Source organism: Rhipicephalus microplus, chromosome X (genome assembly GCF_043290135.1).
Source record: "Rhipicephalus microplus isolate Deutch F79 chromosome X, USDA_Rmic, whole genome shotgun sequence".
Lineage (NCBI taxonomy): Eukaryota > Metazoa > Arthropoda > Arachnida > Ixodida > Ixodidae > Rhipicephalus > Rhipicephalus microplus.
In genome coordinates, this window is record NC_134710.1 from 56,026,249 (window position 1) to 56,314,606 (window position 288,358).

At 44.3% G+C, this 288,358-nt stretch overlaps 1 protein-coding gene across 1 annotated transcript; it reads left to right on the forward strand.

Moving 5' to 3' along the window:
• Positions 1-2,897: 2,897 nt before the first annotated feature.
• On the forward strand, positions 2,898-128,125 carry LOC142775355 (uncharacterized). Its single transcript, XM_075876717.1, has 2 exons — positions 2,898-3,495; positions 126,744-128,125. The coding sequence occupies exon 2, from the start codon at positions 126,761-126,763 to the stop codon at positions 127,706-127,708; it is 948 nt and encodes a 315-aa protein (XP_075732832.1). The 5' UTR covers positions 2,898-3,495; positions 126,744-126,760; the 3' UTR covers positions 127,709-128,125.
• Positions 128,126-288,358: the final 160,233 nt, after the last annotated feature.

The window sequence follows — 288,358 nt, forward strand, 5'->3', positions numbered from 1 at the left end:
TGGACTTCAACGATCGTTTCTGAACCTTACGGAAACGAAATTACAATTAACGTATTCCATGATTCCTCACTCGGCAGAGGCAGCACTGGCGGTCGTTTTAATGTGGCACTCTAAGCCGCACTCGGCAAATGGTTGTCTTAAATGTAGAAAGCCCAGATACATTGTGTGGCTAAAGAGAGGGGCCAAGAAAATGCAGCCGTGTGTGCGAGGATGCGAGGATTGTGTTCTGCATGAACCATAGTGTATAATTATGTCTGAGGATGCGAAGTTTTTTTTTGGTGCATTGGTTCTTGACAGCGCTATGTGTTTAGGCACAGAGACTTCTTGAGATTATTGTAACAAGCTTCATCGACATGTTCGCTACATATAATGCAACACTGACTTTGAAGTGATTGAGAAAGAAAAAAAGAAGAAAAGGAAAAGAACAAGGCTTTTTTTATTCTGGAATAGTTGGTAATGATCCCTACTTTGAAGAAGCGATTGCATGTACACTTTATGGACACATGAACTTTGTAACGCTGCCTAGTAATTGGTCAGGACGCTACATATCAGGCGTGGTTCCTCAAAGTCGCATTAATTTCACTCAAAAGCATCAGAAACTCTGGAGCAATTGATAACTCAGACGATAACAACTGAAAATTTTGGCAGATCCGGTGTACCAACTTCCAAGTGAATCAATGTTATTCGAAGCCAGCATGCGGAGGAAAGTTGACTATGGTGTAATATATTTATTGAGCTAAACGTTATGAAATAACACCAAATATATGTAGAAATATATCCACACACATATGTTGAACAGTTTCATATGTTTTATGTAACCAGTTGTTTAAGGTTGCGTAACGATTCCGACAGCTACATGACTATTACGAACGCAAGAAGCGGTAAGCGTTTGTGCTTACCAGGATGGTATAGTGCTACGTAGACCAACTTCGGTGAGTGGCGCTTAAGTATACAATTGACGTTAACCCTACGCGACACTTGAGTCGCAGGAGTACATATGTAAAGTTTACAAATTAAATAGACAGCATTACAACTGCAGTCGACGTTTCACCAACATTACGAATGCATCGCGTCGTTTTCCAAAATCATGTCGAGAACTGGCGTGTATCTGTGGTAGAATACTAGATGGCCACGCAGAATGCTTGGGTTAGATTCCTGCTCGGTTCATGTTATTTATTCTTTGCATTTGTTGAGTCAATGCCGCCGATGTCTGTTTTTCATAACGGTCTCACATTTAAATTACCCATGTCTGTTTCCGCCGTTCCTGGGTAGATAAAAAATATCACAGGGGGCGCATGCCAGCATACCGCGGCCCATAGTATGTGGGGGTATGTGCCACACGCGTCTGGAGGAACGGGTTCGACGATGTAGCGATAGGATTTTCACAATATTTATGTCTTGACCAACGAGGCGTAGTTGCCCAACCTTCTTACCCTTATTTTGGTCTACCCCTAGTTAAGGAGGTAATCACGTCAGACCCATGACGTAGGCGTCTAGATAGATATAGGTATACGCAGATCGAAATGCTCAAAGTACCTACAGTACGCTAAAATATGCTTCGAATTGGATGATTTAGTTTTTATTTTGCAGATGCGTTAGACCACCAACAATCGAATAATTAATTATCGTGTATGAAGTTTGTGGTGATATTACTACTTGTTAATTTCGCGGTAGTGCAGTGGCTATAGCGTTGAGCTGCTGAGCTCGAGGGCTTCGTCTCAGTTTCAGGGTAACATTTATGACGGCATAATGCTAAACCACTCATGTACGAAAGGAGAAAAAAACCCGGTGATCAGATCATTCTGGGCTTCTGCCACTATAGTCTGCCTAATAGTAATATCGTAGTTTCGCACAAAACTACATGATTTACTTTTGTTACTGCTGGTATAAGCCGAAGTAAGACGAGAACACATGATGGGTGTTTTAACTGACAGTTGAGGACAATGTGATTAGCTCAGACATCGTTTTTCTAACCTAATAATTATTATATTGTGGCGCCTTGTACAGCCTTGGCATAAGGTACAAAACTAAGGGCACGGCATTCAAAACTGGTATATATAAAATGGAAGGGGTAGAGGTGGGGATCGTTCCACCCCCTCCTCTCAAGGAAATCTTTAAATGATAAAATAAATAAAATGTGGCTGCTAAAATGTGGGATCTGATTTTGTGCACTCCGTTCTGGAGTGCCGATAAGCAAGCAAGCATGAAACGAGAAGCAAACGAACCGGCCACTCCGACGCTAGTGATGCTACTAATGCTATTTTTACTGGTGCCCTTATTACTTTTGTGCTCCCCTTTTGTGAGACGCTGTCGGCTGTCATGTTCTTATTATTCGTGCTATCATGTTCCTATTATTCGTGCGTAAACGCTAGGTTTACTGATTTTGCTCAGGGTACGGGACACAAGAAATGAGTAGAAGCAGAGTCCCCCTACAAAAAACTTCGGCGTAGAATTGATGGTATCTCCGAGGGTAACTCCGAGAAACTAGCCGCCGCTGTCCTGGCAGACAATGTGAGCCGTATGTGCATAATGACGCGTCGCGCTGGCCCTGCTTTGTATGGCTTTGCTGCCTGACGATTGCGCATTGCTAGAAAGCGCTCCCGTTGGCGCAACGATATCAGAAGTGGAGGCAGAATACAGATGGCAGTGGGTCGCTATGCAACCCCTTACCCAATCGAACACAAAGAACCCAATCACCCTTCCTTGCCGTAAACAGAGAGCGTTCAAAGAGCGCTCCATTATTTTTATTCAACATTTCTTCTTTCTACTCACTGCACACCGCTCTGTTGGCGACTGTCTCAAGTTGAAATCAGCAAAGGGGCACCAATGCGAGCGCTGTGTTCGATAGGGAAAACTACCCAAACTGCACTGCACAGAGACGGGCGCGACAGAAGCAGCAAGAAAAGCGGGGCCGATCTCCGTCCACGATAAGGAAAAGGTGAAGGGGGCGTGCGCGCGCCGGGGGCGGGTTCGGGCCCTGTTTCCGAAACTCCGGCGCGCCCGGCACTCGCTCGACCCGCGCGCTCACATCGGCAGCGACAGGCGCACTCGAACCGGCCCAGGAAGCTTCCGTTGCTCATCTCACACGCGTCGCACGCCGCGCTCGGGACTGACGCCCGTCGACGGGCCCGCACAACTCCACGCGCACGGTTCGTTTTCGTCGGGTACTGGAACGGTATAGCAAGCATCCTCGTGCACGGACACGGCACTATATATAAGAATCTGAAGAAAAAAAAAACTGAGAAGAAGACAACTTTTCTTTGTTTCACCGCTGATGACACGAACTACGACTCCTCGAGGTGTTCGGCTCGAGTAGACAGAGTACGGCCACGCGAAAAGTGACGCCAAGGCCGTTCAATCAGTTTTAGACAGACTTGCTTCGGTGCCACCTTCTTCTGGACTGACAACAGCGGCGCAGCCGATTTAACGAAGGCCCGGCCTGCGAGGCACGACGGCTGCGTGCGCCTACTTCCCACTGACACCTGTTGACGAGCGGTAAGTACCCTCTCGTCCACTGACAGTGGACGAGAGAGTATAGCACGTGTTTCGGCGTGACAACTGCACGGAGGTGACACGATCATTTCTCTGGAAACGTATCATGTCGCCTCCGCGGGGGATTTCGTGTGGTTCGCTCGCGTGAAGAAAAATCAGTGGCGTCTCACATCAATGGATCCATACGGCCTCAGGAAACTGCAGGAAGGAACTCTCGATAATTGGGTGGTTTGAATGGGAGGTTGTTCGTTCCTATAGAAATTTTCGCGTGCAATTTTAACATAAGTAGATATCACCTCAATAGTGTTTGATTTCAATACCGTGGAATATGCGATAGACAGAAGTGCATGTATCACTGTCTTAGCTGTGAAGTTTTTCTAGAGTATCCTTCCCAGCCCCAATAGAGCCCTCTAGCTAAACTAGTGTCGGAATATTAAAAGTGTATTTTTAAAGATGAACATTCTCTAACAGTTATGCTCATTATGAAACCACATGGTATTTTATTTTCATACATGCAATCTTTTCTGAAATGCGGCAACGTCCGGGCAGGGGCAACATGAGCTTTTATATGCCCAGCTGTAACACTGGCACTTGCAATGGTATTGAAATTACATTCAATTCCCGTGTATTCTCTTTTTGTGTTCACATAGGTTATCGTTTTGGTTATGTTCTTGTTACATTGAATGCAGATCATGTAATCTATGACAGAGAGAGGTTAGGTTGCCATTGTGTACTCACATTCTGCTAACGAAAGCTTGTGAGCATCAGACGGAAATAAAGACTGAACGTTCTTACTTCTGCGGCAAACCTAAAACACATATGTTGTAATTGAATTCAGGCAGAATGAACTTTCCGTGAAAGTGTGCTATGAGTCACTATGATAAGCTCGGACAGTGATGGGATAGGCAATTTTGCACCTACAGATTGCACACCCTATGATAGTCACTGTTTTCTGCGTCAGGAGCGTTACGCCCAATGCGCTTCGCGAGTACACCACCGGTTTTACGTGCACGCTGGCCGCTAATATACTGGCTCTTTCTGACGTGGCACCAGCCTACTCGTGACACTATTACAAAGTTCGGCAGCAGCAGCCTAAATAAAAATAACCGGAGTAAAGATAAAAGTAAAACAGCAGCTGTTGGCGTCGAACGACGAAAATCGTTTCGTGGACGCATTAGTGGGCCGTGTGGTTTGTCGTTTCTTCGTGACCCGGCAGAGAAAAGACGCTCCCCTTTGGGTGACTGCCACTCTCAGTTTAAATACGATAGAAGGGTTTCTTCCTCGCTTTCAGTAACTATCGTACAGGCGATATCTTCTCCTTACAATTAGTTTCTTCCTAAAGCACGTGCAGAATGCTAGTAATGAGCGTTCCCGCCGCGGTGGTCTAGTGGCTAAGGTACTCGGCTGCTGACCCCGCAGGTCGCGGGATCGAATCCCGGCTGCGGCGGCTGCATTTCCGATGGAGGCGGAAATGCTGTAGGCCCGCGTGCTCAGATTTGGGTGCACGTTAAAGAACCCCAGGTGGTCGAAATTTCCGGAGCCCTCAACTACGGCGTCTCTCATAATCATATCGTGGTTTTGAGACGTTAAACCGCACATATCAATCAATCATTATCAATAAGCGCTGAGCCAACCGGGCTTTCGTGCTCGTCAGCTACACGCTAATATCTCCGATTGCGCAGTCAGAAACGAACGAAATGAAATGCAATCAGTTGATCGCGCACGACAGTCGTAAAAGACCAAGGAGAACGCGTGGGTGACTGCATCGCAAAGGAGAGTAGGAGGCAGTTCGCCAGTCACATTTCTTATATGCAGACAAATCAAGAGTAATTACCGTAATGACATCACGTGAACCACTGTTATGGCGTCACGAAATACGCCAAAAAGACGAGAAATGCCAAGATAGAAATGCAGAAAAAAAAACCTCTCCAAGCACTTGCGTTATGTATGCAAGTTACAGGACTATTATTGATTGATATGTGGGGCTTAACGTCCCAAAACCAGCATATGATAATGAGAGACGCCGTAGTGGAGGGCCCCGGAAATTTCGACCGCCTGGGGTTCTTTAACGCGCACCCAAATCTGAGCACATGGGCCTACAACATTTCCGCCTCCATCGGAAATGCAACTGCTGCAGCCGGGATTTGATCCCGCGACCTGCGGGTAGCAGCTGAGTACCTTAGCCTCTAGACCAGCGCGGCGGGGCAAACGCCAAGAGAAAATAATGTGCTAGTTTTTTTTATTTCAGATGCTCTTTAGGGACCCTTTAAAGGCCTTGTCTTTTTCTATTGTCGAAGGTTAACCTCAATTGAGGCATTTTAATTTCACCTATGCTGCTAAACTCTGGTCTGTAGTACCGTTTTTATCATGCATGGAACAAATATACCTTTCTTTTACTGCACTGACTGTGCGATCGGTCGATAGCTATCAATAATTAAATACGTGCTTCCGGCTCCGTTTTCAGGATCACGCAATTCTAACGAGCGCATACGGATGAAATTCCTCTCTGTTTTTTGTTGCCACTAATTATGGTTTAAGTTTGTTCTCTTTATATATTTTGCATAACTCCGTACAGGGGCTTTTTTTCCCCTACATTCATTCGGACATCCATTTTAGCATTCCTACGTTGTTCAAAGTATCCGACGAACAATTTTAATGGTACCCATTTTTTTTTTTTATAGTTCAACAAAAAGCTTACTGATCAGTGTCTAATCTCGGAGTGGTAACGTGGAAAATGACGTAAAGCATTTTTTATCAGAAGTTTTTTCCAGCACCGCCGCGGTGGTCTAGTGGCTAAGGTACTCGGCTGCTGACCCGCAGGTCGCGGGATCGAATCCCGGCTGCGGCGGCTACATTTCCGATGGAGGCGGAAATGTTGTAGGCCCGTGTGCTCATATTTGGGCGCACGTTCAAGAACACCAGGTGGTATACAAATTTCCGGAGCCCTCCACTACGGCGTCTCTCATAATCGTATGGTGGTTTTGGGACGTTAAATCTCACATATCAATCAATCAATCAGGATTTTTTTCAACTGTCGCGTCGACTAAGGGATAAATGCAACGGATGCTCCACACAGAGAAATAAGCAAGCGCCATGCCGTTTTGTGTATGTGCACTGCGGTTCATTGCGCATGCGTGGTGGCTCGTCCTGGTTTGTCGAGGCAGTTTCAGCGAAAGCAGCACCGCTTCTACTCCTTTTCATTCGTGCGAATAATATTTGTCGGGGTTTAACAGCCTAAAAATGACGACATGATTATGAAGGATGCTGTAGTGAAAGGTTCCGGAAATTTCGACCACCTGGGATTCTGCAACGTGCACCTAAATCTAAGCGGATTTTCGATGAAGGCAACGCGACCGCTAAAGCCGGGATTCGATCCCGCAACCTTCGGCTGATTTGTAAGAAGCATATAATAAAGCGGGGGATGCACTGATATAAAGATAAATTTTAAGCAAGAATTGCGGGTACGCTTAAATTGCCGACCCGAATAAAATGGTCCGAACGACTCATTAACGCAGTGCCAAAATTTTTCTACCAGGTCACGCGGGGTGCCAATTTTTCGGAACTTTCGAACAACATTTACGTATATATGTGCTATTGAAATCGCCAAAAGATGGCCTGATTTTTATCTCAAGTTGCGCATGAAGGTATTATCTAGAATCATTAGTAAGGAGAAAATTCCGGCCTTACGTAATGCTGGGCAAATAATTATGGCGGGTGGCTAATCAATGTATATGGATACTTACGAACAAAAGGCTGTGCGAGTTTTGTTTCTCGTTTTCCACGCATGGACTTGGAAATGTTAGTCTCGTACGAATCTTTTATCTTGTTTATGGGGTCTCCTTCAATGAGTTAAGATTCCATGACAATTATTTCTTTTTACAGCTGCTGAACCTGCGCATTCATGGGTTGTGCTTTGGGGAAAAAAATCATCTCGCGTTTTTCCCAATTTTACTCTTTACAATTTGTCGCACCTGGTGATCGTGTAATCACGATGAGTGTGGTGCCTGTTTCAAGAGAACAAATTATAGGAAGCGAGTTAAGGCGGAAACACGAGCATGAACCGAAGCTTATATATACAGCGGCCTTCAATTTAATATCTGTATTGACTATATATAAAACTACGGTCAGGATAATTTACAGTTCGAGCTTAATTAAGCTGCGAAAAGCCTGAAAGGCCGCTTTTCTGCAAAATTTATTGTTCTACTGCTGGGGTACCTGCGTGTAAATGTGATACAAAGCGATGACTGTAGTAACGGGTGCTGCTATTAGCATTGTAGAACAACTATACGTAGTGTATCCTAACAGCTACCATTACTGTGCTGCTAAGCCGCACTTCCTTGCGAATATCGCCAGATAGAAGGTAAATTATTTTCGGTCACAATTGTTGATGTCGCACGAGTGCCAACCACAAAATGTAGTTTCAGCGCTATACAATGCTCGGTCATCTCATGTTGCATACAAATAAAAGAACGCTTTTCTTAATTTAATGTAGCATTAGCAACAGGTGTATAGACAAAGTGCATTGTAAAATGAACATAATCAGAGCGTGACAAAATCGCGGAACATTCCGGCGTTCCTCATTACAGAAACCTATGTAAAAACAGGGAAAACAAAGTATACACGCTGAGCTTCTTGCAATTCTTCGTTTTCCGAAAGAATGTACCACACCGCGAGAATAATAGCCGTTGTTTCCATCGCATACTTTCCCTATTTGCAGCAGGCGACAAAAGAGAAAAAAGAAAGAGATCCTCTTCACCCGAAAACATTTTTAAAATTTCTGATGGACCTTGTTTAATTTCGTTTTGGTGCTACGCTTTCAAAACCAGCAGATTTTAGTATGTCGGCCAGGCACACTTATGAGTGAGTGACTGATACTCACCAAGCGGGTTTTGCAGCCCACAATGATTCGTTTTAGTTTTTCTTGTTGCCGAGCTTATTGTATTGCCCACATTTGTTTCGTTTTATTTGATGTGGATGAGCGATCACATTTGCTTCTGGCTGCTGCCAGCATCTTTCTTTCCTTTTTTTTCTTTCTTTTTTTCTTTCTTTCTTTCTTTCTTTTTTTCTTTCTTTCTTTCTTTCTCTCTTTCTTTCTTTCGTTCTTTGCTTTACTTTTTTTTGCGGCGAGCCAAAGTAAACAACTTTTCTAGCGGACATGGTCATCGCCAAATAAAAATTAAGGCTTTAAAGACCAAACATTCCCTCCTCCATGGGTTCCCGCCTTTACTTTCTCAGGTTCCTCTGAAGTTTATTTCATTTATTTGTTTGTTGGATACTCTGAGCCTAAATAGGCCCATATAAAAGTGAACAATGAATACACAGGTCAATTTCGCAACAGCATAAGGAAACACAGTTCTCACACTACAGCGCATGTTTACGCGACAGAGTCTTGTACATTGATCAAAACGAAAAACAACAGAGAACATTTTTACGTAACTCAGTGTTACATACTGCAAATCTCACACTGTCAAGGTGAATTTAGAAATGTAGAAATATAGTTAGTCACTTGAAGGGTTTATACGAATGGAAACTGCTCGATTTTAGCCGTGGGCGTCTCTAAATATTCAACATTCAAGCAAACATGTAGAAACGCTTTCAATTTCTCTATGGTAGATGGGAAGAACGAACATTTGTAAGTCGGACAGCGTGTTATGTATGATCTGATACATTTTGCATGATTTAGTCTGTAAGAGGACTGATATGATGCTTTAAGGCAGTTCTTTTTATTACCAGCAAGCTTGTCGTGATATAACAAGTACATGAATTTTAAAGAGGCCACGCGCCGATGGTTCTCAAGTGTCTGTATCGCAGTGCGAATGCGCAGTAGCGTCACACTGTCATTCTTGGAGTATCTAGAGTAGATGAAACGAAGCTCCTTGTTTTGAATTACCTCTAACTCGTTGATAGGATTTACTTGGCGGGGAGTCCATACAACATTGCCATATTCGGGAATGGGGCGAACCTGATATTTATAGCATGATGGCTTAAAATTCGGGGGTGCTGTCGCAAATTGTCTGCGTTGAAACCGAAGTCGTCCGAATGCTTTTTGACACGTATTACTAATATGCGTATCCCATTTCAATGTGCTCGTTACTGCTACCCCTAAGTATTTGTACGATTCTGCCCGAGTTACGTTTGACCCCATGAGGTTGTTAGTGAATACTAGTACCTTTTTCTTTCTTGTTACTGACATACATGCTGTCTTAGCTACGTTAGTTTGCATTCCCCGTTCGTCGCCCGACTCTGCAATACAGATCAAAGATACGTTTAATTTAACCTGATCTGCCTCTCTTCGTATTGTTTTGTATGTGACGCAGGTTTCTGCAAATAATATTAGTGCAACGCCTTTTTAAACTTGAAGGTGCATTACGTATATTAGGAGTTAAGTAGGACCTAACACGGACCCTTGGCGCACTACCGAGAAAACTTCCAGACATTCGGATTCAGCACTGTTTACTTTAACGAAACGTTTGCGGTTAAAAAGGTACGCGCTTATCCAAGATAACACTTTATCGCCTATTCCAATGTTCCTAAGCTTGCCTAATTATTTACAGTGGGTTAACCTGTCAAAATTTTGGAAAATATTTGAATATAGTACCTACTTGTAGTCTAGAATTAATTACTGCAACGAAGTCGTGAATGGTTTCTAAAACCTCTGTTGTCAGAAGACCTTTGCGGAAGCCATGTTGTTTAGTGTATATAGCAAGTTTTCTTCAAGATACGCCATAAGTGCTTTGTTAATAATGCGCTACATGGGTTTACAGCAGCAGCTGGTTAACTATATGGGTCTGTAATTGTTTACCTGCAGTTTGCTCCCGCCTTTGTGAATGGGGTTGATCTTTGTACGTGCCATTCCGCTCGAACGCTAGCAATTTAAGGAAAATTTCGTGCCTAAAAGGAGTCACTTGCTCTGCGTATAGCGTCTAAGAAACGTAGTTGTATTTTCGGCTCAACCTAGGCAAATTTTTGACGTCCATTTGTAAGAGAAAGTGTAGGATTCCCTGTCTTGAAAATTCTACTACCGCCATTGTTGAATCGTGGACTCGCGTTTGATTGATTTATATGTGGGGTTTAACGTCCCGAAACCACCATATTATTATGAGAGACGCCGTCGTGGACGGCTCCGGAAATTTCGACCATGGGGTTTTTTAACGTGCACCCAAATCTGAGCACACGGGCCCACAGCATTTTCGCCTCCATCGAAAATGCAGCCGCCGTCGCCGGGATTCGATCCTGCGACCTGCGGGTCAGCAGCCGAGTACCTTAGCCACTGGACCACCGCGGCGGGGCTCGATTTCTAACTGCTCGACACCGTTTTCAGTCTTAGAAAGATAGCGCCAAAATTGGCTTGGTTCATCTGTCATGAAAGTTGTGAGCGTGGCACCGAAAAAATTGTTACGCGCAGAGCTCATTTCCTGTTTCAGCTCAAGGGTTAATCTACATGCTTTTTCAGAGCAGCCTTTGCTTTTGCGCATGCGCTTCAATTTTGTTTCTTTTTTTTGCGAATGATACTCCGTGATATCCAGGGTGTTTTGCGCTTTGTACTACTCAGTTTCGTAGAGACAAATCTTTGTTCATAGTGAGAAATATTACAAAATTTTCAGTTTTGCATAAGTAACCACAAATGATTATAACTAATCGCAGCTAGTTAGGTTTATGATGACGCACGTTCACGTCACTGCCGAGACGTCCCAGTTGCCATAATAGTATACCATCGCGTAGTTATAATAGCGCTAATTTCATATTCTCACACATCGCTATACATTCAAAACGACTAACTTGAAGAAAGGCACACCCGAAAATTAAGTCTGAGTATGGCACGTTCAACAACTTGTTCGTGTAAAGTGTAAGAACGGTTCGTTTCTAGTACACGTTGCACTGTGCTTTGTCCCGTAAGCCGTCACTTAGCTGCCGCGCTCTTATTTTAATAAGGAAGGGAAATGCTTACTCTCATATTTACAGTTGTTGAAATATACTGGGGAACTGAGTAGGAATGCATTAAAAAGCACATTTTTGTGAAAGCAAAACATATAAATTTTTTGCTATGTGTAGTAACATGACAATAATGAATTAAACAGTAGCGCATCGAATAGCATTTCTAGGAACTTTTAGGCACGTAGAGAGAGAGAGAGAGAGAGGGAGGCCGAGAGAAAGAAAGGTGAGATGAAACGCAAAGAGCTTAACCAGACAATTTTGCGGTTTGATACCCTGCACAGGGGAAATAGTGTACTAGCGGGAACAAAAAGCTAAGGAAGAAAAAATGATAAAAAATATAAAAAGAATAAGACATGCACTATGACACGTATGCACCTTCACATATATAACAGCGGTTTATTTTGCTGATGTTTAGATGGGAGTCCCAACTTTTTTAAAGAATAACAATATTTTCAAATTTCCTGTGTCTTCTTATGGCATGTTAAGTAGGAAGGAAGTGGACAGAAAAGGAAAGCAGAAAAAAAGAAGAAAAAGGAAAAAAAAGAAACACGATGGGGTAAGAAGGATTGGCATGTCAAGAGAGTAAACATGTAGATTGTGGCAGTTGAAGAGCCGTCGTTAACGAAACTTATGCAAACAAGTAGCACTTCCTTCAAGGGGGAGAGTCTGAAAACGAAGCACGTGGCTTTTGCCCTCTTCCACTTATGGAGGAAGCGCATTCGCTAATTAAGAGAGCCAGCTAGTTTCATACTCTATCACAAGTAGGTTAATGCGAAACATACAAGCGGTGGCTGCATTACATTACCGTGATGATTCGGGGAATGCGACTCGATACTTTCTCATTCATCATACAAACATGGCTAACTAGAGCCCACGCCGCTCAACGTGCGCATTATCGTTTCATTCGCAGACGCACCAGCCCCCCGCCGACAGTCACATAATGCAAAGAAATAACGCGAACAAAGGCGAGGACTCATTTATTTTCGCAAGCGTTAGAAAATAAATCTAAATGACGGAGGTTGACGCGCCAAAACAAAGACGTGATTATGGAGTACGCCGTTGTGGACAACCCTCTAATAATTCCCACCAGCTGGGATTTATTAACGTGCACGTGAATTTAAGAATACAGGTGGCGTCGCAAGTCAACCCTATCTAAATGCGGCTGTGGCGTGTCGAGGAGTCGAAATTGCACCCTCAACTTGACTGCAGCGAAATACCTTAGCTTTTACGCTAATACGGTGGGTGATTACGGCGTGTAATTTTGAGTGAGCATGATTTCAATTGCAATTATATAAAACAAATACAGTGTAGGCCGACAAGAACTGCTATTAAAAATTTTTGTAGTTTTCACAATATTTAACCAAGTTTATTGACACAAATAGCACCTTTTTCCCCTTCCAGTTGGAGAATTGGTATGCATTGCATAAATTCTGTATACAAGCACCCCTGTTATTCTCAAACCATTTTTTTCTGTAAACAATTAGATGGGAAATGTTTTGCATCTACTTCTGCAGATGTTCGAAAGGTGCATTTGTAAAAGCTTGCTCAATTCGCTCCTCGAATTCATCAATACACTTTTCTGGTTGCGCAATAAACTCCTTTTCTATCCCACCCAAAGAAGAACAAGTAGCTGGATGTGAGAACTCTTCGCAGGCCATTTTGAGGGGCCACGACACCCCAACCAGCCTCCTAACAAGTGTGTCGCAGATGACACATGGGCACACAACTTTATATGTGGTCCTGTCTTTGATGCTTGCAATGACATATATGAGATATGTATTATATTCTCCGATCGTAAAAATTAAACTGCTTTTTTTCTCAATTAAAGTTCGTTATGTGTTATAAAAGTTGTAGAATAATTATAAACAAATCAAGAAATAGGGAGGTAATACTATACACATAAATGGCGTACATGTAAATAAAACTGAATTGAGTTCATTCTAGTCAATAACTGAATTGAAATTTTCGTAGTCATTATTCATGCGTCGCGTTCCTAGCAGTTAGTGTTTAGATTATGTCTAAAGGAGATACAACAACTGGTACAACCAGTGAACTTCCAGTGGCATTTGAGTGACCAGTTTCAGTGATTTGTATGGGGGAGGGCCTTTCACGCTTCTTATTCTTGTATCCGCATTTACGCCTATTTCCTCGGTGGAGCCCTAGCCATGTGTGTTGTAATCTTATCTTCTCCGTCCCTTTTTGGTTGTGCAAGGCGGTAAATGTGTGTCAGATTAAGTTAACTATATTGCAAGCAAAATAAAACCTGCCTTTTCTCGGTAGCACGCACGTCAAGCGGATCTGTGTAGCGTAGCCATCTTGAATGCCCCATGTGCACCATCTAAAAGACCACACAAACAAGTTAACAGATATGTATATAGTGCCGAAACACTAAAGTAACTGCATGCGCTACAGGATTGGTTACTTTTCTCTTCGGGCGTACCTAATCAGGTTTGTACAAACTGCCGTTGAGTCCAGTACACATTTGTACTTATGTTTCCACAGCGCCCGTTTCAACCGACACATCCTTTTGTCTGTCGTTTAATTTCAGAGCTTTATCGCCGTATTGTTCACTCGTATGCGCTTCGAAGAATTTACCTTTGTATATTAAGCTGTTGCACAAATGGTACTTCTATGCTGTCAAAATGCACAGATGATACCAATATGTTAGCATCAGGGAGACGTATAAATCATACTGTGTACTAAGTCTCGTGTCACCAGTCCTTTAACGAGACTTGCGCCCAGTAAGGAGGTTATCTGATTACAAGAGTGCGTAAGATCATTGATTCCCGTGGGCTAACTATATGTTGCCCCACCACTGCCACCGACACACTTCTTAAGCGTTCAAGCAAAAGTTCGCGAATTATCTCAAATAACTACACCTTGTTCCACCCCTGCTACCGACATACTACTTAAGCGTTCAACCAGAAGTACACGAATTATCCTAAATACCACAACGGCGTTGATTTATTTCGGGCCCGCTGATTTCAAACAATTGTGGAATGTCGTATGTTGAACGTATTTGAGATAAATACCACGGCTGACATAAGAAAGAAAGAAAGAAGAAAAGGAAGAGAAGAAAAGGTAAAAAAGAAAGAAAGAGAAGAAGAAAGAACATGCTGTACGTATGACACGTATACGGTCACTACAGGGATTGCTGCATTGCCAGTAATATACGGTCATTTACTATCGGTTCAGCTGCTTCGTTTTTTACCGTTTCAACATAAGCCTTGCGTCCACTACTATCAAACGAAGCAGTATATTTACACACACGCATGAATGCACGCACACACACACGCACGAACACGCACAATATGAATATAGTATAGTTGAAGGGTCTCCCTACTGCAAGTAATATTGTGCGGCAGAAACGTAGAACCATGTCAGGCGTCAAAACATGTGAATTGCATAAGACGTGGGAGTTTTAAAGGCCCACATATTACAAAAATCTATGATCTTTTCAATCATAATCAGCCCCAAAAGCACCATCAAAGTGAGCCACTGCGTATACAGGGTCGCGTGTTTATATTATTTTTATGTGAGCTTTCACAAAAGCATGTTCTCAATTATACATGCGTCAATTTACAGTTTTCTTGCACTCTCAGGTCTTCCGAGAGGCGACTGCAAGCCATTCGCAATCTTCAGCGGGCCTCAATAGCGGTGTTGCTTGGTCGCAAAAAAGCAACCTGTAAGGCCCACTGTATCATATTTTATACGCTGAATATGATACCTCGTTAACGCTACTGAAAGCTGCTATGGGTGTCATCATAAGCAGCTATTGCACATTTGACATGTTGTGAAGAAGGTACAGTGACTTACATATTATACTATAGTAAATAATTATTTCCGATTAGTACTGATCAAGTAACGCCTAAAAAAATTTCATTCATATTTTTCTTAAAATTAACTGTACAAGAAGAATAAAAACAGTCAACGTTTTCTCGCAACTTTTTTTTGAAGGAATAACTGTTCCTGGGTATTACAGGGTTAAATCTAAACGGAATGAAATAGAGCGCCGCACTTATACCCTTCGCAACGTAGTACTGGAATCACTTTCTAATCTTATTCGGATCGCATCTGTAGGGACTTGAACCTTGGAGGAATCGCGCCCATAGAGGCGTGCCGTATAGTTCAGTTGAGATGGACTTGATAACACGCATTATAACGAAGGTATTCCAGGTGAGAATGAAGATTAGATGCATTTTGGCTTGATGAACTGCAGCTGCCACTTATGCAACTTTCGGACCCCCATGCAGTTCCCTGTATTTTGTGTTCAAAAGTGCGTGAACTTCGTGCGAACTGTATCGCTGTCTTCTGGCATGTCGCGATTGTAGAGTTTCAATGGACGTGCTCAGCATGAATGAAGCGCGATCTAAGCGTGAAAACGATGTGACACTTTCCGGGCAACGGCGTTGTCATTTTTAGCACGCACATTCCAAGGAAGTGATTGAAGAAACGTGAAGGCATTACTGTACAGCAAGGAGTGCGTATACGGCATTCGTATCAACGGCATCGAGCAGGCAAATGTATCTGAGCACATAATATTGCAGCGTTGCAAGCAGTGGGCTGTTTACTGGAGCTTGTTTTCGACGATAGCAGAGAGCACAAAATGCGCTAAATATGCTACACAGGGTCTAAACTGGTGCTCGCATATTGGTCTTGACGCTCGCTTCGTATAGCTCTGAAAAATGTTATATCGAAGTTAGGTTCACATCAGCGCTTGAGGTTTAAGACAGAGGAGACCGAGATACAGAGAGAGAAAAAAACTTTATTGCACTCAGTGGGCCGGTAGTTTGGTCGATCAGCATCCTCGGCCTGCAGGACGACCCAGTCAGTGCTGGTCGTTCAGCTCCAAGCTTTGGAGGGCCACTTCCCAGCGGCGGCAAAGAGGAAAAAGAAAAAAGAAAGTTAAGTGTTCGTGGTCATACCTCATTAGGTACCGTACACGTGCAGGGAAAATGAGGGAAATATTTTTTGGTTACAGCGGGAAATCGACAAAGACAGAAGACGAAAGGGACACAGACAAGCGCTGACTCACAACTGAAAGTTTTCTTTGAAGAACACAATAACGTGAAAAAAATCATAAAAAGGAAGCGTATCAACATTGCGCAGAAGTGTTAAAAATGAATATAAAAAGTTACATATATAGTATCACTTGACAGCACATGTGCTGAGAAGATTTGCGAACTCTTTTTTCCGTGAGATATATCGATGCTTCACTGACTCAAGGTCATTGTGCGCCAATGTGTAAAAAATGTATATGTGGAAAGGATAATCTATTTCACGAAAGTAGCCTTAGAGGCAGGTCAGGTTGTGCAAAGAGCGTGGTGTTACCTCTGGCCACCCACAGTTGCTTAAGGTAATTGTTAACGCAGCTTGATTTAGGTCGCGCAAGGAATGGGCCACAGCAGAGCTGGTGGGCACGTTCAGCATATCGTGTTAGCTATCTGCACAGAAAATTTCAGCGGTCATTCAGTGTGTGCCGGTTCGTCGTCAGGATAATGATAATTTTCTATATACGACAGACGGCAAACCTTGAGCTTGATTTTGATTGATATGTGGTGTTTAACGTCCCAAAACCACCATACGATTATGAGAGATGCCGTAGTGGAGGGCTCCCTAAATTTCGACCACCTGGGGTTTTTTAACCTGCACTAAAATTGAGCACACAAGCTTAAAGCATTTTCTTCTGCATCAAAAATCCAGCAGCCGCCTCCAGGATTTGATCCCGCGACCTGCAGGTTAGCCACTAGACCTTAGCCCCTAGACCACCGCGGCGGGGCGAAAATCTTGAACCTAACAGGTCTGCTGTAAAACTTGTATAGCTCGTATACATAGGCCACAGAAATTGGATGAATCTCGCTACGTTTCAGTTTCTCTTGGTTATCGTATACGTACAGATTGCTTGAGCGCTCAGTGAGCGCAAGCCGGTTAATGATGGCGATGATATTTTTATAGGCCCCACGGCAAACCTGGAACAAACAGCTCTGCTGTAAAACCAAAGCTGCGTTCGTAAACGTTTTCTTTTTCTTCCTGCGTTCCCCGTTCAGTGAGAGCAGGGGTGGGAAATCGGTACGACAACTCTGTTCTCACGATAATTGGTAGGGTTTAACACAGCAAAACCACAATATGACTATGAGGGACGTCGTAGGAAAGGGCTCCGGAAATTTCGACCAACTGGAGTTCTTCAACGTGCACCTAAATGTAAGCACATGGGCCTCAAGCATTCTCAACTTCATCGAAAATGCGGCCGTGGCCACCGGAATTCGATCTCGCGTCCTGCGGGTCAGCAGCCGAGTACTTTAGTCACTAGACCACCACGGTGAGTACTAGCTGTTCTGATGAGATTGAAAATTTGTAGGCACGGGGCGTCACTAGAGCCAACGTTTCGGAAGTTGTTTAGTGATCTTCAAGGCTGCAACGAGTTACATGTTTACAGAAGAGGATGCCGAGAACCATATTTGATCAGTATGGCCCGTTTTTGTTGCGTGGTATTAAGTCGTTTGCGCTGCATGAGAGCAGTGTCTGTCTAATATTCCTCACACGTCTTCGGCAGTGCAAGCTTAGTAAGAGCCTACTGTTGAGAATGGGGCGAGTTGGTTTGCGCACATGAATCGGTACAGTGCATTCTGGGAAAAAATGAGAAATGGCCGAGCCGACCAGACGAAACAACAGAGAGCTCTGTCTTTTCGTGTGGCCGGTTCCACTATTTCTTTTTTTTTATCAGGATTCACCCTACCAGCTCAATTAGAGCCATGACATTGGTATTTTTTGTGGCAGTCCTGGGATGCATGCCTTGCAGGCGATTCGGAGAAGACAGCAGCAATCTGATCCAATAGAGAGAGAAAAGAGAAAAAAGAGAAGGGAGGGAGTTTAAGCAGATGCGAGGATCCGGTATGCTACCCCGCATTGGAGTTGGAGAATAGGGGTTCAAAGAAACAGAAATAAAAATAAACAAGAGCAAAAATACGAACACACAAGTGCTCACAAAATGGATCCACTCAGAGTCGTTCATTCAGGCCAGTAGTTCGCAAGAAGCCCAGTAGCGCTTGCACGGCCTTGTTCTGCGATGATGAATCTAGGCGATGGTGCAGCATGCGGTGCGCGTATACGTACGAGTAAACGCCATGCTCAACCATAGTCTGCACAGAACAGTAGCGTCACCTCGTCGGAGTCTTGTTGCAAGCCGTAAGATTAACACACGGTCAAGGAAGCGTAATCTTGCATGCGTAAAATGAGGCTCATTTTAATGGGACATGAATCATTGGCGAGCAAGCATCTGGATCATCCTAGCGGCGTTGGTTCTAGAGATAGAAATTGACAGGTCGCGGTCTTTTGTATGGATTAAACAGGCACCTTGATGAGCCCGTTCATTACCGATAATTCCACGGTGATTTGGCAGCCACCGAAATACAAGGTGACGCCCTTTCTCCGTTACGTGGCGTAGCATTTCTGCCCTCTCAAAAACCAACTGTTCGTGCGGACCACGGCGTCGACTTGACAGAAGTGACTGCAGTGCCGCCTCACAGTCGCAGAAGATTGTCCACCGTTGCGTGCTTCGGCTGTTAATGAAACGCAGTGCAGCGCGAACCGCTGAACTTTACTACCATTGATGTTGTTGGATGAGCTGTCCTGAATTTGGTAGCTGTGGTATGCGTTGAATTGACGACCGCGCTGCTGAACTGCTCGGCAGGACGGAACCGTCAGTGTAGACGTAGGTATACAGTCTTCGCACTTCTCGTACAATAAAAGTAAAGCGAACTGTTTCAAAATTCCTATGCACCCCCTACGTGGTCTTACGGGAATACGCGCAGTAGCAAGTGTGCATTTAAAATGGGGTGCCACTTTTAAACCACGTAGTCGTTATGTTAATCGCATTTTCTGACGCCCGATGGCAATGTACGCTTGTACCCCGCAATATTATTGTGATGTCACACGTTGCATTATGAAGCCTGTAACAGGAAGCGTGTGTCTGTAAAACATAAACGTTACTTTCATTGCATTTCGAAGCAGAGGATGCTATTTTAACCATGTTTCCATGCAGACACTTTGCTGTGTGGTGGAACACCCATGGCTGTGTTAAAGGAGACACAGCCATGGACACTGCGATGGTAGCGTTTGTTCTGATATGTTTGTGTGCATTGTAATATATTCAACCCCCCTTGTTTTTGACGTCCAACCGGAAATAAAGAAAAAAAAAGACGCATGGCTGTGTGGTAGAACACCTTCTTGCCAAGCAAAGGACCAGGGTTCTCCTCAATCGGGCGCGAAATTTTTATTATTTATTTTATTTGCATCTTTCTAGATTTTTTGATCACGTACAAGGTGATATTTCGCTGACAACCAACGACGCTGACGCCGACCACGACACAGGAATTTGTGCAAAATGTGCTCTTTAACGCTATCACGTAAGAAAAAAAGTAAAAAAAACCTGGCTGATCCCTCTTTCTAGAAACCAGTATAACATGAAAGTTGAATGTATATACACAGTTATAGTGAGCACTTATTGTGCACTGTTTCGCCACAAGTGCGAAGGAATAAATGCTACAGCAACAAATTACAAAGTCACACGAAGAACGACAACCAGCAGCAAACTTGCAGCACGCAAATATAGGCATGCACGAAATGTGCGTATGAAGGAAGACCTGACTAAATATTGTCACAGCTCGACACTTAAAGGGCGCCGTGTAAACAGAAAGAAAGATGGACGAAACGAGTGCACAAGTATACAAAAGACAAGCACGAACAACTGTCACAATTCTTACTTCTTTGGGTATGAGGAGCGTGCTCCTTTTGTAAAGACGGCCGCGGCTGCGAGAAAAATGACCTTCATACTATCCCAAATTAAGTCTCTGATAAGCGCGCGCAGAAGAAACCCCACTCTGTGGAGCCGAAGCTCATTGAAACGCGAGAGGCGACGCGTGCGCCTAACACGACACCGGCACGCCATCTCGCTACTGATGACAAAAAATGCACTGAGATTTGAGAACCACTACGCGCCAAACGGCGCGCATAGTGCAAATAAATGGCTTGCCGTTACCAGTTCTATCATCGTTTGTTTTGTGGCTGAGTGGTTTGCACCTCGCGTTGGAGATGACGAGGTCCCAGGTCGGACTCCCCGTTACAGTACGTTTTTTTCTGTTTTTTTAGGTGCGAAGCATTGCTTAGCGAACTTTTGTTACTTTAAGCGTATACGCTTAAAGTCACCAAACAGAACGGCAGATATATCTGCCGTTCTGTCTATTTATGTAGCCACCTACGACTTTTGGCTCTCCTGTCTTCTTCAATAATGGGATCTATACCAAAATTGGTATGGCAGCACATGACTGTATGACGAGCATAAGTGACTACAGGTTTTCCCGCTCGTTTTATTTCAATTACTAGCCTAAATAATCTACACGCCATTGAATCTGAGCGCCAAGGTATTTAATCCATGTGGCAAACATTTAGCCAAGCGCCAACATATTTATACCAAGTGTCAACTCAGTTAGGCTGCGTGTTACTGACTTTATTCCAAGGGCCACCATGTTTATTACAACTGCCAACGGCTTGAATTTAGGAGCCCGTCAGTTTCATTCATGCCCCAGAAACACATGTTTTGCCACTTTATACAGTCCAAATTTCGGAACAATGTAAACATGGAGCGACAGCAAGAACTTTTCGCTTGCCTATACATGCTAATGCTTATGAAAGAGGTGCAGAGCTGTTTCCTCCTTCGTTCTGGTGTCATGGCATCAAATAAAAAAAACAGTGCGTATCAATTGCATTTATGGGTACTAAATATATTTGCTCATAGAGTTCCTGTTAGTCTCTGCTTCATCACTTCTGCATTATTCAGGCTAATCATCTACCCCATCGCATATTCTGAGACTCATATCGTCTGCTCAGCAGACGGCATTTTGATACTTATTCGCTGAGGCGTTCGCAGTCGTCTGCTCGGCTCGGTGAGAACGATGGTCATTTAAAAAAACGCTCATTTAAAAAAACGCTCATTAAAAAAACCTAACTTGCATTCATTCGGGTTGATGTAGAATTTAGGTTTTTATAAAAGTATTAAAGCAGATACTCCTGCTTTCATGTAACAGACGACGCTGTTGTTACTGAAGCGTATTTGCTTGAAACACGCGTGTTTAGTCGAATGCACATAAGTTTATTTGAATAAAAAGATAACTGCTAATATGAATGTAAATTATGACTATTGTGGTCCACATCAGGGTCATGAGTTTACGTCTTATGTGCACCCTAAGACGAAAACCTCTTCAAATTATCTTTAATTCGCTAAGCCCTGTGAGGGCCTCCTAATCTCTTAAGCATGTACCTGCTTTTGACCCATCGCTGCCCACCGCTAGGTTTTCCATATCTTCGTATGCGCTCCGGCACTCCAACAAGCATATTATGTATCTTGAACGACATGACCTGGCCCAGTCATGTAATGCTATACAAGTCTAAGAATGAGCTTTATTGACGAACACAAAATATTTGTTAACATGTTCCTGCTTTTTCTTTTATTTCTATTAAAATGAGTCCACCCGAGCCAAGCACTAATCTACAAACTTGTACATAGCAAAGTACAAACACGGCTCAAGTAAACAACAGCAGTAAATTTTTCACAGATACTAGCGGCTAATACGAATAATGATTTGTTCTACTTTGCGAAATTTATCTTATATAATGTAAGAACTGCATGTTAATCGTACTGTCATTTTTACGCCCCGTATTCTGCTTTTTGTGCACGGATTAAACTGACTGACACTTGAATTAAAGTCATTGGCAATTGGATGAGACATGGCAGCACTTGGATTAAGTCCACTGGCACGTGGCCTCATTGACTTGCCACTTGGATTGAAAAGCGTTGGCGCTCGAAATCAATGTTTAGCACATGAATCAAATAGCTTGCATGGAGCTCAGATTATTTCAATGGCGTGTGGTTTATCTAGGCAGGCACTTGGATTAAAGTGAGCCGGAAAACCTGTAGTAATCACGTGAAAATTATTAGATGTTTGTCAATAATGTCATCATTTACAAGTCATAGTCTTGCTTCTCTTGCGGTGGTGTCGTTCACACTATATAATGCAAAACTGGCATGGTATGACATGACTGCACGGAGAACATAAGAGGTCCTAACGGGGAAATCATGACATGCGTGACATGTAAGTCATGACTACACACTACGCTCATGGTGCGCTCGTGGTCGCTTCGCTAACTTCACGTATACGGAATTTGGTATTACGTGACGTGAATCATGGGTGAAGGTATATGACTGATGCAAACATGAAATCATGAAATGCGTGTCATGTTAAACATAACAACAACAACGCTCATAGCGTGCTCGCCACTGTTTCATCCATTCCAAATTTACCAAATTTGGTATTACGTGAAGTGAATTGACGAGGAAAGTAAATGACACGTCCAAACATGATGATCATACGACTATCATGTTTGGACATGCCATTCACCTTCGTCGTCATTTATCTTCGTTGTTTGGACGTGTCATTTACATGACATGCGTGTCATGTAAGAACGTGACTACATGACATGCTCATGATGCTCTTGCGGCCGTTTTGCTAGCTCCACATATATCAAATTTGGTGTCACTTGACGTGAATAGATGACGAAGTTATACAACACGTCGAAACATGATAATCATGACATGCATGTCATGTAAAACATGATTTCATGCTACGCTCATAGGGCGGTCGCAAACGTTTTGCTAGCTTCACATATACCAAATTTGGTATTACGTGATGTGAATAGACGACGAAGACAAATGACCGACGCAATCATGATAATATTGACATGGACGTTGTGTACGGATAATTTACATGCCACGCTCAAGGTGCACATGCAGGTGGTTCGCTAGCTTGACATACACCTTAATAGGCATCGAGTGATGTCATTGTATTGTAAACATGAATTACAGGTCTTAACACTCAAATCACGACATGCAACGTTAGTGGTGCCGTCGTTATGTGATTATAAACAACACACTTGCATCTTATCAATCAATCAATCAATCAATCAATCAATCAATCAATCAATCAATCAGTTTATTATCATGTCATAAAAGGATGTTACAGGGAGTAAAATATACAGAAGAGGGTCCTAAAGTACACGACTGCGACGGGACCCTCGGTGATGATTACAAATAATAAAAGCACAAGCAGCTGTTAGAATCGTAGAAACAAAAATATACAAAGCAGAATGAAAACAAAAATGCATGGAATCAAAAAACAAATAATACAGCATAAAACAATACAAAGAAGATAGATAAATTATTTAACAGGTACTCTTTTAATGAGTTTTTAAATGAAGTTAAAGAAACCTTGCATTTTAGCGAAGTGAGCAAATTATTCCATATGGTGATGGTACAGAAGAGAGAAGATCATTTACCATAGTTGGTACGAACCTTAGGAAGTAACAAGTATCTAAATACGTCTGTTGGCATAACATTTCTGCTTGTGTTCACTGTGTACTACACCCGTTCGCCTAGTAACGTTGTGCAGATTTTCAAGTGACATATCAAACTTCCTCATTCGTGCTTCGCATATCATGGATTCCCACCGTACGTGGGATCTGCCTATTGTTTCTTTGCAATCTGTTAGTAAATATTTTACAACTCATTTTCGTGACAGAAATATGTCAGCACAGCCGTAGTGGACTTCAGCATAAAAGACTTTCATGCTAAAAAAAACAAAAAAAAACATTGATTTGTTCACAAGGGGGCCAAATCCGCACACATCCGCATATTTCTTATTTTTTTTTCATTTACGGAGTTTAAACTTTTCTGCATACCGTAATTCAGGGCACATAAGATATCCACTTATCTGGAACCTTCCACTGTATAGGGCGCCCTTAATTATCTCTCGTAAAGTAACATTAGGTTGGACTACACACCTATGTAAGTTGTTTTTTAAAATTCGTTATTCTTAAATTTCAGGTTGGTTTGTGGTATTCTGAGAATTTCGCTAGGCAACGTATGAGAGCGACATCCACTCTTTCTTTGGACCCTCACGGTAAATTTACGCATGCCGAGCGTAGCACTGCCAATGGAAAGAGGTCGCGTATAACCATCTAAACCACTAGTTACGTTTGTTTTTTATGCATGTTGAAAACTTCGTGGAAACAGTTATTAGCTTTTGAAACAGGGCACTGAGAAAATCGCTCTCGGTGGAGTCGTCGTTATTGCTGAGGCGTTGCAGGGTCCCCGATTTACGGCGCACTTAATCAGCTCCAGGCTGCGACTCGTTAATATTTTTCTAATTTTAGAGAAAGTAAGTGCCCCATGAACAGACTGGAAAAAAAGGAACCCTTTTTTTTAAAGCTTGATCAAGCAGCCTACTGAAGCTGCTCTTCAGCGTTACTCGTTTCCCTACGAGAGATTAAAACAAGATGAAAACATAGCGAACAAAAGAGTCCCGCAAATTTTGTTCTGCCATTCATTAGCTTTTCGCAATATATAGTCGTCCTTCTCGGTCATGACATACAGGAGGCATATCAAACTGAATTCAGTCAGACTTCTGCATGTGCAGAGAGAGTAAGATAGCCAAAACTTATTTTGCTGTCCTTGGGATTGATCGTAAAAACTGATTGCTGGACTGCCTATTCGCTGACAAAAATGATGGCGCTTTATCTCAGTGGTTTAAAGATACCTCATTTTCATTCATTGAGTCACCAGTAAAGGCCACATTCTGTAACAGTGGCTGGGGGATCTGAAATGAATAAATTTGTTGCACGCGGGAACGTGGTCTATAGTCACGCTCCGTCAAACTGCCCATTTCGGCTTTCGTTACGTGATTCTTCATGTACTTCGATGGCTCGGCGATGATTATGCCGTGCCTAGATGGTTCTGTCACACGCCCTGGACGAAGCTACTGCCATTTTTTTTTCATCTCTACGTATCAGAAATCAACCCATTTTTCACTCATGATTCTGGCTGCATTCGCGAGAACACAGCCATTTTCTAGTCGATATAAGCCACCCAAGATGGTGTCACGCCCACGGAGCACCCTATTCTTTCACCTCTTTCACTTAAGGCCTTCACAAAAACTTCGACATGTTCGTGTTGCCGAATGAGGCTGGGTAGGCGAGACAAATCGATATAGTTCGTGCGGCGTTTGACCAAAATAAAATACAATCTGGGTGCGTTAAGCGAGCTTTACAAGGCCATAAAAACAAATAATGAGCCACCGTCAAAGAAAATAATTGGCTAACGGTAAAAAAAATTACGCATCTCCACGAAGTGGAATGATAACGAATGGGCGAAGCTGTGCCCGCAGGTCAGTGCGTACGTTGAAGATGCCGACTAGTATAAATATTCTGTGCTTGTAGGTGTCTTATGTTGTTCTGTCACAATTATGATTGATAGTAGTGTATTGTTAAACCTTTTTGTGTCTCACATATGTTACCCGAGCATTCGCTCATAATTGTAAATTAAGTGGCAAAGTGACATAAAGAATCCACGAAAAAACTAGGTCCTAAGGTCCGCCATGTCTGTGTTGATGTCACTATCTAGTACAAAGAATTTGTGCTTGTAGTTGTTTAATATTTTTCCATCACAATTGTAATTAAGGTTCATTTGTTGCAAACCGTTTTTTTATTCACATACACGCATATGTTCATACTATATCAACGGTATTCTAACGACCATGACAGCGAATAGAGAGCGTTGACGACAAAGCTACGTCGTGAGGTTCCCATTGTGTATACGTGTGAGTCGCCGACTAGTATAAACGGTTTGTGCTTGTAGGTGTTTTGTATTACGTCACAATAATGATTGATATTAGTCTCGTGGTAAACCTCATTTTTTTGTGCCTCACATCTACGATCCTGCCCGTGACGGGCACCACGGACGCACAAGGGCCGGCCCTAAGGTGCTTTGTCTTTACAGAATTAGCTCAGCTCTTACTGGGGACAGTGGAGTTAATGCTATGGACAGCAATGCTGGTGGGCACCTATGTAGTCCTGGTTTACGCTTTTTAGTTAAGTTTTCAGATTTTCTTTCTTCCTTATTTTATGTTTCATTTCTCATTCATATTTTTCTTCTCTCTGATATTTAAGTCTTCTTTTTCTTTGTTTGTTTCTATTTATTTTTTCTTTATTTCTCTCTTTTTTGCCCTTCCTATTTTTCTTCCCTCTCATTCGTTGGTCTTCTCTCGTTTTCTATTTGCTTCATTTTCTGCATTTTTTTGTCTTTGTTTTCCTTTCTTATTTATTATGTTATGCCTTATTCCCTCCCCGCCTTTTATTCCTCCTCCTCATCATAACATCGCTCCTTCTCACGTTTAGTTCCCTTTCCCGCCCCATTGATATACTATACTATCGTTTATGCGAAAGATGTAGATTGGTTACTGACCAAGTCAAGACGAAAGAACACAAAGACGTGTCGAGACCCACATGGCTTCGTTGTACATGCTAAGCAGGCAAGAGCGGTATGTCGCTTAGCATGGTAAAATGTGACATTTGTATCCAGACAACTGAGGGCACTATCAACCGGACATATAGGAATCTACTTGCTAGCTACACCAGTTCATTACGTGACATTTGGCATAAAAAACAACATACGATTCTTGCCTGCTTAGTGTGAACACGGAACCTCTATGGTTCTCGAAACGTCGCTGTGTTTTTCCACCTTGACTTGGTCAGCGACAGCATCTACACCTCATCATGATACTTAACCAGACAAAAGTTTCGTTGAACTCTTGACTGCAAGGCTGTGCTATACTCTGCTAGCATGCATACGTTGATAGCCGACCGTTCTGAACGTCATCTTCGACCACTGTATTTTCTTGCACAAATGATCAAAACCGATACCGATGACAGTGCGCCCTTTGAAAATTCAACTAAGAGCTCCTATGCCATCAGGTATTCATGAATCGTGTGCGCAAAGCATTGATGCAATCTTTGTGTTCACACTTCAACTTGGGAGCTATTTAAACATAAAGTTCGAGTTATAGCTATCGAGAATGGAGTTACTGAGTCTTATTATAGGAGAACGAAGAAAAGGCACTCTTTAAATGCTTACACTATACGTTATCTTTTGCCAACATTACTTGATGAAATGTCCTTTCATATGGTTTTTCTCATGGATATGCACAGCCTATGGAAAACATGTATGCAATGCCGCAACGCAGAACCCACGATATTCTCGAGCACACAGTTTATTAGAATAGTTGTTCATCTAAGGGACATTTATGATGAAAGAGGCTTTAGAACTGACTAGTAGCCCCTCTTGGGAAAGTGCTTGGCCTCACCTTTTTTGTGTATAACACAATTTGTGGAATTCTCGCTGCTCTACTTGACTTCGTAAGTCGTCGAGTGCTTCCTTAGTAACGCTAGAGCGCTTATTGTCGCTGTGCGATAGAACTTCTGTTTCATACTATTAGTGCAATTTTATGTTATTTATCTGTATATGTTGTTACTAATTAATTTATATATTTGTTACCTTGGTGTACTCGTTCTCCTACCAATAACCAATAAAGGTTATTACAGGCCTCACCCCCCCCCCCCAAAAAAAAAAAGAACCAGCACTAGGGCACTGCAACAGGGTCACTTATGATGCTGCATTTATTCATTAAAAAAATAAATAAGGGAATGTCCTGTTAGTATTATCAGTATATCTAAGATAATATTTTTTTCTTTATATATTTACCTTCACTATATGAATTGATTATTTCATTTGATGAAGTTTATTTTAAGCAGCATTGCATTAAAAGACACGAAAATCATCACAAATATTTGTGCCTCACTATAGACTAATTACCCTTTTCACATATCTTTCCCACCTCCTTCTTTGCTCTCTCTTTTTTATTTCTTTATTTTTTGTTTCGCCAATTCTAGTACCCCACGCTTCATAGCCGATCCCCCGTGGTGGGTTGTGTCATTATTCAGAGAATCACCAACATCATCATCTTCATGGTTATGATATGTTTTGGGTCACGACGCCAATTTTCAACAATTTCGCTATCAAAATGAGTAGGTAGGTCAATGCGTGGTGGCACTAGAGCAGCATACTCGCGTTTGAACAATTCTCAGAGTAAGGACATTCACAGCAACGAGGGCGAAGAACTACGTGGCTATGCTGTCGAGCCAAACGACACTGACCATGTACGGTGCGTTTCTGCAAATAATGTATCGTAAATTATTGGGTTGTTTTACTTTTGAACCAAGACAAGTGAATTCGACACTAAGGCGTCAAAGCTTGTTTCACGACTGCGTATATACGATTTCAACAAAGAAAGACCAATTAAGCATTGTGTCAATGAGTAGAAATGAAAGCAGACTGCTTTTTTTGTGGAGGCTTTGAATGTAAGGGATGCTAAGAAATAAAAGTACATGAGGACGGGTAACTCTGTCAATATGACAAGAAAGACGGATCTGAGCCTTGTTATTTTTCCTTTTGTTTACCTTCTTTTTTTTCCTCTCGCACACGTGATCTCTGTCTCGCTTCTTAGGTTATTATTTTTTTTGCTTGCAGTACTTTCTGCACTGCTTAATCAAGTGCTCCAGTTAGCTCCTTTTCGTCAAAGGAAAACACTTTCCAAAGATAAATACTTAAAACTTCACAGCGCAAAAGTAGCCACAGAAGCACAGCAAATACGAGGGCAAGTGCAGACTTGCAACTGAAATTTATTCCAACAAAACACAAATTTATAGCCTCTACAAGAGATGAAGATCGCTGATAATAACAAAAAAAAAAGGAAAACGAAAAACAACTATACAACTTCACCGAAACCTCTCGTGGCAAGAATCCAAGCAGGCCCGTTGTTTACAAAATAAGAACATGGAAGGTTTACCGACACAACTTCCTTTAGCGGTTTTTTAAGCCTGAATGATCATTCTTGTGTTAGCATTATAGTGAGCCACTAGAACGTCTGCTTTCTGAAACACGTTACGCAGGCAGGCAATTTACTTTATTTGAATCTGGAGATGACGCTCACTCCCCCTTAGGGGGCCACATCGGCGGGCCACACCCACCACAGTAAGAGAGGATGCATCTTTTTGGCCATGCCATGGGGTCTCTTCATAGCCCTTAGCTGGTCGTCTTTCTCGTTGCTAGCCAGAAGAAATCACCAGTCCTCCTCCGTATAGGGAGATCCGGGACACTCACGCAGGGAAAGAAATTGCCACAGCATGCGTTCTGAAGCGCAACGTGGGTTATCACAACGAGGGAAGCCTGGCGGTCTGCCACCAAGGCTCGGTTCTTTTATGCCATTGATGTACTTGGAACATCTAAGGGGAGAAGCGTATGCCTCAGTCTGTAGTTGACTTAGAAGCGTGATGGCATGTGCCTGTTGGTAGGTCACGAGTCGATTGTTACAGCACGGGCTCAGAAGTCACGCTCGTCTTCTTGCCCTTCGTCGTCTTTCTCAGCTGGCGCTATAACAATCGTCTGTAGTTGGCGTAAAGTGATAGACTCAGCTCTGTTTATAGTGTAATGCGGTAGGGGGACTTCCGCTATTCCAACTGTTAGTGCTTGCTAATTTCATGAAAGGTTAGGAGGGCAGCTCAGTTATACCAATGTGTGACTCAGCCTCCGAGTGGTTCTCCCCAACGTGGAATGTCAGACCTCGCGCTGGGGGAGTGTGCCAACTCGTTAACAGGTGTTGGCCACCACATAATAATATTATCTGAGGTTTGACGTCCAAAAACCAAGACACGCAAGACGCCATAGTGGAGGGTTTCGGAAATGTCGACCATATGGTATTATTTAACGTGCACTGACATCATACAGCGCACAAGTTTCTACCATTTTGCCTCCATTGAAATGCTATTACCCCGGCTGGGGTTGAACCCGCGACCTTTGCGTCAGCAGCCGAGCACGGTAACCGTGACATCACCGTGGTGGAGACCTGTTCATTTCAACGTCCACGGCCATGGCGACAGTCAGTCACTAACTTCTCAGCAACACTTCGAAACGCTGCTAAACTATAGTGCCAGCACACCTGTTCAACAAATGTGTGCGTGTTGTGTACGTTCGTGTCTTACAAGGTATCGTTTGTCCTACTTTTACTCAATTAATTTACTCAGAAAATGTATGATGTCTGGTACGAGCACGAAATTTCAACACTTCTTGTACAGACTGAACACAGAGTGCCGGCCATTATAACTGATAATGCAGTCGCCAGTCATTTATTGTGTCCCAGCATCATTCGGAGATTCTCCTCTAGTTCACCATGGTGCATCAATGACTAAAATGCTTGGCTGCTCACCCGAAAGTAGCTGGTTCGATTCCGTCCACGGCGGTCGCATTTCAATAAAGGAGTAATGCCCGTGTGCTGTGTGATGTCAGTGCATGTTAAAGAACACCAGATGATTGAAATTAGGCCGGGCCACCTAAACCAGCAGGTTTAGGTGGCCGGGCCTAGGCCTCCCATGAGGGGACGTCAAGGGCTTGCCTCGCCGCTGCCTCACGGGCGTGCTGGGTCACCCAGATTCGGTCGTCAAGAGCGGGGCTCCGCAGAGCCTCATGGAGCTTCGACGAAAGGGTCGGGCTTCCGCACATGCTGTGGGATTGCCCGACACAGTACAGACACACTAACGCCTGTTTAGCTAAAGTAAATATATTTTCAGATGCCTTTTCCCCGTAACAATACTAAGTGTCAATCACCTGTGACGCATACCCGCATACCAGTGGCACATGCCTGCTCTCGGGTATGTGCCATTGTCCTGCGGTAAGTGCTTCACAACGTGCGTGACGGGATGGTGATATCTTTATGTCTTGACCAGCGGGTCATAGTCGTCACACCATCTTACCCGCTTATACTAATATTGGTCCAAGCCAAGGGGGCCATCACGAGAGCACACAGACGTAAGCGGCTAGATAGATAGATAGATAGATAGATAGATAGATAGATAGATAGATAGATAGATAGATAGATAGATAGATAGATAGATAGATAGATAGATAGATAGATAGATAGATAGATAGATAGATAGATAGATAGATAGATAGATAGATAGATAGATGCCAAAAGTGCTTGCAGTACACAAAGAAATGCTTCGCATTTAAAAACTGGAGAGGGGTGACACATGCTGTGTTTTCAGATAGAGTTTTTATTTTTATTTTTTTATTGATCACTGGCGGTGCCGAGCCTAAAACCAGGCATTTAAGAAGGGCATTTCGACTTCACTAACGTCGTCGGAAAACTACGTCGAAATGAAGCTTGATGATGACGATGATGATGATGATGATGATGATGATGATGATGATGATGTCCTCTGTGTATGGCTCATACTCACTCTGGGGGGATCGCCCAAGAAACGAATAGGTTACAAATAAAAGTGATAGCAGAATATTTGTATGACTAATGAATCATACAATAGTTATAATAAATAAATGATTATTTAGATTAGCGAGTTCACAACATCCCTGATTCATTCAATTTTTTTCTCCCACGCAACAGAGGTTGCGGTGACAGGGAGGCTCCGAAGAATAGAATAGTCAAAATAAGAAAATTTTATTTAATTTTGTTAAACACCGCTTTAAGAACGTTTCTCCTCAGTAAATTAAGGCAGTTGCATGATAATAAGTAATTATTGATTGTTTCTCACTGGTTACAATACAAGAAGAAAGGGGAATGAGCCAGACTAGTTCTGTGCATATGATAGTTTAGTATCGGAACGCGACAGCGTAATTGTGTAAAAATAACTTTCACTTTTTTTGTTGAACAGGTATTCTTACGCCAAGAGAAGAAAATGTGTCAATACTAGTTTAGATGAGGGATTAATGATGAGTGTCTTCAATTATGGCACGACTTCTAAACCTGTCACGAAATATAAGGACTGATGTCGGAATAAGCGTGAATAGCGAACCACTGATAGTGGCTTTCCCCAGAGCATCCGTCATTTGATTCATTTTTATTCCTTTGCAGCCAGGCATCCAGAATAATCTGATTTGAGTTACGTGGGTAGGGACCAGAGAGTGAAAAATACGTGGTAGTTGAGAATCACTATTTCTAGCGAGTGCTGCACACACAGACAAATAGTCTGTAATTTTGCCACATTTGATGTTGATTAGATGAGCTTTCTAAAACCATAATCACTGCGTAACATTCCGCCAGAAATTCTGATAAGAAATTGGGAAGTCCTAATGAGAATGAGCAATTGAAGGTATCGGGAAAAATACCGGTGCTGGATATTTATTTTAATTGTAAGGCCATTTTAGCAATGATATCTTTTATTCTTTTGCCCTCTAAATGTCTCTGTAGAAGCCCATTTAGTATCTTGTAAGGCAATTTTTTTCATGATTCGGATATATGACGTCCACAATAACTGCAAGGTTCTGTCTTTCTTTACCTTTAGAAGGAACTTTTTAGAAGGAACTTTACTCGGTCTAACATCTAATGATCCAACAACTGCTTGTACGTATTCCACCTGCGGTGTGTGAAACCAAGGCCAATAAGATATAAAAAATTACTCTGGCTAATGCATGTAAATAATTTTTAGTTTTATAGGACACTCATCAATCTTTAGGAATGTTTGCACAGTAATTAGTATCCTAAATCTGCACAAAAAGAGAGGGCAACCTTGCTTCTAAGTAGAGGATATTAATGGCTACCAATTTCGTTCATTCAAGGCATAGGCCTCCCTTTTCAAGAGTTGAAGTGGATGCAATTCATAAGCTGGTGCATCGGAATAAAAAACACATCCAAATTTTAATACTTGGCGTACGTACATTTTGTAAATTTTAATTAGTGTGTCTCTCCGCATACATGATCGACTGTTTAACAGACTTCGTATGACTCCCAGCGCACGTACTCCGTACTTGGTTATGTATTCCATGAACGTATGCCAGATGAGGTGGTTATCATAAATTATTACCACACTTTTTACTGAGTTCAGTCTTGGTATGTTCTGCAGGTTGCAAGTTATTCTAATAGTAACTGGGTTATCCAAAAAGAAAACTATAAATGTGTTCTTTGAAACATGAAGACATAAATGGTTAGCCTGTAAGAATTTTCAATGGGACACATATACGTTTGTAATCAAATATATCGCGAATGTACATCAGCGTCTGAAACAAAAAAAAAATGCTATGTTAGCTGCATTAACTTATGTGTATACTTACCATGACTGGGAATAGCGCTTAGCAATATGTAAAAAAAAAGGCGAGGTGACTGCTCCCTGAGGAACTCCTCGTAATTGGAAATGTATATTTGATGAATGACCTTTTAGTGAACAATAGCACTCTGTTCCAGTTAAAAATTCACTAAACCACCTCACCATATAGTTAGAGATGTCATGAAGTTTTAATAGAACCAATAATATATAAAGAGGCTCTGAAACGCTTTTTCAAAGAACCATGAAATAAAGTCACTGAAAGAGTTTATTGCCTCACGAATTCAACGCCGCAAAAAATTTAAGAATACGTCCAGTGCGAGTGGAGTTACAAAGGTTTGTCGCATGCTGCAATGACATTCTCTCTTTTCTAGTCCCGACGAAAGCGCTGAAAGCTAAGCAGGGAGAGATGACAGGACCCCAGAAAAACGTCACGTGCGCTTCGCGACTTTGAGCGCTTTTTTTTACTTTATTTCCCTCGAATGCGCGGCTTTTTCAGTGTGATCGCGCACGCACGCGTGGACAAGTAGTGGCCTCCCACGGCGATGTCTTTAACGAGCGAGCACCATGTTCAAATGAGCCAATGGCTGATGGATGGGTTGTTGACGTGTGATTTTTGGGCACATAACGTGATTTGTCGAGAGAAGAGAAAGCAATTTTTAGCTGACTTTGATAATTTATTGTGAATTTCAGGCCGCGTTCTCTGCTCTAATATTTGACTCGCGTGTTGTCGGGAGCCTCTACTACCGATCGGCAGAGCTTTCTGACCATGCTCAAAAAGTGTTGCAGGGCCCCTTCAATGTTTCACATTATCGTAAGTTTTTGAGGTGTGCAGAGTTACCAGGGCAGCTATTTGTCTGCGAGGGCGCGCTGATTTTATTCGGCTCTTCAAGTCCACATGAACATGCCAAATAGAACATCCAGGTCTTAAACGAATTTGGAAGGGTCCAGAATTTTTTTAAAAGTTTAATAAGTGGATCATAAATCATTCTTTCAAATATTTTAACCAGATTAGAAGTTAGCGCAACGGATCTAATATTGTCCAATTGTGTATCCTGCACAGTCACTTTTAAGTAATTGAATTATTTTAGCACTTTTTTCAAATAGACAGAATCTATGAGCATTTCATAGAATGGTTGACTAAAGATGGTAAAATATCAGAAGCCTCCATGAAAAGAATTTAAACATTTTTACTCTTATTTCGCCACCACCTGGAGCGAAGCTTGAAAGTCCTAACGTTAGTCAGTTCAATCATATTAAAGTCATTTCTTGGTGTTACGGATTCAGTGTATAGTGATAATAGAACTGAGAATCTGCTGCCTTGATCATTTGTTATATCGTTTAGCCAATGTTTTATTTTATGATCAGAGTGAACTAAAGAATCTATGTTTGGACGCTGAAGCTTTTTCGTACTACGGAGAAGTTTAAAAAGCGTACTTTTAGTTTTCGATTTCGATACAAATTCTATTGGTTAGTGTCGTAGTAATATTTTGCTTTAGATACTGTGTGTTTGAATATGGCTTGATAAAGTTTACAGTCGCTCGATTTTTCGGACATTGGTTACGTAATAAGTTTTCCGAAGCTGCTTTTCTTTTTTTTAATCGCATGAACAATCCGATTTTCACTAAGGGTTGAACGAATAATTATTCTTCGATTAAATAATTAATTCTAACCATTTTCTAGAAGTTTCTAGAGCACTTGTATTCTTGTTTTTTTTTTGTTGCTCATCGGAAGCATCGGATAGCGAAGAAAATGCAGACACCAAACAATTGATGAATATGTTGTACGTAATAAAAATATTGTTTGGTTCAGCTGGCAATGTCACTGAACGGGAAATTTTATAACTGGTAGGTGATCACTATTGATGGCATTATCAACTGTGGACTACGAAGATACAAAAAGCCAAAAACAAAGAGCCAAGAAATATGAAGGGAATAGAAGTCTCCTGAAACCATTATATCACGCCCACACAAATTCCGACCCCTTCAAGACGGCTAGTACACTGAACACCCTAAGGAAAATTAGTGTTCAAATTTTCAGACTCAAAACCGGCCCTACAGAGCATGCAGTCAGTCCTTCGACGAGGTTGCCGTGAACAGTTAACTTACGAAGTTATCAAGCTTCTTCACCACGTCGCAGAAATAGGCCACGAGGTCAAGTTTCAGTGGCTTCCTGGCCATTGTGGGATCAGTGGCAATGATTCTGCAGACAACGCCGCTCGCACATCGCACCAAGAAGAGCACATCCTTCCGATTCCTTTGTCAAGGACGGACGCTTCAAAGCAACTTCGTCACCTGGCACGTAGTCTGTGTCTGCAGGAGTGGAGCACCCCAAGCATAAGACATACGAGATTCTACCAAATAAACCCTCGACTGGAACTTCGACCTCCATCCGGACTTCGTCGACGTGAAGCTTCGCTTCTTTGTCGCCTTTGGTTGGGGGTTGCCTTCAGAAAAGCATATAGAACCCTCATCGGATTGACCGACAATGCGGAATGCGACGTCTGCTGCGCCAAAGAAGACATGGACCATCTGATATGCCATTGCCCTCGATTGGCCTCCGAAAGACAGAAGCTTTCGGACGCATTGCGACAATCGGACGATAGGCCACTCTCAGTGGATGCTGCTGGAACACCGTCCTCGCCTTTCGTCGGCTCAGAAAGTAGTGAAAGCTGTCTTGTGCTTTTTGAGGACTACAGGCCTACGTGACAACCTTTACCTTTTGTGTAGTGCCACCGCTGGATACGCGCCAGCCGATTGACTGACAACCCTTTTTTTTTCTCTCTCTCTTTCTCTTCTCTTTCCCATCTCTCTCATCTTTATGCCCCCTTCCCATTCCCCCAGCGTAGGGTAGCAAACCGGACATGTGCCTGGTTAACCTCCTTGCCTTCTCTCTTGTTGTTTATCCCCCAAATTGTATATGGGAAAACACACGGAAGAACCAGCCGTACAGCTAAAATTTTACAGACAGGAGCCAAAACATGAAAACTCTTTGTTGCCTAATGACAGTTTTTACCCGAAAAAAATGAGAGAATACCTGCTTCTCTAGTATGTCGGTCTGAATGAAAACACCTGTAAAAGTAAATGATAACTTTTTCATTACTTAACCAAGTTTCTTGTAATAAAATTATATCGGGATTAAGTTAATTTACAAGACAGAATTGGTCTAGAAAAGCTGATAAAATGGAGATGTAGCTTCACTGAAGCACTTTCAACGACACTATCATGAAGTTCAGCAGTCGAAATTGCCATCTCTGTTATAATTTCTTTCAGAATAAACTTTGGCGTACTCTGAGGTTCTTCTTCCCCCATTCCCGGTTTTAGTTTCTTACGACGTTTAGGTCAGGCTGTCTCAGTTTCACTAAATGTCATCGGTTTCTTGTGGGACTAGCTGTTGCCTTCGTCATTCATATTCCACCAGTGACAAGTAATGGTACTTATCCTTTTTTAATGCAAATCATTTTTTTTGTCTAAATCAAGCTTTTTGGCGTTTAAGTTTATATCTATCGATCTATTCGCCAACGCCTGCGTGCTTTCGTGATTCCTCCTTAACTTGGGGTAAGCCAAATCGATTGATTGATTGGTATGTGAAGTTTGGTATGTGGGGTTCTGATTGATTGGTATGTGGGCCCAAAACCACAATATCTTCATGAAAGACGCCGTAGTGGAGGACTCCAGAAATTTCGACCACATGAGGTTGTTCCCCTCAGTTCCATGTACCAACTAGCCCTTCAAGAAACCCACCTGGGGTTCTTTAACGTGTCCCCAAATCTGAGCACACAGACCAACAGCCTTTTCGCTTCAATCAAAAATGCAGCCGGCGCATGCAGGATTTGATCCCGCGAACTGTAGGTTAGCAGCCGAGTACCTTAGCCACTAGACCACCGTGGTGGGGCTGGGGTAAGCGAAAGTTAGTATGGGAGGGTAACACTGTTTGACGAATACGACTCGCTGGTCATGACATGAATAATGTCCCAATGCCATCACGTATGGCATCAAACACTCTCTGCCAGAGAGAGGCACATACCCGAGGGCCGTTATGGGCCACTGGTGTGTGGATACGGGCCGCACGTGATTGACACTTCGTATTTACCCTGGAACGGTGAGAACACACATCGGTAATTTCAGCACGTGAGCGTTAAGAAAATGCTGACACTGGCTGTGCTGACCCGACAAATGTAAAGAAAAAAAATGAGAGTAGGAGCAGGACTCAAACCCCAACATTTGGCGTGGCAACCAAGTGTTCAACCACAGAGCCACGCCAGGTTTCCCTACTGCTTTTCAAATAGACCATAATGTTCGTGAAGCATCAGGTTGGGATGCAGTGGTGGCTATCCCATTTTATAAACTTTAGATACGTACTCCTACGATACAGCCGTCACGTCGGGTCAAGATACACTGTGGTTAAGCGCAATGCGCTAAAGGTTATTGACAGTTTCCATCAATCAAGGAACAGCGCGAACAGACATTGGTAATTTCAATTCGAGAGCGTTAATAAAAATAGTACATCTCCACGAAGTGAATGACGACGATTCAGCGAAGCTATCGGTCCAAGGTCCATAATGTCTGCATTGAAGTCGCCGACTATAGTGTAAAGGACGGACATATGGACTAATGGACAGATGGACGCATGCATAGATGGACGAGTAGGTGGACCTATGTACGGATACATGGAAAGTAGGACAGACAGACGGACGGACGGGTGGACCTATGGGCAGTAGGACAGAAAAATGGACTGATGATCAGACAGACGGCACGGATGACCATGTATTGTGCTGTCCTATATTTGGTTTTATAAGTCCTAAGGACTATAATGTCTACGTTGAAGTTGCCGACTAGTATAAAGGACGTACCGATGAACGTACCGATCCACGGACGAATGGACAGGCGGATGTACGAACGGACAGTAGTACGCACGTACGCAGAGATGGGTGGACGGACAGACGGACGGTGCGGGTGATCATGTATTATTCTGTCGTATAGTTGATTACACATAACGTTGGTTGTTTATAAATGTTTTGTTTTGTTGTTGTTGTTGTTTTTGTTTAGGTGTTCAGTATTAGACTGGGTTTTGTAGGCAATTCGCCCCTAAAATCTGGCATCGGCAGCGTTGACACAATGAACCTATAGAATAAATATCATGGTCCTAGCGAGATTCGAACCCCAGCATTTTGCGTGGCAATCAAGCATTCTACCACAGAGTCAATCCAGATCTCTGAACCGCTTTTGAAGTAGACCATAATATTCGTGAAACCTCAGTTGTGGTTGCAATGCTGGCTGTTCAATCTCATAAACACTACATACGTACTCCCGTAATACACCCGTCAAGCAAGGTTAACGAAAATAGTAGTGAAGCACCGTCCATTGAAGCTCTTTTACCTAGCATCACCACATATCAGCTGGCTGCTTCTGGTGTTGCTAATACCCATGTTGATGTTGGCTTTGTTACTCAACAATAAACATGCGACTGTTGAATATATGTCTGTGTGTACAAAATTTGTGCATATATATAGCGTCATTTCGTAACGTAACGCTCATTAAAAAATTACAGCATAGTCACCTTTTCACCACATGCTTCGCATAACATCGATTCACAAGGTGCGTGGGGTTTGCCGATTTTTTTTCCCCTGTGCCTACCTGTTTACGGTGGACTGTGTCACCGTGACTACGCGGCACACCATGGCGACATTAGACGCTGGCAAGCCTAGACCCTCTGTAACGTGCTCCGCAGCTAAAATACAGAGATCCAGATAGAGAAAAGGGGATCATGTGTTGCATTATCATGATTCGTGAGTGATACGTATACGATATGGTTATATCAAACACTATCAGGGGTGTTGCGTTCCAAAATCATATGTTTTTGAGAGACGTCGTGATAGAGGGCTCCGAAATTTTCGACCATCTAATTTTTTTAACGTGCACTTAAATGACACGGGCCTCAACAATTTAACCTGCACCGAAATGCGACCGCCGGAATCGAACCCGCGACCTTTGAGTCAGCAGCCGAGCACCGCAGCCGCTGATCTAGGGCGGAGGACGATACAGTTATATAAACAGAGGTAGAATAACGCTAGTTTAATGCAAATTACACCTTTGCAGCTCTCCGTTTCAAGTCTACGCCTAGAGGGAACGGTTCTTACGTGTGCTACGAATAATAAAGCAACGGCCGTTGCGATCTTAATTCAATACATAGGCGCACGGACAGCGCTACTTTCTGGGGCCGCTTAGACAGCGGGCTCGCTATTGTGAGAAGTGGGCGTCCATTATTTAGCAAGACAAGCGGATTCCGGAGGCGCGCGCAGTTTCATAGCACGTGACCCGAGAAGGAACGCGTTGCGAAATTCGCTGATGACGTTTGTTAAAACGGGATACTTCTCCTGCATGCGCACCTACACGACCTTCGAGGCCGTGCTTGGCCTTCGCTCCATTTGCAACGTCGTTACCTCCATAGAGTTTCCCACAATACTTACTAGAGGGAACTCCGGCGCTAGTGTCTATGGGAGTTGCAACACACGGCGCTTCAGCGAGCATGGGAATGATGGGTAGTACACACATTTGTCTAATTTTCGTACTTTTGGCCTGCTTCTAACTCCGCGTGTGTTCGTGTGGCTTGGAGCTGTTTTTTCACGAAAACATAAATTAGCGAATGTTCACCGTTTGCGCTTCACAACCTTATTTTTTTAAGCGTACTATTTCGAATCAAGTACTTAAGTTCAAAAGGGTTCGTTATTTCTTTCAAAACATAACCGTAACCAGTGATAAACGAAGCCGCAAGTACGATTCGCCGCCCGCAAGTACGAAGACTAGGCAAATGTGTGTACTACCCATCATTCCCATGGTCACTTAACGATCGCAGCGCCAGAGTGCCCTCAAGTTAATTTTGGGAAACTCTATAGTTACCTCAGCCGTCACACGATATCAGCGCTTAACCCCCGTATTCACCAACGCTCCTCGACTCGACTTTCACCCTTCACTTGACAGAGTTGCGCACTGCGCCGCTGCTCGGCTGAAAATAACGCTGCGCTACTCAAGCATAGCAGCAAATCACCACTGATATGCAGTGGTTTTCCGTGCCTAGAGCTGGCGCTCCTGTCGGCTTTCTCAAGTGAAGGTGGAGCGATGAGTGAAGGGGCGTTCTAGAATACGGGGGAAGTCCTACAACTCTTTTTTTTTAGCCTCTGATAAACTGTCACCACCAACGCAGCCTCACGTGTCTTACGCGGGCAAGCACTTCGGCCACACTTTCACCGCACTGGAGTTTTCGCCAGGTACTAGTGAACAGTTTATGTGGCTCAGTTGGATTTTCCGGGCAAATGAAATAAATGACCTGAGACACGGTGACACTTTCAGCTACGTGTTAGTGATGCTTTATCCATTATATTTCGTCTTACATACGCAGTAAGTTCTCATTTTTTAATAAAATCAAGCTGTATGTTACACCTATGAAATTCCTGGTCATGCTAATAATTTTCGTAAGTTCTAGTTTGAAGGAAGCGGGCTAGCGTTTAAACGAAATGTTTTAATATTAATCTTCTAACTTCGCTCTTACGTGTGTACATTGCAGTTTAGTCGCCTTTTTTTTGAGTGGTTTTCATTGCTTATGACACCTAAATGAAATAATTTGTAGCATTTGAACTATCTTGACTTCTTTTCTTGTCATGGTCTCTGTTCGTGGACCCCGTCTTCTTTAAATTTTATTTACATCAAACTGCAGGCCATGTGAACCAAGCAGAAGCAAGATACAACATAAGAAATGTCACGTACGGTTGAGTTGCAACACGCTGGGTAGAGCTAGAGTGACCCCAAGCCTAAACCAGGTCACAGACAAACGTGAAATTGGTTCCGAAAATGCAGCCTATTGAGAGAGTTTAATTTACCCATTTTGAATCTATGTATAGAGCCACTTCGCAGTTTTGGCACCATTTTCAGTACAGAAGGCGTGTTGCAACTGATATTGAGCGTGGCTTCACAAAGCCCAATTTAATATCGGAAACGTAGAAAGGTTAACAAACGGAATGAAAATGAAAACGCTGTTTAGAAAATAGTGAGCATGTGATTCTGACTTCATTCATATCTATCTATCTATCTATCTATCTATCTATCTATCTATCTATCTATCTATCTATCTATCTATCTATCTATCTATCTATCTATCTATCTATCTATCTATCTATCTATCTATCTATCTATCTATCTATCTATCTATCTATCTATCTATCTATCTATCTATCTATCTATCTACTAAGGTTCCTAGCACCAGGCGCCCTACAATGGTAAATGAAAGTAGGGAGTTTTTTTTTTTGGCGGGGGGGGGGGGGCTACGTCGGTGCATGCGTGCGTGCGCTTATTTCAATAATCGAGCACGTCAAACTTCTTATAGTTCGCCCGCGTGGTCTTGTTGGCGAGCAGGTCTTGCGCGTTGCTTTTGTTTGGCGCCCATTATTGTTATTTTGCCCCGCTGCGCTGTAGCCGGCGCTATAGCGCGACCACTTGGCCTGATTGCTGTGCCGGCCCCTGCAACAGAGCGACCTTCCGCCGCTCCGAGTTTAGGAAATTTCTCGCATGCCGTCGTCGCTGCCGCAGCATTTTGCGCGTATGGGCGGAGGACGCCGCTGCATGATTCAAGACGCGCGCCCTGTAGCCGCTCGCTGATGGCAAAAACGCGTACTCGCCAGGCCCGAGGAAGCCGCGCTCGAGCCTGCCTCGGTGCGACAGTGCCTTTTTGCACAGCCCGGAAAGCTGCTGGAGTGTGCGCCGACTCTGCACGCATACCGAGTGCGCATATGGTGTAAACAGTGTCTTGCGCCATAGGACATCCTTGAATTATGGCGCAGCCTATATCGTCCTCGTTTCCTTTCTCTTTATTTGCCGCTTCATTCTTTGTATCTCATAGTAGATCGTCACTCAACCGAGCTAGCGCATTTTCATAGGCAGCCCGCGATGCACAAACAGTAGACTAAGCTTACGTTACCCTTGCCATTAGGTTAACCTGCAAAAGCTGTGTTTTAGACGTCTTATATACGTCAAAGTTTTTTGGCAGCGCTTCGTGAACTTGCGTGAAAGAAGATAATTTGTGGCCTGCATGCTGTTAGCTTCCTATACGATGGGGCGATGCAGACATTTAGGTCTAGTGGCTTGCACCTCCCGACACGTTTCCGCTTTGAACATAAGGTGTCAAGGCGTATTGCAACGAAGCATACACTTCCGCGTTTCTTTCCCGTTATCATCTTACCTTAATGTGTGCGTCGAACCCACTCGCATTCTTGACATTTACCGGGATTCCGCTTATCGGCAATCCTCAATGAGGCATTAGACCAATAGAAAAAAGTAATAATAATATCTGGGATTTTACGTCCCAAAGCCACGATATGATTATGACGGATTCCGTAATGGAGGGTTCCAGACATTTCGACCATCTGGTGTTCCTAACGTTTGCTAACACCTTAAAGTACATGGTCCTCTACCAATTCATGTTCATCGAAATGCGACTACCACGGCGGACAAATTATAAAGGAATGACTGCAGGAATACTCATAGCGAGTAATAGGAGAGAAAGGCAAAAATACGAACAAATAGAAAGGGTGCGGGGAAGGGACAAGCAGCGCTGATGCTGTCCCCCTTTATTTCTTTTCTTTTCTCTTTTTTGCGTGCTCCCCTTATAGGTATGTGCCGGATAACCCACGCCCTCACTATAGTGGTGCAGTGGTCAGAATTAGAAATGTAAAGAAATAGAAGAAGAGCAAAACTTTATAATATAGGTTTTTTTTTCTGACATTGCGCCAAATTAATTTCACAGTCAAAACACAGTAATCATATTCCCCTAATCTAGAAAATCTATAGGTATTTACTTGCATTAACTACCGGCTTCTTGGCCGATCCCCCTTAGTGGGTGAGAGCCACAAAAGAAAGGAACAAGCAAGCAAGCAAGCAAGGTAAGGCAGGAAAGAGAAAACTCGGGGGCATGTTGGTTGCAGCCCCAAGTCCAGGGCCTCACTGGCTTGCGTCGCTCGCCTAACGTGACTCAGAAGAGCTCATTACACTTCTGTGTTCGGGCTGGAAAGTTGTGCCTCCGATTGCTCCGAACCGCTTTCTATGTTGTTGCCTAAAGTTGATTTAAAATCACCTGGCTTCCAGCCACATTCCCAAGAGCAAACTTTAAAGAAAAGGAAGCAACAACTCTTTGAACACTATGGTCAATCACAGCAAGGTCGCATTGGGGGAGGGGGGGGGGGGGGACAGTGACAAAGCCGGAAGAAAGTTACGGCGGATGCTGTGCAGTGCGTGAATAGTGTGTCATGCCAAACAGTTGAAAATGGATCAGTTACACCTAATGGTTTGAGGTTTAGTAAACTGTTACAAAGCGCATGAGCGTATTTTGTAAATAAAGTAGTTTTTTTTGGGCACGATGCGAGCGTGTTGGGAGCCCCTATACGAAAGTTGTGGCACCGACAAAGCAATTTATTTTTGGACATGACGTCAGCATTCAACGTGGCCTAGCAATTGGGTCATGAGGCATGTGTTGAATTCAAGTAGAACTGATTGATTTGTGGGGTTTAACGTCCCAAAACCACCATATGATTATGAGAGACGCCGTAGTGGAGGCCTCCGGAAATTTAATTCAAGTAGAACTGTCGACATTATTTGCAATAATGCCACGCTAGATAGAGAGATACTGTTAAAGCAGCCCCAGTTCACCCTAAAATGTTTCGCATTTCAGAAATTTCTCGTAGCTGGATGCAAGGTGGTACCAAAGCCTTTCTTGAGCCTTCGTTTCACCATGATCGAGAAAAAAGAATACTCAGATCGCACATTGATCCCGAATGTAGGGTAGATGAAAATTACATAAAATCGATCCCAACAAATGCAAGCTTTTGGAGGCGGACGCCACTGTTATAGTTTTGGCATGTTACACCATTTATATAAAATAGATAACAGGCTCGACGCACTTCAAGAATCCTGTTAACATGGTCGTATTTGTATTTCTTCAGGGCATTTCTTTTTGCAGCCGTGTCGTAAAATCTTGAAAAAAAAAGAAACAAAAACAACTTCAATCTTTAAAACAGCATTGAGGCTTAGCTTCGTTACGGTTTATACATTATACCCCGCGAGAGAGAGGCATAATGGGGTAAACTTGGCAAATTTAGGCGTTAGTGTTCTGTCAATTCGAGCTTCAAATAAATGAACACGTTGTTGCAAATCAAGTCATAAGAAAAAAAAAAGCAAATCAGAGTGCTGATTCAATAATTGGTCAATAAGTTCAGCACAAGATAAAAAAATATGTAAAATATGAGTTGCGCATCTTATTGTTCCGTATAATGAATCACTCCAGCGTTTATGAAAGCCTCTGTAAGCTCCAGAGTCTGGTCACCCGCTCCAACAGTACGCCTGGCTTTCCCGCGGGGGAAAAATAACGAAAGAACCTTTGGCCGTTTCTGTCAATTTACGCTAGTCGTAAATCGATTATCTGGCCGATCGTATTCAGGCGCCACATTCGCGGAGGTTCGCTGAGACAACGCTTTGAGAGGGCCCTCCCCAGCGAATGGCCGTGGCAGAGACACTATTACAGTAAGGAAACCAGGAGGAAGAGGGGCGGAAGGAAAGGCCCAAATAAATGAGCTGGTCACTTGGTCAGCCGCTACTCTATCCGTACGCATTGTTTTTCTCCTACTCCTCTTTCTCCTACGCTCAGTGCGCGCAAGGCAACGTCACTTCTTTTTATTCGAGAACCATGTCCCTCAGCGCGTCTGCCACTTACTCCTGGATGCTTCGGCTCCAGTGTCTCTTCTTCAAGCGTGCTTGAGACAGACGCTGGTTCTACTTCTGTTGGCGCCGTGTGTCACGGCATGCGCCTGCTGGCTACAGAGTCGTGGTGGTATTTCAAGCATCAGGCCATGTTTTTTTTCTCCTTGAATTAGCCATAGCGTTGCAAAAAAGGGGCATATACTCTTACCGTATTTTTATCGTACATCTCCCCGGCCATTCTTGGTTTGGCAGCTTACCCCTCAGCTTCAATGTCACGTGTAAGTGCCCCGACAAGCATGTACGAAGAATTGCACGATTTCTGCGGAACGAAATTCAACCAATTAGGATACCATCGAAAAAAAAGAACAGACAACGAAACTGAGAGAAACATGCTGGCGAATGGCATCTGAATTCCTTTAATTATGAAAGCTGAAACATATTTTTTTTATTTTATTTTGCTTCGCTCGGTAAGAATAATAATGAACTTAATTAACTTATTGTGAAACTCAAACTTTATCGTGGCGTGCCGCAGGAAAGGAAAGCGACTTGAGCACTGATACAGTTCTTAAATCCAACTGGGTGCACAAATGCACATAAACCGCGACAGTGTTCCATCTTCCATCTTCTTTCGTTCAATACCTTCACAACTTTGCTTTCAGTGTAAGGTAACAAAATGGACGTGCGTCCATGCTCTTGTTTTCCTTCTTCATCCACCTCCTCCTCAACAATGGAGGCAGCAAATACAGTCCCTCTTTTTGCCACCTTTTTACCTTATTACTTCACGTACATTTACGTGAAGCTGCAACTTAGCATTCAGGGAGTATATAATGAAAGACAACTTTGTGACTTCGCTTGAGGTTATGGGCCATTACAACTTAACGCGAGTAGTTTTTAAGCTTGCCATGACCATATTTAGCCTGGTATAAATGCTCAGTGTGCGTGAGAATGAGCCGCAACCGTCAAGATAGCAACGTGCGTGACCTACGCGCACAACCGCGACAAGAGAGTGTCATAGCGACCACGCTTCTGCTTCAGCGATGTGCTACGGCCTTGACTTCTAGCCTTTTCATTGACAAATTTTCACTTCTAAGTGAAGACTTTAGAATGTGACACAAACTTTTTTTAAATGTCGACACGTTTGCCCCCCGCTGAAAATACAGGCTGATGCTTGCCCTGCTGCACGCATACAGTCTGACAAACCAAGCAATCCAAGGCACGTTCTTATTAGAAATTGACGCGTGAACATTATAAAATATTACTGCATTCTCAGACTTACTATAGACGACCGTGATCGCATGTACATAACAATAAGAAAAGATAGTGAAGTAATTCGTTTTTAATTATACACTTGAAAACCTTGACTTGAAAATAAAGGCGTCTGTGGCTTTTATTTTTCTGCATCACTTTGTCGCTTTCCTTCTGAAGAATAATTCGGACAGAGACGATCATAAGATTACTGTCAAAATGAATGCGACTTTCGCTGTCATGTGGGGCGTGCGTACTGCAGCCGGTCTTCCTGAGATGCCTCATCCTGAAAAAAAGAGAAAGAAACAAGGCATGATTCAGATTGAGGCATTAGCACACTCTTACTCTATTATGTGTTCCAATGCCTTTGGCAAACCTAATTTTTCTTTTGGAGGTTAAGCCCTCCAAAGGAACAGAGACTCGTACTTTCACGTAACCCGCATTACACTTTTTTTTCGTGGATGTCGTGCGAGTACCAATTTACTTTTTTTATTACAGATACCTACTAAATACTGCTAACTTTCCGCATAGCTCAACCGTCTGCACGATTGCTCGCATAACCCTTCAATTCACCGCTCCAGCTTGTGAACTATAACTGGTGCCTCGCAAACGTCCTCGAAAATTCTGTGTGTAGAACTTTCAAGCTCGACTACACTTACGCCAATTTGTCTCTTAGGTCTTCCAGCACCGATAGTCTATAAGACTCCTTTCCGTAGCACGTCTTTTCTGTAAACTTCACCGCCACGCGGTTATTTCAGTGCACCCGCGATATCGCTGAAATATTCAGCCTCACCAAAGTGCTCACTCGAAAGCCCCGCAAAAAAAAAAAAAAAAAAACGTCCACAATACGGCGGGGACGGTTCGAGTGCTCCTCGACCAAAGGTCACCGTGCCCCGCACAACCCTGGAGAGTCTTTAGATGTTGTTCGCGCGTATGGAACCTTGCCTTTGTTCCCGTTTCCGCTCCCTTGTTTTCGCATCGTGAGAAGATTAGCATTTTTATTGGGAGGATCACTGTCGATCACCTCGTGCTCGCGACAGCTCTCGTTTGTTCGTCTTCCTTTTTTTTATCATTTCCGGACACTCTGCGTCTTTCGAACTGTCCGTTCGCGTTTGCGCCGCGTGAGGTGATTTCTCCTGTCTTGTTTCCAAAGTTGAGCGGGGTGTCGCGTTGTTTATTTCTGCCACCATTTATTCCCCACTTGCGCGGGCGACACGACAGGCGCGAGAAGCCTTAAATGTGGCCCGCCTTTGTGTGCGGCGGCATTCGCGTGGACGTGTCCTTATCTAATAACTTATTCTGTGGGCAATACGAACTGACAGAGACACAAGCGCACGCGAAATGGCAATGCGGTGAACAAACAAAACTACCGGCATGCAGGGAGGTTGCAAAACTCTGAAAGTGGCAGCTTACGTCACCCGTATACGACCCCTTTGTCATGGTTATTCGCTGCTTTGCGCGAGTGAGCTTCTAAAGCTTTCCAGAACCGCTTCGTAGACACTGTTATGGCAAAAGAGAAGAGCGCTAGCCTGAAACCTTCTACGCTGTTTTTTTCGTATATTATCAGTAGAAATAAAAAAAGAGAAAGTATCAGGCGGCTACGTCCGAAATTCGAATTTGTAACCTGTTAGTAAAGGTGTTTTACGCAAAGTTCTCGATAGGAAGTAAGCATTGTAGGTGTAAGATAGCCGAGGTTGAAGATGCACGCATGCTCGCGCCAGATGAATGGGTTACCGAAGAGGCACAACTCTCCGCGATATCGAACTCACAAGGCTGAGTGTTTTTGCGGGCTGTAGAACACTTTTGCCCCAGGACATACTTATCCCGTCTGACGAATATACACACTTATTTGAAGATGGGCATTCGATTCACCGTTTCTGACCAACAAAGTGTGAATCTCTTGTAAATATGCTGGCGAACATCCCTTGCCTTATGTGTTGTGATTCCCAAATTTTTCTGGGGCGTGGATGTTCTTTAAACGACTGCATACAAGTTGCTGTGTTTCAGATAATATTTGTGAAGTTGTTTACCTAGAAGTGTTAACTAAATATGAACTGTACGTGACATGCAAAACAACGAAAAAGAATGCGTTTGGCACTTCCTGATTTGCCTGCTTATCAAGACAAGGGGTGCTTTCGCGAAGCAATTTCCTGTCTATATTGACCAGCTAAACCCACCCGACAGCTGCCACTGCCATATATCCTTTCGACAAATAAGTGCACGCAACAAAGCGCTCCCGGGTCGGCGACTGCAAGCGTGCATAGTTAAGCCCCCGTTGCGAATAGCACCTTCTACTTTCCGAACGCAAGCGTGGCAGATATATATAGCTAATACATTTTCTGCTTCACGTGACCATCAGTGGCATTCCATTCTGTCGCGATTGCCCAGCAGATTTTAACCCTGGCTTTGTTCCTCTGGTCATTTGTTGCAAGGAAACGACGGCGTCAAAAGCGCCAACTATATATAATATTCAACGCTCAAGACAACAAATGCTCTTCAAAGTACAACGAAGGTTGCGCAACATATTAAGCTGCACGCAGCAATCAAGCCTAGAATACCAGTAATTATGCAACCAACGAAGCGTCTATAGACCCATTCCATGTTTGTAAACAGAGGTAGGCCGATGTCGACATTATGGGTAAAATTATAGCGACGTCCACACGTGACTTTCGCCATATAAGCGCTGAGGGATGCGATGTGCGCCAACAAACAAAACTAAGTTATGAGACGCGACTCACAACCAACCGCGACGCAGTTCGTCGGCATACCATTTTTGCACCATTGAAACTCAGCAGAAACTGAGCGTCTTTTGCCTACCAAGACCGCTCCACCGCATTTTCGTGACGTAAGTCCGGTGGAATTCGTCTATACGATGAACGAATATAACGCATAGTGGCGCATGGCTCGAAACAACAAATGTCAAATCAAGGTTATGTAATGGGAGGCGTGCGTGATATTGACACCCCTATATTCATCTTTATCGCCTGAAGTTTTAAGGTACGAGCGCTGTTCAGTACCGCCAGCATTTTTGCCGAGCTTCCGTTAAGGGTCTCAGCATATAGCAAAAGCGTGGAAGCATAGACGAAAACAAACGGCAAGTAAACGATTGAACGAAAGTGTTCGGGCTAGAGCTCGCTTGGCACAGTTTTGTCTTGTGACAGGCCGGCGAACTGCCGAGTCTCTCGGTGCGTTCGTTAAATGTCAGAGGGTGGCCTCTCCACCACGGAATAACCGGACGGCTGAATCGAACGGTCTTTCTCCGAAGGCTGAACGAACGAAGCATCGGGACAAGCTTCGACGAGCCCCCTGTACTTTAAACTTGGAGTGGCCGCACTGTAACACCCACACTTCTGTCGAGTTTCTCGTCAGCGTGGTGGCCACCTTTGTGCACTATCAATGCCGAGGCCGTTGCTGGTCCTAGCAACGCAATATTACCCCGGCCCGTCAAGAAGAAAAAACGCTAACGGAAGAGTACGACAAGGCCTACTGAGGCGAGAGAATAGGAAGTAGACGTGAACAGGAAGGGGTGAGGGGGGCAGCGTTGTTTTCCGGGGATTATGGAAATGAGAGTCCTCTGTGTCGCACATACGGTGATTGCGCGATGACTCGTTTGTTTTCGCTCACCGCGGAGCGGAATTTCCGTTGTCTCATTGTTAACAGTGTTCCGTATACGCCGGTCTGATTTCTGTCGCCCCGTACGTCACGGCGCACACAGGTGGTACACGTATGGCCGAAGCCAGCTTCGCCCAGTGGCTATGCAACCGCGCGTGACTCGGTGAGATGGCTAATTTATAGACTTCGGCACGCGAAAGCAGACAACGGGTATACCGCATACAGCCATTCGAGCGTTGCGACGCCAGTTGTCTCATCTTTTACACACATGTATAGTTTCGACAGCCTTGCCTCTCACAGAGGCGTATTGTTACTGAAAGGTTTGGCAGATGGCGACCAGACTTTCCGTCAGTGCCGCCAACTTCGCATGGCCGATGATTCGGTAGTTCATTCTGGGGCAATATCTGTGTTCTCAGAATAGACTGAAAGCATTACTCACGTATGATATACGTCATTTCTCCCGCATGTTCTCTAAACATTCCTTGTTATGCACCTGAATTCCTTCCACAATTTGATCAGTCTTTAAAAAATTGCAGTGATCTTTTAGTGAACTGATCCAAAAATAATTCATGCTTAGCCGCTGCAGAGCGGGCTTACTGTCCGAAAACAGCACGACTTGTTGTTCGATACAGAACTTTAGCTTCTTCAGGACTGCCTGAATTGCCACGCTTTCACATGCTGTCGATGAAACAACGCACTCGGGTCAGGCTGCCCAGGACAAGTTTAGGGACGGAGTCACAAAGGCTGCAGCGCTTGCTCCACGGTCTATGTCGACCGATACATCGCTGAAAACTTTCAAATGATGAACGAACTTTTCTATTCAAGTAGCGAAGAACGTACTTCTGCTGTTGGTGTGGAGCACTTGCTGTGCATCCGTGTAATCCTCACCTCACAGTCCACATCTTCGTGTAACCAAGGTGGGTCTTGTCGGAGTTGTCCATATTTGGGAAATTCCAGGCCAAGGTGGCGAATGATGTTGAGGGCCACGAAAGCTCGCTAATACGTACGTCGCCGAAGGTGACTGAAAAGTGCTCGCCCTGGGCTCGATTCGTTAAGTCGACAAAGCTGTTTATGCAGTATTGGAGAGGCGAGAAGACGCAACGGTGGAAGACGAGCTTCATGAAGCATCTTCACGCTCGCTTTGGCACTCCCAAAGCAAGTTTTAGGCCTTTACGATGAAGTGTTTTCAGCCGTTTGTACTGTAACTCAATTGGAGAGATCAGAGGCAATTGGAAGAACACAAGATTGACAATTAATGCCTAGTCTAACTTTATCGTTAATATTATTGATGCCGGGTGGCTCCCCCAGCTTGTTCGTGCCATTCTTCGAAGAATGTTTACACGAGGTGACAGAGGTGACATCATTTTGTCTACTGCACGTCGCCAATTTATCCTGGAATCTAGCGTGACTTAAAGTAATTTGATGTATTTAGATTGCTGAATCGATGCATCAGGAAGTAATATTTTCATTCATATTCATTGTCTTTGCATACCTGGGATTAGCAGGAACCGAGACTTTTCTGCTGATATTCTTAGTCCAATAGATGAAATATAGGTCTGTGCGGAGAGTGCAACCCTTTGACCAATCATTTCCCAACGCCTATGCTGATATCCAGACAGCCATGTGCATGTATCTTCGGCAAAACTTATATTTGAACTGCCTTGCTCACAGTCTTGAGAGCATTAGATAAACCAGCCATGACCACTTTGAACAACATTGGAGACAGGATACTGCCCTGTGGCACTTTTCTGGTGATTTTCTTTGGGCTACTGACCACTGTCCCTAACTTAATCTGCATCGAGTGATCACACGCAAAAAAAAAACGCATGAACAAAGTGTAAAACATGACCTCTTATTCCCGTAGACACAAGACAACAAATTATCGTGCCTTGAAACACGTAGTCGTACACTTTTGAAACGTCCAGAAATATTGGCAGCGTTGAGAAGCCGTATGCTCGTTGGTGTTTTTTTTTCTGGCTAACCAAGTCTAAGATATTGTCCTCTGCATTCAATCGTTTTCAAAACCCAGTCATACATGCTTGAAGAAAGAGCGTTGTGATTCTCAATCCACCATGTCTGCTGAACACCGGCCAGCTTCTACACCAGCTTCGCTACGCACAAAGCTAGTGATACTAGTGTATATGATGTCAGTTCTGTCCTGTCTTTAACTCGCTTCATCAACGCCACAACCCGAGCTATTTCCCACGTTTAATAATGTTGCCATTCTCCCACACATAGTAAATACATAAGAAGCCTGCTCCTCACTTTTGCAGGCAGATTTGAAATCATTTGGTTTGTAATTGCGTCAGGTTCCGGAGCACAGCTTCGATGGAGAGAAATAATGGTGGCGTCAGTTCCCGCAGCGTGAAAGGTGCGTCTATGACAAATGAAGAAGGAGTCGGAAGTGAAGAAGGTAGTTCCCTTTCTTTTCCAATTACAAAAGTTAGCAAATTCTTCGGCTAGAGGTGGCATTGATATGTCCTTGAATTGCACGAGGGCAATAAACATTCACAAATGCTGGGTCGTGCTTCCGACACTATTTCCTCCTCACCATATTTTTGACAGTAAAGTAAATACACTGAAAATCTCAGAAAATGCCACTTGTTTCTTCGAAAGCTTTTTGGCACGTCGCCGTATTGTTGCATTAAGTTTGTTCAACTGACTCATAAGAGCTGGTTCACCACCTACCTCTTCACATAGGCTTTTTTTCTGCCCTTCTTCGAAGAGCAAATAAACTGCGGAGTTTTAGGTCCGGGGCTAGAAAATGGGCCGGTAGTTAAAGTATGGTGGTTTTTGCTCGCAAGCATATCCTCAAATATGTACCCTGATCGGTGGTCTGGATGCTCTCGGTAGCAATCCCAATCTGTTACTTTGCTAGATTTAGCTGCGATAAAATGGTAGCCAGCAATATTGATAAGTATAGGGATATGATCACTTCCCCTTTTGTCTGGAGCAGTGCAACACGTGAGTTGAGCATCACTTGAATGCAAAGTCAATAAGTCTTGTACAAGCTGGGTGCCTAAAGAGTTACATTGCCATCCTTCACAATGCACAAGCCTAGCTTATCAATAACACTTTCCTGACAAAGTCCACGTGCATCCGAACTCTTGTACCCCCATGACGGATAATGCGCATTGAAATCATCACAAATGATGTGCGGAGCTGGGCGATGATGACACAGAACTTCTAAAAAGTTTCATGAAAGTTTGCTTGTGAGGAGGCGCATACACAAATTCAATGCTTACTTTGTCATTTCCTGAGTCCTGATCGCACAAACTTCGATAACATCTGTGCATAGGTCGGCCACATTGAGGGTTACGTGTGGTATCTCTCTTCGAATATACACAGTGGTGCTTCCACGTGGTAAAAACGTTATGTCGGGGTTCTTGTGGGTGACGTATCAAGTGATTGATCTTCGTCTCGGTAACCCAGCATGTAACAGAGCCAAGATCGAAATTTGATATTCTTTCAAAAACAGGTTTAGTTCATCAATGCGAGAAATGATACTGGTACAATAACGTAGGAGGAGGAATAAATGAGGAAGGACAGGGAGGTTAGGCAATAACGTAGGTATTTCCACTTCATGATGCAGTAGAATTACCGAGCTTATTGCAAAACAACATTAATGCCGTATCTGGCCGCTACATAAACCAGAGATCATTGGAACATAAAAGATGGCAAACAGGAGGCTCACCTAATTTTTCTTTACATTGTCGAGAGTGCAAGTGCGTGCCAACACTCAATGAAGGCGGATATTCCACACGAGTTTTCCGCCTACACGTGGCCGCGATAATTTTACAGCGTAGCTGTCAAGTTTTTGCCGTTTGGCGTCGACCGATAATTATCATTATTATGAGCCTCTTCATCATCTTCTATCTCTTCTGCTGGATGCAATGACTCTGATGGGCGAAAGAACGAGTACAGACAAAGAGAGAAAAACAGAGCGAGAACTTCGCGGTGAAAAATATTTCTCGGCAAGGTGAGGTGAGCATCGTAACAACTAGGTTATCCAGGCTAGCAGAGCCGAACATACCCTTATATAGTATAGCATAGGAAGTGAATGGGCAAGAGAAGTGAGGGTGAAGGGGAGGAACAGGACGAGGGGAGAAAGCAAAGCATATCATAGCAAAAGGAGAGAAATAGAGAGAAAGGAGAGAGGAAGCGATGAAGAATCAATGATAGAGCGAGAAATACATGGACAAAAAGGTAAAGGGATGAAATAAAGGTGAAGTCAGAAATAGAGAGTGAGGGAAAGGAAAGAAAGGGAGAAGTGAGGCAGCAATCACGTAGGAAGAGCGAGAGAGAAATGAAGATGTGGTATATAGAGAGAATATATATCAATAAATATAAATAGACAAAAATGCCCAGAAAAAGAAAGAAGAGAAAAAAATGAAAATCACTATAAAAAATAAAGGCAAACGGAAAAGGCCGCGAAGCTCCACACTTTTCATGTTGGCTCCACTAGTGTGAAGCTGCCTCAATATTTTCTGAAACGACGCCGTAATAGCCAAGTTGAACCCAGTTAAATGCGTTTCAAGATCCAAAAAAGAACCTCGCATGCTTTTCTATTTACTTCGCTATGCTCCATTCGTTGCCTCGTCATTCTTGAACGAGTGAATGTTGGCGAGAAGACAAACGGGTTCTTTCTAGAGCGAAGCTCTTTATAGCCCCACCATGCCATCGATGTTGAAGCTCCATGCGACGGGCAAGCGCACCGAGCAAAACAGGTGCGCGATGGCAAATGGTGGTGGTGGTTGTGGTTAGATGAAGGGAAAAGACGCCTAAGTTATGTAGCCCTCGAGGTCTTGAGGGAGCACGGCGCAGCGTCAATGGTAAATGACTCGCGGTGCGCTCCCCGCTCCGACTCGCCTCAGTCGCTCCCGCCACCGAGCGCTGCAGACGTTCTCCCTGCCCTGTCACGTTCATGAGAGCTAGCAGTGAGAACATAGTCGTTTGCGTGCCATTTCTAAGAAGCTTCGCTCATCGGTTGTGTTCGTTCACAGAACTGCTAGTATGTTCAGGTGGATGGCATTACTATAGACGCAAATGATGCCGCCATGGCCAAGGATAGGGATACCGAAAAGCCCGGAGAGGAGAAAGGTGTTGTTGGGGGAGGGGGACTTGTGGCGCCAGCACGGCTCATAGCACTGCCATTTTGGCATTGTTGATAGTGATGCCATTTTGTACTTGATGCGCGCGTTTACTTCATATGTAAAAAAAGAAGTTATCAGATATGGTTTAGGGACCCGTAGGGGAAACCATGTATGACAACTTTCGGACTCGTTTTTCTTTTTTTTTTTTGCGACTCGTCTAGTCACCACGTGCATCTATCGGCTTCTGCACTGGCTTTCTTATCTTGACCTCACAGCTACCGCCATCGTTACATCCTGCATCATTGTGCGTTCCCATAGCTGTTGCGACGTCTCCATTTTTTTTATTTCGCCAGCCGATCGGTGAAGGGAAACATCTGACACCTTTGCTAATGCCTTTGCCCCATTGTAAAACTAAACGCGCAACAACGGTGTCACGCGTCTCTCACAATCATGTGGTGCATGGTTTTGGGACATTCAACCCCAACAATTATAATTAAAAAAAACGGCGTCACATCAAAGATAAACTTTGTGCCCGTATTCACTTGCTTGTATGTCCAATCATGCAAAATTCAAACTTTGGCGGCCGAATATCTTGAAGCACGGATATACAATAAGTATACTCTGCCAAAATGTACTGTGTAGAAAAACGATTTCACTTAACTTTCAATACAAACATTCCCGCTTACTGCAGTAACTGAAATGATCATAATTTATGAATTTTCTTTTAAATGAATGAAATAAAATGCATTTTTATTTTATCAAGTGGCTGACAAGATTAGTTGCCGTCGCATTTCGTGTTCACCCCTAACATAACTCATTTATAGAGGTAGTCTTCAGCTCGCTCCCAGTACCTAATTCTAAGAAAGCCACAAGACTTAATTTTGATCACCCAGTATACAGGTGTGACCGTATGGCAAAGACCAAAGATTTCAAAGTCATCATATCAAGATAATGTTATTCTACAACAGGCTCTGTCAAGCTAAGTAAGTTATTCTAATATGCTTTAAGTGCCCACTTAATAAATGGCGCGTCATGCCCGTATCAAATTGCGCTCTCAGTACTCGCTTTGATTTTAGCGTGACGTTATTGGTTGCTCAAATACGTACCTTTAAACTATGCTTAAATTTTCTCACGCAAACCTGAGAATAATTATCGACACGCGCTCTCACGCTCTGCAACTAGAATGGACTATAAGTGCGGCACTACAGGGAGTACATGAAAGTTGGGCTGAAATTCCAATGAGAAGTAAATAAAGTGTTTAACATCCCAAAACTGCATTGTGATTATGAGGGATGTTGTAGTGGAGTGCTTTGAGAATTCAGAACTCCGGGGTTTTTCAAACCTACACCTAAATCTGAGTTCACGGGCCTCAAGCATTTTGCCGGAAGCAAAATGCGGTCGCCACTGATAGGAAGGTCACGGGATTCGATCCCGTGACCTTCTTATCAGCGGTCGAGCACCATAGGCACTATACCACCTTGGCCTGTTTCCTTTAAAGCAAAGATGTAACGATAAGGTAAGCCCAGTGTCCCCCAAGACTACAGGGGGCTGCTTTTATTTGTCATTAAATTAGAATGTCATATTAATGACATTCTGCAGGTCTCTCAAAACACGCCAGTTAAACTACGAGACGTGCCTATGCACATGACTTTGTACTATATTCTGTAATTTCCAACAGTACTGACCAGTTTCAATGAAGTGGGTCTTTTTTATGTTCTGTACCTGGAGTTATTCCTGGCAACTATCTACTAATCTAACAAAGGCAGTGTCGATGACTTTTTCTCATAAGGTTCAGATTTTAAGTTTTTCTTGTGATTACAGAGGAACTATCATCACACACGTATATAAGTTTAAACACCTTCAGGTGACTGTCATGCTCAGGCTAAAATAGCTAAAACACATAGACCACTCTCATAGGCTTGTAACCATTCGTGATAAAAAAAAATATCCCGAGTGTGGCCACCTTAGCGTGAAAAGCTCCATTTTTATTTACGTAGTAACGAGAAACTGCAAGCTGAATGCTCATTGAAAAAAAAAAATACTCATTACGCTCCTAGTCTAGAAGTGTGGCGGCAAAGATGGTGCAAGGTCCACTGCGCTAATGTAGCGGTTAGCGTGCTCGAGTGCGGGTTGTTCCGAAGACCACGTGCTCGATCGCGGCCATGTCGGTCGCATTTCGATGAAGGCGAAATCGTCGAGGCCCCGTGCACTGTATGATGCCAGTGCACGTCAAAGAACACCGGATGGTCGAAATTTCCAATGCCTTAGGCAACGGCTTTCCTCACAATCATATATCGTGGTTTTGGGACGTCAAACCCCCGATATTGTTAAAGACAAAATGCTGCAAAGTTTCATTTGGTTGAAGTCTTTATTCACACCTACGCTTTATTAAACGGGGCTGTCCGGGTGTGTTGGTGAGACGTGACTTATTACCTATCGGCGCCTAAGCCGAGCACCGTGAAGAACTCGTGAGACACACGAGGGCTGGAGTGTGGAACAAGTTCTTCACTGGCATTGTCTCGCTGTGCACGTAAACATTATTAGCTTTAAGAAAGGCCAGACTCACAGTGGCACCCGATACGGGTAAAACACAGCCGATGTTGATGGGGCTGCACTATACTTTAGCTGCCAAACAAACAAACAAAAAGAACCAGGAAGGCTCACAGTACTCTGTTAGCCTTCCCACAAGACACTCCCTCTCTAGAACAGAAATTGTCTTCCCTAGTGTACTATTTGGCTTCCACTTCCTGCATGACGCTTACGATTGCACTCTCTAACCCTCAGTCCCCAGTGACTGAGGAACATCAGACCACGGCGACTTTGGGACTCTAAACGCTGCGGAGGATGATAGGAATCAATAGATACAGAGCGGCTCAACAAGTAAGCTTAAACATCAGCCTCACCAATGTAATAAGTAAACTGTGTTTCTGTTGAAAAGAAAATATTAAATATTATTTGTCTGTGATTCTAGATAAGGTTGGAGGAGGAATTTTGTTTGGAAATTACACTGCGCATGTTCGAGATCATATAGAAAAGCCTTATTTCTAGCGGTAGTATGACAAGAGTTTTCGTGATTACAGGCTTATTTCACTCTTATTTCTGTCACTCTTTTCATAATAACGCGTCTACGGTCTAGCGTTTATATCCGATGAACTGGTTTTCATATCATAAGACGAAACACTACAGATCGGGTTTTGGAATTATAAAGTTTTTTTTCTCAATATAGCAGATTGTTCTGGAGAAGTCACCGATGGCGTAATTATTTTCTTTAAGCTTGATACGATTTGAAAAAAAATACGTATTTAGTTGTAAACAAACAATGATGAGTCTGTGTTGGCTGGCGCTGGATATTGCAATATGGTGGGTTCCGTTGACGATTACAGGATATACGTTCGTTTCGAACTCCTCCAAACTAAGAGCAATGGTTCACTCTTCTGACTGAGCAATACCAGCTGCTGTGTTAGTGCCCGTAACACTGCCCATTGAGTGCCCGTAACACTGCCCAGTGTTATATAATCTACTTATGTGAGACTCATTTATGTGCACGGCTGCTTCATCTGGACTGAATTAGGCGTGCAAACAAAACGTTTTTTTTTTTATTGCGTGGAATACACGCCTAGCTGGCTGAGTGCGAAATAAAAATAAAGAGAGGCCTAAGCGATGATTTTCTAAGTTGATTAGGTCTCCACTTAAGACAGTTTTTGATTACCCTGCCACTAACTCACTTTTATATATTTAAACTTCTAAAGTCAGTTTACACTAGTTGGTGCGTAAGCTATAGCGTGGCAGTGGCATCAGAACCAGTTGCCATCACCATATAACCGAAGCGGTCCATATAACATCAACCAACTCCGCGACGATAGCAATACATCAAAGCGTGCCCAGTATCTGCTCGGGGCCTTAATATGTTCTCCTCGCATCAGAAAGGCGACAAAATTTGCAGACACATGTAGTGGAAACAAACCAGTGCTCGTCAATGCTGTCACGCAGCCATCAATTTCATTCGTGTTCCTGAGGGCAACAAATGAAAAAAAAAAGCTGTTTCGTCGAAGCTACGAAACAATATTGAGCCATGTATTTGATATCTGAACCTATTGAGGCTTGTAGACTCATTTATGTATATGATTGGGTAAATATTGAGGTGAAGAGAAAGTGTCACGAGTGGAAAATAATCACTTACATATATCGCTCAATCCCCACTAACACTAACCAGCGCAAAGCTGATGAGGTGAACAGCTCGATAATAAATGACATTTCAACGCGTCATCATGACGTTGAGATAACGGGAACCCAGCATTAGCGGTGCATGTGATGTGAATGGACACGAAATTGCTGAGCCTTCGCCCCCGCCACAGACACAAGACAGAGCCTGCTGGAGCACAGACGCCACTGCAGGTCATACTATGCAGCAGGACTGCGTCTTATGCATATTTTACGCAAGAGGAAGCGCACGCTCACCCCCCCCCCCCCCCCCTGCCCCTGCTGTCTTTTAAATCGGCCCACGCACAAAAACAGTTCCCGTGACGAAGCCGACATCCTTCTCGATTCACGTGTGCGCACTTTTTTTCACATGAAGTAGGACGGGCGGGGCGCCATAGGACCTTACAGCGTGACGAATTTGTACGAAGCCTCGAGGTGATGGCGTCGCCGATGCTGACGACTAACTACCGCCACAAGGGCTATACAGTGTAGTGGGGGGGGGGGGGACGTGTAACTTTTCTCGATTATTCCTCACTTGCCACCTTATGACTCTTTTTAAACGTAGAAGTTCGATGGCAGATGGAACATTGCAACGAAGAAAGATCCTTGGAACACGGGGTGTCACTGAGGCCAACGTTCGGATAAATAAATGTGTCTTCTTTCAGGTTGCAACTTTCACTTGCAGCCTTTTGGCACCCGAAATATAGTCGACGAGTCTTTTTAAAGAGACACATTAACAATCTTTGGGGCCTCACGGCTTGCTAATGACAGTATATTGATCTTCAGAGAGAATTTGCGTACTTTTTAAAGGAGAGTGGCACGGGTCCAGTCGGGAGTAACACACGAAAAAGAGTCGCAGGACTCTTTTCTTTCTTAGAGTGTAGCTCTAAGCAGTATATTTAAACTACTCAACTATTAAGGATCGTTTCATGTGTCTTGAAATAATGTTCATGAAATCAAATTTTCTGGCTGCATATTGCACATTATGCTCGCACAATGGCTTTGGCATGGCCAGAGTCATTCTAAACATGTCTAAAAAGGTTTCAGAAGCTCGTTGTCATTATTTATTATGGTCGCTTCGATGATTATTTTGTCCTTTCGCATTGTTGTTGCGCATCTAAATGAATGTGTCAGTACAAACTTTAATGGAGAAGGCGCGCGCACGGAAAGGCACATGGAGAAGAGACACACGTGTTAAAATCTTTTCCCTGTTTGCTTTCCTCTCTCCTAAACGCGACCTGCGAAAAAGGAGGAGGCGGTAGCACCGAGTCAAAATCCGCTTACAAGTGAAAGCTGTTCTGCCTGATTTGCGTTAGCAAACATCGATGAGTGTGGTGCCGCTGCCTCCATAATTCAACACGCGTGCATGTTTACAGCAGAATCACTGGCTCTCCTTTTTCTCTTCCTTACGGTAAGGTGTAAGCTTTCCATGAGACATAAAACAAATTCAGGAAATGTGATGTCCGAGAAACTGTGTTCAACGTATAAGGCGAAAATGAAAACCTTTCATAATATACCTCACCTGGGCAGTGCACTCTCGAAAAAAAAATATAATACTGTTAAATAGCAGACCTGGCACTGGTATTTCTCCTCTTGTAAACTTTAAGAAGACATTCAAATGAAACAATGCAAACAAATAAAAGTAAGAAACAGTGACTCACCGAGGAATCTGGAGCTAAATTCCAAAAATTGCACTTCGCTTGAATGACCTTTTCGGGTATTATATGCGACGAGACATTTTCGCCATTTACATTGTGGGGGAGGAGGGCTGCTGTTTGCGTTTCGTCGTCCACGTGTGAACTAGTGCGATCATTGCTGCTGCAGAGAAACTTAATAAATAAACAGTAAAGTAATTGGCTTTTCACTCCTACTTTTCAATCTCACCAAAGCTATTATTTGTTTTGCCATAATGCCCATGAAGACAACGATTATGCTAAAGGTTACTTTTTGGTTATTGCCCGTAAGCAGTGTTTGATAAAGTGCATGAATTAGCATTCACATAATTGTATGGGAAGTAGCTTTCAACCGCTGCGGTAAAAGCGCGGTAACGGTGCTTGAGTGGTGATCCGAAAGTTGCGGGCCCGATTCCAGTTGTCGCACCAGTCGCATTTCGATGAGAGTTAAAATGCTACAGACTCGTGCAATTGGACACAGGTGTTGTTCTCAATTTCAGGAAGCCTTCACTGCGGCTTGCCTCATAATCGTATTCTCGATTTGGCAAGAAAACCCCAGAGACAAAAAGTAATTGCCTTTCACCTCTGAAAATTTTGATGTCATTATGATATACGCCGTATCGAACTTCTACGTACACCAGACTTGTACACGTTAAAGAAAGTCAGTAACCCATTACATCTACAGTTAGTTCATTTAAAAACTAATTTATTACAGTAGGTAATTGCGACTCCACAGAAGGAACTGAATAATTACATAAATGAAATTGATTACTTTTGCGCTACTTTCCTTCAAAATTTTATTGCCGTAACACAACACAAGTTTTCTTAAAGAGCAACAAACTGCAACATGGTAGGCTGTACGCTTGAGTGAAGGGTGGGAGGCTTGCTGTGACTTGTTTGATATAGTGGTACACGTTGTGAAATTTCAGCATAACTTGTTTTTCTGGCTTGTGGGAGTTTAATCTTTCAGATTTCATTGTCAAGAAATCGGCTGCTACACCGAATACTCCGTCACTGCAACCTCCGCAGATAAAGGCCGTATTAAAACGTAGAAACACCTTGCACACAAGCTCGTATAGTTGTGCAGTGATTTGACGCTAATGTCGATGTTTTCAATGAAGCGTCCCGCTTCGCTGTTGTTGCTGGCTCTCGGTTAACGCGCTGCAGATAAGGCAAAGTAAAACATTTTAAAATGGGCTCTGCATAGACCACTGTGCGATAGGACGGGGAGTCTTTAGAGATGATGATGATATGTGGGGTTTAACGTCCCAAAACCACCATATGAATATGAGAAACGCCGTAGTGGAGGGTCTGGAAATTTCGACCAGCTGGGGTTCTTTAACGTGCACCCAAATCGGAGCACACGGGCCTACAGCATTTTCGCTTCCATCGAGAATGCAGCTGCCACAGCCGGGATTAAATCCCGCGACCTGCGGGTCAGCAGCTGAGAGCCTTATCAACTAGACCACCACAGCGGGGTGGTCTTTAGAGAAAAGCCAGATATTTTTCGGGGCAACTGCCGTATAAGACTGTTACAACTTGGATTTGAGAAAGTAATCCATTATCGATAATCAATTACAAGAAAATTTAATTGAATTATTAAGAACGTTACAATTATAACAATGATTGATTATATTACAAAATTACAAGAAAGTGTAGTTGTTTACAATTATGATCGATTGCTTGTAACCATATGTCAGCAAAAATTGTGGAGCTGCCTCGGACTCACTCATGAAATATATTTTGCGCTTAGGGCTCACTTCGATTCAGGCTCACGGAAATTTTCCTGAGCCGGACTCACTTGGAGTGAGCCATACAAGCTTGGAACTTTCTTCAACCAGACTTACTCGGACTCAAACTCCCCAAAATGTCACCCAGCCGGTCTCACTGATTGATTTGTGGGGTTTAACGTCCCAAAACCACCATATGATTATGAGAGACGCCGTAGTGGAGGGCTCCGGAAATTTTGACACCTGGAGTTCTTTAACGTGCACCCAAATCTGAGCACACGGGCCTACAACATTTCCGCCTCCATCGGAAATGCAGCCGCCGCAGCCCGGATTTGAATCCGCGACCTGTGGGTCAGCAGCCGAGTACCTTAGCCACTAGACCACCGCGGCGGGGCCAGCCGGTCTCACTGAAACTCAGACTCACGGCTCAATCTGTGTCTGATTGAGTCCGAGTGAGTGTACTCATGAGTCTGCTAGCTTAGAATTAGCTTGTTAGATCATGGTGCTCATGACCTTTAACATCAATATCTCTCGGTAGCTGGTACTCTTCATGGCACCATGGCACTTTTTGGTATAGTACCTTCGAATACGAGTTATGACTGGTTGCAAATGAGGAAGGACACTTTTTTTCTTGAGATGAGATATATTTTTCAAGAACTTCCATACACGGAGGAGGGGGGGGGGGGCTAAGACCCTACGTAATTTCCACCTCTGATCAATAAATATTAAAGTAGTGTATCAAGTGCTTTTGAGAACGTGTGAGTCGATGTGAGTGAAAATGTGAATCAAGGCAAGGCTGTTAGTAATGCTCAAGATGCATAAATATTACTACAGTGTTCTAGAAACACTGTAATGGTACTATGGGTCGGCAGAAAAAAAGTGGAACTCTCTCAAACTATCTCAATATTTATATCTTGCACTTTAGACTTAATTGTACTGAGACTCACGAAAATTTTCCTCAGCTGAACTGACTCGGACTCAAGCTCCCCAAAATATCGCTCACTTGTCATGGTTGAGTGAGTCGGAGTTAGCCGACTAATGAGTGAGTTCGCCGACCTACGCTTGTATCGAGTTAAGTATACTCTGTGAGAAACTGCATATCAATGCGCAGATCAGCTGGGAATCTTCAACGTGTCATGTCGATCTGTAAATAAACGAGCCTCTTCTGCAATGGAGGATAACGTGGACTTCGTAGATGCAGCGCAGTACGGTTACTCGGATCACTTTGTATCAGTAGTCACCACACTTAAAGTCGTCACCGACTTTATTACACGTGAACGCAGATTGCACTAAACAGATCGTGGCACTCGCTATTGTTACCACCAAGCGCACAGCTATTTACACAGATCCGCGAGCAATCGCTCGAGCCTTCTTGACGGGTTTGGTGTGCCAACAAGCCGTTAAAAAGCACATAGTTTGGTTCCTAGCATACGTTGACCGACACGTACGCGGAACCATCCTTAATGCCAACGAGTTGGCACACTGTCGGGCGCGAGGTCTAACATTACGTCGGGGAGAACCACTCAGAGGCTGAGGACACACTCTGGTATATTGCCGAGATTCCCTCCTGACCTTTCATGGAATTAGCAAGCACTGTCTGTTTGAACGGTGGAAGTTCACCCTCCCACATCCAACTCTAAACAGAGCTCAATTTATGCCTTTACGTCAGCTATAGACTAAGGGATACCCTTCTCCCCTTAACTGCTCGAAATACATGAATGACATAGAGTCAGTCCGTCGCTGTGGTAACTCGCTTTGCACTTTAGAACACATGCTGTGGCAATTTCTTTCCCTGCGTGAGAGCCCCAGGTCTCCCTATACGAAGGAGGACTGGTGATTTCTTCTTACTAGCAACGAGAAAGACGACCAGCTAAGGGCTATGAAGAGACCCCATGGCATGGCCAAAAAGATGCATCTTTCCTTACCGTGGTGGGCGTGGCCCGCCGATGTGGCCCCCTAAGGGGGAGTGAGCGTCGTCTCCAGATTTAAATAAAGTTCTTTGCGTGCCTGCTTGCGGCAGCAATCACTTCGACTCGAGCCCTCGGTGTCTTCCTTGAAAGTGTAACGCCAAAACTTTCAAGCCACTTGGTAAATTAGCTGCGAATTTGGTACTAAATATTGAAATAAAACTTGAACAGCAAAAAACAAATGCGGGAGGAAGAGAATTTTATTTGAATATGCAGTGTCAATTAGCCCCCCTATCTATCCTGTTATCGTGCTCAGCTACCAGCATGTCTTTAAGTTATCTAGGTGTATAGATGGATTATACTCCGTCAAGTACCGTGCTTATCTGTTTTTTTAATTATTAACAATATCGCAAAGATACGGTGTCATGTGTATTGCCTACTTGTCATGCTATAGCTGCATGTTAGCCGTACAGCTTTTCAGGCGGTTTTCATTGTTTCACAAATTTATTCACGTTGTGCAGGAGCTTAGCGTAGCTGTAATTATTTTTTATTTCTTTGTTTTCATGCAAGAATCTCGTACATGATAAGAAAATTTAACCAATTAAATAACACGCTAAGTATTGAAAGTATGTTGTACTTTATAGAGTTATACGTCTCTGCCTCAATAAGTATAAAACAAATAAACAAACTAAAAATAAATTATCAGTAAATAACTAATGCAAGAAAGACAGAAAGGAAGAAAGAAATAAAGCTGTTGTGATGATAAGCGGGGCACCATTTGACCCTATGAGCCAGTGAGGGCTTACGTGCGTATATTAAACAAACTTCAGCGGCGTGATAGCCGACCCATGCAAACTGGTCATTTGTGCTAATGATTGGGTTTTGATAAGTCACAAAAACTTGGTTCCAGTTTTTTTTTCGCAACCTGCGGCTGAGATTTGCTTTGCGCACCTAACATATGTTGCCACAGTGGTGCGTCCAAGCTGCAGTTTCATTCATTCTATACGTGCTCGAGGGTTGATGGGTTAAATATAATGTAAGTTGTACGCGCTTGGAAAATATCAGTTATTTTGATGAACCATTAGAAGCACTGTCACTTCGGCTCCCCACTCTTTCGTTGGACTTGACTGGAAATGTTCAGCTTATGTTGTCAATATTTAGGCAGTGCGGCTAGCTTCTGCATGCTATGTACTTGTAATTTCTTTTCTAGAGCTATACTTGCTGCGTGTCATGGACATGTCCTCGACGATACTGCACTTTAGAGAAACCTGAACGGAATAAAGCGCAAAGCTGGTTTAATCTAAAGCTCGTACTTCGGCACACATAATCCATTATCGAGTACAGAGAACACTTCAATACGCACCGAAAAATATGAAAAAAAAGAAAATATGCTAGTAAGAAAGTCAGCGAAAGTGTCATTAGCGTTTTATATGACTGACAACTCAGCGTGTACACATTGTGCCCCCTTGTAAAGCGATGAAACCACTCAAGTTACGACGAACTTGAGTTAGCAATACATACACAAAATCAAATTGAGCTGTTCTGTCTCGTCTCTCTGTCTATCTCTCTCAGTCAGCCACAGAAGCGCTGTAAAAAGTTCTTGTGAAGTGGAACACGTGGTGGTTTTCGTTATGCTTCAACTGATTTCCTGAATTTCGCAGTTACACCGGATAAGAAAGGAACGGTATATTTCGTGCCCTTCTAGCTTAGCTTGTAAGGTGTTACACTGTCAAACTTAAGCGCACGGGTTCAATTTTTAGCCATGGCGGCCGCTGTTAAATGAGTTGATATAAAAACAATTATGTGCTTTATGATAGGTGTACGTTTCAAAGCTACAGGTGGTCTAACTTAATCAGGAGTCCAAGGCTATATGGCGTACCTCAGAATGATACCGTGATGTTGGCGTGTATAACACCACAATTCATAGTTTGTTATGCACAAGCCTTCCCCGCAGAACATGTAGCATTTCTTGTGCAGGCCAAAAAGATATGGTTGTTCTTGCGCGAGAAAAACAAACAAACAGCAACATCTTAGTGTCCGACTAGCCGAGCAAAAAGTAATCCTACACATGTAGCGGAGAACACCAAGCATCGGCCACGCCTATAGTCAGGGAAGGTTAGTAAAGAAAGTGGAGACCACAGGCAGGTATATATACTCGGCAGCCAGAAAGGCGGATCCGATTGGTTAATGCCATAGAAATGAACATTGTCAGAACTTCCACTCAGAAGTTGTAATTTTTTTCCTAAACTGTTTTAAAAAGGCGTTTATTCTACCGACTCTGCCTGTTTTCCCACTTTTTATGTGGAGGAATGTCGACCTGTAGGACACGAATTCATAGCGGGTTCTGCGCTCAACGTTTCGTGCCCTGTGAGAAGAGCACAAGAGTTGAATCAAACTGACTTAGATACGATACGTTCGGGCATCAGCAGTGCGCAGCTTTTTCGACTCATTTGCGCAGCTTGAGAACCCTGCAATACGAAACAAGAACAAGGAGCGATATTGTGCCCTCACCGAAAAAGACCTTCACGGTTGTGAAACGTGTCGCAGCAGCAGCAGTAGCGGATCACGTTCGACTTGTTTTGCCCCCGATCATCTTGCTTTACTTGTTACCCCACCAGAATTTTGGTTGTGCGTAGTCATCATCTCGTCATCGTCTCTTTCCACACCATCCCAGCGTTTCCTTTAAAACCAATTCTCGGCGTTATTTTTTTCTTCACTCACTTCGATTGCTAGAGCCGAGCGGACATAGCGCACCGGTTTATCCGGCCCTAGGCAGGCTAACAGGCTTCAGCCTGGGGAATAAAAGATAAATCAGAAAGGCGACAAAAGTGGGCGTTGGGAACGCCCGAGCATCGTCCACATCAGCCTGCATCCCTATTAACGAGGCAGGCGTGTATCGGACGCGTACGCATGGGTCCGGAAATGCCAAAGGCTGATGAGCTCCCTCCCGGTTATTCCTGGGTCTCCCGTCGTGCGAATGTCTCGGTGACGACGCACGCTTTGCCTGCTTGCCGCCACTTGCGCTCTTGCTTGCTTGCATGCTCCCCAGCCTCCGTGGTAGCGCGGCGGCAGGAAGAGGAGCAGAATTCACTTGAGCGTGCTGCAACGGGGCTGCAGCGAATGACAAGTTCACCACGCTCGCTATTTTCTGAATTAAAACAGCGTCCCTGTGTAATCAATACAGTTTGACAGCAATTAGCGGACGCCACTGGTGCTCTTTTTTACCCTCACCTTTGCAGCCTGAGATAGCATGCATCGTTGAGCTTCCGAAAGGCGTGTCTCTGCAGCTGCCATAAGGAAACTAATATATACAGTTGCCGTTCTCTGCGTTTTTTGACGCCTCCTTTCAGACCTGATTAGCACCGAGGTGCTGTTTTGGAACAGTTATGGTTTATGCCTCCCCTCGCTCATCAACAGCCTACCCGCCGCCTTTTTCTTTTCTTCTTTACCTATCCTGGCTGGCTGTAGTGGCTGTTTACCCTCGTTGAGCCGCCTGTTTGGACAAGAAGGCGAATAAACAGCATTTCTGTCTCCTGACGGGCGCGGCACAGCCTCCGGCCTTACGTCCCATAAGCGCCTTTCCAGAGCGCGCGTCTTAATCGGGCACAGCTTTTGTGAGGAAGTCACGTTGGCCAGCTTGGCCAACGCCAGCTCCCCCTTGCTCATCTAACCCTCCTGCCAGGCCCGCTGTTGTCTTTGATATGATTTCTATCTCTGATGGCGATGGTGTCGGGAGTTTGCAGGTTTTCTCTCTGTCTTCTTTCACTTTCCTTTTTCTACTCGAGAGCGCTCGTGCACTTGAAGCTAGAGTTACACAAGCTTAGGGTGGCGATGATTCCTTCTTTCTTCACAATATAAGACGGCACAGCGGCATTCCTAGCGGCATTCCCCGTCCGATCACGGGGTTATTATCGTCACTTGTCCTTCCTTTTTGCTCCCCGGGCAGTCAAAGTTAAAAGAGGTGCCGCGCGTGAGTTCTTCGCGTCTGATTTGGTGCGTCGGACGACTCATGCGTGTCCTCAATGAGAAGCATTAATTCCCGACCGTGTTATGGCTTGCAGTTCTTTTTTCCAAACTTGCCTGGAGAAGAAAACAATCGATCAGGAATCCTTGAGGCTGGGTTGAGTGCAATTTTGTTTTCTTTTCCTTTTTTCTCTTCCAGGCCTCTTTCTTGTGTATCTTTCGCCGTTTTCTTATCATACACGTCTTCATGTCTCCGCTGTCTTAGGCTCTCTCTCACCGTATTCACTCCTCACATTGGACAGAATAGTGGGCCGCATCCTCATTAACATACCATGAATACGTGATTGAGCGTTAGCAGGCACCCGTGGCTCCCCCTGCAGGCCTCAGAGTTCCTCACTGCAATGGAAGAAGGTACACTGGTGCTACTGATGGGCGCCTCCATTGATCGTCTCTGCAGCGAGCATGACACTTGATGTGTACATGTGTGATGGCGTTTTGACCAATTCTTGCCTCCTAAATGATATATATATATATATATATATATATATATATATATATATATATATATATATATATATATATATATATATATATGTATATGTATATGTATATGTATATATATACATATATATATATATATATATATATGTGTGTGTGTGTGTGTGTGTGTGTGTGTGTGTGTGTGTGTGTGTGTGTGTGTGTGTTTATGGCTATAGACGTAATACACTTGCCTAATAGCGAGCAGTGTTTCTTGAGGGCAACATATTTTCACCCGTAGTTACAATCAAAATACTAAGCAAGTGCTGGGCACTTTCTTTGGGAGAGCTCTATCTTGTCCACTATTTCACTTTATTTTCCACAGTAAATGACCTTGTGTTGAGGCAGAGCACAGTGATTCTCCCAGAACGGGTCCATGCACTCCCCCTCAACAGAGTAACAAAGCGCTGCCCGAAGCAGAGTAGCATAACCCCACCCCGCGAAAAAAAATAGCCCAACCTGAGACGAATATGGGCTTTTTAATTGTTTTTGATAGATCTCTGCCCGCGGGGCTCGTAAGAATGGCTAAATACGAGCACTACGACAAAAAAGTAAAATGTGAAGAAAAAACATGACCGAGGGGGACTCGAAGCTTCAACCTCTAGACGCACTCCAAAGTGCGACTCCGACACGCTAACAAATACACCACACTGAGGGACAGGAAATGGGTGTTTATTCCATTGTTGTCATAAGTAATATTCGTGATATATCTGCATTTTTTTAGAAGCGTAGATTTAAGTGTGCCCACGCTTGTCAAAACCAGCCGGACTGTAGCTACCATGTTTCCTCTGTTTGTTTTGTGCTTCGTGAAATCAGAACGTTTTCCCGGCGCGTTTTATTGCAACAGCGATTGTATGAAGACTCTCGGCTGAATTTTGCTGTCGGCGTCGACGTCACTCACCGTATCCCGCAGGTCGCGGGTTCGAATCCCGGCTGCGGCGGCTGCATTTCCGATGGAGGCGGAAATGTTGTAGGCCCGTGTGCTCAGATTTGGGTGCACGTTAAAGAACCCCAGGTGGTCGAAATTTCCGGAGCCCTCCACTACGGCGTCTCTCATAATCATGAAGTGGTTTTGGGACGTTAAACCCCACATATCAATCAAATCATCACTCACCGTATATGTATACGTATCTATACGTGTGAAAATGCAAAAAAGAAAAAAAATACTCTGGCGCGCGCAGTCGGACTTGGGTCGTCTTAATCGTGAGTGCGATGCAACTGAGCCACCGACGAGCCCGCACTTCAACGCTCAAACGACAAGCTATCTATATCTACCACTTACCGCTACTGACGGGCATCTCGGGGGGAGGGGGAATATCGTCTTTTCAGGGTTACCAGAAAGATGACACAAAGAGCGCGCGTAGAAACATCGTCACAATGTGGGGGTGCGCTCTCTTATCTCTCACACGTGCTTTGCCCCGTGTAGGGGAGCGAGTGGACGCTCGCCCGCGCGCCCTTGTCTAGAGGTAGGGAAGATTGTACGCCTTGACTGGCCTTAGGAGTTAACCGAAACGATTCTGTTGTAGTTGCCGGGCGCACAAAGGTCACTGCAATCTTTGAACAGTCTCCGTTCGCGAAAAAGGCGCGCTTTTCAGACACAGCGAAGTAAGAACTGAGACGCTTATTCGCGTATATCTGTACCTGAGAGTAGGTTTTGTGCGTTATTTGTGCGTGAGAAACGCGGGGCACGTTTCGGTCTGCTAGTAATTCTACGCATGAACTTACAAATTGTTGCTTTCGCGTTCATTGCTTCGCGTTTGCGGCCTAGCTATGGCTTTTTTTTTTCTCTTTCCACATCGCTAGTAGGTACAGAAAAGGGCTACTTATTCGTGTGCATCTCAAGGGCAGTGTTCAAATTGCTTTTTTTTTCATATTGAGAGCGAATGCAGGACAGTTATAAAACGCCCTCAAGCTTTTTCAAGATCTGCGTAATGCAAGTGGTAATATTATTAACAAATGACTAGCCATTATTACGCTGGCGCATACATAGCGCGTGGTGGAGTTGTCTAAAGCTGCGCTCGGTGGAGCAAGGGGTGACTGGTTCAAGTCCCTGTTGGTTGGCTCAGAATCTTTTCTGATTTACTTTTTTCTGTGCCGTATGTATATGCATACATACACATATCGAGGACATGATGGCGACGGCAATGATCAAAATCAGCCGAGAGTGTTCATACCATTGCTACTGCAACAATAATCTCTTATAATGACATCTTCAGTAGTACAACACAGATAACAGGCCTGTAAAAGCAGGACGGAGGCTATGAGGACTAAGCCTGACACATCAGCAAACAAGAGATGACTCACATATTGAAAAGCTTGCCACATAAGATAATCAAGGAACACGCGTGTAACTTATTTACACTACGTTTAGCACAATATCATTCAATAATCAAAATAGCAGTAGCAAAACAACTTACACAGCACAATGTGACGATTAGGATGGAGCAACCTGAACAGGTTTCACAAATAATAATAATAATAATAATAATAATAATAATAATAAAGTTGTTGGAGCGTTACTTCCCAAATGCACGATTGGATTATGAAAGACGCTGTAGTGGAGGGCTCCGAAAATTATGACCAACTGAGGTCATGACCACCATAAGCGTGATCTTAGGCACATAGGCCACAATGTTGGACAGTTATCTTGCTAGTGTGGGTTGTCATGAACAGTACAAAGAAAGTGAAAGGGGAAAGGAGCACCTTAAATATTTTCGCACGGGATTTGCTTAAAACCGCCTTTAGGGAAAAATTATGAACCATCTAATTTAGGTGTCCCCTGATAGGATGCCAAGCAGAAGCGGTGCGCATGGCGTTGACCCGGTTGAAACAGGCAACGACGCTGGGGCTGAAAGAACGATTTGAAATGAAGCTGGGCGTAGCGTTTACCCGAGTAAAGGTTTGTTTCAAGCGCAAAAACATTGAGGTGACCTGGGTTTCGTGTAAGTTCCATCGCAGATGAACGAGTCAAAAGAATGTTTCTTTCCACTCGAGGTGCAGTCGAGCGTCGCGGGCTGTGGATAGAGTGCATTGCGAGCAGGCGGAGGAGCCGGCAGCTGCGGACGCTGCGGCGAGTTGCTGCGGGTGAGGGAGAGAGTGACGCCAGTGCGCACTGCGAGGGAAGCGTGTGAGCGGAGCGTGACGTCAACGCACTGCTGCGGTGTGACCTACTTGGCACAGCTCTAACACCTGCGGGGAGGGGAGCGCGTTGCGGTGCGTTTGTACGAATGCACGTACAGTCGAGTGCATAATTTTAGAGACTACGGGAGCGCGTGCCGAGGCGCGTCACTGTACCTTCTGGCGGCTGCACGGCTCTGTCCGGGAGTGCGCACTGCGCACACTCGTCCCATATCACCCGGCAGCCAGCCCTTTCGCTCGTTTCAACGGCGCGCATCTCGAAACGATGTGGACGGTGCAAGGTGTCACTTCTGTAGTCGCTGTGAAGACAATGAAAAAAAAAAACCTGAGTGCTAATGTGACGACAGCACATCATTTGCGGGTTTCGGCGTGCTGCACATAGTGCACGTTACTCCTAGGTGATCCGCGGCGTGATCGCATTTTGAATGTCGAGTTAGGCAATTAATAAGCTCAGCCAACAGTGTTGCCTTTTGCGCTCTCATTCGCTGAACTAACGCACGTAGTAATACTCGGTCCAAATATCATGTGTCTATGAACATGCGGGGAACCACCAAACGTCCAACAGCTGCAGAAAAGAGCCGAGGAAGAAAGGTGAAAACAAACTCGGTTTATTAAGGATAAATCCTTTATGAAGACCGCTGCGGTGGTGCAGTGGTCTCGATGCTCGGCTGCTGACCCGAAAGACGCATCTTCAAGTCTAGTCGCGCATGCCGCATTTCAATAGAGGAGAGATACTTGAAACTAGTATACTGATTGGACGTTAAAGAACCCCGAATGAGCAAACATTCCCAAGACGCAACTCCGTTTGAGAAAAGCTGAGAAACTGCATGTTTTCCACACTGCATCAAGGAAGAAAGCGTATTGGCGTATTGCATGGCGCGCTCGAGCCATGCTATTACATAAGAGGCATTTTCGCCGCTATATTATCGCTCGGGAGTACCGGTGCTTGCACAGCGACTGCAGAAGTGGCACCATGTGCCGTCCGCATCGTTTCGAGATTCGCGCTTTTGAAACGAGCGAAAGGGCTGGCTGCCGGGTGATATGGGACGAGCGTGTGCAGTACGCGCTCCCGGACAGAGCCGTGCAGCCGCCAGAAGGCGCAGCGACGCGCCTCGGCACGCGCTCCCGCGGTCCCTAAAATTATGCACTCGACTGTACGTATGGCGTTACACATGTGATTCGAAGAGCTGCTTCGCATCTAAATGTAATCGAGAATGCTCACTCCAGGGACGTATTGATAAAGATCTCTAATGATGTGTTGGTTTTTAGATGTGAAACAGCTCCTTGCCTAGCCTGTGTAACGCTGTCCTTCCATCCAAACCACACTCCCCTAATAGCAGGTGTTGGGGCGGTGCCAAGTAGGTCACGCCTTTCCTCGCAGTGCACGCGCGTGGACGTCACTCTCTTTCAAGCCTGTCGCCGCTCGCCACATGCCGTCTCGCTATCTTCATCCTGTCCACCACTCGCAATGCTCGAGCACACTACTCACGTGGGCATCATCTAACCCGAGCCACCTCTCTCCATCTGTCGGCGAGTAGAAACCGCGAGCCGGTGGGTGCGCGTGCTGCGCGCGCCTCGAGACTCTCGTGGCGCCCACAATGGGGACATCGCGCTCCTGCATGCCGCGCGATCACGCCGACAGGCGGGACGCCATAGTGGCATGCTTCCCGCTAGTGTGCGCGTACCTTTCTCCGCTGATGCCAGCGTTACTATGGTTAGCGAAAGCGATCGCATTCGCCAATGGCAACGCCAACACCGACGAGGTGGGAGCCAGGGAAGCCGAATGCAAGCGTCGGCAGTGGAAGACCAGCGACACCAATGAGGTGCGAGTCAAGAGCACCAATCGTGTTCGAGAATACAAACGGCGCGCCGGTAACACCGACGAGACGCGAGCCAAGGAAGCCAAGCGCAAGCATCTTCAGCACGTCCCATCTCCAGTGCCTTTGCGCTTAAAACAAATGTTTACTCGAGTGAACGCTACACCAAAGCTACACCGAGTTTCGGTTGAAATCGTTCTTCCAGCACCCGCGTCGCCATCCGTTTCAACGAGGTCAACGCCATGCGCTCCGCTGCTGCTTCACATCTCATGATGGTTCTCTTCGGTGAGATGATCCATAGTTTTTTAGCCATGCTTTTTTCTCCGAGTCCAGTGGGCTCGCGTCCAACGGCTGTTCTTGTTGACCAACGGCTGTTCTTAAATTTCTTTGCAGTGTACCGTGCGGCTAAGATATCAGGGCTGCCGGTGGAAAACAACGACGTTACAAGGGTTGTTACAACGGTCGCTCCCGACCGATGTAAAGATAATTTATCACGAGAGATCACAAGTTAATGGGGCTTTCATGTCGATGCTTTTCTCTTTCTTTTCCTCCTCCTCCTCTTCCTGCATGTAACGAGTGCTGCCAATGTCAATGTTGGCTGCATTTGATCGAGTGCTGTCTGTTGCGGTTAAAGTCATCTTGTGGGGCTTAGAGTCTCAAAGCGAGATGCAAGCTATAAAAGTGAGAATGAAAGGGGGAGGCTCGAGATATAGTAGCACATCGATGGTTTTATCTTGGATGTTAAACGTTCGACACTTTATTCGTTTGATTTTGTGGCACATTATGGCAGGTTATTGACCTCGTCAGTAAATATCCAGTTTGAATGAGCGACATGATTACGGATTGTTGAGTTTGCAGGACTGCGCAGTTTATTGGAAAACGTCTAGATACCCATTGAATGAGTTGAAAAGAGGATTACTTTGCGTAAGAAGTTTGTGGATTTTGTCTACGTTAGAATTGTTTATGTATTAGCAAACCAAACGTGATTGTAGTTCACTGGAACATGAATGTTAAAAAAGATAAACAGCTGGTGCGCAAAGAATGTGGCTAAACGGAGTTTTCCACCAGGCCCCTTGTCGAACATGACCGACAGGAACAGTTTTTGTTCGACGGCCAATAATAATTTATTATGAAGCTCACCTATTCATATAAGTGAATTGTTGGTCACTTGTATGTCAAGGTTGCTAGGTTACGTTGCCCACGTGGTGTTTTCGTTACTAGGTTGGTTGTACAGCATTCTTCTATGAAGAAATAAACCGTATATGTAACAATGAACTGTAGCTGCTGAACGAGGTCTAAATGTTAAAAAGTAGTGACAGTCCACGGTTATTTGTTATACTAATACTGTTTAACAGTTTGCATATCGATGCATTCTTTTGCCAATATATGACCACTTACTTACTTGGTGTACCTCTTATTTACGTACGCTTCTGTCGCGTTTCGCTGGCAGTCGTACTCTTACGAAATATGCGTGTTTGCTGACTACCTATTCCAGCAAAGGAAGCAACTGGCGCTTCCCGAAAGTCCATTCTATTTGTAAGAATAGCAGACTGGGCTTGTTGGTTTAACATATTTGCAGCTTAAGGCGCGAAAACGACACGGACGAAGAGAGACAGTACACACACACGGAGCGCCAAGGCGCTCCGTGTGTGTGTACTGTCTCTCTTCGTCCGTGTCGTTTTCGCGCCTTAAGCTGCAAATAAATCCATTCTATTTCTTTCGTTATATTCCATCCACTGAGTATCTCGTTACGAAAAAAGCAAGTGACCCAGTTTCGGGATGCGTGGCACTGAGCGAAAGGGCACCCCCGTTTGTGTCTATAGATTCTCTCAGAGATGAAAGGCCTCATTCAATTGGGCGTCGAAACCGGTAAATGGGATTTTAATTAGATTTCATTGCCTAGGCCGTTCTGTGAAACGTTTCGAAACTGCCTGCAGCTGAAAATGACGATCGAAAAGTGCGTCAAATGCTTCGCCGAGGTCGCATTGCGCCGAAGTACCCGTCAGGGCCGTCACACTCCGGGACGCTCTTGGCTCAATTGAATGCGCACCGGAAGCGGGATACGGGCCACACCTGCGCGGCGTCAGCGAAACACACTCACCGCTGCCGTCACAGCAACGGTACGTCCGTATGTGCGCGCGCGAGTGCGACGCCAAGCACTCGAATCCCTCGGGATGGCGATAAGGCACGCCACAAATCCGGGCTCTGCGTTTATCAGATTACGTAAACACACCGCGCGTGGGGCGTGCAAACATGTCACGCTGACGGCGGTGCACGGTTCCGAAGGCCCTCGACAGCCACCGCGCTGCCGCAGGCACGGACGAACAACGACAGGGAAATAAAGGACTGCTGCCGCGTTTGCCGGCCGCGGGAAGGAGAGCCGTTCTCGGATGCGATTGGGGGAGCTGGCCCGCGGGCTAATGTCACCCCTTCGAAGGCAATTGGCCCCGGCAGCAGAAAAAGGATTCCCACGTCTGATTTTGGTGTGCATGGCTGCTGCACTCGCGGTATGGGTACAGTCCCCGCACAACGGCGGCAACCTTTTCTCTCGTTTTGATCATGCAGCGCCTCTCGCGGCGTGTACCTTGCTTCAGCAGATGCGCGGTTATGGGAAAAACAAACGAGACGTGTTGGCCGTAATGGTGACAGATGGGCCGACATGCAGCAGAGTTATAGCACTCCTGGCTTCCACGTGACCGCAACAGCGATGTAGCAACAACAAAATAGCGTCGTCTACTGGCAATGCCAGTGACGGTGCTTCACTTCAGTGACTTACAGTTTTGTTATTTTTAGAGCTCGCGAGCTTTAGTTTGGTTGGAAGATAGCGGCAGAGTGCCTTGAATTGTAAGCCAGACACTTCATGAACAGACCAGGCGCGATGTTGAGTCCGTAAATTACAGCGTCACATCCCAGGTGCGCATCAGCTCAGCTTTTGTCGAGCGTCGTAAGTTCTACTGAAATTTAACTGCCAGTGTGAAACTCGGAGCCATCAGCGTTGACGAGCGTTTATTGATTGATTGATATGTGGGGTGTAACGTCTCAAAACCACCATATGATTATGAGAGATTCCGTAGTGAAGGGCTCCGGAAATTTCAACCACCTGGCGTTCTCTAACGTGCACCCAAATCTGAGCACACGGGCGTAGAACATTTTCGCCTCCATCGGAAATACAGCCGCCGCAGCCGGGATTCGATACCGCGACCTGCGGGTCAGCAGCCGAGTACCTTAGCCACTAGACCACCGCGGCGGGGCGAGAAGCGTTTCTTTTTCTTCGGTTATTTTGTTGTTGTTTTCTGACGACGTGCAAGCAATGCGAACTTTCTAACGTTACGCTTCTGCGTTGTCGTAAATAGACACTTTTAGTCGGGCGTACGGGGAAGATGCGTATGCTGTGAAAATTACGATGCGTATACGCGGCAAGTGAAGCGTATACGCAACACTTGCAGTTTAACGTACCTTGATGCGTTTCACTCAACTAGATAAGTCGTATTCGAGATGCAAGGGTTTAGAATGCTTATCAGCGCAACCCACTTGAGGTATACACGCTAGGACCCCGTAATAACCTGGCCTTTTTGATCTGCGCGAAAAACATCCTGATGGCCATAGTAAGGGCCAGAAGTGTACAAGTCAGGCGGTGGCGTTCGCTGTGTAGATTTTTAGCATCGTTCCAATAGGTGTACTGAATGTGCACGTTTGCCTTTGTTGTTTTAAACTTAGCTGCGCAATGCGCCTGATCGGGCACGGCCACACTCGATCGACCCCAGCGTTCTATTCAGCGATGCTGTGGATGAGGCTTAGCGTACCCTGCAGCTAGTGGTCGCGTTCCAGGTATCCATGGTCTTACTATTACTACAGGCACATTAAGGAGTGACTGCTCGCACAACGTCCAAGGCATGTTATGTTGCACCATGAATAGAAGTACGTACCAAGCTGCCGCTTTATTTACGGGTTCATTCGCCAAGAGGCTTGGCAGAAAAAGACACGTTCCAGCACGACGATTCTTGAGGGTTTTCGTGAGACACTAGGCAATTACTTCTGAATCGTCAGAATACCAGAACGCATCACTTGAATTCACCTTGTCTGGCGTCGCCTTTCACGATGAAGTACACATACCTTGCATCAGGTCCGCTGTTGCTGTCTGCGTCGAACGCCACTGCTGCCACCATATGCTGTCGTTCTGGTTTCTCCGAGGTCTCGCGAAAACGTATCGTAGTAAGAGTTGCGTTACGTACGCAGCATCTTCTTTCGGGCGTACGTGCGCATTTCTGGAATCGATATGTTACGTACTGTGCATGCGCAGTTCCCTCCCATGGCAGTGCTGCGTACGTGGGCTCGATACGTACGCCTAATTTAAAGTTTATAATAACGCAGCTGCCTAAAGGTGAGAGACAGTTCAACCACAGCCCAGGCCACCGATTAGTGACTGTCAGTAAAAAAAAATGTTTATGCGACACACAAGGCCTTGCTTTAGCCGGCCACCATCTGCTCTAAAAGGGACCGCCACTCAAACTTACCGCTGAACACAATGTTTCTCACTCACGACGCCATTCGCATAGCACAGTCACCCTTGGAAGTTTCTCCGCCCCCTTCTATCTCCCCCTCTATCATTTTTTCCCACAAGATATTATAAATGTGAGAGCGCACAACGTGAACTTTAATTGTTGATGAAAGCCAGTCTCTGGCCGAAACTGTCGAAATAAACGCTTGTGTTGTTTCTGATATATATACAACTTGTCATGCCATTTCATGAGCCACCACTGTGCGGAGCACACCATAGTTTTACCGCGGTAATATTTCCGAATGGCAGTAACGCGCCACCAAGGGCTATAGAAAACACTTGGGCCGGCAAGCACTACGCGTATACATTCGGAACGTCGAGGCGTGATGACGAAGGAAGGGGAGCGGTCAACCACCGGACCCCAAGAGCGGCGAGCCTCGCGTCGCTCAGACCGAGGCCTCGCGGAGTCCGGTAGTCTCCTCGGCGTGTCGACGTCGCCGCTTTCGGAAGCCATTTCGCGTCGGCCACTGCGGCGTCGTATAAGGATGATGCGCGCAGTCACGATGACGGACACTTGGCGGGTATGCCGCCGAGGCTCTCCCGAACTTTATGTGCGCAGTCCCCACTTGTTGGATTTATTACTTCGCCGCAGGCCAGGGGTGAAGGGGTAATACTGGCGTCGCCCGCGTTAACTGCCTTTATTGGGCCCGCTGGCGAGACAACCCACTCCCCATAAAGGCGGAGGGGGTGGCGGTCAGCGCGGGCTTTGTTTTTCTAGTGGGCGCCAATGTTTGCTCGAGCGCGGGAAGTGCAACGCGGTCGGACAATCGGAAAAGTGCATTGTCGACCTAGATGAGCCACGGGAAATTGCGGTTACGAGAAAACGTCGCGAAAAAAGTGTACAGCGGCAGCGATTCTTTCTCTTTGTTGGTTTTCATATCTCCGACCACTTTCCTTGCAGCCACCGTTTCCCTTTTGTCTCGAACGAGAGATGGCGTGTTCAGGTCCGATCAATACGCCACCCAGCGACGACGGGGTTTGTTCACCCCAACCCGATATGCCGTTTCAAAGAAAGGTCCTCACAACGAGCCCATGTCGTAGCGCTGTACCTGCAACGACGTGTCGTCCAGCTCTGGAGAACGCCGTGCCAATATGGCATATTCAGTTCCGGCACTCGTATCAAATGAATTACAGCATCGACCTTCCGTATATCCCAAAGCCTCATCATCTACCCTGATCTGCTGTTGGTCGAAGGCAAGATTGGTGGACTAAGCCGTTCCGAGTCGTTTATTAAGTTCGACTGTATACAGATAGTGTCGTAAGCCATGCATGACTTTCCTGCTGCTTATGAGCACGAGGTCGTAGGCTCAATACCTGACCGCGAAGCTAGGTGAAAAAGTAAACTTGACTGGCCCATCTAAGAGCTCAAACTTGTAACAGTCCTTACTAGTAAAATTGAAGCTCAACTTGTAATTTCATGTCCTATCTTAGGCAAACACTTATACACCATATTGTTATTAATATTATTGGTATTAGATTACTGCTAGAATTGTATTAGTCGCATAACAGCGGAAATTGATCACAAGGCTTCTAGTTGAGCCAGGCCGTATGACGAGGAAGTGAGAACGTTTGCCATCAACCATCACAGTGGCCGCGATGACGTCACGAAAATGTATTAGAAAGGCGCTCGGCTGATGATCCGAAAGTCCCGGGTTCGATCCCCGCCACGGCGGCCACATTTCGATAGAGACGAAATGCTTAAGACCCGATCACTTAGATGTAAGACCCTCGTTAAAAAGCCCAAGGTGGCCGAAATTTCCGAAGCTCTCCACCCCATGGTGTCCCTCATAATCATATCTTGGTTTTGGCTCAAAAATTATGAAATGGCAACGCTCAGCTAGCCACTGCAGATGGAATTGATGTTGCGTCGCAAATTTGCTGTTCGCGGTCAGACAGACTACATTTTTACTATTGCGCAAGAAAGGTTTTGGAAATATGCGCTGAAGTTTGTGTGCCAACCCGAATGGCGCCGCGACTGTGTATTTCGAAGGCAACCATGCGCACAATAGTTATCGTCTAGCGCTGGCTCTTACGCTTTGTACATCACAAAGAAGGCAGAGGAACTGAGAATACAAATGGAAGAAGGCAGGGAGGCAACACAAGCTTTAGTCTGATTGGCTACCCTATGCTGAGGTAAAAAAAAAAGGGGGGGGAGTGAAGAGATAAAAAAGAGAGAAAGGAGCGTAAAGAAGACGTAACACACGCGTAACACGTAAGCACCGCAAAGAAGGAATCTTGCAGAACTTGAAGAAAAAAAATTATGGCTAGTTCATTTGAGTATTCTGACATAGAGGGGATTCCGGAAAAACGAAACATAAACACTTATTAAACGAAGTAACGGCATAAGTTCGGTTGATTGCACATTGTCAACAGGCATGGGTTGAATGGTACTTGCCTGTTTGTGAACTGTTGTTATATGGATATGTAAGAAAAACTGCTGTGATGGAACAAAAACTGATCTACATATGTGGGAAGGTGATGCTATATACAGGAAAAGCCACCGAGTCTACCAGATAGCTATAGGAACGTTCAGGCAATTAGTGATGTCCAAGCCGCAAATTCGTTCCCATCATTAGGTTGGCGGTCGGCAATTGATGATACGTAATGACTCATAGGTAAAACGTAGACGCGAGCTCTGCCTCTGCAGTGCGTGGAGTTTATTGCAGTCAGGCTGCTAGTATATTATCTCGTTCGTGCCACCAGACAACACGTCCTTTATTTTATCGATGCCAGCCAGATGCGCCCGATCCAGCTGTTCACCACTAACCCTAGTCCACTTTCTCTCATCGCCTAGCCTTCGGGCGTTGTTCTTTGCGGTCATGGGGGAGCGTAGCCCCTCATGCAGTGCCTCATGACAGAAATAATGTGAAGTAATCTTTAGTTCAGTAGTGTACAGATCCGTAGGGTGGCGTCTTGCATTCCTCGTGTTCACAATTTTGGCAGTCATGCTGGCTCGGTGAAATATACGGTGTTCTGAGATAGCGTGTCGCTATTGGTGGCGCTATACGGGAAACCAATGTAGGCAGCCTACATGACCGCCTGTTCAACGGTGATGCCAGCTTTTAACCCACTACATGCCGCCAACGCTCCTCCGCCTACCAAAAGACAATGTTGCCAGACGACAATGCCCTGCTTTCGCGCCATATTGTGGCCCGCAGTGCGTGTACGCCTGGCTACATTTCATTTTCGAGAATACGGCCCGGCGTCGGAGTCAACACGAAGCAGTAGATGCATCTAGCGTGAAATGTGTCCGTCCGTGGCGTCCGGCGTCGGTCCAACATGAAACAGTAGATGTATCAAGCGGGAAATGTGTCCGTCTGTGACGTCCAGCGTCGGCGTCGACACGAAACAGTAGATGCATCAAGCGTGAAGTGTAACCGTCGGTGTCGTACAGCATCGGTGTCAACACGAAGCTGTACATGCGTCAAGCGTCAAATGTAAACGTTGGCGTCGTCCAACGTTTCCGTCAACACAAAGAATTAGATACGTAAAAGCCCCAGGTAGCACAACAAAATCACATCATTTCCACGAGGTGTGTGACGACGAGTGGGGCGAAGCGGACGGATGGACGGACGCACTGACGAACGCACGTGCGTAAGGATGAACACATGGATGAATGGACGCATGGACGGACGGACGCATGGATGTATGTACGCACGCACGGATGCATGGATGAACGGTTACGCTTCGAGCTTCATGCATGTAGGGTGTTGACGCCGACGCTCTACGTCGCCACCGACAGCTACGTTTCGAGCTTTGCATGTAACATGTTGACGCCGATGCTGAATGACACCGACGGTAAAATTTTGCGCTTGATGCACCTGAGGGTTCATGTAGACGCCGACGCTGAACGACGCCGCTGACAGTTACGTTTCGAGCTTGATGCAATTAACGTGTTGACTCCGACGCTAGACGCCACCGAAGGTTGCATTCTCGATTGATGACCCCAAGTGTTCGTGTTGAAGCCGACGCTGGACTATGCCACCGCCGGTTACGTTTCATTCACGCTTTATGCATGTAACGTGTTGACGGCGACGGTTACGTTTCGAGCTCGATGCATGCCGACGCTGGACGACGCCACCGACGGTTACGTTTCGAGCTCGATGCATGTTACTTGTAGACGCCGACACTGGACGACGCCGCCGATGGTTACGTTTCGAGCTTGATGCATGTAACGGGAGGCGTTTGCAACGCGTTGATGCCGACCCAGGAAGACGCCACTGACGGTTACACTTCAAGCTTGATGCATCTAGTACTTCGTGTTGACGCCGACGCTGGATGACTCCACCGACATTTCACGCCTGATGTATTGATGGCTTTTGCCTAAAAACGGGCTTTTGAAGATACACTGCAAGTCACTAATAATCTTGAAGATGAAGAGTAGCGAAGGGGGGGGGGGGATTGTATGGCTGGCCTCAAAATGGCGGCACACAAAAATTATGGTAAATTTGGGCAGACGCTCGCAGCAGCGTGCCCGATCGCCCGCTGATTTTGGCTGAGGGTACTTTTTTGAGATGTCTCCACCCTAAAACTTGCGGTCATGTAGGCTCCTTAAACCAATCGGAAAGCGTCTCTGGAACGTTTCTGCATGCACTGCTCTGTGACGCGGCGGCGGCATTGTTTCGAGCCAGAAAGAAGCAGCATGAAGGAGCGAACCTGACAGACGTATATGATATAGGTGTGGGAAACAAGTCTATCGCATCCTCGGAGAAAGTGCTCGGGCGCACGTGTGACGCAAACAGCGTGACCCCTCATATAGCGCCACATCACGACCACTCCCTGAATTAAGACGGACCGACGACTACCGTTGAGAAGCGCACGTTTGCACTTGCATTGAAATGAAAGAGGCGTTGCACCGGAAATAATTAAGTAATGTTAGCGTAGTAGGTGTTAAATATGAATGTTATTTCTTCTGTTCGAATTATTTTTGTTCGGATACTGCGAGTATATCTGTAGTTCTGTGTATAATGGCACAGATGTAGTGTGAATCGTTCAGCCAATAAGCATCCACTTGCTTATTCAGAAAAATGTTGCAGCAAATGAAGTGTAAGTAGCGTGGTGTAATTTGTTTTTTGATCGTGGGAAATATTGATGCACTTTACAGTATTAATACTCTTTACAACGGAAATCACTGATTTCGATGTTTGTACCTCTTCCTGAAAGCAACTGCGGATATGATTACCTATCTTTATTTACAAATCTGAAAACATGGGCATGCAATGAAGTCGTTATGCTAAAGTTAAGGCACAAGGCTGGGCTACCAGGCTTGAGTATTTACAAATATTTACACTGTCAGAAAATGGGTACACAACATTAATATTGTATGTCTTGCGCCCTATACCCGGGTCCTGTCTCGTTTGAGTAATGCCTCTTTTCTAGTGCACCCACCAAAAAATCTAAGTACGGTTACATGGTGTTGCACGGCAGATATTGAGGTCAAAGGTTGGGTTTCAAGCTAACCGGCTTCATTTAGAGGGGTGGTTGTGGGATCGAATCCCGGCAGTGGTGGCCGCATTTTCTACGGAGGAATCTACTTAGATCTAGGTGCGCCTTAAAGAACCCCAGGTGGTCGAAGTTTCTGAAACCTTCCTTCACGGCGTCCCTCATAATCGCATCGTGGTGTTTAGGCGTTGAAACCCAACAATTACTACATCATTTATTAGAGAAAATCTTAGAGCTCAAATTGCAGTTGGGAAGCCTGCACAAAAACAACTCCCCCAATACGTGAAACCCGGGGGGGGGGGGGGGGGGGGGGAGTGGTTATGTTGTAAGAAGAAGAGAAAAGAAAAGTGAGCCCCGTAACTGTCTGCTTCAGGGAGCGACACCTCAACAGTAGCTCACAAGGAATGGGGGTAAGGAGAGATTAAAAGAATAGGAATAAAGGTGTAGAGAGAGAGAAAGAGAGATTAGGTAAGCGTGAGAGCGACGACATGTCGAGGGGATAGGAGAGATAGAAAAGATGGAAACACGGTCACATGAGTCCGAGAACGGGGCACCACTTGCGAGAGCTCTTGTCGGCGTCAGGAGATGGCGTAGAGCAAGTCCAGTCGGTCAGAGCTACACTGTCGTCGGAGGTCGGCGTCAGGAGATGACGTATGGCGAGCGCAGTCGGCCAGAGCTACGCTGACGTCGGAGATCGCGAGGGCACAATCGGTCGGCACGGAATCCAGCGAGCGTGAAACCCGGGAAGATGCGAAGCACCGGTGTTTCCCTTAGATGCACGCCAATGAGAGCACCGCGTCCGTTCATTGCTACAGACAGCGTCACAGGCGGTGTCGAGCACCCATCGCAGAAACGGAATTTTTCCTTAGCCAATGCGCTATCCTAATCGCCGCTTGCTTTACCGTGATGGGTGACGACAACAGGAGACGTCGAGAGGCCAAGCATCACAAGGTTACTCGCACCTGAAATGCTGAAATTGCTAAATTGCTCTGTTTAAGATGGCCTTTTAAGAGACCGTCAACTGACCAGAACACGAAATTGTATGACTGAACGGATGGAAAGATTGTCCCTCACAGTGACTCACACCAACTCTGTTTTTTTCTCGTGAGGAGTTATATCTTTATTTCTTCGTTGAAAATGGCAAAAGTAGCCTGTGGCACCACCTGGTGGCAGAAACTTCAACTATCCGACCTGCCCTGTCACGTGACCGTGAACTAGTATACGCGGTCAACAATTTTCCTGTTAGTATTGAAATATTTCTTGCTTCTTTATATTGAAAGATATTACTTAATAAAATTGTAGTTATAAGCCTGCGCTAGTAGGGTGCAATAAAGTGGCGCTGCCTTGGCATGACGTAATGATCCTGTGCTCGTCAGCACGCCTTGAGCAACTTTTCTGCGTGTTCATGATACCGTGCACGCAGTTTCCAGGACGGTAAGATTTGGGAGTGAGGATTTTTTTTTTACCTACACTTTGTCTCACAAATGACGCGCAGTGGCGTTTTCGGTGACTTGGCTTGGCTGGTATGTCGAGAGAGTAACGACGACGGGGCAATTTATCCATGAAATAGGCGCGTGAGCCTTAGGCGCAGGCGCAAGGAATGTGGCACAAATACAGGGAAGCTGTATAAAGCCGCATTATCTCATAATAAGGGCTTGTTATTTGCAAAAATGTTTCTAAAGCTCAGAGTAAGGGTGGTTAAGCATCGCTAGAAGAACTCTTGCGAAAGGAGAGCAATGACAGCATGCACAAGTCGCTATAAGGGCTACCGGCATCGCTATCAATTTTGAGCGTTGCTGCACAAAAAGGCAAATCGGTGTTCAGAGCCTTTCATATCAAAATACAGTTTATAAAACAACTACGTGCTTTTAAGAATAACTACTGCAACTGCGAACACTGCAAAGGGTAAGCTTCCGGTCACGCGGAAAAAAAAATTGGGTGAAAAAAATCTGTTGTCGGTTCCTTTAACGAAAGCGAGATGATCAACATTGTTAATTTCTATACAGCCCTCTAATAAGACGTGTCTTAAAGAGACTGGGGGTTTGTCGTGTAAAACACTATTATGCGTTTTTTTCTTCAGTTTTTTTAGTGCTATGCACACGTTTCAAAGCCAGAAAAAAAAAACATGGTAGATCCCACGTACAGTTAGAATCGATGAGATGCGAAGCACGAAAGATCAACGTTGATTCATCACTTTAAAATCAGCACAACATCATGATGTGTACATAAACTATGCCGTACATCATTTCTATATCAATATTATCAAGCTTGCGTCTGGCATTTGTGTTCGTCGTCTATTTATGTAACGCAGTATAAAATTTGGTATATGTGAAGCTAGCGAAACGGCCGCAAGCTCGCTAAGAGCGTAGCATGTAGTCATGTTTTACAAGACACGCATGTCATGATTATCATGCTTGGACATGTCATTCACCTTCATCGTCTATTCCCGTCAAACGGCCACGAGCACGCTATGATCGTAGCATGTAGCAATGTTTTTCATGACACGCATGACATGATTATAATGTTTAGACGTGTCATTTACCTTCGTCGTCTATTCACGTCACTTGATACCAAACTTAGTATATGTGAAGCTAGCGAAACGGCCGCGAACACGCTATGAGCTTGGAATGTAGTCATGTTTTTCATAACACGAATGTCATGATTATCATGTTTGGACGTGTCATTTACCTTCGTCTATTCACGTCACGTAATACCAAATTTGTTATGCATGAGGCTAGCGAAACAACCGCAAGCACACCATGAGCGTGGCGTTTAGTCATGGCTTATATGACATGCATGTGATGATTTGCACATTAGGGTCTGTCACTAATTTTCGCCATGCAGTCACATCATACCATACCAGTTTTGCAATATCTCATAAGAACTAAACCACCACAAGAGCAGTAAGAACATGAAATGTAAATCATGACAGTCATGACATGTCGTGGTTTTTATATGATGACTATTCACTTATGCTCATTATACAGTCATGTAATGGCATAGCAATTTTGGTAGAAGTACCATTATGAAAATTGTCAGGAGAGCCAAAAGTCGTAGGTGGTTAGATAGATAGATAGATAGATAGATAGATAGATAGATAGATAGATAGATAGATAGATAGATAGATAGATAGATAGATAGATAGATAGATAGATAGATAGATAGATAGATACGGCCAAAGTCGCCAAAGTTTGGCCAAAGCCGGCCAAGCAAATGCTTCGCATTTAAAAAAACTGACAATCAGGCAGACATAAACAAGGCACGTAACACATGTACACGGATGTTTGTGCGTGGTTTATGAGTCCTTTTATTTCTCTCTTTAGTTCTCGATTGTACTGGTCAATATTATCGATTTCTAAAAAGCGTCACTTCTAGTTCAAAGCCATGGAAATTTCCCAAAGCATGGTGACTTTTTTTGTTAGCTTCTATCATTGGTCGCGGAATATACAGTTAGTGAAAATGAATGCGCTGCGCATAGCTCAATTCATTTCTACAGCTTTTCTTCTTTCTCATTTTCATTTCCGGGAGAAGGACGCACGAGTGGAAAAACAAGTGATGTCTGCTTGTGAGAACAGACCGACAACTAAATTTTATGATCAGTGTACGTAAACCCACGCACAAAAGCTAATTTTTCACACTTTTATTTACAAAGTGGCGAGGGTATAATGCCAAAGAAACAGCGGAAATAAGCATACACCACGGCATGTCGGAAAAGGAAACATTTTGTAGTGAAGGAAGGAAGGAACTGCAATCTGGGTGAGTGGTGGGTAGTACTGACAGTGGGTGCTGTCTGTGTCTGCTCACTAATCGTAGGTGAACTCTAAGTGGCTCGCAGAGCATGTATACACTGATGGGACAAGCCCGAGCCTCTGCAATTGTCCCATTTGTTGAAGTGCAGCGTGGTAGACCCAAGCATCTTCGTAGGCATTGAGCTTGAACACTCTCGAGTGTCTTCACACAACTAGGTCTCATATTGGAAAGCACCGGCATGCTGTATCGAATGTATCCCACAAATAGAGCATTGTATAATTGAAGTAGCGATGATTCTGATGGGCCCCATCTTGCTCCTGCTACGTGGCGAAAAATGAGAGCAAAGCTCTTCAATTTAGATTTAAGTACGGCGACATGCCTCGTCTACGATAGATCTCTGTGTACGATAACTCCAAGGAACTTGTGGTGCGTTACAGCAGGTGTCGCTGTCCCATTAATAAATATCGGGTACTGCGACATATGCTTGCGCGTGAACGCAAGCACTGCGCATTTGTCGATTGAAAGAGTGAGCCCCTGACGTCGTAGATATTTGTATGTGATCATCACTGCACGCTGTAGTCGATCTCGCAATTGCGGACGAGTAGTGAAAACACTACATATCCACTGGTGGGACGCCAGAGTGGTTCAATGGTCCACCATCATTAGCTCTAGTTTAGCTGGCGGCGACATGTTTCAAAGATGCCCGTTTTCTTACGGCAGTCGTGTTTGAGTAAGTGAACAAGAAAAATAAAACCGCTGTTTGCTTCGCAACTAAGGGCGTGATAACATTGTTTACGCTAAAATAAAATGTCATTTTGGCTCCACTTGTTTTCGGCCATAAAAGTTGCGATGGTTTTTTGAACTCCTCGCGGCTGAAATGAGCTCCCAAACACTGAGTAGAGTTTGCCGAGAAGCCCCGCCGTAAAGGTTTTAAGTTAAAGTCACGTTACATCGTGGAACTAATCGAACATCGTCTCAAACAAGAGGCCACAGTTACTGAAGAGGATGGCATCACGCGCATACTCACAAAATTAAAAGAAAAGCACGTGGTAGTGTGAACCAAAAGAAGATGAGCTATGACGGGACTCAAAGCTGCAACCTTCAGCCAATCCAAGAGGGTCAGACAAAATACGCATTAAAAACTTGAGAAAATAAAAGTCACTAGTTAACCATGTCAACAAGTCTAAAAGGTGGCAGAGTGGCCGATGCACTGGAAGAAGGTCAAGGCAGAAAGTTAGGCGAGCTGGTGAGCAGTCGCAATGAATATAGCGTAAAAACGAGAAATAGCGCAAAAGTGGGAGAGGGAGAGTGGAAATGTGAGCTGAACGTAGTGCTTGTGCGGTTTACTTAATTTTTTTCTGTAGCTATATACGCTTTTTTTGAATATGAACTCAAAGGGATCTCTATTTAGGTATCGCGTTGCATGAAAGCGCGCTCAAAGAATGTTCACATATCAAAAGCACCCTCCTAATACTTCGTATCAGTAAAGTAGCCTTCGAAGTAATGTGGAAAAGTTAGAGCCGTACATCAAAATATATATGGTGGGGAACACATCACAAATGAGAGATACTTGGTAGTAGCGTGTAAAAAATGCAAAGACATGTTGTATTTTTGCTTCATCGACTACCACTAAGTTTCTGAGTGAGTTATCACACTAAGCTATAGGGTCCTGGATTCAATCCTCGGATCAGATTGATTTGATTGATTTGATTTGATTGATTTATATGTGGGGTTTAACGTCCCGAAACCACCATGATTATGATAGAGGCCGTAGTGGAGGGCTCCGGAAATTTTGACCACCTAGGGTTCTTTAACGTGCGCCCAAATCTCAGCACACAGGCCTACGACATTTCCGCTTCCATCGAAAATGCAGCCGCCGCAGCCGGGATTCGATCCCGCGATCTGCGGGTCAGCAGCCGAGTACCTTAGCCACTAGACCACCGCGGCGGGGCAATCCTCGGATAAGGACGAAGTTTTCTTCAACTAAACAACTTTTTTTTTTTTTTGCGAGCAATCTGTATAGATTTCCTTGTAGCTTCATGATGCAAATGGGTGCTCGTCTACTTTCGTTTCCATGTACCACCTTTCAGTATGTAGAACTGTTCAGAAGTGCAGCACCATTAATCTCAATTAAACATTACAAATTCTGAGAAGAAGTCGTTAGAGATGCCCGCATTGGTTGCGACATCACATTCCTTAAGGTCCTTAATCATATCCCCAATTTCTAAAAACAATCGTTCATGGGGAATTGAGCAAGAAATGTGTTGTAGATACATGATGAAAGCACCAATTTTACAGGCCATGACACATGCTTACTAAAGATGTGACCTTTTTTGAAGCAGTGTGCACAAATAACAGGGGTGCGCCCTTTGTTATGAACGGACGGATCATTTCTCACAAAACACTCAAGATTCTTTTGTAAGTACTGGATGGCAAGACCTTGTTCTGTTCTTTTCTTCGACACATTGGCTCGAAGGGGGGCACCAGGTTTGTGCATCTTGGCCATGATGAATGCCTCAAGGAAGCATTTCCTCTTTTTTTTTTTTTTTTTGTGTGTGTGTGTGTGTGTGTGTGTGTGTGTGTGTGTGTGTGTGTGTGTGTGTGTGTGTGTGTGTGTGTGTGTGTGGTGTGTGAGAGAGAGAGATGTTTTCTAGCTTGAGGTCGTATAGGAATTGAAGCACGGAGCTTTTTCTTCTGATCAAATGAAACCGGCTTTTTGCTTAAAAGCACAATTTTCGGCAACACTGCACCCCCAATAATACGCGTGCTTGCAGCAATAAAGAATGTCTTGAAACTTCAGCGCTGCCACAATGTATTTTGGCACTACTTTTTCTTAGTCAGCGAAAATGCGGACCTTTCACTATTTAGCGAAAAAGAGATGCCCCCCCCCCCCCCCCCCCCCCCATTACCAAACGTATCACCAGCCTAAAATACGCCAATTGAGCTTTCGGAATTCCAAATTCATAATTCATTAGCCAAAAGGCAACGGTATAGCAAAAATATTTTTCAGAGGACAGGGTATTGTATTCCGATGGCTGTTAATCGCTCTCTCGTACAGCTAGCTGTGGCTCGTCAGGTAGTGGTCTGTTGCTTGAAGCGAGACGGTTTGTCTCCCCCCTCCCCTCCTCGCCTCATCAGGCGACCACTCATTGCATTCGGCGGATACGTCTGAGCGATTAGAAACAGATTGGGGCCCGTCCCACGGTTTTCGGGAAGTAATCAGTGTCGCTCTCTGGGGCCGATCACTCGTGTTCTGACCGCGCGTCTTCGAGCAATCTTAGTCGGCAACGGTTGATTGATTGATTGATATGCGGAGTTTAACGTCCCAAAACCACCATATGATTATGAGAGACGCCGTAGTGGAGGGCTCCGGAATTTTAGACCACCTGGGGTTCTTTAACGTGCACCCAAATCTGAGCACACGAACCTACAACATTTCCGCCTCCATTGGAAATGCAGCCGCCGCAGCCGGGATTCGAACCCGCGACCTGCGGGTTAGCAGCCGAGTACCGTAGCCACTAGACCACCGCGGCGGGGCCTTAGTCGGCAACGGGAGAGCCCACTCCTCTGCAGCCACCCCCAAAAGCTGTCGGTTGTTTTTTAACGGCGCACCCGAATGGACGAATACTCTGACGCGATCTGGTCGGAAAGAAGGAAACACAAGCCAGCCATCAATTTCTCACAAATAAGAACGCGCAATAGACCAAGAAAGTCAGTACCGTATATAAAGGTGCAGCAAGTATATAGGCACCATTACGCAATAGTGAAACCCGACTGAAGAACGAACGAGGAAGTGACATCGATATAGGTTCATAATGTTCTCGCAATTCGCGGTTGCCTTTTCGTCCATTCGCCTTGCTTGTGCCGCTCTTAAACGCTGTACCATACGATTATACTCAGCAAGCCGCCGAGGATCGTCCGCTGAAGCCGCTTACTTAAAATACTCAGTCCTCTTAAGACCCCATGCCTGTTTATGATGTTGATCTCGAGAAGGCCGGATAGGTATTTGGTTGTTCTCATTGATTTTGAAACAATAATAATAATAATAATAATAATAATAATAATAATAATAATAATAATAATAATAATAATAACATCTGCGGTTTAACTTACCGAAATTACGATGTGATCATGAGAGACGTCGTAGTGGAGGGCTCCGGAACTTTCGACCATCACTGCACTGACATCACACACTGACGTGTACTGAGATCACACAGTATACACGGGCCTCTACTATTTCGCCTCCGTCAAAACGCAACTGCGGCGGCTGCGACCAAGCACTAACCACTTCACCGCCGCAGCGAATATACTGAAATAAAAACGCTCTTCCACAACGGGCCATCCTGCATCAAACCAAAGGTTAAAAAGCGATGCTTCAGGGAAGGCAAGTGTTTGAAAAAAAAAAATATTTTCATGAATAAGACAACGAAAGGGGTGGAGATAATATTAGAAGATTGTTTTTGATGCAGCACCTCCTGCTTTCAAAACACTTCGAAATGCTCGGAAAGGGGCTTGTCAGTCACGCCATTCAGTGCAGAGTAATGGAGCGTTTCCGGCAATTGCGGAAAACAACTGAAGTCTTATTCATGACCACAGAACCAAGAAAAACGCAAATAAATAAATAAAAATAAAAGAACTTTCGTCCGAGTGAGACGCAAACCTATGGCGTTTCATTCTGACTAAAGTTCTTTTAAAAAAACACAAGAAACAATGTTATGTAGTAAAAAGTGTCACTTTAACGCATGCATATTGCGTGGCAGAAGCGTAGAATCGCGCCAGGCGTGAAAATACGTGAACGGCGTGACGAGTGCATGTTCCAAAGGCCGATCCATTACAAAGCGCTCAGACATTCGATCATCATCAGCTTCAAGAGCATCAACCAAGTGAACAGCTGCGTATAGGTTCGCGTGTTGCCTTATGGACGCGTAGCGGGCCCTTCGTTGCGTATAGAAAAGGAAGAATTACGGTGTAGTAGGCACTCGGCAACTGCAATTGCAGTGGACATTCTAGGATAATTCGAAACGGCCAACGTCATGCGCAAACTTTACGACATGGTTGACGCATGCACCGAGAACCGCAGTGAGGGTATAGCAATTGAGAAGGCCGAGCGCCCGGCCACGATTATCGTGTTTCTTCTTGAAGGTGAAGCTCAAACGTCCTTCAATACAAAATTTTTATCGGGTTCACGTGGACGTTCGGTTGCTGTGACGGCGTTTTCTTTGCCCTTCGCCACGCGTAAAACCTGCAAAGGTGCGAAGCATGCAGGGGGCACCGGTGTTTCCCACAGTAAAATACGTACTCTCACTGCTTTACTCGCCACCAGCCCACTGATGCAGCATAACTTTGAAGATATGTTTCAAGAAGTGGCGTTTCAAATAGATGATTTGGCCGTATATTGAGATACGTGTCAGTGTATCGGGGTTTGTGTAAGAAAATCGAGTGCCTTGAAAAATTCCTGCGGGAATTCGTTGATTGATTGATATGTGGGCTTTAATGTCCCAAAAGCACCACATGATTTTGAGAGACACCGTAGTGAAGGACTCCGGAAATTTCGACCACCTGGGGTTCTTTAACGTGCAACCAAATCTGAGCCCTACGGGCCTACAGCATTTTCACCTCCATCGAAAATGCAGCCGCCGAAGCCGGCATTGGATCCCGCGACCTGCGGGTCAACCGCCGACCACCTTAACCACTAAACCACCGCGTCGGGGCCCCGGCGGGACTTCTGACACCACTGCTAATGCAAACATATTTTAGGCAGTAACGATGAACCTTTAACTCATAATTTGCATAGTATAGACTGGTTTCGAGTACTGTAATTTACCCAATTGTTGTGGCCCATATCCATTATTGGTCGACCATGATGACATGACACGCCGACAAACCAAGACCGTAAGGTGCATCGCCCCTAAGGGACAAGAAGGGTCCGCGACAACATTACAGAGCCATGAAGTCATGACAATAATAGACGGTTACAGTATTACCGGGATACCGGACATACCGTGATAGCGGAATCATAGTGCGCGTGCACAGATACGTACGTTACCCGCACCGCTTACCGTACGGGCTCTATTTTTCAGATTTAACGTTACCGTGGTAGCGTAGGTGTACGTAGTGTACGTACAACATGGCGGCGCTCTCGGACGTCCGCTTAAAACTGAGTTTGGTGCAGTTGTTGAAAGATTCACTTTGTTCGCTGCAAACGACTGTTCAAAGTGACTTTTCTTGCCTTCAGTTAGCTTCGACAACCGAGTATTACGGATAAGTTGGCGTAGTTTTTGAGATAGCTTCCCATTTCAAACGTGTATAGGCCAACTACAAGATCAATGTTATCAAATTGGCAACGTGAATGTTTTCGCGTTTGGAGCGTGATTCATACTCATTTACTTTTATTATTACAAAATAAACTTGTAGCAATGCTTCGCATGGTGGCACAGGCAAACATTCTCGTTTCTTTTCCTTTTCACTGCTATTTAACTTATTAACCATCCAATAGGGGGCACCACCATGCCAGTTAGAGCACGTGAACCACGTAAACGCTATTCTACTAAACTATAAGACACTTTCCGTTACGAACGTTTGCTGCATGGTAACGCCATTTTCTTAACCTCCGCTATCACGCTAACGGTGAACTATAACTGTCTACTACTAGCACTGTACAAAATCAGCGTATACCAGCATGACTTTATTATTCATTCATGATCTACCAAACCATGTCAGTGTCCTGATTAGGTTTTTCGCTGATGATTGTGTTGTTTATAGCACTATTGAAACTCAACAAGATCAAATGAACTTAGACCTCATTCTTCAAAAAAATTTTAAATTGGTGTGAAGACCGGCAAATGAACTTTAATCTGAAAAAAAGCAGTTGGTGTGTCTATAACTTGAAATAAAAAGCTTATGACTACCAGATTAGCGACATCAAGCTCAAGCGTGTAGAGAAATACAAAAATCTCGGAATATTATTTACGTCGCATCCGCGATTAATTCGCATATCGACCATGTCTCCTCGAAGGCTACTAAAGCATTGAGCAGTCTCTGGTGTAACCTTAACCGGTGTCCCTCTGATATGAAGCGTCTAGCTTACAAGACCTTAGTCAGGCCAATTGTTGAGTATTCCAAAATTGTATGGGACTCTTATACACAGTCGAACTATAGCAAAATAGCGAGGTTATAGCAACTTGGTGCAAGATTTATATTTAATAAATATCACCGTCAATATTCTCCTACTGAGCTCTGTGCGCAAGCGCGCCTCGAAAATTTGGAAGTTACAACGAAGATTGAGAGACTGAAATTCCTCTTCCAGTTAATTCACAATTGGTTCAAACTAACCCACATAGCTTTCTTTCAGCGTAGCACGCAGGAACATTCGAGACATCGCCATAGTATGTGCCTCACGCCCCTTGCTTCTCGTAATGACTGCTTTTGGTTCAGTTACTTCCCTCGTGCTATCGAAGAATGGAATATGTTACCTGAATTCATTATCAGGCGTTCATCGCTGACGTCATTTGAAAAAAATCTAAAACTGCTTTTCCATTCATAACTTTGTGGCTACGTATAGCTTTTATTCTGCTATAATGCTTTAAACTGTCTCGTGATGCTGTCTACGCTTTTTTCTTTGTTTTTGAACACGATGTACTTTATTCTGCTCTTTATTTGGACTTTTTAGTGTGCCTTTGCCATTTCTTTGCATTTCGTATAATTTTCCTGCTGTTTGCATTCAACACTGCAAGCTCACCTCAGATTTTTGTAGCTAATTTTGCCTGATACATACTTGTATCTTCCTCCCAGTAATGATCCTCTTGAGGGCTAACAGTATTAGTAAATAAATGAATGATTGATTGATATGTGGGGTTTAACGTGCCAAAACCACCATATGATTATGAGAGACGCCGTAGTGGAGGGCTCCGGAAATTTTGTCCACCTGGGGTTCTTTAACGTGCTGAATGAATGAATGAATGAATGAATGAATGAATGAATGAATGAATGAATGAATGTGTGAGCTATCACGTTGCGTCGTTGCCCCGCCGCGGTGGTGTAGTGGCTAAGGTATTCGGCTGCTGACCCGCAGGTCGCGGGATGAAATCCCGGCTGCGGTGGGTGCATTTCCGATGGAGGCGGAAATGTTGCAGGCCCTTATGATCAGATTTGGGTGCACGTTGAAGAACCCCTGGTGGTCGAAATTTTCGGAGCCCTTCACTACGGTGTCTTTCATAATCATATAATGGTTTTGGAATGTTAAACCCCACATATCAATCAATCAATCAATCAATCAATCAATCAATCAATCAATCAATCAATCAACATCGTTTCATTCAGCCCAGTTTCCCCCCAAAAAAAACCGTAGCAACGCCATCACCGCCACTCGCGTTTAAGGGCGGGTAGGCCGGTCCATGCCTTCTTGTCTTCTCTTGGACGGTGGTTGTCCACCTTACTTAGTTGTATCCGAAAATATTTGGACAGCCCTAATTATGGCACTTTGAAGAAAATATGTTTTTACGGTAGCCTCATGTTTGTCGGCAGCTTGTCGCAGTTTTATCACCTCGACATTAAGCATTTCAAAGTTTGGTAGCACTTATAAGCTTCGCTCAGTTAAAATTATTCACGCTAGCTAATTTAGGTCTACCAACACCTAACACACGTCAGAAGTACCTTCTTTTAAACACCTTTCATATTTTTTTACACTAGCTCAACAGATAAAAATGATCTTTTTTCTCCCCAGACTATGTGTCTCTATGAAGCAATTATAATTTCAAGGTGAAAATTTCATTACACCGCAATAACACTTCTTACGCTTGTTTCTTTTTTTAAGCAAACAAGTAATGACGGGAGCTGCATCCGCGCCGCTGTAGTAGAAGACACTGTTATAGAGAATTTTCTCTATAATGCCATCATGCCTTGAGAGTATGAAAATAAACGAAATATCGATTTATATAAGTATGACAGGAAATTTTATTTGCAGCAATTATGTCTTTATTTAGTGATCACACTGTAAAATCTAGATTACATGCATAGTAATGCATATGTGAGAGTGCTTACAAGCACCGTATGCGATGTTTCCTCTGACAAAGTGTTCGTATTCGTAAGGTGCACAAAATATTGCTCCTGATGACGTGGAAGGCTCTGTCAGACGAAAATGTATTTGATGAAGTGCGTAACAGCCGCCTAATCAGATCATATAAACACTGTCAAGTGTTTCTCACGCGGCTATTATTGTGGAACAACAGGAACATCACTATTAGGCACATGGCTCGAAGAAAAAGCTCATCACAATGTGTTATGGTGCTTACAAAGCAAAACCCGATTCCGCTGTTGCTGTTTTATGGCGTGGCGCAAAGACTGATGCTTGTCGTCGCGATGCGTATGCCCAATGTTGCCTTTGCAGCCGCGCGTGTTGACTTGTTGCACCAGGGCACCTCATAAATTTCTCCCCATGGCTACTGCATTTCGAACGGGGGCGAATTGCAAAAAGCATCCACACAATTACAAATAATATTAATAGTGATAATATTAATCATAACATTACTAATATTAAATTTTTGATGGAGGCGAAAATGCTGTATGCCCGTGTGCTCAGAGTTGGGTGCACGTTAAAGAACACCAGATTGTCGAAATTTCCGGAGCCCTCCACTACGGCGTCTGTCATAATAATATGATGGTTTTGGGACGTTAAACCCCACGTATCATTGTATACTAATTTGATTTATTTATTTAGAAAATACTGCAGGCTAAGAATAGCCCGGGCAGGAGTGTGGGTGGTACAGTATGAGAATATGACCAAAAAAAAAAAAGCAACAATACAGGAGGCACAAACTAACAGGTAAATATACAACACATTATGGAACAAGATCTAAGTTACTTCAAAAAAATTTTCAATAAACCTTAACACGTTTCCAGATTCAAAAATGTGATGTGGTAGTTCGTTCCATTCTGTTAACGTGCGAGGAAAGAAAGAGTATCTGAAATTGTTAGTTCGAGCAAAGATAGGAGTGAAGTTTTGTGAATGATATCGTCTAGTTGGACGCGAAGATAACGGAGAAAGAATATTTGATAGTTCAAGTACACTTTTTTTGGTGGATAGATAGAAAAGAAGTTTTAGTCTTGCAGTTTTCCTGCGGCATTCTAGAGTTTGAATTTTGTTATCATGCATTAGTTCAGTTGGGGAATCAGATCGGCGAAATCGGTTGAAAATAAAGCGGATGGCTAACCTTTGGATTTTCTCTAGATTGTTAATATATGTTTTAGTATGTGGATCCCACACCTAACATGCATATTCCAAACCAGACATGATTATTGTATTGTAAGCTAGAAGTTTAATACTAGGGAAAGAACTACTGAGTCTATGCCTTAGCATTCCTAATTTCCTTCGTGCAGATGAACAAATCTTTTCAATGTGAGAAAACCAAGTCAGTTTGTTAGTGATTGTTACGCCAAGATATAAATAATAAAAGAGGTTTAAGTGCATGATCAACATCAAACGAATAGGCTCAGCTTATAAATTTTACATCGACCTGCATAATTTCGGCATGCCTCATAATCATATCGCGGTTTTCAAACGCAAAACCTCCTAATTAGATTAACTCAACACTTTCTGCATTGATATGGCGGGTCGTACTACCACGAAAGGAAGCCCGAGTGCCGAACGCATTCTTTCATCGCGCATGCGTTCCCATGGTTACAATAACTTTTAGCTTTAAGCTTACACATCCAAACCGAAATTCGGCATTCCAGAAGAAGACGATATCGCAGCCATGTCTACGCTTTCTTCTTTTCATTTCGCGTGGGGGTTTCCATTAGGGCTTCCGTCCGGATGTTCTAAGTACACGCTGAACTTCAGTTAGCGTTTTCCTTTTGACATTAGTTCGACGAATGGGTAGGGCTTCCAAATGCTGCTCCTAAGCTCAGCTTTTAGAACTCGGTAAATCCTGGTCGTCGGCCGTTATTTCGTAAGCGAAGGAGTTTTGCCCACCCCTGCACTAAAATAGGCGCACCAGTAAAACTGCAGGGTGAATCTTCCTTATTGATCTTTCATATAACTAATTTTTCTTTCCATCAGCCATACTTTCATAAGTTTTCTATAGAACGCAGACATCATCCCGGATGACCACAACTACACTTTTCTTATTTCTGCTGCACTCGTATTGCCAAGAAAGTTGGATGTACCATCTAAAGCAGCAAGTTATGGAATTTCATGTAAGGGCATCACACGTACCAACGGACTGGGATGGGCCGAAATTCCAGGATGATGAGGGGCGGGAGGAGGGTGCAAACAGGGCACAGTGCAAACAAGGCACGGAGCAAACAGGAACCTGTCATAATGCAAACAACATAGACGGCCTGGCCTTAAGTTCAAGTACATGCACGAGGACGTGAGCTATATACCACTAACAGGCCTTGGTCGTCGTTATTACATCATTTTCATTTTTCCGTGATCATAGCGTCGTTTTGCCCACCATAAGTCGTACCTATATGCTGCCTTTCCTGTTTAGTCGTCAAGCACTGCGTTGTCATTTCGTTGTTGGCTCGCTGTCATCGAAATTCAGTCGTCGCTATGCCATCGCTAACTCGTTGCTGATCTGTATATTCGTCGCACTGTCGTCGTGATGCCGCGGTCATGACTTGATCGTCATTCTAGTTTCGTCAAGTCAATGTCGTTATGTAACTCCTGTTCTGCGGTCGTTTTCATGCCACTATCGTAAGTTGACTATCATTCCTCACTGAATGAAATCTTTTCACCTACTTTTCTTTCTTCACATTTACATTACAATTAGGTCTAATAACTTCCCCTATACATTCCTTGGCATTATTGTGCATTATATCTCTTTAAAATTGTGTCAAAACGTTGAAAAAATGAGCCTTGAGTATATATATATATATATATATATATATATATATATATATATATATATATATATATATATATATATATATAATACTGCTATCTTCACCTGGCCTCAGTGAACTGCAGCTGCATGCCCCGCCGCAGTGGTCTAGTGGCTAAGGTACTCGGCTGCTGACCCGCAGGTCACGGGATTGAATCCTGGCTGCGGCGGCTGCATTTTCGATGGAGGCGAAAATGCTGTAGGCCCGTTTGGTCATATTTGAGTGAACGTTAAAGAACCCCAGGTGGTCAAAATTGCTGGAGCCCTCCACTACGGTGTCTCTCATCTTATGATCGTTTTGGGACGTTAAGTCCTACATGTATATCAATCAATATCCATTAACTACAAGAAAAATTGATGTGAAATTAGCAGAAGAACCGAACGAGTGCAAAGTGTGCATCTGTTTGTGTGGAGGGGGGGGGGGGTCGGTTGCGCGTTTAAATATGATGATTGATTGATTTGTGGGGTTTAACGTCCCAAAACCACCATATGATTATGAGAGACGCCGTAGTGGAGGGCTCCGGAAATTTTGACCACCTGGGGTTCTTTATCGTGCACCCAAATCTGAGCACACGGGCCTCGACATTTCCGCCTCCATCGGAAATGCAGCCGCCGCAGCCGGGACTTGAACCCGCGACCGCGTTTAAATATCAGTTATGCACAACTTTATTTCCACCTCTTCCGGTATTCGATGCCACACACAGTTTAGTGTTTTTTTGTCTTAACCGTTCACACAACGTCCAAGTATAATGACGCAGCGACAAACAGCAACTATTCGGTGGTGTGAAGCATCTTAAGGGCTTGGTTTGTCGCCGTTTCCTGTCGTCACAACGTGTCGTGTACTCATGGTCAGTCATAAAATTAACTTCACCTGATGACGTCATTCTATCGTGGCATAATGATGACACAATGTTGACACTACTTGTGACGCAATCATGACGTGGTGAAGCACCTTATATAAGTCTGGGCTTGTCGGCGTCTAATGTCGTCATGGTGTGTCATGTAGCCATCCATGGTCCATCATGAAAACGGATATGGGCCACAAAAATCGAGCAAATACCACATCTGGACAGTGGTAAAATAAAAATGAAGAAGGCGACAGCGCAACAAGTATATAGCCGCTGAGGTTATGAGAACTGAAACACCCTTCCCAACGTGCCGTATATAGGGAACTGAAATCGGGTATGTAGGGAAGAAGAAGAAGAGTGCGTGCTTCAATTCTCCCTATGAGTCTCAAGTCGGTGGATCTCAAACACCCTTCACTATGTGCTTCGATCTTGCCCAGTTTTTTTTTTTTTTTCTGTGGCCTCGGCTTAAAGTACCTGCTATACAGAATACTTCGTTTCTCGTTCCATATAGAGAGGTATGCCGTCAGGAAAATAAAGACCCAGAGCACTTAGCCAGACCAGAAGGGGCGGCGATTCGCTAAAGTGTAGGACGGCCGTGAATTTCCACATCTTACTCGTAGAAAGCAGCGTTGTTAGCGCTTGTATTTTTTCTGCTGGCCGATTGTAAACTACGCCGACTGAAGCTTGCAATGGCGCCACGTGTGGTTTCAAGGAATGTGAACTCACCTCCAGTTTTGTTTTACTCATTTCGCATCGTTTACTTCACCGCATTTAACCGCGGGCTGTATCATTTAGCTTAATTCGATTGCGCGCCTCATTGAGACGGCGGTCCAGAGGAGGGGGAGGAGGCGGGGAGACGATGTCGAGAGCGCACGAACCTTGTTTGCGTCGTGAATTATGAATGAGTTTAGCGTTGCTTGAGCAGGGTGCACGCTTTTTTCGCCCACGCTAGTGAAGCGGTCATTTGCGAACACTGCCTGACCTATAGTTTAGGCTGGGCGCCACCAAGCGGCCTCAGGTGAGAGGAGGCAGGCTCAAGTGAGCCAGAGAAGAGACACACTGGCCGGCGTGCTCCGACAAGGCGAAAGAGCAAAGCCGTCTCTTGAGAGTGTGTCTGAGATGCTCCCTCGAGTGAACGCAGAGAGAAAAACGACCTGGCGCAGTGACAACAGCTCGGCGCAGTAATACACTTACGCACCGTCTCACGTTACGTCAGAGGGGCACCCGAATCAAGAACAGCTATGGTTTCAGCGCACGTCTACGTTGCGCGGCGGAAGACTTTGCGAGAAGCCGTTCTTTCGAAAGTCGCCGACAAGAGCGCGCGACAAGCAAAACAAAAGGACAAGCATCCAACGGGTAGGGACAGTAAGTGAACCTCTTCCGGAAGCGTGCCACTTTGTTCGCACACGAGACGCGAGACGCCACTTCTTCTGCTGGCACGCGCATGCAGTTCCGGTGCTCGCGAAGCATACATAATGCAGGGACGATGGCCACCACGGCGGAGCCTGTGCTGAAGACGTGCCACGCTGAACACCTCTTCGTTCGCAATACTTCACACGCGGGGGATGTTGCTGCCGCGACGAGGTGTTGAGCAGAACGAATTCGGTGCGCTGCGGGCCGCAGCGAAAGCACCTGTCGACTATCAAGGACCCGCTGAAAGCGTATACAAAGTGTGAAGAATCTCCCCAGTCGAAGAAAGGATCGTGTAACTTATTTTCTCGGGGACGGGCGCGCTCGCGAAGACGAACAAGACGGCGTTGGTGTTCCACATTTTCAAAAGCGGCTTATACGCCCGCGGGCAGCCTGATCCGGGCAGCTTGGGGCGCGCGCGCAACTAGCGCGCCTGCACGCGCCTCCGTCGATGTAAACAAGTAGCGCGCCGCAGCGACAGCGCAGTATTTAGAGGCCGAGGACAGGTGAAATATTCATTGGTCTGGCTGCAGAGCCCGAAAGAAGAGGGCGGCCGCACTAATTAACTAAATATGCGTCGTCGCTGGAGCGGCCACTTTGCTTGATCAAGGCCGCCGGCGGCATCTCCATAGTGTCCGGCTGCCGCACGAATGAACAGAGGTCGAGCAGTGTGTGCGAACGCTTTCTCCGCGGGGTTATCTCAAGTCGGTTCGTCAAGCTGATTACCACCATTTTTCAGATTGGGCCCAAAAAGAAGGGCGAAAGAACGAAGTGCTGCCCATGCTCTTCTGCAGAATGAAGCAAACATAACATTTAAGTATGTAGCTTGCAAATATGACCACAGAGAGGGAGAGAGAGAGAAGCGTGTTCTTAAGATCAGTTATGCTAGTGGATATCTGCAAGACGAGCCCGCTGCAGTCACCAGTGAAGGCTGCGGCTGCGCGTTTAAATGAATACGCGGCTATTAGCACCTCACGTGTGAAAGTTAAATTTAAGCATGAAAAAGAAAGTGAAGCAACTGTTGTCACGCGAACTTAAGATAGCCGTAATCACGGCCGCAAAGCGTAAAATATACGAATGTGTTATCAAATTACTTATGTGTAATAATCATTCATTGAAGCGGTTCACTGTTCTGGCGAGGTCCACTTATATTATGAGCGGACAAAGCTATGACTCTATTGCTTAAGTTTTGAATATTATTACTGATGATAAGTAATTGTAACTTATATACAGACGGCGAGTACATTATCTTTTTAAACAGAGTCTGCAGCATGTATAGACATATACAATTACATTCTAAGAACTCGCTGCGGTGGTGTGTGTTTTAGTAGAACGGATGAAATGTTTTTCATGCCACCCACAAGCTTTTCATTTTAGCGATGCGAAAGGGCGAACGTGCTTAAGAATTTATACTGAATAGTTTGGTATTGTTGCAAAGTGATTCAAGCCATTGCAACCATATACGGGAATAATGACCTGCACAGGGGTTACAATCGAATTTACCTATACTTCTGACAAATCTTCATAGTCTAATGAATTACTGGGGTATTGCTTTTACACGCGTCCAAAAGTTTTTTTACCACAACTCACCGCCATTTCACTTAGTTGGTGGAGCATTGAACGTGCTATTCAAAGGTCGCAGGTTTGGTTCCTGCCCACGTCAAGTTATCTTTTCATCAACTTTTCTTCACATTTACGTTACAATGTAGTCCAGTAACTCCCCCTATACTTTCCTAGACATTATTGCCTGTTAGATCTCATTATTATTGTGTCGAACACGGAAATACGAGCCCTAAAGTATACACTTATTTCCTTCATTTATTAACGAGGGTCTCGCACTGGCAGACTTGGTGCCTTTAGGTTGTATACGAGGGACTATTGGTCAGCTGCCCGCCCATAATAAGCTCACGTGCTACGTGACGCCAAACAGGCTCATAAAGAGTGTGCCACACTCACCACCATGGCTACTGGTCGCGCTGACTGACACTCCCACGCTTAAGTCACATATATATATATATATATATATATATATATATATATATATATATATATATATATATATATATATATATATATATATATATATATATATATATATATATATATATATATATATATATATATACCCTATAATAAGGTGTCTGAGGAGATAGCTGAAGTGGTAGCTCAGTTGGTAGAGCATCGAACGCGTTATTCGAAGGTCGCAGGTTCACTTTCTGCCCACGACAAGTAATCTTTTCACCCACTTTGTTCACAATTACGTTACAATTTGGTCCAGTAACTTACCCTATAATTTTCTTGGCGTTATTGTCTGTTAGATATCATTAATATTCTGTCAAACACAGAAGCACGAGCCCTTAAGTATGCACTTATTTCCTTCACACACACACACAGACACACACATGCACACGCACGCATACATACATACATATATATATATATATATATATATATATATATATATATATATATATATATATATATATATATATATATATATATATATATATATATATGAGATCTAACACGAAATAATGCCAAGGAATGTATAGGTGAGTAAAGTGGGTAAAAAGATAACTTGCCATGGGCAGGAACCGAACCTGCGAGCATAAGACGCGTGATTCGAAGGTCGCAGGTTGGGTTCCTGCCCACGGCAAGTTTTCTTTTCTTTCCTCACATTTACATTAAAATTAGCCTAATAACTTTCTCTATACTTTCCTTGACATCATTGTCTGTTAATTCTCAATCATATTATGTCTAAACACTTAAAAACGAGCCCTTAAGTATACACTTGTTTCCCTTATACATTAACGAGGGTCTCGTACTGGCAGACTTGGTGCCTTTAGGTTGTATACGAGGAACAATTGGTCAGCTGCCAGCTCGTAATAAGTTCACGTGCTACATGACGCCAAAAACAGGCTCATAAGAAGTGTGCCACACTCGCCGTCATGGCTACTGGTGGCGCTGACTGACACTCCCACGTTTAAATTCACATAGACATTCAATAAAGTGGCTGGGGTAGGAGCATCGAACGCGTTATTCGATAGCTGTCGTGGTAGGAGCATCGAACGCGTTATTCGAAGGCTGCAGGTTCGGATCCTGCCGACGGCAAGTTATCTTTTCACTCACTTTTCTTTCTTCACGTATACATTACAATTGAACTAATAACTTCCCCTATACTTTCCTTGGCATTATTGTCTGCTGTTCGGTCTTATTATTATTATGTATAAACACAAAAAACTAGCCCATATATATATATATATATATATATATATATATATATATATATATATATATATATATATATATATATATGTATATATATATATATATATGAGATCTAACTGACAATAACGCCAAGGAATGTGCAGGAACCGAACCTGCGACTTTCGACTAACACGTTCACGGCAAGTTTTCTTTTCATCCACTTTTCTTTCTTCACATTTACATTACAATTGGGTCTAAGAACTTACCCTATACATTCCTTTGCATTAATTGTCTGTTAGATCACACGGAAAAACAAGCCCTTAGGCATGTACTTTTCTTCCATATATATATATATATATATATATATATATATATATATATATATATATATATATATATATATATATATATAATCAGGCACACATGGTAACATACAACTAAACGGCCTGGTGTAACACTTATAGCTCTTGAGTCCAGCTAACAGCCCCTCCGTTCTTCGCAAAGCACTTTCCTAGTCTGCTCTAAAAGGAACACTAAAGTCAAATAACAATTTATGTCAGACTTAAAGCTCAATGTATTACAACGTCTAAAACGACAATATTATCAACAAGAGTGCCTACTTACCGAGAAATTAAGGTAAATGCGCGTGAACACCAGCGCTATGGTCGGAAATTTTCAACACTATCCCGATGACATGAGAGGGACCGCCTACAATTAATCACCAGTAATCGAACTAGCTGCATTAAATAAAAAAAAACCTTCCGAGCATCAAAAGGCGTAATAAAAATGCTGTTTGTTCGTTTGTTTCTGATTCATAGAAAAAAGGAGCCTCTTTGGCGTCACCGTGAGGAACGGCGTGCGTGGTTCAACAGTTCCGTTTTCGCCGAACTGCGCTTCGTCCGGTGCCCTGTCTCGCTCACGCAGTCAGATAACACCTACGATGGGGTCGCCTCTCAGTAGTAGTTTCGTTATCGCGCCCTGCCATGTGTTTTCACGCTCGTGAAAGTAGCGCTGACAGAAAGTTCGACAGAATGCCGCATACATGCGATGTTGCCGGATGCCCCGTTGGTGCATGTCACCAGTACCGCAACAGGGAAGCCAATCTGTCTTTTTTTTTTCCACCCCTCCGCGGTGGTCTAGTGGCTAAGGTACTCGGCTGCTGACCCGCAGGTCGCGGGTTCAAATTACGGCTGCGGCGGCTGCATTTCCGATGGAGGCGGAAATGTTGTAGGCCCGTGTGCTCAGATTTGGGTGCCCGTTAAAGAACCCCAGGTGGTCGAAATTTCCGGAGCCCTCCACTACGGCGTCTCTCACAATCATATGGTGGTTTTGAGACGTTAAACCCCACAAATCAATCTGTCTTTTCACTGGATGCCGCAGAAAGAACCCTTACGCTCGAAGTGGCTGAGTGTCATGCCCTTGCGCCAGTGTGCTAAGCAGTCAAAGCCTGCATGTGTGTGCTCGCTGCACTTTCGTGATGAGTATTAAGAGACCAACCACAACTTGGTCGATGCTTGGAATGTGCCCCTCCGAGCAAAGCTTTGCCCCAGTGCCGTCCCATCAGTATTTCCCGAGTCCGACACCCTGCCCGAGTCGCCTGTGTCCGACGACCTGCAACTACGTCTGCAGGACGATGACGCGGTGACTTCGATATTTGTTCGAGAGTCATGTTCGAGAGTCGTGACGCCAGGTCCTCCACAGCTTCGTCTACTTCGTTGCCCGACACCGCACAGCTGGCTTCCGCGCTGTTTTCGGGCGAGTCGTTGCCCAGGCTGCTGTCGCAGTACGCGACGACGCCGGCGCTACGAGCCCTCAGCAGCCTACCGCGTTCATCGAGGCTCAAGTCGCTGAATTGGAGTCCAGCGTCGCAATCCCATGTCTCGTTGTCATGTTCACCGTCGACATCCATTGCGGCGATTGCAACAGAGCGACAGACAAGCTTCGATGGTTGTTGTTGCCGCTATGGATGCCGCTGCGTTCGCTCTGCTGCTAATAGTGTCGGCGAACACGCAGTAAAGGCGGGCGACGTTGGGTATGAGTAGTGACGTGAGAAGTGCTGCTGAAGTTCACTCAGGCGGGTAATTTGAACAGCGCTAACCCGACGCGGACAGCTAAAACGTGCTTTTATTTCAAAAATAAGCACTTCCTTGGCACAAGAGTAACACTACGAGGTTTCTGGACCGCCATTTCAACGATCGACGACGACCTAATAGTTGACTTTAGGGTCTCTTGAAGTCAAAAGGATTGGCTCATCTCAAAGGCACTGCTAATATAATTTAATAAATTCTAAAGTAGCCTTTCAAGTCGGATGGTCCAGGCAGACACGTACAAGGATGCATATAAGGTTACAGAGTGCAAAAAGGGCGCAAGGGTTCTTAAAGCGACCATTTAACTCAGCTTCGTGCGTTATTTTGTCATGTTGAAACAAAGGACTGGAAGCTATATTATATTTTGCGTTGCGTAGGGTGTGGTGCAGCAGCAATCCATTGTTGGCATATATGTTTCATTCAATATATACTTCACGACTCGGTGCCTGAATGGTGTATACACTACTCCTCAGTATCACGAGATCATTGACACTATATCGGCTTTATAGCTTTCAACCACCTACCGAGAGTAACACTGTCAAATTACCGTGGTGTGACGAGAATCAACACATAAAGCATGAGATTGCTTACGGTAACAAATATCAAACTTAATTGAAAACCTCGTTTACCATGTTCTATCCACATCCTGCCAGTGAACATGGACGCCATATATTCTGTTAGCTGCAAGCTATACCACTTTTCAAAACTGGGCATCTGCTTACTTCCGCCGTGAGAAGTTATGAGGTGTACCTCTCATACCCCTGTGTCGTCGCAATCTTTACTTGTTGCTTTGTATATAAATCTAAAGATGTTGTCGCCCGAAGTTGTTCCGGCTGCCTCAGGTCGCAGGGCAAAAGAATAATAATAATAGTTACGTAAAAACACAAAAGCACTAAAACACTGCATACTGCATACTGCATTAGAGCATGAACGTTTGTTAAGTGTCGTCCATATGGAAGTGTAGCCATAAAATACAGTATACGGGCAAATCTAAGGAGCAAAATTTACACATGCAGAGTGTCTGTAAGACAGGAATTTATACAACTGAACATTACTTGCCTGTACAACTTGATATTTAGATGTTTTTTTTTCTCCTATCTTGACTATAATTATACATAACGCCAGCACATCCTGCTTATCGGTTACAGATTGCTGAAGATTCAGAGTACCAGAGCTTCGCTGCATAAGTCGCTTCACTCTCCTCAACAGAGGTAGCTCCGCCTCTGTACCAAACTTAATCTGACTCTCAGTTGTTGCATTCAACATAGGTTCTCCTGGGGCTGTGGCAAGTCTCTATAGCCGCATCATTATCACAATCATAATAAGATAATCTTGTTTCTACTGCGGGACGAAGGGCATTTCCCAATGATCTCCAATCTATCCTGCCCCGCTCTAGCTGATACCATTTTATGCCGGCAAACTTCTTGATTTCGTCGCTCCAGCTGATTACTTTGCCATCCACGGTCGCGTTTCCCATCACTTGGTATCCATTCCGATACTATGAATGCCCATTGGCTATATGTCTTTGTCATATTGTGACGTTCCCGGGTTTACCCCTTTTTAAGCTTTTGTTTATATAAATCTCGACCACCATGTACTCTACTTGCTCTGATATCTGAAGGGTCCCCGGACCGACTTGGTCACGCTTTACGGATTGATGGCTATGATTCTACAACTTGATATTTGCATCAATGCACAAGGTCCCTGACATGTATTTCTAAATATTCACTGGATCCTCATTATTCCTGTCCCATATGCCATGCGCATATACAATGCGCAACCGACGCCACTTTTCGTGTGGCAATGCTGAAGCAGCATTCCACGTGACCACGACATAAATACTGCAGCTACAGAACTTCTTTGTGCTCACATTTCTCTTAACATGAACGTTTCTCATTTTCCAGCAACTCCATGACGTGCCCATGGTGAGACACATGGGAGCATCACATACGGCTCACGGGGTCATTGTACTCTTTTTTGTTTTGCTTTTTTTGATTAGTCAGTATACCGCTCGGAATGTAACAATTGCGTCATTGTGGCTTTCACCTACGCTGGGAAGCTTGCTGTACAGCCTGCCGAGCCTTTTCACCTCATCAACATTTTTTCGGAGAACTAACATTGTTCTCAGCAGCTTCCCCCGGGTCGGTGCGGGTAGACCTTCGTGGTGCTTTCTTTCCTCCACATATATTTTATATCAGCTCCTCATATCTCCCTGCAGAGTAGCCCGTCGGACAGAATCTGGTTAGTCGCTCTGCCTTTCGTATTGATTTCAGAGTCCTCTGCTTTTATCACGCTAGCTTGAGCGGCTTGACCTCTCTTGGTCGGGAATCACTCTAATGAAGTATATTACGAGCTTCGCGATCACGAGTCTTCTGCCAACTAGTTGCGCCCTCACTGACACGGTCTTTCTTCTGCGTGGCGTCATTCTATATACTCTACCGCTCATTGTGACAGCTACACGCTGCGACCACTCTTTCTTGTCAATAATAACCGACAATCTTCTCCTTTCATAGTTTATAGAGAGCAAGCTGTCTACCTCTTACTACTTCCAAATGATTGGTCTTATGGCTCAGTTGTTCGTTCAGGCATTCTATGTATGTCTTCAGTGATAAAAGTGGCGCATATGATCATTCTTTCCATAGGCGAGCCTCACGTATAAACGTTATCCGTCGTGACACGAATCTAGCGTCATACTCACCCCTTTACTGACATTATAATACCTCGCCCTTCGTACCACGTCTTTCCATGCCACGAGGTACCGCAGAATAGACTACGAGATGCTATGAACCAAGTTAGCGGGGCTCACCAGATCACCCGCTATCGTCTGACCAGGAACTTGGCAGGAATTTGAAAAGTACAGCTGATTACCGTTAGCGATGAGACAAATTGACTTTCCTTCACGCTTCTTAGCTCACCTTTAACCATTGTGCCACCCTTGTCAGTCTCTACCGAAAACTCCTATAGTTCCGCAGAGTGCCCTACAAAGTCTTACTCCGAGCTAATTAAGCATGAGTTATGAGAGGACAGGATCACTCGCCCGGGTCATCTCTTGTAGTAGACCAATTAAAATTGCCCATGTCTTCCGCATGAAGTATAATGCTTATTTGTCAATTACTGCAAGACTTGCTCTAAACTGGTGTTTCAGCTCAAACGGTTCCTCTCACAGGTGGTGTGGTAAGGCTGCCCTCTGCGTTATTGAGTAAGATGACTATGCGTAGGGGGGCTCGTGTGAGAAGGCTTGGTCTGCCATCTTCTCTATGTTGTAGAACCTGGTTGTCGTGAGTTCGTCGGGGAAGGGAACACTTTTCACATTTCGGAAAATTTGTGGTATTGTTGCAACACCGATATGGACATTTCAAGTGTAATGTCTTATTCTTTGCCCTCTTGTAAGCATGATTAGTTGATTCACTCTTAAAAGCACTCACACGTGGCGTTTATTTAAATCACAGCCATGTGTTGCGTTTCAGCGTTTGAATATGAACTTCCTGAAGCAGTCTATTTTTATCTAAAGGGGATAGAAAGTTTCCTCTAGTAAAAACAAACAACTTTGTAACAAAAGTGAATGTTGCCACATGTTCGTAAGCAATGGATAATATAATTCATAATGATGTAGTACGTGTTTTCCAATTCTGCTTGGCGCTCTTATTTAATCGGATGATGTGGACCGCATGATGGCCCCGCCGCGGGGGTTTAGTGGCTAAGGTACGCGGCTGCTGACCCGCAGGTCACGGGTTCGAATCCCGGCTGCAGCGGCTGCATTTCCGATGGAGACGGGAATGCTATAGGCCCGTGTGCTCAGATTTGGGTGCACGTTAAAGAACCCCAGGTGGTCTAAATTTCCGGAGCCCTCCACTACGGCGTCTCTCATAATCATATGGTGGTTTTGGGACGTTAAACTACACATATCAATCAATCATCGACCACATGATGAATGTGGGTGGTCTTAAGAGCGTGTTTCGCATTAAGTTTCACGTGATGGCGTTAAAGAGCTCGTTTCACAGAAAGTCTGGCGGTGGTCGTGTCTGCTTCATTATATGTGAACGAAAAATTATGGTATGCCTCACTGAAAAAAATCGAGAACGATGCAAATACAATAAAAAAAACTGGGACAGAATGGGGTTCAAACCCGAGTTGGTTTGCAAGGCAAGCGGATGTTATAGCACACGGCCACGTCTCTGCTTGCGAAATCAGTGAAAATAACTTCCTCTGCTTGGAAATGCCTCAAAAGTAACTTTCCTGCTTTACAAACACAGAAGCCTTTTATACATGCTTCACAATACAACATGAAATATTGCAGTAATAATGCATAGTACAAGCGTATGCTTTGCCATAAAGCATCAGAACATGTGATCATTAGAATGACTTCATGCTTTGAAGTCACTCAGCCACTACGAAAGGCACAGACTTCACTGCACCTATTCTCTTAGGGCCACCTAGTGGGTGCTTGACAGGTTTGAAAAGATGTCATGCACTAAGTGTTTGAAGTACGCATTAGGGACAGGATATCACTATCGCGTTCAACTCCTAAAGGCGAAGCCCAAGAGTCCTACAATTTTTGGTGTCGGTGTCGACGTCATTCTGTGTTAGCGAGAAATCACCTACATTGAATTGGCACAGCAAGTTATTTTCCACCTATAGCTTCATTTTTCCCTCGCGTCCATGATTCATGATAGGTGCAAACAAATCAATAACATTAAAACAAACTTTGGTTCAAGTGGAAATAAAACCCAATAATTCTGTGTTGCAAGCAGATGTTCTACCACCCAGCCACACCCGTGCTCGGAATTGCTTCAGGAAAAAATAATATTTACGACTCTCATGTATTGCGAGGAGTGTCCTTAACGTACGCAACATTGCGGGCAGGAGCGTAGAATCACACCAGGTGCCCAAACATGCGAATAACGCAACGAATGGTTGTTTAAAGGCCCAGATATTCCATTATTATTAATTAATTATTATTATCAACAACAGCATGAACAACGTCTGCAGTGCAGGTGCGTGAGTTTCCGTACTGATGTGTAGTGGATACTTTGCGCAATCGCAAAAAAATAATAATAAATAAAACCGAACTGTAGTGGGCACTTCATAACTGCTCTTGCAATAGACGTTGTGGAGTAGTTTGTAAGGGCCAATTTACAGGCGCACATGTACACATGTTTCTTTTTTTGCGGCATGGTCAAGGCGGTCACCAAGAAACGAAGCCAGGATAGCGATCGAGAAGGCGATAAGAACAGGGTTCGTCCACAGCATCACGTTCTCCTCTTGAAGGTGAGGCTCAAGCCTCCTCCTGTTTTTTTTTAATTATGTGCACCATGAAACGAATTCGATGTGACACCCTGATTAAAGAAAAATTAGCCTAGCTTGCACTGGAGGCTCAACGCTAAAGAGACAGGGAGCTATTGGCACCTCGGTAGTTCTTGTTTTACCACGTCTTGAAAATTTTCTCTTTTTATTATTCCTGTATTTCTTTCTTTTTGTCACCTCTCTGTTTTGTGTATCTGTCTATACTGTGTTTATTTATTTTATTTATTTGTTTATTTCTGCCTAGTATTATTAGTCTTTCCTTCTTTCTCTATCACCTTTTTCTGTTCTGTTATGTTCTCTTGTAACTGTCTTGTTGTGGAAAGGCTGAGATTTATATTACCTCGGATACTTTATATCCGTAAGTTCTCCAGAAAAAAAATAATAACGGAGGTTACCCAAAATTAACAATGAGCGATCAAAAGCATAATAGCACGCTAAAACAAGTTGAAATAACGTGTCAATGTACTACAGTTTGCTTGCAGCCGTTCGCACTGCCATAAAATGCTCACACGCACAGATTTCTATTTGCACTCACAGAATACATGTACTGACACGTCATTCAACATATCACCACACCTGAATGCGTATCACAAGCTCTTGTCTAGTGTACACTAAGAAGTGTGTCACGAAGATGTTTTCCTTTTCTGACGATGTATTTCAGACCATGGTTCAAGAAATCTCCTTGGTTATGGCCTAAGAACTCGGCTCGGTACGTTAAACACGTAAAAGAAAGAGATAGAAAAGAATTTAGAGAGAAAATAGAGTGAGAGAAAGAAAGATAGGAAAAAACTGAGCGAGAAAAAGTGATAGAGAGACAGAGAAGGAGAAAGATGTACAAGCAAAGAGAAACAAATAAAGATGGAAAGAAAGGAAATAAAGAAGAATAGATAACAAAGCGAGTAAGTGAAAAAATTGAAATAAACATGTACGAGAAACAGATTTAAAATAAATAAATAAATAAATAAATAAATAAATAAATAAATAAATAGGAAGACCCCCTGCACCGCTTCCCTTTCCAGCTTGGCACCACTACAGCAAGGGTGCCATAATTTTTTCTGATTTACGAACACAGCGCACGACACAAAACACGTCGGAGGAGTACAGAGGATATGCTCAAAAGGATTTCTAATGAAGACACAACAGTACCATTGTTTCGAGTATTGTGTCTCAGCTGAAATGGAAAGTTCTGTTCCTTCGCATGTAAGCGATGGTTCCATTGGAAGCTGAAAAGAAAAAAAAAAGACGCGCGAAACAATCACTCACTCAGCCCTTCGTGTTCAAGCTGACGTTATAGCCGTCCAGTTAGGTCACTTGTCTCCGCTAACCCTTCCCCACTTCCTCATCCCGCGCTCCCGTTTCGGGCACTGCGCAGACTCAGCTTAATAATTTGTCCCGGGTGCATTCACACGCATCGGTTAGCCGCGTTCACTTATTCGCATGCGAAGAGGGGGGGGGGGGGGAGAACAAGATGGCAGCGGATGTTGCCTCCTCCTTCTTCATCGGGAACGTATAAACTCTCGCAGTCGGCTTTGTTTTTTCGGCACGGCCCCAGACGCCTCCCACATAAGTGGACGTGCCGGTGAGCCAGCGTTCCCCCTGTATACACTCTTCGACTAAACGCGAGCTCGCCGGCAGGAAGTTTGCGCGAGCGGCGAAAGCTAGCCGGTTCCCAAGTGGGTCCGCGTTTCCATCAGCCGCTTATTACCAAGGGCCTTCCCTAACTTGCACGCAACTCCCTGGCGTTCTCTGCTGAGGCGCGCAACCCCTAACGTTTTGCTCGCACGAGCTGACTGACGGGCAAATGTCTGGGCCTGTAGCTGGTTGTTCGTGGCCGAGCACGGGCCACTTGGCGACGGCAATCATTGCCGCAACGGAAACGCGTGCGTCATTGACACGCACCACTGGTGACCTGTCGTTGAACGTTGCCCGTAAGCTCTGAAAATTATCCGGGCCCACGCCGCGTATAGGCCGACACAGCTCTTGATGAGGTTCAAAAATAGCGCTTTTATACAGGGTGTTTCAAGCATTGTGTCCAAAATCATCACAAATGAAGGAAAATGCGATATTTGCCCGCTATTTTCACAATTGCTTTTCCTTTAGAGGTAGGGTACTTAAGTGGTCCGTTTGGAATAATAGTTAAGAAATTTTTTAAAAAGCTTGCATTTTATTCAGTGTAGTGATGCATTCATGTGAAATTGAAGAGTTGAAATTCTTATGTGAAAGACCCTACGCAGTTATGAGTTATGAAAAAAAGGCGGCCTCTAACAGGTAGTTGTTTAGATGGAATGAAGTTCAGGCAAATTCAACGGCGATGCCAAAACTGAAGCACCTGCCCCGCCGCGGTGGTCTAGTGGCTAAGGTACTCGGCTGCTGACCCGCAGGTCGCGGGTTCGATTCCCGGCTGCGGGGGCTGCATTTCCGATGGAGGCGGAAATGTTGTAGGCCCGTGTACTCAGATTTGGGTGCACGTTAAAGAACCCCAGGTGGTCAAAATTTTCGGAGCCCTCCACTACGGCGTCTCTCATAATCAAATGGTGGTTTTGGGACGTTAAACCCCACAAATCAATCAATCAAAACTGAAGCACCGATGAGCTTAACAAACAGACGACTATATTGACGTCACTATCGAAGACAACAGAGGGGCAGCTCTTCCACGTTCTTTAATGCTTGTGCGTCCTGCGTGTCATTATTGCAAGCGCAGCCCACCCAAACGCTCAACAAAGCCAGTTGATGGTTGACACAGCGAGACTCTCATTCTCGACATCTCAAACGAATATGGCAGTTGCGCTTTTCCGCGTCGCTGTTTCGGTTACGCCGGTGAACCCAGATGAATTTCAGTACTTCGAAATTATTATTATAGAGGCCGCTTTTTCAAAATCTCAAAGCTGCAATGGGTTTTTCTCACGAAGAGATCGAATTCTCCTTTTGGCTTAACCACCTAACTCTTCTAATTAAGAAGGTTAATAATGTAATTTTATTAATTGCTTTCCCAAATGATGTTTTCAACCAAAGATGTCTGCCGCTACAGAAGCATGCAATACGAAAGACAGCGACCAAAGATCGAACTTTCCCAATTTTTTTTCTTGAAAGTTTCGGGCGCATTTTTTCAAACACCTGGTACCTGAGATAACATACAAATCTACAATCCACCTTCGCCCTCTGTCCTAGAAACGGCTGTCAAAGGCAGCTGCCTTCCTTCGTTTTTGTCGCTACAACAATGCTTATTTCGAAAACAGGGATATATATATATATATATATATATATATATATATATATATATATATATATATATATATATATATATATATATATATAGTTCCCTGTTTTCTAAATAAACATTACTTCATGTTAGCGCCTGTGCGTGTCACGTCTTGCTCAGTCGCTATAAAGCTTCATCATGACATGTCAATACGACAAAAACAAGAAATCAGAAGCCATTGCTGGAGCAAGAAATACTTAAACGTCGCTATGCATCACACAACTCCTCCTAAAAAATTTTCGTTAGCGAGTTATCTTTGCCATTGTCTTGGCACATTCGCTGACATGTCCAGAACCAGGACTGGCCAGAATTTGCGTTTTGAAAAAAAATTCAAGCGTGATCAGTAGCTTTTCGTAATTACGAAATGTTCCAGTAGGACTGGCGTCACGGCTCCTAATTATCTAGTGCCTGAAAATATCTGAAGAACACTTAGCGTAGCCGTTTAGACAAATAACATCATAAGCAGAACCATACGCATGTTTATTGACGTGTTGAGCTACTGAACGAAGCGTAGTTGACATGCAACAGTGCTTATATCGTGGAATTCCATGGAATGAGTCATGTTCCCTCTTTAGGGAGATAATAGTTCATTCGCTTGGTCAGCGAACACTTGATCACCGGGTGGTATCCTCGGTGAGAAACCAAACAGCTGTGGTTTTTGTCATTTTGCAGGCATAAGCAGTATTGATTTGCACTGGCACTGTACTCTTCATCTATGTTATTATCGTTACTATAATGGTAAAAAGCACAATGGCGACTTCCCTATTTCACACATGCTGACCCTTCATTACGTTCTTGCGTTGGTGGTGCCTCGAACACGGAAACGCCGCCTGTTTTCTTTTGCCAACATAATTGCTTCCTTTCGGTAGTGAATGAAAACACAGGCGATAGGCAGAGAAAGAAAAAGTTATAAGAAGGGCAACTGTGGTCAACTGCCTGCCGTGAACTTCGTTTCCGTGGCCAGCGCCCTCAGCCCACGGACGGTGCATGAGTTCTGTATAGGCGTCGAAATTAGATTTAATCTGCGCAGCAGTCTTGACTTCGTTTACTCATAATGAGGTTCCCGTTTCAAAGAAATTTTCCTTTTGCCACGCTGCCGACTCTCCATACAGCCTGTTATGTCTTAATTTGTACAATTTTTTTTTGCTTTTGTAACATAAGTTGCGCTAATCTACGTTGTGGGGAAGGTTTTTCTAATGTTCTCTTTAATTTTCTTTTTTCGCCGATGTTGATTTAATTTGCACTTCCCCTGACGTGTACTATTGTAAACTCAATTTATTCGCTATTATGCGACCTGGATCACTCGGTGTCTGGCTTTAAGATTACAATCGCTTCTCTTTTACTGATGCTACCTTGAATACTCTACGCACGATCTTTTTCCAAATAAAGCGCACGTTGATGTGTGCGATGCATAGCCCCGCTGTGACTGAAATCGAAAACCATTTGTATGGTGGTCTGCATTTAGTGATCATTCTTTCGGGTCAACTTTCACCGAAGCAATATATGTGTACCAATCGTGGCGATCAATAAAGGAAAGAAACTTGCCTAAAACATGTAGCCACATACGCAAGCGTATTGGGCGGGATCGCAAGGCCCCTTAAAGATGAAGTGAATCAACGAGGGAGAAAAATAAACAGTGCGTATAGAGGAAATGACCGACGTATAATTTAACCCAGAACCTATTCCGTTTATGCATAACTTACGAGGGCGCCGTGTTGGTATACGATCAAATATGCCGCATAATATGTGAGGGCATACAAGCAGAAAAAAAATATGCACCAATGGTGACGCACGCTTTGTTGCTGTTATTTCGTTACATATTCTCACATGAAGTCGAAGGGAGACTGCGCATTTAAAACAGGAAGTGCGCCAAGATGGGAATAAACAGAGACGAGGAACTAGCGAGTGGCAGAAATAACCGGGGGAACGAATGCGAACTAAGAAACGGTGTGGTTGCCGACGTGTTTGCAAGCTGGAAGATGGCAAAAGCGGAGAAATATATATCTGTAGCTTTACAGATGAAAAAAAAAAAAGCGTAATTGCATTTGTAGGGTTCAAACTGTAAATATTGTTCGCTAGAATGTAAAACAGTTTAGTCTGTATAACTCAAAACGGTTATAAACGTAACACAAGCGAGAGATAATGTGCGTGCCTTCATTGATAAAGTTTTCCTATGCACAAAACAAGTGTTCGTAACAGAAACCTTTTGCAAATCTTAAGGCTGGTCCTACAGTTTTACTGGAGAAAGCCTGCTGACAGCGGAAAGTACTTACGAAATAAAATACTCGTGGTTTCAGCCGCCGTTCTGGGGGTATCACTTTGCCGGACTCGTAATAGCTGCAAAGAAGGCTCAGTAGATCAATTCAACAGTTATAATTAGCTACGATTCCCTGCGTTGCGAATCTCAGTCCCATCAGAAATTTGCTGCACGTTGACATAGCCAGAGGGGGTGGATGGGGTCAAACTAGCTTTTGATTTTTTTTACTTTTTTATGACACACACATACGATACACACACACGGACATACAAAATAGTGGTTTTACTTGACTCCATTCTACCACACACAAAAATAAAAATTGCTGGCAACGACCTGTCGCAGTCCTTCATAAGTAACTGCTTTTACTCAGTTGTAGACGGAAATGATCGTTTATAGGTTTTTTTTTCTCAGAGGGGGATACTATTTCGCAGACTGTATGCGTGCATTAAGTGTTAGGGACACCAAAGCAACACGAGCAAATAGGTAATTATTCTCAGGTGATTATTGCTTAGACAGTCAGAGTTGGGTAGCATTAAGGCAACGTGTCATAAACGAAGTTTTGCGTTTCTCGTAGAAGCCCCGCCGCGGTGGTCTAGTGCATGGCTAAGGTACTCGGCTGCTGACCTGCAGGTCATGGGATCGTATCCCGGCTGTGGCGGCTGCATTTCCGATGGAGGCGGAAATGTTGTAGGCCCGTGTGCTCAGATTTGGGTGCACGTTAAAGAACCCCAGGTGGTAGAAATTTCTGGAGCCCTCCACTACAGCGTCTCTAATAATCTTATGGTGGTTATGGGATGTTAAACCCCACATATCAATCAATCAATTAATCGTTTCTCGTGGAAGCATATATAAAAACTCGACGTGCTCCGCAGCTATGTAGTTCGTGTGCATACCAAGCGCAAACGAACTTTCAAAGTGAGGAACACGCGCTGCGAGGTGAAGCGTCTAAACGTGTTCATGCGCGCTTCGTATCTCTTGGTGCATCTCGCTCAGCATATCGCAACCCGAAAGCCTGTACGTACCCGACGCTCTCACACATTGTCACTATAGCACCACATTCGGCGTCCTTTTGTCCGCGCTGCACTGTTTCTACGGCCTGAATGCTTGCTATGGACCACAAAGCGTGATGTAGGTGCACTAGCTTCCTGACAAATAAGGACATGACTTGCAGGCGCCAAGCTATTCGTACTCTTGCTGCGCTCTTTGACGGAAAATATTCCATGTTTGTGAACTGGAGCTCGAAAGTGATGTGAGAAAGAATAGAGTGACACAGCCCTGAATAGTAGCAGACACGTTTTGTGTGCGTGTGGGTTTTACGCAGTTAAGCGTTCTATATATATACAGGAGAACGTGACAGCTATGTCTTGCGTGAGTAAGCGATTGATTTCTTTCCCCCCCATATTTATCTGCTGTTCTGTAGATAAATGTATTCTAACGATTCCAGTCACACTTTCGAGACTCGGAAAGCGTTGCAAAAGACAAGTATAGAAAAAATACTAGCGCATTTCTCGCAATATAAAGAAGCAACGTAGTCCGCGCAGCGGTGGCAGTACCAAACAATGGCATGAGAAACACTAAAATTTTCCGTATTTTTTTTCTTTCTCCCTTCTTCACTCACATTTAGGTTTTTTATCCTTTTTTTCCCTTTCTTATCGTAGGGTAGCCCGCAGGTTACCCTTTCCTTTACTTTCCTTTTATATATTTTAGTTATCCCCGAGATCTAAAAATACTTTTATTCTTGACCCAATCGGCTGTCTCCATGAGGATTTAGCTTGTTAACTGTCAATATCTTCTCAAGTTCCATGTAATTTAACGTTGCTGTTTGCATTTTAGATTGTAAATATCAAATATGCCCTTATTGTAATAAATAATAGTGTAAATAAATTGATCAATAAATTGAAGAAATAAAAACAAAATAAATAAATAAAAAGTGGTGCCTCGTGGAATGGCAAAGTAGATAGCGCAAGCAAGACTGATTTCAGCGAGTTAGTAGATGCTTAGCTGGAGAAACAACGCAAGACGACCCAGCTAAGTAACTATAGCACGCATCGGTTTTCATCAGAAGGTCATGTTCGGGTTCTATTTCTGGGAAAGGGGGCCATTCTTTAAGCATACTATTTGACTCTAATACTGAACCGCAATGGAAAGCCGCGCTTTTTTACCGGAACATCATTATAAAGAGGGAATGCGCATCCCCAACATGGGGCGAATTCGTCGAACAAGTAAATCCAGGGCTTTAGCCACAACAGCGAGAAAGCAAACTTCACCAAAGGGGGTCACGCTGCACCTACCTGGCGGCATCCTATAAACCCCTTCACAGCCGCCTCGCCTGCAGTGAGGCCACACACCAGCGAACTCTGTCTGGAGTCTTTCTAGCCGCGAAAGGAAGAAACAAAAATGATATGATGTAACAAAGAGTGATAAACGCCACCTTCATGTTCGCGCCATGAGCAGGCTACGCGGGGGGGGGGGGGGGGTAGGTAATACTCTAGAAATTTGTTCTCGTATATCAGTATGTATATGTTAGCATCCTCTCGGCACGGAGTTCGCAAGCCTCTATTTTACATAAGCTCAGAAAGTTTCGCTTAGCTGCCTTCGAAACTAATTTGATCACTTCAGTGACTATGGTGTTGTTAATGACGCTGGCTGTCATTTTCATTGTTGTGTCATCGTCGCCGTCACCCACATTATAACCTTGCAGAAAGTTTGAAGCAATTTTCTCCTCTAAAGTGGCGGTGTCTCTTTAGCCGGCACTATAACAGGGAAAGTGCAGATGCCACTTTAATACCTTCAAAAAGAAAGTGAATTGAGAATATTGTACACGTGGCTAGAGTTTTATTCATTTGGACAAACCTGTGCTCCGCATGGTCAAGCGGGCATCGAGCATGACCTTGGTAATTAAACATTCTGTAATTCAAAAAGTTTCCCTTCTAAAGCAGGGTGTGACACTGCCTGGTCACTTTCATTTCAATATAACGTGTCAAACATCACCACTTTCTCACATCTTCGACAAATAATTTTGAGTAAGTTTTTTTTTGTGTGTGTGGAGGACCCTAGCTGTAAACATAGCAGCCAATAATGCGAGCCAATATTTTCAAAACATCTCAAATTTGTATCAACTGTAACAACCCGATAGTAGCAGGATGTGATTGTTTGATTTATTTATTCATTAATTGACTGATTGAAGTGAAAGAAATGAGACAGTAGCCATCACGTCACATCCGACACATTACGGGTTTCATGTATATTTTCGTTCAGTTCTACACTTTTGATCGATATACCACGGCGACTTCATTGTTTGGATAATATAATTGCATAAGTTAATCGTGATGGGTGGGCGTAGCTATGTCTTAAAGTCCATAATATTAACATTTAAGTCGCCGACTAGTATAATGGGTTTGGGCTTGTATGTGTTTCATACAGGTTGTTTCAAGAAATGTGTCCACTGCTTTTGCAAAAGTACAAAAAGGAGGTATCTGCTTGCTACCTGCGGCTTTCCCTTTACTGTGACAGAAGGCATCCTCACATGGGCACAAACAATAACTGTGGCAGTAGTTAAGAAATAAACATAATTAACTTTTTAACGAGTGAAAATATATAAGCGGTCGAGCCTATTGAATGAATTCAAGTCCTTCCTGCGAATAGTGCACAACCACTGCAATTTCTGAAAGGCGAGCACTAGCGATGAAATCTGGCTTACTGAACAGGCGAAATCGATACCGACGCACCTAACAGCGCATATACCATTCATTTCGAAAGTGCCCCTAATGACGACACTGTTTCTATCATCGTTATGTGCTGTCAATTTACATACTTTGTTTCGTGGAAGCACTTTCCTGCCGCAAAGCCACTGTTTGGTGCGTATATGTTTCGGTTTCGCCTGATTTATTAGCCAGATTGAATCGCCCCGTGATGACTACCAGAGGCTGCCTTTAAATTTTAAACTTCAAAGTGGGTGTGGACTATTTGCAGGAAGGGCTTTAATTTGCCTATTAGACTCGACGTCATATTTTCTGGTTAAAAAGGTAATTGTGTTAGCTTTTATAACTACTGCAGTAATTGGTGTTTGTACCCTTCTGAGGACTCCTTCTGTTGTCACAGTAAAGAGAAAGCCGCAGGTAGCACGCAGATACCTCACTGTAATTTTTCAATATTAGGGGGCACATTTTTCACAACACCCTTCACTGTTCTGTCACAATTACTATTACTATTAATCTATTGTTGCATTTTTTGCATGTCTCACATTACCGTACGTTACCTGACCATTACACCTTATAATGTAGCCGTGACATACGGACACCGGATAAGCCTCGCCCCTAAAATGAAAGCAGGGCGTTTTTTTTTTCTAAAAGAGCGGAATGCATTTTAAATGAAACTGATAAAAACGCACTCTTTTCTACTGACAATATGGTTCGGCCTGCTTTTTTGCTAGTATGTTAATCTCATTAATTACAACAACTCTATATTGTGGCTAAACTTTACATAGCCAACTATTGTTAGCATTGTGGAGTAAAGCTTCTATTTGGCCAATATAGATTGACACATTTCATTTGGACATGAATCAGCTCTTGAATTAAGTGTGAAACGGTTTGAATGTACAGTATAGCAATATTTCTCACTAGAATTGGCATCATACTTGTGCTTCCGTCGCTGCCGTGCTTCGACACATGGGCATAATGGCGATTACTAGACTTGAAGAACGAGTGGTCTCGCCTGTCAAAAAGGGCACTATTCTGGACTTTCATCAGTGTTTTCTTGTTCCTGGCATCAATTGAAGGTCTTGAAAAGTGTTCCAGTTAGTTTTATGCCATGCTATTTCTGAACACTTCTTCTTTAGGGAATAGATAGACGCCTGCTATCATTTTCATGCCAATTTTATTTCAAATGCACCGGGTTGGAGTGAACTGATAGTGTTGCCCTATAGTCGAAAAGAATCACTAAAATGCAAAAAGAAGTAGACAAGGCTCTTACTCTTTACAATAGAGTTTTGTCACTAAACATCATATCCTTCAGTAAGTGCCAACTCACGCTAAAAAACCTAATTGTGAAACCTAAGCATGATAACAAAGACACAAATTAAACATTTTGGGTAGGACCATGTTGGTTATCTTGATCATGTTTGTAGGCGCAGTGCTGCATGGTTTTATGAATGTGGCTCACTTTCATTGAAACAGTTGGAGTACTTGGCTCATTTTTGTTTACCAACTGCCTTTTCGATCTCATGTTACATGGTGATAGTTATAGCGCGAGAACAGAACGATGACAAACAGACAAGTAAACGAGCGCTTATCTCCTTCTTGTCCTTTTGTCGTCGTTCTGCTCTCGCGCTATAACTATCATCATGTCACACCAACTAGCCCAAACCACGACACTCATGTTACAATAAAGAATTGCCACACTTTGAGTACTGTTCTAGAAATTGAATATACTTAGGCACGCTTTACGTTCCACCGAAATGTATTCTAGTTTAGGTTTTTGCATTTCACTCTTTTAGAAAAAAAAACGTCTCAGTTGTGAAATGAACAGGACGTTGTCAATCGGTAAAGCGGCATATCATTCTCGGGCCGGTGCGAAAGGACACACGAGAGCAAACACAGGAGCAAAAAAGACGAGATAGCAGGCTTCAAGAGCCCAACGATGGTCCATAGAGGCTCGTTAATGTGCCTCTCATTAGTCGAGACTACGCCCTGGGTGCTTCGTGTACTTTGTGGACCAAACAGGCAAACGCTTCAAAGGTATCATGCTCTCAGAGTTTCTCGTTGTTTAAATGACGCGCGCCATAGCATGAAACACACCATGCACATGCATGGTGTGTTTCATGGTGTGTTTCAAGGTCAGGTCAAAGCCCCATATCACCAGAGAGTCTTAAACGTCATTAACAAAATAGCGATCATCAAAGATGGGCAGCTCCAAATATAGTTTGTTGTTTCCGCATCTTATTACAGCATGCAGGCCATTTTCTCTTCTTGTTCTTCTGACTGTACAGACCTATACGAAGATTTTCTTCCCGAGAAACCAGGTGTATTTGTGAAAAAAGTTTGTGCGTTTGATGGCTGTACAGCCACTCAAATCTTTATCCAACATTCGCGAGCACCGACGTCGCCTTGCATGAGTGCTGTATGTATACGACGGAACCAAACCTGCAAACAAAATGAGGGTAAGCGAATGCCCACAAACATCGCTCAGCTACAATCGCCGTTTGATGGGCTGTTCCGTATTGCAGATTAAACCCCGTATCAGCGCACTTACGGCTTATCTTATGAGTGGTAGCATCTGGCGCGTCTTTAAGTGTTATTTCCTTCATTTCTTCCTACAGCCTTCATATACAGAAAATAAGTTACAAGCAAAATTATTGCCCTATTAAAGGGACCCTAAAAAGAATGAAACATGCTTTTTGACGCATTAGTGAAGTACAACTTCAATATCACGAAAACAGCGAGACGACGATTGGTAAGCGTGAAAACGCGCGGAAAGAATTTGCGGGCGGAAACACCACCTTGAGAATTCTGCACCAAACACAGTGAGTTCATAGATTTTGAAGGTGTTTACTGGGTTCTACGTATACCTTCAAATCAAGAAAAGTGTAGCAAGTTGCCATATATGTGTACACTAGCCCTAGAATGTGAAGTTTCAGAAAATTCGATAGAGCTAGTGTCGCGAATCTGCGAAAAATATGTTTAGATATTTGTACGTCACGCGTGGAGATTTAGCGCAAAATTTAAAAATGAAGCTTCCTGATTTCTTCTGCTAATAATGAACCTATGGTAGTGAAACTTGTGGCGGTAAAGTTTTCAGAGTGTAATTTATCAACCTAAACCGAGTCACTACTTTCGTTAGTGTCCCTTTAACGATGTCTGTTTTTCTGGAGTGTGCTTACATGGAGTGATGTCCTCAAGAAGGAAGAGCCTAGCAGGCGGTGGGTGCAGCTGCTCGTGCTTTGTAGACATGAGCTTACTATACCATTGTCTTGTTTGCAACTCGGCTCCATTGTACGGCGCTGACGAAAATATCGCAGTATATCCACGGAGTGAATGATGATGAGTGGTGCGAAGCGTCCGTCCGTCCGTTCATCCGTCCGTCCGTCCGTCCGTCCGTCTGTCTGTCTGTCTGTCTGTCTGTCTGTCTGTCTGTCTGTCTGTCTGTCTGTCTGTCTGTCTGTCTGTCTGTGTGTCTGTCTGTCTCTGCGTCCGTCCGTCCTATTGCACACGCATTTATTGGGCCAACACGATCTTGTAAATGAGACTAGAAATGGTGATGAGACAGCGTCATCTAATATACTGTTCGGGATATACGACTGGTTACACCCAAGGAGGATTTAAAAAATTGCTGGAGTGGAAATGATTGCGCAGAAGTTAAGACGTTCCTCTGGCAAGATGGTGGCTGTGGCAGACATCTTACTAGAGGCATGATAAAGTATCACTGTTCAGCGATTAAAAACGAAGCGTTTTTCTCGCATGCTCAACGAGTTTAATGTGGGGACTTTTTCGGGTCACATAGCATTCCAAGTGCGTCTTACAGTTACTAGTTTTCCTTAGTGAGCGAGCCTCTAATTGAAGGCAAAGTTCTTTGAAGATTCAGTCTTCCATACTCGTTTCTGTGTGTTATTTCGTCGGGAACAACTATCCTTTAATATAGAATTAACGTAGCATTTACAACACATATCAAAGCCACTTGATCTTTAAGTGGGCACTATCAGAAAAGAGCACGTGTCCGCCATCTTGGCAGTGGCAAAAGGTGGCTTCACTTCTGCTGGCAAGGCATTGCGGGAGCTTGCACTCCAGCAATTTTTCTTTAATCCTCTTTGGTTACACGTGACGCAGGACAAGGTTTGACTAAGAAGAGCTTCGCCCCTAAAGAAAAGAAAAAAACTCTCCGCTTGCGCAAGCCACTTGAAGATCTAGGTGGCTGTACTTTGCTTCTAGCAACGTGCTTCAAGATAATAATCAATGAAATTTCACTGATTTCCTTCGGCATTCAAGCCTATAGGTGCGCAATTTTAAATATTTGGAACAGAAATCTGGTATATAAATATTTGGCTGCCTCATAATACACTCCGTAAAAAAACTATATTCAGGGCTTTGATACACAAGTTTACCATCGAATTAAATCTAGTTACCAGTCTAGTTAACAGCACCCTGAAGATGCCTCTCGAAGCTCACGGCGCTAAGTATGTCCATCTCGAGAAAAGTGCTTGCCCGAACTAGTTGCACATAATGAGGAGCGTTTACAGCTACCCGCACTGACGAGGACACGTGAAGAAAGGCCAGTGGTGCCTTGCCTTCCTTTCCTGCTCTCATCAATGGGGTTTGTTTGTAAAACGTCGTTACTATGCCCACCTCACCTAGAAGCTCCTCTACTAAAACACCCCACCCATTATCCTTATAGCTTTACTAGTTGGGAAATTGCATATAGGTATGAAAGGAAACCCTCCAAGCCAAAGACTGCCAACTGCAGCTGATGATCAAGTACCATGCACCAACTGTGTTCAACAATCATAAGTGCTCCTTTTGATCGAGCGAACTTATGCCTCACGCTGCCAGTGTTTGCAGTGCTGCTGGCTTGTCGCCGCCTAACACCGTTCCATAAAAGTTGTTTCTCCGCAGGGCCACCACTCAGTACGATGGGCGCGCTGGTCTGTCGGAGCCGGGAACCAGCCGAGTCTGGCGCCACCATCCTGGCGGAGTCACCCGAGCTGTGGGCCAAGCCTGCGGCGTCACGGGGCCAGGCCGGCCGGCTGCCCTGGCACAGAACCCGGCGGGCCAAGCCCAGCGGAGCCGCCTCGGTCGTGTCTCCCACGGACGACAACTGCCCGTGCTGCTGCGCGGGAGCTGCGGCCGCCGCCGCCGCCAAGCTGCAGCAGCAGGAGGTGACGAACCTGGAGAGTGCCGAGTCACCACCGAACAAATTCAGCTTCTCGCGGAACGCGTGGGAGACGCCGCCATCCCCGCTGCTAGACAAGCAGAGTTCCGGGCACGAGGAGCCACTGTTCCTCGAAGATACCACCGACCTGCTCACGGACACCGAACAGCAATGTCAATTCGCCTTCTCGGGCAGCGACGATGTCACCCAGGTGGAGGAGATGACCGAGAACGGTGGCGATCAGTGCACCTTCTGTACTTTTTGTCCGGACGGAGCGCTGGCATCGGCCACCGACGACGACCTGAAGGGCGCAGCCGAGCGATTGTGCGCGCTATATCCGGGTACCGGCCACATGGCTGGCACGGCGGACGAGCCGTGCAGCCTCTGTCTGCTGTTCCCGTCAGAGGGTGGTGTTGTGGCGCGCGACGACGAGCCCAGGGCACCAGACGACGGCTGGTCCAACCTCGACGAAGAGGTGACCATCATGGTGGACAGGGTGTCCAGCCTCAGCTCTATCGTGGAGGAGAAGCTCAGGGTCAAGAACAAAACGAGGCAGGACGTGTGGAAAGGGACATTCGGCATCTACGTGCACCATGCCAAGGATGGCACGAAGAAGATCATCATACGTGACGGCTGGACGTCCTACCACATTCAAGGTAATGAGTGCGCTTATATTGAGGGGAGCAGAGGGCCCAGATTACGCATTTAAAAAATTGGTTGTGATTAAAGCGTACAAATATGGTCTACGCGACCCCTAGCCTATAAAGTGCACTACATGCATGTCTTTTAGAGCTCTAAACGAGCTTATAAGCATTGTTTAAGAACTTTTCAATAGTCACATCAACATTTTACAGAACGAAATCATCAATTATGTGCGTTGTATCGTCATATGTCCTATAAAAGCCAAAGACACCATTAGGTAAAGCTCTAAGAACGTGTAACTACGAGAGGAATGGTTGATGCCGTTGCTTTTCCTCGAATCAAACTTCTTTCCATGCTGCCTACGTCTTTTTCCTCTTTTGCCCTCTCTCGCACACGACAGTCGCATTTCGGTAGGTGGAATGCTAGAGGCCCGTGTCCCTTATATAGTGTTAGGCGCACGATAAATAACCACAGTTAGTCGGAACTTCCGGAGCTCTCTCTACTACGGCGTGCCTTGTAATCATATCGTCGTTCAGGCACGCAAGGCTCCAGAAGCTATTATAATTATCATTATTTTCTCTTGACACCCTCTCCTCTATTATTGAGGCACATGCCACGGTTCCCTTGTAGTACTGAACCCCTCGGTGTTGCTGCCGTGTGCTGCCAGCCACTAACACTTTCCTCTCAATTACTGCTAGCATGCTTTTCTTTGATCATTAATCGCTGCAATATGAGGTGGCGCCGAAAATGTTTCACCGCTGTAGTGAAAAAGGTAGAATGTAGGAATGCCTCCTTTATGAAGAGAAGAGTCGAAGATTGCTCAACTATAGGGTCAATGCGAAGTGGAACCACGTCGCTAGGTTGCGGGCCCAGAACAATAAGTACTGCAACTCGAGGAATTCATTGAGCACGTCCAAGCGATATGAAGGCAGCGTGTTGCGATGCTACCTGAAAGAAGCGTTCTCTCATTGACGCGCATAATTAGGAGGCTGTTAATTTGGCCTGTTGTGTACAGTTCTGGAGGCGTATCAGCTTTTTTTTTTCAAGTTTGTCCTTGATTTTTTGTTTGGTGTGTCACCATCGTATTCAATAGGTTGAGTATGGCAGCTACATCGCAGAATACGTGCATGACATCGCTGCGAGTTTCGACCGTTCCTATACGTGCGCATACCGGATGCTAACTGAACGAGCGCTTCTGAGTAGCACAAACTAAATCATCAACTCCGCTCTTATTGCAGATCATGCAATTGCAACCCGCATTACAATCAAGCTATCATCATAAAGATGCATGCGCATCAGCGCACGCTTGCGTGTAACGAGTCTTTCGTCATTTTCAAGGGTGGCCCGTCATGCGCCCATTTATCAGGTGCCCAATAACATCGCAAAGAAATTCCATAGCTGCAAGATTAACAAGTCCCCGCCTTCATGCTCCTAGAACACCATCATATAATTTCGCTTTTTTAGACTATTTTATATCTTTAGTCAAATGCTTCGCGTGTACGCGTTTACGCGATAAACATTTGTTTGAAATCAGCGCCCGGGTTTCTTTGATCTGCACCTCACTTTCGTGTTTTTGTAGTAGCATGTCTTCGACATGTGAGCCCGGACGACCACTGCTTCGAATTTCTTTTTCCCACGTATCACTTGTTGCTCCCGCTGCCTGGATGACGTTCTTTGTTGCGGTATGCCATAATTTCAAAAAAACATGAAAAACACCGTCAGCAATTCTTCCTGCTACTGCAATGATTTATAAATATGTAGTCTTAGCTGTACAATACGAAGTAATCTGTTTCATAGGTCGGGTGTCCTAGCGATCTAAATTGCAATGCTGAGAAGCACAACCAAATTCTGAAATTTCCAACCTTAAGGGAATGCCACTTCGGATGTCCTGGTAATCCGTCAACTTTTCTCGTTATTTTACACCCTGCATATTGCATTTCTTTAGGGATTTATTGCCAATGTTGAAGGCCTTTTCTGACACTTATTAGCAAGTTATATGCAAAGTGAAGGTATATACACGTTATATAAAGTGAAGGTATATACCTGTAACCGAAAAAGTTTCGTTTTCCGTGGAAAGAAAACACTAAATGCCAGATTCATCTTCAAAAGTTCCCTTTGTAAATAGAGACACGGGACGAAAAACACTACAGGATGAAACGTGTGCTCGATGCGTCCTCTACTGTACTTTCCATGCCGTGTTCGTATCTGTTAAGCACGCTTTTGAAAATGAATTGACACCAACTAGCGCACCTTATAGCTCTTCTAGACGTCAGATCTCTGAACCACTAACTGACGTTTAAGCTCGCGCGATCAGCCTTTTCACCTCGGACACCGGGACATGTACGTGGCACTCAGAAAGGTGATGAGCAGACAAGACAAAGAACGCGTTCGTTGTCGACGCGTGCACATTCGAAGCGTCACAATTAAATTTTGATGTCAGGGTCATTTACGGACAAATGGCATATCTTTCTTTGTAATGAGGGATATGACATGGAGCTCAGTATTCGATTAAGTGAAGACATATTTAGTAACGTGTATTTTGTGCCCGAAGACTTGCTTGTGTATGTCTCACTGAGTGGCCCAGAAAACTAAGTTAACTAGAATACAAAAGAAAAACCATTCGACTGCAAGGAACTGTCAAGCTCACCGTGTGTCAATAATACGATATTAGGCGTTTGTAATCTCGTGTATGCTAAGCTCAGGATTGTACGTAACGCGTTACGAATAATTGCATACTTGTGATCAATTGCATTTTCTCGTAGTTTTGTAACATAATCGACTACTTTTTAGAAGCTATGCCGTTCTGAGTAATTCAATTACATATTCTTGTAATTGTTTACCAGTAATAAATTAATTTCAAATCAAATTGTAACTGAGTACTCCATAACCCATAATTTTGCTAAATATGCGACCACCCATCGCATTAGACGGGAGGTTTCTACAAAGCCTATTTTTCACATTTTCCTTCGTATTACATGCAACGCCTTACCTGAGCACCTGCAGGACTTACCGTGATCGTTCATCGCAGAGATCGACATTAGCATGGAATCACTGCACAACCACGAGCCTGTGCGCTAGGTGTCCCAACGTTATAATACCGCCCTTGCCTTCAGCGCATGCATTAAGATAGAGTTTGGTGTAGCAGCACGTTACCTTTTAACAAAGAAGCGGGGACGAATCAGTGGCTGCAACTATACACAGTAAAAATTTTTACACCCAGAAGGGTGTAAATGAGCTTGTCCCGTGAACGACACCCTAAGGGTGTTAATTTAGCACCTTCCAAAAAGGGTGCTTTTTCATGCACCCTTAGAATAGGGTGTACATGTTAAAAAACTGTAGGGTGTTACAAAAACACCCTTAAGGAAGGGTGCCTTCGATGTCCATCACTTTTTTAGCACCCTCTGAGGAGGGTGCGAGAAGGGTGCACAAGGGTGTTGAGTGCCCATGGCAGGGGTGCCAGTATTCTTTTAGACTGCACTAATAGATATCGGCATGCACTGATTACACACTACTTGAAGAAAGTGGTCCTGATTATCAATGGTGCGCCACCTGTCGAGCTCCATTCATTGCGTCTGGGCAAAAATATAAATGCGTATTATCGTGTATGAACTTGTGCTGGATCTATATATACTTCACAGTATATGCATAAGGCGCGTTGGAGAAAATGAAGCCTTGCTGCCCTTGCATATTGCGTTTATTTAATAGGCAAATAAAACATAAACTTTTCTTCTGCCACACAACTTTTTCACCAGATATACGTTCACGTATACGTACACTACACATGCAACACCTCAAATGTTTATTATATTTATTCAGTTTCACTTCATTGACAATTCTTTGCAACATACGATTACACTGGTTTCAGTTTAGTATACTGCTTCAAGTACATAATGACTACAAATGAAATATACGCTATTATATCCCTATAATTCTTTCAGGTATCTACAATCTCAGTGGTTTCCAGTTTAATACTCCTTCATGTACACAATCGGTTAATAGGAATGAAATACAGGCAAATATATACTTATGATTCTTTCAAATATATACAATCACCATGATTTCACTATATACGCCTTCATGTACACAATCGTTCCGAAGAAGTGATGCACACAAAAATATATATGGATAGTGTTTTCAAATGTATACAATCACAGTGGATTAAGCTTTATATTCCTGGATGTATAACAATTGGTTATGAGAAATGATGTACATGCAAACATATACAAGTTTTCGCACATATAACTTTAGCGAATACTTAAGAAACCAATACAATGATCAGAAACACAATAAGCTAAAAACGAACACAAAACTGAGTCAAAACACACAAAAAACAAAAGAGGTAATGCATAAATTTGGCTAATGACACAGCTGGGTCACTTTATGCCAAATGTCCCAGCCATTTTGGCAACCATCTCAAATGTATTCGAAAAACTCGTGCTGCATTGAAAATAGTGAACTTCTGGAATATTTAGGAGAGGAAAAATATTTGGTCACGTGGCTGCCCTCTGAACTTCCTGGAATGCCGTCTAGGGGTTGTATGTGAAAAATTTTATTTCAAAAGCACCGCTCCTTCTTTCCATACGAAACTCGGTCTATGTATTACGTAACAAGAGCTTAATTTGGGAGAGTTGGTTCATCGTGGTTGTGTGCTAGTCACAGCGCCACAACTTTAAGAAGAGACAGAAAGGACAGGAAAGAGCACCGACTGTCAACTGAATTTAATGAATGTGCTACGAGCGCTTTTATACGGAGTACAAGAACCGTGTTCATGCGCGACGACACGTGTGAGCACTACAAAATAATCTTCACTGTGAAAAGAATACTCCCTCTCGGAAAGGATAAGTCAACGTGTAGTGATGCACTGATCATTGGTTTACCTGATAAAAAATACTTCTACAAACGTTAAATTGGCATTAAGTGAACCTATTCTCGTGACGAATGGGGCAAGATTGACTATTCCTGTTGCTGTTTAGTACACACACTTTTTAAAGCTTGCAAGGGGTGGAAAACAACACGCTAATATCATATCTGCTGGCTATTTTTTTAATTGTGAGACACATGATGTGGTATAATATGCAAAGGTTTTGGTCATTGTTTTTTGTTGGTCCTGTCTTCTTTAACTTTACTTTCTGCAGGAGGGTTTTGCAAACGGGTGTGATGATTCTGTTGGGATACCCAGCATCTTTTAGTCTTTTAATCTGGTTTTTAAACCTGACCTCACCCTTGTGCTAACATGACTTCTGAAGGGTGGTTTGAGTACATGTGGTATCAATTCCTCTTTCTACTAATTCTGAATGCCCACTATGAAAAGGCAGAACATTCTTAGCACTCCTGGGCTGATAGCACCAGCCAATACCCCAACAGCATCATCACACTTGTTTGCGAAACCCTCCTGCAGAAAGTAAAGTTAAAGGAAACAGGACCAAAAGAAAAAGAGAATGACCAATCACCTTTGTATGTCACACGGTACTACGTACATAAGGTGTCTCACAATTTTAGGAAAAGAGCCAGCAGATATGACATTGTTGTTTTCCACCCCTTGCAAGCTTTCAAAAGTGCATGTACTTACAGCAACAGAAATAGTCAATCTTGCACCATTTGTCACTAGAATAAGTTTACTGAATGCCAATCTGATGGGATAAGATGCCGCTAACATGTGGAAAAGTAAACATAGGACAAACTGGGCAATGCTTCAATGATCAAGCAAGACAGCATGCTTTAAGTGTTAAGAAGGGCTATAGTAGTCTCATGGCCGGGCACCGTAAAGAATGTAAGTGTAGTCCTAGGTTTCATAAAACACGGTTTTTGAAAAAAAAGCAAGCAGAAAAATGAGAGATTTTAGAACTCTTTATCAGGAAGGCCAAGGATCGATGCATCAGTACACCTTCACTTATCTTTTCAGAAAAAGAGTATTCTTTTCTCGGTTAAAATTATTTTGTCATGGTCACACATGTGTTGTTGCAGATGAGCCCTGGTCTTGTGCTCAGTATAAAAACGCTCGTAGCACCTTCAATAAAATTCAGTTGACAGCGCTCTTTACTGTCCTTTTTGCGATAAGATTTTTATTACAGAAAAAATTTCATTTTCTTACAATTCAGGTATAATGATGAGTTTTCATTGTATCGCAATATGGAGCAAATTGCATCTCAATACGGACAAAAATCACAATTTTGTGAAATTCGTGATATTTTCTTGTACATTTCAGCAGCTTGAGAGGTCTAAAGATATTTTTTCCTCAAAATATACCTTCTGTGGAGTAAGTATTCACTGCTCAGATATTCATACAAAGTGCAATATTGCAATAAAAAATGCAAACATAACACATTTTGCCTTTATTCTTGGAAGCGAATGTGGCAAAAAAATTGCTCTATTATTATTGAGCTTCAAATACCTTACAGAAGCACATTTACTTAACAGGTAGACCAAATTCGCTTTAGAAAAAATAAGCGGTAGATTTAAAACAAAATTTTCGACAAACAGCACACAGACGGCATTATGCCAGGAAGTTATAAGCCAGCCACATGAACAGAACTTTTTTTCTTGCTGAAATATTCTAGCAGTTCACTGTTTTCAACGCAGTAAGTCAGCACTTTTTTTTTCAAATACAATTCAGATGGTCGCCAAAGTGGCTGGGACGTTTGGCATGGAATGGTCCAGCTATATTTAAGCAAAATAACTAACACAAATAACAATGTTTGTTCATCTACCATGACCACACTAGAAAAAGTTGTTCAGGCATTGTGACACTAAAATTTTCAGCGCCGTACTGCCTGAACAACTTCTTTGATAAACTCCAAACTCAGGCCGAGAAAAAGCCGCTCAATCACGGTGGATGTTAAAGGCCTTGCGGCCGTAGACAATGTTGAAAATAAAAAAAATCAACTCATCAGTGCTGTCACTCCTTCTTCGTCATTACTGACATGGATGATTTTTCGGTTATCCATGTGGAGGTTCAGGAAGTAGGCTTGCTCTAGGCTGGGGCCGGGGAGTAGACTACGCAGGACGTCAGCGGCACCCTCTAATCCTGTAATAAGAGCAAATATGACTTCTCATAAAAGGATGTTCGTGCTGTTCTGGCAGCACCATATATAAAGAATGTGTAGTATGTATCCTTCGAAATGGCGTGTAATTGACATTACACTGAACTCGAAGCATACAACCCATACATTCCAATAATTTCGTATGATAAAGATAAGAGTTTTCCAGCATACAGCAAATTCCCGAAATGAGGTGAAGTTGTAATACTACAGCTCAAAAATGGCACTTACGAAAACCTGAACTCATTTAAGAATCAAATTCCTTCTAGGGTAGTGAGCCAGTGTGAAAAACAATTCCTAAAGTACAACGTTAAGAACATGTAACATTAATCAAAATGCACAAGAAACTTACCTCTTCATGTACAAACAGTGAAGACATCTCTGCTTTCTCTTTTACATGAGAACAAATGATCTTGGGCGTGGCACTAGCGAAGAGGTCTGCAAAAAAAAAAAGTAAAAGATTTACTGACTTTAATCACGCCTCTAACAATCTGAGGAATTGTTACAAGTCACCAATCAGTGCAATTCTGACTGCCTCTATAAGGGCATCAAAAACGAACAATTTTCTCGTTCTTTCTACTCTCACAAGACGCTCCGTCAATGGAATCTAATCCAAATTTGACGCTGTGCTTCCTATTTGCCTGCTTTCTAGACGTAGGGCTGCGAACATGTGTTTTGTGCACCTAATCTAGCACAGAAATTCGTCATCTATAATTCAATCATCTTAATTCATTGTAATTTGATAAAAGGTGTGATAGCTCGTCCAGTTTTTAAAGAGTTGCGGGCCTGCAATAGGCACTGCCTTGCACGTATGAAAGTACTTCTTTAAAAAAAAAATTCAAAGCTTGCTTTCAGAAAAAGCGTCTGGCATATTTCGACAAACAAGCCCATCCTCTGATGGCAACCAGGGGCACGCTATTAGCGATTATTGACTACGGGATTTACAAACGTAACCCGTGCCTAAATACTCAGTTAAACACAATCACGCAAGTAAGAGCGCTCGAACGACACCAACGCGCGCGGACGCCGACTACGTTGCAGCAGCCATGGCTTATGCTAGAACTACCGCACATAGCTCCAACAGTGACGTATACCCTCTCAATTCTGTTATAACGCCGAACATTATCGCAGATGAAAGGGAAGCACAAAAACAGCAAACAGAAACGAGGGAAAACAACGCACGGCGATGGCCACAACAACGCGCCTTTGGAAGTCTGCTATATTTTTCCCTGTTGCTGGTGGCACTTGTCCTAAATAGCTTAAAAGACCGAGGCGCACGTGCTGGGAGCATCGCGGCATATCAGCACCTCCAACTATACCGTCTTTAAGCAAAAAAAAAAAAGCCATTTCGTACAGTGCGCCTCTGTACATAATTTTTGCTTTTTCTTTCTTTTTTTACGCTTACACCTACAAGCACGTTGCACATTTGAGTATTAATAGAAATGTTATTACGATGTAGCCCAAAGCACATCTTAAAACAATATCAATCACTTTGTGCAGTGTAGAGACAATGTGCGATCAGCAACTAATCCCGCCCTTGTTAAGTGATCACATCACTCACTGTATGAGTGATGCAGGCACTTACACAACATCGCGCATAGCAGTGTGAACTCGTTAAGTCACACGTTTAATCCGGCATCTGCAACAGGCCCGCGAACGCATGCTGTTGTAAATGGCTGGCAGCCTACTTCGCCAGAGCTGCTGCAGGCGCCCAGCTAGCGCTGTATGATTACTATTTACGAAAACAGTACACTCACCGTTAACAGGCCCACGTTGTCCATGTCCGCCACTCCATGAATATTCCTTAATCCGAGCGTCACTTCGAACACGGTGTCATGCGTGACCACCATTGAATATGCGCCTGTTCGCTAGCACACACACAGCGGCCAAGACCCCAGACCAACGCAACGCATTTGAAAGACGATGAGACAGAGAGAGCAACGTTGAGAGAGAAAAGGAGGAGGCACTGGCGGCGCCGCAGCTGTCGACGCAGGTGTTCGGTGACGCAACTATTCGCTTATCTACGCCGCCGTTGTGGGAGCAACGCTGTCCGGGGTGAGCGGGGGGGGAGGAGCGGGAAACCCGCCAGGACGGCGCCGAAGAGCAAACGCTATGGCGCATACGGCGGACGGCCGTTCCTCGCGGAATGACTCCTTGTAAATGGCAACTCTCCTTCCAGCCAGTCGCACAGCGACGCAGGTTATTTACCAGCCTCGGGTTCTTGGAGTATTTTGACGGAATGCGATTGCAGTGGGCGAAAAATAGTGAAGCAAAACTTGCGGAAAACAAAGTGCACCATGGAATGGCCAGAAACAATAATTATTTCGTCCTCGGTGGGATTAGCGGGAGAGCATCGCTACACCTTTTTCCAGAGGAATTTCTTTTTGCATTGTCTGTGTCTGGCACTTCCGCGTATGGTGCCGCAAACACTGAATGCGTAGTCGAAGCTGGAACAAATTAATCCACAGTCGCGGATGTTTGGAAGGCTTGTCACGCACCACGAAACGTGCCGAGGTTGTTATAACAAACTTTTTGCTGACCACATGATCAGCACATAATTCCATATGGTTACCCAATGAGCTAGCTAAGCACCTGTAGCAAAGGCAGGGCACGTTCTTGTTAAACGTTGTTAATATAAATGATGGTTGTGCATAAGTGCAGTGACAGCTTTCCGTGGGAATCGGTCATAACCCACGTTTTCGAGCGTAGAAGCACCTCAGCGGACCTAATCAGCTATCACAGCAAGTTCGTAAGCAACGATCAGGTACGAAAATGTGCAGCTGTTATCCATGTACTGAATAGTCCATGTACAGTGCGTTGACAACCGCCATTCCTTAAGCCACCTCCCATATAGACTCCTAGTCTGAACAGGTGTGGGACCTTAAACAATAAGAAGCAGTGCCTCCCCCCCAGGGGCGGCGCCAGGGGGGGGGGCAAGGGTGGGCTGGAGCCCCCCCAAAATTCTCGCCTGCCCCCCCTATGCCCACCCAAGTGCCCGGAAGCATATATTGAAAACCTAGTAGGAGCAGAGCTAGCTTGTCCCCCCGGAGGAACTCACTTTTCGTGGTTGCCCCCCAGTAAAAACATCCTGGCGCCGCCCCTGCTCCCCCCCCCCCGCACACACACACACACACGAAATTCGAGGGCGCACGGGCTGATACACACGCATACTTATTCACAGGCGCACACACATACACGTATACACACATACGGTCGCACACACGCGCGACCGTAAACGCACGCATGCATGGGCGTAAACATGTGCACAGGCACGCTTAACACAAGCACGGACTCGCACATACACGCGCACGCACACATGCGCGGGTGTACATACAATCGCGCTTACACGCACACACACCCATACTCGGGCGAACATTATTTGTGTGTATATAATCCATAGCAAACATGCAGCTTATAACCAACGCTAAGGAAAGCTTTCGTAACATGGATTGCAGTTAATTGCCATTATAGATGAAACGCGATTTGCTTCTGCTGACATTCTGCTGTATTCAGAGAGCACCTTCACACATTCTAAGTCAATTAGGCCGTCATTTAACGCAAGGTCCACATATTCGTGCAGTAGCTGCACTGCTCGGCCGCCAATCCGAAGGTCGCGGGTTCGATGCCGGCCGTGGCAGTCGAATTAAGGCGGAGGCGAAAAGGTAGAAAGAAGCCTTTGCACTGTGCGATATGAGCGCTCATTAAAGAACACCAAATGGTGAAAATCTCTGCAGCTTTCCACTACGACGACCCTCATAATCATATCGAGGTTTTTGAGACGTAAAATTCCAAATATTATAATTATGTGTTCTTCTTACGCTGCATATTCCATCTGATGAATCGTCACCTACACCCTTCTCAGGCACAAAAGCACCCTTAGAGCCTATTTTAGGGTGCTATTGAGGCAAGCACCCAAACAAAGGGGTGCTTTTTTTTTCAATCGACCATTTATGGGTGTTAAAGGGTGTTGCAAAGGATGCTTTTTCGTAAAAGCACCCTTTTTACACCCTTTTGGGTGCAAAAGTTTTTACTGTGTAGACGTCGGACTCTGTCCAGGCGGCGCTGCAAAAAACACCACCACCATCGCCGCGCCGCCCATAAATAGGTAGTGCAAAGAGAGCCGTCCACAAGCAAAAGTGCATAAGTGGCCCTCCTGTTTCTTTGGTCTTGAGGCGCGCTTTCTTGAAAATCAAGGACCTCACAAGCTTCTTCCGTCAATCCAACCTCGCTTCAAAAAAGTAAGAAGCTCATCAAAGTGAACTGTGGGTGCAACTCCAAAGATGTTTCAGCTATTTCGGTGTGCTGCAATTTAAGTACAAGCGAGCATCGCGTGATATCGAATTCGAGGCAAGCACTCCGACGTGCGCTCTTTAACGCCTGAATGCGTTAAACTTGGGCATACACATGATGTTAAAGCGATGAATTACATACACGAGTGATGTATCTCACAATCACTGGCACGAAACTCGCTCTGGTGCAGATGACTGAGGTGCAACCAACATTTCTTGAAACGCACAAGAGAAGAAAGAACTGCGCTAACTACTAACTGTTTAAAGACAGTCTAAGAAACGCACAGGAAAAGACAATTTTGTGCATGTGTGCATAACCAACAAACGTCGTAAAGCATCTTGTTCTAGGCAATAAGCTATCCAAGAACTGAATTTGTGTGGATTACTACATAATAGATGCACCCCTGATACAACCGAGCCCTTTCGTTTTGATAAAAAATTGTCTCCCTATCTACATGTTACACGGCAAATGTCGTCGAAAGACGATAGTCTTTCGTCTGGAGAGTGTGAACAAAACGTTTATTTGATGTTCTGCGCAAGAAAATCGGTGAATAGCATTCTGGAGGCGCTGCGTTAGAGTGACTCGAGTGTGCATGCAGTGGAGGCGAACGATCGCATTAAGTCACGTCACACGTAAGACATGAGCGCTATCTCGCAATTATCTTGGAAAACGAAGCGCGCGGCGTGCGCGCCCGTCTCGGAGGTGATAAAGTGAACAACGCAAGGCGACGGGTAGGTTCCACCACCGTGTCGTCTTAGCAAAGCGTTGCATGGTCAGCGCAGCATGATAAACGCTGCGGTCCTACGAATTACTTCTTTTTTGACAATAGATGCCCTCTTCCTTTCCCTGTGATGGTTGAGCGTATTTTAGATGTTTTTAGAGCTAACTCTAAGGGGCTCACGTTCACTAATGAACTTCCGAAAGATAGCTCTTCGCAGTTTTTGGACCTTGAACCGACAATTTCGGGTGGTAATGTATGCTGTGCATACCTCCCTCGTAGTAAGAAAGAATTGTTGCTGTACGACTCAGTGCATTCGAAGACTTTGAAGCGCGGAATCGCTCTACTTCGTTTGGAGTTGGCACTACGCCGATCATGTGAGCATGTTATGCAGGTTAGCTTTTTGCTTCAGCTTCAAATACCTTCCAAGGCCTGCTACCCTCAGTCTGTAGTTAGTTCCGTGGCGGAATCCCTGCTGCAGAGGGGGAAAGGCGGCGTTGCTAATGCAAATGCGCGCCCGAAGGAGAGGGAGCAAGTTAAGCCAGAGGTGGTCCCGTATTTTTACTACGTGAGCCATAACTTCAAGAAGGTGGCTACCCGTTACGACGCTCTGGTCGTTTTTTCAGCTCCCAACAAGTTGGCTCAATTGTGCCCGAGTATCACATGCGATTAGCCAAGGGGCTGCTTGAAGCAGCACACAAAACGTTTAGTCGCTGCGCACAAGGCATGGTATATGGGACACCGATAAGCTGCGGCAAGTTCTAAGTCCATCAAACGGGGGGTTGCATCAATGACAGACGGAGAGAGCATGCCTATGGTTTAGGCAAAAGTGATTATGCGCATCTTAGAGCGCACTGGAAAGCCTGCGGATGTGCCATGGTTTGATAAAACAGTGATTCACGGTAGGAGTAACAAACAGCTATATAGCTCTTGGAAGCTTTTTTTTATAAAAAAAAAAAAGACCCGATTGTATCAGTGATACATCTATTACGTTTTATTCCACAGAAATGCAGTTTTTGGATAACCTCAAATTGTCTTGAACATGACGCTGTAAGACGTTGTTTGTTGGCTGTGCACGCATGAGCGGAATTGTCTTTTCCTGTCTGCCAACTACAAACTGTCAGAAAACAGTTGGTAGTTGGCGCTGTTGTTTCTTCTCTTCTGCTCCTCTTGTTTCAAGAAATGTTTTTTTTTGCACCTCAGTCATCTGCACCAAGTATGCACCAACTTTCCCTAAAACAAGTCTTTTTGGAAGCTCACTTTATTCCGGCACGAATGACCCTGATGATTTTCATCTTTGCAGTTGCATTTTTCATCAATATATTGCTTCCTGTGCGTTGAACTGTTGCTACAATGTTCTGTGGCCGATTGCCTTTTTTTCGTATATACTGCACATCGGCATAGATGAGTGTACACTTTCTCAGTGAACAATGAAAAGCAAAACCGGGGCCGATGGAGCTCCGGTGTTCCGGCGATCACGGAGACCAAAGGCAAGAAAAACCTGATTGTGGCCTCCACCACTTTGCGATTTACTTGTATGACGTGCGTGTTCGCATTTCCTAGTTCAAGCCGGAACTTAGAGCCTTCAAAGCCCCACGTGCGTAATACTGTGTGGTGGGCTTTTCTTTCTGAGAAATCCATACGGATTTTTTGTGGCTTCGTGCTACGAACGGGAGGCATTGTCTTCTTTACTTCTCATAACCCTTCCGCCACCTTGCTGGTTGCCGCATAACTCATTTGCAACAATTTCAGTAACGTGTCTCTTATAGTATGTACTAATTTATACTAAGAATTATTAGGGTTTACGTCCAAAAGTTATGATATGATTATGAGATTAGGAGAGGCGCTGTAGTGGAGGCCTCCAGAAACTTCGATCCCCTCGGTTTCTTTAACGTGCACTTAAATCTAAGCACACATGGACCTCAACAATTTTCCTCAGAGAGCACCTTGGTTGCTCATATATATATATATATATATATATATATATATATATATATATATATATATATATATATATATATATATATATATATATATATATATATATATATATATATATACTCTGAAGCGTTACCAAAAAACTGGTCGCCGAATCAGTTCGGTTGTAAAAGGAATACACTTTCTTAGCACACTGAACGTTTCAGAAAATAAGTCAAATAGGACAGAGTACACACTTACAACTATTTATTGCTCAGATAGCGGAAATGCATATATAATCAACAGGGTGAAGAGATGACAGAAAGAGAAAGGGAAACATGATGGTGCATGTGCAAAACATCTTATTCAAATGTTGACGTCAGACTTTAATTAAAAAAAAAAAAAAACACTCGTTCTCCTTGTTCAACAGCTTAACAGATGGGACACTTACACACTCAGTTTTTGCCTTGCAACTCAAAAAACGCTTCGTATATTTCACATGCTCTCTTGTCCCTATGTCTTGCTATTACTTGGCATTCATCAAACGTCTGGGTGCACCCAAACTCGGCACAGTGACTTGCTTAACGACTGCCCACTGATTCGCGCGTGAGACTTGCGTGCTCTCTGAGAGAATCGTTCAGATAACGCCCCGTCTGACTGATGTAGCATCAACCACATGATAAATGCAATACAGAACTCCTATACTACATTATACAAACATTTTTGCATGTTTCCTATTACATCCAAGCTTGAAGGTCTTTTAGAGTCGACTCTTATGCATAAGAATCCTAACTTGTTTTTTGCCGTGAAAAAAAAACGTTCACATATGTTTTTCAATCATTCTTTTTAAGCAATGCGAAGCATTCTGCACATAAGGCATGGCGAAAATTTTAGCGTATAGCTCCTCGTTAGTTGCGTGCTTTACATTATTTCCCTGCTTCCAATCATTCAGAAGTGAGTCCGCCATGCCTCAGAGCAAATGATCAGGAAAGCCCATCAGGAAAGCCTGCATGCTATCATCAGTCTCTAACCCTGATTGCCAAAACTGCTCTCAACTTGGCTATGGCAGGACCATGACAATGATGCCATCATGTATGATTCTGCAATCCCTCGCTTTACAAGGTTAAAGTGTGCTGAACTAAAAGGAAGCTTGACTTCCTGCTAGCGGGAAGCGCATTGCCAGCGGACATGTTCTAGCAATGACGTAAGTCGTAGGTTTGAAAATCTAAGTTTGTTATTCTCAGGGAACGTCACCTGCTGATTAATCATGTTCTTTAGAAAATTTGTCGGTACATTTGTTTCTAAATATACTCCTTTTTGCCTAGTATAACGAGCACAACTTATTCAAGATATTCTACTTTTTTTTCAACAGCATTCACATTTTCACACAGCATCCACAAAAACGCACGAATAATGTAGCTTGTTAGCATTCCTTTGTTTCTCCCATTTAATGCATGAAGAAAGACGACCGCCTGCTTTGTGGTGCCTCGGCGACCAAGTTTTCCTGGAAACAAGCCACTGTGCATTTATCACTTTAGGTTAGTATACCCCTATTGAGTAGAGCAAAGGTGGTTTCCAAACTATCGCCAGCTCCATTGGGGCAACGATTATATTCTAGCTACCTTCTGGAAGAAGTATATCATCTTTCAGGTATACATTCAAGACACACATGCCACGTCATTCTCACCTCACGAGAGGAAAAAAGCTGAAGATGTTGCTGTTGTAAAGATGTAATGAGAGATGAATGAAGTGGTTTCTCAGGTAAAGGCCCAACTGCATCTGGATGCCAAATGTCTACAAGTAACTACGTGCCAATGCTTGTAAGAATATTTTATCCAGAGTACAAAATCGCTTACGTGAACGTGTCGACAGAGCCTGAAGTTGTCAACATTCATAGCGCAAATACTATGTCAATCTATAGACCTCTAAGTTCTGGCCTGGTATTCTGCGAGTAGACGCATGCTTACGACCTCTTCTTTGAGCTCTGCGTCGCTGCTATATGAAGCTCTGCGAGCGCTACACACATGAAGCGGTCGAAAGAGCCACAATATTTGATATAGCGCTCTGGGGTATTTTCATAATTTAAAGCGTGCAAAGCTGCCCACGTGGAGAAGGCGAGGGCTCATTAGGTTCGATTCACTAGCCCAGAACGGGCGTAGCGGGTGAGCTTCCCGTATATATCTAGTTGGACTCTGTAATCTCCTGTTTGCATGCAGCGGATTACAAGGCAAGTTTTAGGTTTGTTTTGGTGTCACACCAGGCTAGAAAAAGAAACAAATAATATATTTATTATAGATAAGCATCACTTTTACGCACTATAATTTGTTCCTCTTTGGAATGGCGGAAAGTACCTATATATTTTTGCTGATGTGGTACGTGAGAAACATGGTATAATCCCGGGACTATACCTTCATACTAAATCTACGGCGGGTTTTTCGCAGGTAAAGAAAGAGGGTAAACTAAACTTCATTTAACAGCTAGGCGCGCGTTCGTTTCCCCTGGAAGTGGTCGCTTTCTGACGTCCTATCCCTATCCCCCTTTCCACCAACCGTATCGAGTACTCATGGTTTAGTGACGCCAGCAACGCCTCTTACTGGTCTTTCCCATTTTGGTGTAGGCTGAGAAATTCTGTTACCATGACCTCGTGTGTCTACGCTGCACAAAGCGACAGACCATTTGTAAAACGAGTTAGTGTTCATTGTGACTTAACATCTTTTCCCCTTGCGTACGTAGTCAACATAGTGGCCGAGCCTGACTTTCCTTCTGTCCTCTCCCGTACGTCCATACTGTGTTTGCATTTGGTGATTCCATTTCCAGCGTTACGAAAAATTTCTTCTGTGCAAGGTGAAAATGACAAGCAATGCATCACTAAAAAATTAAAAAATAAAACTACTTGTTTGCGCGCTGTCACATTTGGCAAAGCAGCCACATTTGGCATCGCTTTGCCACCCGTCAAGTATAGCACAGTGGTGCAACCGACCGCCACTGACGTCAGACCGAGCTTGCGCCGTTCCGTGAGGCGGCGTAATTCAGGTCTACATATAGCTCAGTTTTGTCGCACGCTCGCGTGAGCTCTCGTGACGAAAGGCCATGAACACGCTGGGGGGGCCCTCGGAGGTCCTGCACTAAATGGGACACTTGGATGGCCACAGCCGGTAGTTTCCGGAAGCTTCGAATCAGCGGAGACGGCGGCGGTGTATCGTCAGATATAAATGTGGCTCGGAGGAAACTTTTAAGGTGTGTGTGAAGCAGACATATGCGCATATTAAAATATATATATACAGCGCGCCAAAGTAGTGTCCGGAAAGGCGCATCATGTACTTCGCCAATGCCGCCGGGCACTGGTCGTATACATGAAGGTGGAGAGGAGATTGGGCCCGGTACACGCACGACCAGTCTTGCTTTCTTTTTTTGTTTTCGCATCATTAACGATTGCCCTGCTGAGGCGGCAGGCGCTCAATTTAGCTGGAGTATTTATGGGACACAATAGTGATCGGGTGGAAAAGCGGCCACATAGCTGGTGTCAGTGGCGTACCAAGTCTTTTGTGAGTCGTGGGAGGGGGGGGGGACGAAACTACGTAACACACTTGTTAGCCAATATATATATATATATATATATATATATATATATATATATATATATATATATATATATATATATATATTATTATTATTATTATTACAGAGAGCTTCATCGACACACTCGAACTTTAATGTTTTTTCATGCTCCTTTGCTTGTATGCATGTAATGGTATTACACACCTCGTTTTTTTATGCATTATCTCAGAACTTCTCGCATGAGTACAATTACGGCAATGACAGCATCCCCAACCGTACATATATGTATCATTCAATGAAATTTTTTAACGACTAAATGCAGCTTACAAAGAATTTAGTTTTTAAATGCGAAGGAATCGTTAGAGAACCAAAGGTACTACGAGCGTTTCTTTCTAGTTATCTACCTATCTGGCTAGCTTCATCCTGGTGCCCGCTTAGTTGCCCCATCACTGTAGTATGGGAAAAAAAAAACGGGATATGTGCGTACGAGCACATGAGAGCACGCACCTTGTTCCAACATATATAATGGGAAAGTCATGCCGTGTACGTCAAGAAACTTTCAGTTATGTGTGTCACATACTCGCACACCTCGGGCTGCGGTATCCGGGTGTGCACCTTAAAGTTTGTATCTACCTAGGAGCGCTGGCAACAGACATCGGTGATTCAAACGCTAGATGAACCCCTCAAAAATCTGGCATCGGCAGCCTTGATCCTATGACTGCAAAAAATAGCAATCAAGATCGCAGACGGAATCAAAATGTTGTAGGCCCGTGTACTCAGATTTGAGTGCACGTTAAAGAACCCCATGTGGTCGAAATTTGCGGAGCCCTCCACTACGGCGTCTCTCATAATCATATAGTGGTTTTGGGACGTTAAACTCCACATATCAATAAATCAAATTCAAGCAATTAGTGTGGCAGTTATGTATTATACCACAGAACTACGTGAGGTCTTTAATCTGCTTTGAAAAAGGTTCTGTAAGTCAGAGCGAAGTTACTATAGTTACAATGTTAGCTTTGTAAATTTATCAAAATGAAATAAATATTGCATATGTACTCCTACTATACAGACGCACGTCATGTTGGGTTAACATCAATTGTGTCTTCAGTGTCGACTCTGGTTTTAAAGTATCAAAAACATTATATACGTACTCATGTGTCTCAGTAAGCTATGATCAAGCGTTGCTCGGCAACGGAGGAATGCTGTGACGAATGATATTCACTTCATCGCATCATAGCATGCACTTTGTTTCCATAAAACTTACGATCGTTATCTAACGTGAGTGCTGAGGTTGCGTCAAGTCATTAATTTTCTTTAGATGCTAGTGTAGTCGACCACTGCTACTTCATTTACAAAAACACGCCGATGTATCCGTAAATTTTTTTTCCCAAAGAAAATAAGTGATGCAGCATAGGCAAGTAGGCGCTGACAGCTTCGCATGAAACCGATTCCCACAGTTCATGGGATCTGCTGATTTTTAACGCTAAACTGTTGTATGCCAGGGTACACTAAGGCTTCAGTGATGTATTTCCATCACTGAAACGACGTCAAAAAAATGTACGCAATCACTTCCGAGAGAGGCGGAAATGTTGTAGGTCCGTTTGCTCAGACTTGGGAGCACGTTAAAAAGCCCCATTTGGTCAAAATTTTTGGAGCCCTCCACTACGGCGTCTCTCCTAATCATATGGTGGTTTTGGGACGTTAAACCCCACATATCAATCAATCAATGTACGCAATCACATGTAAAAGAAAATAATTCCGTCAACGGCCATTGAACCGATGACCTCTCATCATTAATCTCACGCTTTCCTCTTCGAGTGCTCTTCGTCAGCGGGGTAGTGTCGCCCTCTTGAGTGGTAAACTAATTCTTAATTACTGTGACCTCCTCGATTAGCAGCTGCATTGCGCGCTGCTACACGTCTATCCAATTACAAGTGTGATTTTGTCAATGCCTTAACGCACCACGAGGTGGCGGCCTGAGCCCAAACATCCGTCTCACTTATAGCATTCATCAAAATTAAACATATTCCTGCGACACATTCCTGTCTCACGTGGATATAATGGCGCGTTCCTTGCTTACGCGTGCCCCGAGAAACATCGTGGCGGGGCTTAAGGGGCGACATGACGCGCTTAGCGTTTTCTTAGACACCACAAAGTTCATCATCATCATCAGCCTGACTACGTCCACTGCAGAACAAAGGCCCCAACTCCGCCAGTCAACTCGGTCCTGTGCTTGCTGCTGCCGATTTATACCCGCAAACTTCTTAATCTCATCTGCCCACCTAACCTTCTGTCTCCCCCTAACCCGCTTGCCTTCTCTGGGTATCCAGTTAGTTACCCTTAATGACCAGCGGTTATCCTGTCTACGCGCTACATGCCCGGCCCATGTCAATTTCCTCTTCTTCATTTCAACTATGATATCCTTAACCCCCGTTTGTTCCCTAATCCACTCCGCTCTCTTCTTGTCTCTTAAAGTTACACCTACCATTTTTCTTTCCATTGCTCGCTGCGTCGTCCTCAATTTAGGCTGAACCCTCCTTTCAATCACATTTTAACAGGTCGTGCGATGATGCCCTTAGCCCAATTTTTGTAGGGAGCTTTCGTGTGTGCGCCGCCAAAGCGATGTGCACATTAAGGGTTTCTCTGTAGTCCTCCGGGAGGGGGCTCAGTGGTTAATGCCTCACAAGGGTTTCTAGATTTGTGCGTCGAATATGTGACGCTCATCTTGCTATCACGCCTCTTTCTCCTATTTCGCTTTGGCAGTCAACATTTAAATATACCTCAATGGTTTGTTTAATACATTCATCATGGACGTTAGTCATCGGGATACAAATGTTCCAAGCGTTAACGAGGATATATTCACGCTGAATGGTGCTATAGGTGCCAAACACCGTAACATACATTCAGCAAACCCTCATTTATCAATTTACAGTAAACATTCATTTACCTCCGTAAAGGCGCATTTTACTTCCATGCTATGCCGATTCCTATGATGGAGGGATCAACTATGTTTTTTTGAGTTGCTGTTATACTTTTTCAAAATAAGCATTACTTTTTTGTATATATTCAGCCTTGTGTTATTTATAATTTGTATTGTTTGCTAATAGTCCAAACAGTGTTTCTGGTGCGCAATTATTACTATTATTATTCTACTCTTATTGTCAACTTCTCAATCCTTCTCTTTAAAAAATGTATATGTGGTGTTAGGGGCTTAGTACAATGTTCACACTCATCGTATTTGTATTACCGAAATTTCTTAAACGGCCTCCGGGCACTTGCATAAATGTGCCAATACAGACAGTATAAACATATTTTTTTCTTTTGAAAAAAAAATGTGGTACATTATGACGTTAATCTATCCCTCGTTGCTTCCTTTCGAAATGGCTGTTAGCTGTACATGATTGCTCTAAACATTCTGGATCATGCACACAGCACCAGCTCGTTACGCGATGCGAAAAATGGCGCGGAAATGATCCATCGCGTAAGAACCATTCATGAACAACCACGTAAAAAATAAGAATGGGATATTTTCAATATGGCATATTGTTTGCCATTGGTTCTTCGGCATTAAAAAAATTCTGTGTGCTATAAAATCACCGGCTTCTTACATGACGTCACGAATCTGTGAAACTTCGCGGTCTTTGTTACAGCGAATGAACGATAAACAGGGAATTCACGTGCTTAATATTACCTAAAACGTTTCGAGGTAGTCGGAGAGCATCTCCATCTTAATATTATTCAAGTATAGACTAGCCGCCGATCACATTATCAGCGGCTACTTAAGGTAGGCGGCAAGGTGGATTAATATGAGTATAATAAAATATTTTCACTTGCATCATAACAGCCGCTAGTGCCTCTCTGAGCTCGTCTTAGCTGAGAGAGAGAGAGGAAGAGAGAGAAATAAGCAGCGCTGCATGTGTGTGCTTCTTTGTGGTCCAAGCTGTATTTTCAGCTGCAAAAAGACAATAAAGTTCAATGAAAACCTACTAGTCCGACTCTCAATTAAGCCTACATAGTGCTAAAAAGCATAGCCCTTCACCTTCTTCTTGGTCCGGTGGGTCAAGTTAAGGGGCAATCTTAAAAGCTGAGCTTCCCACTGCGCTCGAGTTCACTGCTCTATTCGTCACCACTTTACAAGCTGCCACCATCGCTCCAAGTTAACATAATGAAGGTTTATCATGTTTATCCTATACACTAAAGCAAAAACCTTTTTTGGCGCTTCCAGAAAACACTAGAACATTAAAAAAATATTCGTAACATTCATCAGCTCACAGCACCTTCGATGAGGCAGCAGTGATATTCATTTTTGATAAAAAAAAAAAGTTTTTCTGACGCAGCAGGTTATTTCACCAGTCCATAGAACGTTTGCTCGTTCGCATGCGTAACTGCATCGGCCAGTCACAGCAGAACGAAAGCATGGACAAGTTACGCAATGTTATTGGGCCCCGGTTCAGCGCTAGTCACTGCTCTTCTCCTTGTTGGCTCTTTGCGGTGCGGGTCGCCTATGTGTCCCGAACCGCAAAGAGCCTACAAGTGAAATCGTCACAGCAAAAATGTTGGCCAAATTTCACTTCATTCAAACATTTCCTCGTAACAACATAATTGACTGATTACTGCGGTGAAGATAAACTTCGCCTTAATTGTTAGTTTCCTCAGCGTGCAGCCACAGTGACCACTGTCGAAAGGGGGGGGGGGGGACTCGCACTTCCCTTGCCCGACCCCCCCCCCCCCCCCCCGGCTGGTACGCCAATGGCTGGTGTATTACGAGGGAGTGGTGACACCTATCTTTCTTTTTCTTATGGTGTTTCAGAGAGTTATGTGTAAAAATGTCGCTGTTGAAGCCATTGCAGTAAAACTAAAGTCAAAGTGGCGCCACCAAATGAAACACTTGACTATAGACGCACGGTGAGTTTCTCAATGTGAAACGCTCATATTCTCAAACTCTTCATCTTGTTAGCTTCATCGTATGCTTATGTGCACCCAGCCGTTATGCGCATAAATCTCCCTAGCGCGACAAAGGTTATTAAGGTGCCAGCAAATATCTTTGACTAATAAAACCCTTCTATTGCTCGTTCGCAATCACTGCTCTTTATTTCACCTTTTTTTCTAACTTCAACGTTCTTTTAAAACAGATTTTGTTTACTCATTTTACTTTGTCTTTCCTAGCCCCCGTGTTCATTATTACTCCATGATTTATTATCCAACAGCCAAGTTCGAGTATGCCTACCCTGTTTTTTTTTTATGCCGGATAGTTGAGTCGCTTGAAAAGTGAAACAAATACGTCGGCTTAGGTGACGAGGTAGTTATACAACTTCAGAAACTATTCAAGTGGAGTCAGGTAATAAAAAAACGATGTTTTGCCCATAATTCTTATTATACAATAGACCTCGGGATATCACAGAGCGAAAAGTTTTCATATAGGCTGCTTCTCTATTTCTTCATTCGTCTTTTCGGAATATTATGGTTTCCGCTCAATAAAATAATCAATAAAGCTTCTGAAATTTCGTACAAGACGAAGGTGCGAAACAAAACAGAATAAAGAAATGAGAGCAGATTAAAACACTGTATGTAAGTATTCTGAACTATTTGACGGGCATTCACGAGAGCCTACCAATTTCGAATCAGAATTAGATATGTGCATACATGCTAATATGTAAAAAATGCAACGCGCTGCATTCGCAGATACTCGGGTTCAAAACGAGATCTGTGCGAGCTGTGTCGCCTAGCGCGCCGTCTATTGGGAGTAGTTGAAACTAAAGTTCGCTGTTTCGATCGCCTTGTGGCAACGCAGTAGCGGCCTCAAGCAGGGGCTGCGTGAACTGGCTAATGCGAGTGATTCGATCATTCGGAAAAGGAGGCGCTGCGCCACCACGCACGAGATAGGGGCGCTACATATTGAAATCTTAAGTACTGACAAAGAGAAGCAACTTTTTTACTGAATGATATGACACTTGTTCCCACTTATGTACCGAATTTTTACTGCTTCATGCGAACTTTCTCATCACCGATGTCAAGGGAAAAGACAACTCGTAAGCGCGCGCCAATGCCAGCATGACATATAATGCCTCTCTTGTTATATATATATATATATATATATATATATATATATATATATATATATATATATATATATATATATATATATATATATATAGGAAACAAGTGTATAATTAAGGGCTCGTTTTTTCGTGTTTAGACACAATTTTAATGAGATCAAACAGACAATAATGCCAAGGAAAGTATAGGGGTAGGGCAATTGTAATGTAGATGTGTAGAAAGAAAAGTGGGTGAAAAAAAGAACTTGCCATGGGCAGGATCCGAACCTGCCACCTTCGAATAACGCGTTCGATGCTCTACCACTGAGCAACCACGACAGCTATCCCCCCACCAGCCACTTTATTGGGTATCTATGTTGTGAATATACTGTGTCTGGTCACACACACACACACCGACCAGACGGCGCCTCCTGGCTCTGGCGGTTCGGTGTGGGGCAAAAAGAGCTTTTTTAAAAAGTTTAAGCCTTTAACTACTCAGCGCCCCGTCGACATTTCGTCGTTGAAAGAGGGGTGCCGCGTATTGCGGCACCCCTCTTTATATATATATATATATATATATATATATATATATATATATATATATATATATATATATATATATATATATATATATATATATATATATATATATATATATATATATATATATATATATATATGAGATCCAACACACGATAATGCCAAGGATTGTATAGGGGAAGTTATTAGAACCAATGTAACGTAAATAAGAAAAAAAGAAAAGTGGGTGAAAAAATAACTTGCTGTGAGCAGGAATCGAACCTACAACCTCTGAATATAGCGTTCGATGCAATATTGTGTGTTATATCTCATTAATATTGCGTCAAAACACGAAAAAACGAGCCCTTGGGTATGCACTTCTTTCTTTTATATATATTACGACGCACATTATAGAGGATGTGGAAGTAGTTGGCAAGATGCGACGTAGTGACCATACAATGATAAGGTCTTCAATTCGTTCAATTTGCCGCCACTTGAGAAAGGGACGGTGAAAGGAAAGGAGGCAAAGGCAATTAATGAGCTAGAGCTAAGAGTGATAGTATTGGAGCTTCGCTTTAGAATAGATTCGCAGTTCTAACAGAGGAAACCGACGTCAGCCTCGACACAATGAAGAATAATCTGACTATTATCATTAAGGAGTGTGCAATGAAAGTCGAGGTTCAGTACAGGCAATAGTCAGCAACATGCATTTGATCTTTTCGTCATTATGTGTGTCCGCATATTTTTAAACTCTGGCTGATAGCAGGGGCACCCTGCTTAATAACCTGTGGACAGAACTTGTACCACCACCTTGAAACGTCGCTCGAGTTTTTTTCCCAATTATAAAGCCTCAAAAGACGCCTTTATGCCTTGATTCTTTTCGTCCGGTCAGCTTGGCAAGCTGCTTATGTAAGGTAATGAAGATAATTAACGCGTGACTTGATTGGTGGTGCAACGAAACGAATGTGTTCTCTAACTATACTTTACGTGTTTTCGAAAACAGAGATGCGCAATGGATGCTACACTAGATATAGTAGCATATGTGGAACACCAAAGCGCCTGTGGTAACATTACAATTGCAGTATTTTCGAACGCAAAGAGGACATTTGATACCACCAGTCATGTACATGTTCTAGTAAGTATGTTGGAACTCGAAATGTCCGACAGGTCCTTGCGATAGATTTCTAATTTTTTATCAGATCACGAAGTATTTGTCCAGACGGGTGAAGGACAAAGTGCCGAACACGATTTTAAGCAGGAAGTGCCAAAACGAACTGTGGTTAGCCCTTTTCTATTCAACTGCATCATGGCTAATTTAGTAAGAAGGCTGCACCTACCTTATGATTTTCACGCTATATGCTGATGATATGTGTGTTTGGACATCTGAAAATGATGTTCAAGTAATTCCGATGACATTACAACAGGCCATAAATACTATCTACAACTTTTTAACAGAAAGAGGGATGGCCCTCTCGCATGCGAAAACAGCTTCATTGGCCTTCATCCGCAAAGAGATAAAGAATTTAAATCTTAGTCTAGAAAGACAAGCTTTACAAATTGTGTTGCAGTATTGATTTCTACGAATAATACTTGATCGACAGCTATCCTAGACGCCATAAATAAAAAAAAAAGCTCGAAAGTGATGTTAATGCAATAGCGAATGTACAGTATGGTCCACTGTTAAAGGGAACATTCGAATGCACACCATCAGTATTACTGGCCCTCTAAGAGCAAGTTGATTAAAAAACATTCTTCATGCAAGTCAATAGTCTGTCAAGAGGAGTCGGAACTTTCCACCACCAGTAGTCTCATGCATATCTATAGGCCGCTATGATTCCGCAAGATAGCGAAATCTAAACATGCTGCTCACGCAGGTGTTCCCTTTAACGAAGGGCCCGTCTGTACATCGCCGGATTGCTGGCACTTCATGGGGCGAATCAGTGTCGTCACTACTCCCTGTTCATAATGCTTAATAAGACAAAGAATCACATACTATGCGGCAATTTCGCACCCCATTTCACCGACGCTGGAACAAAGACTGCAAAAAAGGTTTATCCAGGAAATTACGCATATGTTTAGGAGTTCCGCAAGTGACTTCCAGTTCCCTTGTAATAGCAGTGGCTCGCCAATCTCTCTTTGCAGTAATGAAAAGTGTAGAAACATTCCGGCATTTTTTTCACCTTCAGACACAACATAAAAATCACCCATTGGGTCTGGAGATATTATAGAAGAATTGATGCTGTGTTCATAAAGAAATTAAGGAAAATGCCAGCACATTACCAAGAAACGAGATTTCGACTCAGACATCAATTATCCTCCGTGGCCGCTTACGTTACCAAAGATCCAAGTGTCAGTAATTAGAACAAAATGACATGTTCATTCGAGCCGCCCGGCAACTAGCGCTTTATCAGATATGTATGCGATATCCGGTTACATGCATGTACATATAGATGAATCCAGTGTACCAACGTCTTCAACTTCAGCATTTCTTGTACCACACCTCAATGTAGAAGAATCTTTTAAGTTATCTCGGGTGACATACTCAATAGCTGTTCTGTTCGCTATTCTAAGCGCTTTAACATTCATCAATTCTGTAAGAGATGCTCCAAAATGAGTAACTTTAAGTGATTCACAAGCGGCACTAACATCACTCCACAAAACAAAAGCGAGAACAATAAATGATAGCCTGATTTACGAAACACTTGAAGAGCTCACATAGGCAAATCAAAAGCACCATAAAATAATGTTTCATTGGTCCGGGACATTTCAACATACATGGCAACACAGCAGCTGTTGAAGCAGCACGGCAAGCACATCACAAAGATGTTTTAGTTTCTAAAAAATTAATTGCGCTGCATTTTGAAGACAAAATCTCTCAATATGTGTAAAAATACAAGTTTAGACCCAAATTCCAAAAGCTCTGATATATATATCATATTTATTCACTAATAGAGGTTGAAATTCTGTTATCCATTGACAGAAGTGTGGAAACCTTTATTTATAAATTAAGAATACCCACTGCCTACACCAAGCATTTTCTTACACAAAATTGGCAGCACTGAAACTTAAAAATGAGATCGTGGAGCTGTAGATGAAGACACATATCACCTCCTTCTAGAATGTTTAGAACACGAAACACCAAGACGCCTACCTAGATCATCCTTAATGATTTTAGATCGTAGACCGTTCATTTTAAAGAAGCCTTTGGGCCCATCACTAACAATAGGTTTACACAAGTGCGCCGTAATTGCGTTGAAAGTTTTCCTGGAAGGAAGTGGCATTCTTGGTCGATATTAGTGCAATTCAGCTTTTTTAAAGAGATGTATTTATGGGACCGTTGACTGTTGTGTTAACAATTATATATGTGACTGTTATGTTGACAGTTATGTGTCTGTTCGACTGTACGTAATGGGTTTTCTTGCTTTTGTTAACATCATCCTATATACACGTACATGTGATTGTAGAATATGTTGTTTCGAAATTTTCTGTCCCAACTGTTATGTTAAACTGTATATTGTATTTGCTGGGGACTTTCTATGCTTGGAGACTTGGACCTTACGTGAACATATAGTTATTAGATACTTTTAAGGAACTAGGAATAACCGTCGCCCTATGATTCTCCATACAGAACATAAATTCTCCATACAGAACATCTCCTTACAGAACATAAATTTAAAAAAAGCTGGAACATTGGAGACTGGGTTCATGCACCGTATGAAAACACGGTGATTGAAAGCGTTACTATGATAGCAGGGAATCATAAGAATTCTGGAGAGATCGACGTCCAGGAATCCTGTATCCTATATGTACATTCGATTGGTTGATATCATGTATGATTGTCACTAAGACTATATCTGTCAGATAAGCGTAGCCAGAATATTTTTTGTGGGGGAGGGGGTTCAAGCATACTTTGTCTGTTCGGTCGTGCGTTTGTAGGTGTGCGGGCGCCAGCGAAATTAAAATTTGGGGAGGGGGGGGGGGGCTTTGAACCCCCCGCCTCCTTTGGGTACACCTCTGGTCTTGTCTGCTTGTGTGACCGTAGCCAGAACGAGATAGAGGCAGCGCGTATAATTTGTCCACTTCACCTAAAAGGCTCCTGGAGCCCTTTACACCGAATTACCTCAGTATCGGAGCTTACAAATGCCTCGAGACTCAATTGCGGCAAACATTTCTGGAATACGTCCAGAACGAGCGGGGTTACAGGAGTTCGTTTCGAGCGCTTTCTCTTTCCTCTCGCCCCAACGCGTGCACCGGAAGTGCAATGAGGCGGGGCAAGGAAGTAACATCAGCGCGCGTTCACACCTTGAGCGCACGTGATCAAAAACGATCCTTTCTTTGTGACGCATCTGCGTGCAAGCGTGGCTACTGCCGAATGTGGCATACGCTGGAGCGTCGCGCTGGCATGTGGCGAAAACCCGTGAGAACAAACGCATCTCATCTAATCGCCGCACTTCATTTACGTGGCCTATTGGCCAATAGCATGCTATCTGCTGTTGACGTCAAAAAGCAGGCGCCGGCCCTGTATGAAAAGAGGACGTCTCAGAAAATGGCAACATCGCGCCCGGCCTGTAAACTCTACTTGCCGCGTACGACTGCATCATTTGGTTTAGCTGTTCTTTTCGCAGGACGTGTTTTTCCACTGTGCACGTGCAGTCGTACAACACTCCTTTAAGCCTAACGTTCATCTACATTGTGCATTTATTCAAACTTTTTAAACTGCATTAGCAACAAAATCGTGGAGATAGCTATACTCTTCTTAATCTTTTCATGCCTTCTCACTTAACTTCTTAATTATTCAGTCTTTACTTTTCCCGAGGTGGGAACAAATTGTCTAGAGGGCACGTCATGCTGGGGAGAGCAATGCATTCTTTTTTCTGCTTGAACAGTTATGTCATCAATTATCTTGCCTGATGTTGCGCGGATCGTTTGCGCAATATAAACGCGTTCCAGAAACGAGTATCCTTCAAGCACTAATTACCTTGAGCTAATATTGCGCCTGCTTTAATGTCAGAGAAAGATGCCCGTCACCGGCCGTTCATATTCTTAAAGAAATAGTTTTTTGTTGTTGTTTCATGACATGCTCATTAGGCAAGCCAGCAACTTATCTAACTTTATATAGTTGTAGACTGCGCGCGCTCAGACACATGCAAAGCATCGGCTGAGCAGTTTAGAAGAGTGAAGCAAATTGTGCACCTGTCGCAATGATGTATGAAGGACGAGTTCTATAACCATGTTGCGCAGCCATGGCTATACCTGAAAATAAAATCCTGCAGTTGTACAGAACATTACATAGCCTTCGTTCAAGTTTTACGTCAAGTTTTCTTGCAAAAAACGCGCGATTGTCGTATTGTTTTTTTTTTTTTTTTGAAAACACACGACATCACCCTCGCAATTCCACTTTCAACAAGTAACGTGCGCAAGGCGCAGTATCTGCACTGGATGTTCCTCAGAAGAGCGACACATATTGCTAAACATACAGAAGTCCAGATCAAAGTGGCACTTTTTAAAGCTGGAACAGCGGACGCCAGCAAACGTGCTATGGGTCCTAATCCTCTGAATAACTGTTTACATAAGCCATTTAACTTCCTACATCTGAGTAAATAGTTGCGTGGCTGCTGGTATAACCCCAGCTAAATCCGTCTGCGACCCACAACATCCTCCTATTATAGGTCATACTTTATGTGTTCGAACGATGCGAAAAAACCCTTTTGTTTTAGAACCTGCAGGGCGTTTTTTTCTTTTCTTTTGCTTATTGCGGGAACTGAAACTGACTGTTGGAAGAACGCAAAAAAATTCGTGTATGAGGAACATCAGCTGTTGAAGTCTACCGCTCTATTCAAGTCTGCCGAACCAGAGAGAGAACTACATGAGAGGAAATGTAGAGGGTTGGCCAGAAAATATTTCTGGTTTGATATTTTACAGTAACGAAATTGATTAGAAAGATAACGAGAGAGAGAGAGAGTGAAACAGAGGCCATTCTGGTCACAGCACAGTATGATACTCGTCAGGCAGGCTCGTGCAGCTAGAAGAGGCGGGACTTCAGCCCTCTTGCATTTTGCTGGATGACTGACGCTACTCTGACTCCTTTCTGAAAGGAGAGGTGCTAGGTGTCCATCTCTCCTTTGAGTGGTGGACAATGTGCGGATTTCACAGTTACCGTGTTTCGTGCAAACAATTTGCTTGAAATGTAAAGGCAGAAATATCTATGTGTGGGAAACATTATACCCCATCGTCTCGTCATACCTATACATATGTCATATTGTCGTTGTTCGTGTTGAATTTTCATACGAAGTGTTTTTTTATGTGATGGTCTTTTTGCATTAAAATGTGAAAACAAAATATTTCGTGATCACTGTGTTTTCAAGAAGTAAGAAAATAATACTTGGAAGGGGTACATGCAGGGCGTGCGCACTGCACTGGAAGTATTGGCTACCACTGTTAAATATGAGAAAACTAGACCCGTCTTCATGGAACTGTTTCTAAGCCAGTACTGTTAGCAACATTAGGTGACAGGTGCTTTCGATGTTCGATACGTCATTATAGAAAAACGTTGTTCGTCAGTGGCGATCCCCTCTTGCCAACAGAAATCCGTCATGTGAACTCAGTGCCTGTGAACTATACGTATTGATATGTGGGGTCGGACGTCGTAAAACCACCATATGATTACGAGAAGCGCCGTAGTGAAGGGCTCCAGAAATCTTGACCACCTGGGGTTCTTTAACGTGCACCCAAATCTGAGCACACGGGCGTGCAGCGTTTTCGCCTCCATCGAAAATGCAGCAGCCGCTGCCGGGATTCGATCCCGTAACCTGCAGGTGAACGGCCGAGTAACTGAGCCACTAGACCACTGCGGCGGGGCTGTTAACTATACGTAATATAGTCCTTTACGGTGTATGGTCACCAGAGAAATAATTACGTATTCACGATTGCCTTGTTTTGCAAGGAGCGGGAAAAAAAACGAGTTATTTTAGTATTGGGCAATTTATTTCGTCAATACGCACGCGAACACTTTATTTAACCTCCCCCGCGTCGTTACGTATATATAGTGCCACACAGCAGCAAAGCACATTACGTAACACTACTCGGATGTATTTGCTACTCTTGCTCGGCAGTTGATCACCTCCTTAATAAAACCTATGACTGCCTAATTTCTCTCCATGCACTCGTTCTGCTTACATTTTAAGAGTACCAGAGCTTTGAAAATACTAGCGTGCGACGCCAAGCCAGTATTTTCCTCACCGTTTGGTTTCCTCTCCAATAGCAGATCATTTTCCAACACCAGCTTCAAGCGTCGTCCTTTGAAGCTTAAAGAATGTGACAAAAAAGGGTAAAACCAAACAAACACAAAACGTTGATTTCATGCGCAAGCCTAAAGGGCTCTGTGCGCAGCGCATATTTATTATCCACAAAAAAATCATATTTCTTTTTTGCTTTACTGAGAACGCATTGTGAAGTGCATGCAAGGGAACAATGGCAGGGGTCAATCAGGCTTGTATAAACTATGAAAATTCGGCAGATCTCACGTACCCTGGGAATCGACGTAATTCTTTTATTGAGTGACATGTTATGAAATGACACTAAATATATATCTATAAATGTTGCACGCACAGGCATATGTTGAATATTTGCAGATATTTATAAAACAAGTTGTTTACACTTACACAACGATGCCACCAAGAACATCAGTATTAGCCCCCGCCGCGGTGGTCTAGTGGCTAAGGTACTCGGCTGCTGACCCGCAGGTCGCGGGTTCGATTCCCGGCTGCGGCGGCTGCATTTCCGATGGAGGCGAAAATGTTAGAGGCCCGTGTACTCAGATTTGGGTGCACGTTAAAGAACCCCAGGTGGTCAAAATTTCCGGAGCCCTCCACTACGGCGTCTCTCATAATCAAATGGTGGTTTTGGGACGTTAAGCCCCACAAATCAATCAATCAACATCAGTATTAGCAACGCCACAAGCGCTAAGCCGATAGGAAGCTCTGATGCTAGCGAGGATTGTTGCCCTGTGCACTGCTACATAAATTAACTTCAGCGCATGTCAGCTAACTACAATTGACGTTAACCCGATGTGACGGCTGTATCATAAAAGTACATATGAAATGTTTTTAAAATTGGACAACCTTCTCTGCAACCACAATTGACGTTTCGCAAAGACTAGGGACTGTTTGAAAAGTAGTTCCGAGACCTGGCGTGGCTCTGTGGTAGAATGCTTGATTGCCACGAAGACCTCATTGCTCTATATATAGGGTTTAACGTTTCAAAACCACCATATGATTATGAGAGACGCTGTTGTGGAGGGCTCCGAAAATTTCGACCACATGGGTGCCACGGAGACCTGGCATGGTTCTGTGGTAGAATGCTTTATTTCCGCGCAGAATGCTTGGGTTCCATTTCTGCTGGGACCATCAGATATATTCTTTGCCCTCGTCGGGTCAACGCTGCTGATGCCAGGTTTTTCTTAACGCTCACGCGTTAAAATCGCCCATGCGTGTTACCGTCGTTCCTGGGCACATAGAGACTAAATGTAAATCACCTGTGGCACGTACATAACCGCATACCATGTGGTACATGCCCGCGGGAAGGTATGTACCACTGCCTGGCGAGAAGTGTTTGGTGACGTACGCGACGGGATTGTGACATTATCCGTGGCATGACGAGCGCCTCATATTCGTTAAACTATATATCTTACCCTCCCATACTAATTTTGGTTCACGTCAAGTTAAGGGGATGTTCACAAGAAAACTTTGACGTAAGCGGATAGATAGATAGATAGATAGATAGATAGATAGATAGATAGATAGATAGATAGATAGATAGATAGATAGATAGATAGATAGATAGATAGATTATAGACAGACAGACAGACGCCAAAAGTGCTTTCAGTGCGCAAAGAAATGCTTCGCATTTAAAACATGCGCTCTAACGTAAAAACGTCTTCTACGAAGAATTTCACATTCTCTGGACTGTCTAAAGAGTGCAAGTGTTGAAGTGGAAAGCGATTTCTTTCAGGCGTCCCCTTCGTACAGCCTTCGAACCAATACGAATGAGTTTTCGCAGGGCGTTGACCTCGCGTTCATTTATCCATTCGCCATTTATTCTCTAGCGAAGTTTGCGAAAAATTTCGGCGGATAAGTGGAGAGCCCCGGAAGCTTGGAGCGCGACTTGATCGTTAAAGTCCCAGCCTCATCTTTCGCCTTGACCAAGGTGGACAGTTAGACAGAGAGGGAGCAGCGGGTGCTCACGCAGTACTTTCGTTGATCGGCGTTGGTCGAGGGGACTCGACGCCAGCTTTTCCGCCGAGGGGCCGACGTCCTCCGTGCCAACCTGGGGAGACGACGCGAAAGGGTGGGCTTCCTCGGCTCATGCTGGCGTGAAATTGCTAATTTACGCGCGTCTGCCGTCGGGGCGCCCCACGCGCCACCCTCCGGTGCTTTGCGCCAGCGTGCCCGCTCTACACCGAGCTGCCCGTAAAAAGCATACAAGAAAAGGGAGGGCAACGCTTCCCATCCCCGTCGTTCGGCGGCAGAACCGTCGTCCGCGCCGGACGGCGGCATATCGACGATGGTGTGCGCGTGGCGCATGCTTTTCGCGCTTTCGGTCGCGATGATTTACGTCACGCTTGTAATTGAACGTATAAACCAACGTTATACTATAGTGTATAGACTACGTGGGGCACCTCTCCCGCAAAAGTTGAAGCTTTGGGGGTGACACCTAGAAATGCAGAAGGTGCGCGCTCCTGAAAACCCCCGAGTGCGGTGTTTCGTGCTCATATGGCGGCACGCTAAAACGATGCCGCCTGTAACGTGCCCCCGCTGGCCTTCTATACGCGCAGAGATGTGAGCCCGTGCCTGGGAAGCCTGCCTACTCGGCCGAATTGCGTCGGGCCGCCGCGGCCACTGACGCGGGCGTCGTTCACCCATGACTGGTCACCGTTCGTCCGGCGAGACCGATCGTTTCTCGCATGGTTCCGCCCGACGCATTCTGCCACCGTTGTTCAAGCAAAGCAAAGGAATTTCTTCCCGACCAAGGATCGGTAAACGACTTATGGCCCACGACTATGATCAGCAAAGTTCTCTTTGGTGAATGCTTCTGGGTCCCGTTAACTTTGGTGGCCAGATCGAGCGAGATGTCGCGAAAGCTGCCGCCGCCAGCCAGTTGAAGCGTTTCTTGGGAGAAAACAATAATAATAACGAATAAAGCTGCGTGCAGGAAAGTATCAGCCCAAAACGCGGTGCTGTATTCGCGCAAATCTCCCGCTCCTTAGGTCTGCCCTCCGAGACAGGCGATTAAATTCGCGTTGCAACAGGAGACGCACGTCCGCGAACTCACGCTTTGCCGCGCCTCGCGTCGGGCCTCGTGTTTACGCCGTGCACTCTCGGCTACCGGCCATGTTGCACCCGAATCACGCTCGTTGCAACTGGAGATACCTGCTTTTTTTTTTTTTTTTTTGGGTCACCCTTCTTTCTTTTTATACCTCTGCACAGCCTCTTCGTTACTTCCAGTATTTATGGCTTAATTTAGCTTTCACTTTTTTTCTGCAAGATTTCATCCCAGTCTTTGGTACTTCGAACTTTTCTATGCACTCTTTATTTAATGACGGCTACATAAATTACATTCTTGTCTATATTGTACAAGAGCACACGAAAAAACAAATAAGGCAAATCCCACTACCACGTGAAAAATGTTATACGAAGCATGCGAAGGTATAAGGTCACTGGCAATTTTTTTTTATTCAGCGATACTTCACCAAGTGACGCTAAAGATATGTACAATGGGCCAAACCTTCAGCTTTCGGGCTTGAGTGGCAAATATTTTTTGTGTATCTTTGCCGTACGACTAAATTAAGTTTCAGAAAAGGTGTGCACAAGTGTATGCCCACAAATCACATGTCCGCAAGGCAATTTGTTTGCAACTTCGTTCCATATTATGGCACTGACAGACAAAAAAAAAGCGCAATAGGTAGTTAAAGAATTGGCCTACTGTACAAACTTTTTACCAACAGACCTATATCGAACAGTCACATATGCTTTATATAACCATGCAGTTGTTTGAAGTTGACTAATGATGCCCACCACAGCATGGGTAATTTTCAACATCTAAAGCGGTGAGCCACTCCGTGCGGTGAGCTCATATCTACGCTCTCAAAAAAAAAGAACGTTACTAAATATAAAGCAACTGCAAGCAAATAGGTAGTAACTGCAGCGCTTACTACCTTTCTTGGACCGTTACTAACCTTCTGCTACCTGTTTACTACCTCCGTTAGTGAACAGTTACTAGCTGCAACCGTTATCAACTTTTTGCTAGATGTTTACTGTCTGCTGTAGTACACGGTTAGTAACTGGAATAAAATAGGTAGTAAGTGCAGCCGTTACTAACTTCCTTGCCCCGTTACTACCTTTTTGCTACCCAGCTGTTCTAATCTAAAATAGTACGTACTATCTACAGTAATAATTTTTAGGAGGAATTGGTTCGACGTATCATCTTTAAATGGAAAAATGACGCAAAAGATATCAATGGATCGAGAAAAAAACGTTTTTTTAAAGTTACGCAGTTGAGATATGTAAGGGCATCATTCTGTTATTGTCAAAACGGAGAATTACAAGTTAATGAACAATAAGCAAGCACTACACATGTTAAAATGAGCAATTGCAACTATCTAACAAGACAGGTAGATCAAGATTAATCAGATGGTGAAATTATTCGCTTATTCTCCGCTTCGTTATTTATCTGCGTTGCGTCGCCTATCACTTATTCCTCTGATGCGTCAACCGTAGCGGAGGAATACGCACCCATTTTCTGGCCTTCTTTGTCTTTCCGACCTCTATACGGCAATTTCAGTCTTTTGTATCTGTGGTTTTTTTTTTCGCTGTTCGTAATTTCTTCCGATAAGCTGTCCGTTTCCGCAATGCATCTTAGTGACTGTTCAAACAAAAAGAGCGAAATTTGGTAGTGTTGTAAGCTGTGTACGCGGGATGAAACCATATATATAAATTGCGGTGCATGTGACAGACAGCAACGTGTGGGGGGGATATCGTTGTCCTCACAGGCTCTTATACATCAGAGTAATGTTTTTAGTGTGTCTTCTATATACCGTTAAGAACTGGCGATTTCGGACATACTACAACGCGCTCATCAAAGCTGGAGCTATTCGTTATACCGCGACAGTGACCGAAGGGGCCAGCCAGCTTGCCATGTAAGTTGAAGCTTAGAATAAGCTATGCCGTTGTTGAACATGAATGTTACATGATGCTCTTAAAAGCAGTTCTATAAAGTTTTTTCCTCACCAGGGGTTGTTCCTATATGAATACGCAAGAAGTTATCCGATACCTGCCGAGTAAAGTGCTCAATTACGTTTCATCTTTGTTTTATGATGGCAGCTGTGCACTGTTCATGCAGTTCATGCAATTTAATGGGGGACAAATCAAAGTCTCATTAAGTAAGAAACAAATATTGCATTAATGACTCCGGCCTTGATTGATGCAAGATTTTCTGAATTAATCCATAAATTTTTCGGAAAGTTCTCTTCATTGACCATATAAACAATTGAATGGTGTTCGTTTTGTAAGGGTTCTAGAGGCTTTTCATTGCTTTCATAGCTTTTGCATTTTCCTTCGATGTATCGCCACTATAAGCTCGCTATGTATGCATTGCGTGGGTGCAGCTGTCTCATTCATGTTTTATATCGTCATCGAAATAGGCCACAGAAATATGCTTCCCAGGCGTCATTAAATTCTTTATTTTTTCCCCTTCGGTTTCATCACTTGGTTGCGAGCCTCAGATAATAAAGAGAAAAACAAGTTTTGACTGTCGATGCGATAGCGTACCGCGAAGTCGGTGTACATTTTCTTTGCACGGAAACATTCTGCCGAACCAAAAGGGTTCAGCACACGCGTGGGTTGTTTTCCCAAGCTCGCGAACAAAGGCTCCACTCTGTTCGACAAGACCATTCTCTAGTTTTTTTTTCCCATCCACATCCCCGATGATTCCGATTTGTTTTCTTTTAGTTTGTTTTTTCTCTTTATCCATCCACTACCTCGGTCTGTTCAGGCTTCATCTTTACGGCCAATAAAAGTTATAACGCGCCGCTGTTTATAGGAGCGTATACCATGGAACCGGCAACTTTTTTCTCGCTCCTCTGGGAACCTTCAATTACGGCGGTTCGCAGGCGCACCTATCATTGCTTCCCAGGAGTGAAAGAGGGAAGGCACGCGTTCCCAGTGCTGTTGTGTGTACAGAGCGGGATAAAGGCACGTCCTCCGAGAGTTACGGCACGGACGCTTGCGGCGGCGCCGCAGGCGCAGGATCGTTCGGCGCGAGCTGGCTCTGTTTACGCGTTTAGTAATTTTGAAGGCATCTTTCTTTTTGAGGTAAGCTTTCGAAACTATATGGCAGCTTTAGGTGAAAGTTTAATGACTACCCGACCCGAGATTGTCTCCGTGGCTGTCGCCCACTGAACACGCGGATTCGGCTTGTCCGTATACCTTTCTGCGTTGCGACAATGCTAGGGAAGGCACACAGTGCACGTATATATATATATATATATATATATATATATATATATATATATATATATATATATATATATATATATATATATATATATATATATATATATATATATATAAAGTTCTAACAGACAATAATACCAAGGAATGAATAGGGGAAGTTATTAGAACCAATGCAATGTAAATAAGAAAAAAAAAGGTGGGTGAAAAATAACTTGCTGTGAGCAGGAATCGAACCTACGACCTTCGAATAACGCGTTAGATGCTCTAGCCACTGAGCTATCACGGCGGCTATCCTTCCAGCTACTTTATTGGGTTTATATCTGAGTTTAGACGTGGCAGTGCCAGTCAGCGCCATCTGTAGAAACCGCGGCGAGTGTAGAACACACTTTTATGAGCCTGTGTGGCGTCGCGAAGCACGTGAACTTATTACGAGCGGGTAGCTGACCAATATTTCCTCGTATACAACCTAATGACACCGAGTCTGCCAGTACGAGACCCTCGTTAATGAATAAGGGAAAGAAGTGTATACCTAAGGGCTCGTTTTTTCGTTTTTTGACACAATAATAATGAGATCTAACAGACAATAATGCCAAGCAGTGTATAGGGGAAGTTATTAGAACCAATGTAATGTAAATAAGAAGAAAGAAAAGTGATAGATTGATATGTGGGGCTTAGCGTCCCAAAACCACCATATGATTATGACAGACGCCGTAGTGGAGGGCTCCGGAAATTTCGACCACCTGAGGTTCTTTAACGTGCACCCAAATCTGAGCACACGGGCCTACAACATTTCCTCCTGCATCGGAAATGCAGCCGCCGCAGCCGGAATTCGCACCCGCGACCTGCGGAAAGAAAAGTGGGTGAAAAAATAACTGTCTGTTAGATCTCATTAATATTGCGTCAAAACACGGAAAAACAAGCCCTTAGGTATACAATTCGTTCCCTTATATATATATATATATATATATATATATATATATATATATATGGCTAGAACTGCCAGAAGGCACACACGGACATATATACCTTATGATTTGCATTGGGATGTTCCTTCCGCCGCTGCTGGTAGAGCATCGGACGCGTAATTCGAAGATTGTGGGATCGTATCCCGTCAATGAACCAAGAAGACTTTTATTGCGATAGCAATTATATGGACACTCTCAGGTGGATTTCGCCGCCGGCGTCGCCGTCACTCACGGTACATGTATTCGTATCTATATATATGAAAACTCCAGAAAGAAAAATAATTCATAGAAAGACTCCCGCGTGCGGTATCGAACGTGGGACACCTGAAAAGTTAGTGCGAGGCGAAAACCCCTGAGCCAGGAAGGAGCACCTCATTCAACATTCAAACGGCAAGCTATATATGTCTACCACGTACCACTAGTGGTGGGAATTCGGGGGGGGGGGGGAACTATCGTGTTTTCAGTATTGCCAGCAAGATGGCGTAATGAGCGCGCGTCGTCACATCGTCACGATGCGGCGATGCGCGCTCTTATCTCCCACGCGCACTTTGCCACGCGAAGAGGGAGCAGGGTGGACGCTAACGCACACGCCTATCTCACAGTGGGGACAATCTTACATCTTTGCAGGCCTTGGGCTTTCATCGGAAGGATTCTGTTGTAGTCACCAGGCGCACAAAGGTCACTGCAATCGTTGCACAGTCTCTGAGAGGCTTCACAATCTGCTTACGTGGTCTAAAACGCACGAGACTAAGCGATACAATCTGATGAAGTGAATTTCACGTCAGTCAAGCTAGACATGTCAGGGCGGGCGCGTGATTGCATGCATTGCAACGCATGACAGGAAAACAATTCACTTATACCTCGTTGAAGAACCGATCAAGAGCTCATTTCCTGATTGCAGCACATTAAGAGATAGCTGGCATCGCGAAATGGTCCAGGAGAGGATAACCGCTGTTTTTTTTTTGTATTTTAAGAGAATATATATGTTTAGTGATCCCCGAAAAACGCAAAAAAAAATGAAAAACGGGCGCGTTATTCTTTGCTGATCTTCTCCTCTTTTCGGCCCTATTCGAGACTTCATGTTCTAGAAAATAAGCTCTTGATTAATCTATATTCTTTGGTTGCACAACGGGGCGCTGCAGTGGACCGCTTATATATTCGAGAAATACCAGCTGTGAATTGCTGATACGCTGATTTTCCATGGACTCGCACACTCGTTCTGCCATACATGTCTCGCGTGGAGATCGTGCGAGATCCACTGATTTCACTTCATTTAGCGCGCTTTCGACTCCGCAGAAGGAGAACTGAGTGTAGCTGAAAAGCTCAACATGCCGATAGGCTCGCTTAGGGCTGACATTGCACACGAGTTTTACGAAGAAATAAGAAGTGAGGAGGAGATAGCTTCTAATGGTAATATCTGTGGTTTAACGTGCCAGAACCACGATGATCATTCCAGACGTTGTAGTGGAGGGCTCCAGAAATTTCGACCACTTGGGGTTCTTTCAGGTGCACCTAAAGCTGAGCACACGGGCTTGAAACATTTTCGTCGACATGCAAAATGCAGCCACCGCAAGCGAGGTTCGATTTCGGGACCTTCAGGGTTTGCATGGTCGAGTGCAATAACCACTGGACTACTGCGGCGACGCGGAGATTGCTTTCGTATGAGTCAAGACGAGAAAGAAACCACTCACGCTTTATAATTATAAGTGCTTATAGGCCCTTTATTATTGATTTCCTCCGCTCTGCTAACCGCAAGAACACCCAGTATTTTCCGGTATTGTTATTTTTTTCATAGGTTGGCGACATTCAACCATTCACGGTGTAAAAAATATATAGGGCCTATTTACTTGATCAAGATATCTTAATAACTCGCACTCATTGTGTTCTTCCAAGCATTACGCTCTTTTCTTTTCCGCATAGTGTCGCATATTGATTACGACTTCGCATTATTTTTGTGCATCTGTGATCACCTCATATACCGCAGTCCTCCCGCGACACCTTTAATGGCAAGCCAGGAGGTACACCAAGTTATAAACTCCGGGTTTACTACTAAAAATTGCTTTCCATATCTGTCAAAGCCCTTTTCTTCTTCTTCATCTTTGAGCTTAGCATACACTTTGTTGTATTTGAAATGTGTTTATGATTTTGATACATTTGCAGCGTTGTTTCAAGGTATTCTGCCACGTTGTCCCGATATTTTCTTTTTTACATTTTCTCTCTTACTTTTTGCATTTCCTCCAGTAGACTGTCTTGTCTGTATATTTAGTCTTGCACAAAAACTTTATGGCTGATCCAGACACGTTACATGTGTGGTCGTAATTATTATTTATTGTAATTTATCTACGGCCAGCGGAAACACTTTAAGAAGCACGATATGCAAGAAAAAGCTGAATATCCCTGCTGCTTTGGCAGATAGCCTTCACAGCCCGGCCTCTTGTAAAACGCGCTTACGAAACGTGCTTTGCAGTACGACCCAATACGGTCACAAATTGACAGAAACTCTGCAGACCATGGTCACTACATGCGATATAGTCAAGCTGGCGTTCACGTTCCTCCATTTCTCCTGCGCAGAGTAAGGGCCTCGCATGCCTTGACTTTTCACAATGAATGTACGAAGGAGACGCAAGACAATAATAAAATGGCAGCTGGAGGGGGAACGATCCAAACAAGGTCCGCGAAACTGAAGTGTACCCAGTATATAGCCTCCGCCTCAGTCAAACGAATCCGACAAAGAGCGAATAAGGGTTGCCAAGTCGAGGTTTCCAACATATAGCGCGGCCGTTATGCGCCGCGCTCCCGGTGGCGCTGTAACATTGTTAGCCCGCAGAGCGGTATGGCCCGGTACGCGTGTCATTTGGCCGATATCGCAGACGCGGCCTATTCTTTCGATTCCAGTATTCTGCGCACTGCGCGCTTGCTGGATGTGCGTGTGTTTCTGCACTTGCGCACAGACCACAAAGCGATTGGTTGTCGCATGACCTTCCACTCCCTTCTTTCAAACGCGTTTTCTGAATGCTATATGGGACGGGGGGCATCACTATATAGAGTGCCGGATCTTTTTCAGAGAGTGCTCGGGGGGCCAACCTGTGCATTTAGGTTTTAGTCGAATGCAGTATACTGCAAGAGGCCTCGGCGAAAAAGCAAAAGTGAGAGAAAAACTTTCTTTCTCCTGCTAGCAATCCATTCGTGTACGTCTCCTGCACTGACACTGAATAAGCAGTGCGCTATGCTGCGGCACTGCTTCGTTCCGTGGTATAGGGCAGCCGCCGAAGACTGTAATTAATGGCGAGAGCTAGGGCGACCCAACGAACAGGCGGTTTCAACGATATCGCCTTCCTAATTGGATCGGTCACAGACGCAGTGTTCGTAGTGCTGCACGCAACCGCACTGGGAGAGTGAATGTGCACTGGCACTGCTTGCGTAAGTTTTTACCTTCCTTTTGAGGTAGGGGGAGAGGGGAAGTGGGGGGTATTGCGTTTCCTCAGCCGACAGTGGGCCTTCTTTGTTCTCCATTGCACACTGTCCTACCGCCACTCGGAGACCACCTCCTCGAAGACGGACCGATTGTCGCCCTATATGGTTGCGAGTGTGTCCAAGCTGGACTCCATATCAAATATTGACCACTGGCCACCGTCCTCGCTCCTCTTTGTACCTTTTAGATTTGTTTCGTTTGCTTCAAGACATTCACCACCCAGCACTAAATTGATCGAAGGGAAATAAAGGAATCATTATGTATAGTATACCGCCTGCGCACCTTGCCGAATTGTTTGGCTCACCAGCAGCGCCAGTTTCGCGGTAAATTCAGCCGTACCTGTATCTCCTGCTCTCACGTACCTGTCTGTCTATTCAGTATATAGCTATCCAGGAAAATGCAACAGAGATGTAAGAGGAGCTCTGAGGATGGAATGAAGCCAACATGATTCACAAATGGCGTGTTTGTCTATATGTCGTAGAGTGAACCGCTCTGGTTTTTCGAGCACCGCGGTACAACGTTGAGTTGCTTTTTCTGATAGCCTGCGTTATGGGATTTATTTTCATTTAAGAAAACTTTGTGTTAGACCGCCTGACACGTTAGTTTGACAGTGGTAAACTCTTCTAACGCAATAGTTTGCCCATCTAGCACCTAAACTCGATGACACAAGCAATTATTACTGCTCAAGTATATTGCCCCAGTTCCATGTAATTAATTTCTTTCAACAGCTCCGTATTCTTTAAAAAGTGTTGTTCCTCCAATACTATTCCTACAAATTGAGGCGTTGTATATGTGATTAACGAAGGTGACAGGCCAATGACAAGTACCATTTGCGATAGGAAGCTTATTTGAATTTGGTCCCATATACACAATCTCCCCAATGCTATTTACCGCGTGCTTACAGGAGGTTTTCAGAAGCTTAGAATGGGAACAGTTAGGGATAAGAGTTAATGGAGAGTACCTTAGTAACCTGCGCTTTGCCGATGACATTGCATTGCTGAGTAACTCAGGGGACGAATTGCAACTCATGATTACGGAGTTAGACAAGGAGAGCAGAAAGGTGGGTCTTAAAATTAATCTGCAGAAAACGAAAGTAACGTACAACAACCTCGGAAAAGAGCAGCGCTTCGAGATAGGTAATAGTGCACTTCAAGTTGTAAAAGACTATGCCTACTTAGGGCAGGTAATAACCGCGGAGCCGAACCATGAGATTGAAGTAACTAGAAGAATAAGAATGCAGTGGAGCACACTTCGCAAGCACTCTCAAATTATGACAGGTAGATTGCCACTATCCCTCAAGAGGAAGGTATATAACAGCTGTATCTTGCCGGTACTTAGCTACGGAGCAGAAACCTGGAGACTTACAAAGAGGGTTCAACTTAAATTGAGGACGACGCAACGAGCAATGGAAAGAAAAATGGTAGGTGTAACCTTAAGAGACAAGAAGAGAGCAGAGTGGATTAGGGAACAAACGGGGGTTAAGGAGATCATAGCTGAAATCAAGAAGAAGAAATGGACATGGGCCAGGCATGTAGCGCGTAGGCAGGATAACCGCTGGTCATTAAGGGTAACTGACTGGATTCCCAGAGAAGGCAAGCGGGTTAGGGGGAGACAGAAGGTTAGGCGGGCAGATGAGATTAAGAAGTTTGCGGGTATAAATTGGCAGCAGCAAGCACAGGACCGGATTTACTAGTGGAACATGGGAGAGGCCTTTGTCCTGCAGTGGACGTAGTCAGGCCGATGATGATGATGATGATACATCTCGTCACTGCGCTAGAAATATTGCCATAATAGCAATGCCCTTGAAGTTTTAAATATTATCGTGCATGGTACGAAGTTCGTGGGTATACCGTATAACGAACTTTATTAATTTCATATTTACAATTAGTTTTTGTCACTGACGCGTTTAGACGCATGAGCAACGAGCCGTCCACGTGGCCCCTGAAAAACAAGGTATCCCGCTGCGCTTTTAAAGACTTTTTTGCTGTTGACAAGAGCAGGCTTCCGATTCTTGCACATAAATTGAGTGGTCAGGAAATACAGAAGGCTAAACTATACTACTGCGTGCCGAAACGAAGCACCACTGATTTTCAAGATTTCATCTGCTGAGAACCACTAACGTAAATATTATTTTTACGAAATATTACCTAAGAAATTAAGCTTTGATGTTCTTGAAACAGTGTAAGCGTTTTTCAAACAAAAATATAGAAAAAGAAAAAATTTTAAGCAATACAGAAACACAAACGTACGATTTTTCCTTTATTCTACCATAACTTTAAGGACAGGGAAAGTTGCTGCCTGGGGGGGAAGTGATTTTAAAACGAAAAGAAGAGAAAAGTGAGCCCCGTAACTGTCTCTCGGGGGGAGGACACCTCAACAGTAGCTCATGAGGGATGGGGGAGACAAGAGATTAAAATGATAGAATTGAAATGTGAAGAGATAGAGAGGAAGGCGAGAGCAAGACGCAGCGACAGCGAACAATGGAAGTGAGGAGAAGACAGAAAAGGTGGAGATGGTCGCAGGAGTCCGAGGATAGGGCACCACTGGCGAGAGCTCTTGTCGGCGACAGGAAATGACGTAGGGGTAATCCAGTCGGCCAGAGCTACGCTGTCGTTGTCGTGAGGGACCGGCGTCAGTAGTTGGCGTATAGAACTATATCCAGTCGGCCATGGAGAGCAGCACTGTAGTCGGAGATCGCGAGGGCACAACCGGTTGACATGAAATCCAGCGAGCGCGTTGCAAGTATATATATATATATATATATATATATATATATATATATATATATATATATATATATATATATATATATATATATATATAGCTATTTCGCCGGTCTCAGTGGTTGGTCCTTGTCACCAGGGGTCCAGTAACCAATGGAGTGCTGCTTCGCGGTTCTCGCCATTTTGCCAGCATCATTGCTCCCAGACCTGGAGTGTATACAGCGACCTGTCACCCTAACAATGACGCCATACTAGGCGTTTCTGTTCAGGTCCCGTTGCTCTCCCTGATGTAGCGGTGAACGGAAGCTCCGATGGTGTGCTCCATAAGACACGGTACCTGCCAACCTCTGTATGTTTGTGTGCGCTGGAGGGTTGCGCCGCTACCCGCGTGCGCGGTAGCCTCCTAACGATTGATTGATTGATACGTGGGGTTTAACGTCCCAGAACCACCATATGATTATGAGAGACGCCGTAGGGGAGGGCTCCGGAAATTTTGACCACCTGGGGATCTTCAACGTGCCGCCAAATCTGAGCACACGGGCCTACAGAATTTTCACCTCCATCCAAAGCCTCGTAACAATGTATAATGTATATACGGCGTGTTCTGTATGATTAGCCACTTCGAATACCGGTGTCAGACGGGTGCGTTTGAGCGCGGTTAAGGCCGATACGAATTACGTCCCATCCGTCTCTGGTGCTCATATATACAATGTCACTTTTCGTCATGATTATTCCAGGTGGGGATCCCAATGATCGTGATTTGCGCATTGCGATCATGCTCCCATGCGACGGTTTCTCTGACATGAGTGCCGAACGACTCATGTATACAATATGCTTCTGCGACCACTACATTTTTTTTTCTTTTTGGAGAAAAAAAAACTCCACCAAGACTGGCCCTAATCGCCATGAAAACTGCCGGTGCGACAACAGTATGAAACGTATATTTCAAAATCAGTGTTTTCTACTTCTTCTATGAGCTCATAGCTTGCACTAGTTACGCGTAGTCACAGCGCTCCTTCATGCACGACTAATTTCATGGATAAGGGCGTGGACCAGTGACTTCCTAACAAAGCTAAGTGCGTCGCTGCCTGGTCCCGGTGCTATACCGGCAATCCGCGATTATGCGAGCCTTTCTCGGCCTGACAGAAAAAAAAAACCGAGTGCATCTGATTCGGACTCGGGCGTGCCTCGTGGCACGCTCTGACCCTGTACCGGCACCGGGCGCCCGGGTGCCGCGAGTGCGCGAGCGTAATCCAATCTGCGAGAAACAACGCCGCTGCCATCCTCACGCATGTCCCGCAGGACTAAGGACGCTCAGCAGATTCGTTACTTTCGAGGACTGAGTGGGCTTACAGTTGCTTATTCCGAGCTCACGTCACTGCTTCTCTTGCCACATGCGCTCCTTCCCAACAAATGCGTGCACTGTTGAGGCTGCCAAAGCTAATGGTGGTCTCCTATTCACAAAGCTGTCATTGGAAGGAGTCCGGGTTCGGGCTATTCACGGCAGCCAGCCACTCGGCGATCAGCCATAGCACCGACTGGCCCTGAAACGCCTTGTAGGATCCAAGTATCCGTTTCCTTGTGTCCACGGATCTTTCACACATTTTCGCCGCAGTGATCACGTTAAGCCTGCAAGACTAATTAAGACGTAGTTGGCGGCGACACACGCCGGGCGCCTGCCTCACCTGGCCAGTTGCGAAAAACCACGTGATTCCCCGATTATTTCTTCTTATTGTGTGCGCGTGCACGTGTAGGTGAACAGGACTCTGCTGAATAGCCAAGGAAACACTCCAATCATTGTAGGATTTTGGTCAGTTACAGTCAGTTGGTAACTAACCACGCATGGTAAAATAAACATGTTAAACTTCGTAACGACTTGTTTCATTCTCTATACTATTCTTATTGTAAAATATGTTAGTAATTGTTAGGGTTTAACATCCCAAAACCATGATATGATTATGAAAGACGCCGTAGGGGAGGGCTATGGTAAAATTGACCACCTAGGATTACTTAAAGTGCTCCTAAATATACCGTTATCGTACGCCTTCCCCACAGACTGTTCTGTTTAAATGATGAAGTTCACTTACGAACAAAAAGTCATGTTCATTAGGGCCCTTTACATATTCTTATGCACTTCACTGATAAAATATCATCATGAATTCATCGCTTCAAGAACATTTTTGTTGATATTATCTTAAACGGCTGCCGTGAAATTTTACTAGGAATTAGAGATTTTGTTTTATCGTCAGCGGTTAGACGTGACTAGTACTACGGTAGAGTGTTACGTTAACCATGAATAAGAAAAAGGTGAACTTCCCCACTTTTTTGAAGTCAGCATTGAAAGCTATTGACATAATAATCAGCTTAACGCGTGAGTAACTAACTTTTTATGTTGTCCAGTTAATTTGTTTCACCTAGGTGATAAGTTGATAACACAGGTGAAGCCAAATGGACGTGGTCGATATTTATTAGGAGTCGCACTAGAGAGTGAGAAATAATTTGGCTATTTAATCACAAAAGATGCGTAACAAGGTACACATAAGCAATCGCAGCTTTAAACTATAGCTCTTTGCTTCGGAGTGTGCTTGATACATGAATTGTATGCCTGGTAGCGAAAAGAAACGATTCGACCATCCTATTTTGTTTAATAAAACCTTAGTGCAACGTTGATGTTGCACCTGCGTGTAAAGCAATCAATTTTATCTGACAACAACAGAATAAAAACGACGGAAAACAAACCTGCCAATGTCATGAAGACTAAATCAAGACGAAACCGCAGAACACCTTTGTGGCTTTTAGTTACCACTAATTTATTTCGACATATTAAGTATATCGCAATTAGTGACATTACAGTATCCGTAAGACATGTACTGAACAAGAGAAGGGGCCAAGGCAGAATGTTGCTAAGTTGCTATTGCATGAAGGGTGAACCATTTTGTGGACAGAAGACGACGAAGAGGACTGGTTTGCTCGCTCTGTGTGCTGCACTCCGATTTTATCGGTGTAAATACACTGGCAAATAGTCACGTCCCGTTTCATTTTACGTAACATACTTGTGGTGGAGGTGCTGGTCCTTCCTTGTACCCATCACGAAGCTCCGCAACGGCCGCATCATCACGGGTCCTACCATGTCACAAGTTCAAGGAACATCGTCATCACCACCCACCTCTTCTGTGACTCCTATAGGTATACCTACGTTGTCCTACCTCCTGCTCGTGATCCTGGCGCATTTTCCGAACAGGATAGCCTTGACGTTGACAAGTGGCTCAATGTATATGAGCGGATCAGCGCCAACTTTACCTTACACTCATGCGACACTCACGCGACACTCATGACCCGACACTCATGCTTGCCAAAGTGCTTTTTTACCTTGATGGCCCTCCGCGGGTGTGGTTCGAGACGCACGAAGCCGTCATTAAAAGCTGGGACACTTTCAAGGAGAAGACCCGTGACCTTGTTGAGAACACCGCTGCACGACAGATAACTGCGCGAAATCAGTTGGCTACTCGTCCACAGACGTCTACTGAATCCTACGTCGCGTGTATTCACGACGTCGTCGCCCTTTGGCGCCAGGTTGACGAACACATTCCCAAGCCTAAGAAGGTATCGAATGTGCTCAAAGGCATCGCCGATGATGCCTTCAACCTGCTCGTCTACACTAACGTCTCCACCATCAATGAAATCATCAGAGTGCCAGTGGTTTCAACACGCCAAAAGCCGCCGAATCACGCAGAAATTCACACGACTTCCCAACACGGCCGCAACATTATCGTGTGAAGCCGCTCACCAACCACCCACTTATGACCACGTCACCCGAATTGTTAGTCGGGAGCTTGAAGCTGCCTGTTCAGCTCCCATTCAACAGCCTGTTTTTACAACCCAAGCTACTGACCCATCGCACCCATCGGTAGCCTTAATTCAATCTGTGGTAAGGCAATACTTCGAAAATCTTGGTCTTCCGTCAGCATGTCCCGTCACTCACCCTGAAGTACGCCCGTACACCTTAGGTAACGCTCGCTGATCTTCTCCATCGTTGCCCTTCCGGAACCCTACGCAATGGCGAACCCCTGACGACTAGCCTGTCAGCTTTTCCTGTCATCAACCAGGACATATTTCTCGTTATTGCCGTCGCCACTGATCCAACCCAACACGTCAGAGCTGCCCTACGTATATGCACCCTACCACTTCTGGACGTCCAGCCACTACACCGTCCAACTTTTACTCGCCGCCTCCTCACGAGCCTCTCCCCACTGACGCCCCTTCTTCCTATCGCCGCTACTCCCACTCCCCGTTGCCGCTACGCTGCCAATACAGCTCTCCGTTGCATCGGCGCTTTTGCTCGCCGAGCTTCTGAGGGCGATCGCAGCAGGAAAACTAGATATTGCAGCTTATGGAGCTGAAGCTGCAATACCCACGACGCCCGGAAACCCTCTACTGACGCTGCCCACACACCACAATCTCAATGAAGTAAATGTCGACAATGTTCCTGTTACTGCCCTTGTTGACACAGGTGCCCACCTGTGTCAACACACCTATTATGAGCGCAGATCTACGCCGCCGTTTGCAGAAGATCATGACGCCCTCTACGACTCATGCCATACGTGTTGCCGATGACGTCGCTGTAGAAGTCGTCGGAATGTGCACTGCTCGTGTCAACATTGCTGGTCGTCACGCCATAGTCCTTTTTGTCGTTCTAGATCGTTGACCCCATGACCTCATACTAGGCCTTGATTTGCTCTCGGCACACTCGGCTTTAATTGACTCTTCTTCTGGCACGCTCAGCTTCGAACTTCCTCTGCTCTCTGATGCCTGAGAAAAGCCCGCCAGCCGCTTGGGTCCAACCACTTTTGTTTGCTTGCCGCCTGGAGCTGTTACATACGTTTCTCTGTCATCAACCCCTGCAGTTCGCGACGGAGACTACATCGTTACACCGATAGCAGACGCACGAATGACGCGCAGTTTTACAGTACGTCATACCATCGCCATCATAGAGGACAACTGTGTGTTTCTTCCACTTCTAAATTTTGGCCTCATTTCTCAAGTGTTGCCCGACCAGATGTCGCTTACTCAACTCACTGCCATAAGAGATGATCACATAAACGTTGTCGCTGTAACTGTTTCGGACCAAGCCGAAGTCTCACGGTTACGTGGTTCTGCCGAAGCCAACTTTCGAAACATGATTGAACCAGACGTTTCGCCTGATCAGGCCAATGCTCTCTGCCACGTTTGGCCTCCTACGGTGACATTTTTGACATCTGTGATCGTCCCTTGTGCCACACTAATATTGTCAAGCACCGAAATCACACTGGTGACTCTGCACCCATCCACCGTCGGCCTTACCGCGTGTCCACATCAGAACGAGCAGTGATTCAGAAGGAAGTGGAAAACATGCTATCGAAAGACATCGTCGAACCATCGTCAAGCCCTTGGGCCTCCCCAGTGGTCTTAGTAAAGAAGAAAGACGGCTCCTGGCGTTTCTGTATTGATTATCGGCACCTCAACAAAATACCCAAGAAAGACGTATATCCTCTTCCACGTATTGACGAAGCACTTGACTGCCTTCAAGGCGCCACCTTCTTTTCATCTCTCGACCTCCGATCTGGCTACTGGCAAATTGCTGTAGACGAAATGGATCGTGAGAAAACTGCATTCGTTACCCCCGACGGCCTTTACCGATTCAAGGTCATGCCGTTTGGTCTCTGCAACGCCCCAGCAACCTTCGAGAAAATGATGGACACGCTGCTTCAAGGATTTAAATCAGCGGCGTGCTCATGTTGCTTAGATGACGTGATAATCTTCTCACCCACCTTCGCCACACACCTTGAACGCCTTTCGACCATTCTATCAACATTCCGACATGCCGGCCTCCAGCTTAATTCCTCGAAGTGCCGCTTCAGTTTTCGTCAAATTAATGTGTTGGGCCACCTTGTTGACGGTTCCGGTGTGCGACCAGACCCAGCAAAAGTACGCGCAGTGACGAACTTTCCCGTTCCGCGCTCTATCTACGATGTTCGCAGTTTCGTGGGCCTATGCTCTTACTTTCGCCGGTTCGTGAAAGACTGCGGCACTCGCACGCCCACTCACAGACCTCAAACACGGCGTCCCGTTTTGTTGGGGTCCTCTTCAAGCTAACGCTTTCTCTCGACTAATTACCGCTCTAACGACACCACCGATACCCACACATTTTCACCCAGATGCTCCTACAGAAATGCCCACAGACGCTAGAGGTCACGGCATCGGCGCAGTTTTGGCCCAAACTCAGCGGGGCATTGATCGTGTAATTGCATATGCAAGTCGTCTCCTTTCAAAGTCTGAGCGTAACCACTCTATAACAGAGCGAGAATGCTTTGCCCTTGTCGGGGCTGTTTTGAAGTTTTGTCCTTACTTGTATGGCCGCCCGTTCCTTGTCGTCACAGATCATCGTGCCCTCTGTTGGCTTTCTTCACTGAAGGACCCTACTGGACGACTTGGTCGTTGGGCGTTGGGTCTTCAGGAGTACGCCTACTCAGTTGCCTACAAATCTGGACGCCTCCATCTGGACGCCGATTGCTTGTCCCGCTATCGTGTTGACCAACCAGATAAATTGGTCGGTGAGCTTGGCCCCAGCGTCCTGTCCATGTCTAGGTTTCGTCATATTGATGACAAACAGCGTCGCGATCCTTCCTTGCGGTCACTCATTGCCCGTCTGGAATCTGACCCTAACGACGTGTCACTCCGCATGTTCGTTCTTCTAAATGGCACGCTGTACCGTCGTAGCGTCCAGCCAGATGGCCCGGAGCTACTTCTAGTCGTGTCTAACCATCTACGTTCAGCGATCCTGCATGAGTTTCACGACTAACCAACTGCCGGCCACTTGGGCGTATCTCGCACGTACAACCACGTCCGGCGCAGCTTCTTTTGGCGTGGTCTCGCACGGTCCTTTCGACGCTACGTGGCCTCCTGCGATAAATGCCAACGTCGAGAACGCCCTACCGCACCCCCTGCTGGACTCCTCGACCCGATTTCCATCCGTACCGAACCTTTCTTCCGTGTTGATGTAGGCCTCCTCGGACAGTTCCCTTAATCAAACTCTGGAAACAAGTGGGTCGCCGTTGCTATAGACCATGCGACCAGGTTTGCCATCACTAGAGCATTCCCCACCAGCCCTGCTACAGACGTTGCCGACTTTTTGCTCCACGATGTAATTATACACCATGGGGCTCCTCGGCAATTGCGAACCGATCGTGGACGCGCATTTTTGTCACGCATACTCGACAACCTTTTGCGCTCTTCCTCAACGCAACACAAACTGAGCACTTCTTACCATCCTCAAACAAATGGCCTTACCGAACGCCTAAATTGCACACTAACAGACATGCTCGCGATGTATGTCTCATCTGACCATCATGACTGGGATCTAGCGCTACCTCACGGGACGTTAGCCTATAATTCATCTCGTCATGATACCACAGGTTATTCACCTTTTTATATGATCTATGGCCGTAATCCGACCTTACCACTGGACACCCTACTACCGACTACTACACCTCCGCCGTGTAAATACGCACGTGATGCTATCGCTCGTGCCGACCACGCACTTCAGATTGCCCGCTCTAGGCTGTTGGCTTCACAAGCAACCCAGAAGGCTCTCTACGACAGCAAGCATGTCGACGTTGACTTCTCACCTGGTTCTCTAGTTCTTCTCTGGTGCCCAGTTCGTCATCTTGGATTGTTGGAGAAGTTGCTATCTCAGTACAAGGAAACTTACCGTATCATACCACGGGTAACGGAAGTTCCTATGAGGTCATTGCAGTCTCCAGGACTAACCTGTTTGCAAACAGCCCCCGTGACGTAGTCCACGTCAGTAGGTTGAAACTATACCACCCTCCTTCTGAAGAACACGTATAAAGTGCACCGAGCCGGTGCTTTTACAACCGGGGGGGGGGGGGGGGGGTAATGCTACGTAGCTATTGCATGAAGGGTGAACCATTCTAGTGCACCAAGCCGGTGCTTTTACAACCGGGGGGTAATGCTACGTAGCTGTTGCATGAAGCGTGAACCATTTTGTGGACAGAAGACGACGAAGAGGACTGGTTTGCTCGCTGTGTGTGCTGCGCTCCGATTTTATCGGTGTAAGTACACTGGCAAATACTCACGTCCCGTCTCATTTTACGTAACAATACTTTTGGGGGAGGGGGCACCTCCTTGAATTGGGGGGTGGGGGACGCCTCCTTAACTTGTCATCGTTCGTTTTGTATGTCACGGCGAAAATACTTAGGGGAAGGGGGTGGCATCGGTTTGCTGTGCCATATTCTGCAAGAGTTGAAACGTTGGGCTAGTTGGTGGAGATGCATGATATAACTGTGGTTTAAGCACACGAAGAAAGACACAAAGAAACATGAGACAATCTTTTGTTTTTTTGTTTTTGTTAACTGACTGTTTTTGCGTTGTCATGGTTGTTCTTTTGCTTTCATTGGCATTCGTGGACCGTTATCTGGTGCATTTATATTCTTCTCTTTTCAATATATATTTTAGTTGCGAATGAGAACTTGTCCTGTGTTCATGTGTCTTTTTCTTCGTGAACTTAAACCACAGTTATACGAGCCTTCCTCTGGCTACGCCACTAGATAAGAGTACAATAATTGTTCATGCGTGCCTGCGTGCGTGGGGGTGGGCTCACTTTCAGTTAGTGTTTTGTTTTTGAGATGTACTCAGCACCCACATCCATCTGTTTTAACAAAAATGCATTTACGTGCGTCGCGTAAAGTGGCTCACGGAGGAATATTTGCCTCTTCTGCCCGGTCGTCGTCGGAAGGGATTCACATGGACAGTTAGGGAACCGTTCCACAAGTGCCTTGCATCGGTGATATATATAAAACCATACACTACATTCGTGATGCAGTCCCTAGAGTTCTGCGCACAACAGATGTAAGCAGGTTTAGAAGCATTGCGTTGCGGTAAGTGAAACAGAAAAGGCATTAAGGTCACTGCAAGTTATGACGTTAATCAGTTTACATTACTTAACCGAACATGTAATAGAATCGATGACTTCTCTACTGACAAAATGTGGAAACGAGATCTTTTATTATTCAAAAAGAGAAAAAATTAAAGTGACACCATTAAGCAAATATGGTAAATATGTGGTAAGAGGAGTGGTAGTCGGCGTCAGTAGTCGAAATCAAAGCGCAGTGCTGTACTGTAGTTACCCCGTGTTACTGCCTTGGAAATCGTGTTCATTGGAGAAACGGAAGAGCTTGCCCATTTTCTGGGCAAATACGATGTGTTTATGGAAGGGAGTGCCACTGTATGTCTATGTTTAGAAAAGACGCTATGACCAGGAGACTTAAACTAATTACGAGCTGTAGCTTAACGTTTGGAGTGGCCAGCCATTGCACTGTAAGCTGCGGATGCGAAAGCATACACGCTACATGACGACGTTCTTGAGCCAAGTATGCTTCTCCCTTTGCTATAATGTGATTGTGTGAACATTGTGCATAAAGACTACATTCTACGGGCTGAAGGAAGAGAGGGGCTGCAATTGACCTGCAAAGCACTGTCGCCTCTTAGCAAAAGACGAGGAAAGCGCACAAACCTAAAACTTTTGAGTGTTACATTTATTATTTAACTAATAAAAACTAAAAGTGCACGTTAACAAGCAAATAAGTGTCCTACAGAGAATACCAGCGCATAGAATTATAGTGGTGTTGAGCTTGCAGTATGTCCCACCAACTTGCCCACGCCAAAGCCATCCACAAACTCTTTTTCGCGAGAAGGGTCGCGTGAGCGTGTATCATATAGCCGTGTAACGGTGAAAAAGCAATCCGCTCTCTGCAAAGGTCTAATCTTACATTGTCAGAGTGCTTAGTTGTGTTGCCCTTACAAACATAAGTGACATTGGGTGTGTCTGCAAAGGTCTAATTGTACAAAAACTTAGGTGTGTTACCCTTACAACAATAAGCGACATTGGCAGTGTAAACACCCCGGAAATGTATTTTCCTTGCCTTTATAGCTTGATTATATTATTACACTCTTATTAGAGAATAGCACCACTAACAAGTCCTCATTCTGGCAACACCTTCATTTTTCTCTTTCCTTCAATGTCACGCATCGGGGCTGGAAGGCCCGCAACACGAAGCCATATCTGGTGAGCCACAAGTTTCTCTTACACTCCCGTCGAAGAGGCTCTCTTGAAAGCCGCCCGCGCCGCTGCCACGTTATATTGGGTTCTCTTTGAATACCGTGAGTACACAGCACATTCCGTGGAGCCGCAGTTTGTTTACGCAGACAGCGGGAATCCCTCGAAAATAAGCGAAAAGTTTCTTTTTCTAATCTTCTTCGGCCCGTTAAGCTTCCGCGCAGAATCTATATGGAATCGAAGCTGGCAGGCTGCCGGCACGCTCCCACGTGTACGCAAACTCCTCCATTCGCTTGTCTCCCTCCTTCTCGCACCACCACGGGACGGTGCTTTCACGTCTTTGTGCCGAACGGAAATTTAAGTGCGCATTCTGAAGAGCCGCGCGGGCGAACTGCTTTCGGCGCTACTAGACCCGCTTTATTTCTCTCCTGATTGAGTCAGCCTTTCCGGAGCCGTGAACTCGTAATGTAGAGTTGGATATTTTTTGTCGGAAATGGCTCTCGAAAAGAATTTCCACTTTCGCACATAAAGCACGACTCGAACGCCACTTCTTTTCGTTCTGATTCACAGTGCGCGCTGAACGAGAGCTTGAGAGGGCGTCGGGAGGGGCGGCTAGCACCGGGATCGGCGCGCGCTGACCGGGATCGTTAATTTTGTTTCAGTGGGAACAGCTCGCTAATTAAGTTCGGCACCAGTGGCGCGTGAAAGGTACTTGCTCGTGTCTTGGCGCTGTCACCTTCCTCGGGGCGACCTGTACTGCGCTGAAAATTTCATTTCATTTTCTCACCATTGTTCTCTCCCCCCTCCCCAAACCTCCGCTTATTTCTTTTCCTCCGGCACCTTCCTTCTCCCCTGAAAGTGACCGGCTTTCGCGTGCGATACACCGTGCCGTTCCCCCCTCTCCATCGCGGCCTCCCATTCGTATACAGGCGTCCACGCGAGGACCCAGGCGGGAGCTCTCCGCTCCGCAGACCTACAGGTACACTGTGCGGTCCACAGTTCGCAAAGGCGGGTGTGTGCGCTATTGAAATCCGCGCTCCACTGCTGCCGGCGGGACACGAGAGAAAAACCGTCGCTGCCAATAACGTACAACCTGGAAAAGAGCCACGTGTGCTCCGCCGACTGACCCAATTTCCTTCGGAACAGCGAGCGTGTTCGTTTTCTTGCGGAGGCTTTGTTTTCGACGGTGCCGCATGCGCCAAGACACCGTTGAGGTGGATTTTTTAGGGAACCCGCCTCCTCCCACCTATCCCGGTTCCTTCTTCAACTCTCCGTTTTAGGCACGAAATGCCGTGGCAAGGCTGTCCCCCCTCCCCCCTCTCTTTATTAAGTTGTTTCCACTTCGGAGAAACGAAGTGGAGGGCGGCAAGAAAGGAGCCAGAAAAGGTAAGGCATTAAGAGAGATGTGTAGAGGCGGCCAGGTTGAAGAGAGCCGGGCAGGTTGAAAAGTACCTCCTATTGGCTCTTTTTGCGTGGACCACCATGTCCAAGAAAAAAATGCGGGGTCACTTGTTGTCATGACGTTATTTTACGGGAAGCACTAAGCCTGCATTATCTCTGAGAGGGCTCCGTTATGCGCATTAACGCACTACGTAGGCGAGTGCGCATATGCCACGAAGCAAGGCAGCCACGTATTCCACGCTATAGAAAGAAAATGCTCAGTCATTCCTTCTGAAAGTGCTTCTAGTTACGTGCGAGGAATAAAAGCTTTGATGGATAGCATTTCGCCATTGAATCTGTATTTGGTTCAATAATTTACCATTATGAGTCTCTGTTTGAACATTGATAGACAACAATTCTCACGGGAGTTTCAGGCATTGGAGCACAGAGTACTTCATTATATTATGCAGGCACACACTTTCGTGTTTGTTATTCAAACTAGTTTCAAACCAACCTCATGGGCGACATAGCATTTGCTACATAGCTCACCTTATTCAAGAAAAGTCCATCGCGTTGAGGCAGTCTGCGATTTCTCGTCTCGATATTACTAAAACAAGGCTTTTTAAAGGTCTAGGCAGTTTCGTTATGTTTTCATCCCTAGATGTTTCATTTGGGTGTGAACAAAGGATTTAACAGTTTATTGGGTGAGCTCCCAAAGCATTTACTTGAACAATTACAGGTCAAAACGAAATACGTGAACACAGTCGCTTGTAAACGTGTTTATTGTTTACTGCTATAATGGGTAAGTGCATGCCTTCACTAATAATCAGTACAGTGCCAAGATTCACTGAATTTTCCTCTTTGTAAAGAATTTCAGTGTTTGTCTGTCTGCTACGCTTGTATCACAGTTCTCTCCAGGGCTGGGCAAAGATACTTTGAAATTGTTTCGTAATACAAGACTCTCAGGCAAGAACAAGAAGTATTTGAGCTGCAGATACAAGATACAACAACACTGATTTTATCTGATTCGATACATTCGAACTGTACATTAAGATACTTCAATACATTCGCAAGTTTGTTATTGCGCATCTATAAAACGTAGGATGAAACACCCATACACTAAAATGGTCACTTGAAAATTGATTAACCACGACTAATCATTTTTATTCCACTTGAATAAAATTTCTATTAATATCTCAAAAACTTTGTGTTTCTTGCTCAAGGTAAGTTAAGTTTTTATTTCAAAACAACGTTTTACCACTGCTCTAGCCACTCAACATGAAAACTGTTAAAGGAACGCTGATAGCGCTTATTCTTTGTCGCATTTGTAATGTGCAGGAGACGCTACTCTGCTCACCGATGACCTAATGGATTGCCATATAATCACAAGAACTTCAATAGGAAGTCCCATCACGATAGTGCAAATAGCACCATAGAGTTTTACCTTACCGGTAAACGTATCACAGTTTTTCGCAATACCAGATATTCACGCAGGTATACAGCGGTGACAGCACAGGCAGCGACATTCGTTGCGACACATCGTGTTTTCGAAGAAAACATAAAACTGCAATGACTTGTGTTCCACTTATGTGATGCCACATGACATACACTTATTAAGTAATGTGCTACCTTAACATTTTTTCTTCTGCGACAGAACATGTGCAGCCCAAAAAAGACGTACTTCATAGTTGCGCAAAGCATCGCGGGACACAGCCGTCATTGCACTATGTTGCCACCTTTACAGCTACAAATACCCGATGATTAGTAACAGTAAAAGCATTCGGGGAAACCTACAAAAAAACGAAAAACATCTATCCATGTAAAATAGAAAAGCAGTTCCATACCAAACGCCCTGATGAACTATAGAAACCGATACAGGGTAATAATTGTTGCGTTTTACGTGTCAAAACTACGGTATGATTAGATAGACGCCTTAGTTGGGGGCTCCGAAAATTTTGACATCTGGGTGTTCTATAACACAAATTAAGCACACGAGCCCATAACATTTTCTCTCCATCGATATGCGGCTGCCGTGACCTCAGGGTCAGAATTCACTTGCCGAGTTTCAACTCTCACCTCACTGTTACGGGACGTCCTCTCGAGCTATCCACGTGTAACCATCATAACTAAGCCACTGTGTCGGGTATAACCCCAAATATATGTGGCAGCTAAGCATTTAGGGTAACACCACACAACATTCAGCGCTGATAGGAAATTGCACAAAATGACCCGTTGCGACGCTCATGAGAAAAATGTAACATTTGGTAGATAAGTATTTCTCCTGTCCACCTGCCAACACTGTCAAGATGGCCCCTAGTTATTCACGTTATTGTAATTCAAGTTCCATTTCGCTATTTTGCTAAGTACTAAGTGGAATGTTTAGTTATGTATACTTCAGGCACGAAAAAGATGATTATGTATTTGTTCTCAACATCGCCTTATGTCCCACTTGAGCAGTAAGCTCAAGTGTTATATAAGTATGCAAAAATTAGCAGAAATAACGCAGACACTTAAAAGTGAAACTAATGCAGAGAGGTTATTTTTGCAGCACGTTAAAAACGAATTCCAGCTAGCAGACCGAAAAAAAAAACGATACAGAGACATGGTAATGGTGAAAAAGTACAGCTTAAAAACTTCTCCCAACAATCAAATTATGATTTGAATTACTCGGTGAATAAAAGAAAAACAGAATTACGTCGAGGTTGCTTATCTTGTTTGTGGAATTTTCGTTCGTTAAATCACGCATCGGTGGTTCTATAGCTGTTATAGAATGTCTGTTGGAACTTTATTTGCATATAAGTTAAACTTACATCCACGAGGTCCTTCTAATCGCTGATGTGTAAAATCCTGAAGACGAAAAGTAACTCATTCTTGCACTCTTCAGACTTCATAACGACGCAGAACGCAAGAGAAACTTCAATAACCACGCTGTAGTGGCATAAAAATTTGTGCGAGAGGCACGCATGGAGTTCGGAGCACAGGACATGGGGCTAAGAGCCACATCACCTTTCACTGACACAACTAAAGAGAAAACAAGAACAAGAAAACGAAAGGTTGTCTGCGTGTTGACGTGCGCGCGCATGTCTGTGGAGACGTGAGTGCTATCACCTCTATCAATAGGAACGATGAGAGCTCATCGCATCTCACAGCTTGAAAGTTCGGACGGAAAGATAAAATAATGTCAGTGCCTATAGTTTAATTCTGGTAGCTAGCAGCAGCAGTGTAAGTTTGAGGAGCGAAGTTGAGTCTACTTTTATTGTTTCACATGGTAGTCACGTTGCGATTGCAGTATATCTTGTATATTAAGATGCACGGTGCATTATTCAATGTATCAGAAATACAAATACTGATACACGTCTTCGTGACGTGTCGCAATATAGATACAATATACACAAAAGGTATCTAAGATAGTATCGAAGATACATGTATCTTTGATATGGCTCAGATCTAGCTCGGTCCATAATAGTCGCAGGTGCTCATTTGCTCACGATTGCGTCGCGTGCAGGCTGATCGTAACCACATTTCGCAAACAAATCTGCGAATAGTTACTTGAAGAACTGTTCGTCCTATAGCGCTTCGTATTATGCACATTGTGTCTGCAGTGTTATATAGGTATAGCGGCAAAAGTCCTATGAAAATGGTCACCCTCCTAAAGCAACAGAATGCGTGGGCGTTCTTGAAACAGAAAATCTGTGTCTTTTTTTTTCAAAATACTTGCATTTTATTTGACAAAAGCGCAGATTTTATCACACGCGGCTCTTACGTAAGTGCCCCGTAATATAGACGTGTCTTTAAGGAGAGCTTACTACCGTCAGTGCGGGAATCCTATAGGCTTACGGCAGCGCTTTACTTCGTGCACCCGGGATACCCTTCGTAACGCTGTTTAGCGATTCGAACGCAGTCGCATCCAGCGACATTGCTTGTTACCTGATTTTTCGCTCACAACCAACGACGCCGACACCAATGCTACAATTAGCGTGAAGTGAGAGCTTTAACGCTATCCTGTCTATGTAAGCGGCGACCTGGTCTCTGAAATGCGATTCTTGAGCTGTGTGAAAAACGGTTTAATTTCGTGTCGTATACACTTTGACCCATTCTTATACGTTCGATACACGACGTTTGCTGAAGATAACACGAGCGAATGGCGAGAAGTTATCATTGAGAACTAAGACGAATCCAGTCAGTGTTTATTATAAGGCAACAATTTATTATCACTCAGTGGAGATTCACTGGTGTTCACAGACGACGATACGCAATTAATTCACAAAAAACAGCGTGTTTATAGATAGCTTTGTGTTTCAGCAGGTTTCATCTTATATTTTACTTTGAGCAGAACTGAGAAACTCACAGTAAAACTATACCTGCGTTAGAATTATAGGACTTCCCACGCTTCTGATAAAGGCTCATGAACGTGCCCATGCCCATCTGTTGCGTGCTTTTTATTTCGTATTTCTTGATAGCCGCCTTGCAGTTAACGATTATATTAATGGCTTTCACAATAGTGGTCTGATTCAAGAACCAGTGCGTAGATTAGGAAAAACAAGCCGCACTGTGAATCACCACATCTTCAAACGTCACATGTATGCCTATGAGTGTAAGTAAACTTACGTATCCCGTTCGTAGTAGGAGAGCAATAAGCAGCGACGGTCCGAGTCAGGTTTGCCTCTCACAGCCCCCCCCCCTCCTTTCTGACGTGCCACATGGTCTGCACATACAAGCTTCGTTCAGTCATTTTAGTGATAATTATTGTGAGCTGGACGTTGGCTCTGAGGGAATGATCGAATTTCCTATTTAAAAAGCAATTAAGTACGCACCTCATACGATACGAAAGTGATAGCTAAAATACGCAAACAAAATCACCGCTGAAATGCGGGAGTCAAACTTGTGACGCAGTCAGAGCAATTCAAGGCGTGTGCATGACGACAGCAACAAGAAAAATTTAATGAACACACACACACGCACGCACACACACACACACAATCGCACACACGCACGCACGCACGCGCACACACACACACACACACACACACACACACACACACACACACACACACACACACACACACACACACACACACACACATCAAAGTATTGTCATAAGACATGAGGAAAGGAAGGCTTTCTCAGACCAACTGGATACCCTGTGCTGGGGAAGCGGGTAGTGAAAGATGAGAGAAAAGGGGGATGTTATCAAAAGTGGGAGAAGAAAAAGGAAAAAAAGAAACGATAATCGAGTAAGAGCAGAGAATAAGTCGGAGTACGTATCGAAAGAGGTGAAGTCCTTCCACTAGAGCTCGACTGATGCTGTCGCTATGCGCAGAGGATCGAACGGACAGCTCGGGGCGATTGCGGGCGCAGAAATTTAACAAGTGAGCTCCGACAAGGCAATCTGCGCACGTTCCCCTCGGTGCGTACGCGACCTCGTTAGGGAATCATGGGGGTCTCCCGTAACACCCGAGGCTCTTTTCCCTTAAAGCTCTCCATATTGATGACAGAAGAGCTGCGTTCGAGGCAAAAACGCCGAAGCAAGAAGAAGGCCGAGAAAGCAACGCGATGGGAGAGTCGCCGTAAATTTTCTCACCTTATAGAAGCGCGGGATACGTACGCGCCGCAATTTGCAGCGCCCCGGCAGCCCGCGCGTCGTACTTGCAGCCGCGCCTCTTTACGCGCTGTTAATCACTCGCCCAAGTTGCATATTGTTATGAATTTTGCTCTGTCGCAATGGTAGCGGTGGCGACGAGCGGCGAGCCGTCGAGCGGACTTCGATGAAGCCTTAGCCCGAAGGTGAAACAGGGAGGCAATCCGTTTAGAAAACAGCAACAAAAGTAGCGTTTACTATCGCAGGTTGTCGTTTTACAGGGCCGGCCAGCACGACAACGTCGGCTGGGGCAAAATCTTCTCTAACATGGGGCCGGCTCGGCCTTAAATAGCGTCTTTGGTCCATTCTCCAAGACCAGTTCTCGGGCTCGTAGGGGGAGACGTAGCAATGCCCGGAACTGCAAAGTGGTCCGGCGGAGGAAACGACGTTATCCCCGGACTGCATGGTTCTTCTGCACGGAAGGCGGCGCTGGGAGGGGGGGAGACAGTTCGTCGAAACAGGGCTCGATCCTGCGAGACGCGCTCCCGAACAAGGAACATGTCTGTGGCACAACAGCACCCCCGCCGCCAGACAATGCATCCGGAGTTTTGAGCCGTCAGCGCGGCTCAGAAGGAGGGATGCTGGTTGACCATCGGTAGCCGTTCCGCTCTCTCCGCCCGTTGAGACTTCCAAAGGCCTGCAGATGTTCACTGGAACGACGGAGTCGAACACAAAGGCGAACCACTCCGGCCATAGCAAGCACCCTCCAAATGCTGATCAAATCGCCAGACCAGCAGAAACGAAAATATTTCCTAGAGATTTAACTGAGCTAAAAAAAAATAGCATCACGAGCAATGTATCTGAGGAGCAATACATAATGTGGACACTCCTTTACAGTGCATGACACTGCTAAACCAAACAGAATTTTTTTTTTCGTGAGCGATTCTCGATTGCGACCCGGGCAGATTAGGGACGATCGAAGCTGCCGAGGTTAACTCAATTTGGCCCCGAATCTACAATTTAGAATACCAAGAACACCCGAATTACGCACATTGGCGTCTCTTGCAAGCTTCAGACCGCTAAACAAAACAAAGCCATTCGATAAGCCCTAACTCAAGGTGCTCAGCCAATGAGCATCCCAACAAAATAAAACGCGCTTGAAAAAGTAAGCAAATAACAATGAAAATCAAACTTGCGCGCATTCGACAGAACAAAGTTAAAAGTTGACCTACATTTACGTACATACTAACACGTAATGCAAAACACAGAAGGTACTTTAAACAGGGGTTTTTACTTAGCCTTATCTGTTAAAATAAAACACACTAACTGTTACTTTTGAAATATTATGAAAACAAAATTAATCAAACAAACCTGAATATCTGATTCTCCGATGACAAGGAAAGTAAAACTTACAAAAATTTAGACTCATTCCTTGCTCAACGGCTTACGACAAAAGTAGAAAAACAATTTCTAAAGCTAATTACAATGTCTATTCCTAGTAACGGCAAGACGGGGGCCCCTCTCAGACGAACTCTGGAGAGTCGCGCATTCCACAGCTTTCGTGGGCTGCGGTCTGGACAAAAGGACGACGAAAGAACTTGTTCGCCGAACTCAGTAGTAGCGACTTTTGACCCGCAGCCGCTGGACTCGAAGAAAGGGGCATCTGCACTGCATCGCTTACGCCGCCCCTTCGACCAGTAATTCCCTCGCCACGGTGGCGAACTACAGCCTTTGTTACAACTCAGAGGTACGCGATGTTTCCTCCCGTGGTTGCCTCTACGCGGCTTCAAAATTTGTAAGGCCAGGCGAAGATCTCGGCGTCCGAATTTTCCCGAAAGCCGGTTTTTCTGAACACGCTGTCCGCCAAATCTTGATGTGCGTGACAATCTGCGCATCGAACATTTCATGGGGTGCCCTTTCGTGCGCCTAGCCTTGAACCTGGCGTCTCGAATGAAGACGTCACGGCGCTTAACAGCGGCTCTAGCGCACGTGGCGCCCGTCGTCTTTACCACGTTACGCTTACGCAAATGCCTCCTTTTGACGGAATGGCTAGGAATGCCGGCTGTTTCGACACACCGAATTTCAAGTGCGTTGCCTTTGACAGGCACTGCCAAGACTCTAGACTGGTTAGCTAGTCTTTCTTCAGGCCCGTTGCTAGCTGTCTCTGCTTGCGACAGAACGGGATTCCCGATGCCATCAAAGCCAACCAATACGCCAAGAGAGCTTTTGATGTGTGAGGGTCTATCGCTGTCGTGGATAGCCCTAATTCTCTGGCCTTCGAACTTGGCCTCATGCTCTCTTTGACGCGATTCATTCTGTAGCGCTTTATCTCGCGCATACTGCTCAAGCTTTTGTCGACAGGCGTCAACCTGTAGCGCCTTACGACTCGACTTGTCGTCAAGCTCTTTTTGATGCGATGCATCCGAATCATGTGTGCTGTGAAGCGGCTCCGTCTCTAGCGCTTCGCGATGCGCCTCGGCGTCCTTAGCCGTGTGATGGGCCTCGGCCCCAAACTCCTTGCGATGCACCTCGGCGTCTGGCTCTATCCGACGCACTTCGGCGTCTCGCTCTCTCTGGCACACTTCTGCGGCTTGTGCTTCGCGACGGGCCTCAGCTTCCATAGCTTTTCGGCATGCCTTATCTTTAAGCGCTTCTCGACGCGCTTCTACTTCTAGCGCTCTTCGGCGAGCCTCATATTCACGCGCTTCCACCTCGACCACCTTACGCCACGCCTCATCTCGCTCTCTCTGACGCACATCGGCGTCCCGCGCTTTGCGATGGGCCTCCATCGCTTTACGGCGCGCCTCATCCTGACGCTCTTTTCGGCGGGCGTCATCCTTTAGCGCCCTTCGTGGCGCTTCAGCCTTGTCTTCATCGCTCCGACTTTCCTCGGCAGCATGACTCGAAAGAAAAAAATATCTTATCAAGGCATATCTAACATGACTGAAGTCTCCTGCTTCCTCGAAGGGTAAGCAATCCAAAACATGCGCTATCTTGCGCGGCAACAACGTGGCGAGCTTCTCCACCCAAAGGTCGCGGCTAACGCCAACATCACAGCAGACAACTTCAAAATCCTCAAGAAAATGCGCGATGTTCTCGCCTGTCTGAAAGTTGTGGAGCTGGTGTTTAGCTCGCTCCCATTTAAGTGCTTGAATTTGAAGATCGAGCTCTTTCATTCTGAGAGCGTGCTCTCTCCTTTTTCGGCACTCTTCGGCCTTCCACTGTTCGTGCCTTTGAGCTTCGAGCTCTTCGGCCTTCTGCTGTTCGCGCCTTTGAGCTTCGAGCTCTTCGCGGCTTTTCTCGGCCTTCTGCTTTTGCTCACAAATAAGCTCCCAAAACTCGTCAGCTTCCTCGGCCGTCACATTCTCTGCCCGCATCACCTCGAGAATCGCTTCCCTTGTTTTAGCGGACCCGGCGGAAATCCCCATGGCTCGACAAATTTCGAGGAGGTCCTGCACCAGGTACTGCTCCATCGCGATCTCGTTTCTCGTGATGCTCTGCTATTGATATTCACCGTACTCTAAAGCTAATCTCATGGTTTAGAGCACGTGAATATTAAATTATAACCAACAAAACAAAACAAAACACTCTCCTAACATCTGCCTGTGCTAGAGAGGTCTGGCGAAATGAACAGTAAACGTTGGGCACTCACCCAACCAAAGTAGCCGACGATGATCCAACTCGTGGCTGCCGTCGACCAGTGTCAGGCCTTCAGGGATCCGGTCCAACTTGCCAATGTTGATATCCGGGGTTGCTTGTCCCAGCTTGCCGAACGATGTGAACAGGGTAGCGTATCGCAGCGTAGCCAAACGCTATCACGGCGGTCGTCCTCGTGCTCGGAGATCCGATCCAACTTTTCAGCCGTTGAGATCGGGGTAGCGGGTCCTAGAGCAGCAAAACGTTGAGGACAGGGGTCTGATCCAGCGTGCCAAACGTAGGATATCGTATCCCGTAGCTGCCAACCACTGTTATGAATTTTGCTCTGTCGCAATGGTAGCGGTGGCGACGAGCGGCGAGCCGTCGAGCGGACTTCGATGAAGCCTTAGCCCGAAGGTGAAACAGGGAGGCAATCCGTTTAGAAAACAGCAACAAAAGTAGCGTTTACTATCGCAGGTTGTCGTTTTACAGGGCCGGCCAGCACGACAACGTCGGCTGGGGCAAAATCTTCTCTAACATGGGGCCGGCTCGGCCTTAAATAGCGTCTTTGGTCCATTCTCCAAGACCAGTTCTCGGGCTCGTAGGGGGAGACGTAGCAATGCCCGGAACTGCAAAGTGGTCCGGCGGAGGAAACGACGTTATCCCCGGACTGCATGGTTCTTCTGCACGGAAGGCGGCGCTGGGAGGGGGGGAGACAGTTCGTCGAAACAGGGCTCGATCCTGCGAGACGCGCTCCCGAACGAGGAACATGTCTGTGGCACAACAATATATACTCTCCAAGGAAAGCGTTTCTCTCTCGCTTCCGTCCCCTGTTTCCCTCTCTTCTTGACGTCCTGTTTCGGTGCGCGCTTTGGGAATTAAGCCGTGCGGGTGCTTCGTGGCAAAACATCCATTGACTCCCGCTGTGCAAACGTGCCATGTTTTGCTGCTGGAACTTGAAGGTTTTATCTTCCTTCTCCAAGCACGAGATCGTGCATGCTGTGATAAAATATCAGAGAGCAAGAGGGAAGAAAAATAAAGAAGGAAAGCGAATCTAGGTCGCGTTCTATGGAGACTGCGGGCCACGGACAAATTTTCATTCGCAGCGAGGTTTCGCCTTGGCATGCATCTTTTTGCGTGAAAAGGCTCGAGAATCGTATATTGAGGCGCCTGTAAAGTGCAGGTGGAGATCCACGAGAAAAGGGGGAACGAGCTGCGTTAGAGGAGGAGGGTGCACAGTTACACCCCTGCTCCTTTTTGCGGCGGAGTCGCCGAGCGTGACGTATACGGTATCCGCATGCATGTACGCTGCGTGCATGTGCATGTAAGGACAGTACACACGTGCGTAAAACTGCGCCGGCGAAACGGGCGTCGGACCACAAATTCCGGCACGTACGCGTCTTGCTTGCGCACGTTCATCGCCAGCGGAACCGCGTTAAGCGAAGAACAAGGGGAACGCCACGACGTGCGAGAAATGAAGTCCGATTTTAAGAAGGTTTTTCGCGTAGCACTCCTTGAAAATATTTTTTTTTTGCTTCGCTGTACCTAAGCAGAAGTGGGAAACTTCCAGGGGAGAACGGGTATCATTTTAAGGCGGGCGCGTGGCGAAGAAGCTATGCAGCTCTTGTGCTTGACCTAGATCTGGAACAGCCCAAGTTCTTGCTGAAAAAATGGCTTACATGCGTCGTTTGCTTGTTTTGTGGTTGTTCATCGACTGAGCGTATCAGGCTCGGGGTTTCTCGGTTCGCCACTATTTGTCTTCAGGAATAGAGCTGCCTGATATCGCGAGAGAAAAAAATAAAGCACCCAGAAGCACTTTGGTATGAAAACAATTCTGTTCCTTTTCCTTCCATGCCACAACATTCATTGCCATTTACTACAAAGTGCCCTGTCCCTTCCTTTATGCGTATATTTTCCCCAGTGTACGCTAGAATTTCATATCACGAAAGATGTTCTAGCTGTTTCTCAGCAACATTTTCTTTCGTACGTGCCATAGTTATATATTTGACATGAAGTATAAAAGAAATAATTTCTTCATAACCTACTTTTCTCACCATCTCCACCACAACCAATCGCTGGAGAGGACTCTGTACTTACTCACCAAGTCTGACCACGCACCTTCTAACCATGCCATCCAACAGCAAAGTCAGATGTGTTGTCAAACCATGCGTGTCATCCGTGTGGTAAATTCCTCGACGCTGTCCATACTTGCAAGGAATGTATGTCTTGGAACTCACTGTAACTAATTCAATCATAAAACCCTAAGCAATATAGGAGAGTATAATGACTTTTGTTATGCACACATGACGAGTTTGGTGACCCACGTGCATGAAACACGTCAATAAGTTCAAGGAAAGGAACGCAGCACCTAGACTAGATTCGGCTTGACTCTCACAGTGACGGCTGCCATTAAGGGTTTTTGAAACTAGCCTCTGTGCATGCGTGCGCGCACGTGTGTGTGTGTGTGTGTGTGTGTGTGTGTGTGTGTGTGTGTGTGTGTGTGTGTGTGTGTGTGTGTGTGTGTGTGTGCATGCGTGTGTGTCAGGCGAAAATCACGGGATAAAGAGAACATGACGTTTCACAGCTGCCTGTTTATGCACCAAACTATTCGGGAAGCACTGTACACTATACTGTCATTGCAAGCTGACTGTGCAAATACATTTTTCGCGGAGCTTGAACTTCATATTTATCTCGTTTCATCATTAGACAATTTTCATATACTATTAAAAATTAACAATGAGCCTGAGCGCAGGCCTTTGTGTAGATATAGCCTCTGATAAAGCATTTGTATCAACACTTTCACTGAAACAGATGTACGAGGCTAAGTGAATATTTTCGCATAAGCTGAACGTCAGCTTCTGCGTTTGTCACAACACAAAAAAGACGCTTGTGGAAGCGGAGCAACAGCCAATTTATGAGCTGCGATTGCAACCGGAGCTGGAATTATATAAGCTTTCAACCAAGTAGTATGCATTTGATTGTTGGGCAATTTCCACAAATGTTGGCATGTTAATTTCTTTTCACAAGGAATGATGTGATAGAAATGAGTTAGATTCTTCACATACTTGGCTAGCCTAACAAAACAAATTTACGAACTTGAACGGCAAAATAAAGCAAAATGAGTGTCGATGGAAAAAATACTTGTCGCTGGTTGGAGCCGAGCCCATGTTATGCCACATCGAGAAATGGGCTATTTATTCATTTAGCTGATATTGCGTACTGTTTGAACTCAGGAAAACCGGTTGCTTATGCTATGCTTCATGTCAAAGATCGTGAAAGTCGAGCCATCCTCTCATATGTGATGAGAGAAAAAAGGACATCAGATGTCATGAATACAAGGGTTCGGGGCTGGCCAACTTTCCCAAGACGAAGCAAATATTAACAACAAGAAAAGGCGTGCTCTGCGAGAAAAAAAAATAAACGAAGCCCAGAAACTACTCAGCTCGTGCAATGGAATGGCGAAAATTCACCCAGGAAGACCGTGGAAGGTGTACTTTTCTGTTTTGAGGGCAATGTGTTTCAAACCAAATGGAGTATTAACTGGCCGGTGGTTGCGATGAACTACGAGGGGTATATTGTATAACAGATATCGACTACAAAGGGCAGGTTAGTAACCAAGTGGCAAATTGTCCCCGACACGCTTCAAAGAGAGCGGCAGTAACTACCGTCATCATCGCAAGTATAATCATCTCGTCGTCGTCGTCATCATTATCATCATCACTGACATCAACAATAACATATTATCATAGTTCGTCCTACTTATAATACAAACAATATCCAAGAACGTTCACAGTTCACTGGAGCGGCAAATCGCCAATTCATCCGCTCTAACTTTCGTTTTCTTCATAAATACGTGGAATATTTAGGAATAATGCAATTCTTTTCCTGTTTTCCCAGATCAATTTTTTCTTTGCTTCACAGTTGTAGCAAGAAAAATACACATAAAATTGTGCCTAGTTTTTCATATTTTTGGTCCAACTTAGAATGATCGTGTATGAGTTCAAGCCATGGCTACAAACAGTCGCATTCATCCATAACACAGTCTTGAGGTCATGCACGCGACCATAAGCGTAGCTCCGCCGTGATGGTCTAGTGGCTAAGGTACTCGGCTGCTGACCCGCAGGTCGCGGGTTCGGATCCCGGCTATGGCGACTGCATTTCCGATGGAGGCGGGAATGTTGTTGGCCCGTGTGCTCAGATTTGGGTGCCCGTTAGAGAACCCCAGGTGGTCGAAATTTCCGGAGCCCTCCACTACGGCGTCTCTCATAATCATATTTGGTGGTTTTGGGGCGTTAAACCTTACATATCAATTGATCAACCGTAAGCGTATAGTCAATGCGAAATTATAGGGCACATATAGATATTGAGAGTCGGATTCGGTTAGCGTAAAAGAAAGTATGCCGCATTAGTAACGTTGGACATCGCGAAAGCGTATGACAGCCTTGAGCATGCAGTTCTAGTTAAGCAGTTGCACAACATGAAGCTCCCAAATTACACTACGGCATTTATTCAGGAATTTTTGTGTAATCGGACATTCTATTGTTCCCAAAGCGGCATTTCTTCGTCTACGTATGCGCAAACACAAGGCGTTCCGCAAGAGGCAGTCTTTCTCCTGTAATATTTTTCCTGTGTTATTTTCTCCTGTATTATACTAATGAGTTATACACCACGACATGAGAGCGTACACACATATGTTTATGCGTATACATCGCATTTTTTTGCTGCGGCCGACAATATTCACAATCTATACCAGGTGCTATTCATACTTATCAGCTCTAGAAGGGTGGCTTGATGAAATACACCTGCATCTGAATGTGCGAAAATGCTCCATACTGCCGTGTTCTTCGAAAGACTCCATTCATATTTCTCTTTATTATCATCTAGAGTGTATTCCGCAAGTTGAGCAAATAAAATACCTTGTTGTGCTATACGATCGCTCCTTGTCTTGGAAGGGACACATAAAATACATATCAGTAAAGGGTGTTCGGGCGGTCGGTTTGTTACGCAAGATTAGTCATAGTTGATTTGGCATGCAAAGGCAAACGCTTTTATCCATATACTGCATGTACGTTCGACCGGGGCTGGAATTTGAATGCATATTATACGCTGACGCTCCTGCTTATGATCATCGCCCGCTTGTAATGCTTGACAGGCAAGCCTTGCGTCTTTGTTTAGGTCTTCCTAAATTTGTAACCATTAAAGTCTTGTATATGGATGCTAGACTCCCATCACTTGATTCACGTTTCAAATTATTGGCGGTACAATCATTTTTAAAACTCTATAAATGCCCAGCAAGGCGTTCCGAAACAGTTTTTATCTCCCAGCCTGAGTTGTTCTTAGGAGCATATTAGTCAAGATTTCACACGCCTCAAGTTCTCCATATACAGAGCTTCCTTGAAAACTTAAATGTCCAAATAAATGCCGTATCTCCGATCAGTGATAGCAACAGCTCCATCAAAATACAGTTTGACGAAATTTTTCCAAAACAAGTAAAACTAATGTCGGACCGCACTTTAAATTCTATTCTAAGTGATTATCTGTTTCATTCATAAATAAGGGCAGTCATTGCGACAGATGCTGCGCAAAATAAAGAAAAATGTAAAAGTGGGATAGTCGCCCCTATTCTAGATTGGTCATTTTCTCTACACATTCGAGATTTTGTACCCATTTTTGTAGCAGAGTATTTTTTCGATAATTTTGGCTCTCCACAAATTAACTGCACAAACTAGTTCGGCAATAATTTTAACTGATTCGCTGTCGGTGTGTTCTTCTCTCACTTCAAATGAAAACTCCCACGTGCTAAGTATTTTTCAATTATTAGTTCCACCATATATACAGTTGATTAAATTGGTTTGGGTACCAGGGCATAAGGAAATTTTCCTCAATGAAATGGCGGATGCATTAGCTAAGTCATCCTTAATGGCCCAGTTAGTCACAAACTTCCAGCATCTAAATGTGTTATAGGGGCTAGATATACGAGAAAAGTTATGTTGGAAGAATTTTCTTTGCCAAATGTAACAAACACATTGTAATTTCAGCACCTAAATCATCGTTGTAACAGTAAATTATGTGACTCGCGTGCAGTTGAAGTCGCAATCACAAGGCTGAAGTGTCATACTCCATACCTAAATTTTTATTTACACAGAGCTGGTCTGGCTGATTCCCCTAATTGTTGATTTTGCGGAGTCGCTGAGACATCAGAGCATTATCTGATATATTGTAAAAAATACGCTGCATTTCGCAAAATCTGATTAGATGCCGTTTTCCGTCTCGTAGGATTGAAGTTGACCACTCCAAATGTACTTTCTTTGGGGGCTTTGTCCCTGGGGTTCACTGACGGGAGAGTTACCGGTGCCTTGCAGGAGTTTATTAAAGCTTCAAAGAAATTCAGACTGTAGAACCTAGTATTACTCCTAAATTACCTTTTTTAATTGCTTTATTTATTCATTTACTTATTGTTGTCGGTGAAACCATCTGCTTCATTTTCTGTATTCGTTATTCCTAATTGTATATTTCTTATTTATTTTTGCCTTTTTTTCTATAGTTAAAAGACTCTGAGCTAACAAATTAACAGTATTTAGTCAGAACTACCCGGTTCTTGGCCAATCCCCCAGCGTGGGTGTCTGCCACAGTTTTCAGGCACTTCCCTTCCTTCCTTCCTTCCTTCCTTCCTTCCTTCCTTCCTTCCTTCCTTCCTTCCTTCCTTCCTTCCTTCCTTCCTTCCTTCCTTCCTTCCTTCCTTCCTTCCTTCCTTCCTTCCTTCCTTCCTTCCTCTCTTTCTTTCTTTCTTTGTTTCTTTCTTTCTTCCTTCCTTATAGGGCGGCATTGGGATGCAATAAACTCGAATGGTCGATTCGCATTAAATGTCTCGAAACATGTTACGTCTCATTTTAAGTTTTCTCTCAAAGGTATCTGCAACTCTACTGAATATAAGCGAACAATATTTCGCGTGACACGCTACCTGGAGTACGCGCAGACCTTCCCATCGAGTGTTTTTGGGTCAAAGCACATTTCTGCGAAGCCTAAGTTTATTTTCGCGCGCCCGCTCACTTGAGCGTGGTGTATACAGAGGGCGTCGCTATGAAAACGCGATGGCTGCGGAACCCCCGATTTGTGTCAAGGCTATCATTAATATTATGCACATGTGTCGAAAATGCTGTCGCTTGAGTGATGTGTGCGTCCTTAGTGTAGGCGGTCACTGGTATGTTGAAATGAAGAGAGAAACATAGAAGGAGATAGGGAGAAAACGCCAAGAATGTATTATTGATATACAGCAAATGTAATTTTAAAGGGGGGAAGGGGTTCGCGCACAAAAGAAAAGAAAACGCAATTTAATTATGAGGCACGCCATGGTAGAAAATTCTGAAACAATTTCGACCCCTCTGAGGTCCGTTAGCGTCCACCTAAAGGACCCCTGACACCAAACTTCAGAAACTTGAGGCGCATGTGGCGTTTGATAGTCCTGCAAGCGTTGGCGCTTCTGGCTGATCGTGAACGACAAACGTTGTCCTTAAGGTATTTTTAATTTGCTTTTCAAGTAAGCGTGAGTGTTCATCTGAATTTTCAGCACCTTGCGACATCGCCAGTATAGTGTGACGTAGTTCAAAGCCCCGACATTCACGGGGCGCACACGAAAACATGGCTTGCGCCCACCGCGGGCTCTTGCCCCTCATTCCTCTCCCTCTGCTGTCGGGCTGTTTTAAAGTTGTTTTGGCTGCTTACGCCAGGAACGCTTTTACTCCCTCAAATCACCCACATCGTTTCATTTTTCACCTCGGGTGGGTCCCTCGATTTGAAAACTTCCTGTCTAGCGTCACCACTAACGTAATTGAAGCTTGAGCTCAAGTGGTCCCAGACGCTCCGCCGCTTTTGGGTGCTATGTATGTTTCTTACAATTTTAGGCTGGCGTTTTAAAGTGACACCTAAACTGGTCACAATTAATGACGCTAGCATTGGTCTTACGATGCGTTAGAGCATTTGCCATTCAATTTCAGCATTACCAGCACAAGGGTACAATGACAGTAAAAAAGCCACAAACGAAAATTTCGCGGTTCGGGACTCTAACCCACTCTGAGTTCAAAGAGGGTGGTTTCTTTTCTTGCCTTCATAACCTTTTCTATAATAACGATATCCTCCTCGCCACTTATTATTTTATAAAACACGCAGACAATGTGGCTATAATGGGCCTCCACGCTTTCCGGCTACACCCTGATATCTCCACTTGCGCAGTCGAAAACGCTAAATACAAAGTGAAATCACATGCGTTAGTCAAGCGACACATGCCTGAGCGGGAATGCGACTGCATCGCGAAGCATGGTATAAAAACAAATCGCTGATGATTGCCCTCGTGTATGTACCAATCGAGAGCTTATTTCCTGAAGAAGTCACCTTAACAGAGCTGGCGTCATGAAACTTGGCGAAAAGGCTGGAAAACGCAGAATAGAAAAAAAAATCTCTCAACAAATGACGGAGAAAGCTCAAAAATCACTGGTAGAAAGCCATCTATCAGCCATTGGCTGATTTAAACATGGTGCGCTGGGTAATTACAGGAATCACCAAGAAAGGCAGCAACTTGTCCACGCGTGCGCACGTGATCACACTGAAAAAGCCGCGTATTCAAAGAAAAAAAATGCTCAAGGTCACAAGGCACTCGGGACGTATTTTCTTTGCCCATGCCGTCCCTCCCTCCTTAGCTCTCAGCGTTTTCGTCGGCACCAGAGAAGAGAGAATGCGATAGCAGCGTGTGACCAATCTTTGCAACTCCGCTTGTGCTGGACGGACTCTTAAAATTTTGCGAAGTTGAATTCGTGAGGCAATGAGCTATTTTAGAGAATTCATTTCATGGTTACCTAAAGGCGTTTCACTATCCCTTTAATTCCAAATACACGGGCATCCCCTCTTTTTGAACAGATGTAATGATAATTTTTGTAAGCACTGCTGGAACCTCACATTGGAATTCGAACCTCACATTCCTTTTTGGGAGCACAACATACAGCATGATGACACAAGGTTCAGTCAGCATTTTTACCTCTAGCGCTTTGGCTAATTTGTACATGCTGGGGATGTTTTTAAGTGAGAGTGCGTATCCACGGTTTCTACAATGATTACCTGTGACGTACCGCTCTTTTTGCTTTTTGTACCTATACTCTTTATTCTGTCATGGAAGAAGAGATTTTAAAAACGAATTGGAACCTCTGTCACTCAGCAATAACAGATAGGAACCAAGATTTCAGTCCAGTGTAAAAACTTGTCGCGATGCTTCTTATTTCAATGTAAGTGGAAGCCGTGTTAGCATATAAACTATGTCGGGGCGGTGCAACATGTGTGTTCAGCTATTATCCGTAGTTCGCCACCGAAGACGAGCAGAAGACTCCGCGGCTACTTGCAATGGGCGAGAAACTGTTCTGGACGGACACTCCAAGTGTATCAGGAAATTTGTGCAGCCGAATTTGTGCAGCCGATTCAGTAAATTTGTGCAGCTTATCCGTCGTGGTTCTTCAAAATGTAATTTGAAGAACCGTTGCAAACTCAGCGGCCCACGGATAAGGAGAGAGGGAAGCATCGACAAACAGAACTGACCAATTACAATTTTATTGCGAGCTAGTCAGCTGCTAGCTCTTAATAAGATCACCTGGTACGTGACGCCAACAGGAAGAGTGTTCCACATTGGCCGTCATGGGTATACTGGCGACGCTGACTGACGCTCCCACATTTGAACGCACATATATACCCCATAAAGTGCATGGGGTGGGTAGCCACCATAGTAGCTCAGTTGGTGGAGAATCGGACGCGTTATTTAAAAGTCACCAGTTTGGCTCTTGTCCATGACAAATTATCTTTTCATCCCGTCTGTTTCATGAGAGTTACGTTACATGTACTACTAATAGCATCTCCTACACTTTCCTTGGCAGTGTTGTCTGTTAGTTCTCAATAACATTCGGTATTGAAAACGAGCCCTTAAAATTTCCACTTTTTCCTTCGTGTGCTTTTCAGGACTACAAGCCCGCTTTTCTTCACGCGACCCTCCTTGCGAGGCTCGTAGGCGTCCGCTCCAATTAGCGTTCAGTTGTTTGTGGGACCTGTGTATGTGTATGTCCCCTTCTAGTAGTCCCTCCTGTTCTCTGCGCTGTTTTTGTTCAATAACAATTATCTGAAGGCGACTCTCTTTTGTAAAATATTTACGCAACTCAACAGAGAATATGTGCATAACGCCCAGGAAAGTTTTTTTTTTGTTTCAAGAAAACCGCAAAGAATGTTTGCGGCTTTACGAATGCCGCTTTTGTTTAAACTATAGCAGAAGCTCTACGCTTAATAATGCAGACTTCTTGGTCTTTGCCGAAACGGGTAAAAAGCAGAAAATGAATACAGTGATATCTTCTGGAAGCAACGGAAAGGTGCTGCTGTTCATGCAGTGTTACGGTCCTTTGTGGTTAACATCAGCATCGATGCATTCTGTGCATTCAGAGTCATCCATCAGGTTTAAGGCGAAAGCCTTTATTGTCTCCTACTGGCGGTAACCCGTGTCGTGCAGCATCCTGGCATGGTGCCAGTTGTGGTGTTTCTCCCTCACGCGGGAGGATAAATGAGCTTTTTATGAGCGCTGGAATGCGGATGGCGTCTGCACGATGCGCAAAGCGCGAGAATACGAACGCATGAGAAACGGACGCCGATTAGCATAGCGTCTCGGTGCGATTCCGGGTAAAAATTAAAAAAAAGAGAACACGCACACATTCCGTGTGTGTGTGCCATTCAAATGAGAGTGTACGAAAGACGTGGTATAAACACCTCAATAGCCTCAGGGTTTAGCCGAACACAGTATTGAATTTACTCAGTGTCTATTTTTTTAACATGAAAGTGTTTTGTGCGGGGGTCCACCAAGATTTCAGTAACGTATTTCTGTCACGAAAATGATGTAGAAAAAATGTACGTCAAAGAAAGAAGTGCAGTCAACGGGCACAGAACTGCCGAACGATTGGTCCTGAAGGGGGTGCGCCCTATGCATGGTTGGTGCAGAAGCCTAGCTAATCTTCTAGCCACACACAGTCGTACCGTGCACGATTAGCGTCCCCGTCACGTAGCTGGAGTCGTCGTAGCTACGGTGAGTTCAGGCGATTAAGGCAACAGGCTGGGTCAACAAAACAGTACTTTATTGCTACGTTAGCAATAACGCGTATATATCCCGTAGAGGGACGATCAGCTCTATGAAGATAACAAAAGGCAGGCTTACACCTTTGGTCGTCGATCACCTTGGCTCGCAGGGAAGTCCGGGAAGTCCGGAGGTTCTCGCTGGTGGCGGGTGCAAGAGAGCTTCGTCTGTCGGCACGCTCATTTTGACCAACGTCCAGGTTCCCTCTTCCCAACGAGGGTTGCTTCCCTCGCCGAGAGAGAGTGACCCATTCCACGAACCGGGAAGGGAAGGGGGGGGGGGTTGACTGTGGAGCGAAAAAGGCTTCATTGTCTCTGTCTCGAAGGGACCGACGTGTCCTCGCATAGGCTGCTGCGCTGCAGAAAAGGGAAAGTGAGCATGGGCGCACGAGCTTCCACACAGTCTGCAGCAGCAGATGCCGAGCACACTCTATATCCACTGCACCATTATAGGGGCTAGAGAGGTCTTTCCAACCACTATAGCACCTTTCTAGCCACTAAACTTTCTAGCCACTATAGAGTCATGGTCAGAGACTACTACTATTTACAAACGTGCCTTCTATATCTCACAATGTCTTATCACAGTGCTCTTAGGGCGATGGTGTCTTCCCCTGGCAGTAGTAAATTTATTCAACATTACTGTGTCCTTCACGATTAGCACTTTCCACGCATTTTGGTATACGCATTCATTCTATTCAGCATGCTTTCAATAGCAGTACAATTTCGGGAATCCCTTAACTACAGTATACTCTACCTTAACACACCACGAGATGACGACCTTGGCCCAAGCGTCGTACTTTTCATAACAGGTCGACTCCTCTCTACTCATCTTCAGCAGTAGTATGAGCTTTATTTGGATTCTCGTTTATATTGACGTTACTCACACCTATTTCAGAGCAGTGTCATTCATACATCATTTTAATATTGATTGATCGAATGCGTTAATTAAGTAAAACGTGCCTTGAAATCCCCCCCCCCCCCCAACCACCACCATTTCTTTCAGGGAACTCCTTTATAAATGATATCTTAGGTTGTGATCTCTTTAAAGAAAAAATATCATTACTGGTTCGCAGCCACTCGTAACTCTCGTTTGGAACTACTATATTAAAATGCACCAAGAAGAGCGCCGAATACGAGAGATATTGGAATTAAATAGCATTGACACCATCGTTGCAAAAGCTAATTTACACTGACGGACTCTTCAGTCAGCTCACTCAGACTCCGTTGAGGCATGAGTCTGAGTCTGAATGAGTTCGGGTAAGAAATATTTTGAGCTCGGTCCCCACGAAAACATTTACTCACGTGAGTGTATGTCTGAGGGAATCCGGTTCAGAAACAATTTCGGTGAGTCGGAGTCCGAGTGAGTTGAAAGTGCAAGATATATTTCTTGAGTAAGCCTGAGTGAGCTTCACTATTTTTTTTTGCCGGCCTATGCATGTTGTTTAAACAAAAAATTGCTCTGCTACGCGCGCCTGCCTCTCCTGGCTGTAATACCGCGTTCCTCACTAACACTCGCCCCGAGAATAACCGTGGCGGGATAGAAGGTTGCCACGACGATCTTAGCCTTTCTATATGTATATAGTCCGGCAGTGGTGTTTAATCATACTTCAACATGCCGCGGGATGGCAACCTTAGCCCAAGTTCTGCGTTCAATATGCAAAGCTCCTCTGGCTGTCATGCCTCTTTCTCTTATTACGTTCTCGCCGCGTTTACTACTATACAGCTACCACGATGGTTCGTTTAGTCATTGATCAAGTACGTTATAGTCATAGGCATATAGATATACCACCAATCATCAACATGGGTGAATTCTCGTTGAACGGTGTAGCTGCGAAACAGCAATATACATTGTGCAAACTCTCTTATATCAATGTACGGTAAGTATTCAATAACATTGGTAAGGGCATGTTCTATTTGCGTATGATAGCGATGCCTTTGACGGAGGGACTTTTGTCAAGATATCAATCTCTTTTGATATATACTTCTTTCCTCACCACGGGAGTTAATCGATATGTTTTATTGAGGCGTCTGGAGTCCGCTGCTTCGCGGCGGCTACACTCAGGCATTTTTAATGTTCTTGTCCGGATGATTGAATATGTGTAAATGGTTACAACAACTGCATTTTTTGTTTTTGACGTTTTTTTATTGTATTTTGAAGAGTTCCGTCTTGTGATGTGTTGCCTTGTTTCTGCTGTAAACTTTATTATTTTGCCACGTACTGTTCCTCTTATAGCATAACTATTTGGACGAGTGACTGCATTGACCCACCACCGCGACCGTACACGGGACATGAAAATTTTAAGCTGAGCGAGATCGTTTGTGTTCATGATGATTTTTGTGCAGCGCAGACAAATATGACGGTGCATGAAAAAAGCAGCGTCTGTCTCGTGTGTTTTTTTTTTCTGTTCGTCATCCGACTCGTGAGCGATGCACGACATTTATCATGAAAATTCCTGGGAGAACCCGGAGACGCAGGTGCACTGTCGGCGCTGAACCGCAAGTTCCCTCTTCTTGCTTCCTTTTATCTTGGTTTCATTTTCTCAGAAATCTTCTCTGCTCTCTCTTTCTTCTTTTTTCCTATTCATAATACTCTGACCACATCTAGAGCATTACGTGAAGCCGCCCGCAGAATAAACGAAAAGAATAAACAGCAGTAAAATAAGACAGAAAAACTACATATCTCCAGAGGATATTACGCCAAACTGCTGACATTGCAGCTGCGTGAAAGCTACCCAAAATCACATTCTTTGGGAATGCGAGGGTAACCCCCCACCAAGAACAATACTGCCAGCTTCCTCCCTCGAGGCGTGGGAGTCGTTCCTGTTGTCAGCTGACTACCGTCTTCAGGCAGAAGTGGTTAACTTGGCCGAAACGGTCGTGACAAGCTTTTGGCCACCACCCTTCCAACCACCGGCAAATTAAGTTTACCGACCTTGCTATGCCATCAATAAAGTTGTTTCTCTCTCTCTCTCAGCGAGTGTCTTTTGCATGGATATTCTGCCTATGAACACGGAGGCTGGGGGTGGGTGCTCCGGAGAGGGGTTCAACGTTTGCCCCATACCTTGACTTAGTAAAGAAAGGGGGGGGGCACTCAGATAACACTCTCCCCCCCATGATGGTGGATCCTGCGCACGCCTATGTATATACTCTGTAAGCACAAATGAGCAAATACGTGCCTGTTCAGTAGCTGACAGATCCTTTTGTCACGCAAGCCAAAAATACGAATTCGCACCGCAGGGGGTAAAAAAAAAACTGAAGACATTTCTTTTCTTATCGTCGAGCTTTGGAGGTTATGCTAGTTGCTGTGAAGTCATATGGGAGTAACAATAAAAATAATAATGCAAAGTAGATAGTAGGTATTGTAGATAGTAGGTAAACACGGTTGAAAGCTTACCGAAAAGTGGAGTGTAGGGCGAGTATAGCAATGTCACTGTCAGCGAAGTGCTTGCTGCACGCGCTCGATGAAAGCATGGGGGGGGGGGGGGGGGGCTTTCCCTCTCTGAACTTGAGTATCCAGTTCTTACTGAGTTTGAGGCCCTTAAAATAGTTGTGAACGCTAATGCCCTTTCCATGGATGGGGGAGCATATATAGGCACAGAGCAGTACTTCACCATTGCGCAGCTCTCACCGCGGAGACAGGCGGCCGCAGTTTTAGGAAACAAAACGCTGTGCTTTTGAAATGAGCGTTATAAGCGGATGCCCATGGTTGTTACAACAGCGTCGGTAGCCACCAGACACAAGATAACTAATTGAACTGCGTATTTGCCGAGTTTTAGGAACCACGACGGTAGATTAGACAGCGGCGTGCCTCCAACTCACGAGCGCGGTTCGCATCGCCATCACCGGTCACACACCAGGCCAATACCACACATGGCTATGCTGCGCTTCTACCCTCTCCCCTCACTTTCCTCCCAACCTCCTTGCTTTACTAAACTATTCATGGTTTTGCTATGCCTTACCCTCTACCTTCCTCCCTTCACTCATCATTCCCACTCATTGCCATACTAATGTATACATGATTATGCGGTAAGGTGGTCAAAATTTCCGGAGCCCTCCACTACGGCGTCTCTCATAATCATATGGTGGTTTTGGGACGTTAAACCCCACAAATCAATCAATCATGATTATGCAGTACTAATTCTGTTCTCCGCCCTCCACCATCATAATGTCACTCTTCCTCACCCTCTTTTTCTCCTCACTGTCTCTCCCTAGTACCATCCTTTGCTATACTATACTAACATGGCTATTTGAGACTACCATTAGCCCTCTGGCTTCCCTTCCTTGTTCTTTGTCCTCGCATAACTCTTCTTACCTCTCACTTCCCTATCCTACCCTTCGATATAATATATATACTACAGAAGTATATGTCATGCTATACCCTCTCGCGGTCCTCATTTCCATCCTCCTTACTGTCACATCACTTCTCTCACCCAAAATTTTCAGGTATTTCAATGAAGGTGAAACAACACACGCCTGTGTACTGTGCGATGTCAGTGCCCCGCTGTGGTGGTCTAGTCGCTAAGGTACTCGGCTGCTGACCCGCAGTTCGCTGGATCAAATCCCCTTAGCGGCGGCTGCATTACCGATGGAGGCGGAAATGTAGGCCAGTATGCTCGGATTTGGGTGCACGTTGAAGAACCCCAGGTGGTCGAAATTTCCGGAGCCCTCCACTAAGGCGTCTATCATAATCATATGGTGGTTTTGGGACGTTATACCCCACATGTCAATGAATGTGCTATGCCAATGCATGTTAAAAAAACACCATATTTTCAAAATTTCCGGAGCTCTTCACTACGGCGCCTATCGTCATAATATCATGGTTTTGGGACGTAAAACCCCACATATTATTATTACCCCATCTTCGCTTTGCCACCCCTTGGCTATGCTATACTACGCATGACTACGCTATGCTTTAACATCTACTCCCCCTTTCCACCCAATGCCCATTACAATTCCTTACATTTCCCACCTTTGCTTTAATAAGCATGACTATACAATGATTTACCCTCGCCCTTTCATTCTTCGCATCCTCCTCACTCATGCTTTCCTTCTCCCCCTCACTTTCTCACTTCTTGTTGCACTATACTATGCATGGCTATGCTATGTTTTTCCCTCTCCTTACATTTGCATTACTTGTCACCCTGGCTTCCTTTTCCATCCCCATTGCTATACTAGTCTATACATTATCATGCTATTCTTTAATTTCTACCCTTCTCTTCTCTTTCCTTCACTGTGCTGTGAACGTGAGACCCCTTAGAGCTCGGCTTAACAGCTCCACAGGGTCATCCCACACAGAGTTGTCAGGTGCTACCGAGCTAACAAACAAAAAATCATCGCTAAAGAAGCCTAATAGAAGCCGCGCGTCTTTCGCAAAGACCAAAAGAAGCGGATATTCAAGGGAGTCAGAAACAATGACTTTAGATAGATAAACTGCACTCTGAGAACTTCAGTGTCATAAGTTTCACTGTCACAAGTTCATTATCATAGCGGAGAAAATGAAGGGTGCAGTTTCATTTTTAAATTTCGCACCGAAATTTTCGCGCGGGACGTAACAAATTGTTAAATGTATTTTCCGTATTTTGGCAACATTAGCTCGATGAAATTTTCCGAAGCGTCTTATGCTAGGTCTATGGTACCCATAAGTGACAATTTTCGGCTTTGTTATCGAGCAGAACCTATGTAGGACGCAGTGGAAGGCTTCGAAATTTACTCTGTCCCGGTGTTTAGGGCGCGCATCTCACGGTGGTGTCTCCACCCGCGTTTTCTTTTCGCGCATTGCCTATCTTACCATGTGTTGTGTCGCGATGAGAGTAGTGTTTTCGGGATCGGGGAATTGTACTTTACCACTACGCAAAAAATCGTTTGGTTCTTTAGTGTCTCTTTACGATCAACGCAAAAATTGATGATTCATTTTTCCGTTCTTGAAAATACTTTTAATTATAATAAAAAGTGTCACTCAGAAACGAAAGGAAGTTTGAAAAATCACTTAATTAGTTTGATGATTATATGTGTGGTTTAACATAAAAAAACCACCATTGTATTATGAGAGATGCCGTAGTGGAGGGCTCCGGATATTTCGGTGACCGGGGTTTCCTTAACGTACACCCAACTATAATTAGTTAGTACAGCTAAAATATGCGCAACTACAAACGAAAGCACGTTTTCACTTTTTGTCATGGTCTGCAGGGGCCTCCGTTCAGTTTAATGCATGTTTACCAGTGCATGATTAACGTTACTTCTTTATTATCTCAACTTATGCCCAACTTCAACACTTGACTATTCAAAGCCGTCAACAAATGCGCTACCAGCGAAGGTGATGATCACTAAAATAGCTATATTTTCTGGAAAGAAATTCTAATAAGCCCCAGAAAGTGCGACAAGCGACTGAAAAATCCCACAAGTGACCCGGTGAACAAAGTAGTTGCAATCTGCTTATTATAAGCGGAACTGCCAACTTTAATCCCAGAGCCCTTTCAGAACCCAGAACCCAGAGGCCATGGCTGATAGCCTTGGTAGATGGTACAGCAATTTAGTTTTCCGTCACTCTGCCATTTCCGACAGTATTTTCCTTCCCCCTACACCCCCCCCCCCGTTTCACCAGTAACAGCAAGTACGTGTATTTGTTTGACTTAAGCATTCAACGCAAAAGTTTTAACCATTAGCCTTTTCAAGCAGACACTATTGTGGCCTGTATCCAACCTGCAGGAGCGTGTGTGATGAGCCGATATAAAAGCTGCAACATAAATCAGAGACGCATGGCTACGTTTGGTTTGCTTGAATAAACAAAAAGCAGCCAGCTTTACGGCCTATGGGGTGCCTTTTTGAAGTTGTTGTTGTTGTTGTTGTTGTTTACCTATTCATCGTGGCGCATACCCCCTATGAAGATTGGCCAAGAATCGATTGGTTTTAAAAATTATCATTCAGATTTAAAATAATGGAGATATATTAGAAAGATTACCGATAACCTAAAAAAAGTGTGATGCTTGAAGTAATGCATCCAATTATTTAAATAAAGAAACGAATTTATTCTTTGAGTAGAGCAATATACTGATTTTTATACGTATATAATTTTGTAGACATGCTATGATAATCAAACAGGTTAATTAGTCAACCTATTAGTTTCATCAATATGGTCCCGGACGGTCGCGCATATTGTCGCATTAGAGAACCCAGTAATGGAAGCTCCAAAAGACAAAATGACCGGCAAAGATAAGTCCATACCAATAGCACGTAAAGGTATTTCTAAAAGGGTTTTTCGTAATGTGTTAAACCGCCTGCATGTCAAGAAGAAATGATATATTGTTTCCAGTTCATCACACAACGCGCATAGTGGCGAAGGTGCCTGATAAGACCTGTGTTTATGAAATTGCTGCCAATTCTGATGTCGCTGTCGATAACACTAACCAAAGTAGCAAAGATTATTTGACACATAAAAGTAATTGCACAAGCAAATTCGCCACTTTTCTCAATTGTATGTATTACCATTATTACCCAGATGCACATTATATATTTCCCATTTTCAGTATATTTGCTTTTATTGCATTATTTAATTATGAAAAAATGCGTATTTAATGGCCACAATCATGAAAGGTCTCCACGCGAGCATGTGTGCTTAGAATACAATGACGACGAAGTGACGACCAAGCTGCTCCATGACAGAAGATGTGGAACGGCTCGCTCACAGAGATTCGCTAGTTCCTGTTCTTAAAAGCAAGAGCTCATGTTCATCACAGGCCATGAAAATGTTCGTGAGAGTTCCACATTCCACAAGGGCACCGAACCAGCTGAAGAAGTGGATGGGGCAGGCATGAAAAGAACCTGTTGTGAGGGCCACGAGAAACCAGATGAACAGGCCGGCGGACATCACTGCAGGGCAGCCGGATGCTCAACGTGCTAACGTCTCGGATGAGAGCACAAAGTTCCTGGCTGACGTGGCGCAGTCGCTACCGGCGCAGCCATCGACTCTGACGGGTCTCGAGTCGGAACCGCTGGCTAAGGAGCCACAACCTCAGGCAAGTACGACCGCTCTTTCTGCGATTTCACTTCATCCAATGCCATCGCCGCCACCACCACCGTCTTCCACAAAACGGGCGAAAAATAAACGAAAGCCGAAAACACAAGCTACCAGTAGAGCGCTTGGTGTTTCAGTGCAGCCCTTTGAAACACTTGAAGTGAACTCTATTGCTTGTGCTTCTACGTCGGCCCTTGTGGGGTTTCCACAGATGACTCAATTTTCTCTGGACAATATCATGAATCAGAGCACAGATAATATTGCGCGTTATCCACCACCAAGCGCGCAAAGCGAGGCATTCGCAGTCATGTCTGATCCTACTGATCCAGCGTTTCGAAGAACAGGACCGACCACACAGACCTCTGCTGCTGTGGCGGCATCTGCGATGGATACTTTGTCGTATGGTGCAGCCTGCAACGACGGATCACCGCTTCTGTTACCGAACACTCCAGCTCCTGCGACCGGCATTCTGAATCCTAGCACAGAGAACATGGCGGGACTTCCGACCCGAAACGCGCAAGCCCCTTCATGAGCTGCAAGGTGTTCTGAGCTGGCAGCAATTCAAGCCTTTCATCCTCCTCTGATGACGTCCATAAATGCCGCACTTGCGACCACCGCACTTGAAAACTTAGTGAACAGTCTGGCACTCAACTAACAGCAGGACGACGCGATTCGATCGCAGATATTAGAACTTGACGAGATAATCACCTCTGTACTTGCCGACTTGCTTCGTCTGAAGACACAGCGGTAAGAGCTTCACGTCATAGAGAAGTACACCAAGAAAAGATGGATGGAAGGGCTGCAGTGCATTCAAAGGGCTACGCTCGATCTGGAGGAAAACATTACGGAGAAGATGCTGCCACGACTACGCCGGACCACAGCTGACGTGCTCCCGCCGCATGCCATTAGCGGTGCAAATCAGGCCTTTGTTGCCCCACGAATTCCACAAGGCACTTCTGCACTCGCATTCGGTCAAGTGACTGGAGCTCAGCCCCATCCTCGAGAATATTTATTTTTGCTACTGGAGCTCCAGCCTCCCGAATGTGATGATACATTCATGAAGTCCTACAACAGCGATGTTCTTGGCACGAGTTTCATCATGAAGAAGTGGTGAACAACGTAGAGGTGATGCCAGAGAAAAAGACTAAAGCTCAAAGAATGAAGACTTGCTTTCATGAAAATGAGCCCAGTGTCATATGCCACGTTTAGTGGTTACGAAAGTCAGTGACGAAAGAATTAAATGCTACGTTTTCAGAGAACATTGGTTACGACTGGCGTTCTTAAGTTCCAGCCATTCAGTGTCACACTCGTCCATCGATTCGCACCAAAGGCTTCGTAAGTGGCATGAAAGGGGGATAAGCAAGTTTTTTTTAAGTTTTACAGACAATGAAGTCATCATCTTGCGCTTTGCATAACATCGATAGCATTCTTCAGTCTAATGTCCTTTTCTCCCTGCTGTCCCCGCAAATAAATGTCACATTCTACGAACGAAGGTATAATATCTGCTTAGGGCAGATGCACCAATAGCCTGCTCTGCACCTTTCTGTCATTTTACAATTTCTTGTATTCCTTCCCAAGTGGACGTTTTCGCCAACCAGATGATAATCTTGACATTCTTCCCTTCCCTTTCTATCTTCCATACGTGTATGAGCATATAGGTGCGCCAAGCCATATTTAAACCTGTAATGAATCGCCGAAATTGTAGAATAAGTATATTGGCTATGCGTAGAAATAGCTTTACTACACTTTATTTATGACCCGCAAAGTCGTCATTGTTGTGACAATCTTGTTTGAAGTTCCCTGTTCGAAGTACGACCACGTGTGTGGCACAATAGCATCACTGACACACAGTGGGACAACCTGAACTAAATCCACCTAAATCAAAAACCAAAAGTGACGAAACTCGGAACAATTGGTGTCGGTGAGTCCCAGGGAGTCTCCGAAGCTCATATTGCCAATAGACTTCTACTGGGATACGTCACAGCATGACGTCACAGGTAAACGTGCAAGGCGGCGGTTGGCAAAGCACTCCCGCTGGTGGCTGAGTGGGTTGTAGTCGCTCGGTGCTTGGGGCAAGTCTTTTTTTTTTTCTTTTTGAAAGCTTAATTTTCATCTAACAGTAGCAACATTCGCTGTGGCATGTGTCAGAGAACATCTAAGTGTGTGCTAAAGTGCGTGATGAAATATTTGCCACGCTGGCTGGCTGTTTATCTCGGAGAAGGGAACAAAGGTGGTGGCCTGTGCGAAGAACAGTGCCATCGTCTTCGAATATGTGCAGTGTTGACTGGGGTGTGTATACAGTGTGTGTTGAAGGGCATCGACAATATTGATTCACCTTTACGGACGGTGAAACTAGGAATATTGTGCGTGGTGAGTGCAGTGTGAATAACGTATTGCGTCCTGTTTGCAAAAACACCGGTATTCGTTGTGGGCCGGTTGCAGTAACTGGCTGTCGATGAAACTTTATGCTCCGGCATTTTATTCAGGGTAAAAATACATTTCACGCGATCATCTGCCAGTGGGTACATCTAAGCGTATGCGCAGCGCGCAGAAAAGTAAAAGTGCGTCATCTCCCGGTGAGATATACGACTACGCATGAGCTATAAGCATGTTGTAACGTTGCCGAAGTTGCATACACTTCACCACGGCTATAACTCGTATTATCGGATACCTGATACGTGTTAATGCAAACAGCGGAGATTATGATTTCTTATGTGACTGTACTTTTAAGGCTCGATATTTGTGAAGTGACAATGTGCATTAGAAGTTTGTGTGTCAGGCCTAAAGGAGCAATATAGGTACGAAAACACGTTATATGTGTCAAATGCGGCAAGATAACTGTGCCAGATAACATCTCGTATTATAAAGTTGTCGGGTTTTACATCACATGAATTTGCACAGGACTATTGGAAAACGCAGTGGCAGAATTTCACTTTATTTTCACGAGGATATGTTAACCTCAGCTTAATGCACGGCACGAAGTGTTTCATTTTTTTATTAATCTCCAATCAGACCTTTGCGCAATGCGTGAGAATCTTATCCGTGACGTCGCACACAGCAGCTCAAAACCATGCTGCCGCCAATGTTGCACCTCGTTTAATACTGCATTGCACATGCCACGATGGAAATTGAATAAGTTTACATTCATGCCATGTGAATATTTCTCGAACGTGCCAGTCACCGTGTACGTTCAAAACGTTCGCTTCCGAATAACATCAGAGTTTTTTCATGGCTGCCATCTACGTGGGTGAAGTCCACTGCGTGCTAGTCGCGTCTCTCAGTACTCTAAATAAAGTTTCTCCATCCATCGAACTATGACGAGCAAATTTCCACACTATGAGCAGTGACCCTTCCGCGACCCCCTTCTTTCAAAAGCTGTGACTTTAGAACATAGCAATGAAGAAATTACTGTCGAAGGAATGCATACACGTAGCTCTACTATGCACAAAGATGCCGCCGGAGGAACTTTCTTGCCAACCAGCACCATCTTCGAGAGAGGGTATGGTTGGCGGGGTGCCCGCAGTGACGTCACACTATTCACATACAGGGAGAGGTCTATTATTTCGGCACCGTAGCTGTGGCATTGCACGTACGCGTCCGCTTCAGCTACGGGAGGTGCGGCGTTCGATCCCCAGTGCCAGCCGGCCACCCACCGGTAGCTGAACAGGGTACAGGCGGGCTTCGAGGGGCTGTGACACGTCGCCCCAGTGGTGAAGCTTACTCTGTCTGGATACTCCCAACACGCTGCGTGGGGACCCGATCTATTATTTCGTTCAAATAAACTTGCATGAAATAATTTGGAGGGTGATTCCACGTAATATCGAACAAAGCATGGCTGGCCGACCTCTTAAATTTCTTTCAAAATTTTATATATTGTTGCTTGATCTATGTAAAGAAAATATTCATAATCAGTTTTGCAGGAAATTTTTTTTGAAGCACAGTAGTTTATTAATGAGGAAGAGGTAGAGTACCACGCTTACCTGCTCTGCTGTTTTTTTGTTTTCGAATTTGGTGATAAATTGCACAAAATATATTAAAGGTGCATACCTCACATTTGTTCATCTAAATATAGGCGTGCTTGTGCTTACGATCAGTGTAATTTGATTCTCGGCGAAGTGTAGATTTTTTATTAAAAATTTTCAAATTTGACCTAAAAGCACTTTTCTGCCCAGTTTGCAGGTCTTTATTTCGAAAATGGCCTTTGACAAAGCGGCGGAAATTCCTCATAACTTACTCATCATGCTTATATATAAAGCTGCCAAAGCTTATACCAATCACACTTTTTCATGAAAAGATATATTAGGTCTAACTTCAAGAAGAGAGCATGTAAGGAAAACTGATGACAAATAAAAAACCACATTTGATAATTTTTTTACTTTCCCAACTTATTACCCTGCACATTAGTTTTCACAATCAATAAAACATATTACATAATATGGCTGGTTTAATTTGCAGTTACGGCCCGTCAAAAAATGCCCTTGTGCAAGAATAAGCACTGGTAGATCGAAGTTCTTGCCTGCTAAGTATAGAATGCAGGGCTATGTTCCAGAGTCTTCAAAGGCAAGCAGCACTGAAATAGCTGTCCACTGCACTGAGGACGCCAATTTCGAAATGGTACGGGAGCGGCCATGTGTGCGGGATTAACGAGCAAGCAAGCGGGCACAGTCCGGCGTGTTCTGTAGCAAGGAGGGCTCGTTTTCGTGTCCTCAGACGGATAGATTGCGATAGCGCCGGGGGTAACTTGCACGCATGGGCATTGGAGCACAGCTATTTTATCCGCTCTTTGTTCACATAGCAGACACGTGATGTTAACATTGCAGACGTAGCACACATTGTTTGCGCTTTGTGTGTCCAAGGTAAACGCGAACAAATGATTTATATGTGAGGTTTAACGTCCCAAAACCACCATATGAATATAAGAGATGCCGTAGTGAAGGGCTCCGGAAATTTCGACCACCTGGGGTTCTTTGACGTGCTCCCATATCTGAGCACACGGGCCTACAGCATTTCCGCCTCCGTCGGAAATGCAGCCGCCGCAGCCGGGATGCGATCCCGCAACCTGCGGGTCAGCAGCCGAGTACCTTAGCCACTAGACCACCGCGGCTGGGCAAGACGCGAACAAAAGCACGTCTACGATACGTACTTGTATATTTAAGCAAAAGCATCCCGAGGTGACCCATCGAGCTTGGGCGCGGCAGGATTCCAATGGACGTGCTTGGCGCGTAAAAGGCAATCGGCCAAGGTCACAGATTCGCTCTCTGTAGCTCGAGTTCCCCGACCACATTCGGCGTCCGCACAAGATAAACTTCGAGGCATTGACGTGAAAGTTGAAGTTCTTTCTGTGGGAAGCACCTTAAAACTCTTGTTAGGAAGCTGTGAGCGCTCGCTTCTCGCTCGCTTGTGACAGCGGCTTTAGCCAGAGAAACGGTGCTGCACGAATCGAGCTGAATGAAATCCATAAAGGTGGTGCTTCAGGAGCCAAGTCAAAAGGGGACAAATGCCAAATCATAGACAACCGTGTGCGCCCACCCATCTCATATGGCGGCAGCAGAGGACTTGCACTGGCCGTGCGCACAGTCCATTGTTCACTCTTCACTTGACTCCGATTGTGCTCGCGCTTTGTTCTGCTGCTGTGCGTTTCACTGCGACAAAGTATAGCTTCAAGCAAAATTATTATGCAGACTACGATTAGCTGCACAAGAGCCTCATTTCAAGTACCTTAAGCTTTCGCACAGTTACGGACCTAAACATCACAACTTCATGCCGCAGTGCCTCAAGAAACTCCACCCATACAACGCTAATTTCTAATCATTCACTACCATGTTTACGCTGCCAAACTGCAGCGACAAGACGTAATTATTTAACATAATATCATGCCAAATCGAAAAGCCGTACGCTATCACAAATTTTGTACAATCTTCAGACCCACATGTTGTGCTCAGTCTTGCACAAATGACTTATTCGACGGGCCCTCTCACACTGGAACATGGACTGTGTGCGCTTGCTTGCTTGGTAATTCTACACTCATATCAGCTTTCATGGCCAAATCATTTTAAATTTAGCGTCCTCAGTACAGTCGACAGCCAATTCAGTGCTGCTTGCATTACAAGAAACTGAAGTATACACCTTCATTACATACTTAGCGGACAGGAAGTTCGATCCACAGTTGCATGTACTACGCCGGTGCTTGGGAATCGTTGCAAAAGCTGCCTTAGGCAGGCTTGATGTCGGAAAAGCAATCGCGTTAATACGACTTATAAAGCGTTTTAAAACAGTGAAAGAACAACCAGTTGTCGCGCAGTGCGAATAGCGTAACGAGTGGGTCGTGTAGTGCTTCAACCCATTGCAAATCTTGTTCTTGTTCACGCACGAACTGTGGCACATACCCACGTCAGGCATGATTCCTCATAGTCGTCAGCCACTACATGAACAATTGGCTCAAAATTCTTTGGAAGTGTTTAGCGGATACCACATTTCTAAAGAGAATGGCGAAAAATAGCATAGCGAATGCCAACCTACTACCAAAAAACTTTTATTAATAATGCCGTAATGGGTATCATGCATGTGTGCTGGCAGTATAGTTACCCAATGAGTGTTTAGAAAAGACTCTGAAAGGCCGCTATTCTAGCTTTCGCTGTGACAGTGCTGCGCCTTCCGTGCAGACCTCACGTTGTTTCTTTTGATTTTGAAATTAGTTTATTTACATTTCAACTTTGTGTACTTCATGCCACAAGACACAGTAAGAGCCCTCTGGAGAAACCCATACTTGCCATTCTTACCGGCTTTCATCGCCAGAAAATCGGTCTATATCAAAGTAAATAATCTTACAAGGAAACGTATATTTGCGAACATTTATGATGTCTACACGTAACTACAACGGCTGACACACTGGTGGGCTGGGACCAGTCTCTATCCACTTCGTAGTCTTTTCTTACAGGCAGAGACCCTCTACTGCTTTATGCCCCAATCCCACTACTGCCTTGTGGCACTATAGTTGTAAACTTAAGTCTAAAAAGCAGGCTATAACAAAGCTTGGGATATTTGAGTGTTCGTAATAAATAAATTACCATTTCAACGAGGGGTAGTTTAGCTTAAAAAATGTCTCTGGAAACAGCCATCTTGAAAATAATGCGCATAGAGTAGAGATAACTCTTCACAGAAGTGGTGTCAGCCATGAAAGTTGGTAGGCTATACATAGTTCGGCGGATCGGTGAAGGCCTGCATCTCTGCGTCGCCTACATAGCGCGGTCTGTGTTGAAGGTTTAGGCCACGGCCTCCACATTAAGATCCAGCAACGGCGCGTCGTTTAAACCCACCGTAGAGTTAGTGTAACAGACTGGAAAGAAAAATTTTGGCGGATAAAGCTATAACCACGCGAGCAGCGACATTTTGTTACATTGTATTTAGTGCCATTACAATAAGTTACTGAAGTGCTAAGTATGGCGTTTCAAAACGCCCAAATTCTTATTAGTAACAAATATGCCCACGTATGATGAATTTACAGAAAATGTTTGATGTGTATATAAGCTTCTTTAGGAAAGATACAATAGCCATTATTTCAATTTACTGGATGCGAAAAGGACGCTTACAGGATTGTTCACCAGATGGCGCATCCATCCTTATGCCGTACTAATCATAGAGCTTATATACAAAGTAGAGAAAATCTTCCCATTTGGTCTATGCATTGAAACCCATAGCCACTCGGGTGCCACCATGGTGGGACGATACTCGGCTTTCGGGTGGCGTCCACTTGCACTCACCATTTCATCCTTGCATGTTTTTTTCTGTTTCGTCGATCTCTGAGTCTGTTGCTTCACAGTAAGAGACTGTGACGTAAAGCTGTTGTTGTTGGTTCGTGGCAACAAAAAACACGGACGACGAGGCACCGTTTACGACTGACTCAGCGCGCAAGCAGGCTGACGCAATCAGCTGCACAACTACGCAAGAAGCCTTCTACAAAAAAATTCAAGAAAAAAAAACCTGAAAAAGACTATGGCATTTGGAATCAAAATTGGGTCTTCTCAAGTGTGACTTTGAGACATTAACCACCGAGGAGCACGTCCTTCCCCTTTCAAACGGCAAGCTCTTTATATCTACCACTTACCGCTGCTCACGGGGATCTCGGAGAGGAATTATCGTGTTTTCAGCATTACCAGGAAGATGGCGCAATGAGCGCGCGCCGCCACATCGCGCGGCGGCGCACGCTCTTCCATGCGTCCTTTGCCCCGCTTAAAGGAGGGGAGCGATGCTCCCTCACGCGCCCTTATCTCGCGTATGGAAAGAGGGGAGGATAGTACGTCTTGACTGGCCTCGGGCTTTAATTGGAACTATTCTGTTGTAGTTACCTTGTGCACAGAGGTCACTGCAATCATTGCAGCCTCCGTTTGGGAAAAGCGCACGCTTTGCAGACACAGCGAAGTAACAACTGAGACGCTTATTCACGTGCATCTGTACCTGTTAGTACGTTACGTGCACCATTTGTGCATGAGAAACGCGGGGCATGTTTCGATCTGCTGTCCATCTTGCGCGTGACTTTCCAATTTGTTGCTATCGCGTTCATTGCTTCGCCGCTGCGGTATATCTGTGACATTTTTATCTTTCCTGAAAACAGATCAATTAAAGGGCACACAATTTCCGTCCGTATTTAGTACAATACATGCTTGTTTATGATTCACTCTGCACGAATTCGGGTGTTTTATTTTCTTTATACTTAGGGCCTTTTCATAATATATGACTACCGATGGAGGTGGAAATGTTGTAGGCCCATGTGTTCAGATTTGGGTGCACAATAAAGAGCCCCAGGTGGTCGAAATTTCCGAAGCCCTCCACTATGGTGTCTCTCATAATCATATGGTGGTTTTGGGACGTTAAACCCCACAAATCCATCAATCTATCGTATATAACTATTGTAATGCCAACAATGGGAACCTTTAAGATGTCAGCGTTTTGGTGGTTATAGCTTTTTCGGCCCAGCTTTTCCTCTAGAGTCTGTGTGTTAACTCTATGGTGTCACCATTTGAGAGTGTTTTCGTGCGGTGTGGCCGATTGCGCCGGCTTGCTTGCGCTTCGAAAGAATCGTGATTTAGTGGAGCGCACCCCAGCGGAAGTCCTGTATATGCGCGAAGCCCCTAAAACATGCGTCTTAGAGCCGCGCGTACGCATGGCCATAGACATCGCTGCCCCCACTGACCTTTTAGTGGAGATCGTCTTTCCCTTGCATGTCAGAGGAGCGGGACCTATTCTAGCATTGCACACTTAGTGGACATGTACATTTCAGTTTCCATTGATGGGTAGAAGCTCGGCGAGCAATGCACCACCTGTTTCTGCTCTTTCTTCCGCAGCGTCATTTTGAAGCCACGCTGCTTTCACAACTCTTTACACAAACGAAGAAGACCGAATGCGTTCAGCCGCAACCTCCAGTGATCCGCTTCTGGATGCACATCGCGGAGACCGTGCATGCATTCTAATCACGCCAGCCCTTGAACTAGGTATAACGCGGAGGCAGTTGATGTAGTGGAGGAGTTCTACAGAGATCTGTTCAGCAGCCGAGACAACCATGGATGATATTGCAAGAAGCACTGGTAGCCAAGAAGAATCTGACATCCCACTAGTAACGAAAGATGAAGTAAATAAAGCCCTTCAAGGAACGCAAAGGGGCAAAGCCACTAACGACGAGAAGTTTACATCGGACCTGTTGAAAGATGGTGAAGAGATTCAGCTAGAAACTCTGGCTACCCTGTATACGAAGTGTCTCTTGACGAATGGGGTTCTTGGAGGAAGAGGAATCTTGGAAGAAGAGGAACTTCAAAGACCACCTTACTTTCCGTTGAGTCAAAATTCAAGTTCAATGAAACAAACGACTAAGCACGATTTTTACAGGCTTTTCAGCAATATACCATATTCATACTATCCATAGTGGTGACAAATAGATGCACGGTAGAGACGACAGCAAAATTCGCGGAATACAGCCATCCCTTATAAGTAACCTTCATGAAGTACGAGAAGGCATTTGATTCGGCCGAGATATCAACAGTCGTGCAGGCAGTACTGAATTAGGGCATCGATAAAACGTATATAAACATACTGGAAAAAATCTACAGCAGATCCACAGTCATCACAGTCCTCCATAAAGGAAACAGAATCCCAACATGGAAGGGCGAAGAGTCTCCCCAATCTGCTCACCGAGTGTTTACAGGAGGTTTTCAGGGCTCTATATTGAGAAGAGTTGGGAATAAAAATTAATGGAGAGTATCCTACTAACCAGCAATTTGCTGATGACAGTACATTGGGGAATAACTCAGACGACGATTGACAGCTCATGATTACTGAACTGGAGATGGAAAGCAGAAGAGTAGGTCTGAAAATTATTCATAAATCTAAAGTAACGTGCAACAGTCTCAGCAGAGAACAGTGTACTGCGATAGGTTGCGAGACACTGGACGTTCTGAAAAAATATATCTACTTACTCTGGTTACTCTGGTTACTCCTGGTTACTCTATGGTTACTCTGGTAGTAACCACGGAGTCGAACCACGGAAGTGGAATAACTAGAATAATAAGGATGGGATAGATTACATTCGGCAATCAGTCTCAAATTATGAATGGTAGTGTGTCACTATCCCTCAAAAGAAAGGTATATAACAGCTGCATCTCAGTACTTACTTACGGAGCAGAAACCTGGAGGCTGCGGTTCAATTTAAACTGAGGACGACGCAGCGAGCGATAGGAGGAATTATCACAGGTGTAACCTTAACCGCGCTTGGAAGGAGGTTGGTCACGCGTAGAAGAGATGCGTGAGCTTGTTTGGGGGGGCTGTGAAACAACGTCGGAGCCGGTTGACTGCCAATTTAAGAAACTACAATAGACCTCTCCCTGTTTGTAAACAGCGTGACGTCACTGCAGGCACCCCGTCCACCATACCCTCTTTCGGAGCAGGTGCTGGTTGGCAAGAAAGTTCCGCCGGGGGCATCTTTCTGCATAGCAGTGCTGCGTGTCTGCATTCCTTCCACAGAGATTTCTACATTGCTATGTCTAAAGTCACAGCTTTTGAAAGAAAGGGGTCGCGGAAGGGTCACTGTTCATAGTGTGGAAATTTGCTCGTCCTAGATGGATGGATGGAGAAACTTTATTTACTGTATTTAGGGACGTGACTAGCACGCAGTGGAATTCACCCACGTAGATAGCAGCCATAAAAAACTTTATCTTTTTCGAAAGCAAATATTTTGAATGTACAGGGTGAGTGGCACTTTGAGAAATGTTTGCATGGCATACGTGTAAACTTATTCAATTTCCATCATGGCATGTGCAATGCAGTATTAAACGAGGTACAGCATTGGTGGCAGCGTGGTTTTGAGCTGCTGTGCGCGATGTCACGGATAATTCTTACTGATTGCGCAAACGTCTGATCGGAGATGAATAAAAGAAGCACTTCTCGCTGAAAGTCAGGATGAGGTGAACATATCCTCGTGAAAATTAAAGTGAAACTCTGCCGCTGCGTTTCTCAATAACCCAGTGGAAATTCATGTGAAGTACCACCCGACAACCCAATAACATATAGTATTATCTGGCACGGTTACCTTGCTGCGTTTGACATATATAACGTGTTTTCATACTCATATTGCTCCTTTAGGCCTGATACACAAACTTCTAATGTGCATTGTTACTTAATAAGGATCGAGCCGTAAAAGTACAAAGTAGATAAGAAACGAAAATTTCCGTTGTTTCTATTAACACGTATTATGTATCCTATAATATGAGTTATAGCCGTAGTGAAGTGTATATGCAGATTCAGCAACGTCGAGCATTCTTATAGCTCATGAGTAGTCGTATATATCAGCTGGAGATCATGCACTTTTATTTTTCTGCACACCGCGAATACGCTGAGATGTACCCACTGGCAGATGATCGCGTCAAATGCATATTTACCTTGACTAAAATGTCAGATCGTAAAGTTCCATCGACTACCGATTACTGCAACCAGCCCACAACGAATACCAGTGCTTTCGCAAACAGGAAGCATCACGTTATTCACACTGCACACACCACGTACAGCATTATCAGTTTCACCGTCCGTAAAGGTGAACCAATATTGCCGATCTCTTTCAACGCACACTACACGCCACAGTGAACACTGCACATTTTCGAAAACGAAGCCATTGTTCCTCGCACAGGCCACCTCATGTGTTCACTTCTCCGAAATATACAGCCAGCCAGCGTGACAAATATTTAATCACGCACGTTACCACACACGAAGATGTTCTCTGACACATACCACAACTAATGTTGCCACTGTGAGATGAAGATTAAGCTTTCAAAAAAAAAAAACTTGCCCCAAGCCAATGAAAGTTGGTCCAAGCACCGAGCGACTGCACCCAACTCAGCCACCAGCGGGAGTGTTTTGCCAACCACCGCCTTCCGCGTGCACCGGTGACGTCACGCTGTGACGTACCCCGGTAGATGTGTATTGTTTGGTTGGGGAAGTACGTAGCGAGAGGATCTTGGATGAGAAGTGGTAGTTGAAAGTTGGAGAAAGCAACGTCGATACAGCTGTGTCCCTCTGATGGTGGTGGGACTCTGGCTGTCGTTCGAGCTTCTCAAGAGACCGTCACCGAACATCATGTGCGAGATCGTCAACCGCCATGATATCCACGTGAGTAGTCGTGAAGTTATCAGGAGTTCAATCAATCAATCAATCAAAATAATTTTTCACCATTTCGTACACAAAGTGAAAACGGGAGGACTAGAGAAAATGCCGAACGTTCACCGGCTTGAGAAAGCTCCGGTCCCTCTGGCAGACAACGGTGAAGTTGTTCTTAGCACAACAATAAAAAACATGTTACGCGTACAAGATACTGGGGTAGAACAGTACATAGCATTTCATTTGTATTAATACCATAGAAATAATATGTGAGGGATAAATTTAATAACAAGCATATAGATACTGCAGAATGCAACCGAAATACAATTTTCGTAACATAGACGGAAATAGTAATAACAGAAGCATACTAATAAATCACTCAGATTTGTTTTATGTGTTTATGGTGTTTTATGTTGTTGTTGTTTAAGTTGATAACCTGCTATAAGAATGTGTATAGTATTTTAGTAGTGTTTAGTGCTATTATATCAACGTTTTGTTTGTTTAAAGGTTATTTAGTAAAGGCCGTAAGTGACAAAGGCGCTGTTTTCCATAAGTTGTGCGGGAGAAAGGAATTCGCCATAGAGCCTGATGGCGATACGGATATTTATTTTTATTTTCTTGTGGATCAGCGACGGCTAGAAATGAATCTAGCTTTTCGAGTATAACATTCTTGTAGCTTTGTAGTATTCTCAGTTTACATATATCAGCAGATTTTATTATTCAAAATTACCGAAAAAGTTCTTCCGTATGTTCGAAGAAAGGAACATTTGCTATGGCATGAATTGCTTTTTTTTTCAAGTGTTTCCAGCGTCTGTATGTTTTATGCGGTAGTGTTACCCCATATGAGTGAGCAATAACTGAGGTGTTAATGAAAACGAGCATGATAAATGAGACGCTCAATTTTAGAGGGTAGTACATTTCGATAGAGATGTAAGACACCTACAACTTTTCGTACTTTCGAAGAAACATTGTCCACATGTTCATTCAAGGACATGTGCGAATTGAACGTAATGCCTGGTGTTTTAGTAGAGGATGTAATGGTGATCTTGTCCGGACCTAGGACAATGTTATCTGGGACTGTAATAGAACTTGCTTGAGCATATAAAATAACACATTTTGTTATGGTTTCTTTCAGAATTAAGCAATTTGCCATTGACCACTGTTGAATTTTGTGACATACATTACTAGCTATAGGTGTTATTTTTTTAAAGTGTTTTCCTGGAAATAAAATGTAACAGTCGTTCACATATGTGACAAATTTACACATTTCAGTAATTTCTAGAATATTATTGATGTAATACAGAAAAGATAGCAGGCCAAGAACGCTCCCTTAAGGCACACTCGCTCTTGGAGGTTTCAGTTTTGACTGGTTTTCAATAATTTCCACAAACTGATGTTAATTTCGTAAGCCGTATCTCTCTAGTTTCAGCAGCAACACTTGGTGGTTGACTCTACCAAATGTTTTGCTGAAGTCTAAGTGTAACCCTAACGCTATAATTTTTTTCTCAATGTTCTGAAGAATAAAGTGCTTTTGTGTACTTGAAACAGTCTCCCTGGACCGTTTTTTTTTTCGGGACACCATTCTGACATTTGGTAAGCAACTAGTGTTTCTGAGAAAAATTATCAATACAGTAATTGATAATTTTTGAGGCCCTTAAATAATATAGAAAGTATGGAAATGGGTCTGTAGTTGCCAATATTCTTTTTATCACCGCCTTTGAGAATAACTATTACCCGCGCTACTTGCATGTCGCGAGGAAAATTACCAGCATGCAGGGACACGTTAAAAATGTGCATTAAAGCTCGAGCGAGAAGGTCTTTGCATATTTAATTGGTCTGATTTCTAGATCGTCCATATCCCTGCTGCGGCTATTTTTCAGTGATGAAAATGGTGCAACCTCTTCTGAAGCATTAGTAGGCTTTAGAAATAGAGACTCCCTTGATGCAGTTACATGCAGTGTAGGTGAAATGTCATGATCCATGCGTTCCACTTTCACAAAGATGTCATTGAATAGGTCTGCAAGCTCTGTGCCGCCCATAGATGTACCATTGATATTCAATGTAACTGTTCGTGTGGTGGCTAACCTTCTATTAAGCCTGTCGTTTTTTTTTCATATTTTGTTAGTTCTGCGCATGCAATCATTGTTAGCTACATTCGTGTGGTATTCATTTTGCTTTTTCTTTTTAATTGTTCAATTTTGTTTTAAGCTGTTTATATTCATTTCACTTTGACAAGCCCTTTGTCTTGACAAAACGTTGGTAAAGTTTTTTTTGTAGTTCTTGATTTGTCTTGCGATTTCTTTCAAAATCCAGAGCTTGCGCGATGGTTTGTAATGCTCGTAGCTTTCAATCAGAAATGGTCTAAAGTAAAGCTTTTTTAGTTTATTTGATAAACTTTTCATATGATTCATTTGCATCTTCCATGCGAAAATTATCAGTCCAGTCTGTTTCGCGCAGAGTTTCTCGGAATTTATCAAGGGAAGTAGCCGATATCTTGCAGTATACGTTTTCTTTCCAGTTAACGTTCTTTTAGGGGACGCTGTTCGTTTTAGAAATGTATGTGATCACTGATGTCATGGCTTATGATTCCCGATTTGGAGCTATCGATAGTATAGTTTATTATGAATGTGTCAAGCAACGATGACGCAGTGGTGGTTACACGTGTAGGGGATTAGATTACGCTGCAGAAGTCATTGGACTCCAGGACTGGTAAAAACTGTGCCATAGCTGCTGCATTGGTCATCATGTCGAGATTAAAGTCACGCCCAAGTGTAAGTAGGCATTCATTTTCATGTGCAAAATAACAGCATATTGTCTCAAAACTCAGAAAAGGCAGTGGGGTTGGCGTTATGGAGTCTATATAATACCGCAAATAATGTCTTATTTTTTGATGCATAGAACTTCGTAATCCTCGGCAGCTACACTATATTGTCGAAGCATTTCATATTCACCTAAAGAACTTAAAATGGCAACGCCGCCACCTCTGCCTCTCCTGCAGTTTACATTGAAGTGCTCGTATCCATTAGGTGTATAGTATACTCCGAGTCATCGTTTTAAGAAGTATCAGTGAGCATCAATATATTAAATTGCAAGTTACGTGATTTGATCAACACAACGACTTCATCCGTTTTGTTCAACAGCGACCTCGCAATCATATGCGTAATTTTAGCAGTTTTCCTTTGTTAGTAGTTTTGTGCTCTGTAACAATGTTTCCTGAATTTACATAACCTGAAGGCGCCATCTCTATTCTGGGCAAGTATGTATGGAAATTTACGTGAGTCATGTGCTTGTTATTTTGTTCAAGTCGCTTTCACAGAGGTGAACTCTCTGCGTGGCGTGCATGAATACTCCCATTTTTTGTGTCCACACAAATTTCCAACCATGTTCTCGGTTGCGTGATATTATCATTCCCCGTTTTTTTTTTTTTTACATCTGACCAAAGGTGTACACAGCAGACTCAGTCGGTGAACCAAGAGAGGTATTCGATAACCTTTTCTTACGTGACTTTTGAAGCACTTGATCGCGTTTGTCTCAGCCTTCAAACTGAACTATTATGCAGGTTTGATTTGCCTGCTTTGTTAGGACTCTGTGGCAGACACGTCAATGTCCTCAGGGGTTGCAGTCTCACCGACTACTTCTCCAAGTTTTTGAAGTACTTCAACAACATTTGCATTCTCTTATTTCGGCTACTCCTTTAATATCCAAGTGTATGATAATGGCACGTGTGCGTTGATGCCCAGTAGTTTCTGCAGCTCCCAGCTGCACGGCGAAGCTGCAAAACGCAGAATAAATGGTCCAGCTTGTGCTCAGAACGCCGCCACTGCTGTCTATCAGGGGTTATTCGATTGGGTTGAGCACGGGCAGGTGGTCTGGCCTATGAGGGTAGTGATGCCCGTGCTTTGCACTCATGGTCGAAACCTTTCCTGCCACCAAAGCTTGTACTTACGCTGTTCTTACTGTGGTTTTCTGTAAACCCAGGTGTTCTATACGTACACCTGCAGCCATATGCCGCACGCTGTTGCTCGCGGCAACTTTCTTGTAGTACTCTTATCAAACTTAAACATTCATCATGCTTACAGTTGAAATTTCGGCACCGCATTGTGAACTGCTTATGGGAATACGCACAAGGGCACCTGCATACATTAGCCTATACTGGAGCTGTCTGGATTGCGTTTAACCGCCAAGTACGAGAAGTTTTAGGTGAATTAGCATTTTCAGCGTAATTTTCATTATGGCAGCTACCATTTTAGCGACAATCGTTTCTCCTAGACCAAAAGCGATCCAAAACATCTGTAAAAACCTCAGATAAGTTGACTTATTGAAATGCAAAAACACTCGTGAAAAGCAGTACTCGTGCTTTCTATTACTGCTAAAAAAGACGTTCTCGAAGAAAAAAAACAGTACTCATGTTATGCACTGTTCAAACGACAAGTCTTCGCGACGGCTATCAATTGAAAGCAGAGAGCAAAATGTTACAGCAACTTCCCCTTCTTTCAAGCATTTTCCATCTTTTCACAAAGCTCCTGATTGGTTTTCTTGCAAACAAAGAAAGTACATTCGCATCCGAATTTACTACATCACTACTCTAGCCAACAAGTTCTCATCATGAGTGGTATAACTCAAATGATGCAGTGGTAACCACTCAAACTTTTTAGTCACAATCCAAAAAAAGTCAGCAATTATGGGGTTTTCATCAAATCTTTCAATAAACAGCTTTATCAATTGCTTTCAATGTAGAAAGAAGGCTTCGCAAGGGATGATGTAAGCAGCCTCCTTGAGAACACCTAATATTAGTGAGTGGATTCTTGTGTAGTTAGGGCGTGGCTGCTTCAGGGGTACTTGGGAGGGATTCTAGGCACTCTTTGAATGTTCTCCCTTATTCATATTTTCGGCCGACGTACCCACAGATGTAGTACACTCATGGTGTGTTACTTCCCGGTGCACTACACTGAACCGGGTAGGAGTGACACCGAAACGTGTGACAACCCGTTACCTGCTCTAAGGTTAGATGGGGAACACTGTAATTGAGGAAAATACCGATTGCTGCAATATTGCTACATATGTAGGCAGCAGGAATGCATATTGTCGACGCACGTCTGTGCGCGACGAAGAGGACGAAGGTCGTTACTCACGTAACAGTATGGAGGAAGTGTAACAAAACCTGGTCACTGGTAAGATATGACTTGGTTCATAAAGAAAATATATATTAAAGACAAAACATTGCTTTGAAGACAGCATGACAGTTGACAATTTATTGAATGTCAAATTGAAGCAACTCTGAGTATCAACAGTGCTGTTCATCCCGTGCCTGTCGTCTTGCTGTTCTGTTTCTGGCGGCTCCTCCAAACTGGGCACTGGGCATTTGAGGGGTGTCATGTGTTTTGGGGAGGATCGGTGCCGTGGCCATGAGCATTTTGCTTCAATATATGGGCTGGAATTGCTGGAAACATTAGGCCCGTGTACTCAGATTTGGGTGCACGTTAAAGAACCCCAGGTGGTCTAAATTTCCGGAGCCCTCCACTACGGCGTCTCTCATAATCATAGAGTGGTTTTGGGACGTTAAACCCTAGATATCAATCAATTGCTGGAAACAAGCGTCGAAGGGTACCGGGCGCGAGCTCCCACTTTCCGCATGAGATCAAAACTTCTTGTCCAGCAACACATGACGATAGTGTGTTATGATGTCGTCATTTTTAAAATGAACGTCATAGTCTTTGTGTTTGGCAATGAGCTTTGTATCTTTGCAATGCAAAGCTTGCTCCTACTTTTTGAATCGCATCAGATTTCTTTGGAGGCCTGTCACGGTGAACATTATTTGGTTTATGCCTCAATCAAGAACAAATTTTGGTGTGGAAACGATTCACTTCACCGTGCCGGATTTTAAACCTCGACTATAGTAACGTACTCTGAACTTGTTTCGCTCGTGCGGTCACTCTCCTGCGTTGTTTTTGTTGAAAGTTACAGCTACCTTTTAGTGTGTACTTTGACCATGCTCCCAAATTGGGTTGCCGGATAAACGACTGTCTGTTCACCTATACTTATATTTATGCACTGTGTATTATTTGAACGCAATAGCGATAAAGAGCTCGTGTCCCAGAAATTCAGCTGTTAGCGTCGTTGTCGACTTGTCTGGTTGTGAGCAAAAAAACATCATCTTGTCTTCGAGAAAAAAAAATAAGAACGCTGCGTATTAAATACGTAATCGAAGACTTCAGTAAGAGTGGGAATCCAATACAGGCTGCCTGCGTAGCAATCAGATCTTCTACCACAAAGCCTAGGCGTATCAACCGGGTGGGAGAAGAGAAGGGGCGCGCGAGCCCCCCCCCCCCCCCCCCGAGAAAAGTTGGAGAGGCTGGGCCCCCTCTCTCCCCCATTTTTTTTTCCAGTGGTCACTGTCAGCTGCATGCTGGAGAAACCAACTATGGCGAAGTTTGCCTTCTACACAGTAATCACTCACTTATATTGCTACGAGCAAATGAATATATGTTACCAGGGAATGTCTTAATAAAGCAAAACTGAATTTCTGCTGTGACGATTCTTCTTGAATGTTCCTTGTGGTGCGGGCCGCCTATGCAACTCTTTCGCGCCTTGTACTGTAGCATTGCAAAGCTGGCTACAGTACAAGGCGCAAAAGCATCTTGCACTTGCTTTTTTCTGGATGGGAACAGGCAATCGTTTTATGAACCAGTCAGAGCATTTTCTGCCTCAGGGAAATTGCTTTCTTTCATCAAAAATGAATAGCGTTATCGCTGCTTTATCGAAGCTGTTGTGAGCCTATGATTGTGACGAATCTTTATAAATGCTTTAGTTCTGCCGTACTAGAAGCGCCACAAAAAAGTTTGCGCTTTAGTCTGTAATAAATTTGATCAGCCTTGCTTACGGTAACTAGGAGCGATGGCAGCCGTTTGCAAAGCGGTGAAAAATAAAGCAGTGCACTCGAGTACAGGGGGAAGCTCAGCTTCTAAATTTACCCCACTGCTTGACCCGCCGGACCAGGGAGAAGCTGAAAGGCGTTGTTTTTCGCATGGTGAAGTCCTAACTAGGAGGCGGGCTAGTTAGTTTTCATTCAACTTGAATTGTCTTTTACAGCTCAAAATGCAACTGTGGCAGAAAAGAAGCACACACGCGCAGCGCTGCTTACCTCTCTCTCTCTCTCTCTCTCTCTCTCTCTCTCAGCAAGGATGAGCTCACAGAGATGTACACGCGCACATACCCTCCAAAGTTTTTTCCAGAGTAACTGTGCAGTTACCACGAAACGGGCTCTTTGCTGCTCCAAAAGATAAAATGTGAGCAGAAGATTTCACACAGCACAAAAAGGAGTGGCACTTTCCTTCTTGTGGAGTAAAGCACCCGTTCTTTGGGGCAACTGCTTAAGTGGTCACGCCGTGTACAAACAACTAATGCAGCCATCTCGAAAAGCTCCATCAAAAATCTTCACACACACACACACACACACACACACACACACACACACACACACACACACGCGCACACACACACACGCACACGCACACGCGCACGCACGCGCGCACGCACGCACGCACACCGCACCGCGCGCACACGCATATATATATATATATATATATATATATATATATACATATATATATATATACATATATATATATATATACATATATATATATATATATATATATATATATATATATATATATATATATATATATATCCCGCTTGACGAGTGAGGTAGGTTGTTTGCCCCCAACTCGCGAAAGAGTTGGTGCGCCACTGCTACAGAGGTACGCCATTGGTATAAAGTGATTCATAAAAAACACAATATGAAAGTTATGATTATAAAGTACAAGTTCTAATAATTATTATTGTGTGTAACAAAGAAAAGAGGCCTTATGTTTACACTTTTTTCCTTCATGTATTAGAAGAAATCCCGTTAACACAATCGATATTATATAATAGAAGCGTAGAAGCGCGCGAGCCGTCATAACATGTGAAATGCGCAACTATTAGTGGGTGTTTGAAAGGCTTACCTCTTACAGAGGCATGTTCACAAAGGAAATAAACAAATGCCTAAGTAAATAAACACTCAAATAGGTTGCGTAAGACGGAGTCTACATGTCGCCGTTATTGGAGCGCAGCGCAAAGGAATTCGGCGTACCTCACTGTATATAAATTTGCTCCTCCTCGCTACGCTTCGTACATGACAAACGCGTTCTTGTACAAGAAACTAATCACCATCACAAACAGTACGGGAAGTAAGCTGTGAATACAGCACACCATTCGCGATAACCGCTTGCACGTCGCCGCTGCCGATTACCACATGCACCGGTCACGGGAGCAAAATCTGACTACAGCGCCACTGGCATGGAGGAAGGAAAAAACTGAGGAGAGGCCCTATCCTATCCCAATGCATTGTAAGAAGTGTGGCGGAAGTGACGTAATATTTATGAGGGAAACAAACCGATATGGGGTAAACAAAACAGCAGACGCTCCGCGGCGTGCTCTCAGTGCTGGTTCGCTTCTGCGCGGACATATAGCCCCGGCGTAAATTTAACAGGTATTTAACGGTTTGCATGCAGTAACATGTCGTGAGCACACCTTTCCGAGACGAAAAGAATAAACAGCAATAAAATAAGAAAACAAAACTACATATCTCAGCGAGTGTCTTTTGCTTGGCTGTTCTGCTTATGCGCACGGAGGTGGGGGGTGGGTGGGAGAGGGGTGAAAGGTCTGCCCCATACCTTGACTTAGTAAAGAAAGGGGAAGCACTTAGATAACACTTTCACCCCCCTTCCAAGATGGTGGATCCTGCACACGCCTACGTATATACTCTGTAAACACAAATGAGCAAATACGTGCCTGTTCAGCAGCTGACATATCCTTTTGCCACCCAAGCCAGAAATACGAATTCGCACTACAGGGGCTAAAAAGAACTGAAGACATTTCTTATCGTCGAGCTTTGGAGGTTATGCTAGTTGCTCCGAAGTAATATGGGAGTAACAATAAAAATAATAATGCAAAGTATATATAGTAGGTATTGTAGATAGTATATGTAAATACGGTTGAAAGCTTACTGAAATGTGGAGCGTAGAACGGGTATAGCACTGTCAGCAAAGTGCTTGCTGCACACGGTCGATGAAAGCATGGGGCGCTTTCCTTGTCGGAACTCGACTATCCAGTTCTTACACAGCTTCAGGTTCTTAGAATAGTTCTGAACGCTAATGCCCTTTCCATAGATGGGGGAACATATAGAGGCACAGAGCAGTACTCCACCATTGCGCAGCTCTCACCGCGGAGACAGGCGGCCACAGTTTTAAAAAACAAAACACTGTGCTTTTATAATGAGCGTTATAAGCGGACGCCCATGGTTCTTAGAACAACGTCGGTAGCCACCAGACACAAGATAACCAATTGATTCATGATGAAACAAGCGCAAAAATACACGCACTCAGAGAGGATGCAGACAAGCTCTCTAAGTGTGTGTATTTTTGCGCTTGTTTCATCATGAACCTTTACCAACACGCCCAACTGGCAGTCATCATAACCAATTTAACTGCGTATTTGCCGATTTTTAAAAACCACAACGGTGGATTAGACGGCGGCGTGCCTCAAAAGCGCGCGAATCTTCGAACTCACGAGCGCGGTTCACATCGCCGCCACCGGTCGCACACCAGACCAATATCACACATGGCTATGCTGCGCTTCTACCCTCTCCCCTCACTTCCTCCCCACCTGCTTACTTTACTAAACTATTCATGGTTTCGTCTCTCATAATCATATGGTAATTTTGGGACGTTAAACCCCACATATAAATCAAACTATTCATGGTTTTGCTATGCCTTAACCTCTCCCCTCCTCCCTTCACTTATCATTCCCTCTCATTGTCATACTAGTGTTTACATGATTATGCGGTACTAATTCTGTCCTACACCCTCCACTATCATAATGTCACTCTTCCTCACCATTTCTTCCTCCTCCTTGTCTCTCCCTAGTACCATCCTTTGCTATACTATACTAATATGGCTATGTGAGACTACCATATCCCCTCGGGCTTCCGTTCCCTGTTCCTTGTCCTCGCATCACTCCTTTTACCTCTCACTTCCCTATCCCACCCTTTGCTATATTATACTATAGAGGTATATGTCATGCTATACCCTCTCGCAGTCCTCATTTCCATCCTCCTTACTATCACATCACTTCTCTCACCCAAAATTTTCAGGCATTTCAATGAAGGTGAAATAACACACGCCTGTCTACTGTGCGATGTCAGTGCCCGCCGGGCTGGTCTAGTCGCTAAGGTACTTGGCTGCTGACCCGCAGTTCGCCGGATCAAATCCCCGTTGCGGTGGCTGCATTTTCGATGGAGGCGAAAATTTCGTAGGCCCGTGTGCTTAGATTTAGGTGCACGTTAAAAAAACCCAGGTGGCCGAAATTTCCGGAGCCCTCCACTACGACGTCTATCATAATCATATGGCGGTTTTAGAACGTTAAACCCCACATGTCAATCAATGTGCGATGCCAATGCATGTTAAAAAAAACACACCATATTGTCCAAATTTCCGCAGCCCTTCACTACGGCGCCTATTGATTGATTGATATGTGGGGTTTAACGTCCCAAAACCACCATATGATTATGAGAGATGCCGCAGTGGAGGGCTCCGGAAATTTTGACCAACTGGGGTTCTTTAACGTGCACCCAAATCTGAGCACACGGGCCCACGACATTTCCACCTCCATCGGAAATGCAGCCGCCGCAGCAGGGATTTGAACCCGCGACCTGCGGGTCAGCAGCCGAGTACCTTAGCCACTAGACCACCGCGGCGGGGCACGGCACCTATCGGGATCATATCATGGTTTTGCGACGTAAAGACCCACATATTATTTTTACCCCAACTTCGCTTTGCCACCCCTTGGCGATGCTATACTATGCATGACTACGCTATGCTTTAACATCTACCCCCCCTTTCCACCCAATGCGCGTTACAATTTCTTACATTTCCCATCTTGGCTTTAATAGGCATGGCTATCCAATGATTTACCCTCGCCCTTTCTTCTTTTCATCCTCCTCACTCATACTTTCCTTCCTCCTCACTTCCCTATCTCACTTCTTGGTGCATTATACTATATATGCATGGCTGTGCTATGTTTTCCCTCTCCTCACACCCGCATTACTTGTCACGCTGACTTCCTTTTCCATCCCCGTTGCTATAGTCTATACATGATCATGCTATGCTTTAATTTCTACTCTCCTTTTCCCTTTCCTTCGCTGTGCTGTGAACATGAGTCCCGTTAGAGCTCAGTTTAACAGCTACACAGAGTTGTCAGGTGCTACCAAACTAACAAGCAGAAAATCATCACTAAAGAAGTCTAAAAGAAGCCGCGCGTCTTTCGCAAAGACCAAAAGAAGCGGATATTCAAGGGGGTCAGAAACAATGACTTTAGATAGATAAACTGCACACTGAGAACTTCAGTGTCATAAGTTTCACTGTCACAAGTTCATTATTAGCGGAAATGATGAAGGTTGCACTTTCATTTTTAAATTTTGCACCGAAATTCTCGCGCGTGACGTAACAAATTGTGAAATGTATTTTCCGTATTTTGGCAACATTAGCTCGATAAAATTTTCCGAAGCGTCATATGCTAGGTCTATGGTACCCGTAAGTTACAAATTTCGGCTTTGTTATCGAGCAGAACCTATGTAGGACGCAGTAGATGGCTTCGAAATTTACTATGTCCCGGTGTTTAGGGCGCGCATATTACGGTGGTGTCTCCACCCGCATTCTCTTTTCGCGCATTGCCTCGCTTACTAAGTGTTGTGTCGTGATGAGAGTAGTGTTTTCGGGATCAAGGAATTGTACTTTACCACTACGCAAAAAATTGTTTGGTTCTTTAGTGTCTCTTTACTATATCAAGAGAAAAATGGATGATACATTTTTCCGTCCGTGAAAATACTTTCAATTATAATAAAAAAATGTCACTCAGAAACAAAAGGAAGTTTGAAAAATCACTTAATTAGTTTGATGATGATATGTGGGGTTTAACATACCAAAACCACCATTATATTATGATAGATGCCGTATTGGAGGGCTCCGGATATTTCGGTGACCTGTGGTTTCTTAACGTACACCCAACTATAATTAGTTTGTACAGCTAATATATGCGCAACTACAAATTAAAGCACATTTTTACTTTTCGCCATTGTCTGCAGGGGCCTCCGTTCAGTTTAATGCATGTTTACCAGTGCATGATTAACGTTATTTCTTGATTATCCCAACTTATGCCCGACTTCAACACTTCACCATTCAAAGCCGTCAACAAACGCACTACCAGCGAAGGTGATGATCACAAAAATAGCTATATTTGCTGGAAACAAATTCAAATAAGCCCCAGAAAGTGTGACAAGCGACTGAAAAATCCCACAAGTGACTTGGTGAACAAAATAGGTCCAATCTGCTTATTATAAGCGGAACTGGCAACTGTAATCCCAGAGCCCTTTCAGAACGCTGAACCCGGAAGGCCATGGCTGATAGCCTTGGTAGATGGCACAGCAATTTAGTTTTCCATCACTCTGCCATTTCCGACAGTATGTCCCTTCCCCCTACACCCCCCCCCCCCCTTTTCACCAGTAACAGCACGTACGTGTATTTGTTGGACTTATGCCTTCAACGCAAAAGCTTTAGCGATTAGCCTTTTCAAGCAGACACTATTGCGGCCTGTATCCAGCCTGCAGGAGCGTGTGTGATGAGCCGATGTAGGAGCTGCACATAAATCAGAGACGCATGGCTACGTTTGGTTTGCTTGAATAAACAAAAATCAGCCAGCTTTACGGCCTATTGGGAACTTTTTTGAGGTTGTTGTTGTTGTTGTTGTTGTTGTTGTTGTTGTTGTTGTTGTTGTTGTTGTTGTTGTTGTTGTTGTTGTTGTTGTTGTTGTTCACCTATTGATCGTGGCGCATACCCACTATGGGGGATTGGCCAAGAATCGATTGGTTTTAAAAATTATCATTCAGATTTAAAATATTAGAGATATAACAGAAAGATTACCGATAACCTAAAAAAAGTCTGATGCTTGATGTAATGCATACAATTATTTAAATAAAGAAATGAATTTATTTTTTGAATAGAGCAATAATCTGATTTTTATACGTATATAATTTTGTAGACATGCTAGGATAATCAAACAGGTTAATTAGTTAACCTATTAATTTCATCAATATAGTCCCGGACGGTCGCGCATATTGTCGCATTAGTAAACCCAGTAATGAAAGCTCCAAAAGACAAAATGACCGGCACAGATAAGTCCATACCAATACCACGTAAAGGTATTTCTAAAAGGGTTTTTTGTAATGTGTTAAACCGCCTGCAGCTCAAGAAGAAATGATATATTGTTTCCAGTTCATCACAGAACGCGCACAGTGGCGAAGGTGCCTGATCGGACCTGCGTTTATGAAATTGCTGCCAATTGTGATGTCGCTGTCGATAACACTAACCAAAGTAGGAAAGATTATTTGACACATAAAAGTAATTGCACAAGCCAATGCACCACTTTTCCCAATTGTATGTCTTACCATTATTACCCAGATGCGCATTGTATATTACCCATTCGCAGTATACTTGCTTTTATTGCATTTATTTATTATGAAAAATGTGTATTTAAGGGCCCCAATCATGAAAGGGCTCCACGCGAGTGTGTGTGCTTGGAATACAATGACGACGAAGTGACGACCAAGCTGCTCCATGACAGAAGATATGGAACGACTCACTCACAGAGATTTGCTACTTCCTGGTCCTAAAAGCAAGAGGTAATCTTCATTACAAGCCATGAAAACGTTCGTAAAGTTTCCGCATTCCATAAGGGCACCGAACCAGCTGAAGAAGTGGATGGGGCAGGCATGAAAGCAACCTGTTGTGAGGGCCACGAGAAATCGGATGAACAGGCCGGCGAACATCACTGCAGGGCAGCCGGATGCTCGACGTGCTAGCGTCTCGGATGAGAGCCCAAAGTTCCTGGCTGACGTGGCCCAGTCGCTACCGGCGCCGCCGTCGACTCTGACGGGTGTCGAGTCGGAACCGCTGGCTAAGGAGCCACAACCTCAGGCAAGTACGACCGCTCTTTCTGCGATTTCACTTCATCCAATGCCATCGCCGCCACCACCACCGTCTTCCACAAAACGGGCGAAAAATAAACGAAAGCCGAAAACACAAGCTACCAGTAGAGCGCTTGGTGTTTCAGGGCAGCCCTTTAAAACACTTGAAGTGAACTCTATTGCTTCTTCTTCTACGTCGGCCCTTATGGGGTTTCCACAGATGAATGAATTTTCTCTGGACAATATCATGAATCATAGCACAGATAATATTGCGCGTCATCCACCACCAAGCGCGCAAACCGAGGCATTCGCAGTCATGTCTGATCCTACTGATCCAGCGTTTCGAAGAACAGGACCGACCACACAGACCTCTGCTGCTGAGGCGGCATCTACGATGGATACTTTGTCGTGTGGTGCAGCCTGCAACGACGGATCACCGCTTCTGTTACCGAACACTCCAGCTCCTGCGACCGGCATTCTGAATCCTAGCACAGAGAACATGGCGGGACTTCCGACCCGAAACGTGCAAGCCCCTTCATCAGCTGCAAGGTGTTCTGAGATGGCAGAGATTCAAGCCCTTCATCCTCCTCCGATGACGTCCATAAATGCCGCACTTGCGACCACCCCACTTAAAAACTTAGTGAACAGTCTGGCACTCAACTACCAGCAGGACGACGCGATTCGATCGCAGATATTAGAACTTGACGAGATAATCACCTGTGTACTTGCCCACTTGCTTCGTCTGAAGACACAGCGGTAAGAGCTTCACGTCATAGAGAAGTACACCAAGAAAAGATGGATGGAAGGGCTGCAGTGCATTCAAAGGGCTACGCTCGATCTGGAGGAAAACATTACGGAGAAGATGCTGCCACGACTACGCCGGACCACAGCTGCCATTAGCGGTGAAAATCAGGCCTTTGTTGCCCCACGAATTCCACAAGGCACTTCTGCACTCGCATTCGGTCAAGTGACTGGAGTTCAGCCCCATTCTCGAAAATATTTATTTTTGCTACTGGAGCTCCAGCCTCTCGAATGTGATGATACATTAATGAAGTCCTACAACAGCGATGTTCTTGGCACGAGTTTCGTCATGAAGAAGTGGTGAACAACGTAGAGGTGATGCCAGAGAAAAAGACTAAAGCTCAAGGAATGAAGACTTCCTTCCATGAAAATGAGCCCAGTGTCATATGCCACGTTCAGTGGTGACAAAAGTGAGTGACGAGAAAATTAAATGCTACGTTTTCAGAGAACATTGGTTACAACTGCCGTTTTGAAGTTCCAGCCATTCAGTGTCAACCTCGTCCATCGACTCGCGCCAATGGCTTCGTAAGTGGCATGAAAAGGGGATAAGCAAGTTTTTTTTTTAAGTTTTACAGACAGTGAAGTCATCATCTTGCGCTTTGCATAACATCGATAGCATTCTTCAGTCTAATGTACTTTTCTCCCTGCTGTCCCCGCAAATAAATGCCACATTCTACGAACGAAGGTATATATCTGCTTAGGGCAGATGCACCAATAGCCTGCTCTGCGCCTTTCTGTCATTTTACAATTTTTTGTATTCCTTACCAAGTGGACATCTTCGCCAACCAGATGATAATCTTAACATTCTTCCCTTCCCTTTCAATCTTCCATACGTGTATGAGCATATAGGTGCGCCAAGCCATATTTAGACCTGTATTGAATCGCCGAAATTGTAGAATAAGTATATTGACTATGCGTAGAAATAGCTTTACTACACTTTATTTATGACCCGCAAAGTCCTCATTGTTGTGACAATCTTGTTTGAAGTTCCCTGTTCGAAGTACGACCACGTGTGTGGCGCAATAGCATCACTGACACACAGTGGGACCACCTGAACTAAATCCACCTAAATCGAAAACCAAAGTGCCGAAACTCGTAACAATTGGTGTCGGTGAGTCTCAGGGAGTCTCCGAAGCTCATATTGCCAATAGACTTCTACTGGGATACGTCACAGCATGACGTCACAGGTGAACGTGCAAGGCGGCGGTTGGCAAAGCACTCCCGCCGGTGGCTGAGTGGGTTGTAGTCGCTCGGTGCTTGGGGCAAGTTTTTTTTATTCTTTTTGAAAGCTTAATTTTCATCTAACAGTAGCAACATTAGCTGTGGTATGTGTCAGAGAACATCTAAGTGTGTGCTAAAGTGCGTGATGAAATATTTGCCACGCTGGCTGGCTGTTTATCTCGGAGAAGGGAACAAAGGTGGCGGCCTGTGCGAAGAACAGTGCCATCGTCTTCGAATATGTGCAGTGTTGACTGGGTCGTGTATACAGTGTGTGTTGAAGGGCATCGACAATAATGATTCACCTTTACGGGCGGTGAAACTGGGGATATTGTGCGTGGTGAGTGCAGTGTGAATAACGTAATGCGTCCTGTTTGCAAAAACACCGGTATTCGTTGTGGGCCGGTTGCAGTTACTGGCTGTCGATGAAACTTTATGCTCCGACATTTTATTCGGGGTAAAAATACATTTCACACGATCATCTGCCAGTGGGTACATGTCAGCGTATTCGCGGCGCGCAGAAAAGTAAAAGTGCGTCATCTCCCGGTGAGATATACGACTACGTTTGAGCTATAAGCATGTTGTAACGTTGCCGAAGTTGCATACACTTCACCACGGCTATAACTCGTATTATCGGATATTGATACGTGTTAATGCAAACAGCGGAGATTATCATTTCTTATGTGACTGTACTTTTAAGGCTCAATATTTGTGAAGTGACAATGTGCATTAGAAGTTTGTGTGTCACGCCTAAAGGAGCATTATAGGTACGAAAACACGTTATATGTGTCAAATGCCGCAAGATAACTGTGCCAGATAACATCTCGTATTATAAAGTTGTCGGGTTTTACATCACATGAATTTGCACAGGACTATTGGAAAACGCAGTGGCAGAATTTCACTTTATTTTCACGAGGATATGTTAACCTCAGCCTAACGCACGGCACGAAGTGTTTCATTTTTTTTATTCATCTCCAATCAGACCTTTGCGCAATGAGTGAGAATCTTATCCGTGACGTCGCGCACAGCAGCTCAAAACCATGCTGCCGCTAATGTTGCACCTCGTTTAATACTGCATTGCACACGCCACGATGGAAATTGAATAAGTTTACATTCATGCCATGCGAATATTTCTCGAACGTGCCAGTCACCGTGTACGTTCAAAACGTTCGCTTCCGAATAGCATCAAAGTTTTTTCATGGCTGCCATCTACGTGGGTGAAGTCCACTGCGTGCTAGTCGCGTCTCTCAGTACTCTAAATAAAGTTTCTCCATCCATCGAACTATGACGAGCAAATTTCCACACTATGAGCAATGACCCTTCCGCGACCCCCTTCTTTCAAAAGCTGTGACTTTAGAACATAGCAATGAAGAAATTACTGTCGAAGGAATGCATACACGCAGCTCTACTATGCACAAAGGTGCCACCGGAGGAACTTTCTTGCCAACCAGCACCATCTCCGAGAGAGGGTATGGTTGGCGGGGTGCCCGCAGTGACGTCACACTATTCACAAACAGGGAGAGGTCTATTATTTCGGCACCGTAGCTGTGGCATTGCACGTACGCGTCCGCTTCAGCTACGGGAGGGGCGGGGTTCGATCCCCAGTGCCAGCCGGCCACCCACCGGTAGCTAAACAGGGTACAGGCGGGCTTTGAGGGGCTGTGACACGTCGCCCCAGTGGTGAAGCTTACTCTGTCTGGATACTCCCAACACGCTGCGTGGGGACCCGGTCTATTATTTCATTGAAATAAACTTGCATGAAATAATTTGGAGGGTGATTCCACGTAATATCGAACTAAGCATGGCTGGCCGACCTCTTAAATTTCTTTCAAAATTTTATATATTGTTGCTGGATCTATGTAAAGAAAATATTCATAATCAGTTTTGCAGGAAATTTTTCGAAGCACAGTAGTTTATTAATGAGGAAGAGGTAGAGTACCACGCTTACCAGCTCTGCTGTTTTTTTTCGAATTTGGTGATAAATTGCACAAAATATATTAAAGCTGCATACCTCACATTTGCTCATCTAAATATTGGTGTGCTTGTGCTTACAATCAGTGTAATTTGATCCTCTGCGAAGTGTAGATTTTTTATTAAAAATTTTCAAATTTTACCTAAAAGCAATTTTCTGCCCAGTTTGCAGGTTTTATTTCGAAAATGACCTTTGACAAAGCGGTGCAAATTCCTCATAACTTACTCATCATGCTTATATATAAAGCTGCCAAAGCTTATAGCAATCAAACTTTTTCATGAAAAGATATATTAGGTCTAACTTCCAGAAAAGAGCATGTAAGGAAAACTGACGACAAATTAAAAACCACATTTGATAGCTTTTTTTACTTTCCCCACTTATTACCCTGCACATCAGCTTTCACAATCAATAAAACATATTACATAATATGGCCGGTTTAATTTGCAGTTACGGCCCGTCAAAAAATGCCCTTGTGCAAGAATAAGCAATGGTAGATCGGAGTTCTTGCCTGCTAAGTATGGAATGTAGGGCTATGTTCCAGAGTCTTGAAAGGCAAGCAGCACTGTAATAGCTGTCGACTGCACTGAGGACGCCGATTTCGAAATGGTACGGGAGCGGCCATGCGTGCGGGATTAACGAGCAAGCAAGCGAGCACAGTCCGGCGTGTTCTGTAGCAAGAAGGGCTCGTTTTCGTGTCCTCAGACGGATAGATTGCGATAGCGCCGGGGGTAACTTGCACGCATGGGCATTGGAGCACAGCTATTTTATCCGCTCTTTGTTCGCATAGCAGACACGCGATGTTAACATTGCAGACGTAGTACACATTGTTTGCGCTTTGTGTGCCCAAGGTAAACGCGAACAAATGATTTATATGTGTGGTTTAACGTCCCAAAACCACCACACAAATATGAGAGACACCGTAGTGAAGGGCTCCGGCAATTTCGACCACCTGGGGTTCTTTAACATGCACCCAAATCTGAGCACACGGGCCTACAGCATTTTCACCTCCATCGGAAATGCAGCCGCCGCAGCCGGGATTCAATCCCGCGACCTGCGGGTCAGCAGCCGAGTACCTTAGCCACTAGACCACCACGGCGGGGCAGGACGCGAACAAAAGCACGTCTATGATACGTCCTTGTATATTTAAGCAAAAGCGTCCCGAGGTGACCCACCGAACTTGGGCGCGGCAGGATTCCAATAGACGTGCTTGGCGCGTAAGAGGCAATCGGCCAAGGTCACGGATTCACTGTCTGTAGCTCGAGTTCCCCGACCACATTCGGCGTCCGCACAAGATAAACTTCGAGGCATTGACGTGAAAGTTGAAGTTCCCTCAGTGGGAAGCACCTGAAAACTCTTGTCAGCAAGCTGTGAGCGCTCGCTTCCCACTCACGGGTGACAGCCCCTTTAGCCAGAGAAACGGTGCTGCATGAATCGAGCTGAATGAAAACCATTAAGGTGGTGCTTCAGGAGCCAAGTCAAAAGGAGACAAATGCCAAATTATAGCCAACCGTGTGCGCCCACCCATCTCATAAGGAGGCAGCAGAGGACTTGCACTGGCCGTGCGCACAGTCCATTGCTCACTCTTCACTTGACTCCGATTGTGCTCGCGCTTTGTTCTGCTGCTGTGCGCTTCACTGCGACAAAGTATAGCTTCTAGCAAAATTATTGTGCAGACTACTATTAGCTGCACAAGAGGCTCATTCCAAGTACGTGAAGTTTTCGCACAGTTACGGACCTAAACATCACAACTTCATGCCGCAGTGCCTCAATGAACTCCACCCATACAACGCTAATTTCTAATCATTCACTACCATGTTTACGCTTCCAAATTGCAGCGACAAGACATAATTATTTACCATAATATCATGCCAAATCGAAAAGCCGTACGCTATAACAAATTTTGTACAATCTTCAGACCCACATGTTGTGCTCAGTCTTGCACAAATGACTTATTCGATGGGCCCTCTCACACTGGAACACGGACTGTGTGCGCTTGCTTGCTTCGTAATTCCACACTCATATCAGCTCCCATGGCCAAAGCATTTTAAAATTGGCGTGCTCAGTACAGTCGACAGCTATTTCAGTGCTGCTTGCATTACAAGAAACTGAAGTATACACCTTCATTACATACTTAGCGGACAGGAAGTCCGATCCACAGTTGCCTGTCCTACGCCGGTACATGGGAATCGATGGCAAAGCTGCTTTAGGCTGGCTTGATGTCGGGAAAGCAATCGCATTAATACGACTCATAAAGCGTTTTAAAACAGTGAAAGAACAACCAGTTGTCGCGCAGTGCGAATAGCGTAACGAGTGGGTCGTGTAGTGCTGCAACCCATTGCAAATCTTTTTCTTGTTCACCCACTAACTGTGGCACATACCCACTTCAGGCATGATTCCTCATCGTCGTCAGCCTCTACATGAACAATTGGCACAAAATTCTTTAGAAGTGTTTAGCGGATACCACATTTCTAAGGAGAATGGCGAAAAATAGCATAGGGAATGCCAACCTACTACCAAAAAACTTTTATTAATAATGCCGTAATGGGTATCATGCACGTGTGCTGGCAGTATAGTTACCCAATGAGTGTTTAGAAAAGACTCTGAAAGGCCGCTGTTCTAGCTTTCGCTGTGACAGTGCTGCGCCTTCCGTACAGACCTGGCGTTTTTTTTTTTTGACGTCGAAATTAGTTTAATTTACATTTCAATTTGGTGTACTTCATGCCACAAGACACAGGAAGAGCCCTCTGGAGAAACCCATACTTGCCATTCTTATCGGCTTTCATCGTCAGAAAATCGGCCTATATCAAAGTAAATAATCTTACAAGGAAACGTATATTTGCGAATATTTATGATGTCTACACGCGACGACAACAGCTGGCACACTGGTGGGCTGGGACCAGTCTCTGTCCACTTCATAGTCTTTTCTTCCAGGCAGAGACCCTCTACCGCTTTATGCCCCAATCCCACTACTGCCTTGTGGCACTATAGTTGTAAACTTAAGTCCAAAAAAGCAGGCTATAACAAAACTTGGCATATTTGAGTGTTCGTAATAAATAAATTACCATTTTAACGAGGGGTAGTTTAGCCTAAAAAATGTCTCTGAAAACAGCCATCTTGAACATAATGCGCATAGAGTAGAGATAACTCTTCACAGAAGTGGTGTCGGCCATGAAAGTTGGTAGGCTATACATAGTTCGGCGGATCGGTGAAGGCCTGCATCTCTGCGTCGCCTACATAGCGTGGTCTGTGTTGAAGGCTTAGGCCACGGCCTCCGCATTAAGATCCAGCAACGGCGCGTTGTTTAAACCCACCGTAGAGTTAGTGTAACAGACTCGAAAGAAAAATTTTGGCGGATAAAGCTATAACCACGCGAGCAGCGACATTTTTGCACATTGTATTTAGTGTCATTACAATAAGTTACTGAAGTGCCAAGTATGGCGTTTCAAAACGCCCCAAATTCTCATTAGTAACAAGTATGCCCACGTATTATGAATTCACAGAAAATGTTTGGTGTGTATATAAGCTTCTTTAGGAAAGACACAATGACCATTAATTCAATTTACTGGATGAGAAAAGGACGTTTACAGGATTGTTCACCAGATGGCGCATCCATCCTTATGCCGTACTAATGATAGAGCTTATATACAAACTCTAGAGAAAATCTTCCCATACGGTCTATGCATTGAAACCCATAGCCACTAGGGTGCCACCAAGGTGGGACGATACTCGGCTTTCGGGTGGCGTCCACTTGCACTCACCTCTTCATCCTGGCTTTTTTTTTTGTGTTTCGTCGATCTCTGAGTCTGTTGCTTCAGAATAAGAGACTGTGACGTAAAGCTGTTGTTGTTGGTCCGTGGCAACAAAAAACACGGACGACGAGGCACCGTTTACGATTGACTCAGCGCGCAAGCATGCTGACGCAATCGGCTGCACAACTACGCAAGAAGTGTTCTACAAAAAAATTCAAGAAAAAAAAACCTGAAAAAGACTATGGCACTTGGAATCAAACTTGGGTCCTCTCAAGTGTGACTTTGAGACATTAACCACCGAGGAGCACGTCCTTCCTCTTTCAAACGGCAAGCTCTTTATATCTACCACTTTCCACTGCTCACGGGGATATCGGAGAGGAATTATCGTGTCTTCAGCATTACCAGGAAGATGGTGCAATGAGCGCGCGCCGCAACATCGCGCGGCGGCGCACGCTCTTCTATGCGTCCTTTGCCCCGCTTAAAGGAGGGGAGCGACGCTCCCTCACGCGCCCTTATCTCGCGTTGGGAAAGAGGGGAGGATAGTGCGTCTTGACTGGCCTCGGGCTTTAAATGGAACTATTCTGTTGTAGTTACCGGGTGCACAGAGGTCACTGCAATCATTGCAGTCTCCGTTTGCGAAAAGCGCACGCTTTTCAGACACAGCGAAGTAACAACTGAGACGCTTATTCACGTGCATCTGTACCTGTTAGTACGTTTCGTGCACCATTTGTGCATGAGAAACGCGGGGCATGTTTCGATTCTGTCCATCTTGCGCGTGACTTTCCAATTTGTTGCTATCGCGTTCATTGCTTCGCCGTTGCGGTATATCTGTAACTTTTTTATCTTTCCTGAAAACAGATCATCTAAAGGGCACACAATTTCCGTCCGTATTTAGTACGTGAACATGCATGTTTATGATTCACTCTGCACGAATTTGGGTGTTTTATTTTCTTTATATTTAGGGCCTTTTCATAGTATATAACTATCGATGGAGGCGGAAATGTTGTAGGCCCATGTGTTCAGATTCGGGTGCACGATAAAAAGCCCCAGGTGGTCGAAATTTCCGGAGCCCTCTACTATGGTGTCTCTCATAATCATATTGTGGTTTTGGGACGTTAAACCCCACAAAACAATCAATCTATAGTATATAACTATTGTAATGGCAACAATGGGAACCTTTGAGATGCAAGCGCTTTGGTGGTTATAGCTTTTTCGGCCGAGCTTTTCCTCTAGAGTCTGTGTGTTAACTCTATGGTATCACCATTTGAGAGTGTTTTCGTGCGGTGTGGCCGATTGCGCCGGCTTGCTTGCGCTTCGGGCGAATCGTGATTTAGTGTAGCGCACCCCAGCGGCAGTCCTGTATATGCGCGAAGCCTCTGAAACATGCGTCCCAGAGCCGCGCGTACGCATGGCCATAGACATCGCTGCCCCCACTGACCTTTTAGTGGAGATCGTCTTTCCCTTGCATGTCAAATGAGCGAGACCTGTTCTAGCAGTGTTCACTTAGTGGACATATACATTTCAGCTTCTATTGATTGGTAGAAGCTCGGTGAGCAGTGCACCACCTGTTTCCGCTCTTTCTTCCGCAGCGTCATTTTGAAGCCACGCTGCTTTCAACACTCTTTACATAAACGAAGAAAACCGAATGCGTTCAGCTGCAACACCCAGTGATTCGCTCCTGGATGCACATCGCGGAGACCGTGCATGCATTCTAATCACGCCAGCCCTTGAACTAGGTGTAACACTGAGGCAGTTGATGTAGTGGAGGAGTTCTACAGAGATCTGTTCAGCAGCCGAGACAACCATGGATGATATTGCAAGAAGCACTGGTAGCCCAGCAGAATCTGACATCCCACTAGTAACGAAAGAGGAAGTAAATAAAGCCCTTCAAGGAACGCAAAAGGGCAAAGCCACTAAGGACGAGAAGTTTACATCAGACCTGTTGAAATATGGTGGAGAGATTCTGCTAGAAACTCTGGCTACCCTGTATACGAAGTGTCTCTTGACGAATGGGGTTCTTGGAGGAAGAGGAATCTTGGAAGAAGAGGAACTTCAAAGACCACCTTACTTTCCGTTGAGTCAAAATTCAAGTTCAATGAAACAAACGACTAAGCACGATTTTTACAGGCTTTTCAGCAATATACCATATTCATACTATCCATAGTGGTGACAAATAGATGCACGGTAGAGACGACAGCAAAATTCGCGGAATACAGCCATCCCTTATAAGTAACCTTCATGAAGTACGAGAAGGCATTTGATTCGGCCGAGATATCAACAGTCGTGCAGGCAGTACTGAATTAGGGCATCGATAAAACGTATATAAACATACTGGAAAAAATCTACAGCAGATCCACAGTCATCACAGTCCTCCATAAAGGAAACAGAATCCCAACATGGAAGGGCGAAGAGTCTCCCCAATCTGCTCACCGAGTGTTTACAGGAGGTTTTCAGGGCTCTATATTGAGAAGAGTTGGGAATAAAAATTAATGGAGAGTATCCTACTAACCAGCAATTTGCTGATGACAGTACATTGGGGAATAACTCAGACGACGATTGACAGCTCATGATTACTGAACTGGAGATGGAAAGCAGAAGAGTAGGTCTGAAAATTATTCATAAATCTAAAGTAACGTGCAACAGTCTCAGCAGAGAACAGTGTACTGCGATAGGTTGCGAGACACTGGACGTTCTGAAAAAATATATCTACTTACTCTGGTTACTCTGGTTACTCCTGGTTACTCTATGGTTACTCTGGTAGTAACCACGGAGTCGAACCACGGAAGTGGAATAACTAGAATAATAAGGATGGGATAGATTACATTCGGCAATCAGTCTCAAATTATGAATGGTAGTGTGTCACTATCCCTCAAAAGAAAGGTATATAACAGCTGCATCTCAGTACTTACTTACGGAGCAGAAACCTGGAGGCTGCGGTTCAATTTAAACTGAGGACGACGCAGCGAGCGATAGGAGGAATTATCACAGGTGTAACCTTAACCGCGCTTGGAAGGAGGTTGGTCACGCGTAGAAGAGATGCGTGAGCTTGTTTGGGGGGGCTGTGAAACAACGTCGGAGCCGGTTGACTGCCAATTTAAGAAACTACAATAGACCTCTCCCTGTTTGTAAACAGCGTGACGTCACTGCAGGCACCCCGTCCACCATACCCTCTTTCGGAGCAGGTGCTGGTTGGCAAGAAAGTTCCGCCGGGGGCATCTTTCTGCATAGCAGTGCTGCGTGTCTGCATTCCTTCCACAGAGATTTCTACATTGCTATGTCTAAAGTCACAGCTTTTGAAAGAAAGGGGTCGCGGAAGGGTCACTGTTCATAGTGTGGAAGTTTGCTCGTCCTAGATGGATGGATGGAGAAACTTTATTTACTGTATTTAGGGACGTGACTAGCACGCAGTGGAATTCACCCACGTAGATAGCAGCCATAAAAAACTTTATCTTTTTCGAAAGCAAATATTTTGAATGTACAGGGTGAGTGGCACTTTGAGAAATGTTTGCATGGCATACGTGTAAACTTATTCAATTTCCATCATGGCATGTGCAATGCAGTTTTAAACGAGGTACAGCATTGGTGGCAGCGTGGTTTTGAGCTGCTGTGCGCGAGGTCACGGATAATTCTTACTGATTGCGCAAACGTCTAATCGGAGATGGATAAAAGAAGCACTTCTCGCTGAAAGTCAGGATGAGGTGAACATATCCTCGTGAAAATTAAAGTGAAACTCTGCCGCTGCGTTTCTCAATAACCCAGTGGAAATTCATGTGAAGTACCAACCGACAACCCAATAACATATAGTATTATCTGGCACGGTTACCTTGCTGCGTTTGACATATATAACGTGTTTTCATACTCATATTGCTCCTTTAGGCCTGATACACAAACTTCTAATGTGCATTGTTACTTAATAAGGATCGAGCCGTAAAAGTACAAAGTAGATAAGAAACGAAAATTTCCGTTGTTTCTATTAACACGTATTATGTATCCTATAATATGAGTTATAGCCGTAGTGAAGTGTATATGCAGATTCAGCAACGTCGAGCATTCTTATAGCTCATGAGTAGTCGTATATATCAGCTGGAGATCATGCACTTTTATTTTTCTGCACACCGCGAATACGCTGAGATGTACCCACTGGCAGATGATCGCGTCAAATGCATATTTACCTTGACTAAAATGTCAGATCGTAAAGTTCCACCGACTACCGATTACTGCAACCAGCCCACAACGAATACCAGTGCTTTCGCAAACAGGAAGCATCACGTTATTCACACTGCACACACCACGTACAGCATTATCAGTTTCACCGTCCGTAAAGGTGAACCAATATTGCCGATCCCTTTCAACGCACACTACACGCCACAGTGAACACTGCACATTTTCGAAAACGAAGCCATTGTTCCTCGCACAGGCCACCTCATGTGTTCACTTCTCCGAAATATACAGCCAGCCAGCGTGACAAATATTTAATCACGCACGTTACCACACACGAAGATGTTCTCTGACACATACCACAACTAATGTTGCCACTGTGAGATGAAGATTAAGCTTTCAAAAAAAAAAAAAAAAACTTGCCCCAAGCCAACGAAAGTTAGTCCAAGCACCGAGCGACTGCACCCAACTCAGCCACCAGCGGGAGTGTTTTGCCAACCACCGCCTTCCGCGTGCACCGGTGACGTCACGCTGTGACGTACCCCGGTAGATGTGTATTGTTTGGTTGGGGAAGTACGTAGCGAGAGGATCTTGGATGAGAAGTGGTAGTTGAAAGTTGGAGAAAGCAACGTCGATACAGCTGTGTCCCTCTGATGGTGGTGGGACTCTGGCTGTCGTTCGAGCTTCTCAAGAGACCGTCACCGAACATCATGTGCGAGATCATCAACCGCCTTGATATCCACGTGAGTAGTCGTGAAGCTATCAGGAGTTCAATCAATCAATCAATCAAAATAATTTTTCACCATTTCGTACACAAAGTGAAAACGGGAGGACTAGAGAAAATGCCGAACGTTCACCCGCTTGAGAAAGCTCCGGTCCCTCTGGCAGACAACGGTGAAGTTGTTCTTAGCACAACAATAAAAAACATGTTACACGTACAAGATACTGGGTTAGAACAGTACATAGCATTTCATTTGTATTAATACCATAGAAATAATATGTGAGGGATAAATTTAATAACAAGCATATAGATACTGCAGAATGCAACCGAAATACAATTTTCGTAACATAGACGGAAATAGTAATAACAGAAGCATACTAATAAATCACTCAGATTTGTTTTATGTGTTTATGGTGTTTTATGTTGTTGTTGTTTAAGTTGATAACCTGCTATAAGAATGTGTATAGTATTTTAGTAGTGTTTAGTGCTATTATATCAACGTTTTGTTTGTTTAAATGGTTATTTAGTAAAGGCCGTAAGTGACAAAGGCGCTGTTTTCCATAAGTTGTGCGGGAGAAAGGAATTCGCCATAGAGCCTGATGGCGATATGGATATTTATTTTTATTTTCTTGTGGATCAGCGACGGCTAGAAATGAATCTAGCTTTTCGAGTATAACATTCTTGTAGCTTTGTAGTATTCTCAGTTTACATATATCAGCAGATTTTATTATTCAAAATTACCGAAAAAGTTCTTCCGTATGTTCGAAGAAAGGAACATTTGCTATGGCATGAATTGCTTTTTTTTTTCAAGTGTTTCCAGCGTCTGTATGTTTTATGCGGTAGTGTTACCCCATATGAGTGAGCAATAACTGAGGTGTTAATGAAAACGAGCATGATAAATGAGACGCTCAATTTTAGAGGGTAGTACATTTCGATAGAGATGTAAGACACCTACAACTTTTCGTACTTTCGAAGAAACATTGTCCACATGTTCATTCAAGGACATGTGCGAATTGAACGTAATGCCTGGTGTTTTAGTAGAGGATGTAATGGTGATCTTGTCCGGACCTAGGACAATGTTATCTGGGACTGTAATAGAACTTGCTTGAGCATATAAAATAACACATTTTGTTATGGTTTCTTTCAGAATTAAGCAATTTGCCATTGACCACTGTTGAATTTTGTGACATACATTACTAGCTATAGGCGTTATTTTTTTAAAGTGTTTTCCTGGAAATAAAATGTAACAGTCGTTCGCATATGTGACAAATTTACACATTTCAGTAATTTCTAGAATATTATTGATGTAATACAGAAAAGATAGCAGGCCAAGGACGCTCCCTTAAGGCACACTCGCTCTTGGAGGTTTCAGTTTTGACTGGTTTTCAATAATTTCCACAAACTGATGTTAATTTCGTAAGCCGTATCTCTCTAGTTTCAGCAGCAACAATTGGTGGTTGACTCTATCAAATGTTTTGCTGAAGTCTAAGTGTAACCCTAACGCTATAATTTTTTTCTCAATGTTCTGAAGAATAAAGTCCTTTTGTGTACTTGAAACAGTCTCCCTGGACCGTTTTTTTTTTCGGGACACCATTCTGACGTTTGGTAAGCAACTAGTGTTTCTGAGAAAAATTATCAATACAGTAATTGATAATTTTTGAGGCCCTTAAATAATATAGAAAATATGGAAATGGGTCTGTAGTTGCCAATATTCTTTTTATCACCGCCTTTGTGAATAACTATTACCCGCGCTACTTGCATGTCGCGAGGAAAATTACCAGCATGCAGGGACACGTTAAAAATGTGCAATAAAGCTCGAGCGAGAAGGTCTTTGCATATTTAATTGGTCTGATTTCTAGATCGTCCATATCCCTGCTGCGGCTATTTTTCAGTGATGAAAATGGTGCAACCTCTTCTGAAGCATTAGTAGGCTTTAGAAATAGAGACTCCCTTGATGCAGTTACATGCAGTGTAGGTGAAATGTCATGATCCATGCGTTCCACTTTCACAAAGATGTCATTGAATAGGTCTGCAAGCTCTGTGCCGCCCATAGATGTACCATTGATATTCAATGTAACTGTTCGTGTGGTGGCTAACCTTCTATTAAGCCTGTCGTTTTTTTTTCATATTTTGTTAGTTCTGCGCATGCAATCATTGTTAGCTACATTCGTGTGGTATTCATTTTGCTTTTTCTTTTTAATTGTTCAATTTAGTTTTAAGCTGTTTATATTCATTTCACTTTGACGAGCCCTTTGTCTTGACAAAACGTTGGTAAAGTTTTTTTTTGTAGTTCTTGATTTGTCTTGCGATTTCTTTCAAAATCCAGAGCTTGCGCGATGGTTTGTAATGCTCGTAGCTTTCAATCAGAAATGGTCTAAAGTAAAGCTTTTTTAGTTTATTTGATAAACTTTTCATATGATTCATTTGCATCTTCCATGCGAAAATTATCAGTCCAGTCTGTTTCGCGCATAGCTTCTCGGAATTTATCAAGGGAAGTAGCCGATATCTTGCAGTATACGTTTTCTTTCCAGTTAACGTTCTTTTAGGGGACGCTGTTCGTTTTAGAAATGTATGTGATCACTGATGTCATGGCTTATGATTCCCGATTTGGAGCTATCGATAGTATAGTTTATTATGAATGTGTCAAGCAACGATGACGCAGTAGTGGTTACACGTGTAGGGGATTAGATTACGCTGCAGAAGTCATTGGACTCCAGGACTGGTAAAAACTGTGCCATAGCTGTTGCATTGGTCATCATGTCGAGATTAAAGTCACGCCCAAGTGTAAGTAGGCATTCATTTTCATGTGCAAATAACAGCATATTGTCTCAAAACTCAGAAAAGGCAGTGGGGTTGGCGTTATGGAGTCTATATAATACCGCAAATAATGTCTTTTATTTTTTGATGCATAGAACTTCGTAATCCTCGGCAGCTACACTATATTCTCGAAGCATTTCATAATCACTTAAAGAACTTAAAATGGCAACGCCGCCACCTCTGCCTCTCCTGCAGTGTACATTGAAGTGCTCGTATCCATCAAGTGTATAGTATACTCCGAGTCATCTTTTGAAGAAGTATCAGTGAGCATCAATATATTAAATTGGAAGTTAAGTGATTTGATCAACACAACGACTTCATCCGTTTTGTTCAACAGCCACCTCGCAATTATATGCGTAATTTTAGCAGTTTTCCTTTGTTAGTAGTTTTGTGCTCCGTAACAATGTTTTCTGAATTTACACAACCTGAAGGCGCCATCTCTATTCTGGGCAAGAATGTATGGAAATTTACGTGAGTCATGTGCTTGTTATTTGGTTCAAGTCGCTTTCACAGAGGTGAACTCTCGGCGTGGCGTGCATGAATACTCCCATTTTTTTGTCCACACAAATTTCCAACCATGTTCTCGGCTTTTTTTTTTTTACTTCTGACCAAAGGTGTACACAGCAGACTCAGTCGGTGCACCAAGGGTAACCTTTTCTTCGATAACCGATAACCTTTTCTTACGCGACTTTTGAAGCACTTGATCGCGTTTGTCTCAGCCTTGAAACTGAACTATTATGCAGGTTTGATTTGCCTGCTTTGTTAGGACTCTGTGGCAGACACGTCAATTTCCTCAGTGGTTATAGTCTCACCGACTACTTCTCCCAGTTTTTGAAGTACTTCAACAACATTTGCATTCTCTTTTTTCGGCTACTCCTTTAATATCCAAGTGTATGATAACGGCACGTGTGCGTTGATGCGCAGTAGTTTCTGCTGCTCCCAGCTGCACGGCGAAGCTGCAAAACGCAGAAGAAATGGTCCAGCTTGTGCTCAGAACGCCGCCACTGCTGTCTATCAGGAGTTATTCGATTGGGTTGAGCACGGGCAGGTGGTCTGGCCTGTGAGGGTAGTGATGCCCGTGCTTTACACTCATGGTCGAAACCTTTCCTGCCACCAAAGCTTGTACTTACGCTGTACTTACTGTAGTCGGTTGGCGGTGCCGATGACGCGGCAGCAACCGGAAACTCTCGTTGGAGCACGGTAGTATAGCGTTGGCCGGGGTCTTTGCGGATGGAGACGATGATGGCGACGTTATTGTCAAAGCACCAGCGCTCACATGCCTTACAGCTGTGGCCGAATGAGTGATCGAGGAAGTCGAGCTTGAAGCACGCGTTGGCGCCACCAACCTATAGCGACCTGTTTCGGCGCTTGACCTCTTGCCTCCGCTTGCGTGCCGCCTCTGCTTCGTGGGCTCTCGCAGGAGGATCCGGTTGTTGACAAGCCCACTTTGCTTCGGCTGTGCCAGTCCTCACCGCTGCTGCCGCTGGCGTCTTTCTTCAGGCTCGCGAGTTCTCCCTCGGAGTCTTGGTCACGGCGGACCCACATTGCAGCCACGCTGCGAGCTCTCTGTGACGCTGCCTTCGCTCTCATGGTGTTCATGATGAGTAGCTATGTGAAGACGTGCACTCAGTGAGCTCCCGCGATGAGAAATAAAGTGCGCCAAAAGCGCTCGCCTCGAGAACTATACCGAGGGACTTGCACCGAGCAAGAGGAACTTCGCCCCAAAAGAACGCCTACTTGGTGATCCCACACGCACATATATTGAAAGTGATCCAACCTACTTCTCGCTCTTCCTCAAGCCGAAATAAAATCCTGGCACAGCATCTGCTTGTTATACCGATAATTTCGTTGCGCCGAGGTCGTGACCTCTACACTGCCTATGTAAACACGGAGTTTTCTGTAAACCCAGGTGTTCTATACGTACAGCTGCAGCCATATGCCGCACGCTGTTACTCGCGGCGACTTTCATGTAGTACTGTTATCAAACTTAAACATTCATCATGCTTACAGTCGACATTTCGGCGCCGCATTGTGAACTGCTTATGGGAATACGCACAAGGGCACCTGCATACATTAGCCTATATTGGAGCGGTCTGGATTGCGTTTAACCGCCAGGTACGAGAAGTTTTGGGTGAATTAGCATTTTCACCGTAATTTTTATTATGACCGCTACCATTTTAGTCACAATCGTTTCCCCTAGACCAAAAGCGATCCAAGACATCTGTAAAAACCTCAGATAAGTTGACTTACTGAAATGCAAAAAACACTCGTGAAAAGCAGTACTCGTGCTTTCTACTACTGCTAAAAAAAAGACGTTGTCGAAGAAAAAAAAAACAGTACCCATGTTATGCACTGTTCAACAGAAAAGTCTTCGCGACGGCTATCAATTAAAAGCAGAGAGCAAAATGTTACAGCAACTTCCCCTTCTTTCAAGCATTTTCCGTGTTTTCACAAAGCTCCTGATTGGTTTTCTTGCAAACAAATAAAGTACATTCTCATCCGAATTTACTACATCACTACTCTGGCCAACAATTTCTCATCATGAGTGGCATAACTCAAAAGATGCAGTGGTAACCACTCAAACTTTTCGGTCACAATCCACAAAAAGTCAGTAATTGTGGTGTTTTCGTCAAATCTTTCAATAGACAGCTTTATCAATTGCTTTCAAAGTAGAAAGAAGGCCTCGCAAGGGATGATGTAAGCAGCCTCCTCGAGAACACCCAATCTGAGTGAGTGGATTCTTGTGTAGTTAGGGCGCGGCTGCCTCAGGGGTACTTAGGAGGGATTCTAGGCACTCTTTGAATCTTCTCCCTTATTCATATTTTCCGCCGACGTACCCACAGATGTAGTACACTCATGTTGTGTTACTTCCCGGTGCACTACACTGCACCGGGGAGGAGTGACACTGACACGTGTGACAACCCGTTACCTGCTCTCTGGTTGGAAACGGGGAACACTGTAATTCAGGAAAATACCGATTGCTGCAATATTGCTACATTGTAGGCAGCAGGAATGCATATTGTCGACGCACGTCTGTGCGCGACGAAGAGGACGAAGGTCGTTACTCACGTAACAATATGAAGGAAGTGTAACAAAACCTGGTCACTGGTAAGATATGACTTGGTTTATAAAGGAAATATATATTAAAGACAAAAAATTGCTTCGAAGACAGCATGACAGTTGACAATTTATTGAATGTCAAATTGATGCAACTCTGAGTATCAACAGCGCTGTTCATCCCGTGCCCGTCGTCTTGCTGTTCTGTTTCTGGCGGCTCCTCGAAACTGGGCACTGGGCATTTGAGGGTGACCTGTGTTTTGGGGAGGATCGGTGCCTTGGCCATGAGCATTTCGCTTCGATATATGGGCTGGAATTGCTGGAAACAAGCGTTGAGAGGTACCGGGCGGGAGCTCCCACTTTCCGCGTGAGATCAAAACTTTTTGTCCAGCAAAACATGACGATAGTGTGTTATGATGTCGTCATTTTTAAAATGGGCGTCATAGTCTTTGTGTTTGGCAATGAGCTTTCTATCTTTGCAATGCAAAGCTTGCTCCTACTTTTTGAATCGCATCAGATTCCTTTGGAGGCCTGTCACGGTGAACATTAATTGGTTTATACCTCAATCAAGAACAAATTTTGGCATGGAAATGATTCACTTCACCATTCCGGATTTGAAACCTCGACTATAGTAACGTTCTCTAAACTTGTTTCACTCGTCCGGTCACTCTCCTGCGTTGTTTTTGTTGAAAGTTACAGCTACCTTTTAGTGTGTACCTTGACCATGCTCCCAAATTGGGTTGCCGGATAAACGACCGTCTCTTCACCTATACTTATATTTATGCACTGTGTATTATTTGAACGCAATAGCGATAAAGAGCTCGTGTCCCAGAAATTCAGCTGTTAGCGTCGTTGTCGACTTGTCTGGTTGTGAGCGAAAAAACATCATCTTGTCTTCGACAAAAAAAATAAGAACTCTGCGTATTAAATACGTAATAGAAGACTTCAGTAGGAGTGGGAATCCAATACAGGCTGCCTGCGTAGCAATCAGATGTTCTACCACAGAGCGTCGGCGTATCAACTGGGTGGGAGTGGGGAAGGGGGGCGCAAGCCCCTCCTTTCCCACTGAGAAAAGTTGGAGAGGCTGGGCCCCCTCCCTCCCCCATTTTTTTTACAGTGGTCACTGTCAGCTGCATGCTGGGGAAACCAACTAAGGCGAAGTTTCCCTTCTCCACAATAATCACTCACTTATAATACTACGAGCAAATGAATATGTTACCAGGGAATGTCTTAATAAAGCAAAACTGAATTTATGCTGTGACGATTCTTCTTGAATATTCCCTGCGGTGCGGGCCGCCTATGCAACTCTTTCGCGCCTTGTACTGTAGCATTGCAAAGCTGGCTACAGTACAAGGCGCAAAAGCGTCTTGCACTTGCTTTTTTTCTGGATGGGAACAGGCAATCGTTTTATGGACCAGTCAGAGCATTTTCTGCCTCAGGGAAATTGCTTTCTTTCATCAAAAATGAATAGCGTTATCGCTGCTTTATCGAAGCTGCTGTGAGCCAATGATTGTGACGAATCTTTTTAAATGCTTTAGTTCTGCCGTACTAGAAGCGCCACAAAAAAGTTTGCGCTTTAGTCTGTAATAAATTTGATCAGCCTTGCTTACGGTAACTAGGAGCGATGGCAGCAGTTTGCAAAGCGGTGAAAAATAAAGCAGTGGACTCGAGTACAGGGGGAAGCTCAGCTTCTAAATTTACCCCGCTGCTTGACCCGCCGGTCCAGGGAGAAGGTGAAAGGCACTGTTTTTCGCATGGTGAAGTCCTAACTAGGAGTCGGGCTAGTTAGTTTTCATTCAACTTGAATTGTCTTTTACAGCTTAAAATTCAACTGTGGCAGAAAAGAAGCACACACGCGCAGCGCTGCTTACTTCTCTCTCTCTCTCTCAGCAAGGATGAGCTCACAGAGATGTACACGCGCACATACTTTCTAAAGTTTTTTCCAGAGTAACTGTGCAGTTACCACGAAACGGGCTCTTTGCTGCTCCCAAAGATAAATTGTGAGCAAAAGATTGCACACAGTACAAAAAGGAGTGGCACTTTCCTTCTTGTGGAGTAAAGCACCCGTTCTTTGGGGCAACTGCAGAAATGGTCACGCCGTGTGCAAACGGCTAATGCAGCCATCTCGAAAAGCTCCATCAAAATTCTTCACACACACGCACACACGCACACACACACACACACGCACGCACGCACGCACACACACACACGCACGCACGCACACACACGCATATATATATATATATATATATATATATATATATATATATATATATATATATATATATATATATATATATATATATATATATATCCCGCCTGACGAGTGAGGTAGGTTGTTTGCCCCCAACTCGCGAAAGAGTTGGTGCGCCACTGCTACAGAGGTACGCCATTGGTATAAACTCATTCATAAAAAACACAATATGAAAGTTATGATTATAAAGTACAAGTTCTAATAATTATTATTGTGTGTAACAAAAAAAAGAGGCCTTATGTTTACACTTTTTTCCTTCATGTATTAGAAGAAACCCCGTTAACACAATCGATATTATATGGTAGAAGCGTAGAAGCGCGCCAGCCATCATAACATGTGAAATGCGCAACTATTAGTGGGTGTTTGAAAGGCTTACCTATTACAGAGGCATGTTCACAAAGGAAATAAACAAATGCCTAAGTAAATAAACACACAAATAGGTTGCGTAAAACGGAGTCTACATGTCGCCGTTATTGGATCGCAGTGCAAAGGAATTCGGCGTACCTCACTGTAGATAAATCTGCTCCTCCTCGCTACGCTTCGTACATGACAAACGCGTTCTCGTACAAGAAACTACGCACCACCACAAACGGTACGAGAAGTGAGCTGTGAATACAGCACATCATTCGCGATAACCGCTTGCACGTCGCCGCTGCCGATTACCACATGCGCCGGTCACGGGAGCAGAATCTGACTACAGCGCCACTGGCATGGACGAAGGAAAAAAACTGAGGAGAAGCCCTATCCTATCCCAATGCATTGCAAGAAGTGTGGCGGAAGTGACGTAATATTTATGAGGGAAACAAACTGGTATGGCGTAAGCAAAACAGCAGACGCTCCGCGGCGTGCTCTCAGTGCTGGTTCGCTTCTGCGCGGACATATAGGCCCGGCGTAAATTTAACACGTATTTAATGGTTTGCATGCAGTAACATGTCGCGAGCACACCTTTCCGAGACTGTTCTAGTGCGGCAGGCCCGAGCGCGGCGTGCTGAAGTACTTCGAGGAGAGTTTTTGTGCAGGAGCACAGAGCACCGGTACGTGTTGTAATCAAAACCATTCAGCACATGCATCAACGTATTCAAACTCACCCAGCAGTGACTTAGGCCTTCTGCTCGCCGTAAGGCCTGTTTTTTTTTTATTTTGCCAGATTTCCTGAGGCTACGGGCTGATTAGCAGTTCTTTGCTCGTGTACAGCGTCAGTGTGGCAATGCACGATTTTGAGAACTTGCTTCGTAGCTATTCCGTGCAATGCCAGCCTAGTGCTTGACTTACTTCACGTTGGTAAGAAGACGCCACTGTATTGTACACGCGATCGTGCACGTAAAGTGTGTAATTCCAGCTCACACACAACTAACACGCAGCGAGCGTACACCACACAATACATACACATTTACTCTGATAATTAGAAAAGTTCATTGTCCTTCCGTATGAACGACACAACTTATACAAACACGACACGATGCCTACAACACGGAAAACGAAAGTTCGCGTGTGTTCTCAGTTGACACAATGAGTAAGAACCAACGGAGCGTGCTGCTGAGAGCTCCACATGCAAAGACATTGCATCATTGATCAACAGTGAAGTGAACATTCGTGAAAAGTACCACCAGGTTCAACCAGTGATGCACGCGATTCGCACTGAATATACACTACAGCTGGGCATCGTACAGATTTACTGAAAAAAAAACACGCAAAAAAGCAGTGCCGCCGGCAGAAAACGCCTAACACCTCGCCGGCGGCGCTTCCAAGGCCACTGCGGTGGCTGCTCGCCGAAAATCGCGAAGTGTTTATCTACTTTTCCGCTAAGAGGTAGTGCGGGTGTTTGCGATGTGGCGGCTTCACGAATATGACGTCATGGCTGCTCCTATAATTTTCCTTCCTCCATGGCCACTGGTCCCCGCGACCGCCATGCAGTGCCCCTCCCCCCCACCCCCCGCCTCTTCGGCGAAGCTTTGAAATTGAGTTTATTTTAGTAACGTTGGTGTGAAAAACAGCACATTCTAACAGCAGGTCCTCAATGGGTAATTTTCGTATAGTGAGGAGTTTTCATTCTCTGGATATTGAGCGGAATATATGCGCTGTGCACGCATACGACATATAGCGTCTTAAACTTACCTACCACAGCATCGGTGAAAAAACGACTTAATTGAAAGACTCATCATAGGTTGCGTGGGATTTCTTACAGCAAATAGGATTGCTTTGGTTTCAAAGGAGCAGAGCACAAGCTCGCAAGCTTCATCTAGTGAGCATGGTTCCCCATCAGAGGGGGGGGGGGGGAGTTGAATGTTCGTCCCCTTTACCGTACGAACTCCTATGGTAGTGGCTGACAGGGCTAGTTGACTGGGCTAGTTGGGCTAGCGCGAAAAAAAAACACGGTGGACCGTAAAATCCTATGGTAGTGATAAGAATTTTGGGGGCCTTGCGTGCCAAAACCACGGTATGATTATGAGAAACGCCGTAAGGAAGATTCCGAAAATTTTGAACATCTGGTGTTCTTTAAGCGCGCTGCCATCGCACAATACGTACACGGGCCTCTAGAAGGTCGCCTCCACTAAATTGTTGCCGCCGCAGCCTTTTAATTAAAGTCAAATAAAGGTGAACTAATGTCAAATGAAAGAAAAAGGTGCAGCCCCCCCCCCTACGGAACGAATCAGCAATTTTTATGTTGTGTAAATTAGGTTCTAAAAAGCAAGTATAAGCGACGAAGATGGTAATCAAGGAAGTAAGATGAAGCTGGGGTAACATCACGAAGGTCGTCTCACAAGCGGAAAGCACATGAAGGACAGGTTAATTAAATGTTGGCGGCGGTCTTACCTTATATGTAAGCGTACTCCAAAAAATTATTTCGAAGTCACCACGGGCACGACTTCTGAAGAGAACGGGCGAGATTTGAGTGGTAAAGCAATGCCTTTTTCACGTATATAACTGCGAAACTGGCAGTCTTATGTTACGACGAAAGAAGCAATTCATGGCTCATTTTTCATACTCGTTGTGCTTGAGTGACAGCTTTTAATCCTGCAAGGTATTTTGAGCAGTTTAATTTGAACTTGATTCTCAGCGTATGCTCATATGTTAAAAAGGATCCAAGCAAATGTGATGTTCTAAAGGGAGTGGAACAGGTTTCTAACGCACGTTCCGGCGGGAACGCTCCTAATGAATATCAGAAGCGGGGGAAGAGGCTGGCCACATGCTTGGTGGAAGTTAGAATGAAGCAGCGTTGTTAAAGATGTTGAATATGTGGCGTCTTCATAAACAGTGCTCTTAATTCTGCAGCCAAAAAAGAGTAGCGTGTTTCGCGAGGGAAACGCATGATTTATTGTGTACTTAATAATCATCAGCCGAGTGCTTCACCAAGTAATGATAATGTTATGTTGCTTTAATTATGATATAATCGTCAGTACACTAAAAATTGGCCAGTAAAATATGCAGCTAACAGTGTACTACTCAAGTGATATTTGTTATTAAACAAGTAAATTTTATACCAAAAAAAGCGCTCGCTAAGAACAATGTGCGGTAGCCACTGGCACATTAGAGTAAACTGTATGAGAGAAGGGATGAAAGATATACAAGACGACAGAAATTTTTAAAGAAATTTTGATTCCTGGACGATGGTAAGTAGCGGGATCATGCGAAGGATGGTGCAATCAAAACGGGATTTGTGTTTTTGCCTAAGCGTTGTGGTAACCAACTTATATCTGTGCTATTTCGGAACTTTAATCTCTAAAGATTGCTGCACTAAGATTAGAACCTGTCTTAAAATCCAAAAACAAATAAAAAAAAGAAAATATTTACAAGTTTGCCTTTAAAAAAAGGCCAGAGGCAAATTGGCAACGTCGAATTAGAGCGCGCCGACTCTGTTCTCGCCCAAGATTGAATGTAGGCCTAAACTTTGTTCTTCAGCCTGTCTCGAAGGCTCTTTCGCTTCTCACGATTGACGACCAGCTGTGTATGTGCTACAATTAGGGTTTCGACACTCGCACGTGCTACAGACGCTTTCACGAGGAAGAGTTATCGAGCCCTCTAGGGAGTCGCTACCCGTTTTCAGCCGCCCGCAAGGAATCGATGTGATGGAACGCCCGAACTTTGCTCGCCTCTTCCTGCATTCTTCACGAGGCTCCTTAAAAGCGAACGGTCCAGCGGGTATGCGGCGCAGAGGCGTAATCAGCGCGGCACATCGCGCACAGTGTGGTGTTTTGCTCGTACACAAGAGCGTTCTTTTCGGCAAATTGTGTCGTAAGTGAAGGAACGTTTTGCCTTTATAACATTTTTAGTAACTGAAAAAGCATTGATCGCCTTTGCGCAGTGATAGTTCTTTGAGCCACAATATCACACCAACAGCGTCGTAAGCGGATTCTAAATTTTGCAATTTCTTGTTCTCTTCTTTACGTTTATATCTACACTTATACATTTTCCCATTCCTTCCTTCGCTCTCTCTCTAAAAAGGATAAGCGCCATTGTAAATATTGAAGTAAATAATTTCTACTGATGTACTCAAACACATTCTGACTCTTTTCTTCAATGCATTTCATTTTCAAACTGAGAAGCTTAAAAAAAAAACGTTGCAAAGAACATAAACCAGTTTTAACATTTAATCCTATGATCGCGTCGTTTATGTCGGCGTTGCTACACCATTATTCACTTGTGTTAGCTAAAGGTTTTCGCGGGGATAATTTTTTTAGGAGCGTAGTTTCTCATGACCTCAAGATGTCCATCCGGATTCAATCCGTGCGCGGGCCGTGCCGAGTCAAAACGAAGGTGCAAAACATCAATTCGCAAAACCATCTAGAGAATTTATATATAGCACGCATACGGTTAAAATAAAAAAATAAAAAAGCCAACACCATAAAAATAATCACCCTTAACCACCCATCAGTCAAAGCTTATGAGAGAACAAAATGTGAAAAACAAATAAAAGGCTCTTAACTAGAGCACAATAGAAGGCCACAACACCATAAAACCGGCAAAGCGGCAAACATGTGAACAAACCGGAACATCTGTGAACAACACAAAGGTTATTAAGAAGCTGTTAAAAGCACAAACAAAATAAATAGCCAAAACACCGAAATAACACTGATATTCGACCACCCATCAATCAAATTATATACAAAACAGAAGGTTAACAAAAAATAAAATATGAGACCATTGAACAGAACAAAATAGAATGCTCCGATTCTTTTGGGGGGGGGGGGGGGCTCTCCTATTGTGTTCTCACACAACAAAACAACAATTGTTCAGATATTTTTGTAGTTAGTTATCTGCGTGCCTACAGCCATAAAAATTTTTAATAAAGCTATGTAATACCAAGATGTACCCATAAAAAAACAGGACTCTTACGAAATATAATCCCCTGAACTTTATCTGAAGCTTCAATTTTTGTTGCGACCGCATGTATATATCAGAGTATATTGATCAGCTTTCATTTAACTCAAAAGGGAAAGTGCAGGAAAAAAAAAACATTTGTGCAACGGCAAGTTGTGTACTTCGATCATTTTCACTTTCCAATAACCTTACCATTACTATGTGAAAACGCACTGCTTCTCCATCTTTCCATATCCGTGTAATATATATCAATATGTCAACAATGATACATATATTTATTTCCCAACAGTTTTGAGAGGAGTCCTTTTTTCGTCCTAAACTAACTTTGACGTTCAAACATGTTTACTGCCGCGTCCCTCTCGCCTTGAAAGATATTTGCCAGAGTGAGAGACAAGTAAACGAATCTAACAAAATAAAGAAAAAGAACGATGTTGCAAAAAAGTTTGAAAGAAGGAGGAAGAATGCAAACAAAGAAACCAAATTGTGCACAGCCAAAAGTCGTTGGAAGTTCGCGTCTGGTTGTGATCCTGTGCTGGCCGGTTCTCGACGTGTGTCGGGCCACCCAAAATTTTCGCCGTGGTGTGCGAAAGTAGCCAGAGCCACTGCGCGTGAGGGAAGAGTTTTCCTTAAAGGCGAAATCCGGTTTTTTCGATCTTCGCGGATTTAAATAAAACTTTAAACGTTTGTTCTTGTCGGTACCGTGGTGATATGTGCCAAGTTTTACAACCGTAAGTCATTTAGTATTTTAGAAAACAAGTTTTAAAATTGGCAGCCGATTCTGGAAACAAACTTGTAAACGCGGGCCACCTTGTGTATGTGACGTAAGGGTCTACTCTTATTCAAAAAGCCAGCCTTTTTCCAGCAGATCAATGCAGTGCGCGCTTTCTCTTACGAGGCGACGACAATGCGAGCACAGTTAAGATTTGTCAGCTGCATACAGCGTGTAAGTCGTCGTTGACGTCGAGTCTTACAATATTGAGCAACGATGAAATCGATTCGGGGCATGTCAGGTGCTTCATGCACCGGAGGGTCGAAACCAAAAAGCGATGCTTCCGCGTTCAGAGAGTAGCTGAAATCATCGCTGAACTTGTCACTGGTAAGTTCTGACGAGCTGGCACACCTTAATTCCGTATCGGATGGCATCGCCAACTTTCTTTTCACGCGTCAGAAAAGGCTCATGAGCTAAGTTTACAGCCTGACCAGCCGTGGCGGGGTTTAGCGGATTTCGTGACGCCATCGGTGACGGATTCTCGTGACGTCATCTGATACCCGCCATGGATGGCGGAGAAACTCTCCGTTTCTGTTTTCACTCAGCGTTAAATGCCTAACTGAAATTATTGACGATAATCTGGGCCAAATGAGAAACAGGGCTTAAAAGTAGGCGTGATATATATATATATATATATATATATATAAGGGATTATAGGAAGTATCACGCAGGCTCTGATAGTATAGAAAAAGGAGTAATTCACACACAACGAACGTTTTAGCACAGTTTAGTCCGACGTTTCGACCGTGGGACCGGTCTTCGTCTGGGAATACAGGGCATAAAATTCGCGCGCTTATATATGTCAATATTCGAGACCCCCCCAAAAAAAACACACATGCTCTTGTGTAACGAACAAGGCTCATCTGTATCAGCACAAAAACGGTTTTCAGTGATCAAAAATATGTATCTATACAGCACTGTGTGATGTCACCATTTGTAAGTCATTGGCAGCTGATACGGCTTTGCGGGATACACGTGTGCATCGCGACATTACGGATGTCAAAGCTCTTTTCTTACAATAATGGTTCGCGTGTAAAATATACGCGTTGCCGATGATAAATAATTCTATTATATATATATAAGAATCGCTGTTTCTGTATACATTATCAGCACAGCGCACTCTCTGATAAAGAAGCAGACTAGCGTACACTTGTTATATTGTTGACCAATAAGCTTACGTGGAAGGAAGATACGTCAATGTGCCTGCATCCTCATTGATACCATCTGCTACAGTATTGAACTTGAATATCAGGTATGATTCCCGGAGTTCACGATCATGGTTTGAGCGGAAACCAGATTCAAGAATGGTCGCTTTCATTTGATCGAAAGAGTGGCCCGGCATGCGAACGTGTCGTGATAACGGTAGATGAGGGAATATATTTACATGGGATTTGTGGTTATTAAAGCGTATTCTGAATGGAGTTTCAGTATGACCAATATATTGTTTCAAACAGGCACTACATTCCAACATGTATACGGCATTATAAGTGTCGCAGTCGAAGCTACCACGAATCTTTAATTTAAAGTCCGAAGACGTGCTCGCGGCGTTTTGCGTGGTTTGCATGTGCACACACACTTTGCACCGTGGTTTGTTACAAGGTGCACAGCCACTCTCTTTACGGGTACCAATGTTAGATGACGTTAACATGTCGTGAAGGTTTTTTGACCGTCGGTAAACAACACGAGGCGGAACAGAAAAAATTTTTTTGAGATTATCACTTTCGGTTAAGATGTTGTGGTGCCGTTTCAATATAGCAGATACCTTAGGAGCTGATGATGAAAATGTCAGAACAAGGTTAGTTTGAGCAGAGCTATCGTTCCCGTCCTTTCCTTTCAGAATCTCGGTGCGGTTGAGTTGGTCAGCTCGAGTTATGGCATCGTCTATTAGTTTTTCCGGGTATTTTCTTTTTACTAGAGAACTTTTGAGCCTATTACAATTTTCAATGAAATCTGTACGGTCAGAGCACAACCGTTTAAAGCGGTGAGCCTGGCTATAGGGAATTCCTGTTTTGCAATGCCGGGGGTGGCTACTCTGAAAATGCAGGAGTTGATGTCGGTCAGTAGGCTTGCGGAACAGCTTCGTAGCAAGTTGTCCTTCGGAAATGGTGACTGTGACATCGAGAAAATTTACAGAAGTGCGCGAAAATTGGTGCGAGAACTTAATAGACGGATGGAAATTATTAAACTTTTGAATGAAACCAAGCAGACTTGCTTCATCGTGTGTCCAGACAAGAAAAATATCGTCAATGAAGCGCCTATAGTAGAGAGGTTGAAGCATGTTTTTACCTAAAAATTCGCATTCCAGAATGCCCATAAAAATGTTAGCGTAGTTAGGGCCTACTTTCGTACCCATTGAGGTGCCGTTGGCTTGTACATAGTGAATGTTGTTAAACTCAAAATTGTTTAATTCAAGGATAAGTTTCAAAAGAGTACCAAGCGCTTCTTTATCAATAGGTTTATCTAAAGGGGAATTTTCATAGGCCTTTATTACTGCAGAAATACCATCTTTATGCGGTATGTTGGTGTATAGTGATGCTACGTCCAGCGTTACTATCATTGAACCAGATGGAACATGAAGATCTACAATTTCTTGAAGGAAATGGTTGGTGTCTTTGATGAATGACGGAAATGTGGCTGGAATCTTGTTTATGAGGGAGTCAACGTAACGAGATAAATTTTCGGTAACGGTGCCGATTCCGGAAATGATGGGGCGGCCGGGATTATTCTGCTTGTGAATTTTAGGAAGCATATAAAATCTTCCCGCTACGGGACTGAGTGGTACCAAAGAGCGGACTGTCTTTTCATCTAATTTACCATGTTCTAGTAAAGACGTAAGTGCGTCCTTAAGCTTAGATTTAAATTCGCTGGTAGGATCGGAGGGCAAAGCTTTGTAAAAAGTGGCATCTGAAAGTTGCCTCTCGGCCTCGCTTATATAATCAACCGCGTTGAGAATTACAATGGCCCCCCCTTTATCGGCTGGTTTGATGACGATGTCATGGTTTGTCGACAACTGTTCGAGAGCAACCTTCTCTTTTTTGGACAAATTGTGGCGGTAAGGCGCAGTTTTCTTATAGGCAGCGAAAATGTCGCGTTGTACAGCGTTTATGTAAATGTCAAGACATCTGTCGCGATGTGGTGGGGGTGTCCATTGTTTATATGTCGGTAGTGCAGGTCTGGTTTCATTCGGGCTTCGGCGGTCATGATAGTATTCTCTCAGACGCAAATTACGGGAAAAGTTGTGTAGATCCTTCAGAAGTTGAAACTCGTTGAAGCCACCTGAAGCGGGGCAAAAGTTGAGGCCCTTTGACAGAGCACCCATTTGTTCGTTGGAAAGAACTATGTTTGAAAGGTTTACAACGCTGCTATCTATTTGAGAAGACTGGTCTTTCGAATCATTCGAACGAGTTGCGGCGCGTTTGGTCACCTCAAATTTGCGTTCGTGCGTACATAAACCATCACGTAGAAACTTCTTCTGTTTAGTTGTGTTTAACTTGTTCCTCTTACGTTCTTCATAGGCAATTAAACATTCAGACTCATGCACTGCTAGCTTCTTTAACAGGCGAGCTTCTGTATGCTGAAGGTCTTGCGTGCAAGATTTATAATGGTCAATAATTATGGGTATGAGATCTAAGGACGCTTTACTTAACACTTCTTGCCATTTGGTTTTGTTAGAGGCCGAAAGTTCAGAAGTAGCTGGTTTAAATCTTATCTGTAAACCTTTCGGGACCACCGAAGCATTCAAGTAGCTCGTAAGTGAGAATACGTGTAGCTCGGAACGAACCCTTTTCTCAATAATTTTCCTAGCTTCTAAAAACTCTCGCGAAGGAAGACTTGAAACATTGCCTTTAAGCGCAGGCGCCTGCCGTCAGTCGGTGGCACTCCCTCGACCGGCGTTCCGGCGGGTAGGGTAGCGATGACCCGTGGTGGCGGGAGCCTCAGTTCGGTTTTGCCGAGTTGTGTCTTGGCTTGAAGAACCGGAGTTGTGTGTAGCACCCGCAGGGGACGTTTGTTGGCGTCTCCTGGGGGACGTCGGCGTAGATCGTTCTGGGGGTTCGCAAGGTGGGCAGTCACGCCATGATGATGTAGTTCCTAGGAAACGTTTGCAGCAGAGTTCGCGAATGTGGCTGGCGATGATGGCAACACCTTCGAAGCTTAGATGAAGACCATCAGCTGCCAACACACGTGTCAGGGGCAGCCAGTGGAGACCATGATCGACGAAAAAAACTTTCTTGGAGCGCCTACAGTAGTTGTGCAGCAGTCGGTTGAAGTACGTGGCTTCCATATTGCACCGGTAAACAAATGAAAGGTTGCCGTTGCCATTACGGCGGTTAGGGCAGCGTGGAAGAACGAGTGTTGCGTAAATCCTTGAAATGTGAGGCTTGGCGTTCATAACGTGCTCCAGCAGGGATCGGTATCTTCCGAATGCTACAGCAGCACTTGTTGAAGCGATGTCGTTGGTACCAATGTGGAGAACGAGGGCGGTTGCGGATTCTGGCACAAAGTGAAGTAAAGACCGCACGTCGGAGATATGCGCACCCACTTGAGAGATGAAAGCGGGAGTCCCTCTTGAACATGGGTCGAAATGCTGGTGGACGTACTTGGTCTGAGAATCACCAATGACGACTGTAGAAATTTCTTCTTGGGGATACTTTAAAATGATGTGCTTTGACGTTGTCGTGACAAGAGCCATTGCGGGTAAGTAGAAGGGATTATAGGAAGTATCACGCAGGCTCTGATAGTATAGAAAAAGGAGTAATTCACACACAACGAACGTTTTAGCACAGTTTAGTCCGACGTTTCGACCGTGGGACCGGTCTTCGTCTGGGAATACAGGGCATAAAATTCGCGCGCTTATATATGTCAATATTCGAGACCCCCCCAAAAAAAACACACATGCTCTTGTGTAACGAACAAGGCTCATCTGTATCAGCACAAAAACGGTTTTCAGTGATCAAAAATATGTATCTATACAGCACTGTGTGATGTCACCATTTGTAAGTCATTGGCAGCTGATACGGCTTTGCGGGATACACGTGTGCATCGCGACATTACGGATGTCAAAGCTCTTTTCTTACAATAATGGTTCGCGTGTAAAATATACGCGTTGCCGATGATAAATAATTCTATTATATATATATAAGAATCGCTGTTTCTGTATACATTATCAGCACAGCGCACTCTCTGATAAAGAAGCAGACTAGCGTACACTTGTTATATTGTTGACCAATAAGCTTACGTGGAAGGAAGATACGTCAATGTGCCTGCATCCTCATTGATACCATCTGCTACAGTATTGAACTTGAATATCAGGTATGATTCCCGGAGTTCACGATCATGGTTTGAGCGGAAACCAGATTCAAGAATGGTCGCTTTCATTTGATCGAAAGAGTGGCCCGGCATGCGAACGTGTCGTGATAACGGTAGATGAGGGAATATATTTACATGGGATTTGTGGTTATTAAAGCGTATTCTGAATGGAGTTTCAGTATGACCAATATATTGTTTCAAACAGGCACTACATTCCAACATGTATACGGCATTATAAGTGTCGCAGTCGAAGCTACCACGAATCTTTAATTTAAAGTCCGAAGACGTGCTCGCGGCGTTTTGCGTGGTTTGCATGTGCACACACACTTTGCACCGTGGTTTGTTACAAGGTGCACAGCCACTCTCTTTACGGGTACCAATGTTAGATGACGTTAACATGTCGTGAAGGTTTTTTGACCGTCGGTAAACAACACGAGGCGGAACAGAAAAAATTTTTTTGAGATTATCACTTTCGGTTAAGATGTTGTGGTGCCGTTTCAATATAGCAGATACCTTAGGAGCTGATGATGAAAATGTCAGAACAAGGTTAGTTTGAGCAGAGCTATCGTTCCCGTCCTTTCCTTTCAGAATCTCGGTGCGGTTGAGTTGGTCAGCTCGAGTTATGGCATCGTCTATTAGTTTTTCCGGGTATTTTCTTTTTACTAGAGAACTTTTGAGCCTATTACAATTTTCAATGAAATCTGTACGGTCAGAGCACAACCGTTTAAAGCGGTGAGCCTGGCTATAGGGAATTCCTGTTTTGCAATGCCGGGGGTGGCTACTCTGAAAATGCAGGAGTTGATGTCGGTCAGTAGGCTTGCGGAACAGCTTCGTAGCAAGTTGTCCTTCGGAAATGGTGACTGTGACATCGAGAAAATTTACAGAAGTGCGCGAAAATTGGTGCGAGAACTTAATAGACGGATGGAAATTATTAAACTTTTGAATGAAACCAAGCAGACTTGCTTCATCGTGTGTCCAGACAAGAAAAATATCGTCAATGAAGCGCCTATAGTAGAGAGGTTGAAGCATGTTTTTACCTAAAAATTCGCATTCCAGAATGCCCATAAAAATGTTAGCGTAGTTAGGGCCTACTTTCGTACCCATTGAGGTGCCGTTGGCTTGTACATAGTGAATGTTGTTAAACTCAAAATTGTTTAATTCAAGGATAAGTTTCAAAAGAGTACCAAGCGCTTCTTTATCAATAGGTTTATCTAAAGGGGAATTTTCATAGGCCTTTATTACTGCAGAAATACCATCTTTATGCGGTATGTTGGTGTATAGTGATGCTACGTCCAGCGTTACTATCATTGAACCAGATGGAACATGAAGATCTACAATTTCTTGAAGGAAATGGTTGGTGTCTTTGATGAATGACGGAAATGTGGCTGGAATCTTGTTTATGAGGGAGTCAACGTAACGAGATAAATTTTCGGTAACGGTGCCGATTCCGGAAATGATGGGGCGGCCGGGATTATTCTGCTTGTGAATTTTAGGAAGCATATAAAATCTTCCCGCTACGGGACTGAGTGGTACCAAAGAGCGGACTGTCTTTTCATCTAATTTACCATGTTCTAGTAAAGACGTAAGTGCGTCCTTAAGCTTAGATTTAAATTCGCTGGTAGGATCGGAGGGCAAAGCTTTGTAAAAAGTGGCATCTGAAAGTTGCCTCTCGGCCTCGCTTATATAATCAACCGCGTTGAGAATTACAATGGCCCCCCCTTTATCGGCTGGTTTGATGACGATGTCATGGTTTGTCGACAACTGTTCGAGAGCAACCTTCTCTTTTTTGGACAAATTGTGGCGGTAAGGCGCAGTTTTCTTATAGGCAGCGAAAATGTCGCGTTGTACAGCGTTTATGTAAATGTCAAGACATCTGTCGCGATGTGGTGGGGGTGTCCATTGTTTATATGTCGGTAGTGCAGGTCTGGTTTCATTCGGGCTTCGGCGGTCATGATAGTATTCTCTCAGACGCAAATTACGGGAAAAGTTGTGTAGATCCTTCAGAAGTTGAAACTCGTTGAAGCCACCTGAAGCGGGGCAAAAGTTGAGGCCCTTTGACAGAGCACCCATTTGTTCGTTGGAAAGAACTATGTTTGAAAGGTTTACAACGCTGCTATCTATTTGAGAAGACTGGTCTTTCGAATCATTCGAACGAGTTGCGGCGCGTTTGGTCACCTCAAATTTGCGTTCGTGCGTACATAAACCATCACGTAGAAACTTCTTCTGTTTAGTTGTGTTTAACTTGTTCCTCTTACGTTCTTCATAGGCAATTAAACATTCAGACTCATGCACTGCTAGCTTCTTTAACAGGCGAGCTTCTGTATGCTGAAGGTCTTGCGTGCAAGATTTATAATGGTCAATAATTATGGGTATGAGATCTAAGGACGCTTTACTTAACACTTCTTGCCATTTGGTTTTGTTAGAGGCCGAAAGTTCAGAAGTAGCTGGTTTAAATCTTATCTGTAAACCTTTCGGGACCACCGAAGCATTCAAGTAGCTCGTAAGTGAGAATACGTGTAGCTCGGAACGAACCCTTTTCTCAATAATTTTCCTAGCTTCTAAAAACTCTCGCGAAGGAAGACTTGAAACATTGCCTTTAAGCGCAGGCGCCTGCCGTCAGTCGGTGGCACTCCCTCGACCGGCGTTCCGGCGGGTAGGGTAGCGATGACCCGTGGTGGCGGGAGCCTCAGTTCGGTTTTGCCGAGTTGTGTCTTGGCTTGAAGAACCGGAGTTGTGTGTAGCACCCGCAGGGGACGTTTGTTGGCGTCTCCTGGGGGACGTCGGCGTAGATCGTTCTGGGGGTTCGCAAGGTGGGCAGTCACGCCATGATGATGTAGTTCCTAGGAAACGTTTGCAGCAGAGTTCGCGAATGTGGCTGGCGATGATGGCAACACCTTCGAAGCTTAGATGAAGACCATCAGCTGCCAACACACGTGTCAGGGGCAGCCAGTGGAGACCATGATCGACGAAAAAAACTTTCTTGGAGCGCCTACAGTAGTTGTGCAGCAGTCGGTTGAAGTACGTGGCTTCCATATTGCACCGGTAAACAAATGAAAGGTTGCCGTTGCCATTACGGCGGTTAGGGCAGCGTGGAAGAACGAGTGTTGCGTAAATCCTTGAAATGTGAGGCTTGGCGTTCATAACGTGCTCCAGCAGGGATCGGTATCTTCCGAATGCTACAGCAGCACTTGTTGAAGCGATGTCGTTGGTACCAATGTGGAGAACGAGGGCGGTTGCGGATTCTGGCACAAAGTGAAGTAAAGACCGCACGTCGGAGATATGCGCACCCACTTGAGAGATGAAAGCGGGAGTCCCTCTTGAACATGGGTCGAAATGCTGGTGGACGTACTTGGTCTGAGAATCACCAATGACGACTGTAGAAATTTCTTCTTGGGGATACTTTAAAATGATGTGCTTTGACGTTGTCGTGACAAGAGCCATTGCGGGTAAGTAGAAGGGATTATAGGAAGTATCACGCAGGCTCTGATAGTATAGAAAAAGGAGTAATTCACACACAACGAACGTTTTAGCACAGTTTAGTCCGACGTTTCGACCGTGGGACCGGTCTTCGTCTGGGAATACAGGGCATAAAATTCGCGCGCTTATATATGTCAATATTCGAGACCCCCCCAAAAAAAACACACATGCTCTTGTGTAACGAACAAGGCTCATCTGTATCAGCACAAAAACGGTTTTCAGTGATCAAAAATATGTATCTATACAGCACTGTGTGATGTCACCATTTGTAAGTCATTGGCAGCTGATACGGCTTTGCGGGATACACGTGTGCATCGCGACATTACGGATGTCAAAGCTCTTTTCTTACAATAATGGTTCGCGTGTAAAATATACGCGTTGCCGATGATAAATAATTCTATTATATATATATAAGAATCGCTGTTTCTGTATACATTATCAGCACAGCGCACTCTCTGATAAAGAAGCAGACTAGCGTACACTTGTTATATTGTTGACCAATAAGCTTACGTGGAAGGAAGATACGTCAATGTGCCTGCATCCTCATTGATACCATCTGCTACAGTATTGAACTTGAATATCAGGTATGATTCCCGGAGTTCACGATCATGGTTTGAGCGGAAACCAGATTCAAGAATGGTCGCTTTCATTTGATCGAAAGAGTGGCCCGGCATGCGAACGTGTCGTGATAACGGTAGATGAGGGAATATATTTACATGGGATTTGTGGTTATTAAAGCGTATTCTGAATGGAGTTTCAGTATGACCAATATATTGTTTCAAACAGGCACTACATTCCAACATGTATACGGCATTATAAGTGTCGCAGTCGAAGCTACCACGAATCTTTAATTTAAAGTCCGAAGACGTGCTCGCGGCGTTTTGCGTGGTTTGCATGTGCACACACACTTTGCACCGTGGTTTGTTACAAGGTGCACAGCCACTCTCTTTACGGGTACCAATGTTAGATGACGTTAACATGTCGTGAAGGTTTTTTGACCGTCGGTAAACAACACGAGGCGGAACAGAAAAAATTTTTTTGAGATTATCACTTTCGGTTAAGATGTTGTGGTGCCGTTTCAATATAGCAGATACCTTAGGAGCTGATGATGAAACTTCAACCGACTGCTGCACAACTACTGTAGGCGCTCCAAGAAAGTTTTTTTCGTCGATCATGGTCTCCACTGGCTGCCCCTGACACGTGTGTTGGCAGCTGATGGTCTTCATCTAAGCTTCGAAGGTGTTGCCATCATCGCCAGCCACATTCGCGAACTCTGCTGCAAACGTTTCCTAGGAACTACATCATCATGGCGTGACTGCCCACCTTGCGAACCCCCAGAACGATCTACGCCGACGTCCCCCAGGAGACGCCAACAAACGTCCCCTGCGGGTGCTACACACAACTCCGGTTCTTCAAGCCAAGACACAACTCGGCAAAACCGAACTGAGGCTCCCGCCACCACGGGTCATCGCTACCCTACCCGCCGGAACGCCGGTCGAGGGAGTGCCACCGACTGACGGCAGGCGCCTGCGCTTAAAGGCAATGTTTCAAGTCTTCCTTCGCGAGAGTTTTTAGAAGCTAGGAAAATTATTGAGAAAAGGGTTCGTTCCGAGCTACACGTATTCTCACTTACGAGCTACTTGAATGCTTCGGTGGTCCCGAAAGGTTTACAGATAAGATTTAAACCAGCTACTTCTGAACTTTCGGCCTCTAACAAAACCAAATGGCAAGAAGTGTTAAGTAAAGCGTCCTTAGATCTCATACCCATAATTATTGACCATTATAAATCTTGCACGCAAGACCTTCAGCATACAGAAGCTCGCCTGTTAAAGAAGCTAGCAGTGCATGAGTCTGAATGTTTAATTGCCTATGAAGAACGTAAGAGGAACAAGTTAAACACAACTAAACAGAAGAAGTTTCTACGTGATGGTTTATGTACGCACGAACGCAAATTTGAGGTGACCAAACGCGCCGCAACTCGTTCGAATGATTCGAAAGACCAGTCTTCTCAAATAGATAGCAGCGTTGTAAACCTTTCAAACATAGTTCTTTCCAACGAACAAATGGGTGCTCTGTCAAAGGGCCTCAACTTTTGCCCCGCTTCAGGTGGCTTCAACGAGTTTCAACTTCTGAAGGATCTACACAACTTTTCCCGTAATTTGCGTCTGAGAGAATACTATCATGACCGCCGAAGCCCGAATGAAACCAGACCTGCACTACCGACATATAAACAATGGACACCCCCACCACATCGCGACAGATGTCTTGACATTTACATAAACGCTGTACAACGCGACATTTTCGCTGCCTATAAGAAAACTGCGCCTTACCGCCACAATTTGTCCAAAAAAGAGAAGGTTGCTCTCGAACAGTTGTCGACAAACCATGACATCGTCATCAAACCAGCCGATAAAGGGGGGGCCATTGTAATTCTCAACGCGGTTGATTATATAAGCGAGGCCGAGAGGCAACTTTCAGATGCCACTTTTTACAAAGCTTTGCCCTCCGATCCTACCAGCGAATTTAAATCTAAGCTTAAGGACGCACTTACGTCTTTACTAGAACATGGTAAATTAGATGAAAAGACAGTCCGCTCTTTGGTACCACTCAGTCCCGTAGCGGGAAGATTTTATATGCTTCCTAAAATTCACAAGCAGAATAATCCCGGCCGCCCCATCATTTCCGGAATCGGCACCGTTACCGAAAATTTATCTCGTTACGTTGACTCCCTCATAAACAAGATTCCAGCCACATTTCCGTCATTCATCAAAGACACCAACCATTTCCTTCAAGAAATTGTAGATCTTCATGTTCCATCTGGTTCAATGATAGTAACGCTGGACGTAGCATCACTATACACCAACATACCGCATAAAGATGGTATTTCTGCAGTAATAAAGGCCTATGAAAATTCCCCTTTAGATAAACCTATTGATAAAGAAGCGCTTGGTACTCTTTTGAAACTTATCCTTGAATTAAACAATTTTGAGTTTAACAACATTCACTATGTACAAGCCAACGGCACCTCAATGGGTACGAAAGTAGGCCCTAACTACGCTAACATTTTTATGGGCATTCTGGAATGCGAATTTTTAGGTAAAAACATGCTTCAACCTCTCTACTATAGGCGCTTCATTGACGATATTTTTCTTGTCTGGACACACGATGAAGCAAGTCTGCTTGGTTTCATTCAAAAGTTTAATAATTTCCATCCGTCTATTAAGTTCTCGCACCAATTTTCGCGCACTTCTGTAAATTTTCTCGATGTCACAGTCACCATTTCCGAAGGACAACTTGCTACGAAGCTGTTCCGCAAGCCTACTGACCGACATCAACTCCTGCATTTTCAGAGTAGCCACCCCCGGCATTGCAAAACAGGAATTCCCTATAGCCAGGCTCACCGCTTTAAACGGTTGTGCTCTGACCGTACAGATTTCATTGAAAATTGTAATAGGCTCAAAAGTTCTCTAGTAAAAAGAAAATACCCGGAAAAACTAATAGACGATGCCATAACTCGAGCTGACCAACTCAACCGCACCGAGATTCTGAAAGGAAAGGACGGGAACGATAGCTCTGCTCAAACTAACCTTGTTCTGACATTTTCATCATCAGCTCCTAAGGTATCTGCTATATTGAAACGGCACCACAACATCTTAACCGAAAGTGATAATCTCAAAAAAATTTTTTCTGTTCCGCCTCGTGTTGTTTACCGACGGTCAAAAAACCTTCACGACATGTTAACGTCATCTAACATTGGTACCCGTAAAGAGAGTGGCTGTGCACCTTGTAACAAACCACGGTGCAAAGTGTGTGTGCACATGCAAACCACGCAAAACGCCGCGAGCACGTCTTCGGACTTTAAATTAAAGATTCGTGGTAGCTTCGACTGCGACACTTATAATGCCGTATACATGTTGGAATGTAGTGCCTGTTTGAAACAATATATTGGTCATACTGAAACTCCATTCAGAATACGCTTTAATAACCACAAATCCCATGTAAATATATTCCCTCATCTACCGTTATCACGACACGTTCGCATGCCGGGCCACTCTTTCGATCAAATGAAAGCGACCATTCTTGAATCTGGTTTCCGCTCAAACCATGATCGTGAACTCCGGGAATCATACCTGATATTCAAGTTCAATACTGTAGCAGATGGTATCAATGAGGATGCAGGCACATTGACGTATCTTCCTTCCACGTAAGCTTATTGGTCAACAATATAACAAGTGTACGCTAGTCTGCTTCTTTATCAGAGAGTGCGCTGTGCTGATAATGTATACAGAAACAGCGATTCTTATATATATATAATAGAATTATTTATCATCGGCAACGCGTATATTTTACACGCGAACCATTATTGTAAGAAAAGAGCTTTGACATCCGTAATGTCGCGATGCACACGTGTATCCCGCAAAGCCGTATCAGCTGCCAATGACTTACAAATGGTGACATCACACAGTGCTGTATAGATACATATTTTTGATCACTGAAAACCGTTTTTGTGCTGATACAGATGAGCCTTGTTCGTTACACAAGAGCATGTGTGTTTTTTTTGGGGGGGTCTCGAATATTGACATATATAAGCGCGCGAATTTTATGCCCTGTATTCCCAGACGAAGACCGGTCCCACGGTCGAAACGTCGGACTAAACTGTGCTAAAACGTTCGTTGTGTGTGAATTACTCCTTTTTCTATACTATCAGAGCCTGCGTGATACTTCCTATAATCCCTTCTACTTACCCGCAATGGCTCTTGTCACGACAACGTCAAAGCACATCATTTTAAAGTATCCCCAAGAAGAAATTTCTACAGTCGTCATTGGTGATTCTCAGACCAAGTACGTCCACCAGCATTTCGACCCATGTTCAAGAGGGACTCCCGCTTTCATCTCTCAAGTGGGTGCGCATATCTCCGACGTGCGGTCTTTACTTCACTTTGTGCCAGAATCCGCAACCGCCCTCGTTCTCCACATTGGTACCAACGACATCGCTTCAACAAGTGCTGCTGTAGCATTCGGAAGATACCGATCCCTGCTGGAGCACGTTATGAACGCCAAGCCTCACATTTCAAGGATTTACGCAACACTCGTTCTTCCACGCTGCCCTAACCGCCGTAATGGCAACGGCAACCTTTCATTTGTTTACCGGTGCAATATGGAAGCCACGTACTTCAACCGACTGCTGCACAACTACTGTAGGCGCTCCAAGAAAGTTTTTTTCGTCGATCATGGTCTCCACTGGCTGCCCCTGACACGTGTGTTGGCAGCTGATGGTCTTCATCTAAGCTTCGAAGGTGTTGCCATCATCGCCAGCCACATTCGCGAACTCTGCTGCAAACGTTTCCTAGGAACTACATCATCATGGCGTGACTGCCCACCTTGCGAACCCCCAGAACGATCTACGCCGACGTCCCCCAGGAGACGCCAACAAACGTCCCCTGCGGGTGCTACACACAACTCCGGTTCTTCAAGCCAAGACACAACTCGGCAAAACCGAACTGAGGCTCCCGCCACCACGGGTCATCGCTACCCTACGCGCCGGAACGCCGGTCGAGGGAGTGCCACCGACTGACGGCAGGCGCCTGCGCTTAAAGGCAATGTTTCAAGTCTTCCTTCGCGAGAGTTTTTAGAAGCTAGGAAAATTATTGAGAAAAGGGTTCGTTCCGAGCTACACGTATTCTCACTTACGAGCTACTTGAATGCTTCGGTGGTCCCGAAAGGTTTACAGATAAGATTTAAACCAGCTACTTCTGAACTTTCGGCCTCTAACAAAACCAAATGGCAAGAAGTGTTAAGTAAAGCGTCCTTAGATCTCATACCCATAATTATTGACCATTATAAATCTTGCACGCAAGACCTTCAGCATACAGAAGCTCGCCTGTTAAAGAAGCTAGCAGTGCATGAGTCTGAATGTTTAATTGCCTATGAAGAACGTAAGAGGAACAAGTTAAACACAACTAAACAGAAGAAGTTTCTACGTGATGGTTTATGTACGCACGAACGCAAATTTGAGGTGACCAAACGCGCCGCAACTCGTTCGAATGATTCGAAAGACCAGTCTTCTCAAATAGATATCAGCGTTGTAAACCTTTCAAACATAGTTCTTTCCAACGAACAAATGGGTGCTCTGTCAAAGGGCCTCAACTTTTGCCCCGCTTCAGGTGGCTTCAACGAGTTTCAACTTCTGAAGGATCTACACAACTTTTCCCGTAATTTGCGTCTGAGAGAATACTATCATGACCGCCGAAGCCCGAATGAAACCAGACCTGCACTACCGACATATAAACAATGGACACCCCCACCACATCGCGACAGATGTCTTGACATTTACATAAACGCTGTACAACGCGACATTTTCGCTGCCTATAAGAAAACTGCGCCTTACCGCCACAATTTGTCCAAAAAAGAGAAGGTTGCTCTCGAACAGTTGTCGACAAACCATGACATCGTCATCAAACCAGCCGATAAAGGGGGGGCCATTGTAATTCTCAACGCGGTTGATTATATAAGCGAGGCCGAGAGGCAACTTTCAGATGCCACTTTTTACAAAGCTTTGCCCTCCGATCCTACCAGCGAATTTAAATCTAAGCTTAAGGACGCACTTACGTCTTTACTAGAACATGGTAAATTAGATGAAAAGACAGTCCGCTCTTTGGTACCACTCAGTCCCGTAGCGGGAAGATTTTATATGCTTCCTAAAATTCACAAGCAGAATAATCCCGGCCGCCCCATCATTTCCGGAATCGGCACCGTTACCGAAAATTTATCTCGTTACGTTGACTCCCTCATAAACAAGATTCCAGCCACATTTCCGTCATTCATCAAAGACACCAACCATTTCCTTCAAGAAATTGTAGATCTTCATGTTCCATCTGGTTCAATGATAGTAACGCTGGACGTAGCATCACTATACACCAACATACCGCATAAAGATGGTATTTCTGCAGTAATAAAGGCCTATGAAAATTCCCCTTTAGATAAACCTATTGATAAAGAAGCGCTTGGTACTCTTTTGAAACTTATCCTTGAATTAAACAATTTTGAGTTTAACAACATTCACTATGTACAAGCCAACGGCACCTCAATGGGTACGAAAGTAGGCCCTAACTACGCTAACATTTTTATGGGCATTCTGGAATGCGAATTTTTAGGTAAAAACATGCTTCAACCTCTCTACTATAGGCGCTTCATTGACGATATTTTTCTTGTCTGGACACACGATGAAGCAAGTCTGCTTGGTTTCATTCAAAAGTTTAATAATTTCCATCCGTCTATTAAGTTCTCGCACCAATTTTCGCGCACTTCTGTAAATTTTCTCGATGTCACAGTCACCATTTCCGAAGGACAACTTGCTACGAAGCTGTTCCGCAAGCCTACTGACCGACATCAACTCCTGCATTTTCAGAGTAGCCACCCCCGGCATTGCAAAACAGGAATTCCCTATAGCCAGGCTCACCGCTTTAAACGGTTGTGCTCTGACCGTACAGATTTCATTGAAAATTGTAATAGGCTCAAAAGTTCTCTAGTAAAAAGAAAATACCCGGAAAAACTAATAGACGATGCCATAACTCGAGCTGACCAACTCAACCGCACCGAGATTCTGAAAGGAAAGGACGGGAACGATAGCTCTGCTCAAACTAACCTTGTTCTGACATTTTCATCATCAGCTCCTAAGGTATCTGCTATATTGAAACGGCACCACAACATCTTAACCGAAAGTGATAATCTCAAAAAAATTTTTTCTGTTCCGCCTCGTGTTGTTTACCGACGGTCAAAAAACCTTCACGACATGTTAACGTCATCTAACATTGGTACCCGTAAAGAGAGTGGCTGTGCACCTTGTAACAAACCACGGTGCAAAGTGTGTGTGCACATGCAAACCACGCAAAACGCCGCGAGCACGTCTTCGGACTTTAAATTAAAGATTCGTGGTAGCTTCGACTGCGACACTTATAATGCCGTATACATGTTGGAATGTAGTGCCTGTTTGAAACAATATATTGGTCATACTGAAACTCCATTCAGAATACGCTTTAATAACCACAAATCCCATGTAAATATATTCCCTCATCTACCGTTATCACGACACGTTCGCATGCCGGGCCACTCTTTCGATCAAATGAAAGCGACCATTCTTGAATCTGGTTTCCGCTCAAACCATGATCGTGAACTCCGGGAATCATACCTGATATTCAAGTTCAATACTGTAGCAGATGGTATCAATGAGGATGCAGGCACATTGACGTATCTTCCTTCCACGTAAGCTTATTGGTCAACAATATAACAAGTGTACGCTAGTCTGCTTCTTTATCAGAGAGTGCGCTGTGCTGATAATGTATACAGAAACAGCGATTCTTATATATATATAATAGAATTATTTATCATCGGCAACGCGTATATTTTACACGCGAACCATTATTGTAAGAAAAGAGCTTTGACATCCGTAATGTCGCGATGCACACGTGTATCCCGCAAAGCCGTATCAGCTGCCAATGACTTACAAATGGTGACATCACACAGTGCTGTATAGATACATATTTTTGATCACTGAAAACCGTTTTTGTGCTGATACAGATGAGCCTTGTTCGTTACACAAGAGCATGTGTGTTTTTTTTGGGGGGGTCTCGAATATTGACATATATAAGCGCGCGAATTTTATGCCCTGTATTCCCAGACGAAGACCGGTCCCACGGTCGAAACGTCGGACTAAACTGTGCTAAAACGTTCGTTGTGTGTGAATTACTCCTTTTTCTATATATATATATATATATATATATATATATATATATATATATATATATATATATATATATATATATATATATATATAACAAAAAATGCCAAGGAAAGTATAGCGGAAGTTAGACCAAATTGTAGTGTAAATGTTAAGAATGGAAAGTGGGTAAAAATATAGCTCTCCGCGGGCATGAACCGAACCTGCGACCTTCAAATAACTTCAGCACAACGAGCCCTTAAATGCGCCCTGCAACACTTTTTCAGCATGGTCAGAAAGCGCTACCGATTGGTAGTAGAGGCTTCTAGCAACACGCGAGCCGAATATTATAGTGCAGCACGTGGCCTGCAATTCACAATAAATTATCAAAGTCAGCTGAAAATTGATTTTTCTTATGTCAACAAATCACGAAATATGCCAGAAATTCTACGTAGCATGCCCATCTATCAGCCATTGGCAGATTTGAACATGGTGTGCTCACTCGTTACAGAGATCGCCGCGGGAGGTCACTACTTGTCCGCGCGTGCGTGCTTGATTACACTGAAAACGCCGTGCATTTGAAGAAAAAAAAGAAAAAGTGCTCAAGGTCTTGAGGTGTGCATGACGATTTTTTGTGGCCCTGCCATCATTCCCTGTTTAGCTTCCAGCGCTTTCGTCGGGACGAGAGAAGAGAGATTGAAAATGCAGCATACGACAAACCTTTGTAACTACACTCGCACTTGACGCATTCTTAAAATGTTTGTGGCGTTGCATTCGTGAGGCAAGAAGCTCTTCCACTGAATTCATTCGATGGTTATTTGAAAAAAGTGTTTCAGGGCTTCTTTGAGCATGCACTTCTTTTTCATTAACGAGGGTCTCGTACTGGCATACTTGGTGCCTTTAGATTGTATACGAGAAACTATTCGTCAGCTGCCAGGTCGTAATAAGTTCACGTGCTACGTGGCGCCAAACAGTCTCGTAAAGAGTGTACTACACTCACCGCCATGACTACTGGTGCCGCTGACTGACACTCCCATATTTAATTTGCGTATATACCGAATAAAGTGGCTGAGGGGATAGCCGTGGCAGCTCCGTTGGTAGAGCATATCGAACGCGTTATTCGGAGGTCACAGGTTCGGTTCCTGCCCACGGCAAGTTAACTTTTCAGCCACTTTTCTTCCAATTTACATTAAAATCTGGTGTAATGAGTTCCCCTGTACTTTCCTTGGCACTATTGTCTGTTAGATATCATATATATATATATATATATATATATATATATATATATATATATATATATATATATATATAGAGAGAGAGAGAGAGAGAGACGCATTGATGGGTGCAGTAAGCAGGTGCAGGTGGTCAGATTGCCGTCATATGTTCAGGACAATCATCACATAGGTGTGCGTATAGAAGGTGCTGGAGATGTTTTTTTTTTTTAAATTCGCCTTTGTTCATTCCAGATTACTGAGACATTTATGCGTGCTGTTGGTCAGTTTACTACACAGATAATAATAGGAGAAACATAGCAAGGTGATAAATGCATTTTCATTGTAGGGTGAGGGCACGTCTATGCGCAGCCACGTTCGAACGCGTATGTATAGTTGTGAAAATCGACATAGTAAAGATATCGGGCACACATGGCGGCCCACTCACTTTATAAAATAAAGCCCCATTCCCCCCTCCCACCCCCTGGCCTGTTCACGACAATGGCTGAGGGCAAAAAGTGGTTTTCTCACATACAGGGCCTGTGAAAATTGCATAATTCAAGAAAAAAATACTAGCGTAACTTATACTAGAGGAGCAATGCTACAAAGAAAATGGAGCTGGTAGGCACCTTAGTAGTCTTTCCTTTTGCGGTATTGGAAAGTTTTGCATTTTTTTTTTATTTTTCCCTCTTCTCCCTTCTTCTGTTTGTATATTTTTGATCTACTATTATTATTATTTATTTGGTACCCAGAGTGGCAGAGGCATCGCAGTGGGGAAGGGGTTTACAGTAAAACATGACAGTTCAATATTTGTCATACAGAAAGCGTTGACAATAGTAACAATAACAACAATGGCTACAGCAGATTGACAACATACGTAATACAAAGCAGTGTACAATAAATGTAAAAAAGACACATACGCACATATACAATTTAAGTCACTTCAAGAGGAGCAAAAAATAAGTGATTTGATACCAGAGAATATTGCCACGGCTCTCTTCTACATAACGTGTGAGTAAAAAGAGAAAAAAAATAACATACAATAATATTAGATGGAACCATTATAAATACAGTACGTCCAAAAAAGGTCAAGGAAACAATAATTTCAGCAGAGCAAAGATTATTTCCTTTGAGACTACGTTTATCTATCTATCTATCTATCTATCTATCTATCTATCTATCTATCTATCTATCTATCTATCTATCTATCTATCTATCTATCTATCTATTATTTCTTGCTCTCTTCTTCCTTGATTGTCCCTCCTTCGTTCCGCCTTTGTCTATCTGCCTTTGGTTTTTTGTATTTCTCACTTTCTCTTGCTTACCATACTATCTGTGGTATGATTTGCTCTCTCTCTTTTTTTTTGCTCTTTCCTCACTTTCACATCTATCCTCTTAACCCTAACTTCCCTTTTCTACCCTCTTGTTGTGCTCTACTATGCAAAGCCATGTTTGCTCCACTAGCCTGCCTGGACACGCGAGTGATTTTAAGACTCTCGCCTTTGGATCGTAGATACTCGGTTACCAATCTCACCACGCGAAGAAATTTTCTCACGCCCTAAGATGTCTCGATTTCTGTTTTTCTCTTTATTTCTCTATCTGTGTACACGTTGCCTCACCCATCAGAGTTATTGCATCCCACGCCGGCGAAATCGTCGTATACATGTTATAGGACATCTATAGCTTTCTTTTATTACTTTTCATTCAGAAAAATAGACAAAATGGTTTTTTTTGTTTTTTAAAATAAATATATATCTTAGATAAAGTGCTATATTTTCTATAAAATCTGTAGTCCATCTATTATGTAACCTCCATTGTTCTAAAACTTCATACTATTTTACAAAACCATTCAAGTTTGGACAAACCCCCTCAGTAGATGTGCGCCACAGTTAATTGGCGAACAACGACAAGAAGAAAGAGAGAACGTACTAAGGATGATGATCATTTTCTGATGGTTACTCACGGACTAACGGCCGCCTTAAACAGCTCCGGTCCCCATATTTGTGCATTCGATGATTGCTTGCCCTGCTCGAATTGTCAGTATCCTTGCGAAACACGTCGATGGGGGCTAGTTCTGATATAACGTTCTGCTGGCTTGGCGAGAAAGTTTCATGGAGGCGTGAGTTGTGACAGTGCAGTTGGGAATGCGCTTATGAAATGAATCAACCATAGGCGCATGCAGGCAACTTACCCTAACCTTTGGTCATGTGTAAATTGCGAACGTCTATTTCCGTCAATAGGCCTCTTTTGTGTTCCTGGTTAAATGTAGGAATACTATAGGTTACAATGTAGATGTTACATTACGACAACAATCACTGTAACTAATAAACAGATCCACTCGCGTTAGATTTTTATTATGTAACCCGTATCTTGAGCCGAAATAAACAAAACATCAACGAACAATATAACCGTTATTTATTTGTTAGCGACAAGTGTTTAGAGTGCCGGATGTTAGTAATTGCCGTGTCAAGCAGTTCCTGTTGCGGAGAGAGCAAGCTTTGCGTGACGTTCAATCTGTATGACACAAAACGCGGTTATCTCGAAAAGAAACGTGTGCGACGTTCTGTTGGAAATCGCCGCTGGGAATCAATCTTATTACTCATCTCTTTGAGGCGCAGAACATAACTTACGCGTGACATATGTTAGAACGAGCGGTGACGGTTAAACTAATGTAGCTGAAACCATATAAACGTGACATAGAAACAATATTGATCTTTGTACACACGTAATGAGAATGGTTGACATAAAGTGGCATCTACGTTCACCAAAAGTAGTTCGACTTCAAGAAATGCGAAACGTATAAATATAAGGGCTCTTCACTTTCTGTCCTTCGATACATTCTGTTGCGATACGAGACAACGTGTTCGTATTAAGGTCTCCTCAAAGTAATTTCATCCAGATATTGCGTCTTCCTATCCGAAGACTTCGGAAAGAAAAAAAAAGTAAGAAACAAATGGGATACTAGATGCTGACAACTACATTGAACACGGCATGTGTAGTTCCAGAAGCTTTGTACATCGAGTTTTCCGAATACCCTCCTTTTTGTAAGTTTTATAATTTTCTTTTCATTTTTTTGCATATCTATACAACGGTGCGTGAAACACAAGTATGACGTGCATCCCTCCTATCGCATATAGTCTCTCCCGTCCTTCCTAAATTGGGAAACTTCAGACGCTGCAGGCCTTGCCTGATGTCTCAGCGATTTGTAGACTTTTTTTGTGTGTGTGCCGCACTGTGTGGCTGCAATTTGCGATTGCAAATCGCGTCTGCTTGCGTACGGTGACCGTGAAACCCGACTGCAAGGCCAGTTATGTTTCCCATATGCCACAGATTTTCTTGTTTTTTTTTTTAATTTTCATTTCTTCTTTCGTGTGCACTGAGGGGCACGACACAGCACGGGTACGACATGTTCATTCTGTGTTTCTTTTTTTTTTGTCATATTGATATAATGGTGACAGCAGCGAGGCGTGTACTACGCCAAGAATTTTCATACAACAAGGAATTCAACCCCTCCCACGTCCTGTTTTGTACCACCACGGTCGGTGTTTTTTTTTTTAATCGCCTTCCTCAGTGTTTGACAGCCTAATTGAAAAAAAAAAAGCTCCGCTGGTTCCTTCTTTCCTTCTTGTTCTTTATTATCTTTCCCTCTCTCTTTGAAGGCAGGCATAGTTTTTTTTTCTTTATTACAATAACAAGGATAGACAGCGTAGTCTTCGTCGTCGTGCACACTGCTCCCTCTCGAATACCCTCCCTTTCACCTCCTTAACTTTTTCGCTTTTTGTTCCTCGCTCAAGATTAGTCAAGCTATCGATTGAACATGCCGTCAGATTCAGATATCTATAATTTCCGTCCACGAGCAAATAATAT

Excerpts from the sequence above, each read along its gene's own strand:
- LOC142775355 (XM_075876717.1), top strand. The coding sequence starts at position 126,761 with ATGGGCGCGCTGGTCTGTCGGAGCCGGGAACCAGCCGAGTCTGGCGCC.